The sequence below is a fragment of the Hypanus sabinus genome, chromosome 8 (genome assembly GCF_030144855.1).
Source record: "Hypanus sabinus isolate sHypSab1 chromosome 8, sHypSab1.hap1, whole genome shotgun sequence".
Classification (NCBI taxonomy): domain Eukaryota; kingdom Metazoa; phylum Chordata; class Chondrichthyes; order Myliobatiformes; family Dasyatidae; genus Hypanus; species Hypanus sabinus.
The window spans coordinates 22,559,619-22,847,976 of NC_082713.1; positions in this window are offsets into that span (position 1 = coordinate 22,559,619).

Genomic DNA, 288,358 nt, shown 5'->3' on the forward strand with positions numbered 1-288,358 from the left:
TCCTTTGCTCCCACCAGATTTACAAACTCGCTGGCCGCCCAACCTTGAAAAATATAGTACTGCACAAAAGTCTTAGGGTGCACTAGCTATATACAATATATGTGCCCTAGACTTTTGTACAGTACTGTATATGTGACAAGTAAGCTAATCTTTCTTTCTTTCTAATCTTATGAAACGGACCTCAGGACTAAAATATAAATTTAGTATCAGTTTACAACAAAATCTTTAGAAAGGTACCACCTGATACAGTGGATCACCTGACCTTCTCTCCAGCATGAGAAGTAATATCTGTATTATTCCTTTTGATCTGAAATCTTGTTTTTAATCAGAATCTGGTTTGGTTTGTGTCCGGATTACTGATTGGGCTGCATTCCTTGCAGCAGTTGGTACAGGAAGAAAGAGAGCAAAAGGAGGAAGTAAGGAAGGATTGCAGGGAACATCATTTTCTAAGAAATAAACCAGATTACACACAACAAATTCCCCAAAACAGAAAAGCTACCTCAATAAAGTTCATTGAGAGATAAGATTTGGTTTAGGACAGTGGAGAGGAATCAGTAACTCTTTACAGAAATGCCTCAGGGTATTATATCCCATGTGGGATAATTCTTGCCTGTCAGAGAGGAAATTCAATTATATTCCTTTCAATTGCATTCAATTCTTGTCTCCCCATTGTAGGAAGATGTAGGAAAGGGTGTGAAAGAAATTCACTGGGACTTTACCAACTACATGGGTTAGAGGGCGTATACTGTAAGGAGAGATTGGGCAAATGGTTTGTTTCCACTGTAATGGGGGAGGCTGTGGGAGGACCAGGTAGAAATTTATAAGACTAGCAGAGGCATAGAAAGAGTAGGCAGCCAGTATCTTCCTCCCAGGTTTGACGTGCATTATACTAGAGAGCATGCATACTAGGTGGGTGGGGTTAAATTCAAAGGAGGTGCATGAGGAAGTTTTCTTACAGAGTGGTGGGCACCTGGATTGCATGCCAGGGGTAGCAGCAGAGGCAAGTACAATAGTGGCATTTCAAAGGCTCTAAGATATGTGCAATCATATGCACAGAGTGGAGGGATATGGACATTGTAGAAAGGATTAGTTTAGTTAGCCATTTAATTGCTTGCTTAAGTAGTTCAAAACAACATCATGGACTGAATGGTTTGTTCCTGTTATACTGCTCCATGATCTAGGAAATCCCTGTTAAAGTCTTGGCTGGCAGAGAATACTCAGACTCAGGGTGGGAAAGGGAGGTCATAAGCCTTCCCTAGGCGAAGGAATGGGGCAATTTAGAAATCATAGAAAGTACAGCACAGTAACAGTTCATTCGGCCACCAGACCATTTAAGCTGCCTTGACCCATCGATCTGCACTTGAACCATAGCCATCTATACATACCCCTACTATCCATGTGGCTATCCAAACTTCTCCTAAACATTGAGATCAAGCTTGCATGTACCACTTGTGAAAGCAGCTTGTTCCACACTCTCACAGCCCTCTGAGTGAAGAAATTTCCCCTCATGTTTTCCTGAAGCTTTTCACCTTTCACCCTAAACCCATGACCTCTGGTTGTCGTCCCACCCAACCTCAATGGGGGAAAGCCTGCTTACATTTACCCTCTTTATACCCTTTACGTTCTTAGACTTTGCTTTCAATTTCCATTGAACTTGATAACTTGCAGTTTTAAGATGAGAGAATGGTGGGATGACTTTCTGCTTCTGGGCAGGTTGATGATGCCCGCCTCTCTACGAGTCAATACCACCTGTCTTTGATTCTCTAGAGGAAGGGTTTGAGATCAGAATCAATGAGGATGTGGCTTGGTGCCACGCTGTAACCCTCTGGACAGATGGTGTCTGCATACTTATAATCCTGTATGTATAATCAAAAATTATTGCAACACCATACAGTGAAGTTATTAGAGAGGGAAGTGGAATAGACAGCAATGCTCTTGCGCCATCCGTTTGTCTTCCACTCTACTGGCAATACGCTGTTTGGAACTGATTTTTAAAAAGCTGCACAAATACTTCCAGTTGACTCATCTAGTTCCATTAGATTTTATGCTAAAACCCACACTAAAATGAATGCAAGTGGGGAAGGGACTCCAGTAATCAGGACTGGGGGCAGCCCATAGAGATGAAAGGGACAAATTAAATCAAATGCTTTTTTGCTGATAATGCATTCCAATGATTCTAGGGACGCATTGTAAATTTCTGTTTCATTCCTCTTCTTACTTGCCTGTGGGGGAGTCCAATTAAACTGAAGGCTTTCTTAAAAGTTCAATTTTTTTAACCTTTCCTTTTTTTAAGAATTAAGTTAACCTGCTCTATCCTTGATATTAATTTTTCTTGAACCAACAGTCTGATTTGAAGAGAACAGCTTTCGTTTCACATCCTTGACGTAAGACAAGCAACAGTTCAGGTTCAAACAGAGCAGTCTACATTTTCAAGCAAGACATCTGTTCGCATCTGTTCAAGTGCTCTGTCTCTCCAGATACTAAACAGACATTACGTTCAGTGACAAAGAGATATTGTCTACCTCCAACCTTGAAGGATGCTGCGTGCAAAGATTTGCAGGTGTTATGCAGTTGATTCCATCTACCCTAGTCATATTGCCATAGAGAGATGAAACACTGAAAGACCATAAGACATAGGAGCAGAATGAGGCTGTTTGGCTCATCGAGACAGCTCTGCCATTCCATCATGGCTGATTTATTATCCTTCTCAACACCATTACCCTGTCTTTTCCCCATTACATTCGATGCGCTTACTAATCAAGAACCTATCAACCTCTGCTTTAAAAATACCCAATGACTTGACCTCCACAGCCATCTGTAGCCGTGAATTCCACAAATTCACCACCCTCTGGCTAAAGAAATTAGAAATCATAGAAAGCATAGAAATCTACAGCACATTACAGGCCCTTCGGCCCACAATGTTTTGCCCACCATGTAACCTACTCTAAAAACTGCCTAGAATTTCCCTACCACAGAGCCCTCTGTTTTCCTAAGCTCCATGTACCTATCTAAGAGGCTCTTAAAAGACCCTATTGTATCCAATTCATCCTTACCTTTGTTCTAAAGGGGCAACGTTGTATTCTGAGGCTGTACCCTCTGGTCCAATACTCCCACAGTATTGGAAACATCTCTCAATGTATCTAGGCCAGGGGTTCCCAACCTGGAGTCTGTGGATCCCTCAGTTAATGGTAAGGGTCCATGGCATAAAAAAGGTTGGGAACCCGTGATCTAGGCCTTTCAATATTTGACAGGTTTCAATTGGATTGCCTTCACGCTGAAACAGATCTTTTGGCCCATCAGGTCTGTACTGACCATTAAACACCCACCTCCAGTAATCCTACATTCAACCCATTTCTTTAAATTCTCAACACATTATTCATTTATTTATTTAATGAAATACAGTGGGGAATAGGCCCTTCCAGCCCTTTGAGCCTCACCACCCAGAAACCACCACCCCCCCGCCTCTTAATCCTAGCCTAATCACTGGACAATTCACAATGACCAATTAACCTACCAACTGGTACGTCTTTGGACTGTGAGCAGAACAGTGGAGCACCCGGAGGAAAGCCATTTTGTCACAGGGAGAACAGGCAGAAGCTGGAATTGAACCCAGGTCTCCTGTACTGTAAAGCATTGTGCTACCATTACGTTACCATATCTTCTACTTGGCTCCTCTCATCCCGCCTCCTAAAAAGATAGTCATACTCAGAACCATACCAGGGCAATTATCAGTTGCTAATAAACCTACCAACCTGTGAACCGATGAGATGTGAGAAGAACCTGGAGTACTCCGTGGAAATCTACATGGTCTTAATGAGAATGTATAGATTCCATACAGACAGATCCTGAGATGAGGTTTGAAATCCGGTGCTCTGAGGAACCAGCTTAACGTGTTTCATTGAACCTGGTGGGTTTTGCAGAGTAACTAGATAATACTTTCTAGACAAACTATGCATTTGTGTACAATGGCTACTATTGCCCAGCCTGCATTGAACAATAACTAATTTTATTCCACATATAGAATAGTTAAATGCTTCACGATGAACCAGATATTTCACTTCCTGCTTTGGTATTTGAGAGCTCCTTTAATCTGATTGGCTGTTTAGCAAGCTCAATGATTCCTTTATTCTTGGAGCCTGTAACATTCCTTCGAGCATAAGGATATACAAGGATATTAACCTATTGCCTCCAGTAGCATGCCAATCTAACATCCATATTAAGAAATCTGAGAGATACTAAACAGGATTATAATGAACTTTTTAATCATTTTACATGTGGGAGTGAGGTTTTGCTGAATTATCATAATTTTTGTTATCTTTGCTTGTGACAATTTAAAATCATGAAACTTCTATCCTGGAGTGAGAGGTATAACGCTCCACATATAAAATTAACTTTTCAGAGCCAGGAAGGGTGTTCATTCCAACTATGAATAATAACGCCATTAAAAGCCATTAAAATTAATGAGGTTCTGTTGCAGTAAGAGCTCCTCGACCCTTACAGGCACAGTGATAAAATTATGGTGACATTAACCTTCGAGACACACGTCAAAATATTCAAAACAACAAAATTCACCATCTGTAAATTGGGATAGTTGATGTAACAGGTAGATGATCTACAATACTGTCATTGGCCACTTTATTAGGTACACCTGTACAGCTGGTCATTGATGCTAATATCTAATCAACCAATCATGTAGAAGCAATCAAATGCATAAAAGCATGCAGAGACGGTCAAGAGGTTCAGTTGTTGTTAGGACCTAAACATCAGAATGGGGAGGATATGTGATCTATGTGACTTTGACCATGGAAGAATTTTTGGTGCCAGGCAGGGTGGTTGGAATATTTTAGAATATGCTGATCTCATGGGATTTTCATACACAGCAGTTTCTAGAGTTTACAGAGAAATGTGTGAAAAACAAAAAAAGAAATCCTATGAACAGTAGTTCTGTGAGTGAAAATGCCTTGTTAATGAGAGGTCAGAGGAGAATGGCCAAACTGTTTCAAGCTGACAGGAAGACCACAGTTACTCATATAACCACATATTACAACAGTGGTCTTCAGAAGAGCATCTCTGAATGCACAACATGTTGAACTTTGAAGTGGATAGGCAACAGCAACAGACGACCATACACCTGGACTCAGTGGCCACTTTATTAGATACCTAATAAAGTGGTCACTGAATGTATATTTTGCATTGACTGGATATTTTGGCTGTGCTGGGTAAATTCTTCTCCTTGGTTGACTAGAAGTGGTAAGGACTACACCGCGACTGAGTTTCACTTCTTCAGTTGAGGAGCTTCAGAAGTAGGATTTGGTGAATGTCATGTGACATTCCTTCCTATGTTAGATCAGGTTCAAACCCCACAACGTCAGCCCCTTTTCATTCCTCAACTCTGTCATCACATAACAATTTGGAAGATAGAAACTGTGAGAAGTACATTCATTTCTATGCACTATATTGAGCGGGACTATTTACTTTGGAAAGTCAAGTTTGAAGGCAGAACACAAGGTCAATGGCAGGATTCTTAGTAGTGTGGGAGAGCAGAGGGATCTTGGGGTCCATGTCCATAACTCCCTCAATGTTGCCATGCAAGTTGATAGGGTTGTTGAGAAGGTGTAAGGTACAGTGGCCTTCTTTTAATCAGGATATTGAGGTCAAGAGCCACAAGGTAATGGTGCACACTTTAAAATTCTGGTTAGGCTCCACTTGGAATATTGTGTTCAGCTCTGGCACCTCATTATAGGAAGGATGTGAAAACCTTGAAGATACACCAGGATGTTGCCTGGACTAGAGAACATGTCTTATGCAGATAGGTTGAGTGAGCTTTTCTCCTTGAAGCGAAGGAGAATGAGAAGTGTCTTGATAGGGAAATAAGAGATGATAAGAGGCATTGATGGAGAGGATAGCCAGTGATGTTTTTTTCCCCAGGGAGGAAATGGCTAATACAAGGGGACATAATTTTAAGGTGATTGGAGAAAAGTATAGGGGGCTGTCAGAGTTAAGTTTTTAGCACAGAAAATAATGAGAGTATGCTGCCAGGGGTGGTGGTAGAGGTAGAAATCATCATCATTATGCTATATCGTATGACGTGGGCAATCACAGTCCTGATCATGACTGTTCTTGGCAAATTTTTGTACAGAAATGTTTTGCCATTTCCTGCTTCTGGGCAGTGTCTTTACAGGAAGGATGACCCTAGCCATTATCAATACTCTTCAGAGTATAAGGCAGATATATTAGATTCTTTAAGAAAATTACATGGATATTACATTTGTAGAAACATCAAGGGCTATGTAGGAGTGAAGGATTAGATTGATCATTGGAAAGGTCATCACAACATTGATGTGAGCCAAAGGGCCTAGACTGTGCTGTAAAGTTCTATGACCAATTTTTTTTTTTGTTCTATTTACCAAGAAGAAGCTCCAAGTCTGTATGGTTACAAAATATTACCTGTCAACATGTTTCACATTTACAAAGGACCCTGCCAAACACTCACAACTTTATAGTCCTTTAATTACTTATCACACATGCATATATGTCAGGATGAATGTCAAACAAGCAACAGAAGGCACCTTGGAGGCAATAAGAGAATATGCGAAATCTGGCTGCATTTTGCTTGGGTTGTTGTGGAATACCATATTTTCGGATTCCACAAACAGGCATGTCCAAACCTGAGAAAGATAATAATGCAAGAATGATGATTTAAAGAGGAAGGTTTTTTTAGTTCAGATAGAATCAAATTTCCATATTATGATAGTTTTGGTTTCTGTAAACGAACTCATTCCACATTCAGCTTTACAACGAAGGACTGCATGCTTGGCAGCACCTCAAGGAAATTCCTGGAATGATGGGTTGGAGTTAAGTGGAGACTCCCAAAATTATAGTGAGCTGAAATTTATGTAGAAATCGCCCCTTCAAAATAGTCTGCAATCCAGAATAAGGATTTTTGAGGCACCAGAGTAAAGAGGATTTAAGATTATAGTTCTGTGGTACTTTTAAGAAACGCGTTTTGAATATCTTCTGAATCCAGCACATTCTGATAAATTTCCAAGCCTTTGAAGAATTTTATTTCTGCAGGATAATAAATATATTGAATAGATTTACATCAAACCCTGTAATTCTTTAAAAAGAAGCCAGATTAATATGTCACTATCAACTAAAATGACAGTAATAACAGTATGGATGGAAATGATCAAATGCTCACAATATGAAAATAAATTTGCAAAACGATGGCTCAGAAACTGCTGTGACAAGGGACATGTCAAACCAACGGAATAGGATTAGATAGCTATTTTGAGTTGTGCACAATTTATTTTGGAGGGGAGCAAGAACAGGATTAAAGATACTCTCATCCATTTCACATAGATTATCCCAACAGTTCAGCTGGCTTAGCCGGTGAGTAGTGGGCACAGAGGTTGCAGGATTGAGTCCCGCTTTTAAATGACAGGAAATGGATTTTAGGAGCTTACTTTATGAAGGCGGGTTACAGAGTATGTCCTGTATTCCCCTTGAATTTATGTTGTGTCTCACTTTATTAAGTTGCAGCCCCCACCCTTCCCCCAATGTATAAAAGCTTTTCATTTTTATCATTATCCCCCTTTCTTTACTCAGGGGGTCTGCCTCTCAGTGTGAAATCTGTAGTGTTGAAGGGTAATCCAAATGTAACTATTAAGGATTGTTTTTAAGGTAGAGATGAGCAAGCAGGCTTTTTTTCCACTGAGGTCGGATGGGGTTACCACTAACGGTCAAGGGTTTAAGGGTGAAAGGTGAAATGTTTAACAGGAACATGAGAAGAAACTTCTCTCAGAGGGTTGTGAGAGTGTGGAATGAGCTGTCAGTGCAATTGCTGCATGTGAGATCCGTTTCAATGTTTAAGAGGAGCTTGGACAGGTACTTAGGTGGTAGAGGTATGGAGGGCTATGGACCTGGCGCAGGTCGATAGGAATAGGCAGGTTAAGTGGCTTGGCACTGACTAGGTAGTCAGAAGGGCCAGTTTCTGTGCTGTGCTTTTCTTGATTTTTTCTTGATTTTCTTGATTTTTCTTGATTAGGTACATGAGGTACCTAATAAAGTGCCCATTGCTATAGCCCATCCACTTCAAGATTCAACATGCATTCAGAAATGCTCTTCTGCACACCACTGTTGTTACATGTCGTTATTTGATTTACCCTCACCTCTCAGTCAGCTTGAACCAGCCTGGCCATTCTCCTCTGACTTTCCTCAATAATGAGGTGTTTTCGCCCACAGAACAGTCACTCAGTGGACTTTATTTTTTTGTTTTTGCACCATTCTCTGTAAACTCTAGAGACTGTTGTGCATGAAAATCGCAGGAAATCTGAAGTTTCTGAGATACTCAAATCACCCAGTCTAGCACCAACAATCATTCCACGGTCAAAGTTTCCGAGACACATTTCTTCCCCATTCTGATGTTTGGTCTGAACAACAACCGAACCTCTTGACCATGCCTGCAAGCTTTTATACGTTGAGTTGCTGCCATACAATTGGCTGATTGGATACTTGCATCAGCGAGCAGGTGTACAGATGTACCTAATGAAGTGGCTACTGATTGTACCCTAGGAGTGAAATGAGCAAAGGCTAGGGATACATTCAGCAGTGTTAATGTTTGATTTTAAATCATCTCTCATCAGAGCAGCAAATAAAATATCATGCATTGCATTTAGAAAATGGATGTTAGATATTCAGAATTCTCTCCCCCAAAAGGCTATCAACAATTGGAGTTTTCAAAATTATTAAATTATGGTCAGGGAAGATGGAGTAACAAATTAAGCTGGACCAAGTTTTGTCAGACTACTGTTCATCTAAGGTCTAATCAAACAAGGCTGTGAGAGATTGTTTATAGATAGATGTTTTGCTATTTCACAGTAGCACCCCAGCACACTGCATAAACGGAACTGTTCTGAAAGGCAAGTAGATCGTTCATGGACAGAAATTAATTGGCCAATGAACGTGCTTCTCTTGTTAGTGGTGAGGCAGATACGTTACCAAAATGGTAAAACGCCTTCAGATGCCTATTGCAGCTGGAGGAAGGAATGCACCTCCTATGATGTCATAACCCGTAACACTGGGATATCACCTGTATTAATTAATTGGTCCCATGGCATCGTAATTAATGTCAGCTCCCCATGAGGTAAAGGAACTTAGCCAAGGATTCCATTTTATTGCTGTATTGTGGAATACAGAGGTATGCACATTGGAGTACGAAAAGGACAAAATTATCACAGCACAGAAAGAAACTATGCCAAATATTTCTTAAACTAGGTATCAAGGATTTTTTTCCACATCCTGCTTATCTTAACCTGAAAGTTATTTTCTTAAAAGCTCCCAAGCAATAATCTATTGAAACCAGCAGCTGTTTTCCACCATCCTTACAGGCAGTGAGACCCAGATCATAAATACTCTCTGCAGAAGGGCTGATATTCTGCAAAACTCCCATTGTCCCTGTTGCTCATTACTTTGTTCCTTGTCCTTGAACAAGCTACTAACATGAATAGCTTCACTCTATTTGCTGTATCTTGTCATTGAGATCCTTCAGCCTTGGAATTATTTCATTGAATCTTTTCTGCACCCTTTCTATCACTTTACATTTGCCTTAAAATGCAAACCTCCAATCATGTCCTCCCCACTCTAGAAAGGTTCATAATAGCCTCACTGATGGTGCATTCAATTCACGAAGCCCAGGATCCTATATATTTTATTGACTATTTTCTCTCTCAAAAGATCCCGCCACTTTCTAAAACATACAGTGTTCATGCATGTACTGATCTTTCAGTTGAGTTGTTCTGCAATTTTGGCTGGATCAAATTCCATTTCAAAGTCAAGATTATTGTCATATGTACAAGTGCAGCAGCATCCCTGGCACATCACATTAGAGACAAAACATTCACAAGGAAAACAAAAACAAACATAAGTTATTTAAAAGTATATGTGAACAAATACACTTAGAACAAAAATTCCAGTTTTAGTGCAAAAAGATTATAGTGGTGGCATGTTGAAGTAGTGAATAGTGCTGTGCAGATTGTTTGAAGAACAATATCGTTGAAGGGAAGTAGATGCACTTGAACCTGTGGTGTGGAACTTAGGGCTTCTGCACCTCAGCCAACTGGTTGTTGCAAGAAGGCTTGGCCCAGAAGGTGGGGACCTTTGATAATAGATGTTGCCTTCTTGGGGCATTGTCTCGTTTGCATATTTCCAACAGCGATGTGGGATTTGCCTGTGATGGATTGAGCTGAGTCCACTATGCTCAGTGCCTTCCTACATTCCTGTGCATTCAAATTGCCATACCAGACTGTGATGCATCTAGTGAGGATACTTTCAACAGGACATGAATTGAAGTTTATTAAAGTGCTTGGCTATATGTTTACTGTACCACCAATTTTGCAGTCATTTTTAATTTAAAAGATTTATCTGGACTTCCATATCCAAGAAAAGGATTGGTTCATCGTGCTCTTTGAAACTTTTGTTTTGGGAGTCTATAATCCTGCCTTATTCCTGGTTCCACTGGAATGCTGAAGTCAGGAATGAGATGTGGAGATGAGATGCAGGTGAATCGGAATTGCTGCTCCGCCACTGGGCTCAATGCTGAGGGACCATTAATAGAAGGATTGGATGTGGATTCTCTTTGGCTCCAATTCTTCAACCCCTCACCATCTAAGGCAGTGGTCTGGCTTCACACATTTAATAGGTACCACCAATCAAGATTGAACTTTAAGTGTAGGCAAATGTTTTTTTTTGTAAATTCCATTCTATCTTAATGTTTTTAATTAATTTCTAGCATGTTTATAAGTAACTATGAATTTTTAATACTTTAATCTCTTGCTTAAATTATTTAAATCATTTAATTGTTTTCAAAATATATTTGTTCATCAGAGATACTGAATAGCACCTCAAAGTTATTAGGTATAGGTTTAGTTATAGTTTTTCATTATTATATTTCTTTATTTTCAAGTAAATGCCTGCAAGAAAATCTCAATGTAGCATATGGTGACGGGCAGTCAATGGCCACTTTTTAGCAACACCTGTGCACCTGCTCATTAATGTGAATATCTAATCAGCCAATCATGTGGGAGCAATCAGTACATAAAGCATGTAGACATGTTCAAGAGGTTCAGTCCAAACATCAAAATGGGGAAGAAATGTAATTTAAGTTACTTTGACAGTGGAATGATTGTTGGTGCCAGGCAGGATGGCATGTGTGGTGAACTACATATACCTGTCTGGACACGCCCCCTCCTGCTGACTGCTCCTGTGGCTCCTCCCACAGACCCCTGTATAAAGGCGATTGGAGCCACAGACCCTTCCTCCGTCACCAGGATGGTCACTTGCTGCTTGTGCTTTCTTCCAGCCAATAAAAGCCTACCTTAACCCACGTCCTAGAGTTGTTGATGGTGCATCAGCGTGAGTATCTCTGAAACTGCTGAGCCCCTGGGAATTTCTGGCACAACAGTCAATAGGGCTTACAGAAAGTGGTGCGAGAAACAAAAATCATCCAGTGAACAGCAGCTGTAAGGGTGAAAACAGCTTGTTAATGAGAAAGGTCAGAGGTGAATGGCCAGCATGGTTCAAGCTGACAGGAAAGCAACGGTTAACTACTGTTACACATGTCGATGCTTGAAGTGGATGGGCTACAGCAGCAGAAGGCCGCGAACATGCATTCAGTGACCTTTTTTTTAGGTACAACGTGTATCTAATAAAGTGGCCACTGAGTGTTTGTACTTTGCTAATAAACTTACTTTGAAATTTGAACTTTGTGAGCAGTTGGTTTGGGGACAAAATCTGCAGGCTGAAGCCTAGTTAATACTTGCAGACTCTCCATGTCATGGAATGGCTATGGATAGCTTCTGTTGTATTGAGCTTGATCCAACCAAAAGTGTGTATCAACATAAGCAATAGTACTGAGTACCGCACACCTCCAGTCTGAAGTGCAATGCTTGACCACATGTCTCCAGTTTTTTTTAATCCGTGCTGCCTGCTTTGGTACCCGCCGCATGGCAAAGATGCTCTCTCCAGCACATAAAAAAAAGAGCAGTCATCTGAGCAAAAGATGTGAGGAACTAATATGAAAGTTTTCTATGGGCAAAAAAGAAGGAACTATTTGCAGGAAATTAAAAAAATTGCTGCAGTACGGTTGCAGTGCAGTGGTTAAATTGCCAGACTAGTAACTGACAGACCTGAACTAATAATACGGAGATCACATCCCAACATAGAGACTGTGGAATTTAAATTATCTGGAAATCTGTGTGAATATAAAGCATCCGGTCTTATTATTGATGACCATGACTACTAGACTGTAATTAGAAACCGATTTAGTTCATTAATATCCTTCAAAGTAGAATATCCAACATCCTTATCCGGTCAGGCCTACCTGTGACTCCCAAACCACCCAGTTTGGTTAATTCTAAAATACCCACTTAATTGGCCCAGAAATCACACAATCTTGCTACATTTAAACAGGCTGGGCTTTCTCAGCCAATAAGTAGTCCATCTCTTGAGTCTAGGCTGAATACAGAGTGCCCATCCTATTTAACTTCATGAGCAACGGTTATTTCAATTGCAGTTTCTATAATTCAATTTTAGAGGTAATACCCTGTACACTACCATCAGTTTCTCAGTAAATCAGGAGTTCCCAACCTTTCTAATGCCATGGACCAACACCATTGAGCAAGGGGTCCTTGGACCCAGGTTGGGAACCCCTGCAGGAAAGCTATAGTGAAGCTGGAGGAACATGAACAAAAATAAATTCTGGAAATATATCGAAGGTTAGGCAGCATCAGTGGAAGAGAAACAAAATCAACATTTCCACACCACCAGTCCAGGAACAATTATTCCCATACAACAATCAGACTCCTGAAACAGTGTGGATAACTTCACTCACGTCAACAATGAACTGATTCCACAGCCTATAGACTCACTTTCAACAACCCATTGCTCGTTATCAATATTATTTATCTTTAATTGCATAATTTGCCTTCTTTTGCACATTGGCGGCTTTTTTAGTTTTTGCTTACGAATAGCTTTTCATAAAATCTATTATATTTCTTAATTTTCTTGTAAATTCTTGAAGAAAAATGAATCTCAAGGTAGTGTATCTTAACGTATAAGTACTTTGATTTTAACTTTCACTTTGAAAGCCCTTCCTTGAATTATTCTGACAAAATGCTTACAGCCTGAAACATGAACTCTGATGCTGTCAGACCTGCTGAGTGTTTCCAATACCTTGTCAAACTGGAAATAATTTCAGAACTTTCAGTGCTGAACATATGCTGCAGCAAGATATATTCCTAAACAAGTAGCAGTTTTAGATTCCCAGCACCTGAAGTTCTTTTGACTTTTGTTTGCTGTTGAAGTTAGGGGAGATTTCATACAGTAGATGCAGGAAACTGACAGCATAAATTAGGAGATGCAGCTTCTCTTGCCATGTGGGTCATTGACTAGGGAACCTGGATTTAAGACAATTCACCAGAAAAAAAACATAGTGGGGGAAATAAATCAGGAGTGTTGTTTTTATGCCGTGAGATTCTTTGCAGTGGAGACCACAAGAGTGGGAAAAGCAGATTTATTCAAAACTTGAAAAAAATATATCGCATGTCTTCACAAAGGTAAAACAGGCGAATTAATTGAACTGGCTTTACAAAAAGCCGTAATAATGTTGTTAGTTGACTGGCTGATCGGGGCTATAAGGTTCATTGTCTCTGTCAGCTGGGAATGAGAAGGAGGGAGCTGAGTGACCCAAGGGGATATTAAATTAATTGCTTCAAATGGTGCCCACTTCCTGCACTTCCAAAGGAAAGAAAATGCTCACAGAGAGAAGAAAAATAAGGGCAGTTGATAATCTACAGAGGAATGTTTTTGTGTCTGAGGGAAATTATGTCCTATTAACGGGTTTGTAGTCTTGTTAAAAATGGAACACCACAGAGTGTGTGCAACAGGATATGTGAATCCCTGAGGATGGCAATGTAACCAGGCAACACCAACCAGTAACATTAATGCATGAAACCCAGTGTGGAAGTGCACTTCTCTGTTAATGAGATCCACCAACTCCAACCAGGTACATCTGTTGTAGCAAACAAAGCAAATAATTGTTCTCACTGCAGTTGTCTGGGTCCTCGGGGGAAAAGAAGAGTACAGGCATCAAGGGAATTTTATCCAGACGTTTGGAGTGACAAATATTAGAGAGAGAAATGTGTTATACACAGTAGGCAGCAAGTTGTCCTGCTAATCCTTCCTATCTCTTATTACCACAGCAATTTACTTCGGATGTACTTTTGTCCACTGTAAAGCATCCTGCTCCGACTGAAACACAATTAAAGGGTTAGCAACATCGTGGTGAAAGTTGGCCTACCATTTATAATTTGTACGCAATCAGAATAAGCCCCATCATTACACACAGCTATGTGTGACATTACTGTGACAACGATGACGCAAGCCGTACCTTATTTTTTCCCGCCTCATATCAAAATAGATCACCAAATGTTGTTTCTGCAGTTACTTCTTCTCTTTAACTGGAGAAAGGTGTGATGACCAAGACCCGTAACAATCACAGTTATAGTTTCAACTACAAAAAAAAACCCCAAGAATTAAAAGAATAGCTGATTAATTTTAAACTCGGTGCCTCTTTCTTTCATTTAAGCTAATTGGGCACAACACTTGCATAGATTTAAAGACTTTGCTTGATGGAGGTTGAATTTTAACTGGAGTATATATAGAGTTATATAGAAATGAATGGATTAATTTAACCAGTCCGAGATGGTTTTTATGTTCAATGAAGGAAATAGTCCTGATCCAGGATGTCCATCTTCACAAATCTCTTTAGACTGCTTTCCTTCATTCAGGGCTAAACAGTGACAAGATTTATGCTTTAATCATTACTGAATTCTGTTGCCTGAAAAATGTACACATAGACAAAAAAAATTCAGAATCAGAATCAAAATATGTCATGAAATTTGTTGTCTTTGAGGCAGCAGTGCAATGTAATATATAATAGAGATAAAAATGGGAATTATTGTAAGCAAATATATAATAAATATAATTGTTAAATTAAATAAGTAGTGCAAAAATAGAAATAAAAAAGTAGTGAGGTAGCATTCATGGGTTGAATGTCCATTCAGAAATTGAATGGCAGAGGGGAGGAAGCTGTACCTGAATCATTGAGTGTGCGCTTTCAGGCTCCTGTACCTCCTTCCTGAAGATAGCCATGAGAACGAGTCACGTTCAGAGTGAAGGGGGTCATTAATGATGGACGCTGCCACTTTGAGGCATTGCCCCTTGAAGATGCCGTGGATACTACAAAGCTAGTGCCCATGAAGTTTAAAACTCTCTGCAGCTTATTTCGATCCTGTACAGTAGCACACCCCACTCCCCATATCAGGTGGCAATGCAGTTAGATTGCTCTTCATGGTGCATCTGTAGAAATTTGTGAGTGTCTTTGGTGACATACCAAGTCTCCTCAAACTCCCAATGAATTGGAGCCACTGTTGTGTCTTCTTTTATGTTGCATCCAGAATAGATCATCTTAGATGTTGACACCCAGGAACTTGAAAATACTCACTCTTTCCGCTTCTGATCGCTCTGTGAGGATTGCTGTATGTTCCCTCATCTTACCCTTCCTGAAGTCCATCCCTGTCTGAAGGGATCTCTTCCTTTAATCCCGTCTGTGTATTCATTCTGGACTAGTGAAAATCATCTCACCAAATAATTGCACAGAGTTCCTCCCAATCCATCATTAATAGCCCACAGATGAAGGTATGAAAACCCAGATACACTGATATTTCTGCTAGGCTGCAGACATTGTGGCAACAGACCTTAAAAAAAAATCCCCATGTCTTTTTATATTTACTCTATCTCATTTCTTCATAATTTGAAACAAACTCTGTCAAGCCACACTGTGAAGTATTGTTTCAATGAAAAGTCAAGCAATTTTTCAAATCAATCTTTTTGTCTCTCACATCCGTCAGCATCTGCACTTGACCCAGATGCTGTCACTTGTGACACCCATCAGTTTACATTCTATTTGTTTTGCTGTTTTATCAGGTTATGAAAGAGTAATTTTGAAGCCAATTTGAAATTGTGTTACTCTAAACATCAGCAGAAATAGTCTCTTTTTACAAGTTCAAAGCCTCCTGCAAATCACAACCTCATACAGTATTTAACTTTGCAAAATCTGTCGTCCCTTGAGGACATTGACATAGGTGGGGACTCAAAGATGCCCTTTATTTCCTAACATTGCGCCTAGGTTTTAGCTCAGACTATTTCAGACTGTCCTTTTGTTGGGTTGCTTCACCCAAGGAGGAGTGTTGAAACTGAGCCCAGTCTTGTTCTCACTCAAGATTACATTGTGCTTTCCAGTCTTGCTTTTCCACTAACACCTGTGAGAGGATAGCTTCTTCTCTTTCCACTTGCCATGAGAATGCCTGCGTAAATGTTTTTGGAACTCAAGATATGATACCAGATCAGAGCATTTCACAAGGGCTAAGACCAGCGTTTACTGATTATCTTGATTCTGCAGTGTATAGTGCACTTAACAAATAAGCAGTTGTATTGAAACCAATTGAAAATCCAAAGGAGATTGGGGTACAGCACCACCGAGCACCTACACTCCATCCTCTAGAAAAAGTTGGATCTCTCGGTGGCCACCCATTTTAATTCCCCTTCCCATTCCCATTCAATAAGACCATAAGGTATAGGAGCAGAAGTAGGACATTCGGCCCAACAAGTCTGCTCTACCATTCAATCACGGGCTGATCCAATTGTTCCAGTCATCCCCACTCCCTTGCCTTCTCCCCATACCCTTTGATGCCCTGGCTAATCAAGAACCTATCTATCTCTGCCTTAAATACACCCAATGACTTGGCCTCCATGCCGCTCATGGAAACAAACTCCATAGATTTACCACCCTCTGACTAAAGAAATTTCTCCACATCTCTGTTCTAAATGGATGTCCTTCAATCCTCAAGTTGTGCCCTCTTGTCCTAGACTCCCCTACCATGAGAAATAACTTTGCCATATCTAATCTGTTCAGGCCTCTTAACATTCCAAATGTTTCTATGAGATCCCCCCTTATTCTTCTGAAATCCAGGGAATACAGCCCAAGAGCTGCCAGATGTTCCTCATACAGTAACCCTTTCATTCCTGGAATCATTCACGTGAATCTTCTCTGAACCCTCTCCAATGTCAATATATCCAAAACTGCACACAATGCTCCAAATGTGGTCTCACGAGAGGTTTATAGAGCCTCAAAATCACATCCCTGCCCTTATATTCTATACCTCTAGAAATGCACCACCGACTCAACCTGAAGGTTAACTTTTAGGTTATCCTGCACAAGGACTCCCAAGTCCCTTTACATCTCTCCATTTTGAATTCTTGCCCCATCTAAATAATAGTCTGCCTGCTTATTTCTTCCACCAAAGTGCATGACCATACACTTTTCAACGTGGTATTTCATTTGCCACTTCTTTGCCCATTCCCCTAAACTATCTAAGTCTCTCTGCAGGCTCTCTGTTTCCTCAACACTACCCGTTCCTCCACCTACCTTTGTATCATTGGCAAATTTAGTCACAAATCCATTAATCCCATAGTCCAAATCATTGACATACATTGTAAAAAGCAACAATCCCAACTCCGACCGTTGTAGAACTCCACTGGTAACCAACAGCTAGCCAGAATAGGATCCCTTTATTTCCACTCTCTGTTTTCTGTCTATTAGCCAATGTTTCACCCATGCTAGTAACTGCCCTGTAATCCCATGGGCTCTATAGTTTCCTGGTTCAGGTCTATAGTTTCCTTACTGCTGCCTCCCACTCTTCTTAAATAGCGGAGTAACATTTGCAATTTTCCAGTCACCCGGTACAATGCCAGAATCTATCAAATCTTGAAAGATCATCGTTAATGCCTCCACAATCTCTTCAGCTATTTCCTTTAGAACCCAAGGGTGCATTCCATCAGCTCCAGGAGATTTATCCACCCTCAGACCATTAAGCTTCCTGAGCACCTTCTCAGTCATAATTTTCACTGCATTTTCTTCACTTCCATGACCTTCTTGAATGGCTGGTATACTTCAGATGTCTTCACTGCGAAGACTGATGCAAAATATGCATTCAGTTCCTCTGTCATCTGTACGTCTCTCATTACAATATCTCCAGAGTAATTTTTTACTGGTCCTCTATCTACCCTCAACACTCTTTTACCCTTTATATACTTAAAAAACCTTTAGTATCTTCTTTGATGTTAGTTGCCAGCTTCTTTTCATAATAACCTTGTTAGCTTCTTTCTACAAGTTTTTAAAAAGCTTTCCAATCCTCTATCTTCCCACTAACTTTGACTTCTTTGTATGCTCTTTCTTTTTCTTTTGCTCTGAGTTCACATGTCAGCCACAGTAGTGTCCTTCCATTCAATAATTTCTTCTTATTTGGAACATATCTGTCTTGTACTTCCCTCATTTTTCACAGAAACTCCAGCCATTGCAGCTCTGCTGTCCTTCCTGCTGGTGTCCTTTTCCAGTCAACTTTGGTCAGATCCCCTCTCATGCCATTGTAATTTCATTCCACTGAAATACCGACACATTGGAATTTAGTTTCTCCTCGAATTTCAAAGTGAACTCATTCATATTGTGATTACTGTTCCCTAAGCATTCCTTAACCTTAAGCTCTCTTATCACCTTTGGATCATTGCACAACACTCAATCCAGCACAGTCAATCCCCTAGTGGGCTCAACAACAAGCTTTTTCTAAAAAGCCATCCCTTAGAATTCTAAAAATTCTCTCTCTTGAGGTCCAGTACTGGCCTGGTTTTCCCAATCCACCTTCATGTTAAAATCCCCAACGATTATCATGACGTTGCCATTCTGACATGCCTTTTCTATCTCCTGCTGTAATTTGTAATCCACATCTTGGCTGCTGTTTGGAGGCCTGTATACAACTGCCATTAGGGTTCTTTTACCCTTGCCATTTCTTAACCCAACCCATAGAGACTCTGCACCTTCTAATCGTATGTCATCTCTTTCAATGATTTAATATTATTTCTTATACAGAGAGCCACACCACCCCCTCTACCTACTAACCTATCTTTCCGATATACCCTATATCCTTGGACGTTCAGCTCCCAATGGCAGCCATCCTTTAGCCAGTTTCAGAGATGGCCACAATGTCATACTTGCCAATCTGTAGCTGAATTTCAAGATCGTCTATTTTTTTTGATGCTGTGTGCACTCAAATATAACTTTCAGTCCAGAATTTGTTGCTTTCTGTTTTAACTGCACCATGCCCCTACTGCCCTGTAAATCATCCCACTGGTTGTGATTATACCTCACCTCCTGCCTGCTCTTTCTATCACCTCTGTTGCACGCTTTGATTTATTTCTGTTTCCCCCTTCCTCAGCCCTATCACTCTGGTTCCCATCCCCCTGCCAAATTATTTTAAACCCTCCCTAATAGCTCTATTAAACCTGCATGCTAGAACCCTTTGGGTTCAGGTGTAACCTGTCCTTTTTGTACAGGTCATACCTCCCCCAGAAGAGGCCCAGGAACCCGAAGCCCTGCCCCATACACCAGTCTCTCAGCCACACATTAATATGCCTGATCATGCTATCCTTGCACTCAATAGCACATGGCACAAGCAGCAATCCTGAGATTACTACCCTAGAGGTCCCGCTTTTCAGCTTTCTACCCAGCTCTCTGAATTCTCTCTTCACGACATCCTTGCTTTTTCTACCAAAGTCATTGGTACCAAGACTTCTGGCTGTTCACCCTCTCCCTTCAGCATACTCTGCATCTGATCCAAGACATCCCCTACCCTGGCACCTGGGAGGCAACACACAGTGTGGGTATCTCTATCAGGCTGACAGAACCTTCTGTCTGTTCCCCTCACTACGAAAACCCCTATGACTACTGCATTCCTCATCTACTTCTCTCCCTTTTGCACCACGGAACCAATCGCCATGGTCATCCTTTGTCAGGTCACCCTCCCCCCATAGCATCCTAAATGAGATAACGATTACTGAGGGGATGGCCACAGGGTTGCTCTCTACTATCTGATCACTTCCCTTCCCTTCCCTGACAGTCACCCACTTGTCTAACTCCTGCAGCCTCGGAGTGACTAACTCCCTGTAGCTGCTACCTATCTTCTGCTCACTTTCCCTAATAAGCTGTAGGCTGTCAAGCCGCAGCTCTAGATCCCTAACGTTCTGATATGTGTATCCATGGACTCCTTCACTGTTGTGATGAGGCCATACTCAGGTTGGAGGAACAACACCTTATATTCCTCCTAATGGCATAAAACTGATTGCATAAACATCGATTTCTCAAACTTCCGGCAATGCCCCCCCTTCTCCCACTCTCACCTTTACTCTTTGCCTTCCCATTACCTCCCTCTTGTGCTCATACCCCCCCCCACATTTTCTTTATTCCTGGGCCTTCTATCCTCTCCTATCAGACTCCTCCTTCTCCAGTTCTGTATCTCTTTTGCCAATCAGCGTTCCATCTTTTTATTTCAACAATCCTCCTCCCAGATTTACCTTGAGTTTCTCCTTCCCCTCCTGCCACCTTTTAACTCTACTCCTCATCTTTTTTCCTCCTGTCCTGCTGAAGCATCTCAGCCCAAAACATTGACTGTATTCTTTTCTATAAATGCTGCTTGCCCTCCTGAGTTCCTCCAACATTTCATATGTGCTTCTATTGAAATCTTTGCTTTTTCTTAGTCATAAAGTCGTTGACCCAGCTCAGACACAGGCCATTCAGCCCATCTACTATTCAACCTACTTCATTGACCTACAACTGGACCATTGTCATCTACACTCCTCCCATCTATGTACCTATCCAAATTCCTCTTAAGTCTTGCAATCAAAACCGCACCTACCATTTCCTCTGGAAGTTAGTTCCCTAGACTTACCACACTCTGAGTGAAGAGGTTCACCCTCATGTTCTTGGGAATAAGGTCCTAAACTATTCAAACTGTCTCTCTAACTCAGGTCCTCAAGTCCCAGCAACATTTTTGTAAATTTTCTCTGCACTCTTTCAATCTTCTTCATATCTTTCCTGTAGCTAGTTGACTAAAACTGGACACAACACCCAAAATTAGGCCTCACTGATGTCTTATATAATTTCAACATAGCATCCCAACTCCTCTGCTTAATTGATTTATAAATGTCAATGTGCCAAAAGTTTTCTTCATGACCCTACCTACCTGTGACATCACCATCGGTGAATTACGGACCTGTATTCCCAGATGCTTCCTTTTACCACACTCTTCAGTGTCCTAATGCTCACTGCAATAGACCTACCCTGATTGGACCTCCCAAAGTGCAACACCTCACACTTGCCTGCATTAAGTTCATCTGCCATTTTGTATAACTCAATTAGATCTCCCTCATTCTTCTACACTCTAGGAAGTTAAGTCCTAACCTATTCAACCTTTCCCTATAACTCCAGTCCTTAATTCCCAGCAAGGCAACATCCTTATTTTTTTCTCTCTCTGTGACACAGAACAAATAAAAGAATGTAGTGGTTTATCAGTCTTCTTCAGGAGCTCTGTGCAGGTTGTTGGGGTAGCAGGTCTAAATGAATGCAAGTGCTCCAGGTATTCCATCACTATTAGTTTGGAGCTGAAACAGGAATGTGACTTGGAAGTTTACCGCCTCATTACTCATTCACAGCTTACAAACTGCAGGGAGAAAAAGTTGTTAGCCATGGTTCTGCTGGTAAGAGTATCACTGCTGAAACAGAAAGAGTTGAAGTCCCACTGCAGAAACTTGAGCCCTTGATGCAAGTTGGCATTTTAGTAAGTCACTAGAGGAGAACTTGCAGTGTTGGAGGTGTCAGGTTTTGAAATAAGGTCATTCCTGTCTCTCAGTTAAATGTTAAAATATTGGAGGAGCAATGGAGTTTTTATCAATACCCTGGATGATATTCACCATTGAACTAATATGAACAATCAAATATTTTTTCATTGCAGAAACTGACTGCTGGTTTTAATTTCCATAAGACCATAAAACCATTAGACATAGGAGCAGAATTAGGCTCATCAAGTCTGCCACCATTCAATCCTGTCTGATTTATTACCCCTCTCAACCCTATTCTCCTGCTTTCTCCCCATAATCTTTGACACCCTTACCAACCAAGAATCTGTCAACCTCCACTTTAAATACGCCCAATGACGGCCTCCACAGCTGTCTGTGGCAAAGAATTATCCATTTATCATGTTCTGGTTAAAGAAATTCCTTCCCATCTTAGTTCTAAAGGGATATCCTTTTATGTGTGGCTGTGTCCTCTGGTCCCCTACTATAGGAAACATTCTCTCCATACCTACTCTGTCTAGGCTTTTCAATATTTGATAGATTTCATTGAGATACCCTCCCCCCCCCATGCACCCCCCCATTCTCCTAAGTTCCAGCGATTAAAGACCTACTGCCATCAAATACTCATAATATGTTAACCCATTCTTTTCTGGGATCATTTTCATGAACTGCCTCTATACCTTCTCCAATGCCAGAACATCCTTTCTTAGAAAGGGGACCCAAAATTGTTCACAGTACTCCAAGTGCAATACGCCATTTATCCAATTATCCATTTATCATGTTCTGGTTAAAGAAATTCCTTCCCATCTTAGTTCTAAAGGGATATCCTTTTATGTGTGGCTGTGTCCTCTGGTCCCCTACTATAGGAAACATTCTCTCCATACCTACTCTGTCTAGGCTTTTCAATATTTGATAGATTTCATTGAGATATCCTCCCCCCCATGCACCCCCCCATTCTCCTAAGTTCCAGCGATTAAAGACCTACTGCCATCAAATACTCATAATATGTTAACCCATTCTTTTCTGGGATCATTTTCATGAACTGCCTCTATACCTTCTCCAATGCCAGAACATCCTTTCTTCGCAAGGGGACCGAAAATTGTTCACAATACTCCAAGTGCAGTTTGACCAATGCCTTATAAAGTCTCACTGTAACATTCTTGCTTTTGTAGTCTCGTCCTCTCGAAATGAATGCTAACATTGCATTTCACGATCCAGGTTTATTTAATGTCATCTCCAGTACATTAGTGTAAAGGATAATGAAATAACTTTTACTCTGAATCTGATGCAACACAAAAAAAAACACAAGTAGATAAAGAACATAATCATAAAACACAATAAATACATAAGATAACGTAAGATTGATTACATGTACATAAAGTGACGCTGGGTACGGAAGTCTGTACAGGTCACTGATATGAAATGATAACAGTGGTGGTTGAGGATGTGAAGGGATGGGTTAATGGGCGGAGGTGATGGTCCATCTTACTGATTGGGGAAGTAACTGTTTTTGAGTCTGGTGGTCCTGGGATGAATGTTATGTAGCGTCCACCCTGATGTGAATGGTGAGACAAGCAGCCCATAAGCAGGAGGGGTGGGATTCTTCATGATATCGCTGGCCTTTTTCCAGCACCTTTCTGTAAATATGCCCTTGAAGGTGGGTATGCTGGTGCTGATGGTGCATTGGCCAGTTTTGACTACCTGTTGTAAAGCCTTGCAGTCTGCTGCAGTGCAGTTTCCATGCCAAGCAGTGATGAAGCTCTTTATTGCACACCTGTTGAAGGATGTGAGTGCAATCCAACTTCCTTCAGCCTCCTCAGAAAGTGGAGGCATTGATGATCGTTCATGATTGTGTTCTGGGACCATGAGAGTCTGTGCAAGATGTTCACTCCCAGGAGTTTGCAACTGCTGTGCCACGGATGTAAAGGGGTGCATGCATGATGCAAGTTCTCCTGAGGCCAATAACCATCCCCTTTCATCTTGTTGACATTGAAGAAGAGGTTATTTGCTTGGCAACCAGTGTACTATTCCCCTCAACAATCCACCCCTCACACTCACCCCTTAATTTTGGCTCCAACCTATCTCCAAAATTTAAGTGCACCTGGACTTTAATTTCAATCTGAGAACATCCAATTAAATTGAAAATGTCAATTTTACTGCAATATTTGGAGAGACGGAATAATATAGTCAGACTTGTAATTTTTTAATTAACCCTTGGAACCCTGTTTTATTGCTTCTACATCTGCTTTGCATTCTCCACTCACTGCAACAACTAGGGCATGCAGAAGACAAGCTGTGCAAATTCAAAAATAATAATAAATAAATAAGCCATAAATATCAAGAGCACCCGGAGAGGGATGGGCTCCGCCAGGTTTCAGATCACACGTCGTATGATGAGCAATCACTAAAAAGATTGGTGCAAAAGCTTGTCATGACGGCGCCCCGACGACTCCACCAGGACTTGCGCGCGCGCGCACACACACTCTCACACACACACACACACACACACACATCTCTCTCTCTCTCTCTCTCTCTCTCTCTCTCTCTCTCCTCTACCCCCCCCCCCCGAAAGGGAGTCCATTGGTTGTGAGAATATGTCAATGATGGGGCAAGTGAAGTTATTCCCTTTGGTTCAAAAGCCTGATGTCTGAGGGTTAGTGACCTGATGGTGTGAGTCCTGAGTAATGTGATGGCAGCAGTAAGAAGAGAGCATGACCTGGGTGGTGAGGGTCCCTGATGATGGATACTGCTTTCCTGCAACAGCATTTCATGCAGATGAGCTCGATGGTTAGTCACGGTGAATGGTGTCTATGGAGGAGACAAGCAGCAATACTTCCTAGCAGCTAGTTATGGAATTGATGTTTTTCTTGATAATTATCTGAATGACTTCAACAGGAGTGGAGTGGCCAACGTTACAAAATTTGAAGATGACAAACTTTTTGGTGTGGCATACCATAAGAAGGAAAGGTACAGCATGCTATAATTTGAGTTAACCATTCAATGGGAGGAAGGGGAGGAGGCTGTCCATGAGTGGAAGAGGCTACAGGACTGGCAGCTGAGTGTAATGAAGCTGGCTGGAGGACCATCATCTACCCTGTGGACGTAGGGTGCCTGGGCTTCATCGGTGCATCGACAACAAGGTTACTCTCTGATATGGCAGTGATTGGAGCGAGGCTCAGGAGGACTATCAGAGACTTGGTTGAAGAGGCAGAAAGGGCAGCTTTTGGCTGTGGCTGAGGAGAAAGCACAGAAACTGGGGGATCGACTAACCCCATTGGAAACTGCAGGGGGTGGCAGGGAGGCGCCTGTCACTGCTCAGCCACCAGCAGATGTATCAGGGCTAAGGGAGCGAAACACCAATGAGCTGGTGGTTCCTGGCTGATGACCTAAAAGCACTGTTGGAGGTGTGGCAGGCTGCAATGCCAAGCAGGAAACAACATCTTCCTGTAAATCTTATTGAGAGGCTGGTAGAATAGTCATGGAAGGGGCATATTGGTTTATTTGCAGCAACAGGAAGAAGTACAATTTGGCTGAAAAGACAATGAGAGCTCAATATAAATGAAACAGTCTGAATGATGTGCTGGAGCAGAGCGATTTGGATGGACAGACGATATAATATTCACAGGACATATTGAGTGAGAGGTTAGTAAAACTCATGGGATCTTGAGCTTCATAAGTAGGTGAAAATACAGTACACAGATTATGTTGAAGCATTGTGAAACAGTAGCTAGGCCACATTTGAAAATACTGACTAGAGTGGCTCCAGAGATGAGCAATATTGGCTACGAGGTTGAAGCTGGATTTGTTTAGCGTGAGCAATGAAGGTTGAGAGAAGATTTGTTACAGTACACCTGGTAAGTTGGGCTGCTTGATAGAAGGAGGCTGTTCTCATAACAGTGCTACAAGGAACCAGACGTACAGATTTAAAGCAACAGTCTCAACATATTGGAGGGATGTGGGTAGTTGTGCAATGGAACTCTCTGTGAGATATGGAAACAAAATCAATCAGAGGGTTTGAAAGGGAATTGACTGGGTGTGTGGAAAATAATTTGCAGGGCTACAGGGAAAAAACAGGGGAATGGGTCTTTCTGCATTGCGCTTCAAGGAGCTAGTATTAATTCAATGGTTAGAATGGTCTCCTTCAGCGAGATAACAAATCTATGATTTTATAAATCAATACAGTCAATCTTCACCACCAATCGGTCCTTTCAGTTTCCTTTAATAACTTAAGAAACTCCAGAGTCAATTACCTCCCATAGTATCATGAGAGGTAACAGTGATTTGATACATGCCTCATGTGAATAGGTCTTTTCAGTTTGGAGCAATAGAGCAGGAGTGGTGACTTGATAGAGATGTACAAGATGATAGGAGGCACAGACTGAGTGAATAGCCAGAGACCTTTTCCCAGGATAGAAATGGTTAATAAGTGGGCACATAGTTATAAGGTGATTGGAGGAAAGTATGGCAGTGGGATGTCAGAGGTAATTTTTTTTGCATAGAGAGTGGTGGGTGTGTGGACTACCCTGCTGGGGTAGTGGTAAAGGCAGATATATTAGGAGCATTTAAGAAAATCTTAGATAGGCACATGGATAACAGAAAAATCAAGGGCTATGTAGAAAGGACGGGTTAGATTGATCTCAGAGTAGGTTAAGAGGTTAGCACAACATTGTGGGCCAAAGGGCCTGTACTGTGCTGTAATGTTCTGTGATCTATGTTCTACATACAAAAAGACTCAAAGTTTCCTGAAAGAGTACTGGATTACAATATGCCTCCTGGCTGCATTGTATTAGCTACTGAGTTGGAGATCTTACATATAACTAAAGGCAGCCAACAGCAAAATCAGAAGAAACAGAGAAATGCACTTAGTGGCCACATTATTGGGTTCCTCCTGTACCTAATAAAGTGACCACAGAGTGTCTGTTCATGTTCATGGTCTTCTACCACTGTAACCCATCCACCTCAAGATTCGATGTGTTGTGTATTCAGACATGCCCATCTGCACACCACGGTTGTAATGTTGTTTATACGAGTTACTGTCACCTTCCTGTCAGCTTGAAACATCTGGCCATTCTCCTCTGACCTCCCTTTTCTCCCACGGAACTGACACTCACTGTACATTTTTGTTTTGTCTTTCGCACCATTCTCTGTAAACTCTAAAGACTGTTGTGCGTGAAAAGCCCAAAAGATCAGCAGCTTCTGAGATACTCAAACCACCTTGTCTGGCACCAGCAATCATTCCATGGACTAAGTCAATTAGATCACATTTCTTCCCCATTCTGACATTTGGTCTGAACAACAAATAAACTTCTTAACCATGTCTGCATGCTTTTATGGATTGAGTTGTTGTCATATATTCAGCTGATTAAGTACTATATTTGCATTAATGACCAAGTGTACAGGTGTACCTAATAAAGTAGCCATTGAGTGTGAAACTGCAGTGAAACCTCCTGAAGAAACAGCTGGTTGCATTCTCCAGAAAAAGGAACTAAGTGAAGGATGGTTATATGGTAATTGCATGGGTAAGCTGAAACAGAGAGGCACCATGATGATGGGGAACTGACCCAATCATCTTCCTTCCAGCTACATTTTGCATGTTCACAATTTTCAGTCTTGATATTATTTAATTTTAATTGCTTTTATTCGATGAGATAACCAGCTCACCAACAACACTTAAGGCATCATAAAGAGATTGCCTCATTGATTTGGCCTGGGTTTTATGAAATTGACCTGGAAGTTGGCAGGAGGGACTTTGAGAAAGGATTGAACAGCTTGAGAGCCGATTACACCAACAAAGGGATAATGACCTTTTAAAGTGCAAGAGACTGTTAAAATGATGGATTAAAAATCTTTATCTCCTAACCTCTTATGTAACACTTGTGTGAGATTAGATGGGTCAGGACTGAGTGCTTCAGGTATGATTGCCAAGAGTCAGTGAGTTTACTGAAGATTCAAAGGTGGGAGCATTTTGTAGGAATTCAGGGTCAGGTATATCGTTGTCATAGGCATAGGAACACAGTGTATATGTATCATTAAAATTAACACTTGCAGCAGCAGCCACACAGCACATCATGAGGGCAAACATACGTTAACATCAACTTTATTAAGCACACCTGTAAATTCTACAAAACTTTCAATGCTTTGTATTCTGAGGACAAGCCCTCAGAATTGAGGGATGTGCATTTAGAACAAAGACAAGGAGGAATTTCTTTGGCCAGAGAGTAATGAATCTGTGCAATTTATTGTCACAGGTGGTTGTGGAGGCAAAGTCATTGGGTATGTTTAAGACAGAGGCTGATAGATTCTTGATTATTCAGGGCATGAAGGGATACGATTGGGGCTGAGAGAGAAATGGATCAGCCATGATGAAGTTGGGGAGCAGACTTGATGGGCCAAATGGCCTAATTCTGCTCCTATGTTCAAAATAAACAACTCTACTGTAAGATTGAGAGAAGAAAAGTATAGTGCTATAGTGTTAATAATTTTTAAGTTGGTTCAAGTACCTAATGGGAAGCAGATACGATAGGGTCTTTTAAGAGTCTCCAGGATAGGTACATAGAGCTTAGAAAAACAGAGGGCTATGGGTAATCTTAGACAATTTCTAAAGTAAGTACATGTTCGGCACAGCATTGTGGGCCAAAGGGCCTGTATCGTGCTGTAGGTTTTCTATGTTTCTATGAGATGAAGCTGTTGTTGAATGTTGAGGTGTGGGTCTTCAGTCTTCTGTACCTCCTGCCTGATGGCAGCATCAAATAGAGAACAGGGCCTGGATAATGGAGGTCCCTGATAATGAATGTTCTGATGACAATGATTGTAGAGTGTTTTCAGTGTTTTCATTTAAAGATGCGTAACTCGAAGATGTGCCGTGTAAAATATAACAAATGGTGAATCTTGGATTTTTTTTATTATTAAGGTGACGGGAGTAACCTCTGTACTCAGCTGATATTTGAGCTTGTGATTTCAGGGTTTGGTTGCATCAGCTGGAATTGTTCTCCTGAAAAAGGTCTCTTATTTGAAGTCTGCAACAAGCCAGGGACTGAGTTCAGTTATCATCTGTACAGAGTTTGCACAATCTCCCTGTGCCTGAGTGCGTTTCCTAAGGATGCTCTTGTTTGTTCCCACATCCCAAAGATATCCAGGTTGATGGATTAATTGTCCACAATGAATTGTCCCTGGGATGTAGGTAAGGTTACAGTCTGATACGAGTTAATGAGAACACAGGGAGAATAAAAAATGAGGTTAACGTAGATGGGTGGTGATTGGTTGGTGCAGATTTGGTGGATTGAAATTCTTGTTTCAGTGCTGTGTCCTTCGATGACTGTTTACATAATGCAAACAGAGCAAATTGCTCCCATCAGTGGGTTCAAGAACCAGGAGGCACAGATCTAGACATTAGGGAAATGTGTGAGAGAGGAATGAGAGAATAGATTAGCTGTGAATAATCCTTAATTATGGCTTTCTAAATGCAACTGGATGGCTACTTCAGGAAAAGAAACTTTTGGGCTAAGATAGAAAAGTAGGGGGAATGGAAATGCTGATCTAGGAGCTAGCTTTGAGCTTTCTATATTCTATATTGTTTTCCATAATTCCTTATAGTCACATAGAAAACCTACAGCACAATACAGGTCCTTCAGCCCACAGAGTTATGCCGAACATGTTCCTACCTTAGAAATTACTAGGCTTACCTATAGCCCTCTATTTTACTATGCTCCATGTACCTATCTAAAAGTCTCTCAAAAGACCCTATCACCATGGTTGATGAACTGAATGGCCTTCATTTGTGTCCCAATGCTACTCGACATAACTGCTTCATGGGTACAATGATAGCTTCCACTTATATAGCATTATGTGTAGTAAAACACTATTAAGTGCTTTGAGGTGAGGGTTAGTATACAATATTTTTCAAAAGAAGGTGCATTAGGGCAGATATAATGAGCTGGATATTAAGCAACAGAATATACTTCAAATATATGAAAGGGGAATGCGAGAATTTTGTTTTGGACGAAGAGTGGGAATGAATGGAGACTCATTTCATGTAAAGCTGGGGGTAATAAGTGAATATTTCAGTCCAATGACCTTTCATGAGACAGTTTAAGCAAGTGCACAGGCAGGGTAAATGGGGAGAAATGGAACAAAATGGCTGTGAAAGGGTGGAAGTCAGGTGATCTTGATGATAATGAAAGGCCAAAGGAGATGAGATGGGCTTCAAAGTGAGAATGGACGGCCATTCACCTGAAGTGTTAATTCTTCCTCTGTATACGGATGCTGCCTGGCTCACAGAGTAATTCCAGAGTACCAGTTTAAAAGCAGCTGCCACACTATAGATTTGGCATAAATGATAACAGCAGAATCATTACCAACAGATGCTGTCCAGAAAAACAGTGGCAGTCATCATGACCTGATATCAATGCTCTGCCAGGGACCATCACACACTTGGTGGGCTGCGCAGTCCTTCTCTGGTCGTCAGTGCTGGCCCAGAGGGACTTTATTTGAATTCTCTGAGACCAGACTGGCAAATTGCATAGCTATCTGTGAATTTTTCTAGCCAGCAGCCATCAGAAATTGTGCCAAGAAGGTATGCTGCTGTTTCTCTATCATATCGGTGCGGTATTTGGGTGGAATGGTAGTGTAGTGGTTAGCATAACACTATTACACCACCAGCAATACAGCTTCAATTCCCGCTGCTCTCCGTAAGGAGTTTGTCCATTCTCCCAGTGGCCGCGTGGGTTTCCTCCGGCTGCTCTGGTTTCCTCCCACATTTCAATGACGTGCAGGTTAGTTGGTTTATTTAAATATGTATTTACTTTTATTTTGAGATTCAGCACAGAACAGTCCCCTCTGGCCCACCGAGCTGTGCCACTCAGAAATCCTCCTATTTAACACTAGCCTAATCACAGCACAATTTACAATGACTAATTAACCTACCGTAAGACGGTGAGAGATAGGAACAGCATTAGGTCATTCGAGTCTGTTCCTCCTTTCCATCATGGCTGATCCCAGATCCGACTCAACCCCATGCTCCTAGCTTCTTGCCGTAGCCTTTCATGCCCTGACCAATCAGGAAAATATCAACTTCCACCTTAAATATATCCACGGCCTCCACCACAGTCTGTAGCAGAGCATTCCATAGACTTATTACTCTCTGGCTAAAAATATTCCTTTTTATCTCTGTTCTAAAGGGTCGCCCCTCAATTTTGAAGCTCTAGTTCTGGATACCCCCAACAATGGAAACATCGTGTTAACATCCACCCTATTTAACCTTTTCAACATTCAGAAGGTTTCAATGAGATCCTCACGCATTCTTCTAAATTCCAGTGCATACAGGCCCAAAGCTGCCAAACACTCTTCATATGTTAGCCCCTTCATTTCCGGAATCATCCTCGTGATCCTCCTCTGGATTCTCTCAAATGATAACACATTCTGAGATATGGAGCCCAAAACTGTTGACAATACTCCCAAGTGTGGCCTGACTAGTGCATTATAAAGGCTCAGTGTTATCGCCTTGCTTCTATATTCTATTCCCCTTGAAATAAATGCCAACATTGCATTTCACCTCTTTACCACAGATTCAACCTGTAAATTATCCTTCCAGGAGTCTTGCACGAGGGCTTCTAATTCCCTCTGCACCTCTGATGATTGAATTTTCTCCCCATTTAGATAATAGTCTGCACTATTGTTCCTTTTACCAAAATGCATTATCATGCATTTCCCAACACTGTATTCCATCTGTCACTTTTTTGCCCGTTCTTCCAATTTATCTAATTCCTGCTGCAATCACATTGCTTCCTCAGCACTACCTACCCCTCCATCTATCTTCATATCATCCACAAACTTTGCCATACCCATCAATTCCATTATATGCATCATTGACAGACAATGTGAAAAGTAGCTGACCCAATACTGACCCCTGAGGAACTCCGCTAGTCACCAGCAGCCAACCAGAAAAGGCTCTTTTTATCCTCCCTTGTTGCCTCCAGCCTGTCAGCCATTCCACTATCCATGCCAGTATCTTTCCTGTTACGCCATAGGACGTTATCTTGTTAAGCAGCCTCACGTGTGGCACGTTATCAAACGCCTTCTGAAAATCCAAGTAAATGTCATCCACTGCCTCTCCTTTGTCCACCTTACTTGTTACATACTTAAAGAACTCTAACAGATTGGTCAGATAAGATATCCCTTGACAGGAACCATGGACACTTTCACTTATTTTATCATTAGTCTCCAAGTACCCGAAACCTCATCCTTAATAATAAACTCCAACACTTTTCCAACCAGAGATTAGACTTACTGGCCAATAATTTCCTTCCTTTTGCTTTTCTCCCTTCTTAAAGAGTGGAGTGACATTTGCAATCTTCCAGTCATCCAGGACCATGCCAGAATCAAGAGATCCTTGAAAGATCATGACTAATGCATCTGTTATCTCTTCAGCAACCTCTCTCAGGACTCTGAAATGTAGTCCATCTGGTCCAGGTGATTTATCGACCTTATGATCTTTGAGTTTGCCTAGCACTTTTTCCTTTGCAATAACAATGACACTCGCTCCTGCTCCCTGACACTCACAGACCTCTGGCACACTGCTAGTGTCTTCCACAGTGAAGACAGATGCAAAGTACCCATTAAATTCATCTGCCATTTCTTTGTCCCCCATTACTACCTCACCAGCATCATTTTCTGGTGGTCCAATATCAACTCTAATATCCCTTTTACTTTTTATGGATCTGAAAAAAACTTTTAAAATCCTGCTTTATGTCATTGACCAGTCTGCCCTCACATTTCATCTTTTCCCTTCGTATAGCTTTTTTAGACTCCTTTTGTTCAATTTTAAAAGCATCCAAATCATCTAACCTCCTACTCACTTTTGCCACTTTATATGCCCTTTCTTTAACTTTTATTCAGTCTTTTTGACATACCTATCCTGTGCCTTGTGAACTATTCCCAGAAACTTCAGCCATCTCTGCTCTGCCGTCAACCTCGCCAGTATCCTCCTCCAATCCACCTGGGCAAGTTCCTCTCTGATGCCCCTGTAATTCCCTTCATTTCATTGCGACACTGATACATGTAGGTTACACTTTTCCCTCTCGAATTGCAGAATGAATTCAATCATATTATGATCACTGCCTCCTAAGGATTCCTTTACATTAAGCTCCCTAATAAGATCTGGGTTATTCCACAACACCCAATCTAAGATCGCCTTTCCCCGAGTAGGCTCAAGCACAAGCTGCTCTAAAAAGCCATCTTGTAGGCATTCAACAAGGTTACTATTTGGGGGCCTATGTATGATTCCTATAAGATTTTTTACCCTTTCAGTTTCTTAACTCCACCCACAAATTGTTACATTCCCTGACCCTATGTTGTCTCTTTCTGAAGATGTAATTCCAGCTCTTTACTAACAGAGCCACAGCGATGCCTGTGCCTTCCTCCTTGACATTTTGATACAAAGTATATCCTTTGATTTTAAGCTCCCAACTATGGCCCTAATTCAGCTACAACTCAAGATGCCCACAGCATCGTACCAACCAAGCTCTAATGGCGCACGAGTTCATCCACATTATTCCGAATGCTACACGCATTTAAATACAGCACCTTCAGTTCTGCATTCTTTGCCCTTTTGAATTTTTCCACTGTGGTAGAATTTAGCTCTTTGCTGTGTTTGCATTTGTGCCCAATCATCAACTTGTCGTTCCTTACATTCATATTAGACCCATCATCTACTGTAAACCTGCTGGCCCATCTTCAGCTCTGTCATACTGGTTTCCACTCCCCTGCCATATTAGCTTAAACCACTCCCAACAGCTCTCATAAATCTGCCCACAAGAATATTGGTCCCACTCGGATTCAAGCATGACCTGTCCCACCTGCTCCAGAAGAGGTCCCAAATTATCCAGAAATCTGAATCCTTGCCCCCGCTCCAATTCTTCAGTCATGTATTTATCTGCCCCCTTATTCTATTCCTATCTTCACTGTTACACAGAATAGGCAACAATCCCTAGATTACTACCTAGGTCCTGCTTCTCAGCTTATTTCATAACTCCCTGTATTCTTTTTTCAGAACCTCCTCCCTTTTTCTTCCTATGTCATTGACACCAATATGTACCACGACTTCTGGCTGCTCACCTTCCCTTTTCAGGATATTATGGATGCGTCCAGAAACGTCCTGGACCCTGGCATCTAGGAGGCAAATCACCATTCATGTTTCTTTTTCATCTCCTCAGAATCACCTATCTGTCTGCCCTTACTATAGAGTCCCCTATCACTGCTGCCATCCTCTTCAATTCCCTACCGTTCTGAGCCACAGGGCCCAGACTCAGTGCCAGAGGCTCAGCCACAGGTAGGTCGTTTGCCCTCTCAACAGTACAAATCAGTACATCCTTGGACTGTGGCTGGAAGCTGGAGCATCTGAAGGGAGCCCACACAGTCACAGGGAGCAAGTACAAGCTCCTGTCAGCCGGTGCCGGAATTGAACTCCAAACTCTGATGCCCTGAGCTGCAATAGCATCAGACTAACCACTACGCTACTGTAGCACTTGGTCACATGGGTATAATTAGGTGAAGTGGGTTCATTGGTCTGTAAGGGCTGTTACAATGCTGTGTCTCTAAATAAAATAGTTATCTTGAATTTGTTGAAACAATTTGCCTTGCTCATGTGCTGTTTCTGGTCTTTGAAGCCTGAATTTATCAACATCGGAAGGATGTTTGCATGGGCGGAAAAGTGTTAATAACAGAGGCAGACATAAGCAGGGGACATATGCTACTGAATGTGTGGTTTTTGAATTCCTTCAGGTGGCTGGTAAAGATTGTCAGTCAATGACTACTGCAGTCAGGCTGCAGGAATATCAATGAGATACGTGGTTGCACCATCCAATACCCCAGAGGGCCCAGTAGCTCCACGTTGCTGTCCACTCCCCTCATTGGTTCGAGGCTCACTTGCCACCAGCCAGTCAGCAGCTCTGCATTGGATGCCGAGCTCCCGTTTGGCTGGCGATGCTGTCACTTGCGATGATTTAAGCTGCTGTTGTTACTGCAGTTGCAGCTGCTGCTGTTGCTGTGCCATGTCAAGTTATGGAACAGGGTTCAACGGCGATTTGAAGGGCAGTGATTTGGAGAGAGGTGTTTGATTACAGCTAGATGATTTTCAGCTGCAACGCCTAGTAATAATAAATAGCCATAACCAGTTTATTGACCCTTACAAAGTAAACTTTTATTTAAGACCCGTGCCTAATTAATGCATTACAACTGTGTCACTGCTTTTTATAAATATTTGGAAGCATGATTGAATGGTGCAGGTGGAGTCTTTCTGCAAGGTGGCATTATGATTTCATTCCATTCATTGACAAAGTCATGCAGGTTAAGTCTGTAAAGATCACATTACATCTGGTAGGGGAGATTCAGATTTTCCTCACACAAAAAAAAAGCATCTTTCAGAAGGTCAGAAAATTCTAACATATCACAAAGCGTTTTGAAAGTAAAGACCTCACCTTCATGGAAAACTTCCAGCTTAAAGGAGTACAGCCTTCATTCATTATTAAGGAAAGATCTGCTAATTATTTCTGTCTGTTTGCCAAAATGATGATGCACAGTACAATTAAATGCGTAGCTGCATTTTGTAAATATTACCATGACAAAATAGCCACGGGTGTTTTAACCAATCACAGGAACAGTGTCCCTTTAACTATTAACATTTCAAAGCACAGAGGGGAATATGAGCTCCGACCCCCATTTGCACTCACACAGATAACAATGATGCAGAAAATGTTCTTTCTGTTGAATTATTTTTTTTACTTCGGACCTTTATGTATATTTCTGAGAAAGCAGGTCTTTGTAAACAGTCTCAGAATTGAACTTGTCTCCTCTTTCTGCCATCTCTCTTTGTCACAAGAAATTCTACATTTAGATCTTTGTAACTATGAACTCTCCCAGACTTTATAGTATATGAAAAATTGATAAAGGCATAGAATATGTAATGGAATAGAGTAACACAATGTTCCAGGAAATCCTGTTCTTTCACAGCTTGTTCCATTTACCGAACAAAATTTGAGAGCTTTTCCTTTTGTGATTCCTTGACCAGCTGGCATCTGTAATAATTCAGTATTTGGGGCCATAGTAAGTCTGAAAGGGAGATTAAAAACAAGTTTATTTATTCATTTATTTATTGAGAAACAGCACGGACTAGGCCCTTCTGGCCCATTGAGCTGTGCTGCCCGGCAATCCTTCAATTTAATCCTAGCCTAATCACGGACAAAGTACAATGACCGACTAACATACCAAGCAGTATGTCTTGGAATGTGGGGAGAAACTGGAGCACTCAGCGAAAACGCGCATGGTCATGGGGCAACTTACAGACTCCTTATGGGCAGCGGTGGGAATTGAACCCTGGTCGCTGGTACTATAAGGCTTTGAGCTAAACACCACACTAAGTTGTGTGGCCAATAGTAGTGAGAAAAACTTCAGGAAGTTGTACTGGTCTCCAGGGCAAACAAAACAAAACAAGAAATGCACAAGCCCCTGGACAATGGGGGCAAAATGTTCCCAGTGTTGCCCTCACCCTGATGGCCAGCTTTGTGTGTGGATCCCAGCAGGTATGCGGGCACCAAGTACCACTATGTGCCCAGGTTCTACCTGTTGCCCTGGCTACGAAGGATGGGTCTGGCCCCACTCATGCACAATGCCCCATTCAGCTAGTCGTTGCAGCCATATCTGTCCTTCGTAGAAAAGTTCTTCCAGGTCAACGTCTTTGACCACAGGGCCATCAGGTAGTGGTCGGCAAATAATGTCCTGCAGGCACTGCAGGAGAAGGACATGATGGACACAGTGGGGTGGTTCCCTGGGCAGACCGTCCAGTTCATCTGGCAAAATGCCTCATCGCCAGACCTCACCTGGCGGGTGGTGAGAGGGGCCCTTCCAGTCAGATCCTCCTGTACACCCGGGACATCTTCTCCACACCCCGCTGCCCACGAGAGGACTGCAGTGAGGAGGAGTCGGTGACCCACCTCTTTGCACACTGTGTGTTCGTGGAGAAGGTGTAGAGGAGGATGGAAGGGACAGTGCTGAGGTTCATCCCCAGCAGCGGCGTAACAGAGGACTCTCTGATCTATGAGCTGTTCCCGGGGACACAGACGGAGACCAACATCCGGTGCTGATGGCAGATCATCAACTCGGTGAAAGATGCTCTTTGGTCGGCCCGAAACTTGATGGTCGACCAGCACACGGAGATGTTCGTGGTGGAATACTGCCGACTGGCACATTCTCGGCTGCAGGAGTACGTGCTGAGGGACGCACTGAAACTCGGTGCAGCCACCGCAAGGGCCCGGTCGGGAAGGACCACAGTCTAGGGTTCTTCTCCTGCGAGAGTGGGAGGGTTAGGGTGGCAGGGAGTTTACCCCTCAACAATGGTGTGTAAAGATGAACCAATAGAGTGCCACCTGAATGGCAGAAAGTGTGGAAATGTATAGAATATAGAGGAAACGTCTGTAATGGATTGAATGTCATTGAATGGTTCATTGTAAATAACTTTATTTTTGAACAAAGTAAATTTGTTTAAAAAAACAGGTAATACAAGAGGCTTTTCTTTATTAGCTGAGGTATAGAACCTGACAGCAGGAAGGTTATTCTGGAATTTTATACAATACTTGCTAGACTACACCGGGAGTACTATATACATTTCTGGTCAGCATGCTATAGTAAAAAGTATAACTGCATCTGAGAAGCAGCAGAAGCAATTGAGGAAGATGCTGCTGGCACTGGAAAAATTTCTGCAGCTTTGCAGAAAAATTGGATCAGCTAGAGCAGTCTTCTTTGGAAACAAGTAGGGCCCTAACTCCCTTAGCAGAGGGATCAAAAACCAAATAGCAACAAATTTTAAATAGCTGGTGGACATGTTGATGTCTGGAACTCACTGCCTAAGAGGATGGTGGAAGTAGAAACTGTGAGTGGATTTAGAAAGCATTTGGTTATTTGCATCAAGAGGCATGGTCTGTAAAAGTACTGACCTAAAGCTAGGAGGTCACATGAGGTTGGGGAGCTCAACCACAGAAAAAAATGGGTTTGTGTAGTCTGTGGGTCTATGACTCATTGCTTTTTCTTTGTATAAGATATGAGATATTTCCATACTGGGATTAAAGGCAGAAAATTCTGGCAGCATCTTTGGAGGGAGATAGAGAATCTCCACATATATTACCAGATCTTGTGTATCTTTCCAGAGTTTTCAGATGTCCAAAATCTACATTTTAATTTCCTTTTTTTGCCTTTCCACAGCACAGCTTCTGCAGCTACATTCCATGTAGATCTCACAATGGAATCAAGTAGAGGTTCTACACAACATCAGATTCAATTCACCAAGTCAGTCTACATTCATGCGTACCTGCCTTTGAACAGTATCATAAAGCTATGGGTATTGCTGAGGTACGATAGGTTTAGCACAGTGTACAGTGCCACTCAGCGCATGTCCACGTTTTGTGGACTTGGCAAGGAAAGGGAGGGATACAGCTTTATACTTAAATGCTGAGGCAGAGTAATTCATATGTTCCTGCGAGTAAGTAAAAACCATTGTAATCCATAGTGAACACATGCAGTCAATATCTGCAGTCTGAGGATCTTTGACCTCAGAGTTGATGAGATGGACTCTCAGATTCGGGAAGGGGAGGCCATCACACCTTGTAGATTACATTCTGGAGAACCTGTCCAGCAGCAGGGAGAAGAGAGTCTGATTCCAAGGAAGCATGCTTTCAGGATCCAGAAGGTAACACTGAAGGAGCCTCAGCCATTGCAGTTGTCATTTACTTTCAGTGAATCGATGAAAGTAGAGTTAAAAATTGGTTATGATCCACATTCAAAGGAGAGTCACACAGATAACCTCTGGATTGTCATATGAGCTATTGCAATGTGGCAGAGAGGCAATGAGAACCTAGGACTGGATGTTATGACTTAAAGTTCAAAGTTCAGGGTTCAAAATATATTTATTATCAATGTATGTAGAGTGTATGTCACCATATACTATCCTCGGATTCATTTTCTTGCAGGCATTCAGAGAAAAACAAAGAAATGCATTAAAATCAATAAAAACTTCACACAAAGCAAGACTGACAAACAACCAATTGGCAAAAGAAGACACAGTATGCAAATACACAAACAAAAAAAAAACAAATAAATAAAATTGGAGCATAAGTTGTGGAACCCTTGAAAGAAATTCATAGGTTGTGGAATCAGTTCAGTGTTGAGGTGCTTGAAGGTTCAGGAACCTGATGTCTGAAGGTTAATAACTATTCCTGAAGCTGGTGGTGTGGGACTAAAGGATGCTGTACCTCCTTCCTGATGGCAGCAATGAGAAGGGAGCATGGTTTGGATGGTAGGGGTCCTTAATAATGAAATCTGCTTTCTTAAGTTAGTGCTCCTTTTAGACACAGAGAAAGGGATTTCCATTCACGGAATACTAACATCAATACTGACAAAAGAGGGAGTTACTTCACTGGGAAAAGCTTCACTTGCACTTTATTGTCTGCATGCATTGTATCTTTCTCTGTAACTGTAACATTTTATTCTGCATTCATTGGTAGTTTTCCTTGTGCTACCTCAATGCATGATTCAGATCTGTATGGATGGCATGCAAAACAAAGGTTTTCAATGCATCTTGGTACATGTAATAATAATGAGCCAATTTCACGATTTACCATTTTGGTTGGGGTTGGTGTCCAAGCAAATTAAATAATTTGGGCAGTGGATAAGGCTTTAAACTAGGTAGTTATGGAGCAATATTATGATGAGGAGAAATTTAACCAGAAAGGATGTGATGATGCAAGAGTCCAAATAGGTTAAATAATCAAGAGTCTTCCAGAAAGTATAAGGGCATATAACCACAAGACAATACTTCTTTTAACACCAGGGCAGAACAAAATTTTTGCTTCTTTATCTGAATTTGTGTGGCATTCATAGCAAGGTGGATAAATTAACAATACAGGTAGAATATAATCTTAAAGCCATCAGAGGGATATCATTGCAAACTGGCCAAGGTTGGAATTATATATTCCGGGATACATAACTTTTAGGGCAGATAGTCAAGGTGGAAAAGAGGAGGAGTAGACCTGGGAATAAAGAAAAAGATGAGAACAATTAAGGAAGAGGAACACAAGAAATCCTGCAAGTGCTAAAAATCCAGAACAACACAAACAAAATGCTGAAGGCACTCAACCGGTCAGGCAGCAATCCGTGTAAAGGAACAAAGAGCCAACAGTTTGGGCCAAAACCTTTCATCAGGACTGAAGGGGAAGGGGTAGAAGCCAGAATAAGAAGATGGGGAGAGGGGAAGCAATGCAAGCTAGAAGGTGATAGGTATAATCAGGTGGGGGTCAATGAAGTAAGAAGATAATAGACTAAATAGGTAAAGGGCTGAAGAAGGAATCAGTTAGCAGAAGGGAATAGACCAGGGGAGAAAGGGAAAATAGGAGTGGTATCAGAGAGAGGTGATAGGCAGGTAAGGAAAAGTAAAGAGGTCAGCAAAAATGGGGAATGGAAAAAGAGAGAAGGGGGAGGAGGAGAAATTACCAGAAGTTAGAGAAACCAATGTTCATGCTATCAGGTTAGAGGCTGCCCAGATGGAATATGAGATGTTGCTCCTCAAACTTGAGAGTAGCCTCATCGTGACAGTAGAGGAGACCACAGATTGATATATCAGAATAGGAAAGGGAGATGAAGGTAATTCAGAAAATGAAGAAGAATCTAATTGGGTAGAAATATGAAAATGTAGGGGGGAACAGAACACATTAAAGGGAACTGTATATGTGGTATGAGCAAACCAATTTAGCAATATGGATCTCAAATAGAGTGCATAAGCATTTGTTCACTACAACAGATCGTTGGAACAACAATATTAAAGCATATCTTTCTAGATTTTCTATTATGGGATGTGAAATAATTAATTTATTATTTGCTAGTTAAAAAGTCTGAAGAGAAGAATGATCTTATCATGGAATTTTATATAAAGTTTGAAAGATGGAGTCACGGAGAACTATAGCACAGAAGCAGGCCCTTTGGCCCCTCAGATCCATGCTGGACCACTTAAACTGCTTTGTACTATCGAACTACACCTGGAATATTGTCCTCCATTTCCCTCCCATCCATGTACCTATCCAAACTTCTCTGAAATGTAGAAATTGAAATCGCATCCACCATTTGCACTGGCAGCTTGTCCCACAATCTCACTATCCTCTGACTGAAAAAGATTTCCACTCATATTCCTCTGAAACGTTTCACGTTTCACTCTTCACCCATGACCTCTGGTTGTAATCTCACTCAACCTGAGTGGAAAATGTCTGATTGCAATTACCCAACCTATACTCCTCATAATTTTGTATACTTGTATCAAATCTCCCCTCAATCTTCTGTATTCTAAGGAATAAAGTTCCAAACTATTCAATCTTTCCTTATAACAGTTTCTCCAGTCCCAGCAACATCCTCATAAATTTTCTCTGTATTCTTTCAGTAAACCTGTTTTGTAAGTATGGAACCTGGTCTTAAATCTAAACAATGTAAACTGCAAACACATGAGGTGTGAATTAGTTATAAGGCCATAAGACATAGGAGCTGAATTAGGCCATTCAGCCCATTGAGTCTTCTCCACCATTCCATCAGGGCTGATCCTAGATCCTATTCAACCCTATACAGCTGCCTTCTCACCATATCCTTTGATGTCCTGACCGATCAGCAAACTATCAACTTGCACCCTAATACATCCATGGACTTGGCCTCCCTCCACTGCAGTCTGTGGCACAGTATTCCATAGATTCACCACTCTCTGGCTAAAAAAAATCCTCCTCATCTTCATTCTAAAAGGTTGCCCCTCAATTTTGAGGCTGTGCCCTCTAGTTCTGGATACCTCTACCATGAGAAACATTCTTTCCACATCCACCTAGCTAGTCCTTTCAACATTCGGTGGGTTTCAATGAGATCCTCCCATATTCCAGTGAGTACAGGCCTAAAGTTGCCAAATGCTCCTCATATGTTAACCCCTTCATTCCTGGGATCATCCTTGTGAGCCTCCTCTGGACTCTGTCCTTTCTAAAATACGGGGCCCAGGCTGTTGACAATACTCCAAGTATGGCCTAACCAGTGATTTATAATGCTTCAGCATTATCCCCTTGCTTTTCTATTCTATTCCCCTTGAAATAAGTGCCAACATTGCATTTGCCTTCTTTACCACAGGCTCAATCTATGGTAGTTTAAGAAACAGCACTAAAGTATGAAAGTGACTGAGCAATGTCCGACATTTAAAGAATTGATACATTTACCCTATGATGCAATAAAAGCTCATAGGTAAAGTGCTTCATCTATGGATAACAGGGAAGTGTTACAATTAATATCAGAGCAATGGCAAAGAATTGTGATGCTGAAGAAGCAGTAAGCCTGGGGGCTGGATGAGTAGGTCATTTTTCAGCTGCAGAGAAGCTGCAGGAATATCAACGTGACACGTAGTTGCACCACCCAGCACTCCAGATGGCTCAGTAACAACACCCCTCCACATTGGTCCAAGGAACATCCATCATTAACCAGTCAGCAGCTTTGCTTTGGGTGCTGAGTTCTTGTTTGGCTGGCAATGCTGTCAGTGGTGATGATTAAAACTGAGGAAGAGCAACACACCGAAAAGTAGAACACAAAAGCAATCTACCTAGAAACATAAAACAGAGTATAGAAGCTGCATAAAAAGGAAATGATATATTAAAGTTAATATGCAATATGAGATAGACTACAGATGAGGTAGGATAATTTTACGAGGGAATAATGATGGAGGGACTCAAGAGAATCAGCAGATGCCACCTATCAGAATCAGAATCAGAACTAGATTTAATATCAACAGCATACATCGTGAAATAAGTGTAGAAATAAAAGACTGAGTTACTTTAAGTAAATATATATATATACATATATACAAATGTTGGTAAAATAGTTAAGTTAACATAAGAAGTAAGTGCAAAAAAAATCAGAAATAAAAAAGAAGTGAGGTAATGTTCATGGGTTCAATGTCCATTCAGGAATTGGATGGCAGAGGGGAAGAAGCTGTTCCTGCATCATTGAGTGCATGCCTTCAGGCTTCTGTACCTCCTTTCCGACGGTAACAGTGTGAAGAAGACATATCCTGACTGGTTGGGGTCCTTAATGAAGGACAGCACCTTTCTGAGGTACCACTGCATGAAGATGCCTTGAATACTATGGAAGTTAGTACCAGTGATGGAGCTAACTATCTTGAAAAGCACACACAAAACTGTGGAAAAGGGCGCAGCAAATCAGGCAACATCAATAGTGGTAAATGAACAGTTGACGTTTTAGGTCATTGGGATGAAGGGAATCCTTTGTGTCTGTTTTCATGGGAAGAAACTTAGGAAAACTCCTGGAAAGGATGGAGGCAAGTCAAGGGAAAATAAGCTCAAAGAAATTAGAATGAGTTAAAGTAATATCTAATAAAGTAATAGAACTTAAAAAATCTTGCCTTTTGATCACTGGTGGGTTTACTCTACTGCTGGAAAGGAGAGCTGCCACTGTACCTGGAGAACATTACCAAAGTTTTCTGTGTTTTGTATATGGACTTGGACTATGGACTTTCTTGCAGTCTTATAGTTGTTATATTCTGTGTTTTTCACCTGATCTTTGTGCAGGGGAGGGATGTTTGGGGGATCAATGTTCCTGTTCCATTTTTGTTCACTTATTTAGGGATTTAGGGATTGATGTTCATGCTGCCATTCTTTTCTTTTGGTTTTGTGGCTCTCTGGAGAAGACGAATTTCAAAGTTGAATGCTTTGATAATAAGTGAACCTTTGAACCTTTAAGAAAATATTTGATAAAGTAATAGATAGTAGATGCAACGTTTGGCATATATTTTCAAAGTATCTCCCATAGAAGGGAACGTAACAAATATAACCCTGCACTTTGAGAGTAAGAGAGAAAAGGGGGAGCTTTAGACCAGTTAGGTGGATATTGAATGGAGAGGAAATGATGAAATTTATTATTCAGGAAGTGGTGACAGGGAACTGACAATATAATAATAGAATTGACAGAATCCAAATGGATTCATGAAAGGAATATCATATTTGAAATGGAGATTAGTTGAGGGAAGAACTACTGACCCACCAAGAGAGATTAAACAGTTTAGGTCTTGACAGAGGGAAATGGACAGTCAACATTCAGTTCAAGACTTTTCAGCTGGATTGAAAAAGTAAAACATCTATTTTCCCAGGAGGCTAAAGAAAAGTAGCATGTCCCTTTGACACTGACTAATTTTTATAGCTGAACCATAGAAAGCATATTTCTCAGATGCATCCAGCATGGTATGACAACTGTCCTGCCTGAGACTGCATTCTTCTTCCAAGACCCCATCCTTTAACAAAAGTGATCTCAATGAAATATATAAATTCCTTTCAGACTTTGATAGATGATGTTTCTCTGGGCTAAGTTATCTTGAATCAATAGCTTCAAAATGAAGCATCAGCCATTCAGCACTGGGCAAAGAACTTTCTTCTAGCAGAAAAGTCATTGAAATATTCTCCACAACAGTGTTGCAAGAGATTAAATGGAAAGATAGTATTGGATCAGTGATAGGCTATAGTCAGTGATTTTTCGATATTTAAGCAATCAGAGGATTATGAGCTGGTGCAGTAAAGTTTTGCAAAGGTAAAAGATGATCTTCTTGAAAGGCCTAGTTTGACTCTATTTTCCTCATTTTGATTTTGATTTTTTTTATTTAGACAGACAGCACAGTAACAGGCCTTCCCAGCTTCACAAGCCTATTTGCACAATTATGCCAATGTGACCAATTATAACCCATACATCTTTGGATTGTGGGAGATAACAAAAGCACCCAGAGAAAACCATGCGGTCATGGGGAGAACGTACAAACTCCTTATAGAGAGTATGGAATTGAACTTGGGTTGCTGGTGTTGTAAGATGTAGTAATGGCATCATAGCTAAACTCTATGCTACCATACTGCTCAATCTTTTTCTTTTGAGTGCCCTTAAAATTCAATCTGTTGTGACTGAGAAATCACCATTAATGGCTTTGAGTAAAAAAAAATTCTTTTGGCCTCTTTGTTTGGATGTCTTGCTGGGACACGTACAGTGGCATTCCATTCTTCGAAGTTTTGTTTCTTCAATTGTTGATATGGCTGAATTCTAGTTTCTAGGGTATTATGAGATGTAAAGGACCTTTCTGCCTAGAATTTATGAAAGTGGCCATTGCTGAAGGTGAGAACCAATGCTTTCTTTTCAATCTATGCACGACTTTTCTTGCTCTGTGTCAAAATGAAAGAAGCTTTGAGTATAGGTCCCTGTGACTTGTCTGACCCAGCACTGTGAGTGAAGGTACCGTAGGAAAGTCTTATTGCTCTTTTTCTCAGAGTGAATCAATAATGACCCACTGCCCAAGGCTCACCCAACACTTCACAACTCATGTTCCCTGTGTTGTTTTCATTTGCACAGCTTGTCTTCTTTCACAAATCAGTTGTTTGTCAGTCTTTGTTTATGTATATTTTTCCTACATAAAATTCTGCTGTATCTTTTTTCCTGCAAATACCTGTAAGAAAATAAATCTCAAGGTAGTATATAGTAGCAAATATGTACTTTGGTAATAAATTTACCTTGAATTTTGAACTTATCACATGATCTCTATTGTAACTCATCCCAATACCAGATCTCATATATCCTCATTAACTGGAGGAAATATATTGATTGTAAGACCAAAAGACATAGGAGCAGAATTAGGACATTCAGTTCATCAAGTCTGTTTCAGTATTTCATCATGGTTGATCCCAGATTCCACTCAACCACTTACTCCTGCCTTGTCACCGTATTCTTTGATACCCTGACTGATCAACAAACAATCAACTTATGCCTTATGCATGGACTTGGCCTCCTCTGCAGTCTGTGGCAGAACATTCTCCAGATTTACTACTCTCAGACCAAAACAAAATCCTCCTTCTATCTGTTCTAAAAGGTCACCCCTCAGTTTTGATACTGTGCCCTCTAGTTCTGGATATCTCCACCACAGGAAACATCCTCTCCACATCCACTTTATCTAGTCCTTTCAACATTCAGTAGATTTCAATGAGATCCCCACACATTCTAAATTCCAATGAGTACAGGCCTAAGGCTGCCAAACACGCCTCAAATGCCAACTCCTTCAATCCCGGAATCATCCTCGTGAACCTCCTCTGATTCTCTCCAATGACAGCACATCCTCTGTGAGCTATGGGGCGCAAAACTGTTCACAATACTTCAAGTGCAGCCTGATTAGTGTCTTATAAAGGCTCAGCATTATCCCCTTGCTTTTATATTCTATTCCCCTTGAAATAAATGCCAACATTGCACTTGCCTTCTTTACCACACACTCAACCTGTGAATTAACCTTCTGGGAGTCTTGCACGAGGCGTCCTAAGCCTTTCTGCACCTCTGATGTTGGAACCCTCTACCCATTTAGATAAAAGTATGTATATGCCTTTATATTCAATTTTCCGTTCTTATAGCACTTTTAGTTGATTTTGTTGGATTTTAAAATGTTCCCACTCACTTTTGCTACCATATAACCCCTTTGCTGTTATGAAGTACTTAACTTCCTTTGTCAGCAACGGTTGCCAACCCCTGCTATTTAAGAACTTCTTCCTCTATGGGCATATCTATCCTGCACCTTGCAAACAATTCCCAGAAACATCAGCCATCTCTGCTCTGCCGTCATCCCCGCCAATATCCTCCTCCAATCCACCTGGGCAAGCTCCTCTCTCATGCCTCTATAATTCCCTTTATTTCATTTGTGATACTGATACATCTGACGTGCTTCTGCCCCTCAAATTGCAGTATGAATTCATATTATGATCACTGCCTCCTAAGGATTCCTTTATGTTAAGCTCCCTAATAAGATCTGGGTTATTACACAACACCCAGCCTAAGATAACCTTTCACCAAGTAGGCTTAAGCACAAGCTGTTTTAAAAAGCCATCTTTTATGTGTTCAATATATTCCCTTTCTTGCGATGCGACACCAACTTGGTTTTCCCAATCCTCACAATATTATAAGGGTAATATTGTATCATTACCCTTATAACATCCCTTTTCCAGCTTCCTTTCCAATCTCAGCCCCACATCTTGGCTACTATTTGGAGGCCTATATATGATTCCCATAATGGTTTTTTTACCTTTGCAATTCCTTACTTCACCCACAAAGATTCAACATTCTCTGCCCCTATATCATCTCTTTCTAAAGGAGAAATTCCTTCTCTTATCAACAGAACCACACCACCACCCATGCCTTCCTGCCTGTCTTTTTGATATGAAGTATATCCTTTGATGTGTGGCACGTGGCCAAGTGGTTAAGGTGTTGGACTGGCTATCTGAAGGTCGTGAGTTTGAGCCCCAGCCGAGGCAGTGTGTTGTGTCCTTGAGCAGGGCACTTAACCACACTTTGCTCCAGTCCACCCAGCTGAAAATGGCAACCGGCAAAATGCTGGGGGCTAACCTGGCGATAGACTGGCATCCTATCTGGGGGAGAGTCTCATACTCTCAGTCATTTCACGCCACAGAAACCAGCATAAGCACTGGCCAGATGAGCATATAAGAATCGGGACAGACTAACTTTATCATATCCTTTGATGTTAGACTCCCAACTATGGCCTTCATATGACTAAGTGATGATATCAACCAATACAGTGTCATACCAATCATACCAACCAATTTCTAATTGCACTACAGATTCGCACACCATATTCTGAATGCTACACACATTTCAATACAGCACTTTCAGTCCTGCATTCTTCACTCTTTTCAATTTTGCCTGTGTGGTACAATTTGCCATTGAGGCAAGTTCTGATCGGAACCTGCCATCGTATTGTACTTTTCCAAGAAAAGGCCTGAGTTCTGTAGCCTGTAGCACTTTGCAGTCACTGCATGTTTGCAGTCTGTGCTACATTTTCCTCGACAGGTTACAATCCACCTTTAGGTCCCAATCTATATCTTCATTTTGCAGGAATGCAGATTTGGTCCATTTCAATCTAACAATGTGCCTTGTAGAGCCACTGGAAATCTTTCAAGCACTTTTAAGTGCTCTTCCTCAGTGACATTGGCAATCAGTAAGTTCTTTTGATGTCATAGACAATGGCATCAAGTCAATTACACTTTGGAAGATCATAGGATCTTATTCCACCCAGCATGGTAATTCATGTTTGACAGCCTTTGAGTAATTATTATCAGGTAGTTTAGGATTACAATGACCTTAACATACAGGATATGCATGGAACAAGTTAAGCTTGCTAAGATGTTTGTCCCTGCCAAAAATACTGGTATGTTGGCAAAGGGTACTGTTCATCAGCACTGATCTGGTCCAAGAGATTTTATAGTCACCATAGAGATAGACAGCTTTGTCAGACTTTGGAACTTCTGCTGTTGGCATCAACCAGTTATTTTATTTCACTTTTATCTTTCCTGATCTTCCTTTACATATTTGTGCCCTGTTGTGCTCGAGTGACTCTGATCATTGGGATGCTCTACCCTAATAACTGATACTTTGATTTTTGGCCCATATGAAGAATAGCGTACATCAGCCTTGAATATACTTAATGACTGCACATTCCAAGTTCCCTACATAAAAAATGCAAAGATTTTCAATTCTCTAAGAAAAGATATTTCTGCTCAAGTGTGCTAATTGACAGACCGCTTTTTTAATCTGTGCAGAGTCAGTAACCCTAAATGCATTATGTAATTACACACTCAAAATGGTGGAAGAACTCAGAAAATCAGATAATATCTATGCAGGGGAATAAACAGTTGACATCTCAGGATCAGGACTTCATTTATCCAGTATTTTGCATGCTTTGTTCAAGATTTTCAGAATCTCCTGTCTTTGTATAATAGCAGATGTAGTCTTTCTGCTTCACAGATTCAGTTCCTTTAACTCAAAAGAACTGGGTTCCAGAAATGATATGAAAGTACAGTTGCAAATTTAGATCATGATTAGTGCTCCTAACTGAGGATACAGATTGTTTCATTGTGACTTTCAAAGACCCAGTCATTCTGGCAGAACATTCTATGGACTGATGGCATTGGGTGAATACTGGCTGAATGTACTCAAACGCAAGAAGACACAGATCTCTAAAGGAAGGTCATGGAAGTTAAAAGTGAACTCTTAAATGCCTCCTTTCTCAATCTCTCCTTGTGTAACAAGATTTCCAAATCAAATTAGTGAATTTACACAACACTGCTGCTCCTCTCTCTCAGTCTCTAGGTTTCAGCAAAGCCCTCTATGGTTGTTTACACTTGTACCCCCACCGCTTTGAATTAAAGATTAACAGAGCATTTGGCTTCCTAATTGTGCCTGGATATTAACATTCTAAATCTTGTGTACCAATACTCCAAGAGTTGTAAATGGATTTTATCAAACCTGTTTGATTTATTCTTTCCTGTGATTATGACTGTATTTACAATGAAACTGGCTTTTTAAAGCACTGAACATTAGTTGTACTTTGGTCTGCATACTGCCTTTTGTTGCTTGGCCCAATTGAGCTGCCCAGCTGTAACTTTGTGTACTTTGCACTTAAAGAGTGAAGATGTTGATAACATACAATAGAGGCACTCTTTGTCTGTTGATGAAATATTAGCCTGCAACGGAAGTCTCCTGTTTCCCTGTGCCATTCACAATTTTAGCCACACAAAATGTATCCGGAAGGTGCTCTAACTCTATTGACGGAAAAATTGGAACTGTGTGTTTCTATGCTCAGCTAGAAAGTAAACATTAATTGTAATTTCTTTGATTTGGCAAGAATCGGAGTCAGAATCAGGTTTATTATCACTGACATGTGAAATGAAATTTCTTTTGTAGCAGTAGTACAGTGCAAAGACATAAAAACCTATTACTTACAAATATTTAAAAAAGTGCACAAAATGAATAACAGGTAGTGCTCATCAGCATTCCTAAGTAATTGAGTGTGAGTCTTCAGGTTCCTTTACCTCCCTCCTGAGAAAATTGCATGTCCTGGGTGGTGAGGGTCCTTAATGATAGATGTTACCTTCTTGACTCTGTGTTAGGGCAAAGGAAAAAATACTTGCATGTATTTAGCAGCACTTGTATTCTCAGGCACAGACAGAAAACAGATTGCATGATTCCTACAGTATTGGTTTATTACTGTCACATGTACTAAGATAGAGTGAAAAGTTTGTCTTGCATACTGTTCATACAAATCAAATCATTACACAGTGCATTGAGCTAGAATAAGGTACAATATTAACATTGTGGAATAAAGTGTAAAAGCTACCAAAAAAAGTATAGTGCAGGTAAATGATAAGTGCAAGATCAAAACAGTTGGATTGTGAGGCCAAGAGTCCATTTTATTGTACAAAGTTTATTCAAGAGTCATCTCACAGGGGAACAGAAGCTGTCCTTGAGCCTGGTGGTATGTGCTTTCTGGCTGTCAGGTGGTTACACACAACAGCAGATAAGTTTCTCCTTTAAGGATTGTCATAGAGAATGCTACCCCAATTTATGCATCGCAAGCTTCCACAAACAACACCATGTTATTAATTGGATCACCTATTTTAGTGATATTAGTTGAGGGACAGATATTGGCCAACATACATTCCAATATATGCTCCGGTATTGTCACAGTGCCCACTGTGACTACCAGGCTGGCTTATTTAAGTTGCACAGTTTCATGCATTTAGTCCCATGCATGAGATGTTTGATGTTAACGTGGAGCAATGTTTAAAGCATCAGTACTGGCCACAGTAATTCTAGGGTTGGAAAGAAGATCAACCCACAGTTAGTGCCACAAATGCTTCTTGAAAACTCGAAATCGCTCACAGATGTACTGTGGAGAGCATTCTGACAGGCTGCATCACTGTCAGGAATGGGGAGGGGTGCTTCTGCACAGGATCGAAACTTGTAAAATTAGTCAGCTCCATCTTGGGTACCGAATTCCAAGACACCTTCAAGGAGCGGTACCTCAGAAAGGTCACATCCATTATTAAGGAGCCTCAGCACCCAGAACACACCCTCCTCTCATTGCTGCCGTCAGGTAGGAGGTACAAAAGGATAAAGGCACACACTCAGCGATTCAGGAACAGCTTCTTCCCCTCTGCCATCCGATTCCTAAACGCGCTTTGAACCCGTGAACACTCCCTCACTTTACTTTTTTATATTATTTGTTTTTGCACAATCTTAAATTTAACTATTTAGTATACATACTTGTACATATATTTGCTGTAATTGATTTAATTAACTTTTCCATATTATCATGTATTGCTTTGTACTGCTGCCACTAAGTTAATAAACTTCATGACATATGCCGGTGATATTAAACCTGATTCTAATTCTTGTAGATCCATGATTCTATGTTTAAGTACAGTACATGTATCCATCGGTCAGATTCCACCCTACATACTGCTGCACGGGTTTTCCCAGAGGTTCCGAAGAATGAGTGGTGATTTTACTGAATTATATGAAACTCTTAAGAGATTTGACAAGACAGATTCAAAGATGATGCTCCCTCTGGCTGTGGTGTCTGGGATCAACGGTTCCACTTTCCAAACAAGGGGTTGGCTTTCAGGACAAAGAAATATCTTCACCCGAGTTGTAATGAATATTTCTCCACCACATTCTCTACCATAGAAGCCTGTGAATGCTCAGTTGCTGAGTATTTAGACAAAAAAAAATTGGGCCAAATGACATAATTCTCATGGTCTTATACCTTTATAGGCATTTAAAGACAATTTATACTCACTGGTCACTTTATTATGTACCTGCTATCCTTAATAAAATGGCCACTAAATGTCTGGTCATGGTCTTTTGCTGCTGGAGCCCATCCACTTCAAGGTTTGATGTGTTGTGCATTCAGAGATGCTTTTCTGCACACCACTGTTGTAATGTGTGGTTATTTGAGTTACTGTTGCACTCCTGTCAGCTTGGACCAGTCTGGCCATTCTCCTATAATCTTTCTCCTGAGTATGGTCTTTTCACCCATAGAAATGCTGCTCACTGAATGTTTTTTTTTGTTTCTTGCATATTCTCTATAAACTGTAGAGACTGTAGTGTGTTAAAATCCCAGGAGATCAGCAGCTTCTGAGAAACTCTAACCACACTTTTTGGCACAGTCATTTAGCTCCTGGTGTTTGATTGTGCTTGATCTTTTCTCTCAGTGCCAGCAGCAAAAAGCAAAAGACTGTGGCCAGACTCTTAGTGGCCACTTTATTAAGGATAACAGTCATTTCCCAGTCAAAATCACTTAGATCACATTTTTCCCCATCCTGTTGTTTGATCTGAACAACAACTGAATCTATTGACCATGTATGCATGCTTTTATGCACTGAATTGCTGCCATGTGATTGGCAGATTAGATATTTGCATTAATGAACAGGTGTATCGAATAAAGTGGCTTCTGAGTGGATGCAGGTCAATGCAGGAAATGGCACTGAGAGAAAAGATCAAACACAATCAAACACCAGGAGCTAAATGTTGTATGCTTGTTATTGTTTCTGATGTTTTATTACATGATATCTCTTGCAGGAGCTAACTTGATCTTTTGTTTTCCACATCCATTCTTCCCCTGTATCTTCCCAACAAACAATTCTGTTGGCCTCTAGTTTTTGCAGATATATTCATGGAACACAATGTCCAACCATTAGGATAAGCTTGCAATTCTATGAGTGCTAAGCAGAAATTGATTTAGGGATTGGTCGACAGCATCCAGCTGCCCACTTATTTCTCAAGAAATGGATAACTGATAATAAGATTAGCTGGACATATATTTGTCCTGCCCAGTTTGTTGTTCAGAGTTGCTTTTAATGGGCACCATGGTAGTATAACAGTTAGCATGAAACCATACAACTTGGGACATTGGAGTTCAGAGTTCAGTCCTGGTGTCCTCCCCGTGGAATGCATGGGCTTTCTCCCAGGTATTCCAGTTTCCACTCACAGTCCAAAGATGTACCAGGTATGTCAATTAGTCATTATAAATTGTCCATGATTAGGTTAAGGTTAAGTTGGGGTTGTTGAGAGTTGCTGGCGCTGTGCAGCTTGAAGGGCCTATTCCACCATGTATCTCTAAGTAAATAATATAAGTCTACCCAGTTTAAAGTATATCTTAGAACCTTTTTTCTTCAGATATAGGATCATCATAGCCACTGGGTCTGTAAAGATGTTGCAAGAGTTTTGTGGGGCCAAGAGGATACCAACCAACCAAAGCCTGAATGATTTCCTGCCATGTCAATATGAAATGCTTCAGAGCAGCTTCAGCTGTTTGTTGCTTGAAATTCACCAGTTAAATGTAAAAATAAGACCAAAACTTCCCAATGTTTCAGGCCTCCTATCTATATCCTTGAGGTCAGCTGTCATTGAATTTTGCAGCAGCAATGTCCAAATGGGTACTACCGTCACCACCAAGCTAAAAAAAACCTGATTCCCGATGCTAAACTTCTCAGAAAAGATCAATAATCCAGCCTGACACCAGTGCTGTTTAGGGGATATGACACATTGCTGGAGGTGGTGTCTTTCAGAAGAGGCATTCATCTGTGGTAGTGTCCACCTGCTTAGGTGGACAAAACGATCCCATAGCGCCTGTAGAGGAAGAAAAAGTGACATCCCTCAAGAACTGGCCAATATGTACCAATACCACTAAAAAGCAGATAAGTTTGCTATTAGCACACTGATACTTGAAGTTACTAATGATTATATTTCTATCATTGTATCATAGAGTCATGCATTACGGAAACTGGCCTTCAGCTCACCAAGCCACTGAATGCCTATTTACACTAGTCCAACACTTATCCCATTTTAATCTCCCCGTCAAATTCCACTAGATTTTAAGACTCACCTATATACATAAGAGGGGGAATTTACAGAGTAAAACTGACATCCTTATGTGTATGTGTTGGGACATGTGAAGGAACTGGAGCACCAAGAGGAAACACACACCGTCACAGGGAGACCAAATAAATCCCACACAGACATTACCTGAGATCAGAATTGAACCTGGAATTCCAGAGCTGTGTAGCAAAAGCTTTACTAGTGCTGCTCCAACAGGTTTCCAGTACCATAATGGTGACTATACTTCAACAGTGCATTGGCTATGAAATGCTTCCAGTTGCCCTGAGATTGTTCAAGAGGCTTCAGAAATTCTTTAGATATATTCTTCCATTAAATCCAGACCTCCTATCTGAATTAACTATTAGGTTTAAATCTCTAAGAAGCATATCAGGGGTTAAATCCGCAACCTTCTGTTAACCCTGAAATTCACCTTTGCTTCTTTGGTTTTATAAGGAATCATGAGGCAGAATATCAACTGAGTGACTCATTGATGACAATAGGTGAAGTGCCACCATAATTCACTCCTCAATGCATTGCTCATAAGTCATGAGTTGTCTCCACTTATAAAGAATGGCTATAACTTAATCCCACAGGTGTGATATCCTGCAGCTGTTGGAAAGTAAAGCTTAGAAGGTATTTACAAGAACTGATCATGGCCATTTTGGATAGGACACAATTGTATAAGTTAAAGATTTTTTATTGATTATTCCCTGGCAAATGCTGTTGGATCGTGAGCTTTTCCTGAACTCGTAATCCATTCTGTCTGACAGTGTATTAGGAAGGTTCATTAGATACCTGCTGGCTGGGTTATTGCCAACAGGATGTAATTACAGTCTCAACCTTTCTTGCTTCTCATGCTGCAGTGGTCAATCCATTCTATCTCAGAGTTGCTCGGGCTCTCCAATGAGGAATGGGCTTTTTCTGTAAACAACCATTTCCTGCTTCATAATCTTGCCATCTGTCTTCCTTGTGCCACTGAAGAAGAATGGTATATGTCGTGAAATTTGTTGTTTTGTGTCAGCAGAAACTGCAATATGTAATAATGTAAAAGCTATAAATTACACAAGATATATATATATATAGAAGGAAAGTAGTGAGGTAATATATATGGGTTCATTATCCCTTCAGACGTCTGATGCTGCATGGGAAAAATCTGTTCCTAAAATGTTGAGTGTGTGTCTTCAAATTCCTGTACCTCCTCATGCTATCATGGCTCCGAAAATTTACTGTAAAATAGCACAGAAATAGGTCCATCCAGCCCGTGGGTTCATCCCAACAGTGATGCCTGTTTTTGCTAATCCTTTTTGCCTGCACAGGCTTGTTTCCCTCAGTGCCTTTCCTATAAAACTGCGTGTCCAAATGCCTTTCAAATGCTTCTATTGTTTGCATGATTTGTGTTTGTTTTCTCTCTTTCTCTGCTCATTGGGTGTTGGTCTTTTTATATTTGGGTTCTTAAGTGCTTCTTGCTTTGTGGCTGCCTGTAAGAAGTTGAATCTCAGGGTTATGTAATTTAAATGTTTGAAAGTTTTCAACTTCCTGCAGCTCTTTCCAATCCTTCTCAGTGGCTCTTCCATACCAGACAATGATACAACCAGTTACTTCTCCACAGTACTTCTGTAGAAGTTTCTGAGAGTCTGGAGTAATGCAAATCCAATACTGAAGTAAATAAGGAAGACACACAAGCCCACATATTCTGAGAGAGGGAATAGGGTGAGAGGTATAAGCCAGAGAGGTATAAGAAAAATAAGCCAGTTTTAATTTATACATGTTTCACCCAACTCTGTCTCACTCTCCATTGTTTCTAAACTATCAAGTTGGATATTAAATTGAATAATTGAATTTTATTCACAAGAGGAGGCTATTCAGTCATTGTGTCCAAAAATGAACTTGAAGTTACTCCTGTTTCCCAGCTCTCAGTCCGCAACCCTGTAAGTTACAACACTTCAAGTGCTCAACTTGGTACACTTATGGGGAGGGCTTTTGTGAGCTTTTACCTTTGTCACCATGCTAGGCAGGGAACTCTAGACCTGCATTTCTCACTGAATGCAATAATGTTTCCTCAACTTCTTGCTAAGCATTTTACCAATTAAAGCTTAACGGTCCAAACTGTATGAGCTTCCCATTTTGGATTGTGCGCAGTTTTCCCCAAGTGAATATTTAGAAAATCAAGCCATTGTCTCCAGACTACAGAGAAATGTTGTAATGTTGCTTTTGATGATAGTTCCTTCCTGAAAGATCTGAACTGAGCTGTTTATAACATCATATTGAAAGATGTCCTGTTGCAGGGTCTCAGCCTGAAATATCAACCTTTTGTTCCTTTCCGTAGATGCTGCCTAACCTGATGAGTTCCTCCAGCATTTTGTTCTGTTACATCACATCCGAAGCCCTGTGTCTGGTCCAATTTCTTTTTTATGTTAACAATGTTTTACTGCATTCCATCAAATCTCTCATCCGTGTCGTTGCTATCTTCACTGCCACCTTTTAAAATGCTTTCCTGATTAGCCTGCCACCTTATATCCTGCTGTCTATTTTCCATCAAGATCTAGTCACTGCTTTCTCCTTTATTGCCAAATCCTGCTCATACATCAGCGCTCCCCTTGTTCATCCACATCAGCTACCTTCAATCCTCTACTCCATTATGTTTAACATTATAAAAGACATCCTAACTGAGACAGCATACATGGAAAGATCTTGCCAGTACCAGCTCTGTAATAAAGCTTCTCTGCTAATCTTCATATGCCATTGAAGTGAGATTGTATTGGGTTTCATGTACGTAAATGCCCTGAACTCAAAAGAGCATTTTATGGCCTATCTGATATAGAAATTTGACGGTGAGTCTCACTATAGGGAGTTTATACTGCATCTACCTATTTTTCAAAGACTAGCTTGGTCAGTACAGCAAAGTTTATCTGCCTAGACCCACTGTTTGAGTGGTGAGTTCTCCCCCTCCACCCCCACACTACCAAGGCAGAGATACTTTCAGCTGACAAAGTAGTTTAAACATAGTTTATTTTATTTTAATAATCACACATTTAAATTTAGACAAATAGTTTTTAACACACATTTAACACTCACGGAGAGTTTCTGATTTATTAAAGATTTCTGAATTACAAAAGATTTACAAACTACAAAGGATTTCCAAACACAGGTACAATCCTTACAAACTAATAGTGAGTTGCAGACAATTGAGTTGTACATCGTAGAAACCAAAGGCTGAAGAATGAATTCCAGTTCTTCTTTCTGATCAATCTATCATTCTTCCTGTCATTCCTAACAATCTCAAAGCTTTCTAATATTTATACTGTTGCTACTAGATGACAGCATCTGCATGCCATATTTTCCAGATACCTTTGCTGGGACTAGGTAATTCTCACAGATTATCTAAAAGCTTCTGTGGACAATTGCACAAATAACTTAGCTGTAGTTGCCTGGTTTAATGCAGGCCAATTAACATAGTTCCATTGTCTTGCGTTTGGCCAATGCAGACAAGATACATGGTCACCTTACTGTGTACACTACATCGCTTAGCAGTGAAGCAAGGTGTCCTTTTAACCTTAAACAGATTACTGCTTGCAACTTACATTGAGAATTGAAGACTTGTTCTTGCTTAGAAATTGAGCAAGGAGTCTTAGGTAGAAATTTAACTTTATTACAAAAAACCCCAACCCTTTTAATGCTGATCTATATAAATCCCAAGGTAAATTCAAAACTATTTCAAGATATAACTATTTCAACTAAATATTAAGCTCTTTATTAGGGCTAAGAACCCCTTAATATTATGATTTTAAAAGTAATATCCTGCCAAAATAAGTAGTCTATTTCCATGGCTTCTTTCACGAAAAGATATAAGATAATTGTTTCTCTATCTCCATTCTTGTGCTTCATTGTGTCTGGGCAAACGAACCCAATGAAATGGTGTTCACTTTTATTCCAGTTTTCTAGTGTTAAGTTCATTTCCTACTAGATCTAGCCCAGAGCATTTTCAAAGATCTATAGCTGTGTAGAATCAATCTGTGAACGTAGGCTTAATATTGGCAAGTGGTTGGTGAAACTGGCCTAAGGACATATATCAATGCAATCACCTTGCACTCAGTTCTCAACTGATGTAAATAACTACAACTTCAAAGTCTCTCAGCTTACAGCCAAACCACTTCAAATAACGGACTGAATGCAGAGTTAGATCAGAGGTTTCCCACAGCAATCCTGTCTCTGTACCCATGATGAACAGAATACCAGCTAAGTAGTGACACAAGAGACTGCAGATGCTGGAACTTAAAGCAAAACAAAGATGCTGGAGGAACTCAGTGAACCAGGCAGCATTTGTAAAGGAAAATGAGTTGTTCATGATGAGGCCCTCCATCCAGTCCAAGAGAAGGGGCTCAAACTGAAATATTAACTATTTTCCTCCATCTACAATGACTCTAGCATCTTGTTTTTCACACCTTTCTGACGTGTCGGTTCATGGCTTCCTTTACTGCCATGATGAGGCTATTCTCAGGTTGGAGGGGCAACACCTCATATTCTGATGATCATCAGGATCATCGATCCTGCAGCAGCGTCCATTTTCAGTAATTTTTTTCTCACTTCTCTTCCCTCTTCTTCCATTTCCCACTCTAGATCCCCTCTTTCCTCTTGTCTTCTCCTCATATGCCTATAAATCTCCTCCTGGTATCCTCCTCCTTCCCTTACCTCATTGTCCATTCTCCTATCAGATTCCTTCTTCTTCAGCTCTTTATCCTTTTCACCTATCAACTCCCAGCTTCTCACTTCATTCCCTCTCACCTAGTTTCACCTATTACCTTCTAGCTTCTACCTTCTAGCTTCTACTCCCTCCATCTTTGTATTCTGACTTCTTCCCCCTTCCTTTCAAGTCCTGATGAAGTGTCTTGGCCCAAAACATTGACTGCTTATTCCTCTCCATAAATGCTGCCTGACCTGCTGAGCTCCTCCAGCATTTTGTATGCACTACACTTGTTTTCTCATTCCAGAGGATATGTGTACCACAAGAACCTGGAAAGAAGCAACACAATGGAACTTATCCGCAGTAACCTTCCTACTTTCATAACTGACGAAATAATTTTCTTGTCCATCATCAAGGATCCCCTCCATCCAGACCATGCTGTCTTCTCACTGCTACCATTGGGAAGTAGATACAGGAGGCTTAGGTCCCACAGCATCGTGTTCAGGAGATTATTACCCATCAACCATGGGGATCCTGAACCAGCATGAATAATTTCAGTCACCTCAACACTGAACTGATACCACAGCCTACAGACTCACTTTCAAGGGCTACTCAGTTCAAGTTCTCAGTATTTATTTGTTGTCTTTTTGTATTTGACATATTTTGTCTTCTTTTGCACATTAGTTGTTTGCTTGTCTTTGTGTGCAGATTTTCATTGATCCTATTGTGTTTCTTTGTGCGTTCTGTGAATGCCCGTAAAACAATGAATCTCAGATTAGAATATGGTGACAAGTACATACCTTGATAGTAATTTTATTTTGAGCTTTAACTTGGAACTTCGAAATTTTGTAAAGAGAAACTGTTATAGATCACAGTTCATTTCTCTTTTCAGAATGTTACTCAGTAACCTTGATCCAATAGAGTCCATTTGAAATGTAGTTCCTGCAATAACGGATGTAGACTGGGTCTAATTCACAAAGAGGAAGCTGCCATGGACAGAAAATCTGATATTAACCAGTCAATGTCGCCAGTAATTTAGATTTCACCTATGGCTAGTTCACTGGAAATTGATTCCATTTAGCAACAATACTAAGTCAAGCAACTCCGCAAATCAAAAACCTCAAATTGGCTGAAGACCGTAAGACATGGGAACAAAGTTCGATCATTCAGCCTATTGAGTCCATTCTGGCATTCCATCAATGCTGATTTATTATCCCTCTCAACTCTCTTCTCCTTCCTTCTCCCTTGTAACCTTTGACACCTTTACAATGAGAGCCATCTGTGGCAATGAATTCCATGGATTCACCACCCACTAATGAAAGAAGTTTGTCCTCATCTCTGCTCTAAAGGGACATTTTTATATTCTGATGGTGTTTCTTCTGATCCTAGATTCCCCTATGATAGAATATATTCTCTCCATGCCTCTATCTTGGCCTTTCAAAATTCGTTAGCTGTCAATGAGATCAATTCTTCTAAACTACAGTGAGCCATTAAAACCCTCCTCATACCTTAACCCTTTCATTCCCAGGATCGTTCTCGGAACATCCTGTGGGCCCTCTCCAACACCAGCACATCCTTTCTTCGATAAGGGGCCCAAAACTGTTCACAATCCTCCAAATGTGGCCTGATCAATGCCTTATAAAGCCTCAGCATTACATCCTTGTTTTTTTTATATATTCTGGTTCAGTACAAGAGAATTAGGCGGATTTACTACCAGAAACAAGAATTACAGTGCCACTTGCTTGCTTCCCAATAGAAGACAGCCAGTTCTACAGATCACCCAGTACTTCACTGCACAGCATTCATATAAGGACGTCAGCTCATAAAGACATTCTTGTAGACTCACCCAGTTGCATCACAACTCTCCCCGCCATTTACTGCATCTTCAAGAGGTGGTACCACAAGAAGGGAGCATCCATCACTTACCATCCAGCACATCTTATTACTACATCAAGGGGGAGGGACAGGAGCCTGAAGACCCAAACGCAGCATTTTAGGAACAACTTCTTCCCCTCCTCCATTAGATTTCTGATTGAGGAATTCAGCAGGCCAGGCAACATCTATGGAAAAGAGTATACAGTCGACATTTTGGGCCAAGACCCTTCATCAGGACAGATGGAGGGTCTCAGCCTTGAAATGCCAATTGCTTATTCTTTCTATAGATACCACTTGGCCTTCTGAGTTCCTCCAGCATTTTGTGTGTGTTGCTTGGATTCCCAGGATCTGCAGTATCTCTTGTGTATTTGTGATACTACCTCATTCTTCCTTTTTTTTGCACTATTTATTTATTAGTAATTGATAGCAACTTTATGTCCTTACACTGTGCTTCTGCCACAAAACGACAAATTTTAATATCATATATCAGTTATAGTATATCTGATTCTGAGTCAGAGTTGTGATTTGAAAGCAGACACTGAATAGCCATACACATTATGGCAGCCATGGAAGACAGAGAAGCCGCAGGGGAGAAGGAAAGAGCTGCTAGATTGATTCAAATAAGAAAGTCTTGATCAATGCACACGTGGCAGGAGACTGGAACCTGTGGGACTCAGCAAATCCATCAGACCCACCATAGGAAGATTCTGTAATGAGGTATTTCATTCGCCAAAGTACTGATGAAGGATCTCGTCCCAAAACATCAACTCAGTATTCCTGACCAGCTGAGTTCCTTCAGCATTGTATGTGTGTCTGTGTGTGTGTTACTCATTCTTCACGCACAATTTTGAATCTCCACGTCTCATTTCTAACTTTCAATCTCATTGCCACCTTATCCCAGATCGCTATTAACTTATGAAATCAGTAGCTTTGCCATAGTCTTTTACCAGATTTGATCATAATCAGAAATAAAAACTTAAAAGTTATCACCTCTTTATCATTGTAAAACATTCTATTAAGTCATTGAGTGGTGTCATGTTTCCAAATGACAACGAGCCAAGTGAGAAAAATGGGCAGTGAGGGAGGGAGAGAGGGAGAGAGGGAGAGAGGGAGAGAGGGAGAGAGGGAGAGAGGGAGAGAGGGAGAGAGGGAGAGAGGGAGAGAGGGAGAGAGGGAGAGAGAGAGAGAGAGAGAGAGAGAGAGAGAGAGAGAGAGAGAGAGAGAGAGAGAGAGAGAGAGAGAGAGAGAGAGAGAGAGAGAGAGAGAGAGACCGATTGTAAAGTGCTCCAAATGCTGGAAATCTAAGCAGTCAGAAGGATCACATGTGCTCCATGGGGAAGTAAACAGGGTTAAGTAATGCATTTCAGGTCAAGGACATTTTACTTTGTTTCCTTCTGCTGGATATTATCTGCCCTGAGAGTTCTCCATGCCTTCTGTTTTTTCTGCATAAGGCAAGTATTTAGTCTACTCTGCCTGGTTAACACTTTGAAATAGCTAACTATTTAATCCCATCCTTTCTTTGATTCAGATAACCATGGAAGATATGTCTACCTTAAAATGTGTACATTTTCAGAATTAGACTGAATCCACTTTTGACATCTATTTAACAGGCTATTTCAGATTAAGAGCGATATCATCATCTACTCATGTGGAGCTGAATTTGGCCATTCAGCCCATTGAGTTTGCTCTGCCATTTCATCATGGCTGATTTATGATCCCTTTCAACCCCATTCAGAATCAGAACTATTACCACCAGCATGTGTCATGACATTTGTTAACTTAGCAGCAGCACTTCAATGCAATACATAATTTAGGAGGCAAAAATAATAAATAAATCAATCAATTATAGTATATGTATAATAAATAGATTAAAAATCATGCAAAAACAGAAATAATACATATTTAAAAAGTGAGGTAGAGTTCATGGGACTCATGTCCATTTAGAAATCAGATGGCAGAGGGGAGAAACTGTTCCTGAATCACTGAGTGTGTGCCTTCAGACTTCTGTACCTCCGACCTGAAGGTAACAATGAGAAAAGGGCATGGTCTGAGTGCTAGGGGTCCTTAATAATGGACACTGCCTTTCTGAGATGCTGCTCTCATGCCTTCTCCCCGTAATGTTTGATACTGTTGCTAATGAAGAATCTATCAAACTCCACTTTAAAAATATCCAGTGACTTGCTCTCCACAGTCATCTGTGACAAGGAATTCCAGACTCTTCATCTTCTAGCTGAAGAAATTCTTCCTCGTCTCTTTTCTAAAGGGTCATTGTCCTATTCTGAGGCTGTGCCCTCTGGTGCTAGACTCCTCCACTATAGGAAACATCCTCTCCATGTCCACTCCATCCAGGTCTTTTATCTTTTGGTAGGTTTCAGTGAGATTCCCCCTCATTCTCCTGATCTTAAGCTTGTAAAGGCCCAGAACCTTTAACCATTTTTTATAGATTAAGATTTTCATTCTCGGGATCATTCGGGAACCTCCACTGGACCCTCTCCAATGACAACATTGATAAGGGGTTTCAGAGGTAAGCAATGCTGAGACATCCCAGTGTCTGAGATCACTTCCATTGCTCATTGAAATCAAAGAAGTGGACGTCATCTCTGCGAGTGCCGCACCTGTGTGACATCTGCGATGCTACAGTGACCAACAACTTGGAGACACAGTGGAAACCTCCATTAAGAGAGCAATTTTTGCATGAGAGCAGACAATGTAATTACCTCAGTGCTGGAAACCTCAGAAGACTAAGCACGCAAATATGGCATTCATCTGGGAGTCTGTGTTGGATGTGGTGTCCCAGAAGAATTTGTGCTTCACTGATGAATATATTTTTGCGTCATAATCTAAAGTCTCTGACACACCTTGGGTGTCAACTAACACCATGACAATGCCTCCATTAATGGAATGTTGCCAGTGGGGTTACTACTGAGGAAACCAGGGAATCTCAGTATAGTATCTTACAGAAGTATCTTGCACGTTAGGCAATTTGCACTAGACAATCATCCCTGTTAGTTCAAACACATGCTGTGTACTCTGGAGGGCTTCTCATCATTTCTGAACTTGTGCTTGGATCTCTCTCAATGTCAGAAAAGTCTCTCTTTAAACTGAGGGAAACTGCAAGCTGGTATAATGCCCACCTATATCTACTGAAACTGTTCCACCTTGCCTACATCATGGGGTTGTGAACTCTGATTTTTTTATTGGAAGTAGTGAAATTGTGCACTGCACTATGAGTTAGGTATGCATCAGCTGCAAGGAACATGGCACCTACATAGAAGTGCATGATGCAGTTTCAAACAACACTATTTAACATGGGAATGATTGTTAGTATGCCCTACTCCAGACAAAGTCATATTTTGCCATCAGCAATTTAAGATTAGACTTCTAGTCTTCTGCAATTAATAATGTTAATCAAAGGATTAATAGAGGCCAGGGATCTTAAAGATTAAAGATCAGCTGTATTTGTCACGTGTACATCAAAACATACAGTGAAATACATCATTTACATCAAATCGAATCGGTGAGGATTGTGCTGGGCAGCAGCCAAGAGTCGCCACACTTCCAGCTCCAACATAGATGACCACAACTCACTAAACATAACCTGTACGTCTTTGGAATGTAGGAGGAAACCCATGCAATCATGGGGAGAATGTACAAACCCTTTACAGTCAGCGAACTGAATCAAACTTCGATCTTAAAAATGGCACTGCAAAGTGTTGTGCTAACAACAAGTGTTGTGCTAACCACTACACTATTGTGACATCCTATGGTTAATCTATTGTTAATTCCCCATTCCTCAGTCCAGTGCCATCACATTTTTCAATATCCACCTGATAAAGCAGATCAAGCAACAATTTAATACATCAACTTATTGCAATAATAGAGAAGATAAATAACAGGACATTCTTTTCATGACTGAACATTGTCTAAGCTTACACTGAAAAACAATTTTGAACTGCTTTTGGTTTCAGTTCATTCAAGGGGTTTGGCTAAATCCTGTGATCATCCTTTGTACCCATCAGTATTTCCCAACTTTCCATCTATCCAACCACTCAAACTGGGTCCCCAACCCCTCTGACTTCAGAATGTTTATGCTACCTTCATCCTCTGCCATTAATTTAATTCATCCTCTCTGTCACAGATCATTCAAAATCCTGTCTAATGTCACTTATTTTCCCTCGCTGATCAAACCCCTGTTCACTGGTACAGAAATCCTCAACCATGCTTTTGCCCTACCTTTCAACTCTCTGGACTTATGTCTAGATTCTGCACAGTGCATTTTCAAAAGGTGATTAATGCAATAATGCAATAACCCCATGACCAAAATAACTGTTTGGTATATTCAGGCACATACCTCAAATTGTGCACACTCTCAGTGGAGTGTCAAGTTTCATTTATTAGAGTTATTTTCCTGGTGATAGTTGTGTTCACAACTTTCTGATACAAAGCCAAGCGTGCTGCTCACTGGGCCACAGTCAGAGTTGTAGGGCTATGTCGCATGGAAGCAGGCCCGGCAGCCAATTTGTCCGTGCTAACCAGGATGGTTATCTGAACTAGTTCCATCTGTTTGTCCATGCCACTGTGAACCAGTGATCACCAGGTTGGTGATCTCAACTCCTGGGGGCAGTGGGGATTTCTAATATGAATATAAAGAGGGCAGTGGAAGGGCACTTAGTTGCAAGGGTGGTAGCTGAGAGTAATAGGGATAATTTAAGAAATGAATCATAAGCATTTGATCCTCAGAGCCTCATAATTGATTACAATGATCACATAATCACCTCATCCCTTTCTCTTAGACTTTGGTCAAAGCACATTATAGTTGTTGAACAGCCATGATAAGACCTTAAGATATAGGAGCAGAATTAGGCTATTTGGCCCATCGAGTCTGCTACGGTGATTCATCATAGCTGACCTAATTTTTCTTTCAGCCCAAATCTCCTGCTTTCTTCCCATATGCCTTTATGGCCAATCAAAAATTCTGACATTTCTGTATTTAACATATCATGAGAAATCTGGACTGAGGAAATAGTGTTATTTCCAGGCCTGGCCTGCACATTATTGCCTTTCACTACTGTAGTACAGTGTTAGCTAGCTCGGTTCTCATACTTGAATCATGCAGTGATGTAATTCCTGTATCATATATCAATAGGGTAAAATTAAGAATTTGCCCTTTTAGTCACTTTGTGAAAACCTTCAGAAATGGAAAACACTTCAAAACATTTTTGCCAACAGTTCACAATGAAACAGTGATGGTTCACATGCTTCATAAAACATTGCATTGCTCATTGTTAAATCTGGAAATCTCCATACAATTGGAAAAGAACTGATTCTGCCAGTAGTAAGGGTGGTTCTGAGTACAGTTTTACATAACTCACTGGACCAAAATAATTAAAGTGATTCTGCTCAACAACAACTCGGCTCAAAGAAAAATGGATGAAATGTCTGAGAATGTGAAAAACGCATTGTACAATGTACTTAGGACACAGAATTTGCTCTGTAGTTGGATGAGTCAACTTTGTCAGGCAACTAATTTTTGCTTTTTTGTTGAGTTCATTTCATAAAAGATGAAAGCATGATTGAAGAGTTGTTATTTGCAGGGGGACTAGAAACAGATATAAGGGGGGGGGTCATTATTTTCTGTTGTTGAGCAACTTGTCAAAGAAAAGAACATTCCTCTCACCAACATTCTTGCTTATGCAACAAACGGGACAGCATCAATGACAGAACTGCTCTTTGGGGTAATTACTTGCTTGAAAAAAAGCTGTCCCTAACATAGTTAACATTCACAAAAAAAACTTAAGTAATTGGCTGCACTAATGATTAAATGCTGTTATCACAGCAGTAAATAAAATCAAGCCCCATGCTCTCGATTCTCGACAATTTTGAGAGCTTTGTATTCAGGATGATCAACAGTTTGAATGCTTGCTGGCATACACAGAGGTCAGATGGCTCTCAAAAGCAAATTGTCTGAAACACTTATGTGCTTTTTGAAAATGTGATGAAATTCTTTGAAGATTCAAATGCTTCATTCAGTAATCAACTCAAGGATATTAAGCATGACATTACTCATTTGTCAGAATTATTCACAAAGTTTAATGAAATCAGTCTTCAATTGCAAGGAAATGATGTAAATCTCAAAAAAGTCAAATCAGTTGCCTCCACATTTCTGTCCAAGTTAACCCCATTCATGTGTAACATTGCCATAATGACCTTTTTCCAATTTCTGAGCTTCTCTGAGTTGGAAGAGAAAGAAAGGATACTAGATGATGATCTTTCAGTATATTGTGCCCACCTGGGTGAGGTGTTAGAGAAATTTTAGGATTTCTCTCGATCAAAATTCCAGATTAGGTAATAATTCCATTCCTGAAAACTTGTGATGAGGAATTAACAGGAAAGATGGAGGAAGAGCTGATCTCACCACAAAATGACTTAGAGCTGAAGCCCAGGTTCAAAAATCATAGCAAGACTTTTGCTGAAGAAAATATTCTCTGAATGTTATCTTGCACTGTGAAGAAGAGTCAAGATGTCCTTTATTGCCTTTTCAACATCATATTTGGTGGTATGCTGTTTCAGTGCAGTCATCCAACTTCTCTCAAAACAACACACCAGACTGCAAATTACTGAATGGGATGTGAGACTCCTTTTGAGAGACTTTCAACCTGATGCTAAGAAGCTGATATCACTGCACCAAACCCATCCATCTCATTGAGAGGTGAAAAAGCAATGAAGTACTGAATAGTTGGATTACTAATGTACACTCCAAAATTGTTGATGGAATTTGTTTTTATTGTAATTAAATAAAGAAATAATATTGTTTGTAGCTTTAAATAGATTTTTAATTGCAATTATTTGTCTCTGTTTTAAATTTGCAGTTCCTATTTTCTTTCACTCTGCATTATATATCAAAATTCTTTCTAATTTTTACATAATGGCCAGAAAAAGAGCTTGAGTGGGGAGGGTGAACACTGGTGATGTGGTCTACCACCAAAAATGTTTGGGAACCTTTACCCATCCAGGTACCTGTCCAATAGGCCTCTAAATGTTATGATGGTACCTGACTCTACACAGAGAAGATTAGGTAGCAGTAAAAAACATCCTCTTACTGAGATTTTGCTCCCTACGTTCTTTCTTTTGATGTACTGATTAGCAGTTTCCGATCTTAGTTATGTTTCCTTGTTTCAGTGATGATTGGTGATTTATTTGGATCAAAGGTCAAAGTTCAAAGTAATTTTAATTATCTAAGTACATATATGTCACCATCTACAACCCTAAGATTTATTCTCTTGTGGGCATACTCAATAAATCCAATAACCGTAATGGAATCAGTGAAAGACCACACTAACTGAGTGTACAACCAATATGCAAAAGACAACAATCTGTGCAAATACAAGAAGAAAGAATAATAAATAAATAAACAAACCATAAATATCGAGAGTATGAGATGAAAAGCCCTTGAAAGTGAACCTATTGGTTGTGGGAACATTTCAGTGATAAGGCAAGTGAAGTTGCGTGTAAATTCCTCCTTTGCTTCAAGAACCTGATGGTTGAGGGGTAATAACTGTTCCTGAGCCTGTGGTGTGAGTCCTAAGGCTCCTGTACCTTCTTCCTGATGGCAGCAGCGAAAAGAGAGCATGACCTAGTTGGTGAGGGTCCCTAATGATGGATGCTGCTTTCCTGTGACAACGCTCCGTGTAAATCTACTCAATAGTCGTGAGGGCTTTACCCTTGATGGACAAATAACTTCTGAAATAAATAAATCTTTCATTGTCTTTTACCTGATCTTGACATTGTTCATAATCTAAAAAGTAAACAGGATCGAAGCTGTCTCCCTTCCATCATTGTAAGATATTCTATTAGGTCATCGCAAGAGTCCAATTGTAAAGTGCTCCAAATATTGGAAATCTGATGCACTCAGCGGGACAAGCTGCAGATCGTTATAGGAAGACAAGAGCAAAATAGAAGCAGCAGCAGGTTATCATCCCACTGACTCTGTTCCGCCATTCATCAAGGTCAGAATCGGCTTGACGACAGGAAGCAGAAAATGGTGTTTGAATGTCGATTCTCCAGCGAGAGGGTTTTGACTAGTGGGGTGCCCCAGGGTGCAATGTTAGGACCTCTGTTATTCATTATGTATGGAAATGATTTGGATATGAATGTGCATGGCACAATTAGCAAGTTTGCTGATAATTCAAAATTAAGGCGTCTTAATTTTGATAGTGAAGCAGGTTGCAATGAAATTCAGATAAATCAGTTAGAGACGTGGGCTCAGAATGGCAAGTGGATTTCAACATAGATAAGAGTGAGATGTTGTGATGGAAATAACTGATTCTTTGAGTCTCAACAGTAGAGGCCTGGACACACACAGTTTTAATAATAAGGAATTTATTATTAAAGGGGAAGTCGGGTCAACACAAGCAACTACAATACACAGGAACCGGTGTGGGGACAGGGTACGGTTACACATACAAAGAACAAGGGAAAAGCACTACAACAGCTATCCCCCTTGACCTTGGATAGCTGCGGCTCCCTTACCAGGACAAAGGATAGACCTTCCCAAACATAAATCAATGCACTTACCTTCAATGAGGTGGTCTGTAAGAGAGACCAAGCCAGGGACAAGTCTCACCTTTTATACCATGGGGCTGGGCGAGATAATCCAATTAAGGTGATCAATAATTTAGGTGTGCATTGATTAGTTGGGAGGGACCAAATGTTGATTGGCGTGTGGTGTCCTCCAACCAGCCAGGTGGCAGTGCATCTGTCACGTGGCCGGTATCTCTGGATACATGAGGTGAAGCATTTTGGACAGTTAACCAGGGTAGGGCTTACACAGTGAATGGCAGGGCATTGAAGAGTGTTATGGAACAGAAAAACAGAGGAATACAAGCAGAGTGCTGAAGAAGGCATTTAGCATGCTGGCCTTCAGCAGTCAGGCTAGTGAGATTAAGAATAGGGATATTGTGTTTATTTATTTATTTAGAGATACAGTGCACTTACATAAGGTTTTGGTGAGGCTGCACTTGGAGTCCAGTTTAGGTCACCCTGAACTGGGAAAGATGTTGTCAAGCTGGAGATAGTGTGGAAGAGGTTTACAAGGATGATGTCTGAACTAGAGGACCTGAGTTTCAGGGAGAGGTTGGCCACGCTAGATCTTTATTCGCCTGAGCACAGAAGAATGAGGGGTGACCTCAGAAATTTATAAAATCGTTTGCCTTCCTAATTGCTTGTTTTCTCTGACCTCTGTAGAAACATATCAGGTTATTTAAATATAAAAATACTTAACTTCACAACATTTTAAATGAATGATTATTATTGAGTTTCAGATATTACCCTAGAGTTGATACCAGTCAAAGCCTACCAACCTGAGAAGAATCCATTTATTCCCACTTTTCTATGTGAGATATCTTCAAAAGTCTTCAGAAAATACAAATACTTCACATCGATTCATTCTTCCTTGACTCATCTGCTGGCTACGTTCTTATAAGAGCCCAGCAGATTCATCAAAACTTGTCAGTCATTCCTTTCAGAAATCCATGCTGACCCTGCACAATCCTATTCCTTTCAATGCATTCTGTTACTGCTCTCTTATTGTAGACTCTAGTATATTCCCTGCTGGTGATGGTGGGTCAATAGTTACTGTCTTATCTCACTACCTCATTTTTTTTTCAACTCTATGGTCATTTCTGCTCTCCTATATTCAAAAGAACAATTTCAAACCCTAAAAAAAATGGAAATTAACAACTGCTATCTCTAAAGCCACCTTTCCAAAACCCTGAAATCAAACTTATCCAATCCTTGGGAGTTACTAGATTTCTGCTTGTCAAGAACTATTTTTGTCTAATAATTTTTCCTTCAATTTTTCAATTTCAGTCAATATCTCCAGTAGATGTTTTGTGCTTTGTTATATAATGACGGCCACAAAGTACTTGCTTACTTCCTCTGCCATTTTCTTACACCCCATCATAGATTCTCCCATCCAGCCTTGTCTGAGAGAGAATTCTTCCATATATTTTCTCTGGAGAGATAGGCAGTTTTAAATAATACATTTCCATTCAATCACATATTATCAAATCTTCATGGATATAGTTTGCCTAGAGAGTTTTCAGTATTTTCTGTTTTCTCTGCATTTGGTCTTCTGTGCCCTGGATTTGAAAGAGCTCAGCATTTGATCCTATTCCTCTGTTTCTTCCTCATGAACAAGCAGATTTTTCATTTTTTTTAATTATGCGTTCCCTTTTGAAAGATAACACTGAATCTGCTTTCAGCACCTTTTGAAGCAGGGCAATTCTCACCACAATGCCTGTGAAAAAAGGATTAATCTTCTCTTTAGCTTTGTTGCCATCTCTCTTAAAAGTGAGCTTTCCAATTAGTAAACAGCTTTACCAATCAAAACAGTTTCTCATTTACCTGTCAAAATGGCTCATTAAAAATACTGCTATTACATTTCTTAATCTTCTCTCTTATTGGGAGAATAATTTCAACTCTTTAGTTAACTGAAATCCACCACCCTTAAACTTCTATTTTGGTAAACTTCTGTGTCCTCCACAAACCTTTAGAATAGCTCACAAACATGGTTTCCAGATTAGGCAGAATATTTCACTTGAGAAGTAGTCGTGCTATTTGTAGACTTAGCATAAGAGAGGATGGTTGCATGAAATAATTGAGGAACCTTAATTAATTCAGGAAAGAAAAAAAAACGTAATCAATTGTAGAATACTAAATAGAGAGTCTGAGATATTAGATGCTAGCAGTAATCACAAAAAGAAAAAGCAACAGCACTCATGAAGCGTGTGCTTATAATGTTATTGGCCATGCGCGGAGGAAGAGTAACTGGTCAGGTAGGAGCTGACTTAAGTAAGGTCTGGTAAAGCCAATGTGTTTCCTTCATCGAATGATCCTGGAGAAAGAAATTCAATCTCTTTCTCTGGGATGGTGGTGGGTGAGGATAGAAGACTGAAGTTACTTGAGGTAATTCGCCATTCAGATTCACATTCATTTATTTATTACATATACCCTGAAACACAGCATGCGCACAATGGTCAGCAGAACACCATGGAACACAACAAGAAACAGAAAACACCAGCAAAACAAGTCCACATACTGTACCCAGATGGACAGTCCTCCAACCTCCAGGAGAGATTAAGACCGTAACACATAACATAAACATTACACTGCTGATGTTTAACTGAAGTTGGAAAACAGACCAAGAAGATCTTCAGATGTTAAGTCGCAATTGAGAAGGCGTTGCTTGCCTTTATTGTTGCAGTTTTTCCTGGAGTTCGTGGAAGATTTGGCCAGTTAATAAACAAACAGTAAAACAGGGTACAGTGATTTAATTGCCCAAGCATTCCAGATATTTATAGAAGAAACAGCTTTCTGTGTTATTACTAATTATTTTGCCAACTTAAATATAGGATTAATAGCTTGCAGTGGTATATATTTTGCTTAAAGTTGAAATGAAAACAGGCATTATGGGGACATACAGTAATTCGTCAGCTTCTGAAAATAGAAAAATTGTTAACACTTCAGTGAAAATCCTTGTCACAACTCGCAACTTGTTGCTGACAAAATATCACCTCATTGTTTTTCTGCTCAGATGTTGATGGATCTGCTGCGCTTTTACTTTGTAATTGTAATATTACTTGCATTCTTCAGCTCTGTCAATGAAGTACACAATTTTTTTTAAGTGGAGATGGGCTTCCATGCAGATCCCTGATGGACCATTAGAACGAGGGATTTCTTAGCCTTGCTTATGAGAATGTGAGCTTTAGCAGTATTTTTAAGAGGCATGATTGATTTATTGATTACATTTCAGCTGTGCGCAATGGCCAAACAGGTTGCTTTTTGAATTGGCACAGCCACTAAAAGGCACTTAACTGCAGAGTTGCTCACTGGCTCAGAAACTATTTTTGGCATCTTTGTTTCCAGTATAAGAACCATTGATAGAACACTGTAAATATCACTTTCAGACAGCCAATAAGGGGCACTTGTGTTGGAGATACTGGTAAGGACAAATGATTAACTCTGTGAGGTATTAAGAACCAGAAATGTCCAAATCCTGAATTTAACAATCAGCTTCCATTTTCCTCCGATGATGAACTAGTTGGTCTAGAAATTTGATCAAGAAGTTCTGCTTATGTCAGCTGAATGTGAAGCAAAAGGTGAATTTTTGACTCGGGTAATGGCGCTCTGATAATATCAAGTTCAAATTTAATTGCCATTTTGCCATACGCATGCATACAGCTAAAGTAAACAGCATTCCTCCAGAGCTAAGGTGCGAGACACAGCACAGTTAAATTCAATACACAGCACAGGTAGTTATGACAGCACATACAGACGCAAAATTAATATTAGCCCACATCCCTGTGTGACGTGGCCTGAAGATTGGTGGTGCATGGGATGTTGTCCTGGAACCACGTCTCTGCAAGAACAGGCAAGCAGCAGTTCCTCATCCCACACTGGGTCAGCCACAGATGAGTGCAAATTAGGTTGTCTCACATTGGTTCAGCCCAAGATGAACGCAATCTACCATGTCTCCTAGGGAGAGGACAGCACCGGCAGGAGAGCCGGCCAACAGAGGCCAGCCCCCAACCCAGCATTGATTCTGGCGTGTCCACACTGAACCCCCGTTCTCTCCAACACTGCCTCCTCCCCAGAGTGTCCATAACAGGCGATGGCTCAGCATGAGGGTCTGGTCCACAAAGCAACCGAGGACATGCAGCCATCAATCTCACCAATGAACCAATAAACTCGACTTTCCACATTTTGTATTACCAGTGTCCTGCAGAATCTTGCTATCACCAAAGAAAAATATTAAAGAGACACACTTGCACCACTTGTTGGACCCAGAGAGGCCACAGTCACCAAGTGCGCCACCATCTTAAATTGCACGTGTGCTTCAAATGTATTTCCCTTGCCAAATGCGCATTAAATGGAAAAGGAGAGAAGGGGAAGGGAAGATAAATTACTGGAAGTTAGAAAAATCAATGTGCATGCCATTAGGTTAGAGGCTACCCTGATGGAATATGGAAGGTGTTCAACAAAACTGTCCTCCATTATACGTTGTGTCTCACCAATGTAGAGGAGCCATATCTGGAACACCAGGTACAGTCAGTAACTCAGACACACTCACAGGTGAAATGTTGCCTCACTTATAAGGACTGGATGGGGCCCTGAATGGTGAGGAGGAGGCATAGGGGCACATGCAGGCATTTGGCCTACTTGCAGGGATAAGTGCCAGGAGCAGATCATTGGGGAGGAACAAGTGGACAAGAAGTCCATGTAAAGAGTGAATGCCGTGGAAAGCAGAGGGTGAGGAAAGATACATTTAGTGGTAACATCCTATTTCAGAAAATATCATTTAAACACTGAGATGTAAAGAAATTCTTTCAGTGAAAGGGTATGAAATCATTGTAATTCTTCACTGATCCCACTGTTGAGGTTCACTCAATGAGTATATTCAAGCCAGATCTGGGGGTGCCAAGTGAAAAGATGGAAATATAGTTAATGCTTGAAAGAAATCCTGAATTAGAAGATCAACTATGACCTTATTGAAGGCAGAGCAGGATCGAGGGAACTGAATGATCTACTCTCTTGTGCATTTCTTGTGGTGTTCTGTTATTTAAACCCAAAACATCCATGATCCTCTGAGATCCAAACTTGAGATTCTGATCTACTTCTCAGCAAATGTCAGCTTTCAGTCTTGGTTTTCTTTGACAGCACTTGAAAGTTTTTGTGAGCAACCAAGAGAGAGAGAAATGGAAATTGATAGAAAGGCAGGAAAAAGAAAAAAAATTGCATTTGTACAGCACCAAAGCTGAAATCACATCGCTAGTGATATATAATTTAAGTCTCTTTGTTCCTTGACCAGACTTAGACATCACTATTATGCTGCTGATATGTACCCTGCAAGATATCATGTACAACAATGAGCTGATTTCCATTTAGTAATGCTGTTCATGGGATAAATACTGGTTGAAATGCCCCTGATTTTCTGGGATAATGTCATGAGATCTTTTATCATTATCTGATTGAGCTGATGGGACCACAATAAATAACACCGTGACTCTGTGCTCTCTTCCCTCTTCGTCTAAAAAGTGAGAGTTTTCTCTTGGATACAACTCGGATGTGAAAGTCATTCCATACCTCATTCCCTTCTCATTTGCCTGTCCAGGGTTCAGCAATAATAGTATGAAGGACCAGGTTAATGTATTAAAAGAATAAACAAGAGGATATTATTCTATAAGTGGCATAGTGGCAAATCTACTAGAGCTGATGCCTGGCACTCTGTGTTCAATCCCAGTCCCCGTTTCTAATTGTGTGAAGTTTACATTTTCCACTGGGTGTTACATTCTTCTCACATGCCGCAATGCTGTGCGGCACCTAATCTGTAGGTGAGGAAGCAGAGAATTGATATGAATGCAGGGAGAGTGAAATTGAAATATTGCAAATGGGTGTTTGGTAGTCAAAGCAGACTTGGTCAGATAAGAGCTTGTTTCTGTGCACTATGTCACTAGTTCAGAGAGATCTGTGAGGATAGGTGCAATGGTCATTAAAGGTGATAGGGCAAGTTAAGAAAACGATGAACAAAAATATAAGGGATTCCGAACTCTATAAAATATAGCCAAAGAGGAAAAGTGCAAAGTTGTCATGAAGAACCTTGACTGAACAATCTTTCAGCTTTCATTGGAGCACTGTGTCCTGTTTGGAAAAGATATAAGGTTCCTGGAAAAGATGCTGAAGAGATTTACTACAAGGATTGCAGGAATGAGAAACTGTAGTCCTATAGATACACTGGAGAAGATGGGTGTTGAACAAATCTGATTATGAGAAATTCTGATAGAAGCATTTAAAATCATAAAGGAACTGAGCAGAATAGATGTAAAAAAACTGATCCCTTACTTAGAGGGGTCAGGAAGTATGGGATTTTAAATGAGGCTGATTGAAGACCAAAATCAACAAGAGAGAGAAAAGAATTAGGCAGCAACTGGTTAGAATCTTGATTACAGAGGAAGTATAATGTTCAATGTGGCATCCAAAAGGGAGCTGGATAAATATCCAAAAAGAAGAGCCTTCAGATTTTTGGGAAAGCATGGAGTGTTGGTGAATGAAATGAGCAAGACTCCTATTACAAAGGGATGATATTGACTTGCTGGGCTGACTGGCTTCCTTCCTCGTAACTCCTTGAATGTTGTTTCAACAGAAAATAACTAAGGCAAGAAAAAAGAATCAGGTTTATTATCACTGACGTGTTATTAGATTTGTTGTTTTGTTGCAGCAGTACCGTGTAAGACAAAACATTGCTACAAGTTACAATATAGATGAATAGATAGTGCAAAAGAGGAATAATGAAGTAGTGTCCAGGAAATTGAGAGTCCTTGGTGATGGGTGCTGCCCTCTCGATGGTGGGAAGGCTTGCGTCCTTGACGGAGCTGGCTGAGTCTGCAACTCTCTGCAGCCTCTTTTGATCCTGTGCATCGGAGCCTCCATACCAGGCAGTGATGCAACCTGTAAGAATGCTCTCCCTGCACATCTGTAGAAATACACTAGTGTCTTTGGTGATAGACCAAATCTCCTCAAACTCCAAATGAAATATAGTCTTTAACTCCGTGAACTACTGCCATATGAAACTGTATCACCCAACTGGTCTTTGATGCCTAGTTAGTGTCGTTCAGATGCAGGGGAGGGATATGTCTGCAAGCCTTAGCCTGCGAAATAGGAAATCAACCAAATTCCTATCCTTATGATGGCTCCCCCACCCCAGCCATGGACTAAAACTCCAGCTAGGCTTCTCATGTCACCACAGCCAGAACCTCAATAACTAATAAGGAAATCCTCTGCCTCATGCCTCTCTGTCTCCAACACTCATTACATGCTCCAATTGCCTACTTTGTGCAGTGAAGTAAAATTGCACCATGTTCGTGTAAGCTGCTTCATTCGTGGCCACAGCACTCCCATGCACACAGTTGTAACTAGGCAAGCCAAGTTAAAATCACTTCTTCCTGTCCACAGAGGAAATACAGCTATTTTCTGTTCTAACTTGTCAATCTAGCAAGGCATATTATGTCACAGATAGACTGATGCAGAACAATAAAGATCCTGTATCAGCTATTTGGTAGAGCTGTCTAATTATTCCTATTCTCCTGCTTTTTTTTTACAACTCTGTAATAGTTTTTCTGAATTATTTATTCTTTTTCCATTAAGGAATGGTTTATAGGTGAAGTTCCTGTCTGTGTTGTTGGCTAGCCTTCAGGTAATGTCAGCAAGGTATGTCTTTTCATCTAATGCATTATTCCTCATCTCTGCTGATCATCCAAGGTCAGCAGAGAGCTTTTTGACATTTCTCTAGGGGGAAAAAAGTACACACAAGTATTTTCATTGATATTCAAATGGCTTTTGTTTACAGTATGACAAAAGGATGCATTCAAAATATTCTTCATCCAACAGACAAACCATTGGCTTTGACAAAACAAATATTTTTCTTCTCGGACATGTCGGATTGAGACCAAAGCGTTCTGAAGGGAGAGCAGCCAGAGGTCGTGGTCCACGTCGGTACCAATGACATGGGTAGGAAGGGTGACAAGGTTCTGCAAAGGAAGCTTAAGGAGTTAGGGGCTGAGTTAAAGTGCATTACCTCCAGGGTTGTGATCCCATGCCAGCTTCTAGTGGGACCAGAAAAAGAATATCGGACAGTTTATCACATGGATAAAGAGTTGGTGCAGGAGGGAGGGCATTAGATTTTTGTATCATTCAGCTCTCTTCTAGAGAAGTTTGGTCCTGTACAGAGGGAATGGTAAATATCCTACCAGGACGGTTTACTAGTGCTGCGTACAGGAATTATACTAGAGTTACAGGGGTATAGGAATCAGAACGCCAAACATATAGTGGAATAGTTGTGGAGAAAGGTGCTTCCAAAGCCTTACATACAAAGTCAGGAATCAAAAGCTCAAGCATGCTGGGGCCACTGTTCTGAATGCAAGGAGGATTGTAGGAAAGGCAGATGAACTTGAGACATCAATCAGCACATGGAATTATGACGTTGTAGCCATTAGTTAGACTTTGTTGCAGGAGAAGCAGGACTGGTAGGGCATTGTTCTGGAGTTCTGCTGTTTTACACACAATAGAGCGGGAGGGATTAAAGGGGGAGGGCGATATTACCACTCAGAAAATATCATGGCAGTGCTCAGTCAGCACAGACTGGAGAACTTGCCTCGTGAGGCTTTATGGATAGAAATGAAGAATAAGAAAGGTATGACTACATTAATGGGATTATATTATAAACCACCCAACACTCCACAGCATTTAAAGGAACAATTTTTTTAAAGAGATTGCAAGCTGTTGCAAGAAACATGAGGTTGTGATTGCAGGTAATTTCAACTTTCCACTTATTGACTGAGACCCTGTTACTGTAAAAGAGCTGGATGGGAAGATCTTTTCAAATGTGTTCAGGAAAATTTCTTTAATCAGTACATAGAAGTCCCAACTAGAGAGAGTGTGATACTAGATCTCCTGTTAAAGAATGAGACAATGCAGGTGCCTGAAGTTTAAATAGGAGAACACTTGGCATCTGGTGATCATAATGCCATTAGTTTCCAGGTACCTGTGGAAAAGGATAGGTCTGGCCATTGGGTTGAGATTCTAAATTGGCGTAAGACCAATTTTGATGACATCAGGAAGGATCTGGCAAGTGTGAACTGGGACAGGTTGTTTTCTGCAATGGGGAATTTGTTAAATGGAAGGTCTTTCAAAGGTAAAATTTTGAGAGTGCAGAGTCTGTATGTTCCTTTCAGAATAAAAGGCAAGGATTATAAGGTTTAGGGTACTTTGGTTTTCGAGAGATATTGAGGCCCTGATTAAAATAAAGAAGGATGTGCCCAGCAGGTGTAGGAGGGTAGGAACAAATGAGATACTTGAGGAGTATAAGAAAGGCAACAGAACACTTAAATCAGGAGGACTAAAAGAAGACATGAAGTTGCTCTAGCAGATAAGGTGAAAGAGAATTGCAAGGGCATATGCAGATATATTAAGAACAATATGACAGCAAGAGACAAAATTGGTCTTCTGGAAGATCAGAGTGGATATCTATGTGTGGAGCCAAAAGAGATGGGGAAAGATTTTAAATGGATTTTTTGCATCTGTAGTTACTCGGGAGATGGACACGAAGTCTACAGATGTGAGGCAAATGAGCAGCAAGGATATGAAACCAATACAGACTGCAGAGGAGGAGATGTTTGCTATTTGAAGGCAAATTAAGATGGATAAATCCCCAGGGCCTGAAAAGGTATTCCTTCAGACCTTGTGGGAGGCAAGTACAGAAACTTCAGGGGCCATAGCAGAGATACTTAAGTCATCCTTAGCCATGAGAAAGGTGCCAGAGGATTGGAGGATAACTAATATTGTTCCATTGTTTAAGAGTTAGGGATGGTCAACATAGCTTTGTGTTTTGTAGCTCATGCATAACCAGATTTATAGAGTTTTTCAAGGAAGTTACTAGGAAAGTTAATGAAGGCAAGGATAATTTCTACATGGACTTTAGCAAGGCTTTTCATAAGGTCTCACATGGGAAGTTAATCAAGAAGGTTCAGTCGCTTAGCATTCAAGATGAGGTAGTAAATTGGGCTAGACATTGACTTTGTCAGAGAACCCAGAGAGTGGTAGTAGGTGGTTGCCTTTCTGATTGGAGGCCTGTGACTATTGAGGGGTATGTCACAGGAATTGGTGCTGGATCTGTTGTTGTTTGTCATCTATAATACATGACCTGGTGATAATGTAGTAAACTAGACTGGCAAATTTGCTGATGACCTGGTGGGGGGTGGGGGGGGGGGGAGGCGGGTGTGATGGACTGGGAAGAATGCTATCAAAGTTTTCAGTAGAATTTGGACCAGCTAGGAAAATGGGCTGAAAATAGCAGATAGAATTTACTGCAGACAAGTGTGAGATGTTGCACTTTGGGAGGACCAACCAGTGTAGGAGTTTCACAGTGAATGGTAGGGCACTGAGGAGAGCAATAGGCCAAAGGGGTCTGGGGATTCAGATTCATAATTCCTTGTTGAAAGTGGTGTCACGGGTACTGTAGATAGGGTCACAAAGAAAGCATTTGAACATTGGCCTTCACAAGTCAATGGATTGAGTACAGGAGTTTGGATGTCATGTTGAAATTGTATAAGATGTTGGTGAGACCTAATTTAGAGTATTGAGTCCAGTTTCAGTTATCTAGCTATGATGAAAGAAGTTGATGTAAATAAGATTGAAAGAGTGCAGAGAAAATTTACAAGGATGTTTTCAGGACTGAAGGACATGACTTCTAGAGAAAGGTTGAATAGCTTAAGGCATTATTCAAATGTGTGTTCCAATGTTCTGATGTTCAGTGTTGAGGTGAGTGAAGTTATTGATGCTGGTTCAGGAGCTTAATGGTTGAGGGGCAATAATTGTCCCTGAACTTGGTGATGTGGGACTTAAGGCTCCTGAACCTCCTTCCAAATGTTAGCAGAGAGATGAGAGCATGGCCTGGAAGAAGGGTGTTCTTGATGATGGATACTGTTTTTTGTGGAACCGCTGCTTGTAGGTATGTTCAATGGTGAGGAGACCTTTTCCTGTAATAGGTTGTCCTGTATCCACTACTGTTTTGTCGGGTCTCCCTTTCTTGGACTTTGGTGTTTCCATATCAGGCCATGATGCAGCCAGTCAGAACATTCTTCAATTGCAACTATAAAAGTTTGTCAAAGTTTTAGATGACATGCCGAATCTGTGCAAACTTTTACAAAAGTAGAGGCACTGTCATAATGTAATGAACTTACATCCTGTTCCTAGGGCAGATCCTCTGATATGATAACAGCAAGGAATGTAAAGTTAGTGCCCCTCTCCTCCTGTGATCCCCTAATGAGGACTGGCTCATGGATATATGTATCATGACCACATATGAATCCATCATTGTGCTTTACTGTGAGGGCTCCCTTGGTTCAAAGCCTGACTGGAATCATTTCAGGATTTGTTAGAGGCACTTTGAGTCCCCGCTAGAAAGCTGAACACAAAATTCAAGGTTGACAGTCAGTGCACAAATGAGCAAAATGCTGCACAACTTGAGGAATTAAACCAAGGAGGCTAAAAAAGGTATTTTGGTACTCTTGCAAAGAAGGGATGTGTTTCACTGCACACTCACAATGTTGGGGGAACTCGGCAGGTCAGGCATCATCTATGGAGGGGAATAAGCAGTCAAGGTTTCAGCCTGAGACCTGACATACAGTAGATGCTGGCTCATCTGCAGAGTTCCTCCAGCACATTATGTGTGTTGCTTGGGATTTCCAGCATCTGCAGAATCTCTTGTGTCATGGCAATATTTATCCATTGTCAATGAAAGTTAAAAAAAAATAATAATTTAATAATAATATCTTTGAGCTGTCAGAGCTTGGCATCTTCAAATTGACAACGATACTTCCAATAACCCTGTGTCCAATCAGACACAGCTGTAAAGAACCCCAGGTTTCGATGCTCTATTGACAAGCACAATATTTATACAAACATGAAGAGGATTTTCTGGCACAGAGTGGTAAAGGAAAGATTACAATTGCCCTACTGTATCTTGGCAGGAGATAGTCTTAAAAGAGCTGAGGGAAGAAAAAAAAATCAGAAAGCTATGTTGAATTCCTAATTCGTGAAGTATTTATAAAAGCTAATATTAATATTCGTCAATACATCAACTCACATGTGAGACAGAGTGATTGGAAATCCAGTATGTGAAATCTACCGTTGTGCTTTCTGACTGCTGTTATTGATATTGTCTACTGCAATAGCTCCTCCAGTGGAAAATCAGTCAGATATGTAATCTGTTAGTAAGTGTTGTACTTGAATACCATTGATCTTCGCAAATATGCAAAGCCTGGGAATTGCACAAAACTGCTTTGCACAGGCGATAATTAATTTAATGCTAAGTTCACCAAGTCCGCACATATTTCTGAATTAATTTCTGAAGTTAGTGAACTGTGGACTTTAGATGCAAGAAATCTCTCTATTCTAGTGTTGTTTCTTCAGTGTCCAAATAGTCCAAATGTCATCGATAGGGTAGTAGAGCAAAGTTGACTATTCATTTCCGAGACATTATCAAGAGACAGTGCTTCAAGAAGGTGGCATCCTTCACCCAGGACATGCCATCTTCGTGTTACTACCATTGAGGAGAAGAATGAAGATCTACACTCAACATTTCAGAAGCATCTTTTGCCTGTCTGCCGTCAGTTTTCTGAATGGTCCATGAACCCATGAACACTACTTCATTACTCCTTGTTGCACTATTTATTTATATTTTTTACTTATAGTAATTTTATTTCTTTGCACTGCACTGCTGCCACAAAACAAATTTCACAACATTTAATTCAGTAATAATAAATCTGATCTTAAAGAACAGCAGTTAATAAGGCTGCAGGGTCAGACTCATCTCTCTTAGAGTCAGAGAGACAGTTGAGCTTGCAGTTGAATGGACCCATACCTCATATACCAGGTGGTTCCAGCAGATTCCCCTCAAAATCAGTTGAATAGAAAAACCAACAGAAATCTTCAAAGACGTGCACAGTTCCATGTCTATCAGATCTTTCACTGATGATCTAGGAAGAAATGAGCCTCGATATACATACTGCATCCAGGTTTCCATCACTGTCAGGAACTTAGTCATCGGTTTCCTTTGTTGAGATATCAGAATCAGTTTAATATCACTGGCGTATGTCATGAAATTTGTTTGTTATGTGGCAGTAGTACATTGCAATATGTAATAATATTAAACTGTAAATTATAGTAAATATAGATATATATTTAAAAAGTTAAATAAGTAGTGCAAAAAGAGAAAATAAAAGTCGTGAGGTAGTGTTCATGAATTCAATGCCCATTCAGAAATCTAATGGCAGAGGGGAAGAAGCTATTCCTGAATCATTGAGTGTGTGCCTTCAGGCTCCTGTACCTTCTCCTTGGTGGTAATATGAGAAGAGGGTATGTCCTGGTTGATGGGGGTCCTTAATGATGGATGCTGCCTTTTTGAGGCATCGCTGCTTGAAGATGTCCTGAATGCTGGAGAGGCTGGTGTCCATGATGGAGTTTCCTGAGTTCATAACTTTCTGAAGCTTTTACCAATCCTACGCAGTGCCAGTAGTTCCCCCCCCCATCCCACCCCAACAACAGATGGTGATGCTGCCAGTTCGAATACTCCCCATGGTAAATCTGTCAAAATTAGAGAGTGGCTTTGATGACATACCAAATTTCCTCATATTTCTAATGAAATATAGCCACTGTCCTGCCTTCCTTGTAACTGCATTGATACATTGAGCTCAGGAGAGATCCTGAGAGAGGAATTGAAATTGCTCATCCTTTGTACTTCTGATCCCTTCATAATGACCATGTGTGTGTGCCCTCATCCTACCCTTATTGGAGTGTGAATATGTGATATATTTGAAGGTATGTAAGATATGCTGATGCTTGCTGTTGCCATGAAGAAGCTCTGCTGGTTGTTTGGTGGTCATTGGGACATCTCCATTCACATTTGGAATTGATATTTGATTACATTGTCAGGCTCACAAAGTGCTTACAAACTCCTAAGATTAAAAAAAACATGACAGAAATACTCAACAGAACAGGTAGCATTTGTGGAGAAAGAAGCTAAGAAAATGTTTCATATCAATGACCCTTCATTGAAGTATTGGAAACAAGGATACAGAGAAAGGTGGATGTGGAGAGAACAAGGAGAATGTGTCTATGATAAGTAGAGAGACTCAGAAACACAATTGGTTGTTGTACCAGATAAGAGGAGGTGAAAGTTTGTTTATTCTAGATCTTTTTCAAAAGAAGACATAATTAGATAGAAACAATTAGAAAAAGGAGGGAGAAGTCTTCAAATCTGTTTCTTTCTCTGCAGGTACTAACTGATCACTTGACTATTCCTGTCATTCATTGTTTTTATTTCAGATTTCTTGCTTTTCTGTTTTTGTGTCTATTTAAAAACCTCTTAAAATTGTTATTGTTCCTTCCTTTATTATCTTAAAAAGCAGAAAAAAGTAGAAAATCAGAACATGGAGTTTTGTTAGAACTGCTTATGATACTTCAAGGCTGCAGTTTGAGTATTGTGTACTATTCTAGTTGTCATGTGATGGAAAAATGTGTGATTGCCCCAGTAATACTGCAGATTCTCACTGCAGAGGTAATGTTGCCCAGATGGGAGAAATTAAGCTAAAAGGAAAGGTTGTATGTGCTGTGATTGTTTTATTTGGAGCAGAGACAAATGAGTGGAGACTTAATTAAGGTGCATAAAATAAAAGGAACCAAGTAGAACACGCTGGTGCTTTCCGCAGAACAATCTGGTACAATTCTACACTGCTGTCACAGAGAGCATCCTCATATCAGCCATCACTGTCTGGTTCGGTGCAGCATCCTCTCACAGTGTGCAAAAACTACAGCAAACTTGCAGGACGGCAGAAAAGGTCATTGGCTGCAGTTTACCATCACTGCAGGGCTTGTATGTGTCCAGGACAAAGAAGCTGGCAGGAAAAATCATTGCGGACACTTCTCATCCAGCAAAATCTCACTGCTGGAAAGTGCTACAGGGCATCAAAACAAAAACTGCAAAACTTCACACCATCTTAAAAGTTTCTTCTCCCAGGCAGTTGTTAATCAATTATTCTACTTAGCTACTGCACTATAAACACTTTCAACCACTTATTTTAAAACGCTGTTTCTGTTGTAAAAATATGCCAGTATTTTAGTATTTATGCATGTTTTGCTCCATATATGTACTTTTAACTTCATATAATTCTTGAATGATCTTCACAATTGTTGAATGTTCTTTTGTTGTATGGAGCACCAAAACCCCATAGCAAATCCCTGATATATTTAAGAGCATACAGTGAATTATGTTGATCCTTGTTAAGCTTGATCATCGATCCCAGACATAATAAGGGTATAGTTCCCATAGTTGAGAGGTCGAAAACAAAAAGCATGAACTTAACTAAATGGTAGATGGATTGAAATGAAAGTGAGGTCAGGAAATCATAATAGGGGCAGAGACTGGTGGCACATTTGTGAGGAACCTAAATATGCCCGTGAAGGAAAACTCCTTTTTACTGAGCATCTCTGGAAATGCAGCTCGTTAGCCCTTCGCTAACAGCCACTTGACTCCGCAGGGAGAAGTCCACCTTTCCCAGGCTCTGTACGTTTAGGGTGCTTACGGCTTTGATCCCACAAAACCTGTGAGGCTGGGATGTCTTGGCTACCCAAACTCCGGTCTGTGTGAATGCTGCATGATTTACTATCCCCCTGCCATCACCCATCAGCAAGAAATAACAGATAGTACACTGCATACAATTATGAAGAAGGTATATTTATGAACATTAACTTAACCAAAGAGTTATTAAAGAAAAGAAAGAAAAAGCAAAATGGGATAATTATGATTAAATAGTCATATCTACACATAATTTGGAGCTCATCTTGAAGTTGTCTGTAATTCACGCGCTGGACCTTTGGTTTACATGAAAACCCACACCACCTTCCAAATGTCACTCGAAATCCATCTCGAACAAATAGGCTCTCCGACGGGAGTACTGGTCCTTCCTCCCTGAAGCCGTTCATCTGCACAAAGCCCTTGTGCAACAGGGATGCATCCGCAGCCAACTCCCCTCATGTCTTCTCCCAGCTCCTGCCAGAAAGACCTCGATCCATGCCCGTGTCCCTCACAAATACTCTCCGCCCAGCATTCTCTAGAACCTTCTCTCAATTCCACCATCCTGATTGGTTGACAGTACATTTCAAAGTCGAAAAACAAAGCCCCTCAGCTCAAACCCAAACAGACTGAAAGCAGAACAAAGTGCTCTTACAGAACTGCTAAAATGAAAGAGCTACGTCATAGCAGTAACAAAATCTTAAGCAGGGCATGGCTCGCAGTGTATGGCATCGTGATGCAGCTAGTAGAGTTGCTGCCCCCTAGGTCCAGTGACAAAAAATTCACTTGTGATCTGTGCTACTGTCTATGTGGAGTATGCATGCTCTCTCTGTGGACACATGGACTTCCTTCTCTTGTTTCCTCTCGTATCCCAACAATGCACTGGTTAGCTGGTTAATTAGTCCATGCATGTAAATAAGTGGCAGAATTTGGAGGGAGGATAAAACGGGCGGGGGTTAGGATTAGTATAAGTATGGTGCTTAATCGTCAGCCTGGACTCAGTGGGGCAAAGGACCTAGTTCCTTTCTGTATAAGTGAATTTAAATGGGGTAACTAGATGTTCTTCAAACAACACCCGCATAATGGGGACTGAACAGACTTTCACTGTCTTGTAATTTTTGATCAGTATTCAATGCGGTTCTCCCTTCCTGAATATACCATTTTCCCAGTCCTGATCTCCACTTCTGCATGATCCAACCCAGTTCTTTGACTGCATATTAAGTAATCCTGCTCTCCCATCCATTTTGACCACTCTCTACTCTGCCACTCCATATTACCAAACTCCCCCCTGCTCCTACTTGACATTAACCCATCCTCTTCTCCAGTTCCACTGCATCCATTACTGTAGCACAAACAAAAATTACTGCAGATGCCAAAAATCTGAAAAAAGTCAGAAAATTCTGGAAATACTCTGCAGGTGATGCAGTGCAGGAGAAATGGAGATAGTTTTTCAGGTTAGTACTTCAGGCTGATGATCTTTTATCAGAATCAATACCAGAGATATTAGCCTGAAGGAGAAATGGTACCTTGGACTAGAAGAAGCATTGACCTAAAACTTAACCCTAATTTTATCTTTATAGATAAAATCAGCCCGATTTGCTGACTGTTTTACTATTTTCTTTTTGTTCAGTACTCACTTTCTACATTACCCATTTGCCATTCTCTCTTTCAACATTATTTAATGCCTCTCAGTCACCAACTATATAATATTGCTTTTTATTCCCCTTCAGCCTTGATGCAACCCTGATCTTTCCCACCCCATCTGTCAGCATTGCCTACTTGCTGTGTCTAATCAGTCTTCCCCTTATTTTAAGTCAGACTCTGCCCTTGCACCAAACACACCTGTGAGATGATAACTCACACCCTTCAAGGACAGCACCCCTTCTTGCACAACTTTGAAAGGATTGGTTTCTTAGAGCAGTTCTCAATCATAGTCAAAGTAAAGGAAGCTTTATTTATTTTTTTGTTAATTAATTTGTAGTTGAAAGTTCCAGGCATCTCTGACTCCATTTCCTGTGGGTTTCTATGGCAACACTGTAGAATCTCTGATTGCTGCCAGGCCATTGTAATACAAATGAAGAGGGATCACAGTGCCGCATTCTGATTATCTATTTAGAATCCTATTGGGAGAAGCTCTGTGCATTTTGGCTGTTGACAAAATCTGACTGCTGACCAGTTGACGCAGCATTTGTGTGAATGCACATTTTAAAAAGAAATCTTCATTGGCCCTTTTCTAAGAAACTGACAAAATAATTTTCATTGGCGAATTGGATTAAATTTGGGCAAAACAGTGTATTAAAAATCAATCTTCTTTATAGTCTCTCTCAGCTCATTTCTGTTACTGTAGTGGGAAGGTACTGGAGTTGATCCTGGTGCCCCAGACTAGGGATGAGGAATGCCCATATCTGGTCAAGTGATTGCAGATGATATGGAGATCATTTCTGATTCTGCTCCACTATAGTTTAGGTTTGCAAGTGAGAAATTGTACCTTGGATTAGGTGTGTAATGAATTGAACAACGCCGCACGTGTCAGGGGAGAAAGTCTGGGGGAAATTATTTTAAGTTGTGTGCTTGAGTGCTGGCTAATTACTGCTCAATGTTTCTATCAGTGATCTAGCCCTGTCTTTGCATCAATGATGTCAGTGTGGACAGGAGAAGGATGGATGTAGTTAAAATTTGATTAGTTGTACTCAGTATCTGCATCTGGCAAGCTAGCTGCACACAGCAGGACGGGGAACCCAGCATCAACTTATTTCACCTTTTATCTAATCGACAGCATGCTTAAAAGTTGAGTACAACAAACTTGGAAAATCTTCGGTCATAGTGAACAGATGCAGTTGTAGCCCACTCTACCCATTTTGTCTGCTCCGCTGTGTACTAATTACGTAATAGATCTTCTACCTTCATACCCTCTCCTTGCACAATCCCTAACTTGCTGAATTCTTCACTTTCATGTTTTGTCCTGAGATAGTAAGTGGCCACTAAACCAAGCTACGCCAAACCTCAGAGCAAGCACACCAATGACATGCACCCACTCACCTCTCGCTCACACGCTCATCAACTCTACCCTGATGCTCCTGCTGCCACTTATACTTGGTGGAATTTACAGAAGCCAATTAACTATCAACAAGCATGTTTTTGATACATGGGAAGAAACTGGAACACCCAGGAGAAACCACGTGGTCACAGCGAGTGTGTGAAACTCCAGGCAGCCAGTGCTGGAAGTCAGGATTGTTGTTGGAGCTGCGAGACAGCGCTATCATCTCCTGCCTCACTATCCAAAAACTTATCAGCCTCTGTCCTGAGTGATTGAGCAGCCAATCTGCTGAGCTGAAAGTTCCAAACATTCACATCTGTAAATTCAAAGATTTAAAGTAAATTTATTATTAAAGGATGCATAAATTATGCACCTTGAAAGTTGTCTGCTACAGGCAGCCAAAAACTAGAAACCCGAAATACCCAATAAAAACTATGCAGAGAATGAGAAAGAAGAAATGCACACATCATGCAAGCAATAGAAGCAAGCCAACGGCATCCCAAACCAGACTGAGTCCCAGGTCCGCTCCTGGAGCAGCCGGAGTGTACCCGAGCCAAGCCTCGGTCCCCAGTTCATCACACCAGCGAGGCAGAAATGCACAGCAGCCAAATCAGTTCACAGCCTCAACACCATGGAGAAAGGATTAAACATTTACAGGAGAGCGAGCAAAATCAACCCAACTCTTGGGGTTCCAGTCTGTCTGGGCTGATATTTAAATTTTCCAAGCACCAGGTAGTGCCAGGCTCTAGGACCCAAAACCAGATGCCCCTATATGCTTGGGCTGCCCAGCCCAAAGCCATTCTCAATTTCACCAAATTAGCTTGGCACTTGGAGTGATCCAACCTCGCACCCAGGTTAGGTGGATGGGCATCAAAACTCTTCCGCATTGACTCCTCTGGTAATGCTGTGAACTCCGCTCCATCTACGGCTCAAACATGCTGTGCCTTGCAATGCTCCAGCATGGCTCATCCCCCGAACCAGCCTTGCCTCGGCCTCCCTCATCACTGTCTGCAGTGATACTTCACCACAATTTGCTTCAGAAAAGATGTTATAAGCAATGTTTTTCGTCAAATCTTTTGCCTTATGATGTACCAGTAGCTGTTGCACATTTTCAGTAACACCATCTTGAACTGGAATCCATTTGATGAAATTGATGAAATTTCTCCTCCATACCCAGTCCAAAATGACTGATCCCTTTGTGATGATAATAGGTTCAGAGTCCATACATCCCTAAATTCAAAAGGAGATTTTTAGCCATATTCAATACAGGTAACTGCAGATACTATCACTATAGGGAGATTATACTGTATCTCCCTTCTCTTCACAGACTAGCTTACTTCATTGACTAGTCTGTACGACAAGGTCTGGTTGTCAATACACAAGGTTTGAATAGCTGCTTCCTCCTCGCTACCAAGGAGATACTTCCACTTAACAAAGTAGTTTCAACATAGTTTATTTTCATGATGCACATTTAAATTTAGACAAATAGTTTTTAAACACACTTTTAAAACTCAGAGATGATTTCTGATTTATAAAAGATTTCAAAATTACAAAAGATTTATAAATTACAAAGGATTTACAAACATGGATACAATTCTTATAAACAAAATGAAGAACAAGCTGTGCATTGCAGAAGGCTGAGGAATGAATTTTAGTTCTTCTTTCTGTCAACTTGTCTTTCTGTTATTCTCTTTGTCATTCCTAATAATAACTTTATAATATTTATACTACTTTACTACTAATCAGCATTATTTGCATGTGACATTTTCTGATACCCTTGTGGGAACAAAGTAATTCACATAGAAATCAAAAAGCTTCTGGCGACAGAGATCCTAAACACTCAAGATTAATGCTGTGATGGCTGCTCCTCTGAGTACAGAAATATACAAATTATTAATTATTCACAAATACCTTTGACCATGTTTGATGTGCTAAGTAACAAAATCAATCCAGTCTGTAAGCTTCCTTGTACTCAGTCACAATGGTGCAAATAACTTGGCCAGTGTTGTCTGGTTTGATACAGGCCAATTAGCATAACCACATTATAGACAATAGACAATAGGTGCAGGAGTAGGCCATTCAGCCCTTTGAGCCAGCACCGCCATTCAATGTGATCATAGCTGATCATCCACAATCGGTACCCCGTTCCTGCCTTCTCCCCATATCCCTAGACTCCGCTATCTTTAAGAGCTCTATCTAACTCTTTCTTGAAAGCATCCACAGAATTGGCCTCCACTGCCTTCTGAGGCAGAGCATTCCATAGATCCACTACTATGTGGGTGAAAAAGTTTTTCCTGAACATTCTAAATGGCCTACCCCTTATTCTTAAACTGTGGCCTCTGGTTCTGGACTCCCCCAATATCGGGAACATGTTTCCTGCCTCTAACGTGTCGAATCCCTTAATAATATATGATTTAATCAGATCCCCTCTCATACTTCTAGATTCCAGTGTATACAAGCTCAATCGCTCCAATCTTTCAACATATGACAGCCCCACCATCCCAGGAATCAATCTTGTGAAACTACGCTGCACTCCCTCAATAGCAAGAATGTCCTTCCTCAAATTTGGAGATCAAAACTGAACACAATACTCCAGGTGTGGACTCACCAGACCCCTGTACAACTGCAGAAGGACCTCTTTGCTCCTATACCCAACTCCTCTTGTTATTAAGGCCAACATGCCATTAGCTTTCTTCACTGCCTGCTGTACCTGCATGCTTACTTTCAGTGACCAATGAAGAAGGACACCTAGATCTCGTTCTACTTCCCCTTTTCCTAACGACACCATTCAGATAGTAATCTGCCTTCCTGTTATTGCCACCAAAGTGTATAACCTCACATTTGTCCACATTAAACTGCATCTGCCATGCATCTGCCCACTCACCCAGCCTGTCCAAGTCACCCTGCATTCTGCTAACATCCTCCTCATATTTCACACTGCCACCCAGCTTTGTGTCATCAGCAAATTTGCTAATGTTACTTTTAATCCCTTCATCTAAATCATTAATGTATATTGTAAATAGCTGCGGTCTCAGCACGGAGCCTTGTGGTACCGCACTAGTCACTGCCTGCCATTCTGAAAGGGACCCATTAATCCCTACTCTTTGTTTCCTGTCTGCCAACCAATTTTCTGTCCATTTTGGTACCCTACCCCCAATACCATGTGCACTAATCTCCTATGTGGGACCTTATCAAAGGCTTTCTGAAAGTCCAGGTATGCTACATCCACTGGCTCTGCCTTGTCCATTTTCCCAGTTACATCCTCAAAAAATTCCAGAAGATTAGTCAAGCATGATTTCCCCTTCGTAAATCCATGCTGAGGGACTGATCCCTCAGCATGGATTTACGAAGGGGAAATCATGCTAACCAAATGTGCCGCTATTTCATCTTTTATAATTGACTCCAGCATCTTCCCCACCACTGATGTCAGACTAACTGATCCATAATTCCCTGTTTTCTCTCTCCCTCCTTTCTTAAAAAGTGGGATAACATTAACTACCCTTCAATCCTCAGGAACTGATCCTGAATCTATAGAACATTGGAAAATGATCACCAATGCGTCCACAATTTCTAGAGCCACCTCCTCAAGTAACTTGGATGCAGACTGTCAGGCCCTGGGGATTTATCAGCCTTCAGTCCTATCAGTCTACCCAACACCCAACTGAATTTCCTGCAGTTCCTCCGTTACTCTAGGTCCTCTGTCCACTATTACATCTGGGAGATTGTTTGTGTCTTCCCTAGCGAAGACAGATCCAAAGAACCTGTTCAACTCGTCTGCCATTTCCTTGTTCCCCATAATAAATTTACCTGTTTCTGCCTTCAAGGGCCCAACTTTGGTCTTAACTAATTTTTTTTTTCTCTTCACATACCTAAAGAAGCTTTTACTATCCTCCTTTATATTCTTGGTTAGCTTACCTTCGCACCTCATCTTTTCTCCCCGTATTGCCTTTTTAGTAATCTTCTGTTACTCTTTAAAAGTTTCCCAATCCTCTGGCTTCCCACTCATCTTTGCTATGTTATACTTCTTCTCTTTTATTTTTATACTGTCCTTGACTTCCCTTGTCAGCCATGGTCGACCCCTACTCCCCTTAGAATCTTTCTTCCTCTTTGGAATGAACTGATCCTGCACCTTCCGTATTATTCCCAGAAATACCTGCCATTGCTGTTCCACTGACATCCCTGCTAGGGTGTCCTTCCGGTCAACTTTGGCTAGTTCCTCCCTCATGGCTCCATTGCCCCCTTTGTTCAACTGTAATACTGACACTTCCGATTTTCCCTTCTGCCTCTCAAATTGTAGTTTAAAACTTATCATATTATGGTTATGATATATCATTCTTAAATTGAATAAGTATAGACCTATAATACCTCTTTGTTTATTTGTTTAGAACAAGAGGCTGAGCAAGGATTATGTGTGAGAAGCTTAACTTTGCTACAAACAGCACTGATCTTTTGGAAAGGTCGTGCCACTGTGACAGAAAGTGGAGATTAGCAATACACTTCTCAGGCCCTGAAAAATGAATATCTATAACACCTTATTCTAAATGTTCTAGGCTCTCAGCCAGGGATATCCTCGTCTGTTCTGAAATTAGCTCTAAGTAGGAAATGTAACCATAATTCTATTCAGGCTTCTCTCATTCAACTCCCCCAGCCCCAGCATGAATCTTGTCCCCTTCCTTACACATCTCCCCAAGGGTAAGATACTCCATTCTTTCAGTAAAGAAACCAAAACTGTAATCATTCCAGGCTTGAGGGAGTTTAGTTACCTGAACTATAACTTTGAGATTGACTAGTTAGACTAAGAAAGGTGAGACTACTCTCCTTGGAATAGAGAAGATTGAATAAGCAAATCAGAAAGATGTACTTAAAACCACCAAGCCACTGGACAAAGTTGTTAGTGAGAAACTGTTCCCATTGTCAGAGGGGAAGGAACCTGAATGTAAAGAATGAAGGCTGCTGACTGAAGAATCTAAATGATATGCAATTCTTTGTGATTAACATCTGGACTGCAGAATCATGGGAAGAAGGAGAGGCAAATTAAATCATGGTGGTCCAAAGGGAATTAAGGACATGTTTGACATTAAAACATTTGCAGTGCAATGGGGTGAAGGTGGGGGGGTTAAATCAGTAGCTTTGCTCTTCCAGAGAATTGAGACAATCTTGATAGACTGAATAATCTACTTTGTGCTGTGGCCAGGCTGCAATTTTATTTTGAAAACTCCACACAGTATTCCAGGAGTAGTGTTCTCAATCCCCATGTAATTGCAGTAAGATTTGTCCACCTTTCTATTCAAGTCACTTAGCAATAAAGTTCAACAAATCATTTGCTTTATTGAATGCTTCCTTTCTGTGCTTTGTGTAAAAAAAAAGTCATTTAGGCCCCTCTGAATGCAACCATTTTGAAACAAGATTTTTTAAAAACCCACTTTTTCTTTTATGGCTGCCAGTTTTCATTCTTTCCATGTTTCACTTCATCTGTTATGTTCTTGACCTGTTCACTTTTCTTTGCAGACTTTCCTATCAGCCAAGTTTCTACCCTGGCTTTGTATCATTAGCAAATGCTGGTCAATTGAGCTCTGTCAGCATGGAAACTTTCTGCAAAGTTGTAGGCTATTGCTTACTGTACTCTCAGTGGACACTTTATTAGGTACATCTGTACACCTCCTCATTATTGCAAATATCTAATCATTCGATCATGTGGCAGCAACTCAATGCATAAAAGCACACAGACATGGTCAAGAGATTCACTTGTTGTTCAGATCAAACATCAGGATGGGGAAGAAATGTGACCTAAGTGACTTCGACTGCGGAATGATTGTTGGTGCCAAACAGGGAGGTGTGATTATCTCAGAAACTGCTGATCTCCTGGGATTTCCATACACAACAGTCTCTGGAGTTCATAGGAAATGGTGAGAAAAATGAAAACCATCCAATGAGCTGCATTTCTGTGGCTGAATATGCCTTGTTAATGAGAGACTTCAGGGGTGAATGACAAAATTGGTTCAAGCTGGCAAGAAGGCAGCAGTAACTCAAATAACCATGCATTACAACAATGATGTGCAGAAAAGAATCTCTGAATACACAACACATTGAACCTTGAAGTGGAGGGGCTACAGTAACTGAAGACTACGAGTGAAGTACTTGATAAAGTGGCTACTGGATTTATTTTAAACAACCTCATGATTCAAATTTGCTTTTCAAGCCTGCTTTAAGAGTTAAAATTAGTTTTATTTGTCACATGTACCTTGAAACATACAGTGCAATGTGTCATTTGCATTCATCCCCAACACAGTCCGTGGATGTAGCCATGCTTCCGGTGCCAATATAGCATACCCTCAGTTTACTAACACTAACATGTAGAATGTGGGAGGAGACAGGAGCATCCAGGGAAATCCGGCACAGTCACAGGGAGAAGATACAAACACCATACATACAGTGTACGGTGGCAACTGAACCCCAATCACTGCCACAGTAAAGCAATACAATGAACACTATGCAACCATGACACCCTCTTATATAATGTGTTTATTTACTTGGAGGTATATTGCAAAACAGGTCCTTATGGCCCTTCGAGCCACGCCAACCAGGAACCCCAGATTTAACCCTAAACTAATCATCGGACAATTTACAATGACCGACTAACCTACTAACTTCAAAGCACTAACTTTATTCAAAGGAAGACATGGGCGTCTGGGAACAAGATCTAGCTTCATCTCTACCTTAAGCGAAGCAGGTGTATATCACATGATAGCGTGATGGCGTGCACAATGAACATATTTTTACATATAACCTGAAATTAGCAAACAAGAATGCTTAATCAACCAATATATATATATACAAGAGTACTCAAATATTATTGAAGTATTAAATACACAACAGTTTGGACCGTGGGAGGAAACTGGAGCACCCGGAGAAAGCGCTTGCATTTCATATGGAGGAGACATTGTCTTACTTAGAGCTGATGTTGGATTTGAACTCGGAACTCCAATTGCCCAAGCTGTAATAGCCTCACACTAACTACTACACTACTGTGGCGTAAAAACATAGGGAAGGAAAATAGAAAGCATTCAGTTAATCCTATCCTTAAGTCTGTTAATCTGATCAACTACATTTGTACCTCAGCTTCACTGACTTGTCTTGATTCCAACTCCTGTATACTTTTAACAGATAAGAGCTAATGAACCTTAGTTTTAATACCTACAGTTGACCAGTATTTCCAGAATAGTTTGCCTTCCTTACTTTTGTTATACTTCCGCGGGATTTTGGAGTGACATAGTGGAGATATGACTCTAAAAAGGAGATGTAAGGTGCTTCTTCCCCTCTACAAGCCTGCAAGTCACTCTTGGTCAATGAGTAGCACCTGCCCAGCCCCCGACCAGGATTATGTGAAGCCTTGGAAGCTGGTGGCAGCTAGTGCACATCACAAGTCCTGGTTATGTGACCACTGACACCAGGCAGACAATCTCTGAAGTGTATTGATAATGGCTGAGGTCATCCACCTTGTAAAGACACTGCCAAAAAGAAGGCAATAGCAAGCAACTTCGGTAGAAAAAAATTGTCAAGAATGATCGTAGGACCATATGACATAGTAGCAGAATTAGGCCATCCAGTCCATCGAGTCTGCTCCGCTATCCCATTCCTGATCCCACTCAGGTTCACAGAAAGACCCTGATTGCCAACATCATATGACAAGGCACGTCTTCTTCTTCTTCTTTGGCTGTCCATTGATTTCGATGTTGACTGTGCTGAGAGTTTAGTCTTTGCAGGCATGTTTATGAGCCACAAGACCAGGATATCATCCAGAAACTCTACTCCAACATGCCTTGCACAGTAATATGGTGTTGTGCCTCCACCATAGTCTCTCTGGAATGTAACAGACTTAGCAGGTAAGGAAGCTGCCCCGCAGTGATAACTAACTAGTCTAGTGATGCCATCTGCTGACCGGCACTGTGGTTCCTCCGCATGCCACCAAGGTGGCTGTACCATTAACCCTTTTGGATTCATTTGCCACAGACACCATTATGTAGTACCAAAATAAAGAAATAAAGCTCAAATAGGGATAAATTTTAATCTACTTAACTATACAGCACAGTAGTATAATGCTTTACATTACAGGCTACCCGGTTCAATTCCTGCACTGCCTGTAAGGGATTGGTACATTCTCCGCGTGACCGCATGCGTTTCCTCCGGGTTTCTTCCCACAGTCCAAAGAAGTGCCGGTTGGTAGGTTAATTGGTCACTATAAGTTGTCCTGTGATTAGGCTAGGATCGGTGATTGCTGGGCAGTGCAGTTCGAAGGGCCAGAAGGGTTTGTTCCATGCAGCACCTCAATAGATAAATAAATATTGGAAACGAGAAAATCTGCAGATGCAGAAAATCCGAGCAACACACACAAAACTCTGCAGGAGCTCAGCAGGCCAGGCAGCATCTATAGAAACGAGTATAGTTGATGTTTTGGGCTGACACCCTTCAGCAGGGCTTCAGAAACTGACTAGATTACTGCTGCTTCTGTGTTCCCTCGCTTGTCTTTCACTTATCACACTGAAAACAGGGTGACAAATAAATACTGCTACCCAGTAGCTTCTGTGAAGCAGGTTTGATGCTGACCTATAGTGCTGATTGTGTGGAGTTTGTAGGCTGTCACTGTGACTGTTCTTGTCCATGCAAAGCACCTGCTGATATTTTCCTATATTTAAGAAAAAACATTTCTATATCAGTTGAAACATCATAGCTAGCATTCTGTCTGGATGCAAAGCAATTTGGTATGGCAACTGCTCTGCAAGTGACCACAGGAAACTACAGACAGTGGACACATCTCAGCACACCCCAAGAATTAGCTCCCCCCTAAGGACTTTGTCTATATTGCTCACTCCCTTAGTAATGCAGCCAACAAGATCAAAGACCCCACCCACCTCCGACACTCTCTGCCACCAAGCAGGAAATACAAATGCTTGAAAGCATGTAACACCAGGCTCAATTCAGCTTTTATCCCACTGTTATCAAACTCTTGAAACCTCTTGAACAATAAGATTGACTTTTGGCCTTACAATCCACGTCCGTATGATTTTGTACTTTATTGTTCACCTGTACTGCTCTCAGTAGCTTTTACACTTTGAGCTGCTTTATTATTGTTTTATCTTATTCTAGTGCAATGTGCTGTGTAGTGAAGTGACCTGTATGAACAGTATACAAGGCAGTCTTTTCGCTGTATCTTGATACATGTGACAATAGTAAACCAATGCCAATATCAGTACCAAGTGTTAGATGGGTGAAAGAAAGAGAAAAGAATAAAATGACAACATTCTGGGCTTGTACTTGTTGGAGTTTAGAAGAATGGGGGTTGGCGGTCTTTTTGAAACTTATAGAATATTGAAAGGCGGATAGAATGGACGTGTAGAGGATGTTTCCAGTTGTGGGGAACTCCAAGACCAGAGGGCATATCCTCAGCATAGAAGGACATTCAGCGACCATGTGGAATTTCTTTATCCAGAAGGTGATGAATTTGTGAAATTCATTGCCATAGATGGCCATGGGGGCCAAGGCGTTGGGTACATTTAGGGTGGATGTTGATAGGTTCTTGATTAGCAAGTGCAGCTGTTACATTTTGTAACTTCCGAACGTTAAACTAATTCGAATGAAGACACGGGAATAGGAAATGTGGCTCTAGCTTTGCGTTTAAGCGAAGCATGCATGTATCATGTGGTAGTGTGAAGACATATGCAATTCACATATTTATACATGTAACCCGTAATGAATTATTCAAATGAAAAAGAATGCTTAGTCAGACTATACATACACACACAACACACACACACACACACACACACACACACACACACACACACACACACACACACACACAAGGTTACTCAAATATAACTGAGATATTAAATACACAATAGCTTCAAGGGTTACTGGGAGACAGCAGAAGATTGAGATTGAGAGGGCTAATAAATCAGCAAAGATGGAATGGTGTAGTAAACACGATGGGCCAAATGGCCTAATTCTGCTCTTACGTCTTATGGTCTCACAGTCTTATTCTTGTAACTTGCACTTCAACCAAACTTAACGTTGAAGCAGACATGAATTTGCAATGCAAATTGAAACCGATTTGCAGTTATTGAATGACTGGTGTGTTATGCATTAAGGTATAATTGATGGATCATGTGGGCACAGTGTTAGCGCACCCACCGCACACATTGTTGAAAAATTTAAGCTTATAACAATCGCAACTGTTTACTTTCCAAGCTAGGAGTTGTTTCCCCTTCTTCAAAGCTGAGGTCAAGAATGCAGTTTTTATATAATCAAAATACTGGCGGAACTCCGCACGTCAGACAGCATCTAAGAAGGAGAATAAACAATCGATGTTCTAAATCAAGACCCTTCATCAGGACTGGAGAAGAATAAGAAGGTGGGGTGGGTGGAGAGGAAGAAGTGCAAGCTAGTTGGTTAAAGTTGAGATCAGGTGAGGGGGAAGGTGGATGGGTGGGGAAAGACATACAAACCCCATTTCCAGAAAAGTTGGGATATTTTCCAAAATGCAATAAACACAAAAATTTGTGATATGTTAGTTCACGTGAACCTTTATTTAACTGACAAAAGTACAAAGAAAAGATTTTAAATAGTTTTACTGACCAACTTAATAGTGTTTTGTAAATATACACAAATTTAGAATTTGATGGCTGCAACACACTCAACAAAAGTTGGGACAGAGGCATGTTTACCATTGTGTTACATTGTAACGGTGTGCTACACGCAGCGCTAAAATAACGACACGGAGTCGGTAAACTGCAGTCAAAGATAATTTTATTCGAACTTCACAGCCTTGCTTTAAAGCCTCCCTCATCCCGCCCTCCCCGGGCGTGGATGCTCCAAGGGACACGTACTCACAAACCCCCGCAGGCTTTTCTCCCTTTGTTGTGGATCTGGCCTTTGTGCCTGCACGCTGGCTATTTGTGAGCCGGTTCGAGTGCGCTAGGAAGTGGGTCACCACATAATCCGCCCCCCCCCCCCAGAACTGGTGATACACCCCCCAATGTCCACAGTCTGGGCCGGACCCTGTTTGGGAGGTCGGCCTCTGCGCGGAGGTGCCGGAAACTCGACCGGTTGTGCCAGGTCCACGTGGGCCTGTTTGAGTCGGTCCACCGTGAAAACCTCCTCTTTCCCCCCAACGTCCAGCACGAACGTGGACCCGTTGTTCCGGAGCACCATAAACGGCCCCTCGTATGGCCGCTGCAGCGGAGGCTGATGCCCGCCCCTTCGTACAAACACAAACTTACAGTTCTAGAGGTCTTGGGTATGCAGGTCAGGTTCTGCCCATGCTGCGAAGTGGGTATGGGGGCCAGGTTGCTGAGCCTCTCGTGTAGTCTGCCCAGGACTGCTGCGGGTTCTTCCTCTTGCCCCCTTGGGGCTGGTATGAACTCCCCGGGGTCGACCAGGGGTGCGCCGTATACCAACTCGGCCGACGAGGCGTGCAGGTCGTCCTTGGGCGCTGTGCGGATGCCGAGTAGGACCCAGGGAAGCTCGTCCGCCCAGTTAGCTCCTCGCAGGCGGGCCATGAGAGCCGACTTCAGCTGACAGTGGAAACGCTCCACTAGCCCGTTCGACTGTGGGTGGTAGGCAGTTGTGTGGTGCAGCTGAGTCCCCAAAAGGCTGGCCATAGCAGACCACAGGCTGGAGGTGAACTGGGCACCTCTGTCGGAGGTAATGTGGGCTAGTACACCAAAGTGGAACACCCAGGTGGCGATCAGTGCCTGGGCGCAAGATTCGGAGGTGGTGTTGGTGAGCGGGATCACCTCTGGCCATCTTATGAACCGGTCCACGATAGTCAGGAGGTGCCGCACTCCTCGCGACACCGGCAGGGGGCCCACGATATCCACATGAATGTGGTCGAAACGCCGGTGGGTGGGGTGGAACTGCTGCGGCAGAGCTTTGGTGTGCCGCTGCACCTTGGTCGTCTGGCAGTGCATGCACATTCTGGCCCATTTACTGACCTGCTTGTGGAGTCCATGCCAAACAAACCTGCTGGAGACCATCCGGACGATTGTCCGGATGGAGGGGTGTGCCAAGTTATGAATGGAGTCGAAAACACATCGTCACCAAGGTGCCGGGACGACGGGATGGGGCTGGCCGGTGGCGACATCACAGAGTAGGGTCCTCTCACCTGGGCCTACGGGGAGGTCCTGGAGCTGCAAACCGGAGACTGTAGTTCTGTAACTCAGGATCTCCTCATCCGCCTGCTGTGCCTCTGCCAGTGCCTCAAAGTCTACCCCTTGGGAAAGGGCATGAATGGCAGGGCGAGAGAGCGCATCCGCCACGACACTGTCCTTACCCGAGACGTGCCGGACGTCCGTCGTGTATTCAGAGATGTAGGACAGATGGCGCTGCTGGCAGGACGACCAGGGATCAGACACCTTCGTGAACGCAAAGGTAAGCAGTTTGTAGTCCGTGAGCACGGTGAAGGGCCAACCTTCTAAAAAGCAGCTGAAATGCCGAATTGCCAGGTATAGCGCCAACAGTTCCCGGTCGAAAGCACTGTATTTGAGCTCGGGTGGCCACAGGTGTTTGCTGAAAAACGCCAGGGGTTGCCAGCGACCCTCGATGAGTTGCTCCAGTACCCCACCAACTGCCGTGTTAGATGCATCCACTGTGAGGGTGGTAGGGACGTCCATTCTGGGGTGCACTAGCATCGTTGCGGCATTCGCCAAGGCTTCCTTCGTTTGAATGAAAGCGGCAGCGGACTCCTCATCCCAGGTAATGTCCTTGCCCGGACCGGACAGCAGGGCGAACAGGGGGCGCATGATCCGGGCAGCTGAAGGGAGGAAGAGGTGGTAGAAATTGACCATACCTACGAATTCCTGAAGGCCTTTGATCGTGGTGGGTCAGGGGAAATGGCGGACCGCATCTACCTTAGCGGGCAGAGGGGTTGCCCCGTCTTTAGTAATCCTGTAGCCCAGGAAGTCAATGGTGTCGAGCCCAAACTGGCATTTGGCTGGGTTGATTGTTAGACCGTACTCACTCAGTCGGGCGCAGAGTTGACGGAGGTGGGACAGATGCTCCTGACGACTGCTGCTGTCTATGAGGATGTTGTCCAAATAGATGAATGCGAAGTCCAGGTCGTGTCCCACCGCGTCCATTAACTGCTGGAATGTCTGTGCGGCATTCTTCAGGCCGAACGGCATGCGGAGGAACTCGAAAAGGCCGAACGGGGTGATGAAAGCCGTTTTGTGGACGTCGTCAGGATGCATCGGGATTTGATGGTACCCTCGGACGAGGTCTACCTTGGAGAAGATCCATGCGCCGTGCAGGTTTGCTGCAAAGTCCTGAATGTGTGGCACAGGGTAGAGGTCCGGTGTGGTAGCCTCGTTCAGCCTGCGGTAGTCACCGCACGGTCTCCAGCCCCCTGTCGCTTTGGGCACCATGTGCAGGGGGGAGGCCCATGGACTGTCGGACCGCCATATGATCCCCAATTCCTCCATCCTCTTGAACTCCTCCTTCACCAGTCGGAGCTTGTCCGGGGGAAGCCGCCGAGCACGGACGTGAAGGGGCAGTCCCTGGGTCCAGATGCGGTGCTGTACGCCGTGTTGGGGCATGGCTGCCGTGAACTGCGGTGCCAGAACCGATGGGAAATCTGCCAGGACCCTGGTGAAGTCGTTCTCGGACAGTGTGATGGAGCCGAGGTGAGGGGCTGGCAACTGGGCTGCACCCAAGGAGAACGTCTGAAAGGTCTCGGCGTGGACCATTCTCTTCCTGGGCAGGTTGACCAGTAGGCTGTGAGACCGCAAAAAATCCGCACCCAGAAGCGGTTGGGCTATGGCGGCCAGTGTGAAGTCCCACGTGAACTGGCTGAAGCCGAACTGTAGCTGTACCTGACAGGTGCCATAGGTCCTTACTGTGCTGCCATTCACAGCCCTTGGGGGGGGGGGGGGACCAGGTGCCCTGTTGCGGGTGTCGTAACTCAGCGGAAGTAAGACGCTGATCTCGGCACCAGTGTCGACCAAAAAACGACGTCCCCCGACCGCTTGTCCCACACATACAGGAGGCTATCCCGAAGGCCAGCCACCGTAGCCATCAGCGGCGGCTGGCCCTGGCGTTTCCTGGGAACGGGCAGGGCGGGCGACAACAGTGGGCTTCTGCGCCCCACCGCTGGTGGTAGAAACACCATTGTTCGTTGGGCTCCCCACCCCTGCCTCTGGGGTTAGCGGGCTCTGCGGCCGTGCCTGGACTGGTTTGCTGCTGGAAGCGTGGCTGGGTGATCTGTGCAATGGATGCCCCACTCACCTTCTTGGCTTTCCACAGCAAGTCCGCCTGGGCTGCCACCTTCTGGGGGTCGCTGAAATCCGCGTCAGACAGCAGCAGGCGTATGTCCTCGGGCAGCTGCTCCAGGAATGCCTGGTCAAACATGAGGCAGGGTGTGTGTCCGTCGGCCAGAGACAACATCTCATTCATTAAAGCCAATGGAGGTCTGTCTCCCAAGCTATCCAGGTGCAGTAAACGGGCAGCCCGCTCTCGCCATGAGAGTCCGAAAGTCCTTACGAGCAGGGCTTTGAATTCCGTGTACTTGCCTTCCGCCGGGGGAGACTGTACGAACTCCGCGACCTGGGCCGCTGTGTCCTGGTCGAGGGAGCTCACCACGTAGTAGTAATGTGTGTCCTCTGAGGTTATCTACCGAACGTGGAATTGGGCTTCTGCTTGCTGGAACCATAGGTGAGGTCGCAGCGTCCAGAAGCTTGGCAGTTTTAACAAAACCACATGAACAGATGCAGTGTCGGTCATCTCCGGTCCAAAATAGTTTGGACCGTTGGGGTCACTAATTGTAGTGGTGTGCTACACACGGTGCTAAAATAATGACATGGAGTCGGTAAACTGCAGTCAAAGATAATTTTATTCGAACTTCACAGCCTTGCTTTAAAGCCTCCCTCATCCCGCCCTCCCCAGGTGCGGATGCTCCAAGAGACACGTACTCACAAACCCCCGCAGGCTTTTTCCCTTTGTTGCGGACCTGGCCCTTGTGCCTGCACGCTGGCTATTTGTGAGCTGGTTCGAGTGCGTTAGGAAGTGGGTCGCCACAACATCACCTTTCCTTTTAATAACACTTTTCAATCGTTTTGGAACTGAGGATACTAATTGTAGTAGATTTGCAATTGGAAATTTTGTCCATTCTTGCTTGATACAAGACTTCAGCTGCTCAACAGTCCATGGTCTCCGTTGTCTGATTCTCCTCTTCATGATACGCCATACATTTTCAATAGGAGATAGATCTGGACTGGCAGCAGGCCAGTCAAGCGCACGCACTCTGTGTCTACAAAGCCACGCTGTTGTAGCCCATGCAGAATGTGGTCTGACATTGTCCTGCTGAAATAAGCACGGACGTCCCGGGAAGAGACATCACCTTGATGGCAACATATGCCTCTCTAAAATCCTAATATACGCCTCGGAATCAATGGTACCTTCACATACATGCAACTCACCCAAGCCGTGGGCACTGATGCACCCCCATACCATCACATTCGCTGGCTTTTGCACCTTTCGCTGATAACAATAAGGTTGGTCGTTTTCATCTCTGGCACAGAGAACTCGACGCCCGTTTTTTCCGAAAACTAGCTGAAATGTGAACTCATCTGACCACAGCACACAGTTCCACAGTCTTTCGGTCCACCTGAGATGAGCTCGGGCCCAGAGGATTCGCCGGCATTTCTGCACAGAGTTGATGTATGGCTTCCTCCTTGCGTAATACAGTTTCAAGTTGCATTTCTGGATGCAACAACGGACTGTGTTAAGTGACAATGGTTTTCTGAAGTACTCCTGAGCCCAGGTGGCTATAATTGTCACAGTAACATGACGGTTTCTTAGGCAGTGCCGCCTGAGGGCTTGAAGATCATGCGCATTCAACAGTGGTTTCCGACCTTGCCCTTTACGCACTGAGATGTCTCTGAATTCTCTGAATCTTTTCTCAATATTATGTATGTAGATGTTGAAAGACCTAAATTCTCTGCAATCTTGCGTTGGGAAATGTTCCTTTTGAACTGACTAACAATTCTCTCATGAATTTTGGCACAAAGGGGTGAGCCACGACCCATCCTTGCTTGCAAAGACTGAGCCTTTGATGGACGCTACTTTTATACCCAATCATGATACCTCACCTGCCGCCAATTAGCCTGCTTAATGTGGAGTCTTCCAAATCGGTGTTACTTAAATATTCTGTGCATTTTTCAATCTTATTTTAACTCTGTCCCAACTTCTGTTGAGCGTGTTGCTGCCAAAAAATTCTAAATGTGTGTATATTTACAAAATACAATTAAGTTGGTCAGTAAAACTATTGAAAATCTTTTCTTTGTACTTTTGTCAGTTAAATAAAGGTTCATGTGAATTAACATATCACAGATTTTTGTTTTTATTGCATTTTGGAGAATATCCCAACTTTTTTGGAAATGGGGTTTGTATAAAGTAAGAAATTGGCAAAGGAGAGGTGGTAGAGGGAAAGGATACTCCGTCCCCTCCCACCAACTTTTTATCCTGGCTCTGCCTTTCTGGTCCTGATGAAGTGTCTCAGCCCATTGTCTTCAATAGCACTGGGTGATGTCATTCCTAAATTTTATCTAATTTCTGATGATGTTATTTCTGTTTGTTGAGTGAATCAACAGAGTTGGAAGTTGTTAGTGGATGTGTGGAGTGTCAGCTGTAAGGCACCTTTGTCCATCCAGCAAACGGCTCTGTTTGGTACAGAGAGAATGGGAATTTAGCCAAGACATCAATGTAGAATATTGTCTCATGACTTAATGCAGAGAGGAAGAAATGAATGAACACCCATTCAGAGAAAGATAGGTGTACTGTGTCATTAACAGAATGCTTCCTATATATCAGTGAGACCCGACATAAATTAGGAGACTACTTCATCGAGCACCTACGCTCCACCCGACAGAAAAAGTGGATCTCCCGGTAGCCACCCATTTCAGTTCCCCATAAGACCATAAGATATAGGAGCAGAATTAGGCCATTTGGTCCATTAAGTCTGTTCCACCATTCAATTATGCCTGATGCTTTTTTGACTGTCCTTAGCCCCATACCCTCACCTTCTCCGCGTAACCTTTGATGCCATGTCCAATCAAGAACCTATCAATTTTTGCCTTAAATACACCCAATGACCTGGCCTGCACAGCTGTCTGTGGTAAAAAAAAAGTTTCACAAATTCATCACCCACTGGCTAAAGAAACGTCTCCGCGGTTCTGTTTTAAATGGATGCCTCTCTATCCTGAGGCCGTGCCCTCTTGTCCTACACTCCTCCACCATGGGAAACATCCTTTCCACATCTACTCTGTCTAGGCCTTTCAACATTTGAAAGGTTTCAACGAGATTCCTCTCCACCCCCTTTTCCTTCTAAATTCCAGCGAGAACAGACCCAGAGTCAGCAAATGTTCCTCATATGATAACCCTTTCATTCCCGGAATTATCTTTGTAAATCTCCTCTGAACCCTTTCCAATGCTACCAAATCTTTTCGTAGATTAAAAAGCCCAAAACTATTCCCAATACTTAAGGTGAGGCCTCACCAGTGACTTATAAAGCCTCTGCATCACATCCCTGCTCTTAACGGCTAGAAATGAATGCTAATATTGCATTTGCTTTCCTCACCACTGACTCAACCAGCAGGTTAGCCTTTAGGGTGTTCTGCACAAGCACTTCCAAGTCCCTATGCTTCTCAGATTTTTGGATTTTCTCCTAATTTATAAAATAGTCTGCACATTTATTTCTTCTTCTACCAAAGTGCATGACCATGCATTTTCCAACATTGTATTTCATTTGCCGCTTTCGTGCCCATTCTCCTAATCTGTCTAAATTCTTCTGCAACCTTCCTGTTTACTCAACACTACCTGCTCCTCCACTAATCTTTGTTTATCATCTGCAAACCATCTATTCCATCATCTAAATCATTGATATACAGCATAAATAGAAGCTGTTCCAACAACAACCTCTGTGGAACACCACTAGTCACAGGTAGCCAACCGGAAAAGGATCCTTTTATTCACACTCACTGTCTCTAACCAATCCGTTAATACTCTAACCATGCTTATAACTTTCCTCTAATACTATGAGTTCTTAACTTGATAAGCAGCCTCATGTGTGGCACCTTGTCAACAGCCTTCTTAAAATCCAAATACAGTCAGCCCTCCTTATTCGCGGGGGATTGGTTCCGGGACTCCTCGCAGATACCAAAATTCGCAGATGCTTAAGTCCCTTATTCAACGAGCCTCAATGCGGTGGATCTTAGGACCCAGCGGAACCCCAGACCTTATTTAACCTGTCACAATGTGGTGGACATTAGGACCCGGTGGTAGATAACTGAATCTGCAGTGTTTTTGTTCACAAAAATAATCACGAACACGATTGAAGATAAAGTGAAAGTAATAAAGTGATCGGAAAGAGGTGAAACGCCATCAGTCATTGGAAAAGCATTAGGCTATGTCGGTCAACGATCGGAACAATTTTAAAGGATAAAGTGAGAAAGGCTTTGCCCCGATGAAAGCTACAATTATTACTAAGCAACACAGTGGTGTAATTATTGGGTTTTGAGGTTTTGATCCTCCATATCAACCCGGCATGGTGGAGAGTGCATTCAGGAGCGATCTGAGTCCCGAGAACTTCCGTTCCTGAGCCTGGTGCTAAAACATGCATTCTTAAGTGTTTTATATGTATAGAAGGGTAAAATATATACTATATACTAAGACAAACATTTGACTAACTGATGCTAAATAATACCAGATGTACCTGTTCCAACTTACTGAGTAAGAGAACTTAACGATTTTTTTCGATCCTGATCCACGATAACCCACACACATCCTCCCGTATACTTTAAATCATCTCCAGATTACTTAAAATATCTAATTCAAAGTAAATGCTATGTAAAATGGTTGTTATACTGCATTGCTTAGGGAATAATGACAAGAAAAAAAAGTCTATACATGCTTGAACAACAAGTGCTGGAAGAGCACTTCTGGGTTTTCGCGATTCGCGGTTGGTTGAATTCGCGCATGCGGAATTCACAGATAAGAAGGGCCGACTGTATACTCAATCCACTGCATCCCCTTTATCTATCCTACTTGTAATCTTCTTAATGAATTCCAACAGATTCTTCAGGCAAGGTTTTCCCTTCAGGAAACTCAGTCGATTTTGTCCTATCTTGTCCTGTGTCACCAAGTACTCCATAACCTTATCCTTAACAATTGACTCCAACATCTTCCCAACGACAGAGGTCAAGCTCGCCAGTCTATAATTTCCTTTCTGCTGCCACCCTTCTTTTGTAAAGGGTGGAGTGACATTTACAATTTTCTAGTCCTCTAGAACCATGCCAGAGTCCAATGATTATTTAAGGATCATTACTAATGCCTCCACAATGTCTATCACTACTTTTTTTCAGAACCCTAGGGTTCCTTTCATCTGGTCTGAGTAACTTATCCACCTTTAGGTCTTTCAGCTCTTTGAGCACCTTCTCCCTTCTAATAGTAACTGCACTTACTTCTCTTCCATCATACCCTTCAACCCCTGGCACACTGCTAGTGGCTTCCACAGTGAAAACTAATGCAAGTACTCATTTGGTTCATCTGCCATCTCCTTGTCCCCCATTATTATTTCTCCAGCTTCATTTTCTGGCATTCCTATATCCACTCACATCTCTCTTTTATTTTTTTATATACTCGAAAAGGCTTTTTCTATCCCCCTTGATATTTTGTTAGCTTGCTTTCATATTTCATCTTTTCCCTCCTAATAATTATTTTTGTTGCTCTCTATAGGTTTTCAAAAGCTTCCCAATTGTGTATCTTCCAGCGAATTTTTGTTTTGCTGTATGTCCTCTCTTTTGCTCTTATATTAGTTTTGACTTCCCTTGCCAGCCACAGTTGTACTATTTTTCTATTTGAGTATTGTCTTTGTTTTTGGAATACATCTATCCTGCAGCTTCCTTATTTTCCCCAGAAAGTCAATATATTGCTGTTCTGCTGTCACCATCTCCTTCCAACTTACTTTGGCCAGCTCCTCTCTCATACCATTGTAATTTCCTTTACTTCACTGAAATTCTGCTACATCAGACTACTTTCTCCTAATCAGATTTCAAATTGAACTCAATCATATTACAATCCCTGCCTCTTACTCTGACTTCTCCCCTTCCTTCCCAGTCCTGCTGAAAAGTCTGGACCTGAAACAGTAAAAGGCTGTTTACTCTCATCCATAGACGGTCCCAAGCCTGCTTAGTTCCTTCAGCATTTTGTGTGTGTTGACTCCTATGGAATGCTCTCATGGTGTATTAACGGGAAACGGTTAATGATGTAATATCATGAAATTGTCAATCAGATGATCATCTTGTCAGCCAAGTCAAACAGCAAGCAGGACTTTGCCACCAGATGAGTGATCTGGTCATTTTACTCACTGGCACTTGGCAATTCCTATTTCTCAAACAAAAAATGGCCAGATTCCAAAAGACTCCCGAGCCATTTTCTCTCTTTTATACTTGATTTTTCATAGTAAACAGTATAAAAATAATACAATTGGCACTGCTGCCAGGCTTAAAAGGCATTTAGTCAGTGTGTGGGAGCTTTTCATTACACCATATTTCTCTGATTATTTGCAATTAACAGCTAATTGTTTTCTAGCAGTTTGCTTGGAGTCTGTATAAAAACTAATGAACTTTTTGCTATAGATTGTAAAATTTGCCTTTGGATGGTGCTTTGCAGAACCTCAAGACTGTCCAAAACACTTCACAATGAAGGAATTTGTCAGAGTTCCTTGAGGGCGAGACAAGGAATATAGAAGATGTAAATGATTTGAATTTCTAGAAAGTTGTTGACAAAATGCTGCACTTAAGTTTTCAGTTCAAGGATACAGGGAGCAAATATAGAATGGAGAGTAGCTAAAGACAACAAACAGGGGAATGGGATAAATGGCTCTTTATCACATTGGCAATCAATAACCATAGGGTATCACCAGAACACACACAAAAAGCTGGAGGAACTCAGAAGGCTAGGCAGCATCTATGGAAAAGAGAAAACAGTTGATGTTTTGAGCCAAGACCCTTCATCAGGTCTGATTAAGGGTCTTGGCCTGTAACATCATTTATACTCTTTTCCATAGGTGCTGCCTGGCCTGCTGAGTTCCCCCAGCATTTTGTGTGTGCTGCTCGGATTTCAGCATCTGCAGATTTTCTCTTGTTTGTGATTAGTATGATGGGAATGAGTGTTGGGATCTCAACCATTTATAATCTATAATGATGACTTAGATGAATGGACAAGTAGAATTGCATCAAGGCCTGGTTTGGAAACACACAGCAATGTGACCAATGACCTGTTCTTGTTGCTGTAGCACTTAGATGTGCAGTCCACAGCCTTGATGAGGCCACCCTCAGGGTGCAGGAGCAACACATTATATTCTGTCTGTGTAGTCTCCAACCTGATGGCAAGAAGGTGATTTCCCTTCCCCCCTTGCCTCTTCTATTCACACTCTGGCCTTTTACCTCTTCTTATCTGCCTATCATTTCCCCCTGGATCCTCTCCTCCTTCCCTTTCTCCATTGGTGCTTACTTCTCTCCTATCAGATTCCACCCTCTCCAGCCCTTTACCTTTCCAACCCACAAGGCTTCACCTATTGCCTAACTACCCTCCTTCCCCTCCCTACCAACTTTTTATTCTGGCATCTTCCCCCTTCCTTTCCAGTCCCGAAGAAGTGTCTCAGCCCGAAACTGGACTGTGTATTCATTTCCATAGATGCTACCTGGCCTGCTGAGTTCCTCCACTGTTTTGTGGGTGTTGATGCGGAGCAGTTGTGTGTGTGATCAGCATAAACCTCACAGTGTTGATTGTGGAGGAAACGATGTCTGCAATACCTGTGACTGTACAGGGAGGTAGTTAGCCCCTCTTTGGTTGGAGATGGTAATTGCCAGGAACAAATATTCATCAGCTTATGCCCAAATATTAATTGGTGCAAAAACAAACAGATATGCTGGAAATGTGAAAAATAGTAGGTAAACACTGCTCTGCACAACTCCTGCTGTTAAGTCTTAGTGTCTGATAATTGAGCTCCAGGGTTCTCTTTTAGACTTGGATAAATACTCCAGTGTAGAGGAAAATTCCTCACTACCATCCTGGTTTATGGGGATACAGGTTTCTCCCTCTCTCCATTCCTGAGACTGGTAAAATACTTAGCTTTTATTCCTTTATCTCAGAGAAACCGGGTTACAAGCCATTGTTGCCATTGTTGCACAAAAAAAGAACTAATTCGATTCTTATAATGAAATTCATGGGACTTCCTTAATCTTTCCACTGCAGCTGTAAGCTGAGCCAGGATTCCCTTCCTAAGAAGACCATTAATTGAAAAAGAAATATTTTTTTTTGCTGCTGGGAGAACATGTACGTTTTGTTTTTTACTTTGAGGGAACTGCTTGCATATGATGTTGTGGCATAATGACATATGCCATTCACATACTTTTACATATAACCCGCAATGCAAAGAGTGCTTAGTCAAACTATCTGTTTATAGTATTACTCAAATATTAAATATATAACTCTCCTCCCTGCTTAGCTATGAACTGTGTATATAATAGATTTGTTGTATTGTATATTGTAGGGTCGGCTGGTGGTGTAGTGGACATTGAGGCAGATGGTCCCTGGTTTAAGTCTGTCCTGCTCCCAACTTGGGCGGCAGCAGTATCTGTGTGGAAGAAAGGCCTGGTAATCTACTTACATACAGTGCCTATGAAAGGTATTCACCCCCTTAGAAGTTTTCATGCTTCATTGTTTTACAACATTGATCACAGTTGATTTAATTGACCAACAGAAAAAAAAGATTATTTTGTGTCAAAGTGGAAACAGGTCTCTACAAAGTGATCTAAATTAACGACAAATATAAAATGTAAAATAATTGATTGCATAAGTATTCAGCCCATTCAAGCCAGTATTTAGTAGGTGCACCTTTGGCAGCAATTACAGTCTGGAGTCTGTGTGGATAGGTCTCTATCAGCTTTGCACATCTGGATACTGCAGTTTTTCCCCATTCTTCTTTACAAAACTGCTCAAGCTCAGTCAGTTTACATAGGGATTTGAGTGAATAGCCACAAATTCTCAATTGGATTGAGGTCTGGACTTTGACTTGGCCTCTCCAGGACATTAACTTTGTTGTTTTTAAGCCATTCCTGTGTAGTTTTGGCTTTATGCTTGGGGGCCATTGTCTTGCTGGAGAACAATTCCTCTCCAAGTCAAGGTTCTCTTATAGCCTGCATTAGGTTTTCCTCCAGGATTTCCCTGTATTTTGCTGCATTCATTTTACCCTCTACCTTTACAAGCCTTGTGAAGCATCCCCACAGCATGATGCAGACACCACCATGCTTCACAGTAGGGATGGTGTGTTTTTGATGATGTGTGGTGTTTGGCTCATGCCAAATGTAGTACTTAGACTGATGGCCAGAAAGCTCAATTTTGGTTTCATCAGATCATAGAAACTTCTTCCAGCTGACTTCGGAGTCTCCCACATGCCTTCTGGCAAACTTTAGCTGAGATTTCATGTAAATTTTTTCAATAGTGGCTTCCTCTTTGCCGCTCTCCCATACAGCTGTGACTGGTGAAGCACCCGGGCAACATTTGTTGTATGTCTGTTTCTCCCATCTCAGCCATTGAAGCTTGTAGTTCCTCCCGTGCTCTCATAGTTCTCTTGGTGGCCTCCCTCACTAGTCCCCTTCTTGCACGGGTCACTCAGTTTTTGAGATTGTACTGCTCTAGGCAGATTTACAGCTGTGCCACATTCTTTCCATTTCTTGATGATTGACTTAACTGTACTCCAAGGGATATTCAGTGACTTGGAAATTTTCATGTGTCCACCTCCTGACTTGTGCTTTTCAGGAACCTTTTCCCAGAGTTGCATGGAATGTTCTTTACTCTTCATGATGTAGTTTTTGCCAGAATACTGACTCACCAGCAGTTGGACCTTCCAGATACAGGTGTATTTTTACTACAATCAGTTGAAACACCTTCACTGCACACAGGCTTGTATATAGCTAGAGCACCTTAACTAATCATGTGACTTCTAAAACGAACTGGCTGATGATTTGGTGTGTCATATTAAGGAGACGTGGGTGGGAGGGGGTGAATACTTATGCAATCAATTAGTTTGTGCTTAATATGTGATTAATTTAGATCATTTTGTAGATCTGTTTTCACTTTGACACGGGAGTCTTTTAGTGTTGATTAGTGTTAAAAAAAACAAACTAAATCCATTGTGATTCAGTATTGTAAAACAATAAAACAGGAAAACTTCCAGGGGTGGGTTGAATACTTGTTATAGGCACTGTATCTTGTCTCAAAAACCCCATGGACAACTACACAATCCAAGGGTCACTGCGATTCAATGATGGCTCACACTCAACAAACAACATATAGTATACTATACAACTACTAGATACACTTCCACAACATAGTAAGTTTTAAATTGTCCCATTTAGGTTTAAATATTTAATCACTGTGAAGGGTTTCTTATTCTTACTTTTAATGTTGTGGAATAACTTCTTTCCTGACAAGGCTGAGGCTGGGGCTGGGGGTGGGGGTGGAGGTGGGGGGGGGGGGGGGGTAGCTGGTTTCTCTGTTTGGCAGGCGAAACTTGTAGCTGTGAAACGATCTCAGGTTTTGGGACCTCCTCTGTGTTGGTTGTAGGAGTTGACTCTGTGACTGCGGTAAGTGGTTCTAACAGCTCTGGAGCCCTTTGTTTTTGATGCACCATCAATAACTCTCTGAGACTGGAAGAAAGAACAAGCAGCAATTGACCACCACACTACATCCTGGAGACTGAGGGCAGGGCTCAGGCCCCAATCGCCTTTATATCGGAGTCTGTGGGAGGAGCCACGGTCAGTGGGAAGAGCCACAGGAGCAGTCAGCTGGGGGGGGGGGGGGGGGCATGTCCAGACAGGTATATGTAGTTCACCACAGTTTTCTCACAATTGGCTCTGCACTCCTCAGCTGATGAATGTGTCATCTCCAGCTGATATCAAACACACAATCTCCACTGTGTAGGAGAAGGGCCCAATTCTCTCCTTAATCTTTCCAAGTACGCACTTTTGGTCGCCACTGTAGTCTGTCACCAGAACTGCTTGTCCAGGAGTGAAACATCGAACCTCCTTGTTCGAGTAGCTCGCAATACTTCTCAGGTGTTTGGCCTGAATATTCCTTCCAAGATTGGATTTGAGCAGATCCAAGTGTACAAGGAACAACCCAGATTCAGCATAACTGCAGAGTTGTTGGTTGAGGAGTGTGCTGCACTGAGATATGCAAGGACAAAATTGGCGAGCTTCTGATTCAGGGTTAGTGTAGTGTGTTCTGCTGACATTCCTCGCAGGGCATTCCTTTAACTCTGGACAAACCTTTCTGCCAATCCATTTGTAACTGGATGGCGTAGTGCAGATGTAATATTCCATTTTCAGGAGTGACTGAAACTGTTCCACTACAAACTGTGATCCATTGTCACTAAGTGGTCTGGAACACCAGTCCTTAACAAAGGGGACTCTCAACACACCAACATTGTGCGAGGCTGTAGTGGAGGCTATTGGGAACACATCTGGCCACTTTGTAGCTGCATCCACCACTCTTGACCTGAAACAGTGACTGTCCTTGTCTCCCCATAGATCCTGCCTGGCCTTCTGAGTCCCTCCAGCATCCGATTTAATTATTTGGAGGTACAGTGTGGTAACAGTCCCTTCCGACCCTCCTAGCCAATGCCACCCAAGTACACCAATGTGACCGATTAACTTACTAACTCGTATGTTTTTGGGATGAAGGAAGAAACTGCAGCACCCGGTGGAAATCTGTACAGTTACAAAGACCACGAAGTGGGAATTAAATCCATGTTGCTGGCACTGAAAAGCGCAATGCTGACCGCTACACTACAGTGCCATCTTGTGTGTTGCTACCGAATTCTGTTAATGCAGGGAGGGTCTGTAATATATCAGTGCCTGCCTCGTTCAAAACGGGTTTAATAAACAGAGAGAGAGTAACAGAGCCAGTAGTTCAGGTGAATGATTTTTCATCAGAACAAGAAAAAGTTAAAGATAAAACATTTTAAACTGCAGAGAAAGAAGAACTGTGGAGTGGTGCTAACTAAAGGAGAGTGTTGAAAATCAGTCAATAACAATAGGTTGGCAGATCTTTCGATCCAGTAACACTATTTATTTCAGCTTAAGGTACCTAATATGAATAGGCAAGTGATAAAATAGTGGCTGTGCTTATTTTTTAGACTACTGGACTCTTCCCTTAACTCATAGATCTAACATGGAGATGTGAGAGCTTAGATATTATCCGAACAGTTTGATTTATAACTGCATGCCTGTTGCCTATCAGATTTTTGATATGAATATCATGTAGGACAATTCTGAACATTAGCAAATATCTCTTTACAACTTTAGGTTGGTGAGCATTTGCCATAATTTTCGACCATTAAATCTCAATTTATTTTCCGATAGGCCCACCATATACAATATTTCTTTCTGTTTTTTTTTGTTATGGTTGTCTTACAATTGGTTGGCAGTCAGCACCAATTAAGTTCAGTGTTAAAGTGCATTTATTATCAAAGTAAGTAAACTTTATACAACCTTGAAATTTGTCTCCTTACAGCCAGCCACAAAACAAAGAACCCTGATAGAACCCATTAAAAATGAAAGTCAAACACCCAAACTGCAAACAAATCATGAAAAAAAACAAAGCATATAAACAATAAAAACAAGTGAATAGCATTTAGCACTGAAGTGAGTCACAGACTCAAAGCCAGGCATCACTGCAGCTGATTCAGGAGCTCATAGTTGCAAGCCAGTCTCAGATCGTGTAGCAAAGAGATGAACTGGCCTGTCCCTTGTCTCTAGCTCCAACACCCTGATGGTCACATAAGCTCAGTGGCCACTTTAGATCTGATGAAGGGTCTCCCAGCCTGAAAAGTCAACTGTTTACTCTTTTTCCATAGGTGCTGCCTGGCCTGCTGAGTTCCTCCAGCATTTTGTGTGTGTTGCTCGGAGTTCCAGTGTTTGCAGATTTTCTCTTGTTTGTGCTCCTCTGACCTCTCTCATTAACAAAGTGTTTTCTCCCACAGAGCTGCCGCTCACATTGTTTTTGTATGTCTTTCACACCGTTTTCTGTAAACTCTAGAGACTGCTATGAGTGAAATTCCCAGGAGATCAGCAGTTTCTGAGATACTCAAACCACTCCGTCTGGCACCAACAATCATTCCACGGTCAAAGTCACTTTGATCACGTTTCTTCCCCCTTCTGATATTTGGTCTGAACAACAAATGAATGTCTTAACTATGTCAGCGTGCTTTAATGCATTGAGTTGCTGCCATATGAATGGCTCATTCGATATTTGCATTAACAAGTCGATGTATAGCTATACCTAATAAAGTGGCCACTGAATGTATTATAGGACCAGAATGAACAGCAGGCAACAGGATGTGAAGATAACAGAAATCATTCCCTGAAGGATATTGAGGAATCATGAAAATTTCATGGGTATTTCTTGGTTGGCAGACTTATTAAATTCAACTTCCCTTGGTGGACTAGGAGCTCAGTCTTTGTTCATCCCTACTTGTAATGCATCCTAGGTCTGGCAGAGTCAGAAACAGAGTAAAACTTCATCCATAGTTATCATCAATACTTCTGGGTCAGACATGGTCTATGTTAGTTCAGAGGTTAAGGTATTTACTCACATTTGGGAAAACACAAACTTATTATGGATAGTCAGCATGGCTCTGTGTGAGTAGACCATGTCTTCAAATTCAAGTTCAAATTTATTGTCATTCAACCATCCACATTTATGCAACTAAACAAAACACCATTTTTCTGCGGCCAGGTGCAAAACACAATACATATAGCCGCACATAGCACTTATCGCTAAGATTCAGCATATACAGTCATAAAATATTAGTAAATGTGATTGAGTTTTTTGACGAGGTGACAAAAATGATGTTGAAGGTAGGGTAACAATCCTACTCTCAGCAATAAACTTTGTCGCCTTCTCAAAAAATTTGGTCAAGTTTGTAAGGCATGTCCTGTCCCACACAAAACTATGTTGACTATCCCTGTAGAGGTTTTGTGCACTTGGGCTTTGGTAAAACACTCAAAGGTAGACTGGTCCATAAGATTCAGAGCAGTGGGATCTGTAGCACTTGGTCGACTGGATTCAAAATTAGTGGAGGGGTGTTATTCTGACTGAAGGTCTGTGTCCAGTGGTATTTCATGGGAATCAGTGCTGCCACCTCTGGTGTTGGTGATGTATATATATAAATGATCTGGATGAAAATGTAAGTGGGTTGATTGATAAATATGCAAATGACACCAAAAATGTGGAGTTGTGGATAATGAGGAAAATTATTAAAGGATACAGCAGGATTTAGATCTGTTGGATTCTATAGGCAATTGGAGCTTAATCCAGACAAATGCAATGTATTGTACTTTGGGAGTTCAACTATAAGAGGGAAGTACACAGAGGAAGTCTTAGAAGCAGGTATAATTAAATATTAAAAGTCATTTATACATGTGGATGGATAGAAAAGGTTTAGAGTAATGTGGGCAAAATGCAAGCAAATGGGACTGGCGTGGGAGGCACTTTGGTTAGGCTGAGTGATTTGGTTAGGTGGGCCTGGTTTCATGCTGTATAGCTCTATTGCTCTGAGCCTCAGTGCTCATACCAACAGATTAAGGAATAGTTATTACCCCTCAACCATCAAGCTCTTGAACCAAGGGGGATAACTTCACTCAACTTCACCTCATTAGTGAAATGCTCCTACAATATATAGACTTACTTTCAAGGACGCTTCATCTCATGTTCTCGATTTTTATTGCTTATTTATTTATAATTATTATTTCTTTCTTCTTGTACTTTCACAGTTTGTGTCTTTTGCACACTGATTGAATGGCCAGGTCGGTGTGGTCCTTTATTAATTCTATCCTGGATTTATATTTCGGATTTATTGAGTATGCCCACAAGAATAAGATACTCGTGGTTGGAAGTGTTGACATATACTGTATGTACTTTAATAATAGGTTTACTTTGAACATTGAAATTTGAACTCTAAATGACAGGACACGTAGGAGTATAGCTGCGAATAGTAAGTGAATAGTACACTGAACACACCAACACAACTGAATAGTGTGGTAAAGAAGACATAAGGCATGCTGGCCTTTATTGCTTGAGGGATGTCAGAAAGTTATGTTGCAGTTGCATAACAAGTTAATTAGAACACATTTGGAGTATTAAGCACAGTTGTGATTGCTGAATTACAGGAAGGATCTGGAAGTTTTGGAGAGGGTGCAAGATGTAACCTAAATTAGAGAGTATGAGCTAATGGCAGAAGTTGGACAAAATTGGATTGTTTTCTCTGGAGTAGTAGAGATTGAGAATCAACCTGAAAGAGCATACAATGCCAAAAGAGGCATGGTTAGTGTTGATATACAGTATCTTTTTCCCAGGGTAAAACTTACCAGAGGGCATAGGCTTACAGTGAGAAGGAAAAAGTTTAAAGGAAGTTAACGAGGCAAGATCTTCTTTAAAAAAATACAGAACACCTGGAATGGGCTGCCAGGGGAACTAACTAGTGGAAGTAAAAACCATATCAATGTTTCAGAGGCATTTCAATAGGTACACAAACAGAGAAGGAATACATGGATATCGATCATGAGCAGGCTGAAGTCATTAGTTCGATTTGGCGTCATTCTTGGCACACATATTATGGGCTGAAGGACCTGCTCTTGCAGTATTCTGTTCTATGTGTTCCTGTCAGTTCTATAAGAAACTCTGGATCAGACATGGCCTGGTTCAGATTCTGAAGAATGTTCTCTTCAAAGCAGTGTCATAGAGAGATGACTTACACAATTTTCCTGCTGTTCTAATGTCCAGTTATGTTCCAGCATTCTGCTACAGCCATCTGGAAACTTGTGAGTCTGCTTGACAACAAGTCTGCCCACTTCTAAAAGCACAGTAATTACCGATAATATGATTGAGTTGCTGTGAGCCATAATAGCATACCATAAAGTTGATGGAGGTATAATTCCTAAAATAAATCTTATGTTTCTGCCAAGTTTTTTAAACACTCTCCTTAACTTTTATGACTGGGGTGGAAATGAGGCAGATTTTGATCTTTAGCATTTGAGCCATAGGCATTCTGTGGGTGGGACACAAGTGAAGAATTATGGTGGGAGGATGATAAATAGTAGAAGGAACACAAGTAGATAATTATGGTGGAGGGACTTAAGGGCAACACAGTAGCATAGTGGCTAGCATCATGCTACAACAGTGCCAGCAACCCAGGTTCAATTCCCGCCAAGCTTGTATGTTCTCCCCATGACTGCATGGGTTTCCTCTGGGTGCTCCAGTTTCCTCTCAGATCCCAAAGACTTAAGAATTAGCAGGCTAATAGGTCACATGGGTTTAATTCAGAGGCACAGGCTTATTGGTTTGAAAGAGCCAGTTACCATGCTGTATCTGTAAAAAAAAAATTTAAAGTAACAATAATGTATCCTCTTGAGTGATATCCCATCTAACAATGTGGTACTGTGCTATATGTAAGGATCCAGCTAAAGGAAAGATATGATTAAATTGGAAAGGGTACAGAAAATACTCACAATGATGTAACCAGGATTGAAAGTGTTGAGTTATAAGGAGGGATGGAATAGGCTGAGACTATTTTTTTACAGGACCATTGAAGGCTGAGGGATGATCATGCAGAACATCAAGTCAAGTCAAGTCAACTTTTATTGTCATTTCGACCATAACTGCTGGTACAGTGCATAGTAAAAATGAGACTTTTTCAGGACCATGGTTTACATGACACAGTACAAAAAATTAGATTGAACTACGTAATAAAAAAAACACAGAGAAAGCTATTCTAGACTACAGACCTACACTGGACTACATAAAGTGCACAAAAACAGTGCAGGCATTACAATAAGTAATAAACAGGACAATAGGGCAAAGTGTCAGTCCAGGCTTCGGGTATTGAGGAGTCTGATAGCTTGGGGGAAGAAATTGTTATATAGTCTGGTTGTGAGAGCCCGAATGCTTTGGAGCCTTTTCCCAGACGGCAGGAGGGAGAAGGGATTGTATGAGGGGTGCATGGGGTCCTTCATAATGCTGTTTCCTTTGCAGATGCAGCATGTAGTGTAAATGTCAGTGATGGCAGGAAGAGAGACCCCGATGATCTTCTCAGCTGACCTCACTATCCGCTGCAGGGTCTTGCGATCCGAGATGGTGCAATTTTCGAACCAGGCAGTGATGCAGCTGCTCAGGATGCTGTCAATACAACCCCTGTAGAATGTGATGAGAATGGGGGGTGGGAGATGGACTTTCCTCAGCCTTAGCAAAAAGTAGAGATGCTGCTGGGCTTTCTTTGCTATTGAGCTGGTGTTGAGGGACCAGGTGAGATTCTCCGTCAGGTGAACACAAAGAAATTTGGTGCTCTTTACGATATCTACCGAAGAGCCGTCAATGTTCAGCAGAGAGTGGTCGCTCCGTGCCCTCCTGAAGTCAACAACCATCTCTTTTGTTTTGTTCACATTCAGAGACAGGTTGTTGGCTCTGCACCAGTCCGTTAGCTCTGCACCTCCTCTCTGTAAGCTGACTCATCGTTCTTGCTGATGAGACCCACCATAGTCGTGACATCGGCGAACTTGATGATATGGTTTGAGCCAACAAAATCATGCACAATATTTATACGATGGCTTGTTGCAATCTTTATCCCACATTAGGAGAATCAAAAACTTAAATGCATAGATTTACTGTGAGAGGGGAAAGATTTAAAAGAGACCTGATGGGAAATTTCTCCACACAGAGGTGAAAAGAGATTAAAAAGATAGACTATGAGACCATAAGATTTAGGAGCAAATTTAGGCCATTTAGTCCACTGAGCCTACTCAGCTACTTCATCATTGCAGATGCAATTTTCCTCTCGGCCCCAATCTCCTGCCTTTTTCCCATATCCATTCATGCTCTGACCAGTCAAAAATCTATCAACTTCTGCCTTAAATATATGTAAAGACTTGGCCTCCATAGCTGCTTGTGGCAATGAATTCCACAGATTAACCACTCTCTGGCTGAAGAAATTCCTCCTCATCTCCATTCTAAGAGGATGCACTCTATCCTGAAGCTGTTTCCTCTGGACTTTGACTCTCCCATCATAGGAAACATCCTCTCCAAATCCAATCTATCAAAGCCTTTCACCATTCAATAGATTTCAATGAGGTCAACCCTGATTTTCTGAATTCTAGTCAATATAGGCCATGACCATCAAACGCTCTTCACATGACAAGCCAGTCAATCCTGGAGTAATTTTTGTGCTCCATGTGAGGCCTCACCAGTGCATTATACAGTCTCAAAATTACATTCCTGCTTTTATATTCTAGTCCTTATAAAATGAATGCTAACATCACATTTGCCTTCCTCACCCAGACTCAACCTGGAAACTAACCTTTAGGAAACCCTGCACAAGGAAACTCAAGTTCCTTTGCACCTCAGTTTTTTTTTGTATTTTCTCTTCATTTAGAAAATAGTCAATACTTTAATTCCTTCTACCAAAGTGCATGACCATACACTTCCCGACATTGTATTCCATCTGCCATTTCTTTTCCCATTCTCCTAATCTATCTAAATCTTTCTGTAGCCTGTCTACTTCTTCAAAGCTATTTATGCCTCCACCTAAATTCTTATTGACTGCGAAGTTTGTAAAGGAGTCATCAATTCCCTCATCCAAGTCACTGACATACAACGTAAAAAAGAATCAGTCCTAACACAGACCGCTGTGGAATACCACAAGTCACCAGCAGCTAGCCAGAAAAGGCTCCCTTTATTCCCACTTTTTGCCTTCTGTCAATCAGCCACTGCTTTATCCATGCTAGAATCTTTCCTGTAATACCATGGACTCGTAGCTTGTTAAGCAGCTTCATGTATGGCATCGAACAATTCTCCTTTCTCTATCCCGCTGGTTATTTCTTCAAAGAATTCCAGCAAATTTGCCAAGTAAGATATTCCCTTGAGGAAACCATGCTGAGTATGGACTATTTTATTATGTGTCTCCAAGTACCCTGAGACATCCTTAATAATCAACTCCAACATCTTCCCCACTGTTGAGGTCAGATTAACTGGCCTATATTTCCTTTCTTCTGCCTGTCTCCCTTCTTGACGAGTGGAGTGACATTTGCAATTTTCCTGTATTCTGGAACCATTCCAGAATCTAGTGATGCTTGATAGATCATTACTAATGCCTCCACAATTTCTTCAGTCACCTCTTTTAGAACCTTAGTCTGTACATCATGTGGTCCAGGTGACTTATTTACCTTCAGACCTTTCACTTTCCATAAGATCTTAAGATACAGGAGCAGAATTAGTCCAATTGGCACATCAAGTCTGCTCTGCAATTCTTTTTTCCTTTTTTTCCTTTCCTTAACCCCATTCCCTGGCCTTCTCCCCATAACCTTTGATGCCATGTCCAATCAAGAACCTATCAATTTTTGCCTTAAATACACCCAAAGACCTGGCCTCCACAGCTGCCTGTAGTAATGAATTCCACAAATTCACCAACCTCTGGCTAAAGAAATTTCTCTGCATCTCAGTTTTAAATGGACACCCTCTATCCTGAGACAGTGCCCTCTTGTCCTAGACTCTTCTGCCATGGGAATCATCCTTTCTACACCTACTCTGTCTAAGCCTTTCAACATTCAAAAGGTTTCAATGAGATCCCCCCTCATCCTTCTGAATTCCAGCGAGTACAGACCCAGAGCCATCCAACGTTCCTCGTATGATAACCCTTTCATTCCCTGAATCATCCTTGTGAACCACCTCTGGACCCTCTCCAATGCCAGCACATCTTTTCTAGGATGAGGAGCCCAAAACTGTTCACAATATTCAAGGTGCGGCTTCACCAGTGCCTTATAAAGCCTCAGCATCACATCCCTGCTCTTGTATTCTAGATCTCTTGAAATAAATGCTAACATGGGATTTGCCTTCCTCACCAGCGACTTGACTCAGGGTGTTCTGAACAAGAACTCCCAAGTCCCTTTGCAGCTCAGATTTTTGGATTTACTCCTCATTTAGAAAATAGCCTGCACATTTATTTCTACAACCAAAGTGCATGATGATTCATTTTCCAAAATTGTATTTCATTTGGCACTTTCTTGTCCATTCTCCTAATCTGTCTAAGTTCTTCTACAGCCTTTCTGTTTCCTCAACATTACCTGGCCCTCCACCAATCTTCGTATCATCTGTAAACTTGGCAACAAAGACATCTATTCCATCATCTAAATCATTGATATACAGCATAAAAAGAAGTGGTCCCAACACCAACCCCTGTAGAACACCACCAGTCACTGGCAGCCAACCAGACAAGGATCCTTTTACTCGCTGCCTCCTCCCAATCAGCCAATGCTCTAACCATGTTAGTAACTTTCCTGTAATACTGTGGCTTAACTTAATAAGCAGCCTCATGTGTGGCACCTTGTTAATTACCTTCTGAAAGTCCAAATATACAACATACTTCTCTTGAGTAATGATAACTTCACACACTTAATGACCCCTGGCAAACAAAATACTTATTCAGTTTGTATGCAATGTCTACCTCTCCAGCATCGTCTTCTAGTTGTCCAATATCCACTCTTGCTTCTCTCTTACACTTTATGTATCAAAAGAAACTTTTGGTATCCCCTTTAATACTACTGACTAGCTTACTTTCGTATACTGTGTTTACCTTCTTAATGACTTTTTAGTTGACTTCTGTTGGTTTCTGAAAGCTTCCCAATCCTTTAGCTTCACACTAGTTTTTGCTCTATTATTTGACTTCTCTTTGGCTTTTATGTTAGCTTTGACTTTTCTTGTTAGTCTTAATTAGCTTTATTTGTCACATGTACGTGAAAGCATATCGTGAAACGAGCCATGTTGTGTCAATAGTTTCACACAACGCTACAGCACAGAAACAGGCCCTTTGGCCCATCTCAGCCATACTGAACTATTAATCTGCCTAGTCCCACTGACCTGCGCCCGGAGCATAGCCCTCCATACCTCTCCCTTCCATGTACCCATCCAGATTTCTCTAAATGTTGAAATTGAATCTGTATTCACCACATGCTGGCAGCTCATTAGACACTTTCACTGTCCTCTGAATAAAGGAGTTCCTACTCATGTTCCTCTTAAACATTTAATCCTTCACACTTAACCAATGACCTTTAGTTATATTCTCATCCTACCTCAGTGGCAGAAGTCTTCCTGAATTTACCCAAATCTCCCATCAATCATCTACATTCCAGGGAATAAAGTCCTAATTTATTCAACCTCTCCCTAAAACTCAGATCCTCAAGTCCAGGTAATATCCTTGTAAATTTTCTCTGCACTCTTTCAATCTTATTTACATCTTTCCTGTAGTTAGGTGACCCAAACTGCACACTATATAGTACTCCAAATTAAGCCTCACAAATGTGTTATACAATTTCAACATAACATCCCAACTCCAGTACTCGGTGCATTGATTTATGAAGGCCAATTGCCAGAAGCTTTATTCATGATCTTATCTACCTGAAATGCCACTTTCAACTAATAATGGACCTGTATTCTCAGGTACCTTTGTTCTACCACACTCCTCAGTACCCCATCGTTCACTGTGTAAGACCTATCCTGGTTGAGTTCAATATCGCACACTTCTCTACATTAAATTCTATCTGCCATTCTGCAGCCAATTTTTTCAGCTGGTCCAGATCCCGGTACAAGCATTGATAGTCATCCTCGCAATCCACTACGGCCCCAGTCTTGGTGTAATTCACTAGTTTATTGTTCTGTTTTACCACACTATCATCCAGATCATTGATATAGATGACAAACAGCAACAGATCCAGAACTGGTCCCTGAAGCACATCGCTGATGACAGGCCTCCAGTCAGAGAAGAAACCATCCACTGCCACTCTCTGGCTTCTCCCCAAGCTCTAATGCAATTTACTACCTCATCTTGAATGCTGATTGACCTCCCATGCGGGACTTTGTAAAATGCCTTATTAAAGTCCATATAGACAACATCCACTACCCTTGCCTTCATCCACTTTCCTGGTAACTACCTCGAAAAACCCGATAAGATTGATTAAACACAACATACCATGCACAGAGTCCTGGTGACTATCCCTGATCAGTCCTTGTCTATCAAAATACTTATAAGTCCTGTCCCTTAGAATATCCTCCAATAACTTTCCCACTACTAATGTCACGCGCACGTGCCTGTAGTTTCCTGACTTATCCTTAGAGCCTTTCTTAAACAATGGAACAATGTTAGCTATCCTCCAGTCCTTTAGCATATCACCTGTGGCTGAGTATGTTTTAAATATCTTTGCGAGAGCCCCATTAATTTCTGCACTAACATCCCATCGGGTCCGAGGGAACGCCTTGCCTGGCCCTGGGATTTCATCCACCCTAATTTGCCTCAAGACAGAAAACAACTCCTTTGTAAACTTTATGCATTTTCTCAAACTTATAGACTCTGTGCCCATTTCCTAAGTAAATATAGATGCAATATATCCATTTAAGATCTTTTTCATCTCTTTTGGCTGCATGCATAGATTTCCAGTCTGACCTACGGAGGACCAATTTTGTCCCTTACTATCCTTTCGCTCTTAATATATTTATAGAATCCCTTAGGATTCGCCTTCACCATGTCTGCCAGAGCAATCTCATGTCTTCTTTTAGCCCTTCTGATTTCCTTAAGTGTTCTCTTGCATTTCTTATACTCCTGAAGTACCTCATTTGTTCCTGCCTTTCTACACTTACTATGCACCTCCTTCTTGTTCTTAACTTGGGCCTCAATATCTCTTAAAACCCAAGGTTCCATAAGTCTGTAATCCTTGCTTTTTTTTCCTAACAACGACATACAAACTCTGTACTCTAGAAAATAATGGCATTGTGATCACTAGGTGCAAAGTGTTCCCCTACACAAACTTCTGTCACCTGCCCTATCTCATTCCCAAACAGGATATCTAGTACAGTCGGCCCTCCTTATCAGCGGGAAATTGGTTCCGGGACTCCCCGCAGATACCAAAGTTCACGGATGCTCAAGTCCCTTATTAAACATGTAAGAGGGCGGTGGTCTTTAGGACCCAGTGGAATCCCGGACTTTATTTAACGTCTCAGTGCGGTGGACATTAGGACCTGGCGGCGCAGCTCTGAATCCGCAGTGTTTCTGTTCACAAGAATGATCACGATCGTGATTGAAAATAAAGTGGAAGCAATTAAGCGATCGGAAAGAGGTGAAATGCCATTGGTCATTGGAAAAGCATTAGGCTACAGTCCGTCAACGATCGGAACAATTTTAATGGAGAATGGGAAAGGCTGTGCCCCGATGAAAGCTACAATTATTACTAAGCAACGCAGTGGTTAAACTATTGAAATACATATGTTTCTTAAGTATTTTATATGCATAGAAAGGTAAAATATGTACTATATACTAAGAAAAATGTTTGGCTAACTGATGCTAAATAATACCAGATGTACCTGTTCCAACTTTAAATCCGACTTAAAGACGGACTCAGGAATGGAACTCGTTCATAACCCAGGGACTGCCTGTACTTTTCAGTAATTTCTAGATTACTTATAATACCTAAAACAATGTAAATGCTATGTAAATAGTTGTTATACTGTATTGTTTAGGGAATAATGGCAAGAAAAGATAGTCTGAACATGCTCAAGCAACGAGTGCTGGAGAGAGAACTTCCAGGTTTTCCCAATCCGCAGTTGGATGAATCCGTGGATAAGGAGGGCCGACTGTATCACACTCTCTCTAGTTGGGACTTCTGTGTACTGATGAAGGAAACTCCTGAACACATTTGACAAATTATTTTCCATTGAGCCTTTTTAAAGTATGGGAGTCCCACTCAGTATGTGGAAAGTTAAAATCACCTACATACTATCATAACCTTACATTTCTTGCAAACGTCTGTGACCTCTCTACAAATTTGCTACTCTAAATTCCAAGGACTGTTGGGTGGTTTATAATATAATCCCATTAACTTGGTCATACTTTTCTTATTCCTCAGTTCAATCCATAAAGCCTCATGAGATGCATAAGTCACATGTATCAGTATTGCAGTTGAATGAAGTGAATAACAGAGGCATGAAAGAGGAGCTTTCCCAGGCAGATTGGAGGAGGATGTTGCCCAGGATGGTGGCAGAGCACAGATGGCTGAAGTTTTTGGGAATCATTCACAAGGCACAGTGTAGATATGCCCCACAGAAGAAGTTTGTCAAATGGCAGGAGTAGGCAACCGTGACTGACGAGGTAGGTTAAGGACTGCATAAAAGCCACAGGAAGGGCATACAAGGTAGCAAGAGTGAGTGGGAAGTTGTATGATTGGGAAGCTTTCAAAATCCAACAAAGGCAACTAAAAAAAGCTACAAGAAGGGAAAGATGGAATATGAGGGCAAACTAGGATAAAGTAGGATAATAAAAGCTTTTTCAGTTATATTAAGATTAAGAGGAAGGTTAGAGTTGATGTTGTCCACTGGAAAATGATGCTGGTGAGGTAGTAATAGGGGACAAAGAAATAACAGATGAACTTAATGGGGACTTTGCATCTGTCTTCACTGTGGAAGACACTAGCATGTTCCAGCGGTCCATGTCAAGGAGCAGGAGTGAGTGCCATTGCTATTACAAAGAAAATGTTCCAAGCAAACTCAAAGGTCTTAAGGTGTATACGTCACCTGGACCAAATGGCCAACATTCCAGAGTCCTGAGAGAAGTTGTTGAAGAGATACCAGATGCATTCGTCATGATCTTTCAACAATCACTTGATTCTGGCACGGTCCCAGAGGAGTGGAAGATTGCAAATGTCACTCCACTTATGAAGAGGGGAGGAAGGCAAAAGAAAGGAGATTATGGGCCAGTGGTTGGGGAAGTATTAGCGTCTATTAATAAGGATGAGCTTTTGAGGAACTTGGAGACTAATGATAAAATAAGTTAAAGTCAACATGGTTTCTGTAAAAGGAAATCTTGCCTGACAAACCTATGAGGAAGTAACAAGAAGGGTGGACAAGGGAGAGGCAGTGGATGTCATTTACTTAGATTTTCAGAAGACATTTAATAAGGTGCCACACATGAGGCTGTTTAACAAGATTAAATCCTATACTGGCATGAATAGAGGAATGGCTGGCAGGCAGGAGGCATCTAGTGGGACTAAAGGGGGCCTTTTCCGGTTGGCTGCCAGTGACTAATAGTGCTCTTCAGGGGTCAGTATTGGGACTGCTGCATTTCACATTCTTTGTCAATGATTTAGATAATGAAATTGATGGTTTTGTGGTAAAGTCTGCGGATGATACAAAGAAAGGTGGAGGGGTGGGTAGTGCTAAGGAAGGAATGCGATTACAGCAGGGCTTAGACAAATTGGAAGAATGGGCAAAAAAGTGGTAGATGGAATACAATGTTGGGAAATGTATGATAATGCATTTTGGTAAAAGGAACAATAGTGCAGACTATTATCTAAATGGTCCAAAGAAGGTTCAAATGTTAGAGGTTCAGAAGAACTTAGGAGTCCTTGTGCAATATTCCCAGAAGGTTAGTTTACAGGTTGAGGCTGTGGTGTAGAAGGAAAATGCGATGCTGGCATTTATTTCAAGGGGAATAGAATATAAAAGCAAGTCAATAATGCTGAGCCTTTATAAGACCTAGTCAGGCTGCACTTGGAGTATTGTCAACAGTTTTGGGCCCCATATCTCAGAAAGGATGTGTTGTCATTGGAGCGAGTCCAGAGGAAATTCAAGAGGATGATTCTAGAAGTGAAGGGGTTAACATAAGAGGAACATTTGGCAGCTTTGGGCCTGCACTCATTGGAATTTAGAAGAATGCTGGGGAACCTCATTGAAACCTACCAAATATTGAAAGACTACATATGGTGGATGTGGAGGGGATGTTTCCTATAGTGGGGGAATCCAGAACTAGAGGGCACAGCCTCAGAATTGAGAGGTGACCTTTCAGAACAGAGGTAACAAGGATTTTTGTTTTAGCCAGAGAGTCGTGTATCTGTAGAATGCTCTGCCACAGACTGAGGTGGAGGCCAAATCCATGGGTATATTTAAGTCAGAAGTTGATCATTTCTTGATCGTTCAGCACATCAAAGGATATGGCAAGAAGGCAGGTGTATGGGGTTGAGTGGGATCTGGGATCGGCCATGATGGAATGACAGCGCAGTCTCAATGGAATGAATGGCCTAATTCTGCTCCTGTATCTTACGGGTCTTATGGTCTAGATGAGCTCTCCGCTCTGTCCTGACTGAGCACAGTGACATTTTCCATGACTAGCAATGCCACCTCTCCCCCTTTAATCCCTACCCCTCTGTCAAGTCTAAAACAATGAAACCCCAGAATAATAAGCTGCCAGTCTTGACCTCCCTACAGCACACACAAAATGCTGGTGAAACGCAGCAGGCCAGGCAGCATCTCTGGAAAAGATTACGGTTGAAGTTTCAGACCCAGACCCTTCAGCAGGGTTTTGGCCCGAAACATCGACTATACTCTTTTCCATAGATGCTGCCTGGCCTGCCGATTTCCATCAGTATTTTGTGTGTGTTGCTTGGATTTCCAGCATCTGTAGATTTTCTCTTGTTTGTGATTGCCCTCCCTGCAACTAAGTCTCACTAGTGGCTATATTTTAATAATTCCATGTGCTGCTCTAGGCCCGAAACTCATCCGCCTTTCCCACAATACTCCTTACATTGAAATATACGTAGATCTAAATATTAGGTTCACCATGCTCAACCTTTCGATTCCTCCCCTTGTATGTAGACTCAACAACATCTTTCTCCACAAGCACTCCTCTGTCTGATTGGCATTCTGTTTCCCATCCCCCTGCAACTCTAGTTTATACACCTCTATGCAGCATTAGCAAACCTTCCTGCTGGAAGATTAGACCCCTTCAGTTCAGTTGCAAATCATCCCTTCTGTACAGGTCCCAACTTTCCTGGAAGAGGGACCACTAATCCAAAATAAACAACCAGCCAACACAGCCTGAGGATAATGCTGTGGGAAGCCCGCAATTATCGCTACACTTCAAACACCAGCATTGATTGCCCACAACTCACTGACCTAACTTTGGAAAGCGGCAGGAAGCCAGAGCACTCAGAAAAAAACAAAACGGTCACAAACATACCACAGATACCAACTCCTGATTGGGAATCGAACTCTAATCAGAGATCTCTGGCACTGTACAGTGATTGTGCTAATCATTTAAATACTGTTACTAAGAGATGTCTTTTCTATGGATAGAAAAGGTTTGAAGGATGTGGGCTGATTGCTGGCAAAATGGACAAAGTGGGGCAGACGTCCTGGTCAGCATAGACGCGTTAGCCTGCACCTCCCTTTCTGTGATATATAACTATGACCGCATGATTCTTTTTGAGGTTGGCTTCTTCCACAAGGAACACCTTCTGAGTGTTTCTGGCAGACAAAGTGCAGCTAGCCATCCTAGTTCTTCCTGAACTTTGAGCTCGTTTCTTCTGGAGATACTGCCCTAGGATTTAATTTCAAGTTCAAGTTGAATTGTCATTCAACCATACACATGGATTCTGCTAAACAAAACAGCATTCCTCTGGGGCCAACTTGCAAAACATGGTACATACAGTCACAGATAGCACTATAGTTACGATAGCACATGTAGTCACAAAATAAATATTGGTTCAAGTCTATGAGTGGCGTGGCCTGAAGATTGATGGTACCTGGGGTTTTCTCACTGTTACCATCAGGTAGAGGATACAGAAGCCTGAAGGCACACACTCAGCGATTCAGGAACAGCTTCTTCCCCTCTGCCGTCTGATTCCTAAATGGACTTTGAAGCTTTCGACACTACCTCACTTTCTTAATATACAGTATTTCTGTTTTTGCACATTTTTAATAATTATTCAATATATGTACTTGATTAACTTGTTTATTTATTATTATGTTTTATTTTATTTATTATTTTTTCTCTCTCTGCTGGATTATGTATTACATTGAACTGCTGCTGCTGTTGAGTTAACAAATTTCACGTCACATGCCGGTGATAATAAACCTGATTCTGATTCTGAGCCATGTTTCTGCACCAAGAACACTGTAGTCCCTCGTCTAACATTGGGCCAGCCATGGACAAAGTTAATCCAGTTTGTCTTTCATGGAGCAAACACTGGAAAGGAGCACTAGTGGGAGAGCTGGTCTGGCACACAGATTCTGACCAATTTCCGATAACTTGCCCATATTCAGCTGTGTCAAGAAACAGAGGAGTTAACAATCTCCTACAGGAGCTCAGTGGGTCGAGCATCTGTGGGAGGAAAGAAATGGTTGACATTTCAGGTTGAAACCCTGCAACAGGATCAACAGGTTCCTTTACTCCCACAGATGCTGCTCAGCCCACTGAATTCCTCCGGTAGATTGCTTGTTACTCCAGATCCCAGGATCCACCGTCTCTCATGTCTCCACTAAACAAGTGAAAAAGTTAACATTTCAAGGTGATGATCTTCCAGCAACATCCAAAATACACAACTGGTCTGAAAAGTTGCTGAGGTAGGGGAAGTGGGGAAGGAAATGAAAGAAGAAAAAGGGTGGGATGCAGGATCAATGCGATAAAATAGGGCAAAGGCATGGGGAGGATGGAGATGTTTAAGAAACAAAGGGTGTTTAACTAGCAACAAATAGAAGAATTGCTATCAAAACAAGAATGGAAACAATGGTCATAATCTAAGTTTAGTATCATAACTCAAAATATTCTGCATATGCTGGAAATATTTATCATCTACCTAAAACAATGCTCCCAGTGTGGCCTCCACGATATCAGTGCAACCTAATCAATAGACTGGGGGATTGCTTCATTAAGCACCTTTGCTCCATCTGTAACAGGCAGGATTTCCCAGTAACAACCCATTTCAATTCAACTTTCCATTCTCATTCTGGCATGTTGGTGCATGTCCTCCTCTGCTGCTACGATGTGACCACATTCAGGTTGAAAGAGCAACACCTCATATTCTTTCAGGATAGCCTCCAGCCTGGTGGCATGGACACTGATTTCTCTAACTTCAGGTAATTTTTTCCCCCTTCCCTTCTCTCTTTTTCTATTCACCATTCTAGTTACCCTCTCATCCTTGCTCTTCTACTCACCTGCCCATAACCTCCCTTTGGTGCCCCTGAGCCTTTTCTTTGTCCCATAGTCTTTTCCAATCAGATTCCTTCTTCTGCAGCCCTTCATCCCTTCCACCTATTACCATCCAGCTTCTTACTTCATCCACCTCCCCCAGCCACCCACCTTTCCCCTCACCAAGTTTCCACTATGCCAGCTTGTAATCCTCCCTCCACCTTCTTATTCTGGTTTCTTCCCCTTCCTTTCCAGTGCTGGTCTCATCCCGAAATGCAGACTGTTTATTCCCTTCCATAGATACTGCTGATCTACTGAGTTCCTCCAGCATTTAGGAACATCGAAAACCTACACACAATCCAGGCCCTTCAGCCCACAAAGTTGTGCTGAACATGACCCTACCGTAGAAATTATTAGGCTTACCCATAGCCCTCCATTTTTCTAAGCTCCATGTACCTATTCAAAAGTCTCTTAAAAGACCCTATCGTATCCGCCCCCACCACCATTGCCGGCAGCCCATTCCACACACTCACCACTCTCTGTGTAAAAAAAAACTTACCCTGACATCTCCTCTGTACTTGCTCCCCAGCACCTTAAACCTGTGTCCTCTTGTGGCAGCCATTTCAGCCCTGGGAAGAAGCCTCTGACTATCCACACGATCAATGCCTCTCATCAACTTATACACCTCTATTAGGACACCTGTCATCCTCCTTCACTCCAAAGAGGATGAGTGTGTGTGTTACACGGTATCATGAGTATAAGGCTGCAAAAATGTGTAACCATGAATGCTGTTTCTCCACTTTAGCTGATTGTCACTGGAAGAGTGAATGACGTTGATTAGAATTTGATTCCAGTTGTGACCAGTGAAGTGAATGGAGACTGCTGATCTGCTGCACCAAATCAAAAAAAAAAGCACAGGCTAAGTTGTCTGAAGAGCAAGACTCCTCCAGCTATCATGAGGAAACCACCCACTCATTTCCTTCCAACCCGAGAATTTGCGCTGCCCAGCAACCCATCTATTTAACACTAGCCTAATCACAGGACATTGCCTGTGATGTAGAGGCCACAGCACTGGACTTCAAGGCAAATGGTCCTGACTTCGAATTCAGCAGGCTCCTTTCCATCTTTGTGGGTTGAGTGCTGAGCCAGCAACTCGGTCTCATAAAAAAAAGCCATCCAATGCACCACAGGGTGCGAGAAGGAACAACAACAAACTGGTACGTCTTTGTTCTGTGAAAAGGAACAAGGAAACCCTTGTGCTCATGGGGAGAACATACTCCCTCCTTACAGATGGTGCTGGAATTGAACTCCAAACTCCAATGCTCTGAGCTGTAATAGCATTTTCTAATAATATTGTATAATATTAAATATAACAGTAGCTGTGATGGTGTAATAGAATGCAGATACTTAAAACTGGGGCACAAGCTGTCCACTGAAGGAACTCCATGGGTTGAGCAGCTTCTGTGGGAAGGAAGGAATTGATGACGGTCAAGGTCAAGATCCTACACCAGGGCTGAGAGGTGAGAAAGGAGATAACCGGTGTAAAGAGGTGAGTGGCAGTGATGAGGCAGGTGACAGGTGGACTATATATAGAAGGGTGAAGGAAAATGGGCAAATGGAGCCAGGTAGGGATGGAGTCAGGTGAAAGAGGCAGGTGGGCAATAGGTGAAGGCAGATGCAAAAAAGTCAGATGGGGGGGGGGGGTGGGGGATGGACATGGAAACGGCTGGAAGGTTGATAAGTGGGAACACAGCAATTAAACTGGGTCCAGAGTTTGCAGACAGGTGGAAAATTAACTGTCCAGTGCTGTTCACCACAGGACACACTTTGTCAATCAAAAATCGACATCATACTTTTTGGACCATATATACCTCCTGTACCAAATGAAGTGCCCACTGAATGTATTTTCAGTGTGAAATCTGTAGTATTTCCAAGTGCTATATTTAAAGGAGTATTTTAAGGTAGAGATAATCTATTCCCTTGGATGGGAAAATGTTAGAATTGTTCACTCCATAAGGTCCAGGAGTTACCTAATAAAGTGGCCACTGATTGTATGTTTGTGGTCTTCTGCTGCTGCAACCCGTCCACTTCAAGGTTTGATCTGTACGTTGAGAGATGCTCTTCTGCACACCACTATTGTAATATGTGCTTATCTGAGTTACTCTCACCTTCCTGTCAGCTTGAGCCAGTCTGGCCATTCTCCTCTGACCTCTCTCACTAACAAGGTGTTTCCACCCATAGAACTGGATGTCTGTTTTTTTTTGTTTTTCACACCATTCTCTGTAAACTTTAGAGAATGTAATGCGTGAAAATCCCAGGAGATCAGCAGTTTCTGAGATACTCAAAACCACCCCATCTGGCACCAACAACCATTCCACGGTCGAAGTCACTTAGGTCACATTTCTTCCCCATTCTGATGTTTGATCTGAATGACAACTGAACCTCTTGACAATGTCTGCATGCTTTTATGCTTTGAGTTGCTGATTAGATATTTGCGTTAATGAGCTTGTTTTCAAGTGGCCACTGAGTGTATTTATGAACTGCTCTATTCAGAGTATCTAATACGCTATCATTTCTGGTCAGTGTTAGAAGTGTAATAAATGATTTTCAGATCCATGGAACTTATCACCTTTAAGTCAAATAGCTGAATCCAGGTTCAGTTAAAAGGTGTAGGTCTGGATACCTCTTCCAGACATGGAGTGCTGGGAAGATGGGTATAATTCATCACAGGGAGCAGTTCAGGAATTCTCATCCTGTCATGACCCAGTCCCAGATTACTTCAACCGGCCTAATTAAAAGTGATGGGTAGGTTTCCAGTGGGAGCCCAGCATCAAGAGGGAGACTGCTGTTGCCATGGAAATAAAATCTGGCTGTGCTGAGCAGGAAGTCTGCTACAGCATACAAAAGAGTGGCAGACATGGTTCAAGGCACGCTGGATGTCCAGGGAGAGTCAAACTAAGAATAAGCCTCAGTGACTTCAGTGAGGCATCAGTGACCCTGAACAATGAACAGGGGCTGCTGTAAAAAAAAGCCTGCTTTCTCCTGTGTGCCGATAAGTAGGCTTCCTGTCAAAGCAACAAGGCTTAATTCTAGCTTCCATCTGGTGGTCTCAAGGTCAGTGATGGCCTGGACGACAGGCAGCATGATTAGAGACAGACCACACCCTTGCACTCCGCTCCCCATACCAGTCTAGCTCAAGCCACCTAGACCCATCCCCATGACATGACCTTAAGGTAACCTTCTCTCAAGGTGTTATGTGTAGAAGGAGTGGGTGTGGGAAAGTAGTGAAGATATAGAAGTATGTTTTTTGGACTATTTCTCTCATCCATTGTGCACAGAAATGTTTGCTGTTATTCAGATTCATGTTGTGAACGGGAGCTTGCATTACATTTAATTCTGAATTTTGTCAGAGGGACAGGGAGCAGCTCACCTCTCATACTGTTGGTTCCAATCGCTGCATATTCCCATTAACCTAATTTTTTTCAGTATATAGTATTTCTGTTTTTGCACATTTTTACTCTATACCACATACATAATTGATTTACTTGTTTATTTATTATTATTATTTTTATTTTTTTTCTCTGGTATATTATGTAGTGCAATGAACTGCTGCTGCTAAATTAACAAATTTCACGTCACATGCCGGTGATATTAAGCCTGATTGTGATTCCGATTTCTTTAACCTTTCTGTGGGAATGCCAGCAACAGGCTACTATGCAATTATCAGCAATTCGACAGTTGGAAACACATTACTGGACAATTTAGTTATAAACTCTCATATGTGCACTGAGATTGGTTTCTGACATTCATACCAGACAACTTTTAGCTACAGATGAGTTTCATTTTCTGTGGGAATTCTATACATCTGCCATTAAATCTTTAGAGCAGGACAAGGCCCACTCTGGATTAGACAGAGCAGCTGTTTAATTGCAAGAAGTGAAAGACTAATCAGGAAATTAAATAAATTGTTAGGAGGAGCCAGTACCATTGAATAAAGTTATCACTTGGGGTTTATTTTGTTTTGCTTCTGGGCTGCAAGTGGGTAACATAACCCCCACCACCCCCATCAGCCTGCTGACAAGCATTCCTGACCCAATCCACTATCAAACAGCCCAATATCCCACGCCCTACAAACACCATCCAATATTCCAGCACCTAAATATCTCATAATCAACAAACCTCAACCCAATATCCAGAGCCCAGAAGTGCTGCATCTCTGCAGTCCCAGATCTAATGAGCCCACAGACTTACATCCACATGGTCCACAGTCCTCCACAGCATCTGACAGTTATGAAGTGCAACTTGCCTGTCTGTTAGGATTTTCTCAAGGTAGAGAACAGTGCCAAGGTTTCTCATTGGGCTGGGCCCAGCTGCATTGTTAATCAAATTAAGCAATGATTACAGATTTTAATGGAAGCGTTCATTCAGCAAAACAGATTGCCCATGGCTGTCGGTCAGTTTGCAGTTTCCAATTATAGTGTCAGCGACCTCAGAGTTGCAACCTGCAAAGGTTTTCAATTTCCTTTCACAGTACAGTGAACCAGAGGAGGAACAACCATTCAAGCTCCCTGCTGCAAACACAGCCCTACTTCTGGCTGACTTCCTCTATAATTGCTGGTTATTTGAGATGACTCGACACTAGACATAATTTACCAGACGTGGATTGTGCATAAGTGCAAATTGCCCTTAATTTAGAAGTGGATTTGAGCTTGCCACAACACGCAGTGGGAAATACTACAGGAAGGAAAATTGCTGCAAGTAATGTTTGTCAAAATAACTTGTGACTGACTTGCTGTGTGCTTTTGGCTGCACTCAGTTTTTATTTTGATTAATGGTATAAATGGTAAGTCATATTGCAATTACTTGGGGCCCAGTTCTAATAAGGCCACAATGAAGTTATATGCTTTCTCAGTATTTAAGTAAAGGAAGAGACTTAAGAGATTTTCCATTTGTTTCCTCTCCTTTTGTAGTCATCATCCCATTGTTAAAGCTTTAAGAACCCTATGACTGGCTCCATTGGTTACTCATATTTAAGCCGAGTGAGTAAGTAATGACAGGCCAATGGAAAACTGGGTATTGGAAATCACAACCCAGTTCAACTAGCATCATTAGAAGTAAGAAACTGTTCACCCCATTAATGGCTGTCTGTAAGGCTTATTAATCATATTTCATATTTGGTTACTGATATACAGGTGTCCCCCGCTTTACGAATGTTCACTTTACAGCACTTCGCTCTTACAAAAGATCTATATTAGTAACCTGTTTTCACATTACAAAGAGGATTTTCGCTTTTACAAAAATCTTTCCCATATATATGAATGGTTCTTCACTTTATGCCATTTCAGCTTAAGAAAGGTTTCATAGGAACGCTCTACCTTTGTAAAGTGGGGGACACCTGTACTCATATTTGCATGTGACATCTATTAGGATAGGAAACCATTTCTTCCCACAGGCTGCAAGATTGCTGAACTCCTGTCACTACCTAGGTCTCATCACTTACGATGGGCCAGTTGTGTTATTCTGTTCGGTTTTTAACTTGTGTCATAAATACACCTTATTATTTGCTAATTTATTTCTGGTAATATTACTTCATGTGCTGTGCGTGTGCACAATAGTATTGTGCACTATACATATAACTCACACACACAACGCATGAAGACTGAACTTGAATTTCAACCTGATATTTAAGACTAGCGAATAACTGATGGAAAGTGGTTGGAGGACAGGCCATTGCAAATCACAATCCAGTTAGGTTAGAATCTTTAGAAGGAGGAGACTGTTTAGCCTATTGAGTCATTAACTTTAAAGCAATCCAATAATTTCCATTCCCCTGTAAATTAACCTCTTGGAGTGCGCACTTCAGACCCCATGGAGTATTATTCTTTGATCAGTACCTTCAGTGATTCCTGAGACACGCAAGCTTAAATCTCACCACAGCATCTATAGTTTTTGAACCCAGAACATAATTAAAAAACTAATAAAATAACTGAAGGCTGGTTCCTTAACATGCTTTGGAAAATGAAATCTACAGCCCTTAGCCAATCAGGTTTATATTTGACTCTCAACTGTCCACTAAAATGGGCCAGCAAGTGATTTGATTCAAAAGTGATTAGAAATGGGCAATAACTACAAACCTCACCAGGGAAGCCCACACCCTGTGAAAGAACTTAAGGAAAGCTTTGGTGCAGTGTAGGAGAGATATAGTCAGTACTATGAAATAAAGGCATTAAATTCAATCCCTTTGTGGCATCCCTGTGGACATCTTTTGTTCTAATTTATGGTGACGAAGCAGTTAATGGAATCTGCATTTAGGTTATTACATTTTTATATATTCTTAGAACTATAAACTAAAAATGCCACAGCAAGGGTGACAGGGCATCTGGGATTTGTATGGACAGAGCCACCAACCATGAATCTTCTTAACAAATCAGATTAGAGGACTTCCAAATTCATGGAAAGGAAATTACAAAATAAAACTCAGGTGGGAGAATTCAATGCAACGTCAGGAATTTTAAAAAAAAAACAGAATGCTGAAAAAACGCAGGCAGCGTCTGGGTAAAGGGAACAGTTAATGATTCAGATCTGAACAGAAATTAAAGGGAGTAAGGGCAGGTGAGGGAGGGAGAGAGTAGAAAACAGAATGGGCTAGTTAAGAAGAATTTGGTTTAAATTGTAAGTGTTTTCATTCTCCAAGTTATAGGAATGTTAGTGTAGTAATTAGCACAATCACCTTACGGCATCAGTGATCACAGGTCGGGATTTGGCTCCCCCCATCATCTGAAATGCTTTATGGGTCCTCCTCGTGGTCACATGGGCTGCCTTAAGGTTCTCCAGTTTCCTCCTACAGTAGGATTGGTGACTTGTGGGCATGCTATGTTGGCACCAAACGCATAGTGGGCTTCCACCAGCATAATCCTTAGACTGTGTTGGTTGTTGATGTAACTAGATGCATGTACATGTGACAAATAAAGCTAGTCTCATTTTCCTATATAGGATGAAACATGGCACTGTCTCATTGTTACTCTGATAAAAGTTAATAGTACTTGGGATTTTCTCCCTCTTTGGGCTCAGGAGAATAACTCTGATCTTTTGCTGCTATCCTGCTCCTTTAAGACCACTGCTAGGACATTCAGTAAGCTTGTAAGAGTGAGTTGAGAGGCAATTTTATGCTTTTGTTTATTCATTCTTCCCTGGAATGCCGTAGAACTGACTTTTATTACCTACTGCTTATTGCTTGAACTGTGAATAGAGTTAAGATTCAATCATGTTTGTAGGTCTGAAGACATACATAGGACCAACTTCCCAACAATCCAGCAGTGAATCGGATAGATTTTACAACAATTCAGTCATTTCAAATTTATTGATACCAATACCAATGCTACATTTTAATTCCTTAACCATGAATTCCCCAATGTGCTGCGGTAGAAATCTATTTAGATAGTTGGGGAGATTAGATGGCCTGGCAGTTTAGTGGTTTGTATAACTGCTTTACAACATCTGCAATCACAAACCGGGATTCAATTCGTGGCGATAGGATGCTGATCCTGCCCCAGCACAATCGTCGTGGATATGATTTCTTGTGTGGCGTGGCAGTGCAACACTGTTACAGTGTGAGCAATCCGGGTTCAATTCCCACTGCTATCTGTAAGGACTTTGTACGGACTCCCCGTGACCATGTGGGTTTCCTCCAGGTGCTCCGCTTTGCTCCCACATTCCAAAGACATACGGATTAGTAGGTTGGTTGGTCACAAGCAAGAGAAAATCTGGAGATGCTGGAAATCAAAGTAACACACACAAAATACTGGAGGGACTCAGCAGGTCAGGCAGCATCTGTGGAAACGAGTAAATGATGTTTTGGGGTGAGACCCTTCATCAGGACTGGAAAAGGGTCTCAGCCTGAAATACGACTGGTTCCTTGTTTCCACAAATGCTGCCTGGCCTGCTGAGTTCCTCCAGCATTTTACGTGTATTAGATTGGCGGCGCAGGCTCGTTGGGCCGATTACTGTGCTGTACATCAAAATAAAAGCGATTTTTAAAAATGAATCTCAGGGTTGGAAAACAGGGCAAAGTCATTGGGTTTCTCTCTCTTTCGTGCAGTAGAATGGTGAAGGATTTGATAGACATCCTCTTTTGGAAAGTGATTGCCATCAATTCTTCCAGTGGAAAGATTTCCTTTCCAAACCCCTATATTGTAACACACTTTCCAATTATCCCCATTTATTGCCATTCACTATATGATCCCAGGAACAACGATCAAGTTCCTGAGGCCTCTCATCTGCTTCTGGAATAGACAGTCTGGATCAGCACGGTACAAATTTACCCAGTGGGATAATTTGAAGTCCAGCTTTTTAAATACACCAAGGGATTTTGCAGAGCCTTGTGCAGCAGAATGAAATTTTCAGTAGATTTTTTTTAAACCTCCTTTCAATATGTTGTGCCGTAGTTATGCAATTCACAAATGCTCCTCAGGCTATAGCAGCATTAACTGTTCTCCAACAAAGCCCCACCACTGCTACGGCTATTTGGATTAATCACCTGCAGAAACATGATTCAGTATTATTTTCATTGTATTTTTTATTCCGAACTCCTACCTGCAGTGTTTTTATTTTGAATTTATTACAGGGTGATTTGTAATTCAAGACTGAATGATGAGATATAAGCATCTTTGAGTCCAAAACATTGTGTGCAGTGGCAATAGGTCCTCTATTTCAAGAAAAAAATATTCAACATCCTTGCTGCAGTAATCTGCATTCAACCAATTGTCCATCTGTGATGAGCTGATTATTTTATTTGGATGGGGTGGGGGGTAGCAGGAAGAAAGTGATGAGGGACACAGTCTATTCTGTGCTGAATTTATAATGGCATCTTGTTACCTCCAGCAAAATCCAATGCAGTCTTCAATATTCTCTAGCATTTCTCAACTTCAGGTCATACAGGACACTGCTGGAGGAGCTCAGCAGATCAATAGAGAAACTCAGCAGATCAGTCCAAATGCTGGTTTTTGAATTAAAATGATGACAGTTCCTTTACCCCCACAGATGCTGCATGGTTCACTGAGTCCTCCAGCAGGCTGTTAATTGCTCCAACTTCCAAAATTCAGATTCACTTGTGGCTTCTTGAATAACTTGGTTGTTGGACAGCTAAATTCAAACTTACTTATCTTCAGCATCTTCCAGTTCTTGTTGATCTAACAACAAGAACTGAAAGGAGCAAAATTAGGCCATTTGGCCTGTCAAATGTCTTCTGGATTTACAGTGCCTCAATTTTAATTGGTATCTTTTTCCCCATAATCACCTCCAACCCTAAGATGCCCAAGACCCCCACACTCTTCCAGATCTACCTCCTCATACATCCTCAGTTTTGATCTCTCCCCCATTGCTGTCTGTGCCTTCAGCCACCACTTTGATCCTTTGAGTTCCTGCTTTAAATCAGCCCTTTGACCAAGCCTTTGCTCATCTGCCCTGACATCTCCCTACATGGCTCAGTGCAAAATTGTGTTTGCCTATGTTCCTTTGAAGCACTTTGAGATGTTGAATCTGTTAAAGGCACAAAATAAATTAAATGGACATGTTGTAAGGACATGTCCCTTGCTTGTGCAGATTTGTGGGTCGATTTATTCAAGTTCTTTAAAATATTAAAAAGATTTGATGGAAGAATTTCAGCAAAAAAAAAGTCTCCAGTTAGAGAATGTGTATAAAAGGAAACCAACTTCAACTGAGAGCTAAGTTTCCTTGGCTTGGAAATCTGGGGTTAATTGAAGTTCTCAAGACTAAGACAGAATTTCATGGTACAAGGATATTGTTGAATCTCGTGCTGAAGCAAGAAAATAGATTTGATGTCCAGATCAGATGTGATTGAATAAAGTGCAAACTCAGTGGCCAGTTTATTAGGTATGGCTATTAATGTTTACATTAACCTGCTCGTTAATGTAAATATCAAATCAGCCAATTATGCGGTGGCAACTCAATGCATAAAACCATGCAGACGTGGTCAAGAGCTTCAGTTGTTGTTCAAACATCAGAATGGGGATGAAATGTGACTTAAGTGACTTTGAATGTGGAATGACTGTTGGTGCAAAGTGGGGTGGTTTGAGTATCTTAGAAACTGCTGATCTCCTGGGATTTTCATGCACAACAGTCTTTACAGTTTACTGAGAATGGTGTGAAAAACAAAAACCCATCCAGTGGATGGAAATGCATTGTTATTGAGAGGTCAGAGAAGAACATTAGCAGACTGGTTCAAGCCGACAGAAAGGCGAGAGTAACTCACGTATCCACGCATTGCAACAGTGGTGTTCAGAAGCGCATTTCTGCAAGCACAGCACATCGAGCCTTGAAGTGGACGTACACAACGCTGGAAGAACTCAGCAGGTCAGGCAGCATCCAGGAGAAAAGAGTAGCCAACGTTTCGGGCCAAGACCCTTCATCAGGAATGGGGTGGGGGGGGGGGAAGAGAGGGCCAAAGCCCAGTAATAGAGATAGGGGAGGGGGTAGGGCCTAGAGGCGCCAGGTGGAAAACCAATCAGGGGAAAGATAAAGGGGGGAGGGGGAAGTGGTAAGCATGAAAGAACTGTAGAGATAAAGAAGCAGAAAGTTGAAAGGGGAGAGAGGCAGAGAGGGACCTGGGATAGGGGAATGGGGAGGGGGAGGGAATTACCGGAAATTGGAGACCCAGACAGTAGATGAGGTGTTGCTCCTCTAACCTGAGTTTGGCCTCATCATGGCAGTAGTGGAGGCCATGTATGGACGTATCTAGCTGGGAATGAGAGGCAGAGTTGAAGTGGGTGGCAACCAGGAGGTCCTGTCTTTTGTGACAGATGGAGCGGAGGTGCTCAACGAAGCGGTCCCCCAATCTGCATTGGGTCTCGCCGATGTAGAGGAGGCCGCACCGGGAGCACCGGATGCAGTAGGCGACTCCAGCAGACTCACAGGTGAAGTGTTGCCTCACCTGGAAGGACTGTTTGGGACCCGGAATGGTGGTAAGGGGGGAGGTGTGTGGACAGGTGTAGCATTTGCACTTGCAGGGTAAATGCCAGGTGGGAGTTCTGTGGGGAGGGATGTGTGGACCAGGTAGTCGCGGAGGGAATGATCCCTGCGAAAAGCTGAGAGGTATAAGGAGGGATAGATGTGCTTGGTGTCCTGTTGAAGGTGGTGGAAGTTGCGGAGGATAATATGCTGGATCCGGAGTCTGGTGGGGTGGTAGGTGAGGACAAGGGGAACCCTGTCCCTGTTGAAGTGACGGGAGGATGGGTTAAGGGCTGAAGTGCGGGGAGTGGAGGAGATGCAGGTGAGGAAATCTGATTGGAAAAGACCATGGGACAAAGAAAAGGCTCAAGGGCACCAAAGGGAGGTGATGGCAGGTGAGTAGAGGAGAAAGGATGAGAGGGTAACTAGAATGGTGAATAGAAAAAGAGAGAAGGGAAGGGGGAAGAAATTACCTGAAGTTTTAATGACACCAGAAGGGAAACCACGATCCTGAAAGAAAGAGGTCCTGGAAAGGAAAGCCTCGTCCTGGGAGCAGATGCGGCAGAGACGGAGGAACTGGGAATAGGGAATGGCATTTTTGCATTGGGCAGGGTGGGAAGAGGTATAGTCAAGATAGTTATGGGAGTCAGTGGGTTTGTAGAAGATGTCAGTGGATAGTCTGTCTCCGGAGATGGAGACAATGAGATCAAGAAAGGGGAGAGAAGTGTCCAAGATGGCTGGGTGAAAGTTAGAAGCAAAGTTGATGAAATTGACGAGCTCAGCATGGGTGCAGGAAACAGCACCAATGTAGTCGTCAATGTAGCGGGGGAAAAGTTGGGGAGTGTTGCCAGTATAGATTTGGAGCATAGACTGTTCCACATAACCCACAAAGTGGCAGGCATAGCTGGGGCCCATGCGAGTGCCCATGGCTATGCCCTTGATCTGGAGAAAGTGGGAAGAACCAAAGGAGAAGTTATTGAGAGTTAGAACAAGCTCCGCCAACCGGGGGAGTGTGGTGGTGCTGGGGAACTGGTGGGGTCTGTTAACCTTGAAGTGGATGGGCTACAGCAACAAAGACCATGAGCATACTGCTTTATTAGGTACAGGAGGTACCAAATAAAGCGGCCACTAAAGTGTTGGTAGTCAGTAGGCAAATGTCAAGAGACTAAAAAGGCAGAATCTCATGGTACAAGAATATCATTGAATCTCGAGCTGAAGCAAGAAAATGGATTTGATGTTCAGATCAGGTATGATTGAATGAAGTGCAGACCTGACTCTCAGCTGTCTCTTGGCACAACACTCAAGTAAACCTTGAAATGAATGGGGTAGACCAAATAAATTAAATATCTAATATGCTATTTTAGGAGCCCGGATGGAAACTTCAGAGACTTATTACCTGTCACTAATGCAACCAGGAATTTGTACTTCAAGAATGAGATCTGAGCTTTGACGTGCTTTTAAGTTGAAGTTTCAAGACTGAGCATTGAAAGTTCAAATTTGAAGTTGAAATGAGGAGATCTTTGCTTTGATGCTGTCTTTTTTGCTTGGGATTGTCTGCTTTAATATGAAAAGGATAGGATCTACGTTAAGCAGACAACTTCCCAAGGATTTTTAGATGGCCCCACAGCCGCACAGGACAGGAAGGAGAATCCAATTCTTCATCCTCCTTCTTCAGCCCTTTACATCTTCCAAATATCCAATCCCAGCTTCTTATTTCATACCCCCTACCCCACCCACTCACCTTAACCCTCACCTGGTCTTAGCTATCACATGCCCGCTTGTACTTCTTCCCCTCCCCCTACCTTCTTAGTTGGGCTTCTGTCTCCCAGCTTTCCAGTCTTGATGAAGGGTCTCAGCCTGAAACTGGTTGCTCCCCTCCATAGATGCTGTCTGACCTGCTGTGTATATCCAGCACTTTGTGTTTGTGTTGCAGAAGAGACCAGGTGCCTGTCGAATCATCAGATTGATTTTAGATGCAATGTTCCAATATATAGATGGCTATCCCTCTACTAAACCCATCATATAGAACTCTGAGTAAGAGCTACATCCACTATACTAAACACAAAGTTCAATGCAGATGCTGTGGTCAAATCAAGACATACAAAAAAGCTGGATGAACTCAGCAGGTCGGGCAGCATCCGTTGACTACTTCTTTCAATGGATGCTGCCCGACCTGATGAGTTCATCCAGCTTTTTTGTACGTCGGATGCACCATCAATAACTCACTCTGAGACGTAAGGCTAGATATCGGCTTTTATTGACTGGAAGAAGGAACAAACAGTGAGTGACCACCATACTACATCCTGGAGACTGAGAGGCCGGGTTCAGGCCTTGATCGCCTTTATACAGGGGTCTATTGGAGGAGCCACAGGAGCAGTCAGCAGGGGGTGTGTCCAGACAGGTATATGTAGTTCACCACAACGTCACTATACTGTTTTCTGGTATTGGCTACTGTCAACAAAAAGAGCTTTGTAAGACCATAAGACGCAGGAGCAGAATTATGCCATTTTGCTCATTGGATCTACTCTGCCATTCTATCATGCCCGATTTATTATCCCTCTCCCCATAACCTTTGACTGACTGACTAATACAGAACCTATCAACTTCCATTTTAAATATACCCAATGACTTGACCTCCGCAGACATCTGCGCAATGAATTCTACAGATTTACCACCCTCTGACTAAAGAAATTCATTCTCATCTCTGTTCTAAGGGTGCGTCCTTTTATTATGTGGCTGTGTTCTCTTGTCCTAGACTCCCCCACAATAGAAAACATCTTCTCCAGATCCACTCTATCTCATCCTTTCAAAATCTGATAAAATCTGTCAAAAATAGTATCGGAGGAAACTGTCTCCACAGTAATCCAATGCCTCTCACCCCTTTTCTGATACAATCACTACCTCTCCCCTAAACACAACAGATTCTTCATGTTGCTAGATATCCTGAGGAATTCACACAAATTATTGGAGGTCAGGCAGGTCAGCAGGTCAGGCATCATCTATCTGAATACCAATGAAGGGTCTCAGTCCAAAACATCGACTGTTTATTCTGCTCTATAGATGCTGCCTGACCTGCTAAGTTACTTCAGCATTTTGTGTCTGTCCAATCCTCTCTCCTGTCTTTACTTTTTCTATTTCACTTCTGAAACTTCCCCTGGGGCTTCTGTTGCAGCAAGAGAAACAGGCTTTGCTTCAAATGAATGTGCAACTTGAGAAGGTTTGGCAGATGCTGGAAGCTGGCCTAATTAATATTAACAAGGCTTGAGTGCCAATTTAAGGCTGATGTCAAAAAAAGAGACACATATAATTTATAAACCAGTGCCCCTCTTCTCTCCTCCCTTTCCTTAAACTCCCTGCCCTTTAGTAAGCTGTAAAGATTGAAGATGAAATATTGGCTTTTACTCCAGGAGGGATGGAGTTCAAAAGTTAGTAAGTACTGTACTTCTATAAATGTACTGAGCTTTGCACATACCATATTCGGATTACAGTATACAGTTTTGACCTTATCATTAACAGGATATTTTTTGCCCAGGAGTCAGTGGTTAATTGGATTTATTCCTGGAATGAAGTGGATTGTCTAAAATGAGATTGGGCCTGTACTATCAGAAATTCAGTATGAGGAATGACCTTATTGAAAAATATAAGATTCTGAGAGGGCTGCTTTGTAGATACCGAGAGAATGCTTCCTCTCATGGGAACATCCTGAGCTAGGGACCATTGTCTCAGGATAAAGAGACAGTTATTTAAGAATGAGGTGATGGGAATTTCTTCTCTTAGAGAATTGTGAATCTTTGAAATTCTCTGCATCGGTGTTTGCTGATTGACTGAAGCAGAGGGGATCTTTTAGACGAAAGAGCAAAATCAATTGGTTAAGGAGATCATCGAGGAGAAGGAGGTGAACTCAGGAGATAATTCAGATTCTGGAAACCCAGGGCAACACATACAAAGTACTGGAGGAACTCAGCAGGTTAGGCAACATCTATGGAGAGGAATAAACAGTCAAGGTTTTTGGTCAAGACCCTTCATAGGAACTGGAAAGGAAGGATGAAGAAACCAAAATAAGATGGTGGGGGGAGGGAAATGTGTACGAGCTAAAAGGTGATAGGTGAAGCCATGTGACTGGGAATGATTTGAAAAGCTGTAAGGTGATGGGGTGGAAGAGGCAAAGGGCTGAAGCAGAAGGGATCTGATAAGAGAGGAGAGTGAACCATGGGAGAAAGGGAAGAAGGATGGGCACCAGAGGGAGGTGATGGGCAGGGTTCGCACCATCAGTTTGGAGGCTACGCAGACAAAATATGAGGTGCTTCTCCTCCAACCTGAGAGTGGCTTCATTGTTGCATTAAAGGAGGCTGTGGACTGACAGGTCAGATTTGGAATGGGAAGTAGAATTAAAGTGGATGGCTGTTGAAGTCTGAAGTCAGTTCAGCAGTAATCATAATGAATGCCAGTACAGCCTTGAGGAGATGGGTGGTTTATACCTGTACTCCTGTACCTGTGTTTTATGCTAATGTTCCCTACTAACCCTTCTGTCATCTTCAGAGCAGAAGACATTCCAGATCTAACACTGTCAAACTTAGTAGACTTTCTCAACATCTGCAGCTCACAAATGGCCTCAAAGAAACATAATCCAGGCCAATGTTCCTTTGATGCACTATTGGTTTTGCCATTTGTCAAGTGGGACTCCTCTTGCATCCCCCCACCCTTAGTTGGACATAAAAATCCCATGGCAATACTTTGGAAGCGAGCAGTTGAGTTCTTTCCTGACAATATATGTCTCTTAGCAAACTAACTTAAAAGTTCAAAGTAAATGTTATTATCAAAGTACATTTATTTTACCATAGACAACCCTCAGATTTATTTCTTAGTGGGTATACTCAACAAATCTAAAAAAAATAATAATTATAACAGGATCAATGAAAGGGAATCCGACTAGGGTGTTCAACCAGAGAGAAGAAGACAACAAACTGTGCAAATGCAAATATAAATAAATAACAGTAAATGCTCGGAACATGAGATGAAGAGTCCTTGAAAGTGAGTCCATGGGTTGTGGGAACATTTCAATGATGGTGCAAGTGAAGTTATCCCCTTTTGTTTAAGAGCCTGATGGCTGAGTGGTGGTAACTTTTCCTGGACCAGGTGGTGCAAGTCCTGAGTCTCTTGTACCTTCTCCCTGATGGCAGCAGTGAGAAGAGAGCACGGTCTGTGGGCTGAGGACCCTGATGTTGGATGCTGCCCTCCTTCATAACTAGAAAACTACAATGCTGTTCAGCAACGTGTATCTGCTGCTGCCTTCCCTGCATTTCACAAGTTATTATATTGCAGCAACACTTAGTGAGCCACAGGATTGCTTTTGTAACACTTGCAATAGGGAAGGATGTTACCTAAACTGTACCCAATTGTCAAAATCATCGTGTAAGCTGATCACTCCAGAGTCAGTCACGTCAAATGAATTGTCGCATGCAAAAATATGGTGAGGCATGCGTACAATGAAAATCTTGCTTGCAGTTCTCTTTCCCCCGTTTTGCAGAAACGTTCTCCTCCCCCAGAAATAATCCTTTTATCTATCTATCTATCATTTATTTATTTAAATTAAGATACCTAAGGTTGTTGTAGCCAGTGGGTGGGGTAGTGGGGATTAGCTCTCACTACATATTAAATGCTCCCAATGGTATACGCCCTAAACAGCCTCTGACAACAAGTCCAGCTCCTGGCTTCACTGGAGAAGGGGCAAAGGCTGGTTACTGTCTCCTTAAAACCAGTCGCTTCGGGCAGATGGGGTTTGACAGCCAGGGATGGCAGAGAAGGAAAACTCTGATCTTCAACCTGCAATGCTTTGTGGTTATACTCACTCATGGGGAAGGCTTCAGGGGTAAATTCCAAGGGAAAAATCTGGAGATGGCATCCCTAAGGCAGTCTTGCATTGAGTTTAATGTTGACTGACAACTCTGACGCTTCTGGTACCAAACTATATTGGTCTCTGCCGTTCCTTTGGGTTTATCAGATCCATGGAGAGGGGGAGCTTGCTACATGGGCAACAGCTTACTCTCAATATTTCAGTGCCTGGCTTGTGTATCTAGACAGCTGGGTCACAACAATCACGTTCGACCCTGACTGATGGAGCCCTCCAAGTTGAGATACAGCATGGAATAGGCCCTTCTGACCCTTTGAGCCCTGCCGCCCAGCAATTCCCCAGTTTAATCCTAGCCTAATCAAGGAACAATTTACAATGATCAATTAACCTACTAACGAGTATGTCTTCAGACTGCGGGAGGAAACCAGAGCACCCGGAGGAAACCCATGCGGTAACTGGGACAACACACAAACACCTTACAGGCAGCAATGGGAATTGAACCCAGGTCACCTGTACTGGAGAGTGTAGTGCTAACCAATACGCTACTGTGAGCCAATCTGCCCTGCATGTCAGCAGCCCACTGGTGGCTTACTTCCTGCTGCTCCTAGCTGTGTATTATATTTGATGTGCTAAGGATTTTCCTGTTCCATCGCAAGACGGGAGCTCCCATTTACAGCCTATATTGGACTGAAGTATCTGTATTAGGCAGGAGCTATAGTCACAGACAATAGTGTAAACATCATCCAAAGAGCAACACAGCTGCAGCATCTCCTGCACATCCAAGTGCTTTGTAATTACTCACAGTGAGTGTTCAACCTGCTAGTATGGATCATCAAGGACTAAGGATCAAGACACAATTTTATTCACCATATGTATTTACATGTATTAGGAATCCGCTCTGGCGTGTTGGTCAGGGCGTTACATGCAATAACAAAACAACATTCAACAACTGTAATGTGTAAAGAATTATATAAAAATAAAGTTAGAGGTTGAAGTACCAGTAAATGTCCATAAGTACACAAAAAAAAATCATGTTCAGAGAAACAGAGTAGTATATTGAGTTAAGCTATGGCTGCTTTTTCTGTTTCCTGAACTTTTACCTCCAACCCATGAGGCCATGAAATTGGGGCTTTCTTGTTTATTTATCACGCTTGAAGCTGGCCACAAGAACGTTTACTGCTGTAAATAGTTATTAACTTGGAAAAGCAAATTTATTAGCATGAGCAATCAGCTGTGTGCAGATCAAGAAGAACACTGATTTTAATACTCTACCCTAAGGGTCAGTGGCAGACACCCTGGCACTCATGATGATATCAGAGTAATGAGCTTGAAGGTCGACAAGGAGCCGAGTGGGCAGTGAGGGGGAGGAAATCAACACAGAGTTGAACACTGAAGACCAGAACTTGTCATCTTAATCCTGTTCATTCTTGTTCTAGGAATGTGTTCTTTACCAATCCTATTTCAATCACATTTACTTATGTGATTGACTGGTAAGCATTTATCAACATTAATATGTGCCACGTCATATTTATCATTGTCTCATGACTATGCTTGATCTTGGCAAATCTTTCTACAGAATTGGTTTGCTATTGCTTTCTTCTGGGCAGTGCCTTTACAAGATGGGTGAAACCCCCCCACCCCCACACAGCCATTAACAATCCTCTTCAGAGAGATTCTGCCTGGAGTCAGTGGTCACATAATCAGGTCTTGTGATGTGCACCAGCAGCTCTCGTGACCATCCACCACCTGCTCCCATGGCTTCACATGACCCTGGTCGGGGTGGGGGTAAGCAGGTGTTACACTTTGCCCAAGGGTGACCTGCAGGCTAGTGGAGTTAAGGACTGCCATACACTTCCTTTGGTAGAGACATATCTTGACCCTGCCACCCATGGCAAGCATCGGAGCCTTGAAAATTGATTATTTTATGCAAGATGGTTCATCTGCACAGTTATTCCTGATCTGCACATTATAATCGGAAGAGGTAACAAAGCACAGAAAGCTCAAGCGTTTTAAGGTACAGGTCTGAGGATAACATTATTGAATTGCCACAAAACTCCTGACCAGTCAGTAGTGCTCCTCTCTAAAGAGATGTGGAAGTAGTTCGTACTCCTTTCTATTGAGTGCAGCATGGTGGATAACCAGGTGGACCCAGGTATGCTGAAAATGCTGGAGGAACTCAGTTGAGTGAGTTGATAGTTTATAAATTTTAAGTGTTTGAAAATTAATGTGAATTCTTAGTGAAAATCAGCATTTAACCAGAGCAATAAAGAGCCAGTGTTTCAGCTGAGACCTTTCATCAGGTGCTGAAAGGAAGTGGGGTGAAGCCAGAATAAGAAGTTGGGGGAGGGGAAGGAGTACATGCTGGAAAGTGATAGGTGAAGCCAGGTGAGGAAGGGGGAGGGAGAGTAAGGTAAGTGGTTGGGGGAGGGGTGGATTAAGTGAGAAGGTAAGAGATGTCAGGTGGGGAAGGTAAAAGGCCAAAGAAAAAGGGAGGAGCTAGCCAAAGTTGACTGGAAGGATACCCTAGCAGGGGTGACAGTGGAACAGCAATGGCAGGTATTTCTGGGAATAATTCGGAAGGTGCAGGATCAGTTTATTCCAAAGAGGAAGAAAGATTCTAAGGGGAGTAGGGGCCGACCGTAGCTGACAAGAGAAGTCCTTGACAGTATAAAAATAAAAGAGAAGAAATATAACATAGCAAAGATGAGTGAGAAGCCAGAGGATTGGGAAACTTTTAAAGAGCAACAGAAGATTACTAAAAAGGCAATACGGGGAGAAAAGATGAGGTATGAAGGTAAGCTAGCCAAGAATATAAAGGAGGATAGTAAAAGCTTCTTTAGGTATGTGAAGATGAAACAATTAGTTAAGACCAAAGTTGGGCCCTTGAAGGCAGAAACGGGTGAATTTATTATGGGGAGTAAGGAAATGGCAGACGAGTTGAACAGGTGCTTTGGATCTGTCTTCACTAGGGAGGACACAGACAATCTCCCAGATGTAATAGCGGCCAGAGGACCTAGGTTAATGGAGGAACTGAAGGAAATTCACATTAGGCAGAAAATGGTGTTGGGTAGACTGATGGGACTGAAGGCTGCTAAATCCCTGGGGCCTGACAGTCTGCATCCCAGGGTACTTAAGGTGGTGGCTCTAGTAATCGTGGACGCATTGGTAATAATTTTCCAATGTTCTGTAGATTCAGGATCAGTTCCTGAGGATTGGAGGATATCTAATGTTATCCCACATTTTAAGAAAGGAGGGAGAGAGAGAAAACAGGGAATTATAGACCAGTTAGCCTGACATCAGTGGTGGGGAAGATGCTGGAGTCAATTATAAAAATGAAATAATGGCACATTTGGATAGCAGTAACAGGATCGGTCCGAGTCAGCATGGATTTACGAAGGGGAAGTCATGCTTGACTAATCTTCTGGAATTTTTTGAGGATGTAACTATGAAAATGGACAAGGGAGAGGCAGTGGATGTAGTGTACCTGGACTTCCAGAAAGCTTTTGATAAGGTCCCACATAGGAGATTAGTGGGCAAAATTAAAGCACATGGTATTGGGGGCAGGGTACTCACATGGATAGAACATTGGTTGGCAGACAGGAGGCAAAGAGTAGGGATTAACAGGTCCTTTTCAGAATGGCAGGCAGTGACTAGTGGGGTGACGCAAGGCTCGGTGCTGGTACCGCAGCTGTTTACAATATACATTAATGATTTAGATGAAGGGATTAAAAGTAACATTAGCATACTTGCAGATGACACAAAGCTGGATAGTAGTGTCAAATATGAGGAGGATGTTAGGAGAATGCAGGGTAACTTGGACAGGTTGGGTAAGTGGGCAGATGCATGGCAGATGCAGTTTAATGTGGATCAATGTGAGGTTATCCACTTTGGTGGCAAGAACAGGAAGGAAGATTACTATCTAAATGGAGTCAAGTTAGAAAACGGGGGAGTACAACGAGATCTAGGTGTCCTTGTCCATTAGTCACTGAAAGTAAGCATGCCGGTACAGCAAGCAGTGAAGAAAGCCAATGGCATGTTGGCCTTCATAACAAGAGGAATTGAGTATTGGAGTAAAGAGGTCCTTCGGCAGCTGTACAGGGCCCTGGTGAGACCCCACCTGGAGTACTGTGTGCAGTTTTGGTCTCCAAATTTGAGGAAGGACATTCTTCCTATTGAGGGAGTGCAGCGTAGGTTCACGAGGTTAATTCCCGGGATGGCGGGATTGTCATATGTTGAAATATTGGAGCGACTGGGCTTGTATACACTGGAATTTAGAAGGATGAGAGGGAATCTGATTGAAACATATAAGATTATTAAGGGATTGGACATGCTAAAGGCAGGAAAAATGTTCCCAATATTGGGGTAGTCTAGAACCAGAGGCCACAGTTTAAGAATAAGGGGTAGGCCATTTAGAACAGAATTGAGGAAAAACTTTTTCACCCAGAGAGTTGTGGATCTATGAAATGCTCTGCCTCAGAAGGCAGTGGAGGCCAATTCTCTGGATGTTTTCAAGAAAGAGTTAGATAGAGCTCTTAAAGATAGCAGAGTCAAGGGATATGGGGAGAAGGCAGGAATGGGGTACTGTTTGTAGATGATCAACCATGATCACATTGAATGGTGGTGCTGGCTTGAAGGGCCGAATGGCCTACTCCTGCACCTATTGTCTATTGAATCTAATAGAAGAGGAGAGTGGATCATGGGCGAAATGGAAGGAAGAGTGGAATCTGAGAGAGATGACTTGTCTGTGAGGAGAAATGGGGACCTGGGTTCAATGCTGATTTCTGGTGATTACTTCTTGTGATCACGTTACTTACATCTCGTTTCCTCGCGTATTGCAAAGATGCACAGGTTGTTCAGTTAATCCCTGCTGTAAATTACCGCTGGGAGTGGTGGGTTGCAGAATTGTCAAGGAGGTAGTAGATATTTGACAGAGAGTGCTTTACAGGGAAAATAAGTGGGGTGATAGGATTGCTTTGAAAGCTGGCGTAGACTCAATGGGGTTACTACCCTTCATAAATTTCATCTGATAAATATGTCACAGAAACTGAATGACAGAGGCCAAATTCATTCTTTTCCACTTCCACATATCAACTAACCAGGTACAGGCTTCTGGACTCCCATAATGTTTTAGTTACAGATTTCAAATTATGTCTAATAAAAGATTAAAGAAGAGCTTAGATTTTCACTAAGAATTCACATTAATTTTCAAACACTTAAAATTGATAAACTATCAACTCACTCAGCTGACAGGAACACCCTTTGACATAGATCAATGTAGTCATTAACATTTTACATCAGGAAATCATTTTGTCTGAGATCCAAGACTTTGTTCAAACTCTTATTCCTCGTCTTTTGAAATCTGAAATCACTGCATTGAATGCATTTGTAGCACATGACAGAAAGGGTTTCCACCATTTACTTTGCCCAGCCTAAAAAGAATCACAGTTAGCCTTTGTTAGTTGACTATTTAAAGTTCCCAGCAGAATTGAGATTTAAGTGGCCAGAGTGATATTGGGTATGAAGGAACATGGTTGCATTTGCCAAAGCCTCTTTATTGTAACTCCAGGATTTTGTGACAGGATTTCCTCAGGGATGTGCCTTTTGCTGTACTGTATGTTTGCTGAAAATGAACCAATGAGCTTTCTGTCAAACTTCAGCAAAGCCTGGGGTCCACAACTCAATGTACCTCCTATGCCCAATGATCAGACTGGGGGATTACAGAGCAAGAGTGAGAGAGAGATACCCCAAGTAAGTCCAAAAGTAGACTTGTTGATAGGGTAAATAGCCACAAGGTAGGTGACATAAAGAAGGGGATTATGTAAATTATTTCATAGGATGTGGATTGCTGAGTCAGGAAAAGAGATGGGCAGGTGGATGGGTGAGGGGTGGATTAGGGTCGGGACCTGAGCAGATCAGGAAAATAGGGTTATGAGTGCCAGAGAAAGTAGAGGCAATGCTGAAAAGTAAGGGTGGGAATTGTTTTAGTGGCTTGTACTATAAAGAAATAATGTCCCACGGGGTGTTACATGGTTTAATGTGAAACTGAAGCGAAATTTAAATGTGAGTGTGATAAGAACAAGGAGCTTTCGTTAGATCTCCAACTGATGCAAAATTCTGATAAGATTATTTTTGCATGATAAATTTAACATAGAAAATTCATAGAGAGATGTTTTCAATTTTCAAATAGACTACACAATCTAGAAGGAGTTGCCTCTCCTCCTTCCCTTTCTCCCATGGACAATTGTCCTCTCCTGTCAGATTTCTTCTTCTTCAGTCCTTTGCCCCTTCCACCTATCACCTCTCAGCTTCTTACTTCATACCCTCCCCCACCCATCCACAATCCCCCTCACTTGGTTTTATCTGTCACCTACCAGCTTGTACTCCTTCCCCTCCCCCGTCTTCATACTCAGTCTTCTTTGACTCTTCCTTTCCAGTCCTGATGAAGGGTGTTGAGCTGAAACATTGACTGTTTATTTCCCTTAGTAGATGCTGCTTGACCCGCTGAGTCCCAAACGTAAATGTGTTTGTGTTTTTCTCTAGATTTCCAGCATTGACAGAATTCCTTGAATTTATGAATATACAACCTAATTTCTGGACTAGATTTTTCACTCAGTTTAGCAGCAATTTTCTCACCACATCCCCTGTGATTAGTTAGTGACTCCATCGAATTTGGCCTCACCTCTTCCAGTGATAAAGCATACATTGGTAACCTACATCAGGCTTAGACTGACAAGTGGTACTAATGTCTGTGACACATAAGTGGTAGATAATGTCCGCACACTTAAAAGGTTCATAATCCATTTTATGCCGAGAAAATGCCTGACTAATTCATAGAATCTTAGAGATATGTGGCATAGAAGAGGGCATCCAGCCAAAACTAGACATTAAGTTAATCCCACTTGCAGGCTGCCCAGCACAATACTCTCTGATTGGATTTGACGCGTATGAAACATTTCACTGTATGTTTTGATGTTTCAATGTATATGTGGCAAATGAACCTAATCTCTTTAGATCTCTTTAATCTCTCACTTTCCAGCTCTTTTCCATAGCTCTGCAGGTTTTGCTTCTTCACATCCTCATCCAGGTGCTTTTCAAAATATAGTTAGAAGTTATACTACCGCCACCCTTTCCTTAAACTTCAAAGGCATCACTCAGTTAGGTCTTCACCATCTATGCTGGGTGAGGATGGAGCTGCAGGGTCACCAGTAACAAAATGCCATTTTCATAGATGCTGGAAATCTAGCGCAACTTGCTGGAACTCAGCAAGTCAGGCAGCACCCACAGAGGGGAATAAACAGTCGATGTTTCAGGCCAAGACCCTTCATCAGGATTTTGTATGTTGCATATTTCCACAAGTGCAGGGTTGATATTTGTTTTTCAGCAAGGATTAGCGCAGTTGGAGTCATACAGCAAGAAAATGGGTCTTTTGGCCCATCTGGTCCATGTTGGCCAAGATGCTGATGCAAGTTGGTTCCATTTTCCTGCTTTTGGCCTATCCATGTACCTGCCTCTTAAAAGTTGTTGTTGTTCCTGCTTCAACCAGTTCTTCCATTAGTCAATCCTGTATAAACACAAGCCTCTGTGGAAATAAAGGCAAATAGGACTAACTCAATTAGACACCTTGGTTAGCATTCATGAGTTGCACTTAAGAGCACATTTCTGCCCTGTACCACTTCACAACCCTGTGATTCTAGGAATTATCAATTCTGTTGTCACTTCCCTCCAGTGCTCCTCCTCCCCCTTCCTTTCCTTCCATGGTCTTCTCTCATCTCGTATCAGATTGCTCCTCCTCCAGCCCATTAACTCTTCCACCAATCAGCTTCCCAACTCTTCACTTCACCCCTTCCCCCCCACCTTCTCGTTCTGACTTCTCCCCTTCTTTTCCAGTCCTGATAAATGGTCTCGGCCTGAAATGTTGACTGTTTACTCTTTTCCATAGAATGCTGCCTGACCTCCTGAGCTCCTCCAGCATCAGTTCTGTTAACACTTGTGCACGAGCATCTCAGCGACAAGTCTTAAAGCTTTATAAAATGAATGGTGTATGTGCACTCATTTTCTAACAGCAATGTCTCTCATGAAGCACACAGAGTCCTTTCATTCAAGCCATCTGCCTGTTGCACTGTTACTGAGGATGAGGAAAGGCATGAAACCATTACTCATTACGGAAATAAGATGTTAATTGCTGTCCTTGAGCACAGATCATAATGACTCCCAATACTACATTTAGCTGGACTTTATTGAAGAGAAAGCAAGGCAAAAAAACAGTGTTAATTTTGCATTATTGGCTTGGAGCCTAACTTATTGGCTTTCCCTATTGGGAACTCCAGCAGCTAATTTTAACGAAGGAAAAATTGTGGGCTGTGTCCCTGCAGTTTCCCAATATGTGAAAGCAGTCATTGATGCTCCCTATTGGTATTGCAATCTTGAAAGGGTACCTGAGAAATAGAAAAAGAAAGTTATTTATGAGTTATGCAGCTCATTTAAAGTAAAAAGACTGAAATTGTAAAACAATAGTGCTCTAGTTTCCAGTAATTCAGGCCATAGCTGACGCCACTGCCATCTAAAGCCATGGTTCCCACTTCCAAAGCTGCAAACTCTCTGACCTTTCTTTGCATTTCTGTCATAATTGTGATGTATGTTCCTGCATAGAAATCTAGCCCATGATGAGCAAAGGCTTTACAAGGGTAAGATGGACAACAGGTCTGAATCACCTCGGTCACAATCCATCAAGCAGCAGAACTCTCTGTGACCTTTCCGCACTGCTTTTCCCCTCTGGTAGCTGGCCAGCCTCTCAATCCAGATGGCTTCCTGGAGGGAAGCAAAATGGGAAAAATTGTTAATGATGACCTGTAGTTAAATTTCGTAGGACTCCTACGTTCTAAGTATTTCTCGCCACAAACAGTGTGCCAACTCCTCCTTCTATGTCCAACGACCCACCTTCAACGACCTCTCCACTGCATGTGTACTGGCAAAACAATCTGGCTGACTCTTATTTCAACCCAGGCTCTTTTCTGTCACCAGTTTGACCCTCTCAGGCTGAACCAAACTAACCACAACCTCCTGATAGTGTTTAATGCCAAACTTGCTTCAGTTCTTGTATTAAAAACAACAGACCATAAGAGCAAAAGACACAGGAGCAGAATTAGGCCATTTGGTCCATTGAGTCTGCTACGTCATCTCTGATGGCTGAATTACATCCCTCTCAACCACCATTCTCCTGCTTTCTCCCCGTAACCTTTGATGCCTTACTAATTAAGAACCTATCATCTTCCACTTTAAATATACCCAATGATTTGGCTTCCATGTCTATCTGTGGCATTGAATTCCACGGATTTACTACCCTCTGTCTAAAGGAATTCTGAAATCCCTCCTCGTCTCTGTTCTAAAGGGACATCCTTGTGTTCTGAGGCTGTGCTCTCTGATCCTAGACTCTCCAACTAATAAAAACATCCCCCTACATCCACATTATCATAGCCTTTCAATATTCAGTAGGTTTCAATGAAATATATCCCCACTCATTCTTCTAAACTCCAGCAAGTATAGGCCCAGACTCATTAAATGCTCCTCATATGTTCAACCTTTTACTTGTGGGGTCATTCCAGTAAACCTCGTTTGGACTTTCTCCAAATCTACATATCCTTTCTTAGATATGGGGCTCAAAACTGCTCATAGTACTCCAAATGTCATTTGACCAATGCTTCCTGAAACCTCAGTATTACATCCTTCCCTTTATTTTCTAGTCCATTCAACATGAATGCTAACATTGCACTTATCTTCCTTATTACTGATTCATCCTGCACAGTAACCTTTAGTGATTACTGCGTTACAACTCTTTGTCCATTTGCACCTCTGATTTTGAATTCACCTCCCTTAAGAAAATAGTCTATACCTTTATTCCTTCTACCAAAGTCCATGACAATATACTTCTCTACACTATCTACCTATGGCCACTTCTTTGCCCACTCTCCTAATCTATCCAAGTCCTTCTGCAGTGATTTGTCAACACTATCTGCCCCACTGCATATCTTTATATCATCTGCAAACTTGGTCACAAAGTCATCAATTCGTAATCCAAATCATTAACATACAACCTGAAAAGTAGTGGCCCCGACACTGACACCTGTAGAACATCACCAGTCACTGGCAACCAACCAGAAGAAGCACCTTTTATTCCCACTTTTTCCCTTCTGCCAGCCAACTAATCTTCTGTCCAACTACTGGTACTGCAATAACAACTATTACTTCCACTTGTAACAGAATGGAAATATTCTGATATCTTTACAAAACAAAATGTTATCAAACAAAACTTGTCACCAAGCCGGTTAAAGAGATCTTAGGCCAGATTATCAAAAGCCAAATCCAAGAGTTGGAGAAAAGAATTCAGCCTCAAATATCAGTGTGAAAACCGCACGTGTAATAGCCTCTGCATCTAACGCACTTCCAAAATTTGCTTCCAAACTAAGTTGTAGGAAGTGTCTTAATTTATAGCATAGGTTAAAGAAGCAAATTGAAGTTACTGTATTTGACAGAGGTATGAAATAAAATCAGAAAGTGCTAGAGACACTCATCAGATCAGGCAGCCTCTGTGAAAGAAGGATCATAAAAACATAACAAACAGGAACAGAAATAAGAAATAGAAGGGGGAGCCAGCCTTGGATAGCTAAGGAAATAAAAGAAGGCATTAAACTAAAGGCTCATACAAAGTTCCCAAGAGTAGTGGGAAAATGGAAGACTGGGACAACCTTGAAAAAGCAGTGTAGAACTGCTAAGCTAGCAACAAGGAAAGGAAAGGTAGATTATGAAAGAAAACTAGCAAACATATAAAAATAAGTAGTAAATTTTTTATAATAATATGAAGTGGGAAAGGGTGGGTAAAGTAAACATAGGTCACTTGGAAATGAGAAAGGAGCGTTAGTATTTGGTAAAATGGAAGTGGGCGAGGTCTTGAATGATTACTTTGTGTCAGTATTCACGGTGCAAAATGTTTCTAACATGCCAAAGAGATATTACAGATACAATGGGAGCTCAGGACTGCAACACAGTCATTGTCACTGAAGAGGCAGTGATAAGTAAACCAGTGAGCCTAAAGGGACAAGTCCTCTGCTCCTGATGGGATGCATCCCAAGGTACTGAAAGAAACAGCAAAAGTTATAATAAATACTTTTGTTATAATTTACTAAAATTATCTGGATTCTGAGCAGGTCCCGGAAGACTGGATGACAGCAAATGTCATGCCACTTTCAGGAAGGATACAAATGCCTCAAAAAAGCACCATCTAACATTAAGGACACCCCATCACCCAGGACATGACTTTTCTCATTGCTACCACTAGAAAGGAGGTACAGAAACATGAAGACACAAATTCAGTGACTCAGGAAGAGCTTTCTCCCTCTTCCACCAATTTCTGAATGGACATTGAACCCATGAATACTACCTCACTACTCGTTTATTTCTGTTTTTTTGCACTACTTATTTAATTTAACTTATATACATATATACATATAAATATATATTTACTGAAATTCACAGATTCTCTATTAAGTAATGCGTTGTATTGCTGCCACAAAGATCACAAATGTCATGACATATGCCGGTAATATTAAGCCATTAAACCTGATGCTGATAGGAAAATGTTAGATAACTATAGGCCAGTTAGCTTAACACCTGTAGTCAGGAAAATACTTGTAGCTATCATTAAGGAAGAAATAGTAAGACATCTGAATAGAAGTGATTCCATCAGGCAGATACAGTGTGGATTCATGAAGGTCGGGTCCTGTTTGCCAGACCTGCTGGAGTTCTTCAAGAATATAATGAGCGCAGTGGATAGAGGGGAGCAGGTAGATGATGTAAACTTCGATTTCCAGAGGCATTTGATAAGGTGCAGCATAAAAGACTTGCCTAGAAGACTAAATGGACATCCTTAACTAGTTCACCACAACGCTGTGGGCTAAAGTTCCTGTACTGCTCTATGTTCTTTGTTTTGCATAACATGAAAACAAGCCTTTCTACTCATTGAGTCTGCACCGACCATCATGCATTGACCACATTTTATTCTTCCCACATTCTATGTTAATTCTTTCCAGACTCTACCACTCACCCACACACATCAGCAATTTCCAGTAAACCAATTAACCTGCAACCCCTATATCATTGGGAGGAAACCAGAACATCTAGGTCACAAGGAGAAGATGCAAAATTGCACATAGGCAGCAGCACACAAACCGTGGGTGCTGGAGCTGGAGAGGGTGCACCTCCTCTAGCTGCACCATTGTGCTAACCCAGTTAGTTTAGTCATAAAGTTGCAGAGCACCACAGCACAGTAACAAGCTCTTCAGCTTTGCTAGTCCATGCTGAACTGTTGTCCTGTGTAGTCTCATTGAACTACATCTGGACCATAGCCTAAAAGTTCACTTCCATCCATGTACTTATCCAAATTTCTCCTAAATGTTGCAATTGGACCCACATCCACTACTTCTGCATGCAGCTCGTTCCACTCTTGCACCTCTGCCTGAGTGAAGAAATTGCCCCTCAGGTTCCCCTTAAACATTTCACCTTTCACACTGAGCCTATGTCCTCTAGTTCTAGTCTCTCCCAATCCCAGTGGAGAACACTTGCCTGCATTTATCCTACCTATACCCCTCATAATTTTGTATCCCTCTATCAAATCTCTCCTCATTCTCCTACGCTCCAGGGAATAAAGTCCTAACCTATTCAACCATGCCCTAAAGCTGAGGACCTCAAGACCCGGCAACACGCTTGTCAATTTTCTCTGTACTCTTTCAATCTGTAGGTACAGAAGGTGAGCAGACTGCACACAATACTCCAGATTTACCCTCACTAACATCTTACACAACTTCAACATAGCATCCCAACTCCTGTACTCAATACTTTGATTCATGACGGTCAATGTGCCAGAAGCTCTCATCAGAAGTCACATCAGGTGTTATTAATCGCCTGCGATCAGACCTCCTTTAGTACAGGTGCGGTGCGGTGGCATAACCGTTAAAATAGCGCTGTTACAATCTGGATTCAGTTCCTGCTGCTGTCTGTAAGAAGTTTGTACATTTCTCCCATGACCGTTTAGGTTTCCTCTGGGTGTTCCGGTTTCCTGTCACATCGCAAAGACGTGGCAAAGTAGGTTAATTGGTCAGATGGGTGTAATTGGGCAGCGTGAACTCATTGAGGTAGAAGAGCCTGTCATGGTGCTGTTTCTCTAAATAAATAAATACTGTGTTGGAACTCAATTGAAGGGATTCAGACAAGGAGATGATGAAATTCCAAGGTAGGAGCACTATTTACGAAGATTCTGCACGAGCACTTGGATTACCAAGGATTGAGGTTGCAAACCGTGTGATGGTAAATGATGGTCAACCTGAACATAATGGGCTGATAGGTCTCATTCTGAGCTGTATGACTTCACTCTGTGGTTCTTTAGGATCTGGGTACCATAGACATTGACTTGGAAGGTAGCAATACATTTCTAAAAATCCTGAGAGGAAAGTAAAAGGGGAAATGGAGAGGTAGTTTACAAGGAAAAAGGAGCAAAGTTGATGCCTCCATTACAGAGAAAATTTGCTACCCTTTTGCAAATTTATCTAATGCATCTCCACCTCAGCCCATGACTACTGAAGCTTAATTTTAGAACCAGATTCTATTGATACTAGATCACAGAAGCTTTAGATCATAAGGCCCTTTGGTTTTTCTGCCCCCTTATTATCTAATTGAGTTCCTTTTTTTAAAGTTTGATTAAGGAGACACCACTCATTGAATGCTTCTTATTTTCCATTGATTTGCATTTAGATTTCTCCCTAATAAGGAGCTCACTCAGAAGTGGCTGTGTCTATTATATCTCATTACTGGAAAACACAGAGGCTTGGTACAACATTAATTACAAGATTGTCATTTTGCTTCCACAGAATATTTGCACATATAACATAGTATATAATAATGAAGTATGAATTATATACAAGAAAAGAAAATGAAATGGGGTTGACACTGATGAGATATTACTCCGCATTAACTCTTAATGTACCATTGATCTGGAATTGACCTTTATCACTGGGTATTTGTTCTCATCAGCAAATCTTCCTGTTTCACTGGATTATACTGGATCAGGAACAAATGATCAGCTGGGTAATTAGAAAAGGTTTTTCAAGTAAACCTATAAAATATTGAAAGGCCTAGAGAGAGTGGATGTGGAGAGGATGTTTCCTATCGAGTGACAGGCTAAGACCAGAGGGCACAGATGTCCTTTTCAAACAGAGATAAGGAGGAAATTCTTCAGTTAGAGGATGGTGAATCTACTGAATTCATTGCTACAGACAGCTGGGGAGGCCAACATTGGATATATTTAAAGTGTAGGTCGACAGGTTATTGATTTAGTAAGGGTGTCAAAAGTTAAAAGAAGAAAGCTGGAGAATGAGTTGAGAGATATGATATACTAGCCACAATCGAATCATTTGGGCCAAATGGCCTAATTCTGCTCCTATATCTTATAGTCTTATGGTCTAAAAGTACATCTTGTACACCCACACCTGCCCATATACCTCCTCCCTCACCTCCATTCAGGGCCAAAGGCCTGGGGGGGGGGGCAACATTTCACCTGTGAATCTGCTAGGATTGTCTATTGTGTCCAATGATCCCGATGCAGTCTCCTCTACATTGGTGAGACCCATTGGAAATTAGGAGATCACTTCATCGAGACCACCACTCCATCCACCAGAATTGGAACTTCCCGGCAGCCAGAGATTTATTTCCGATTCCCAGTCTTGTTGCAACACGTTAGTCCATGGCCTGCTCTTGTACCAGGGTGGAGGAACAACGCCTTATATTCTGTTTGGGTAGCCGTAGCCACCAACCTGGTGGCATGGATATTGATTTCACCTTCTGTTAAAATGTTTATTCCCCTTACCTCTTCTCAACAGCCAATCAGTTCCCTGCATCAACTCCTCCTTCCCTTTCTCTGATGGTCCATTCTCCCCTCATATCAGATTCCTATTCTCCAGTCCTTGACCCATCCCACCCACCTGGCTTCAACTATCACTTTCCAGCTAGCCTCCTTCCCCTCTCCCTCCCTTTCTTATTCTGGCATCTTTTCCCTTCCTTCTCAGTCCTGAAGAAGTTTTCTCGGCCCAAGGCATTGACTGTGTATTCTTTTCCATCAATGCTGCCTGACCTGAGTTCCTCCAGCATTTTGTGTGAGCTGCCATACATTCTGCTCTACTTTTCAATTCCTGTGAATTTGCTGTCCCATCCAGTGACAAGTTTCTAGAAACATATCTCTATTTCATTATCATTAGAAAGGTCCCCATTGATTTGTACAATTAGGGGTGAACAATAAGTTCTATGCAAGATGGAATTGAATTTCTGGGTAGGCTTTAGAAACTCAGCCAAATAATCCATCTGGTGGTCAAAGGCTGCAACTACATTGTGACATTTCCAGTTGCAGAACTGAATGGAAAATGTCTGCATTAACAGGGGTGGATATGTATCTAACAATCCCAAAATAGATCAAAATAGAAAAAGCTTTGACGACCACCTAACCAATGCATCCAGCTTAGTCGGTTGTTAACTATGGAAAAAGTTATGAATATTTTGGACATTCAGAATTACGAAAATCCTTAATATTCTTTAAAAGTATTTTAAAATCTAAAGCACGAAAGATATGTCATATGCCTATAAAAATTTACTTACAGACATTTAATAAAAAAGTTAAATTGATTACTATTTCCTTCAAATGAAAATGAATAAAATACTGCTGATGCGGGACATTGAAATAAAAGCAGAGAATGTTAGGAACACTCAGGTAGTATCTGTAGAAAGAGAAATATTTAACACTTCAGGTCTGGGACACTTTGTCAGAACTGAGATAGAGAGAAACAAGTTAGTCTTGGGAGCAGGGAAGGTAAAGGAGTGTTGGTGATTCCCGAGTTTCGGGTTACTTGTCACTAACTCCTCATCAAACTCCGACCTGCGGCCTGCTGTGCTGTTGCAGCAAGGCCCAATGCAGTGCTGAAGAATAAAATCTCTTCTCTCATTGGAATGCATTGTAGTGCGCAGGACTCAGTAGTGAACTCCTCAACCTCAGATAACCGACTTGATCTTTCTGTTGGTTGTCAGGACTAGTTACTTGTGTTTGTCATTCCTCTTTCCCACGATTATTTCATTTGGATATTCGGCCTGCTGGGCATGTCCCGGTAGACCAGACTGAACAACATTACCCAGACTTCACAACTTCAGCAACATGTTCCATAGACAAAAATGCTTAACTACCCAGCACATGACCTATTCTTATTACTACCATCAGAGAAGCAGTATATGAGCCTGAAGATACACACTCAACATTTTAGGAACTGTTTGTACCACTTCACCATTAGAATTCTGAACAGTCCATAAACCCATGAACCATTTTGCTCTTCTTTGCACTACTCATTTTTAATATATATCTTATTATCATTTATAGCAGACGTTATGTATTGCAATGTACTGCAGCTAAAAGACAACAAATTTCACAACATGATTCGGTGATGACAAACCAAATTCTGACTCTGATTATTTTATCCTGTCACAAACGTTCCCTTTGTTTCACCAATTCTGCTCGCCCAGCTTCCCTGCTACTTTGTTTTCTCCTCTTTGTCAGTTCTGACAAAAGGTCTTCAACTTAAAATGTTAACTCAGTTTCTCTGATGCTACCTGACCTGCTGAATTTTTCCAGCATTTTCTGTTTTTATAACTGCTTACCAAAATACTTCATGCCTGTCCCCTCTTTTTAAGTAATTTGGGAAGCTATTGCAATGCCAAATTCAAACTGGTATTATACATTTGTACAGATTCCTCATTTTTAGTGATGGGGGAACTACCACAATTCCATGCACTTTCTCTAGTCTCCATGTCAAGCACCAGAATGCATTCAGAAGAGCAACGTTAATGTTGAGTGCAACATCTATCTTTGCTGGAGATCTGGAACTTTCTGACAGTTACACACAAGGGACAAATAGATAAATTCTGAGAATTCCCTTACAAAATCCAATGCATCAGGATTACCAACAGAAGATAGCAAATATTAATGGAAAACAAAGACCATGTTATAAAGAGATGATAAAGTTTACTGCATAGTTTACATGGATTTTAAATAATGTAAAGAAAATTAATTCTAGTAATCTGCGAGAATGCGATATCTACCATTCTTTTTCATTAACATCTGCCTAAGTCAATTGGACTAAATGCCCCATTGCTGGGCAGCTAATTGAATAAATCCAAAATTTATGCAGAATAAGTGCTGTGGCAGATTAGCCACGACTGCATTTAATCTAGTGCACAAATTGCTACCAATAAGGATCATGCAACTCTACAAGGTGAATTCACACAGAAAGTATCAACCATAGACCACAAGTCTGTTCAGCTATTTCAACATTCTAAAATTGCCAAAAACCTGAAATTGTAACAGTCACCTCCCATGATCCATTAGAAACTCTCTGCATCTCTGAAAATAATCTCTTCTTTTAAAGCTGATCACTTAAAAGTGCCTCTTTTGTTTTCAGCATTCCTTCCGCTGCAAATTCTCAGGCACTAGCTTCTTTCTGTAATATCTGCAGGATATTATCTGCACAAATTTCCTGTCACTGTTGGACACAATAGACAACCATCACCTTAAAATTACTGATAATCAAATCAATGCAACTAAGACTGGAAGCATCAAAGGAACTAGGCATTTTAAATGGTTCTGCACAGACTAGATGGGTCGAATAGCCTATTTCTGTGCTGTTACTTTTCTATGACTCTGTCTCTTTCACTGATTATAGTCAAAGCTGCTTACAGAGTAAAGAGACATGTGGGCAGTCGTGAGCCATCTGGTCATTCAGCAATGATGAAGGAATGTGGTGAAAGAGAGCTTGCATCATTTGGGTTCTCATTTCTCATTTCTCTCTTATCTTTGATCTTCTAGATATTGGTGGCCTCGGAACTTAATTTTCTGGAATGCAATACATGCTCACTTCAATACTGCTGCTATTGGAATACAATTCTAGGGTGCTGGTGAATGTCAAAAGTTCAAAGTCAATTTATTATCAAAGTACATATATGTCAATATATACTCCCCTGAGATTCATTGTCTTGCAGGCATTCATGGTAGAACAAAGAAATACAATAGAAGCATTGAAAAACTACACACAAAGACTAAAAATACAACTACAAACTGTGTAAATAAAAAAAGCAAACAATATTAATAAATCATACTGAAAACATGTGATGTAGCGCCTTTGAGAATGAGTCCATAAGTTGTGCATAAGTTCAGAGTTGAGATGAGTGAAGTTATCCATGCTGGTTCAGGAGCCTGATGGTTGAAGGGTAATAACTGTTCCTGAACCTGGCAGTGTGGGAACTAAGGCTCCTGTACTCCTTCCTGATACCTGCAGAGAGAAAGGAGCATGACCTGGATGGTGGGGTCCTTGATGATGATGCTTTCTTGTGGCAACACTCCTTGTAGATGTGCTCAACGGTAGTCGGTCGATTCTATGCCACTTACAGCACAATATACTGCTCTCTTACCTCATCAGCCCAGTTTCCTGAGGGCTAGTGAAAATGTCACCTGTCAAAGAAAACAATTTTAGTGCAAGAGATCTAAACTACAAGACTATCACAGCATTAAGAAGCAGCTAAACACAACAGACTCTGTAGATGTTGGAAATCTTGAGCAACGCTCACTAAATGCTGGAGGAACTCAGCAAGTCAGGCACCATCTATGGCAGGGGTGCCCAACCTTTTTAATGCCATGGATCCCTACCAGTAACTGAGGGGTCCTTGGAGCCCAGGTTGGGAACCCCTGATCTGTGGTGAGTAATAAACAGTCAATGTTTTGGGGTGAGACCACTCTTTCTTATGTGATGCTTTGTGTAGGATTCTTGCTTGCTGTCTCATTTTCTGACACAGATGCATTTTCATTTTTCTGCATGTGCTCTCCCCAGACTGGCAGAACCTATGTCAAAACCCGTGGGAAGGGCAAGTTAAAAATGTCCCTGACAGGCAACCTAAGCACCGTATTTCCTCTGGACTAAGTGTGTAGCAGCGCTGTGACTGTTGTGGCAATGTGACTGTGATCAGAATGATCTAATAGCAGGTGGCTGGCACTGGGGCACATGGCATGAATGCAAATAAGCAGAACGATGATGTCATGGGTTTAAGCTGTACGTGTTCCCCGACATTAACACTGAGTTAGAGTCAGAATTGGCATCAGCTAAATTCAAGCCCGTTTTGCATTTGGAATCAAATGCTTTCAGAATGGGGTGTGGACGATCTGTTGCAAAGTACTCGGGGCAATAATAACATGGATGGGTTTAGATCCCTCTTCTATCTATTTTCCACAGGGAAAAAACCTTTAGTGTGGTACTAATGAAGGACAACATTATTGAAGGAGCAGTCTTTTTCATGAGACAGAATCAGGATACCAACTCTGTCACTGGAATGTAGTAGATTCTGGGCACTGTGCCTGCATTAAAAGCTGAATGAGATGATAAAAAAAAATCAGTGGTGTTCTCCTTGATGTCCTAGCACGTATTTATTCCAAAATTAATAATAATTTAGCTAGTCCTATTACATGACTGTCAGTGGGCGTTGACCATGAGCTAATTGACTGTCGTGTTTTCCATAGGGCAGCATTATCTAAAAGCACATTTTGGTTGCTATGCTATGACATACCAGAGAACTATAGAACAGACAAAGCTACTCTGTACTCCTCTGTCAGGGTGCCACAATGAGAATTTTCACAGAACCTTCCAATAGGTTTCAATAGATACATTTAATGTCAGAGAAATGTATACAATATACATCCTGAAATTCTTCTTCTTCCTGTTCTTCACAAACATTCATGAAAACACAGGGGTGCCACAAAAAAATGAATGACAGTTAAATGTTAGAACCCCAAAGCCCCCCCCCCCCAGATTCCCACTCCCATGTATAAGTAGCAGCAAAGCCACAACTCCCTCTTCCCCCACCAGCAAAAAAAGCATCAGGACACCCCCCTCCCCCCCACCACCACCGAGCACTCAAGCGTGCAGCAAAGCATCAATAAAGACACAGACTTGCAGTACCCCGAAGACTACTTGTTCACCCGGTATTCGACATACCACAGGCTCTCTCTCTCTGTCTCCGTAATAAGGGAAAAAGAGGTGTCCCCGTTTTCCATTCTGCCTCGTTGGAAGGTTCACTGGCATAAACCTCATGCCCAGTATCTGAGATGAATGCAACGCTGAAGCGTGCTGCTGACAGAAAGAGTGACTGAACCCAGCAAATATTCTTACCGAGTTCTTAACTGGGCTCTGTAGACTTTTTAACAAACAATGTGTTGGCAAGAAGTTGCTCTACAATTTTTAATGTGGAATAGTGGCTTATTGGTGGTTGCAGTGTGCACGTGTCTCCCCAGCCTTCAGCTGCTGGTTAGTTGCTCTTTTCATAGCCATCAATCTGTTCAATGCTGTTCTTTAGTCTCCACCACCGCCCCCCCCCCCCATTCACTCATGTCCTCGCTCCTTTTTGCTTTTCTCTTTTCTCCTCTCCACTCTGATCATGACCACCAATCACATTGTCTGCTTAGTGAGCGCTTCTGTCTTGCTTTAAAACATTTTTCCTTGTCCTTTTCCCAAGCTCCACTCTCTCACTCTCAGTCTCGACCCTCCCTGCTTCTCAGACGCATTGCCACACCGACACTCTCACCAGTTCACATGCTGAATTTTGTGCTGAGGCAAAGGAACGAAACATTTTCAGGCAGAACCAGGCCAGTCTGCTCTGCAAGCCCAACACAGATCAATTTGTCCTTGAAAATGACAAGTTGTGATTTACTGCAAATTAAATATCCAAGAAGCATGTGGTTGAGGTGAGGTTAGTGGAGAAACTGCAAAGCAATACGAACAAGCATTCCATTTTTAAGCATTATTGAGAAAGAACTTATAAATACAGCTTTGAATAGAAACATGTGATGTAAATTTAAAGAGAAAAAAAATCTTTATAATTACTCCCTTTTCGCATTCTTTGGCCTGATTATACATTGAGAGTATAGTTGCACTGCCGTCAATGATTGCGGGATAGTAATCAGTAATCTTGTGCTGTTAGTTTGTCTCTCCCTATCACTAGTTGTCGAACACTGAGTGCATTGTTTCAAAACATTTTTGGATACCTACTTTTTAAAATTTGGACTGTTTATAGGATTACTTAATGCCTGTTGATGTTGATTACTTTTACAGTATATAATTTGGTATATTTGATCACATTTTTTCTACATAATGTTTGTTATATGATTTTTAATTTTGTCTCATATTTTGTAACTATATTGACTTTACAATCGGTGTAAAACATTTTGTACCTGTATTTTAACATATATAAATATATAAATAAAGTTATTATTATTATTATTATTATTATCATCATTATTATTATCTGAGCTGTTCCAGTTTGAGAATAGGATCCTTTGATCTGTGATTAATTTACTGTCATTTGGAAGATTCCAATCCTCCAACTGTGAATGGGCAGAGATGGACAGACTTTCTATAGGTGTGCAGTGGAGAATGTCTCCAACATGAGGAAGACTGGCTTCATCTCGGCCTGGTACAAAAGGAAGTGGATTCGGCCCTGTGCATCATGGGTAAAGCCCTCCCAACCATTTGAGCCTATCTGCATGAAATGCTGTCCGAGGAAAGCAGCACCCATCATCAGAGATCCCCACCACTCAAGTCATGCCCTTTTCTTGCTGCTGCCAGCAGGTAGAAGGTACAGGAGCCTCAACACTCACACAATCTGCTTCGAGAACAGTTCCTACCACACAGTCATCAGGCTCTTGAACAAAAGAGGAATGAGGAGTGAGACTGAGGTGTCTCCAAGAAGCTACAGTATTCAATGCACTCAATAATCACATGGCACACATTGATGTCTCCTGGTTTTTGGTCTTTGTTTAGAGATCCAGCAAAGTAACGATCTCTTCTGACCCAACGAGTCCATGCCACCCAATTCCACCAATTAATCTGCTAACCCATATGTCTTTGAAATAAGGTATAAAACCAGAACACCAAGAGGAAGCCCATGTGATCACGGGGAGAACATATAAAATCCTTCTGGACAGCGGAGGAATTGATCCCAGGTTGATGGCACTGTAATAGTGTTACACTAAACACTGCACAACATTCTCGCTTGCTCAACATATACACAAAGAGGATAACTACATTTTGATCTCATTGCATTTAAAAATGCTGGCACTTCTCTAGGCATTGCATTTTGTAAAGCATGTTACTGTATATCGTTTGATATGTCTGTGAGTCATGGTGAAATACTGTTTAAACTCAACTTGGTTTTGTCGAAGTATTGAGCATCGAGGTATATTGGACAGGAGGGCATACAGCTGATTTCTCTCCACCAGGTTTCCCCTCGCTGTGCCGTGGCAACGCAGCAGCTAATATTAAATATGTTAATAGCAGTTCAGTTTGTATTTCAACCAGTCATTCCTTTCAATCCAAACCACACACGGCTCACCCCACTTAGTGCTGAACATAATGTTTATGCTGTTAATTATGAAAGCTGTCAATTTTCAGGCTTGCACTATTTGGGTATGCATTACATACTTACACATGCTTTCCAAGGTTGCTCCAACTGTGAGATAATCATTAACATTTCCTTTCCAGCTCTCCTATTTGTGTGTTCATTAGCAGAGATTGGAAACCACAGGAAGGGAGAGTGGGCTGGGTAGGGGGATTTGAAAAGGACTTTTTTTTTGTCTCAAATCCAGCTGGCCTGTAATTTGCATTGAACACCAATTAGCAATTTTATCTGCATAAAACTGACAATTATGAATGTTTGCATCAGGCAGGGAAATAGAAGCAAGAAAAAAGAGCTTTAGCTCATGACATAATTGCATTGTCTGTCTGATTGGCTCTCAGCCAGCAGCCCTGGGTTTGTACATGGGTGGTCCAAGGAAACTGGGTATGTCAGCCACAAGAATTTACCATTCGGCCCCTCAAGCATGCTTTACTATCCAGTTTAAGATCCAGTTTTGGATTCTATTGGCATCACTTGACTCCAGACCTATTCACAGCCTCAGTGCAAATGTGCACCACAGTGTTAGACTATGAGATGGGAGTAACTGGCTTTGATATCATGGCAAGATGGGGAAGGCACCCTGGTAAAATTAAACTCTGTGGGCATTAGTTGGTCTCATATCTCCAACAAAGGATCTTTAATCCTTTTTGCTCCTTATGGAGCATTGGGCCTCAACAAAAGTCCTCCACTTTCTGCGATCTCTAGCAGATGTTTTTGCAGTCTCCCAAGTTTGGTCGGCGGCTTTCAGCTCATCCAAAAGCCTACGCCTCCAGGTTTGCTTTGGGCGACCCCTTCTTCTCTTCCCTTGTGGATTCCATTCGAGTGATTGTCGAGTGACATTCGACTGGCTCTTCCTCAAGGTGTGGCCGACCCATCTCCACTTCCCCCTCCTTACCTGGAATACAATGGGCTCTTGGTTTGCCCTCTTCCATAGGTCTAGGTTTGACACTCTGTCATACCACTTGAGGCGGAGGATCTGCCGGAGGCATTTGTTGAGAAAGGTCTGGATCTTGTTGCAGCTGGTTTTAGTGATTCTCCATGTTTCGGATCCATATAGCAGGATGGCTTTCACATTGGAGCTGAATATACGGAGCTTAGTTTTGACAGAGATGGCCGGGGATCTCCAAACAGGTCGCAGGGTTGTGAAGGGATGTTGGGCTTTTCCAATCCTTGCTCTGATGTCCTCATCTGTACTTCCTGATTTACTGATTTTGCTTCCGAGGTAGGTAAATTTGTCTACATCTTCAACTATATGTCCTTCAATCCATAATGGCTCCTCTTGTTTGTTATTAATGTGTAGAACTTTGGTCTTCTTCTGACTGATCCTAAGGCCCAACAAAGGATGATGGTTGTAAATTTTGGGGATCAATCATCCTTGTCCCAAGATATGACTGTTGGGGTTCCTCAGGGCAGTGTTCTGGGCTCAGTCATGTACAGCTGCTTCTTCATTGACTTCCCTTCCTTCATAAAATCAGAATTAGGCAGAATATCATTTGTTCCTGTGGCACTTCGTAAAACAGTCATAAAGACCAAGTTTTATGTGCCACCCTTGACTTTCTATGGATCAATACCACCAGATCCAACCCCACCCTGAACATTCACTCCATACAGTGATACAGTATACATCATCAACAAGTGTGCACTACAGCTACTCCCCAGGCTAATCTGAGAGTACCTCATAAACCCCCATCTCAACCATTAAGGACAAAGGCAGCAGGCACGATGGAGCCCGACCACCTGCAGGTTCCCCTCCAAAACACATTCTGATCTGGAAACATATCCCTGTTTTTTCATTGTTGGGTCTAAATCCAGGGACTCCCTGCCCAGTAGCACTATGGTTCTACCTTCAGAATCAGAATTATTATCACTGACATATGCTGTGAAATTTGTTTTGTGCCAGCAGTATGGTGCAATACATAAAAAAGTTATAAATTTAAATAAGAATTCATTAAAAAGTAATATAAAAAAAAATAAGAACTGAGGCCACAGTAAGAAATATACAAAAAAGCTATTAATGCAAAAAGAGGGCAAAATAATGAGGTACTGTTCATGGGTTCATCGTTTGCTCAGATGGCGGGGTGAGGAAGTGTTGGGTGAAGAAGGTGTTCCTAAAACGCTGAGTGTGTGTCTTCAACGGGCCGAATATATCAGGTCAGAAGATAGCCCACTATTAGCTACTCGTGTAATTAGTGATGTGCAATAAATGTGGGTCTTGACAAATTATGCTAGATCTGACATAGAAATTCCTTGCCTCAATTGCAACAAGGAATATTCTCACAAAGAGCATGCTGAGATGATTCACCAGATTGATTCTAGTGAGCTTTTCTTGCTGGTTTATAGTATGAGAGATTAATCAGATTAAACCTATAAATTTCAGGAGTATGAGTGGTGATCTCACTGAAATGGACACTTGTTTTACAGGCCTATGGCTAGATATGAATTTGATAGTTTCTCTCATGAGGCAATCAAGAATCAATGGTCAGTATGCTAAAATCTTCTTCTCAGGCAATCCCTTGACTCAAGGATGGCCTGCTTCTCTTCCAGTTTTGTGGGTTCTGATGTGGCTGATGAAGATAGTATGGGAACAATGGACTCATCCTGAGAATAAGCAATTGGGTGGGTAGATTGTGAGGTGGTCTATTTGTACTTTTGAACTCCATAGGCCCAATCTGATAAATCCCTCCTCAAACAATACACCAGCTGCAAAACCTCACCAGAATCACACACACAAAATGCTGGAGGAACTCAGCAGGCCAGGCAGCCAGCTATGGAAAAAAGACCTTTCAGGCTGAAACCCTTCAGCAGGACTGGAGAGAAAAAGCTGAGGAGTAGAATTTAAAAGTTTGATAAATTGATGTTCATGCCATCAGGTTGGAGGATACCCAAACAGAATATAAGGTGATATTCCCCCAACCTAAGTGTGACCTCATCACAACAGTGGAGGACGTCATGGATGGACATATTGGAAAGGGAATGGGAAGTGGAATTAAAATCGGGGGCCATTGGGAGATCCTGCTTGTTCTGGCAGATGGAATGTAGATGCTCAGCAAAGTGGTCTCCCAGTCTACGTTGGGACTCACCGATGTACAGGAGGCCACACTGGGAGCACTGAACTCCATACATGACTCACAGGCGAAGTGTTGCCTCACCTGGAAGGACTGTTTAGGGCCCTGGGTGGTAGTGAGGGAGGAGGTGTAGGTGATTTCCAGCATCTGCAGATTTTCTCTTGTTTGTGGTTTTCTCACTAGAATTTGGTTAGCAATTCTATAGCAATTATATGCTTTGTTATAATTGAAGCAAGGTCAGTACATTAAACAAACTGCCCTCTGCGCTATTGACTCCATTAATGCTTCTTGCTGCCTTGGGAAAGCAGCCAACATTATCAAGGACGCCTCTTATATTAAACATTCTCTCTTCTCCCTCTTTTCATTGAGAAGATGAAAAAAAAACCTTGATGACACAAACCATCGACTCAAAGACAGATTCTGTCTGTTGTCAGAAGAGTATGAATGAATCCTCTCTCCATGGCACTGAGTCTATGAAGACTGCCCCAGCTGCTATGCTCAGTACATATGATGAACTACTACTAAGGTTTGGGGCCTACTCCACACTGCTCCTGGATTAGGATTTAAGGACCCATTTTGGTTTGGATGCTGTCACTCGCTTCTTTATTTTGCATAACCTCTGTTTTCCCCTTTCTCTGCATGCCGGGTGTTGGTCTTTACTTTTTTTTCACAGTAGTTTATTTCCGGTTCCTTGCTTTGTGGCTGCCTTTAAGCAAACAAATCTCAAGGTTGTATAACTTATACATTCTTCAACAATAAAAGTACTTTGAAACTTGGAATCTGTCATATGCTAAAGGTGAACTCTTGATCTCACCGCCTCTTCCTTTGCTTGCCTGTCTGTACTGCTCTTCTTCTGTAGCTATCAGATTATGTCAGGGTGCCACGGTGGCTCAGCAGTTAACCTGACACTATTGCAGCACAAGGCATCAGAGTTCTGAGCTCTATTCCACTGCTGCCCATGAGGAACTTGTATCTTCACCCCTTGATCACATCGGATTCCTGCAGGTGTTCCAGTTTCCTCCCACAGTCCAAAGATGTACTGGTTAGTAGGTTAATTGGTCATTGTAAATTGTCCTGTGATTGGGCTACTGTTAAATAGGTGGGTTGCTAGGTGATGCAGCTCAGTGGGCTGGGCTGTATCTCTAAATCAATAAAAATAATATGTATATATTCTCTATTGCTCTCTTTTTACTACCTCAGTGTACTTACATGTGGTACATGCAGGCAAAAGCTTTATACTGTATCTCTGTGACAATAATTAACAAAATTACTGAAACTATTTCTTCTCTATTCCGGGCAACCACAGGCCAGAGGATTCTAAGAATCAGTGGTAATTTCTCCCTGGCCTTGAACACATCATTGATTCTTCTCCGGTTTGCCAGAATAGGATGGCACTGTAGCACAGCACAAGTAAACTAAGCTCAATTCCGTTACTGTCTGTAATGAGTTTGTACATTGTTCTCACATCCACACAAGTTTTCATCGGCTGCTCTGCTTTCTTCCCCCATTCCAAAGGCGTAGGGGTTAATGGAGAGATTGGTCATGTGGATGTGATCGGGTGGGGAGGGCTTGTTGGACTGGAAGGGCCTTTTGCAGTGCTGTATCTCTAAATAATTGAAATAATCCTCTTCTCGAGACAGAGCAGAAAGTAATGTCCGTTCCAGAGGTCGGGTGTCAAGCACAGAGCCTGTCCACTGTAGCTAACTGATATCCCTTTGGGCCTCAGTACTGGGAATGGTGGCTTGGGAATTTAGTGGATCATATGGTCGTGGTATTTTTCTGCTGCCTTAAGTTCCCAGCTGAAGGTAATCCACATCTCAGAGGCATGTAGACTAGCAAGGAATATGGCTTCCTGGCTGATCACAAATATTGTGCCAGATCGGAGATTAAGGCTTTTAAATGGTGACTGACTGAGGGATATTGATGATCAGAGGGACCTAGGAGTCCCTGCGTACAAATCACAAAGTTAAAACTCTGTTCGTCCCTGGGCGGCAAATGGATTCCATTTTTACAGACGCCCATAAGTTGATATTTTCTGTAAGTCATATAATTCAAAAGAGCTCGTGCGATATGGTAGCCATACCTCTACAGTTATGAATGGCATTAAAAGCACAAAAGTCCAATAAGAAAGAGTTATTGCTAAAAGTGGAGAGAATGAGGGGAAGCTTGTTCTGCCATTTGTAGGAATGTTTAAAAATGTTCAGCAAGCTTTTGAATTTAGCTTGTTTGTATGCAGAACCATTGATAAGACAGGCAATCTTAACCCGAGAACAACCTGTCAGCAGGTACAGCTAACAGAAAGAGATGGTCTGTTCAACACAGTTACTGGAATTCCAGGGCAACACACACAAAATGCTGGAGGAACTCAGCTGGTTTGGCAGCATCGATGGAGAAAAATAAACAGTCAACATTTCAGGCCGAGACCCTCCATCAGGACTGGAAAGGAAGGGAACTGAAGCCAGAATAAGAAGGTAAGGGTGGGGAAGGAGGAAAGCTGGCAAGTCATAGGTGAGTGGGAATTTAGGTCGGTGAGCGAGCGGGCTGAGCTGGGAGGTAATAGTTGGAAGAGGTAAAGGGCTGAAGCAGAAGGAACCTGTTAGGAAAGGACAGTACACCGTTTAGGAGGGGAACCAGAGGAAGGTGATGGGCAGGTGACGAGTAGGGGCAGCCTGAATGGGGAGCCAGAATGAGCAACAGAAAAGCAGAAAGAGGTAAAAAGGGGAGAGATTACTGTAAGTTAGAGAAATCAGTGTTCATTCTAACAGTTTGGTTGCTATCCAGGAATATGAGGTGTTGCTCCTCCAACTTGAGAGTAGCCTCGTTGTGACCATAGAGAAGACCATAGACCAACACGCTGGATTGGGAGCAACACACACAAAATGCTGGAGGAACTCAGCAGGTGGAAAAAGGCATCGTCGGCATTTTGGGCTGAGACCTTTTAGCAGGACTGGAGAAAGAAGAAAGATGAGGAGTAGAGTTAAAAGATGGGGGAGAGGAGGGAGAAACATGAGGTGATGGGTGAAACCGGGAGGCGTAAATGGTGAAGTAAAGAGCTGGTGAAATTGCTGCAGGGCTGGAGAAGTGGGAATCTGATAGGAGAGGACAAAAGCTCTGGAAGAAAGCAAAGGGGGGAGGCGCACCAGAGACAGACAGGCAAGGAGATAAGTTGAGAGGGGGAAAAGGGGATGGAGAATGGTGAAGCTGGTGGGAGGGAGCATCACTGGAAGGTTGAGGAATCAAGATTCATGCCATCAGGCTACTCAGACTGAATATAAGGTATTGTTCCTCCAGCCCATGTGTGACCTCATCACAACAGTGGAAGAGACCATGGATGGACATATCAGAATGGGAATGGGAATGGGAAGCGGAATTGATTTCTCTAACTGGGAGAGCCCACTTTTTCAGGCGGATGGAACGTAGGTGCTCAGCGAAGCGGTCTCCCAGTTTACATCAGGTCTCACCACCAAGAGGCCACACCGGGAGCGCAGGACACAGTACATGACCCCAACACACTCACGGGTAAAGTGTCATCTCACCTGGATGGAATTTTTGGGGCCCTAAATGGTAGTGAGGGAAGAGGTGTTGGGGCAGGTGTAGCACTTGTTCTGCTTGCAGGGATAAATGCCAGGAGGGAGATCAGTGGGGAGGGATAAATAAACAAGGGAGTCACATAGGGAGCGATCGCTGTGGAAAGTGGAAAGTGTGTGTTTGGGGGGGTGGAGGTGGTGGCAAAGATGTACTTGGTGATGGTATTAACCGCATCTCTTCCATTTCATGCACATCTACTCTCATCCCATCCTCCCGTCACCCTACCAGGGATAGGATTCCTCTTGTCCTCTCCTACCACCCAACCAGCCTTCGTATCCAGCACATAATTCTCTGAAACTTTTGCCATCGCCTAACAAGATCCCACCACCAAGCACATCTTTCCCTCCACCCCATTTTCTGCTTTCCCAGTGGCCATCCATTTTAATTCCACTCCCCATTCCCATTCCAATATGTCTATCCATGGCCTCCTTTACTGTCGCAATGAAGCCACACTTAGGCTGGAGGAACAAAACCTTATGTAGCCTCCAATCTGATGGCATGACTATCAATTTCTCAAACCTCTGGTAACGGTCGCTCCCCCCCCCCCACTCCTTCAGCATGCCCATCCCCATTGCCCTCTTTCACCTTATCTCCTTGCCTTCCTATCTCTGGTGCTTCTCCCCCCGTTTCTTTCTTCCAGGGCCTTCTATTGGATCCCCCTTCTCCAGCCCTGTGCCTCTTTCACCAATCAACTTCCCAGCTCTTTACTTCACCCCTCCCCCCCCCAAACCTCCCAGTTTCACCTATCACCCTCGCCCCACCATTTAACAGAACTCCTCATCTTATTTTCTCCAGTCCTGCTAAAGGGTCTCGGTCCAAAATATCAACTGTATTCTTTTCCATAGTTGCTGCCTGGCTTGCTGAGTTCTTCTAGCATTTTGTGTGTAATGCCTGGATCTCCAGCATCAGCTGATGTTCTCTTCTTTGATGTTGGAATGGGAATGGGAAGTCGAATTGAAATGGGTAGTCAATTGGAGACCCTGCTGTTTGTGGCAGACAGAACAAAAGTACCCAACAATGCAGATCCCCCCACTAGGTCTCACTAGTTCTGACAAAGCAATCTCCCAATCTCACCCCAAACTGTCCTTCCAGATGAGGTGACACTTCACCTGTGAGTCTGTCAGGGTCATTTACTGTAACTGGTGGAGGTTACATGGTCATTTACTGTAACTATAACTCCCATTGCATCCCCCTCTACATCGATGAGACCTGATGTAGATTGGAGGACCACTTTGTCAATCATTTTGATTTTGTACCTGCTCTGCTCTTTCTCTGTAGCTGTTACACTTCATTCTGTATTGTTATTGTTTCACCTCAATGCACCATGTAATGACCTGATCCGTAGAAACAGAATGCAAGACAATCTTTTCACTGTCTCCTGTTACATGTGACAATAATACCAATACCAGAAGCAGGGACTCTGCATTCTGGTAAGCAGATTTCGGTCACCAGGATTGAAGGGCCTTTACAGCAATGGTCAAATGGAGGAGCATATGGAGTGGAACAAGTAGCCTATCTCTGCCTCCTGTGGCTTATGTTGTACCCTGTGGTTGCTTGGGAAGTGCTGTACTTGTGAGGATGGAAATTGAATAGAGTTGCAGAGACAATGGTGCCTTTGGAATGCTGAAAGGAGAGGGGAAGATGAATCCGATGCTCAAGTCCCTCTGGAGGTGATAGAAATGAAGAAGGATGATCTGTTGAGTATGGAAGCTAGTGGGATGGAATGTGAAGACCAGGGAAATCTAGCCTTGCTCTAGCTGAGAGGAGAAGGGTGAGGGCAGAAGTGAAGGAAACATTTGACACAGCTGAGAGTCCTATTAACCATGGTAGAAAGAAAAGGCACTGGTGCAGAAAGTCTCAAGTTCAAGTTTCAAGATTAGTTTCCATTCAGCCATTCATGAGTATAGGCAGAAGAAACAACATTCCTCTGGGGTCAAGATGCAAAACACGTTACTAACAGCTGGCAGCACATGTGTGTTTACGATTTCAAAAAAAACATACAGTCACAAAGAGAAAAATATATATCATCAAAATCCTTGAGTTGTCCTGGTCCAGTCTGTTCGCCCACTGAGCGAACACCAGAGGGCAGTACTGAATGAACACCAGAAGGCAGTACTGAGCGAACACCAGAGGGCAGTACTGAGCAAACACCAGAAGATAGTACTAAGTGAACAGTAGAGGGCAGTACCAAGTGAACACCAGAAGGTAGTACTAAGTGAACACCAAAGGACAGCACTGAGTGAACACTGTAAGGCAGTACTGACAGGAGGGGCCACCACCCAACCTGGTAGGAAATCCAGTAACATAAAGCCAACTTGGGTATCTTCTTCATTGGTGACCACAACAGACAACTCTGAGAGATGAGGGCCTTTTCAGTATTACAACCAAGGCAAGGCAGCTGTCCTGCCACCAGACTCACCAATGAATTGGACTTGCAGTATTTTACGTTACCAATATCTAATAGGGTATTGCAATCACAATAAAAATGTCCAAGACAATCACTCGTACATGTTCTTGGACTATGCACTGTCTCGGCACAACGGTACTACTCAACAAGCCCAGGCAACATCACAGCAACGACACACAATAACTCCAGCTTCATTGCTACAGGGCACCACACTGTTGGGATAGTCCGGCAGTACTTGATGTTCTTAGTATCCAGCAGTGGCCTGAAATTGTAGAAGAGATGCACAGGATGAACAAATACACCTTTGATTGGGTCCGGAGTGGTCAGTGTGTTTGTGCATGCCACCATGTTACTGGAATTAAGATCACGTACTGTAGATTCACTCTGCTCTCCCAGTGGTATCAGATCACAAACAGTGGAGATTATGAAACTGGGAGAATGGAATGGAGGCCCCACAGGAAGCAGGGTGGGGGTGCAGGGGTATTCACCCGGCAGTCAGAGAGGTTGTGATGGATCTGTCTCTAACCTATTCTTTGAGCTGGAAATGAAGATCGAAAAAAAAGAGAAAGGAGCTCAATGTGGGCCATCTGAGAGTGAGAGCAGAGTGGGAAAATGTTTGTGTTCAGCAAGAGGACCTTTCCGGAGGACCACATCCCTCAAGACATGAAAGCATTTTATCGGAGCCATTCCTGAGTTTGCAGCTTTTTTTATGGCAGCTGCTGCCTACCCTCGCTGGCATGTAAATTGAAGCTTGACTTGTCACACAGGCACAAAGTCTGCTTCAGTGATGTGTTGCAGAGAGATGATGCCATTCAGACCGTGCGTATGTAACTCAGGAAGTGCATCGGCATGGGGTGAGAGTGTTCTCTCTCCTTGTACTCAATAGTCCAGTGTTCCAAACGAAGTACAACACAGAAACAGATTCTTTAGCTGCATTGATGAATGCTGACGTTTATATCAGAGCTCTCCTAACCCTATTTTGTTCTTAATCATGGAAATCTAGTTTCTCCATAAGTGGATCAAATCACAGAAACTTACGATCTACATCCACAGGTCCCTCAAAATTGTGGCACATTTTGATAAGGTGGTTAAGAAGGCATATGGTGTGCTGGCCTTCATCGGTCAGGAAACTGGGTACGAGAGCCACAAAGTAATGCTGCAGCTCTCCAAAACTCTGATTAAATCACATTTACAATATTGTGCTCAGTTCTGGTCACCTCATTATAGGAAGGATGTGGGAGCTTTGGAGAGGGTGCAGAGGAGATTTAGCAGGATGCTGCCTGGGTTAGAGAGCATGTCTTGTGAGGAAAATATGAGTGAGCTGGAGCTTTCTTCTTTGGAGTGAGGGAGAATGAGAGGTGATCTGATAGAGGAGGTGCTTTCGATTATGATGTACCAGAGAGCATCCATTTAAGTTGAGTAGATGAAAAATTAAGGGAGATACCAGAGGTTTAAGATGGTGGTCAATATTGGTCGCTCAGGCTGGGCTGTTCAATGTCGCAATATTCAGGGAGCTTTGGAATTACCTTGCAGGCTAATTGCCAAGCTCAGCAAACAGCACAACATCAGTTAACGGAGGTGTCTTGTTTACACAGAGTGCTGGGTGCCCGGAATGCACTGCTCAGGTTGGTAGAGACAGTTACAAAAGGGACACATAAAGACTCTTAAGCACAAAGATAGAAGAAAAATGGAGGGTTTGGGGCTGTGTAGAAGGGAGGGGTTAGATTAATCATTGGGTAGTTTTAAATTGGAGGCACAACACCACTTCCATCAGTGCGCCTCTCCACAACTGCTCACACGTTCCACATTTGACCCAATGACTGATTAAAGAAGTCCCTCCCTGCATTCCCTGTCAGAGATTGAGAGGTACAAATGTGAACAGGCATCAACTGAAGCAGCAGCAGGCTTTAGGTTCTGGCTATTTGAGGCAGGGTCAGCTCTCAGAAAAAAATCTTGGCCAGAATTTTATGGAGCTGGGTTGGGCAGCCCTCTGTGAAGTCCATTCCACAGTGCAACAGAGCGAGTTCTGCAGAGTGACACTTGTCACCAGTGCTCTTCCGCCCAACCATCGACTATTATGCATTGTCCCGATACTTCCATTTCTTTTCCTTTTCCTAATTTCCTGACTCAGTCTCCTGTCAGTGTCACACACCCATGTAGCAGCTTGAAAGCACCACCCCTGCCTTCAGTACTGTAATGACAAGGACACTCCATGGTTAACTGGCCAAGCATTTATGTCAATGCTACACCAACAAGCTCACAGATCCTGCCCAACCTCATTGAGTTTGACCACAGAAGAGTGCAGCATAGGATTAGGCCCTTCGCTCACAACATCTGTGCTAAATATGATGCCAATTTAAATTGCACATCTGCCTGCAAACGGCCTGTATTTCATAAATCTCTAACTTTGTTCATGTCTCTATCTAAATGTCTCGTGGACATTGTATCATATCTAAATGCCACTTAGTCGTTGCTATCATACTGAGTTCCTCCAGCAGCTTGTTTCTTGCTCCGTAAGTTAATGGGTATCTGTTGAAAACAGGGCTTCCATTAACTAACGATGTGTTACTCCAGAATTAACCAATCCAATGATTGCTGACCCAGAAATGTTAAGTACAAACCCATCTCAAAGTTCAAAGTAAATTTATTATCGAAGTACGTATATGTCACCGTACACAACCCTGAGAATCATGTTCTTACGTGTATTCAAGGTAGTTCATGGTGACAAATGCAGTACAGTGCAAAAGTCCTAGGCACATATATATAGCTAGGGTGCCTAAGACCTCTATGTAGTACTGTAGTCATTTTATATATTGCACTGTACTGCTGCAAAAAAAAAACAAATTTCATGATTTATGTGAGTGATGATAATCATGATTCTGATATGGGTCTCTATTGTGGACTGGGAGCGGGCAGGGGGCAGGGAGAAGGGAAATCATGGCTGGGAAAAGGGGAAGTGAGAGGGGAAGGCGTAGGAAGCACCAGCAAGACACTCTGTAATGATCAAATAAGCCAATTGTTTGGAATCAAGTGACCTTGCCTGGTGTCTCAGGGCTGGGTGTGTCTGCACCCTCGCCATTTCCTACCCCTTGTGCTCCTTCTGTGTCACCTGTCTCACCGTCACCATTCCCAGCATCCTTGGCTCCCGCCAGATTTACAAACTCACTCGCCGCTGCATGTTGACAAACACAGTACTGTGCACAAGTCTTATGCAGCCTGTCTATCTATCCTTCTATCTATAGACCTCACACTGGTGCACAGTACTGTATCTATTTTGATAATAAATTTACTATGAACTTTATGTCGGGTTTGCAATTTCTGGGTCAGCAATCAGGTTTAAAACATAGATCAAACATTAAAATGAATCAAGTGAGCTTGCATTGGAAATAAAGTAGGATGTTCCAGGTCTGTCAGCACTGACCCTGAATGGGTGCATTCCCATCGAATATATCCTCTGGCTAATGCTGAGTTTCCTAGCATTCAGATTAATTAAGCATCACAAGACTCTGCTTCATTTTGAGATCTGTCCCTGCTGAGTTATTAGACACTGTCTTGCATTTTCTGTTGCTTTATCACCCTTTCATTAAAACGATAAATTTAGGTCATGTCTGCTGCAGCGGACTGTCCTAATTGGCATCCATCATCACACCATTCTACTCTGCATATACAAACCAGACAGAATGTCTCATGATACAATGCTTTTTTTTAAGTAGGTCTATTTAACAAATAGAAATATTGCATTTGTAAATAATTCTCTTCATTTCCTTGTAAGCGGAGTCCTTAGAAAGCCATCATGTTCACTGGCTGACCTTCATTTACAATGAAGAACCCAGTCATTTCATTCCCCTCATATATCCTCCTGTCTTATCTCCTCCCTTCTGATCTGACGTAGCTGATTACTTATAAGCTGTGGCTGCCCTAGACTATGGTTCCTCATAGCCAGGGGAGATAGTGGGGATAAGATCCAACTACCTATAAAATGCTCCCAATGCTCAAATAGCCTCTGACAACCAAGTCCCACTCCAGGTCTTCGTGTGTGCCTTAGCTACTAAGCCCAGTGGAACCATTTCTACTGACAGGAGAAGTGGCAAAAGTGGGTTACTGTCTCCTTAAAACCAGTCGCTTCAGACAGATGGGGCCCGTAAGTCGTGGTTGGCAGCTCATCTAGGAGAAGGAAAACTCTGATCCCAAGCCTCCGCTGCACTGTGGATATGCCCACGCATGAGAAAGGCTTTGGGAGTAAACCATGAGGAAAAATACAGAGTTGGAGTCCTAAGGCAGTCCTGTGTTGAGTTCAACACTGACTGGCAACTCTTGTGACACCACATGTGCCAAACTGTTCCTTTGAATTCATCAGCTGCGAGTTGAGGGGGAGCCTGCTTCATGGACAGCAGCTTGCTCTCCATATCCTACTGCCCTGGCTTGTGTATCATGTAGACAGCTGATAGAATATCGATGATCAACCTTGTCCAACAGAAGGCCTCATGGCTGCCGTGAAGTTTGAGCTCAAGCTGTAGCCCTGCATCTAGATGTCTTAACAGTATGGAGTCATGGAGTTGTGTGATTCACAGAATGGGTCCATTATCCCAGCTGGCCCATGTCAAACAAGATTTCCAGCTAAGTTTATCCCATTTGCCAGCATTTGGTCCATTCCCCTCTTAACCTTTCCTATCCATGTACCCAACCAAATACCTTTAAAATGTTGTTAAGGTACCTGCTTCAGCCACCTTCCCCTGGTAGTTCATTCCATGTGCTGATCTCCTTCTTGTTGAAAAGAATGTCCCTCAGGTTCCTATTAAATGCCTTCCCTCTGACCTTCAGCCAATGCCCTCTCGTTCTTGATTTCCAGCCCATCTATCTCCTCACTCTCTGGTTCCACTTATCAGCTACCAGCCCCTATCCCCCCTCCCCCTCCCCCTTGTACTGTTGCTAACAATCCTTCCTCTTCCATCTGAGTCTTGACCCAACATGCCGACTTACACTTTGTGCTTGCACAGATGCTGATTGATCCTTTTATTGTACCTTGGCAGTGTGTTTGGCCACCTATAGATAGATACCTTATTGATCCCAAAGGCCATTGCAGTGTCACTGTAGCATTACAAGTGCAAAGATTTACAAACATTAGAAGGGAAGTACGAAGAATAAAAAATAAGTTGCCTCAAGCAGTCAAACGTGGGGGGGGGGGTGGGGGTCATCACTTCTCCAGCTGTAGGTTGACTCATTTTAAAGCCTAATGGCTAAGAATGACCTCATATAGCTCTCTTTGGAGCAGCTCAGTTATCTTAGTCTATTACAAAAAAGACTATTACTTAGTCTACTACTAAGAGTGTTCCTCTGTTCAGCCAAAGTGGCATGCAGAGGGTGAGAAACATTGTCCAGAATTGCCAGGATTTTCAGTAGGACACTTTGTTCTACTACAGTTTCCAGTGTGTCTAGTTTGACTCCTATAACAAAGCCAGTCTTTCTAATCAGTTTATTGAACCTGTTGGCATCACCTCGTGTTGATGCCCCATGCTCCAGCACACCACCACATAGAAGATTGTACTGGCAACAACAGACTGGCAGAATATGTGAGGAAGAAGCCTGCATACTCCAAAGGACCTCAGTCTCCTCAGGAAGTAGAGGTGACTCTGGCCCTTCTTGTACACAGCCTCTGTGTTGGTGCTCCACTCTAGTCCGTCATCCAGGTGCAACCCCAGGTACTTGGAGATCCTCATCACATCCACATCCTCAACATCAATAGTAAGAGGGTGCAGTGCATTGACTATAGCTCAGCAATTAATACCGTCATTCCCACAATCCTGATTAAGAAACTGCAGAACCTGGGCCTCTGTACTTCCCTCTGCAATTGGAATCTCAGCTTCCTAACCAGAAGACACAATCTGTGTGGATTGGTAATAACATATCCTCCTCGCTGATGATCAACACTGGCGCACCTCGGGGTGGGGGGTTGCTTAGCCCACTGCTCTGCTCTCTATATACCCATGATTGTCCGGCTAGGCATAACTCAAATACCATCCATAAATTTGCTGACAATACAACCATTTTTGATAGAATCTCAGGAGGTGACAAGAGGGTGTACAGAAGTGAGATATGCTAACTATGGAATGGTGCCATAGCAACAACATGACACTCAATGTCAATAAGACAAAAGAGCTGATTGTGGACTTCAGGAAGGGTAAGACGAAGGAACACATACCAATCCTCATAGAGAGATCAGAAATGGAGAGAGTGAACAGTTTCAAGTTCCTGGGTGTCAAGATCTCTAAGGATCTAATCTGGTCACAGCATATCGATGCAGTTATAAAGAAGGCAAGACAGTGGCTATAATTTATTAGGAGTTTGAAGAGATTTGATATGTCAACAAATACATTCAAACTTCTATAGATGTACCATGGAGAGCTTTCAGACAGGCTGCATCACTGCCTGTTATGGAGGGGCTACTGCACAGGACTGAGAGAAGCTGCAGCGGGTTGTAAATCTAATCAATTCCATTTTGGGTACTAGTCTACAAAGTATCCAGGACATCTTCAAGCAGGATGTCTCAGAAAGGCAGCGTCCATTATTAAGGACCTCCGGCACACAAGCCATGACCTTTTCTCACTGTTACTATCAGGTAGGAGGTACAGAAGCCTGAAGGCACACACTCAGTGATTCAGGAACAGCTTCTTCCCTTCTGCCATCCAATTCCTAAATGGACATTGAACCATTGGACACTACTTCACTTTTTTTTAAAAATATGTAGTATTTCTGTTTTTTGCATGATTTTTAATCTAATCAATATCCATATTGTATATAAAGTCATGGCATGTGGCCAAGTGGTTAAAGTGTTTGTCTAGTGATCTGAAGATCGCTAGTTCGAGCCTTGGCTGAGGCTGCGTGTGTGTCCTTGAGCGAGGCACTTAACCACATATTGCTTTGCGACGACACTGGTGCCAAGGTGTATGGGTCCTAATGCCCTTCCCTTGGACAACATCGGTGGCGTGGAGAGCAGAGGCTTTCAGCTTCGGCAACTGCCAGTCTTCTATTAAAAAAAACCTTGCCCAAGCTTTCGCCCTGGAAACTTTCCAAGGTGCAAATCCATGGTCTATCAAGACTAATGGAGGCCTACTACACTAAGTATATAAAGTATATCATATAAGATTTATTTATTTAGTTAGTTAGTTAGTTATTTTTCTTTTCTTCTTCTTCTATTTTATGTATTGCATTGAACAAATTTCACGCCACATGCCGGTGATAATAAACCTGATTCTGATTCTAATTAGTCTTCCTAAAGTTAAGTCAAGTCACTTTTTATTGTTATTTTGACCATAACTGCTGGTACATTACACAGTAATAATGAAACAAAGTTTTTCAGGACCATGGTGCTACATGAACAATAGAAAAACTACACTGAAATACGTAAACCAAAACAAAAACTACACTAGACTACAGACCCACCCAGGACTGCATAAAGTACACAGAACAGTGCAGGCATTGCAATAAATAATAAACAAGACAATAGGCACAGCAGAGGTCAGTGGGTTGGTAGTCCGACGGCTTGGGGGAAAAAATCTGTTACATAAATAAACAGCTGATTGGCGGTGGCCGGGATTCTGTCCATTTCTGTACTCCCGCCGAGTATTTCGTTGCCACAGATGTAGTCCAATTAGTTTAATGTCCATTGGAGAGCAGAATGGACGGGACAGCTGGCGGTCTTGGGCTTGCTTTTTTCCTTGCACGGACCTCTGCCCGCTCATCTCGCTTCCGTTTCCTCGCACACCGCTTACGACGCTCCCAACTCCGGCCACCGGCATCGGGCGACTCCGAGGAATGCAGGCCCGATTCCCTCAGCAAGCCGAGGTCGCGCAATCTAACCGGCAGACTTTCATGGAGGTTTGTTTTTGGGCGATCTCTGTATTGTAGCAGTATCTGGCGATGGTAGATAGTCGCTCTGTTATCCATTGCCCTAAAACCTGATTGTGCCTTAAAATTAAATTTAAAAACTAAATTACAGTAGCACTGGATTCGAAAGGCCTCTGCTGCCGTGCGCCACGCCGTCCCCCGGAACTGTCTATCACCATCTCCTTTGTCTTACTGATGTTGAGCTGCGGATGATTTAGCTTGCACCGTTTGACAAAAGTCCTCCACCAGGGCCGTGTATTCATCCTCCCGTCCTCCCTTTACACACCCAACTATTGTGGAATCATCAGAGAATTTCTGCTGATGACATGACATGTATCTCAAGTCCGATGTATACAAGGAAGGAAGCCAGTATATTCCTCTGTGGAGCCCCTGTGCTGCCTATAGCAATGTCTGACACACAGCTCTGAAGCTGCACAAACCGTGGTCTGCTAGTCAGGTAGTCCATTATCCAGGATACAATGGAAGCGCCAACCTGCACTGAATGGAGCTTCTCCCCAACTTTGAGGGCTGTATGGTATTGAAGGCACTTGAAAAATCAAAAACTATGATCTTCACCGTGCTGCCCTGCTTATCCAAATGGGAGCAGGCTCTGTCATGACAGCAACGTTGACTCCAATGTGCTCCTGGTAGGCAAACTGCAGAGGATTGAGGGCTGATCTGACCAGGGGTAGGACAGCCTCTCTAAGGTCCTCATGATGCATGAGATCTGGGACACTGGGTAGTAGTCATTCAAGGTTTTCAGCTGGTCCTTCCTGGGTACACAGTTGGGACCCCTTTTCAGACTGAAAATGCCTTGGAAAACTCCAAATAGCTGTTCAGCACATTCCTTCAGGGCCTTGGGGTTTACATCATCTGGTCCCAAAGCTTTGCCGTGACAGAGTCTTCCCAGAACCCTTCTCACCTACTCAGTAGTGAAGGTGATTTCATGACGACTGGCGAGCTGGTGAAAGGTGGGACTGGGGGTATCATTGCAGTATCATGACACGAAGTTGTATTCCACCTGATGCCCATCCGTCGATCATTTGACAAGCTAATAGCAGCCACGCGATATGTCCTGAAGAATGAAGCAATTTGTTCCTTTTCACCCTAACCTTGTACTTGGAAGGAGCTATTGAAATCTCTTTAATTAGGATCATCCATTTGCACAGACTCATGAATTTTCACAACATGGAATTAGGCGTTCTGACCCAACTCATCTATCCCACCCAATATGTTTTCCTGAGCTAGCCCCTTTGCTTGGATTTGGCCCATATCACACTGAACTTTTCCTATCCATGTACCTGTCCAGGATTTTTTTAACTTTGTAATTGTAGTTGGCTCTGCCATTTCTTCTGACAGCTAATTCCATATACTCACCTGTAATACCTCTGTGTAAATAATTTGCCCCTCAAATCACCTTTAAATCTTTCCCCTTTCATTCTTAAATGTATGGGTAAAAGACTGTGACCGTCCATTGATTCTATGGGCTTCTACACTATCTTTTCACTGTGGTGGTATTGAATCATGATCAGAATCCGATTAATTATCACTGACATATGTTGTGAAATTCAAAGTTTAAAGTAAAATTTATTATCTGAGTACATACAGGTCACAACATACAGCCCTGAGGTTCTTTTTCTGCAGGAATACTTTGTAAATGTATAGAACAGTAGGTATAAACATTAGGAATTGTTAACTGTAAACAAACTGTGCAGATGCAGGTATAATTAAATAGCAATAAATAATGAGCATGAAATAGCAATATAACAGAGACCTTAAATGAGTGTAGTTATCCCTTTTTGTTCAAGAGCCTGATGGTTGAGGGGTAGTAACTGTTCTTGAACCTGGTGGTGGGAGTCCTGAGGCTCCTGTACCTTCTACCCGATGGCAGCAGCGAGAAAAGAATCTGGCCTGGGTAGTGAGGATCTTTGATGGTTGATGCTGCTTTTCTATGGCAACGTTTCATGTAGATGTGCTCAATGGTTGGGAGGGTTTTACCCGTGCTGTACTAGGGAAGCTTGTGTCTGTGTTGGTGCTAGCTAATTCTACAAAGCCCAACAGTCCCTTTTGATCCTCCTTGTTAGAGCCTCCATACCAGGCAGTGGTATGACCAGTCAGACTGGTCTCCCCCGTACATCTGTAGAAATTTGCTAGAGTCTTTGGTAACATACCAAATCTCATTGTGTAATTCATCTCAACACTTTTCCTGGTGCAAACTCAGCATCATTAAAGCACTTTCCAGGATCAAACACCATCAGGCTTGAAAACAGCAAATGAAATGCAACAAGTGGTCACTTTCAAAATCTATCACCTCCTATCTCAATTTCTTTTAATCGTGTGTTTCTGTACCTTAGTTATTGCAGTGGGGGAAGTAAACATTCAACAGATAGTAGGTTACAGAGATTGAGAATGCATAAGCCAACCAAACATATGTTTTATTACAAATCTTTCTTGAAATAATTCAGTCAATTCTGTTGTTATAACCCTTCCAGAAACAAAAACCACTCCTCTTTAGCCTTCTTTCTTCAAATAATAACCAACCATGCTTCTATTCTATGGTATTTCATTATTTTTCCATAAATACCTATAAGAAAATGAACCTCAAGGTTGATAATGGTAAGATATACATACAGTACCGTGCAAAAGTCTTGCATGCACACACACACACACACACACACACACACACACACACACACACACACACACACACACACACACACACACACACACACACACACACACACCTAGGATGCCTAGGACTTTTGCACAGTACTGTATTTGTCAATAAGGATCAGAAAGCAAGTCTGTAAATCCAGCAGGAGCAAAGGATGTTGGGAATGCCGAGGATGGAGCACCACAGGAAGGGTGTGGGACAGTTGACAGAGAAGGAGTGCCAGGGCGGGGAATGGTGCAGATGCAGACACGTCCAACCCTGAGACACCATGCAAGGTTATTTGATTCCAAATAGTTGGTTTATTGATCATTACAGAATGTCTCTCTGGAGCTTCTGACTCTCTCCCCTCTCCTTTCCCCTTTTCCCAACTGCAATTCCCCTCTCCCTTCCCACTCTCAGTCCACAATAGAGACCCATAAACCCATCAGGTTTATCATCAGTCACAAATGTCATGAAATCTTTTTTTGTTTTGGTAACAGCAGTACAGTACAATACGTAAAATTACTACAGTACTGTGAAAAAGACTTAGGCACCCTAGTTATATGTATATTGCCTAAGAGTTTTGCATAGTATTGTACTTAGAAAATAATTTACTTTGAACTTTGAAATGTGGGGTAACCAAAGTTAATACACAGCATCAGCATAAAATCTGCTGTTCCCCTAGTGATAACTGCAGGCATGCCATAAGCCTTCTTTACCGCACTATCTACTTGTGTTGCCACTTTCAAGGAGGTATGAACTTGGCCCCAAGTTCCTTAAGCATATCAATGTTATATTATTTGCCGGTTCATCAATCTTACATTTTAGGCAATTATTTATTTGACCTCTTCTACCTGCTTTCATTGTTATCCTTCATTTGTGTTTTATTGAGTGCACTGGCTCAAACCTGGAACTCTTTGTCCAGGTGAATGGTCCTGGTGTGAAACATCGATGCTTTATTCCTCTCTCTTGATGCTGTCTGACCTGCAGAGTTCCTCCAGCATTTTGTGTGTGTTACCCTGGATTTCCAGCATCTGAACAATCTCTTGTGTTTACTCTTTATCCAGCAAAACTTTGGATGGATCTTCATCCCACAGACTGATTTGGTTCATTAGCCCCTATCTAGGGCTATTAGACAATAGACAACAGACAATAGGTTCAGGAGTAGGCCATTTGGCCCTTTGAGCCAGCACCACCATTCATTGTGATCATGGCTGATCATCCACAATCAGTACCTCGTTCCTGCCTTCTTCCCATATCCCATATTAGGAATGACCAGTGAATTCCATCCATGCTATTCTTACTTCATTCACATCCATGAATGAGTTTTAAAACACTCCATTCTGTGTGGAAGAAACCTGTGCGGCATGAGTTTTAGTAGCAGGGTAAGTAGGTGGTACTTGACTGGGAAAGATTGATCTTCCATTAATTCAGTTGATTATCTAGTCACACTCATGGTACTGATATAGTCAAGAATTTATGCATCAATCTGTCAGTCATTTTTAATTAAGTATTTTCTTGTAAATAGAAACCAGAGCCAACTTGAAACCAACGTTTTCACCATTGAAGCATTGATGTTAAATTTATCTCAATATGTACATTGTCTGGATCAATATATTTTCATTATATCCTCTTAATCTTGTTATTTGCTTGATCATCTTGTTTAAATTACGAATACGCATCTATTTCTTCAATTTTAAGATTTGGCCTTGTTGCCGTGGAGATAATTAGCAGAATTGTACTGTTAATTAGTGTGAAGTCTTTCATTAGAACCTGGGCCGAGTCGACCTCCCATCTGTTGATTGGCTCAGTGGAGTTGATGTTTTTAATTATTTAGCATTCAACACCAGTATTGCAGTATTGTGTTTTGGTCACATTCATTCATGGGAATTGGGTATGGTTGCTTATTCTACCACATCAAGGGAAAGACAATACATGACTCACATACTGCACGTGCGATTATACTCTTCCAAGAAAGCTGAGGGCAGAGTTGATGTACACAAATCTTACATTTCTGGCTGTTGTGTATTTAATACCTTAGTAATATTTAAGTAATATTGTAACTATATTGTTTGATTAAGCATTCTTTGTTTTTTGCATAATTCATTACTAGTTATATGTAAAAGTACCTGAATGGCATACGTCATTACACCACCATGACATAAGTGTGCATCTCTCTAAAGGGAAAAACAAAACGTACAGGTTTTTCCAGGTTCCTGTGTTTTTCTTATGATTAATTTCTGGGGTTACAAAACAAAACAGTGGTGACAAGTAAGTTTCAAAATGAGCCCAATATGACTGCCCACCTGTTGAAGCGCAGCATGATGTTCGAGTTAAACAAAAAGATGTAGCACATGTTTTCTTCAGAAGACTAGAAAGAGACATTTGAGCTTTTTTTAAAAAATGCAGCCCCTTTTTCCTTGAAAGGGGGAGAGAGTCAAGTTTTAAAAAAATGTAGAAAACCGATGAAATTCATGGGTTCATAAACAAAGTCCGTGTGATAATAATCAAAAAATTTTTTAAAAAGCAGAAATGGCTGGCTATGTTGGAAAGATAGACACATTCAATTGCACAAAAGATAACTGTGTGATGTACACTGAATGATTTGAACAATATTTTAAAGAAGATGAAACAAGCCAATGAAAAGTGAGTGCCAATGTTATTGGGTGTAAAAGGTGGAGGAACATACAGTATGCTTAGAAGTTTAACTTTTCCAACCAAACCAGCCCAAGTAAGCTTTTCTAATATCATGAATGTAATGCAGGAACACTAGAAGCAAAACCATTATTGATTGTAGAATGGTTTGGTTTTCATAAGCAGAATCAAAAGGAAGGGGAGTGCATTATACCTTACGAGGATGAATTGAAGAGATTGACTGAGTATTGCCAGTTCACTGATAGGCTTAATAATAAACTAACAGATCAGTTTGTGGAAAGTTACAAGAAAGTATTCAAAAACAGCTGCTAACTGAAGCATGACTTACATTTAAAAGAGCAGTTGAAATTGCTGTATGAATGGAAACAGCAGATGGAGACGGAATTGAGTTGCAGTCAGGATCGAAAGTTTGCATGAACAAAATTGCAATTCTTAAAGAAAAACCTGCCTGGCGAAACAACTTCTGATACCATTGTGGGAAGCGCTCAAATTCACCAGACCAATGCTGGTCTGAGGTCAAAACTTGCAGAAAATGCTACAAGTAGGATACGTATAAAGAACATATCAGGCAGACAAAATTAACTGGACTGCACAGGGAAGATAAGATAAAAAATCAAAGAACACTAATCTGCATTGATGAAAAATCTGAGAAGGAAGCGAGTGACTCAGGACTAGGTAGCCTTGAGGTTTAAATATGAAAGCTAACAAGAGACAAGCAATATGGCTTACACCAGAAGTGAAGGCCAAATTAATTAAAATGGAATTGGAAACTTGCTCAACTGTTTTGGTCATTGCACAAAATGAGTTTGAATAGATACTGAACGGGAGCCTACAGATATCCAATGAAGAACTTATACTGGAGAAAAGATAATTCCTCTGGGAATGACATTCGTAACCATGAAATACAACAAGCAACAAGCCACGCTGGGCCTGTCTGTGGTAAAACAGCAGGGCCAGAATTGTGGGGACATGATTGGCAGAGACAACTACAAATTTATTGGAGAACCATCCTCTATTTGCATACCACATCCCTGGCAATGAGTCAACTGAAAGTGAATTAAGAAAAGTACTAGATGATGCCACAGCAGTGATCAAGATGGCATTGTGAAATGCAAACATATCAAAGGTAAAATAGAGTTAAATGAATATGACACACCCAAGTTTTGCAAAGTCTGCTCCTCATACCATCTGTGATAAAGTAACTCGTGAGCTAGATCGAATGGAGGCTGAAGGAATTCTTTCCAATGTTGATTGGAGCCCATGGGCAATGACAGTGGTCCCACTAGCCATGAAGTATGAACGGGATCTGTGGTGAGTTTAAGGTCACCATCAACCCAGTACTGAAAGAAGATCAATACCTTCTAACCAGGATGGAGGATATCTTTGCAAACCTTTCTGGAGGAAACCCCTTCAGCAAAGTGGACTGAGCTGAGGCCTACCTACAGATGGAGATGCAAGAAGACTCTGAAGTGATTCTCAACATAAATACTCACAAGGGGCTTTACTGCTGTATTAAGCTTGTTTCTGGAGTAGATTCTGCACCTACACTCTGCCTGAAAGCGATGGATCAGGTGCTGCAAATTTGCCCAGGTACTCAGTGTTACCAGTAAGGATGACAAGGAACAAAATCTCAGGACATTGCTAAAAAGAATAAAAATTTATGGGCTCAGAGCACAATGCGACAAGTGTGAATTATTTAAGCAGCAGTGGAATGGACTTGCCCTTGACAGAAGGTGCCCATATGGGGATTGAGAGTTTTATACCATCCAAGCTGAGTGCTAAAATATTGGACAAGCTGCATGCCAGTCATTTAGGTGTGGTTAACATGAAAGCATTGATTCAAAGCTTTGTCTGGTGGCCTGGGATATATCGGAGATTGAGCAGCTGTTCAAGATGCCAGCATGTCCAGAAGAGGCCAAGAGCAGTGCCTCTCCATCCTCAGGACTGCATTGCCTTGGCAGAGGATTCGTGTGTATTTTGCCAAACCATTCATGGGCACAGATTTCTTCATAGTGGTGGATGCAGCTACAAAGTGGCCAGTAGCGTTCCAAATAGCCTCCACTACAGCCTCATGCACTGTTAACATGTTGAGAAGCCTTTTCTCAAGGTCTGAAGTTCCAGACCACTTAGTCAGTGATAATGGACCAGTTTGTTGCGGAACAGTTGCAGTCATTCCTGAAAATGAATGGAATAAGACATGTTACATCTGCACCATACCACCCAGCTACAAATGGCTTATTGGAAAGATTTTTCAAAATCTTGTCGGTGCAAACAATATCAGCAGAACGCACTACATTATCACTGAGTCAGAAGCTCACCAGTTCACTCCTTGCATATTGCAATGCACCACACTCTACAATCAACAACTCACCATCTGGGCTGCCTCTGGTTTGTCCGTTCTGCTCATGCTCAGACCCAATGTCAGTAAGAGTATGCAGGACAAACAGCTGAGGTAAATCGAAGATCCCACAAGCAAAGAGAATCGATGTTTCACTCCTGGACAAGCAGCCCTGGTGAGGTACTACAGTAGTGATCAAAAGTGGGTACTTGGAAGGATTAATGACAGAACTGAACTACTTTCCTACACAGTGGAGATTATATCTGATGTCACCTACAGATGACACATTAATCAGTTGAGAAGAGCCAATGCTTTCATTTTAACCACGCCTAAATAACTGGCATGTAGCTCATCCAATACTTCAGCACTCAGCCTGGATGATACAATAATTCTCAATCCCCACATGGGCAACTTCTGTCAAGGGCAAGTCCATCTCAGCGCTTGGTTAAATATGTATTTCTCCTTGTCACTCTCCCATAAAACTGTCTGGTGAAGCACCTGGGCCATAGTTATATGCATAGTCGCTCCCAGCTCAACACTGAAGCTAGCAGCTCCACCAGAGCTGTCATAGGTCTCTTGGTGGCCTCCCTCACTAGTCCCCTTCTTGCATAGAAATTCAGTTTTTGAGGATGGCCTGCTCTAGGCAGATTTACAGCTGTGCCATGTTCTTATCATTTCTTGATGATTGACTTAACTGTACTCCAAGGGATATTCAGTGCCTTGGAAGTTTTCTTGTATTCATCTCCAGCCTTGTGCTTTTCAACACCTTTTTGCGGTGTTCTTTGGAGTGTTCTTTTGTCTTCATGGAATAGTTCTTGTGAGGATATACACTGGACTTTCCAGATATAGGTGTATTTTTTACTGCAATCAATTGAAACACCTTAACCGGACACAGGTCTTCAAAAACAGATCTCCATTGAACTAATTATGTGATTTCAAAAACTAGTTGGCTGCACCAGTGATGATTTGGTGTGTCATATTAAAGGGGGAAGGGGTGAATACTTATGGAATCAATTATTTTATGTTTTATATTCATAATTAATTTAGATCACATTGTAGAGATCTGTTTTCACTTTGACATGAGTGTTTTTCAGTTCATCGGTGTCTAAAAAGCCAAACTAAATCTACTGTGATTCAATGTAGTAAAACAATAAAATATGAAAACTTCTGGGGGGAGAGTCAAATACTTTTTATAGTCAGTGTAAGTTAAAATGCATTCTATATTGAGTTAAGGTCTATGGCTAAAGAGGGAAGAGTGGTGTGTATTTAATATTTCAGTAATATTTGAGTAAAACTGTATGTAATTGTTTTGAATAAGCATTCTTTGTTGTTTACATAATTTATTACTGATTATGTGTAAAAGTTTGTGAATTGGCATATGCCATTACACTACCATGACTTAAGTGTGTGCTTTTCTAGAGTGAAAATGAAGCGTGATGCTTTCCCGGGCTCCTGTGTTTTTCTTTGTGGTTAATTTCTGGGCTTACAAAATGTAACAGTGATGACAAGTTAGTTTTATAACGAACCCAATATGATAACCCACTTGCTGACATGTAGCGTGACATTTGAGTTAAACAAAAAGATGCAGCACAAGTTTTCTTCAGAAGGGGAGAAAGAGATATTCGAGCTTTTTAAGAAAAGCACAGCACCTTCCTTTCCCTCGTTTCCTCGGAAGGGGGAGAGAGAGAGAGAGAGTCAAGTTAAGAAAAGGTAAAAATCAGATGAAATTCATGGGTTCATGAACAGTAAGTACTGTATGATAATAACCATAACTTATTAAAAAGCAGAAATAGCTGGCTCCATTGAAAAGATAGACACATTCAATTGCACAGAAGATAACTGGGTGATGTACACCACGACATAAGTGTGCACCTCACTGAAGTAAAAACACAGCGTACGTATTTGCCCGGGCTCTTGCGTTTTTGTTTTTTAAGTAATTTCTGGAGTTACATAATGTAACAGTGGTAGTGGCAAGATCTCAGGATATCATATTCCGACAACATCCCTCTTTTGTTACTCAGTATATATCCAAGTTCCAGGATCAAGCTGTGACGTGGACAGATAGCAAGACAAAAGCAAATGGATGCAAGAAGGGTTAGTATTCCCCTGTTGTGGAGCATCTTGGAAAGCGATTCAAACGCATCTGTGCTCATCACTGCAAAGTACAACCTTTCTTGATCTTTATGCACAAACACTTCTCAGCCAGGGCTAAACAACTAGGGGTGCATCTAGTGTGCTCGTTCAGAAAAATTAATATAGACTTTACAATGAATAAGAGACCTTGTTTTCTGTATTGATGTCAGCCAGTTCTTAATAGACAAGAATTGACACACATCCTGCCAAAATGACTGTGGTATTTGCACTCAAGTTTCAACCCTCAGCTATTTGCATAATAATTTTCTGATACTGTACATGCATTTTGGGCATGTTTTGAGGGATCACCAAATACATGACTCTGTGAATGACAGAGAGCTGTGGATAAGAATGTGGGACGAGTCAGAATTCCAGAAGTTGTTGTTGAGACTGCAAAAATAAACTCACTTACCAATAATCTGTAGATTAATTATTTGTTTGGATACTGCCAAATTTGTAATGACCAGTGTGCGTAAAAATCTTGTGCTGTGAAATTTGTTGCCCAGTGGCAACAACAGGTGCACACTGAATAATTTCTTCAACAAAATATATAAATAAGCCAGTTCTAAAATTTGCAGACAAATCGTCTCAAACTCTAGGTTGTCAACACTGCCTGCATCAGAAACCGGAAGAGGAAATGTGATTGTGTATGATCGTGAAACATACTTAACATTCCAACGAGGTAGAAGATGACAACCTTATGTGTGCTGTTAAAATTCCTTTGTGTGCTAGTAGCAAAAAATGTGTGTGTGTGTGCACCAGTGTGCACACCTTAGAGAAAACATTGCTGCAAAGTTCCATCACAGCATCTGGCATTGGAACTCAATGCCAGATAGACAATAGACAATAGGTGCAGAAGTAGACCATTCGGCCCCTCGAGTCTGTACCGCCATTCTGAGATCATGGCTGATCATTCACTATCAATACCCAGTCCCTACCTTGTCCCCATATCCCTTGATTCCCCTATCCATCAGATATCTATCTAGCTCCTTCTTGAAAGCATCCAGAGAAATGGCCTCCACCGTCTTCCGAGGCAGTGCATTCCACACCTCCACAATTCTCTGGGAGAAGAAGCTCTTCCTCAACTCTGTTTTAAATAACTGACCTCTTATTCTCAATCCATGCCCTCTGGTACTGGTCTCTCCCAACATCTGGAACATATTTCCTGCCTCAATCCTATCAAATCCTTTAATTATCTTAAACATTTCAATCAGATCCCCTCTCACTCTCCTCAATTCCAGCGTGTACAAGCCCAATCTCTCCAATCTCTCTGCGTAAGATGTGGGGTGAGAGTGAAAATCTTAAGCTCAAAACAGCGGATGCCATTTCTTTTTATGTATTCATCAATTTCATGTGACGAACCCAATGGGTCAAGCAGAATCTGTGGAGGAGAGGGATAGTCGACATCTTGGGCTGAAGCCCTATATCAGGATTTATGCAGACTGATACAGAGTCTCTTCCCTAAATGTCAGTGATCCCTCTGCCTTCACTGATGCTGCCTGATCCACTGAATACTGCAATTACTTAGCTAATTTATTTTGGTCTACAGAATCCTGTCTTTAATTTAACATGCATTCAGTTTGAGGAGAGTTAAAAATCTACAAAGTACAGTACTGTGCTTAGGCACATACATATGGTTCAGACCTTTGCACAGTACTGTAGTAATTTTATCTTGCTTTGTACTGCTGCTGTAAAAAAAACTAATTCCATGACATATGTGAGTGATATCTGATATGGGTCTCTAAAGTGGACTGAGTGGGAAGGGGGCAGGGACAGGGGAATCATGGTTGGGAAAAGAGGACGGGAAAGGAGAGGGAGCAGGAAGCACCAGGGAGACATTCTGTAGTGGTCAATAAACTAATTGTTTGGAATCAAGTAACCTTGTGTCTGAGGGCTGAATATGTCTGTACCTCCGTCACTCCCCACCCCTGGCTCTCCACTCCTTCCCTGCCACCTGTCTCCTCACCCTTCCCGCAGCACTCCACCCATCACCAGCATGAGGGAGGGAAGGAGGGGGAGATGTATATGCCTAAGACTTTGGCACAGTACTGTAACTACAAATTTCATCTTTCCTGCAAGCTCAGATTGAGCAGGAGAACTTGAAGTTAAATTTGAGATTTATTTAGTTATTTACTTAGTCCTCTGAGCCATGCTGCCCCCGCTACCCCACAACCCCAATTAATTCTAACCTTATCACGGGACAATTTACAATCACAAATTAACCAACCTAGTATATTTTGGGACTGTGGGAGGAAACCAGAGCAGCGGGGGAAAACCCATGCATTTCATGGGGAAGTCAAATGGAGACTCCTTACAGAACAACTCTAGAATTCAATTCTGAACTTCGCAATGCCCTGAGCTGTAATATTGTCATGCTGAATGCTATGCTACTGTGGCGACTGTAATAACAAACCCAAGTGAAGTTGACCTCTGTGTAATCAACCCAAAAGGCCATTTTCTTTTATTAGTGTCCTATATAACTGTCTAGAAACCTGTGAGTGGTGGCAGCGGTAGAACACAGAACATGGAACAATGCAGCACAGAAAAGGCACTTTAACCTATGATGGGTGTTGAACTTCTAAGCTAGTCCAAAACCCATCTAACTCTTCCCTTCTACATTGCCCTCCACCCACATGCCTAAGAATTTTTTAAATACCCCAAATGTATCTGCCTCTACCACCACCCCTGTAAGAGCATTATATGCAACTATCACTCTGTGTTAAAACAGAACATACTTCTGGCATCCCCCTGTACTTTCCTGCAATCACCTTAAAATGAAGCCCGCTTGTCAGAGTCATAAAGAAGCACAGCACAGAAACAGGCCCTTCAGCTCATCTAGTCCATGCCAAAAGCATTTAAACGGCCTACTCCATTTGACCCACACCTGGACCATAGTCCTTCATACCCCTACTATCCAGGTACCTATCCAAACTTCTCTTAAACTTTGAAATCAAGCTCACATGCAGCACTTCTGCTGGCAGCTCATTCCACACTCTCATGTCTCTGAGTGAAGAAGATTCCCCTCATGTTCCTCTTAAACTTCTCAACTTTCATCATTAACCATGACCTGTGGTTGTAGTCCCATCCAACTTCAGTGGAAAACAACTGCTTGCATTTATCCTAACTATACCTCCATCAAACCTCCTCTCAATCTTCTCCGTTCTAAAGAATGCAGTCCTAACCTAGTCAATGTTTTCTTATAACCCAGGTCCTTCAGAACCAGCAACATCCTTGTAAATTTTCTCTGTACTCTTTCAAACTTGTTTACATCCTTCCTGTAGGTAGATGACCAAAACTACACACACTACTCCAAATTAGGCTTCACCAACATCTAATACAACTTCAACATAACATCCCATCTCCTGTACTCAGTACATTGATTTATGTAGGCCAATGTGCCAAAAGCTTTCTTTACAACCCTATCTACCTGTGATATCACTTTCAACAAATTATCGACCTGTTTTCCCAGATCCTATTTATTCCACTATACTCCTCAGTGCCCTACCGTAACACCTACCCTGGTTGGTCCTACCGAAGTGCAAAACCTCACACTTGCCTGTATTAATTTCCATCTGCCATTTTACCGCTGGTGCACATCCCTCTGCGAGCCTTGATGGCCTTCTTCACTGTCCACTACACCCCCCAATATTGGTGGCATTTGCAAATTTGCTGATCCAGTTCACCACATTATCATCCATATCATTGATACAGATGACAAACAACAAAGGACCCAGCACTGATCCCGGTGGCACTCCACTAGTCACAGGCCTCCAGCCAGAAAGGCAACCATCTACTACCACTCCCTGGCTTCTCCCACCAAGTCAATGTCGAATCTAATTTACTACCTTATCCTGAATGCCAAGTGACTAAACCTTCTTGACCAACCTCCCATGTGGGACCTTGTCCAGTGCTTTACTAAAGTCCATGTAAACAACGTCCACTGTCTTGCCTTCATCCACATTCCTGGTAACTTCACCTCAAAAAACTCTATAATTTTGGTTAGAAATGACCTTGTTTAGCCATTTCTGCCATGGGGAGAATTCTCTGGCTCTCGACTCAATCTATACCTCTTATCATTTGTAAATGTCTATTAAATCAACTCTCCTCTTTCGCTCCAGAGAGAAAAATCCTAGCTCACTCAGCCTATCCTCACATTACATGCTCTCTAGTCCATGCAGTATCCTAGTACATCTTCTCTGTACTCTCTCTCTACAGCTCCCATATCCTTCCTATATTGAGGCAACTAGAACTGAACACTAGTTGTGGCATTACCTCCCAGCTCATGAACTCAATGCCCCGGCAATTGAAGACAAGTGCTCCATAAAGTAGGCAACTCATTATCAGGAAGGCTCTGAGCTACGCAGGTAATTGACAATCCGCAGGGACCTAGCTTCCAGTTGGGAGATTCCACCCTGAGTGCACAATTGGCAAGCTCCAGTGGCTAGCTGATCGTCAGAGGATTTGCTCAGTAGCTTCCACACCCCTCAGGATGCAAATTCCCAGTGACTGCTCCTGCTACGGCGATGATTGACTCTGTGAGAGGAAGGTGATTCACCGTGTCTATCAACTTCCAATTAGTTGCTGCTGCCAGCAACTGTGTACCACATTGTGTTGCAAGAGAGAGGAAGTGTGTGTGAATAGGTGATGTACCTGTCATTGTATGGCGGCAGTGTGTAAACACTGTGAGATATAATTTAAAAAGTGACAGCTGAGACAAGCCTGAGAGCACAGCAAAGCAAATCGTGTCTTCTGGATTTTGTAAGGCAGTGAGTGTTGGGGGCTGTGGTGTGATGAGAGACTCAGTGGTTTGTGGTGCGTTTATGCCTGTCAGACTGAGTTCCAGTCTCCTTGCCAGCTTTCGCTGCAGGAACAATCTGCATCCCCTTTAAAGGGAGCGGACTCATGAAGTAGGACAGGTTAGGATTATCTGACGCCAGCCACTCACAAGGCAGTGCGCCGGCTGAGACAAAAAGCCAGTGAGCAGCACCATGCACAGTGGCTACATTCCATAAACAGAGAAATGAGCAGGCAGTGTGAGGTTAGCATGGTGCCTGCATCTAAACAAATGGGGGCGGTTGTCACGTTCGTGTCCACTTTTCAGAAACCAACTGATCCAGCTCTCATCCTCTCTGAAACGTGTCCTGCCAACGAGAAAAACAATAAAACATGGCAGAAATGATAAAAGTATAATAAGTGCCTGAGTAGCTTTAAAAAAAGCTTTCATTTTAAAAAAACACAACCTCTTTTTTTTGTTTTGTAGATGGAACGAAGAAATCTAGTAAATTAATGCATTTATTTAAAGCATAGCATATTGTGAGACAGAATTTGAGACATGGGTTGTCTGTTTCACACTCTGCGGGATTTAATAGAAAGTTATAGTGGGTGTTAGCAATATCTGAGAACAAATTCTGAAAGCTTGCTATTCACTCTTCGTCCTTACAAGATTTCGATCAGCCAGGGCTTGTAGTTCTTGACGGTTCTCATCTGGTAACTCTGGCAGCACCCTCCATCTGCACCTTTTAAAGTTTGTTATAATTAACGACAGCACCAATGAAACTTTACTTAGACGTCCTCTCTTGTCAATGGTTATTTTAAGGAGGGTATAGTCAGAGCTTGTAAATGAGATCTTGGAACTTCCCAATTATAGAGAGTGAATAGCTGTGACATATTCTTGGAAGAAGTTTCAGAGCAGGTAAAACATGAACTTGTCAACTTCTGAGGATGCCGGAATCATAAACACTGTTAATGAGATAATTCCTGGCAAAAGCATTTGGCAAACACGGTAAGGTGCAGACTAGGAGACTGGAAAATATCCAAAACAATTAAGTATTTGTAAAGTACCGTTAAGTTTGATTGCAGATGCATTTTTGGATTGGCATCTGGATATAATTATGGGAAACGGTATTACGCAGAAGTGATCAAAATGTATTTTTTCACTATCTCTAGGCTTTGCAAGTTTTTTTCCAAAGTCTTTTATGGCAATTTGTATTCTTACTGATTTCTATTTCCTGGCAATGTTGTAACATTTGGCACATTGTCAGTAATACCACATGCAACCTGCTAGTCATTTATAAATGGCTTTGAGTCTAGCAAGCATCTGCCACACTCTAGATGTCACACCCTGGATGTCACCACACACTTTAAAGTGCCAAAAATAAATTTAAATAGAAAGACGATGTTGGACTAGAAATTCTGCAGAACAGAGAAAGGCAGCATCAAACGAAAAGGGCACGGTATTGATCCGTTGGAACAGAATTCTACAGAGCATAAGAATTACTTTGGTTTCTTGAAAAATGAAATTTGTTCATGAAACTATATACAGTAAATACAACACAGGTACAAAAGAGTGGATGTTTTTCTTTCTAATAGCGTCAACAGTTGCAAACATTTTGACCCTGTGTAGATGGGCCAAAGGGCCTGTTTCTGTGCTGTACTTTTCTAATTGAAACATTTAATGTGCAATCAAGCCAATACATTCTACTTACAAAGCACTAATGCCACTCATGCAGCCTCTTTGAGTAATACACCCATCAACTGTTTGGTAGAATGTCACCACTCAGTCTCCAGTGGCAGGAACACCTTAGACTACAATCCTTCCCCACAAAGCCTCCCCGCAGAATTTTCACAACCAATGCACACAACATGCTGGAAGGATTCAGCAAGTTGGGTAGCATCGATGGCAGGGAATAAACAGTCAAAGTTTTGGGCCAAGAGCCTTCATCAGGACTGGAAGGGAAGAGGGAAGAAGCCAGAATAAGAAGGTGGGGAGAGGGAATATAAACTGGCAGCTGATAGGTGAAAGCTGGTGAGGGGGAAGGTGTATGGGAGATGAAGTAAGAAGCTGGGTGGTGATAGGTGGAAGAGATGAAAAGCTGATTGAGGAAGGAACGTGACAGAGGAGGAGCATTGTCCATGGAAGAAAGGGAAGGAGAAGGAGCTTCAGAGGGAAGTTATGGGCAGGCGATGAGAAGAGAGGGGCGAAGGGATCCAGAAAGGGGATGGAAAAATAGAGAAGGGGGAAGTAGTAGAAATTACCAGGTTAGAAAAGAATTATGTGCATTCCATTGGGTTGGAGGCTACCCAGACAGGATTCAGGTATGAGGTGTTGCTTCTTTAACTGGACTGTGGCCTCAATGTGGCAGAACAGGCTATGTATGGACTAACAAGATTTTCACACATTTTACAGGGAAAGGTCTTTCTGCTACTTGCTTCACCTAGTAGTTCCCTGTATAAAACTACTGAGCATCAGCAAACTTGATGCCATCAAAGAGCTGCTGAGCTCAGGAATATTTTTAGTCTCTCCTTACACATACTATTCCTACAAAGAGTCAGGCCAGGCTAGCAACTAAATATTTAAACACCATAACATTTACAAGCAATGTCATGAGATATGAAGGTGTTAGAAGTTCATGAGAGTAATTACCATCATAATAAAACAAAAGAATATAAAAAATTGGAGCAGGAGTAGACCACTTGTCCCTTTAAGCCTTCCCCACCATTCAATATAATCATGGCTGATCTGCCCCATTCCTTTTTTCTTAGGTACCAGTTCTTCCTAGCCCTTTTTTCCCTGATCTTACAAAAACATGTCTAAATAAAACTAGAATAAGGAGAATGAACAATTTGATAAACATCTCATTTTTTTAATAATTCAGTGAAAAAAATGAGGAAGGAACTGGAAAAGTTTGTGAATCTATGGCATCCAATATGAACCCAAATGATTCAGGATCTCTTCGAGCTCTGTTGCACGCTTAGATCTCAATTTGGCTCACAGTGTGTGACCAAAGAAATTAGTTATTTATCTTTTGTGACAAAAGAACATTTTTCCATGAAGTGTTTAAAGTGGCTTTGGGGAAAGCTCTTGACAACTTTCCAAATTTTTTTTCAGTGAAAATATACAGTGGTCACCTCATTTTCTTAGAAGAGTGTTAGTGCCTATTAACAGAGCCACAGGTGCAGTGCTCATATCAGATAAAATGATTAGTTAAAATAACCTGAGAAAATATGCATGATAATAACAAGTTTCCAAGTGCATATATACAGAGGTTACTGGAGTGGATGAGAAAGCATCAAGTCATGGATGAAACAAAAGGGTATAAAATAAGATACTACATTTAAGTTTGTTTATTGTCATTCTTCAGTACACAAGTGTAAAGGAGAATGAAATAATTGTTTCATCATTCACCCATCAGTGGTGGGGAAAATGCTGGAGTCGGTTATCAAAGATGTGATAACAGCACATTTGGAAAGAGGTGAAATCATCGGACAAAGTCAGCATGGATTTGTGAAAGGAAAATTATGTCTGACGAATCTTACAGAATTTTTTGAGGATGTGACTAGTGGTGTGGATAGGGGAGAGCCAGTGGATGTGATGTATTTGGATTTTCAGGGGGCTTTTGACAAGGTCCCACACAGGAGATAAGTGTGCAAACTTAAAGCACACAGTATCGGGGGTATGGTATTGTTGTGGATAGAGAATTGGTTGGCAGACGGGAAGCAGGGAGTGGGAGTAAACGGGACCTTTTCAGAATGGCAGGCAGTGACTAGAGGGGTACCACAAGGCTCAGTGCTGGGACCCCAGTTGTTTACAATATATATTAATGATTTGGATGAGGGAATTAAATGCAGCATCTCCAAGTTTGTGGATGACACGAAGCTGGGCGGCGGTGTTAGCTGTGAGGAGGATGCTAAGAGGATGCAGAGTGACTTGGATGGGTTGGTTGAGTTGGAGAATTCATGGCAGATGCAATTTAATGTGGATAAATGTCAGGTTATCCACTTTGGTTACAAGAACAGGAAAACAGATTATTATCTGAACGGTGGCCGATTAGGAAAAGGGGAGATGCAACGAGACCTGGGTGTCATTGTACACCAGTCATTGAAGGTGGGCATGCAGGTACAGCAGGTGGTGAAGAAGGCAAATGGTATGTTGGCATTCATGGCAAAAGGATTTGAGTACAGGAGCAGGGAGGTTCTACTGCAGTTGTACAAGACCTTGGTGAGACCGCACCTGGAGTGTTGTGTGCAGTTTTGTTCCCCTAATCTGAGGAAAGACATTCTTGCCATGGAGGGAGTACAGAGAAGGTTCACCAGATTGATTCCTGGGATGGCAGAACTTTCATATGAAGAAAGACTGGATCGACTAGGCTTATACTCTCTGGAATTTAGAAGATTGAGGGGGGATTTTATTGAAACGTATAAAATTCTAAAGGGATTGGACAGGCTAGATGCAGGAAGATTGTTTCCGATGTTGGGGAAGTCTAGAATGAGGGGTCACAGTTCAAGAATAAAGGAGAAGCCTTTTGGGACCGAGATGAGGGAAAACTTCTTCACACAGAGAGTGGTGAATCTGGAATTCTCTGCCACAGGAAACAGTTGAGGCCAATTCATTGGCTATATTTAAGAGGAATTTAGATATGGCCCTTGTGGCTAAAGGGATCAGGGGTTATGGAGAGAAAGCAGGTACAGGGTTCTGAGTTGGATGATCAGCCATGATCAAACTGAATGGCGTACTCTTGCACCTATTTTCTATGTTTCTATGTTTCTCTGTGATGCAGCATAAAACACACATTAAGCATGAAGAACTCAATAAAAAGAACAAAAAAAAAATATATATATATATTAGTAGTAGGCCTCCATTAGTCTCGATAGACCATGGATTTGCACCTTGGAAAGTTTCCAGGGCACAAGCCTGGGCAGGGTTTTTTTTTAATGGAAGACCAGCAGTTGTCCAAACTACAAGTCTCTCCACTCCATGCCACTGATGATGTCCAAGGGAAGGGCATTAGGACCCATACACTGGTGTCGTCACAGAGCGGTGTGTGGTTAAGTGCCTTGCTCAAGCACACAGCCTCAGCCAAGGCTCGAACTAGCAACCTTCAGATCACTAGACGAACGCCTTAACCACTTGGCCACGCCAAGTGTATGTATGTGTATATATACACATAAAAGCAATCCTATAAAACACAATGCAACACACACACAAAATGCTTGAGGAACTCAGCAGGTCTGTCAGTGTCTATGGAAATCAGAATCAGGTTTAACATCACTGGTATATGTTGTGAAATTTGTTTAGTAGCAGCAGTACAATGCAATACTTGATAATATAGGAACAAAAATAAATAAGTAAATTCACGAAAGAACTATAGTAAGTATATGTATTAAATAGTTAAATTAAAAATAACGCAGATACAGAAATAATATTTTAATAAATGAGGTAGCGCTCATAGGTTCAGTGTCCACTTAGGAATCAGATAAACAGTCAACATTTCAGGCCGAGACCCTTCTTCAGAACCAAGGCCAACAAACGTTGCACAAGCAACGGTTATACACTGTGCATAGACTGATTGTATGTACATTAAGTGATACTAGGGTGAAGTGTATGTAGTGGTGGTGGGGTGGGTTAATGGGTAGAGGTGTTCATTGATCAGCCCTTTGGCATTGAAGCAATTCAAATACTTACTAACTTATTAAACTAATTAAAATCGCTGGCTTGAACGGTTGCTAAATATTTTTGACACCTGCTATATAACAGTTGTTAAAACAGCAACCTTTATTGGTTGTTCAGTAGTTAAACTCTAAACATTAGGAATGGCTGATTGTTATGATCTTGGATAGCTAGGCTTCAATTCTACAATTCTCTTAGTATTTAAATTTGCAAAGCGGATTTCCTACACTCAGCTCACACAGGTGCTATGTACTGTAGCTCAGGGAGAATATGGCCTATTAAAGCATGTAAGGCAGCCCGTGCTCCACACTGTTACTGTTTCTTCGAGCTGAGCACCAAGAACATTCTGTATTGGCACAGCTTGCACTTCGCTGATTAGCCCAGCATTACTTTTACAGCTGAAAACCTATCTCTCTCCCTTCCAGTGAATGTAGGAGGTGTTTCTCTGGATGTTCCAATGATTTAAACTCTTTTTTTGAATGTGTGTGATCATCTTGATTCCAACATACTTCTTCTCATTTGCCGTCCCTTCATGCGGGCTGGGATGTGATATCAAATTGGGTTTAAAAAAAAGAAAGGAATTATCTTTCTGATTTCCAAACTGTGACTGACCCACACACTTTTCTGAAGACAGAGGTATGAAAACTGCCTGCTGACATGCTGTGTTCAACTTTCCCTCTAATTTTATTTTTACGGCTACATGGACCAAACATTGCTCTGAGCAGGAAATTTTTAAACAGCCTGAAAACTAAACTGCACTTTATAATAACATTACATAAAAGGAAATCCCAAATGAGCAGCAAGGGAGCATTTCAGTTACTGCGCATAGCTTAGAGGGAACAGTGGTTGTGTTGGGAATTGGCTTCAATGACCACCTCTTGAAAATTGGAAGCACAGGCTGATGTCTTTGATGATTTTATTGCCAGCAACATCAACACCAATACTCCAACTACCCCACCCACATACAAGTACTGTACAAAAGTCTTAGGCACATACTGTATACATAGCTAGGGTGGTTAATACTGTATTTGTTAACGTGGAGCAGAGAGTGAATTTGTAAATCTAGCAGAAGCAAGGGTTGTTGGGAATGGCAAAGGTGGAGTGCCACAGTAGTGGTGTGGACCAGGTGGCAAAGAAAGATTACCAGGGGTAGGCAGTGGCACAGGTGCAGACACAACAAGCCTTGAGACACCAGGCAAGGTCATTTGATTCCAAACAATTGGTTTATTGATCATTACAGTATGTCTCTTTGGTGCTTCCTGTTCTCTCCCCTCTCCTTTCCCCTTTTCTCAACCATGATTCCCCTCTCTGTGCCCCCTTCTCACTCTCAGTCCACAAGTCCATAATGCCTGGTTCGGGAATTGCACCGTCTGGGATCGCAAGATTCTCTAGCGGATAGTGAGGTCAGCTGAGAAGATCATCAGGTCTCTCTTCCTGCCATTACAGACATTTATACCACACACTGCACCCACAAAGCTAACAGTATTGTGAGGGACCCCACACACCCCTCATACAAACTCTTCTCCCTCCTGCTGTCTAACAAAAGGTATGGAAGCATTTGGGCTCTTACGACCAGACTGTGCAACAGTTTCTTCCCCTAAGCCATCAGCCTCCTCAATACCCAGAGTCTAGACTGACGTCTACGTAATTTATTATTATATTGAAATTTGCCCTCTATTGTGCTTAGTGTCTTGTTTATTATTTATTTATTTATTAATTATTGTACTGCCCTGCACTGTTTTGTGCACTTTATGTAGTCCTGTGTAGGTCTGTAGTCGAGTGTATTTTTGTGTTTTTTTTAACGTAGTCTAGTGTAGCCTTGAGTTGTCTCACATAGTCTAGTGTAGTTTTGTGTTGTTTCATGTAGCACCAGGGTCCTGGAGGAATGTCGTTTCGTTTTTACTGTGTACTGTACCAGCAGTTTATGGTCGAAATGACAATAAAAACTGACTTGACTTGAATTGACCTGAATAGAGACCTATATCAGAATCGTTTATCATCACTCACTTATGTCATGAAATGTGTTATTTTTTTTTAACAGCAGCAATACATAAAATTACTACAATGTTGTGCAGAAGTCTAAGACTTTTGCACAGTACTGTAAACTCTCAAACCAGCAGGAAGGAACTCAGTATTTCTTGTTAAACTCACCAACTATTTATAAGGAAGTTGTTAGTTGATACTTTTGTAAATTATATTCCATAAGCATACTTGGAACTGCTTGAAGTTCACAGGGTGTAGTATGTTCGGTGTTTAGGATATTTTAAAGGCAGGAAACTCTTCTACAGACAACCTCCTTGAGACCTACTGTAATGAGACTGGGCTAAAGGACAGAGTAGATAGACCAGGAATGTCTGTTGGAATATAGGATAGTATTGTGAGAATAAGCTCACAGCAGGATGTTTTAGAAGTTACTATGTCATCTGATATGGATTGATGCTGAATGTCCCCCTTTTGTTTGTCATCCATGTCCCTTCATTCCTTTAATATTCTTGTGTCTATCTAAAATCCTCTTAAACTCCACCAAATTCCCTAATTTCCCTTCTACCCTTATTTCCAGGCATCTACCACTGTCTGAATAAAAATAATTTGCCCCTTTAAACTTCTCCCCCCAATCTTCAATGCATGTTCTCTGGTGTTTGCCATCTCTACCCCGGAAAAAAAAGATTCTGACTGTCTTCCCCATCTAGACATCTTATCATTTTAAAAAAACTTGGCACTCTTAGGAGAACAAAGCAAGTTGCTTAGCCTGTCCTTATAACTCAAACCCTCATCCAGGTAAAATTGTTCTTCACCTTTTCTACGACCTCCACATCCTTCCTATAATGGGCAACAAGGGCTGAACACAATACTCCAAGAATGGTCTGACTGAAGTTTTGTATAGTTTCCTGTATTTTATTCTCAGCATCCCTATCAATGAAGGCGAGCATGCCATATGCCTTTACAACCTTACCCACTTGCATAATCACTTTCAGTGAGGTTTAGACTTGGACCCCATGATCTCTCTGTACCTCAGTGCAGAGGCTTACAATTAACCATATACTTTCTCCTTCATTTGATCTGCCGAAGTGCAACACCTCATGTTTGCCTGGATTAAGCTCCAAACATCACTTCCCTGGCCACGTCTGTAGCTGATCTATATTCCACTGTATTCTTTGATAGTCCTTTACACTGTCCACAACTCCACCAATGTTGGTATCTAATACGCACATGCTAATCCATCCATTTATAATTTCATCCAAATCATTGATATATTTCATAAAACAACACGAGGTCCCACACCAATCCTTGCCAGACACCACTGGAAGTGAACCTCCAGCTAGAAAAACAGCCTGCCACCCCTACTCTCTGTCGACAATGGGCAAGCCAGTTCTGAATCCAGTCCTACAGCTTCCCCTGAATCCCATGCATCTTTATCTTCTGAATCAACTACTATGAGGGACATTGTCAAGTAACTTACTGAAGTCCCTGTAAATAATGTCCACTGCCTAACCCTTATTAAGCACCTTTGTCACCTCCTCAGAAAACATAGTCAAGTTCATAAAGCATCTCCTGCAGTACACAAAGACATGCTGACTGCCCCAAAGCAAGCCATGCCTTTCCAATTAAACATATATCCTCTCCAATCAGCAGCTCTCAAACAGCATACCAGAGGCTAGCTGTATTATCCATATTTCCTTTCTTGAACAATGGTACAATATCTCCAGTGCTCTGGGACCTCATCTATTGCTAGTGAGGACACAGAGATGTTTGTTAAATATCTTCTCTTGCTTCTTTCAATATTCTCCTTGGTCAATACTGACACTAAGTACTCATTTAGTACCTCAGCTATTTCCCTCCTTTGAGTGGACCTACCCTCTCCTTAGTTATCTTCTTTTTCTTAATATAAGCATAAATGCCTTGGGATTCTCCTCGATCCTGTTCATCAGATGAAATTCATGGCCCTGTTTGGCCTTCCTAATCACCGGCTTGAGTATTTCCCTGATAAAGGCCCAGTCTGATTTTAGCAGTGTAAGCATTGTGTATGCTTCCCTTTTCTTCCTGACTAAATTTAGGACCTCTCATGTTATTCTAGTTTCCTGTACCTTACCAGCTGTGTCCTTACTCCTAACTAAAACATTGGCAATCCTGAACTCTGATCAGCTGGTCTCAAAGTTCAAAGTTTAAAGTAAATTTATTATCAAAGTATGCTTATGTTACCATATATTACCTTAAGATTCATTCACTTGAATCATTTACATAAAAAAAATACAATAGGATTTTATGAAAACCTGTACATAAAGACTGACAACCTCCAAAGTGGGAAAGAAAACAAACTGTGCAAATAAAAATAATACCAAGAACTAAAATGAGACCTTGAATGTAAGTCTGTAGGTCATAGTCTGTTCAGAGTGATGGTGAATGGAGGCATCCATGCCAGTTCAAGAGCCTTTTTGTTGTTGAGCAACAATTGTTCCTGAACATGGTGGTGTGGTACCTCTATCCGATGGTAGGAATGAGAAGAAGGCCGGTCTAGGTTGTGGGGTCTTTGATAATGGATGCTGCTTTCGTATGCAGTATTCCATGTCCATGTATACTGGACACCTCAGAGTGTCCACGCTTCAGGGATCAGAAGTGGAAAGGGTGAGCAGTTTCAAGTACCTGGGTGTCAATAGAGAATCTAGCCTGGGCCCAACATATTGATGCAATTATAAAGAAGGCACAACAGCAGCTATATTTGATTAAGAGTTTGAAAGGAACTTGTATGTCAATAAAGACACTCACAAATTTCTACAGTGTACTTTGGGGGGCATTCTAACTAGTTGCTTCACCGCACAGGCGTGGAAAAGTCTGCAGAAAGTTACAACATCAGCCGGCTCTATCACAGGCACTAGCTTCCCCAGCATCCGAGACAGCTATACAAGGCAATACCTCGAAAAGGTGGCACACATCATTAGTAACCCAATCATCCAAGACATGCCCTCTGCTCATTGCTACCAGCAAAGAGTGGCATGCACTCAATGCTTCAGGAACAGGTTCTTTCCCTCTCCCTGATGGACAATGAATCCGTGAACACTTACTCAGTATTTTCCACTCTCTTTTTGTACTATTTATTTAAGTTATTTCTATATATACTTCCTATTATATTCACCAGGTTGGCTGGTGGCGTAGTGGCATCAGCACTGGACTTCGGAGCGAAGGCTCCCGAGTTCGAATCCAGCCGGCTCCAAAAACCTGGAGAGGGATGGGCTCTGTCAGGTTTCAGATGCCCAAGACACGCCGTACGATGAACAATCACCAAAAAGATCGATGCAAAAAGCTTGTCATGACGGCGCCCCGATGACTCCACCACGAGTTAAGGGCATACACACATGGACGCAGGCACGCACACACACGCGCACACGCACACGCACACACTCACGCACGCACGCACGCACGCACGCACGCACACACACACACACACACACACACACACACGTTATAATTTATAGTTGTTATTACTACGTATTGCAATGTATTGCTGTTGCAAAACTACAAGTCTCATTACCATATGCCGGTGATCTGATTCTGATTCTGACTTTCTGTAGACTTTTCTGTCCTGGGCATTGGTGCTTCCAGTTAGGATACTCTCCACTGTGCAACTATAGAAGCTTCTGAATGTTTTTGGTGACATACTGAATATATGCAAATTTCAAAGCAAGATGAGTTGCTGCCATACTTTCTGTTTTGATAACTCTTAGGAGCTGGTCCCAGGACAGATCCTTTGAAGCAACTCCCAGACGTTGTGAAAAGGAATGTATTGCCAGTGTCGCCAGTATGACTTTGAATTGTTTTTGTGTCTGGCTTAGAACATACATAGAACACTACAGCACTGTACAGGTCCTTCGGTCCAGAATGTTGAACCAAACGTTTTGTATGCTAGCATATATATGTTTGCAAACACCTGAAAATATATCTGTTCACTGAAGTTATATTAAAGAAGAAATAACGCTTTTCCACTCTTAGGTGGATGAAGTAACATTGCCACTAAAAGTTCCACTCTGCTGGGTTGATTTCATTTTGCTGGTTCTGCATGTTAATATGTGGAAGTTAAAACAGGAATTACTGGAAAGACACAGCAGCTCAGGCAGCATCTGTGGAGAGAGAAAGAGTGTTAATGTGTTAAGATGAATGCCACTGTCATGAAACTCAGTTCATTTTCCCGATTTCCAGCATCTGCAGTTGGTTGATGTACATGAAGTGAGGTTGGGCTCTCTCACTCCACCTACAGCACAACTGCTGGCAGAGCGACAGATATGGAAAGTGAAATTAATTATTAGGAGACAAAATAGCAAATTCGCTTGGCATGGAGCCACTGCCAGTGCCTCAGGCAATGCCTCAGCAATCAAAATAATCTGCTGCTTGACTGATTTCACACTCTTGAACTCATCTGTTTCTCTGCTTTACTGTGACCATCATCCTGCTTCTGTAGTCAGTTCCATTGGAATAATGTAAGTCATTTGTAGTCGGTCAGTGTGCAGTTTTGCTCTCTGTTGCACCTATGTCGTCTGACCTATCAACACCCCTCACTCATTCCCAAACCCCACCCTGACTGCACAACACTGACAGTGGGTGCCTCCTCGAAGGAACCTGCACCTTGGCTATCATCAGTGTAATTAATGGAGCTTCCTTGCACCCATCATCTGGCATGAATTAGAGTCATCGAACACTGCAGCAAAGAAAGAGACCCTTCAGCCCATCTAGTCCATGCCAACCTATTAATCTGCCTATTGAGCAGCACCCAGACCATAGCCCGCCCATCCATGTACCTGTCCAAGTTTCTCTTAAATGCGGAAATCAAACTTGTATCCACCACTTCCACCAGTAGCTCTTTCCACACTCTCACTATCCACTGAGTGAAGAAGTTCTTAATGTTCCCCTTAAACATTTCACCTTTTACCCTTAACCCATGACCTTTAGTTCTAGTCTCACTCAACTTCAGTGCAAAAAGCCTGCTTGTATTTTCCCTATCAAATCTCACCTCTTTCTTCTATGCTCCAGAGAGTAACGTCCTAACCTATTTAACCTTTCCCTATAACTCAGGTCCTCAAGTCCTGGCAACAGTGGACATGTCTGCATCAGAAACAAAAGATTAAGCATACGATGCATGCAACTGAATAAATCTCTTTTATCTCTCCCTTCCTTTCTGACGTCTTAAACCATACCAGTTTAGATATTGCTTCTTCACAACGTAGACCACAGCATTTTCTCCCTCAAAGTTCGCATTCACAAATCTCCCACTCAATCCTCCAACATGGGTGGCATGGTAGCACTATGTTTCACAATATCAGCAACCCAGGTTCAATTCCCTCCCTTACCTGTGGGAAGTTAGTATGTTCTCCCCGTAGACTGCATGGGTTTCCTCTGGATGTTCCGGTTCCTTCCCACAGTCAGAAAAGACGTACTAGTTGGTAGGTTAATTGGTCATTGTAAATTGTCCTGTGATTAGGCTAGGGTTAAATTAGAGGGTTGCTGGCTGGTGTGGCTCATAGGGCTGAAGGAGTCTGTTCTGTGCTGTATCTCAATAAATAAACACAATGGCAGGAACTCAGGCTAAATTTTAATCCCTGTTCAGAGACCATGTTATTATTCTGGGTGTTAACCTTAACTCAGTCAGAGACCAGCCAAGCCACTACCTTGGTCATTATGGTATGGGGTAGTCTTCTGGGATTGGATGTTATTTAGGAGGCCAAACTTTTCCAGATTTCATCGACAAACCTAACATTAATTACATTTGTCTGGTAGTTTATGAGTTTAAACATCACACAGCAGTTTGTTTTCACATGATCTAATTTATTCATTATACTCACCAGCAAACATTCATCTCAATCATCCACTCAAACCAGCAGCAGCAAAGCTTTTCATAGACCTAGCTGACTATTAGTGAGCTTTGTTTCCCTTAGCATCCATCATTGGCTAAAAATTAAATGAAGGGTTAAAAGCAGCTTGTGGAACTGAACTTGGCAGATGACACTGATAGTCACGAGACCCTCAACACCAATTCTTTAGTCAATAAAGCACAGCAGCACCTCCTGAGGATATTGAGATGAGCAAGGGTCCCCACCCCACCATTGTAACTACATTCTACCGGAGCACTGTCAAGAGAGCCCTGGCCAGCGGTATCACTGTCTGGTATGGGAATTGGGAAGCATCTGACCACAAGACCCTGCAAAGGATTATGAGGCCACTGTGGGAACCATCGGTGTCTCCCTCCCACAACCCCCATCCATGACATACACCAGAAGCACTGTATTCACAGTATGGTCAAGGACTCCTCCCATCCATCCCACAATCTCTTTGACCTCCTACCATCAGGCAGAAGGTACCACAGTGTACGAACAACGATTGTTAGACTGGGTGACAGCATCTTCCTGCAGGCTGTGAGTCTTCTGAGCACCCTGCTATCACCCAGCACATGTTATTTATGACAGCATCAATAACAGTAATACAGTTCTATGTTTAGTTATAGGTCATATATGTACTGGTACATTCACAGAATAATTTGTAATTATTCTGTGATTATTATATTCTGTGAATATATCATAATTATTTAATTATTTATTATTATTATATAATTATTTATAATTATAATATATGTTAATATTATTTTATGGGCTGTACATGATATATTGACTGTGTTTTGAAGCTTGGTCCCTGAGAAATGTTTAATTTAGCTGTACACATGTGTACAGTTGAATAACAATAAATTTGAACTTCAACTTGAATGATTATTATCCACTGGACTCACATTATAAGCTGCATATTCCTCAGTCCCTAAGTCTCTGAGCCCAAAAACATCCAGTGGGACTTGCTGAAGCAATTTAAATGGGTTTCAAGCACAGTCTCGTCCTCAGAATGAATGATTTAAAATTAGGTATTCATGCTGTGATCAATCTAAAATGGATGTCATTGTTTGGCTATAAATCCTTTTCTATTCATCATTCTTCTCCACTTTCTAAATATCAGCTATAAACAAATATATAGGGCACAGATTGGTTGTAATAATATGAATTTCTGCAGGAAAGTCCTGCTAGCTGATTCTGACAGAGCATGCAACACAATCTGTTTAAAGCTAAACACTGTTCTATCTTCAGACTAACAATTCCCACTCAGTGTTGTCATGTATGTGCAATGTATGCAAATAATTATAGGAAATGTTATATAGTGATGCTCCAGATCGATTCTGTTCGCTGTGACAGGAAACAGAGAACTGGACGATGGACAAATCCGGATGCTCATTTTATTTAAAGCATACTTGAAGCAAAATAAAAAACAAAAATCATGACAAACACAGTGCTTTGCAAAAGTCTTGGGCACATATATATAACTAGGGTGCCTAAGACTTTTGCACGATACTGTAGTAATTTTATGTATTGCACTGTACTGCTGCCATAAAAAAAACAAATTTCATGACATAAGTGAATCATGATAAACCTGGTTCTGATACAGGTCTCCATTGTGGACAGAGTAGAGAGGGGGCAGGGAGAGAGGAATCAATGGTTGGGGAAAAAAGGGAAGGGAGAGAGGAAGGAGTGAGAAGCACCAGAGAGATATAATTGTAATGGTCAATAAACCAATCGTTAGGAATCAAATGACCTTGCCTGGTGTCTCAAGGCTGGGTATTTCTCACCCATGCCACCCCCTGCCCTGACACCTGTCCCACACCCCTCCCTCAGCACTCCTCCCTTGCAATTCACAACATCCTTTGCTCCTGCTAGACTTACAAACTCGCTCACCAGTCCACGTTGACAAATACAGTACTGTGCAAAAGTTTTAGGCACCCTAGCTATACACATATGCCTGGGACTTTTGAACAGTACTGTAAATCAGTGATAATAAACCCGATTCTGATTATTAGTGAGTCAAGATTTCAGTTTTCCGAGCAGACAGGTACATTCAGGTGTCTGGGAAATGGAAAAATTAGATTGAGGTTGAATTTCTACCTCACTCTTTGGTGCTGAACACACAGACCAGGTGTAGCTGGGAACTGTGCAATGAAAATCAAAATTGTAAGTGGAGTGGAACACAGTAGCAATATATTATACATTTCTCACAAGTGAACACATTTCAACCTCTTAGGACTTGATTTAGTATAAATGTAGTGCCCAATGTATCTTGAATTTCTCTGACGTTTTAACATTTAATACTTCCAAGGAATGTTATACTCTTCACATAAAATGGTAATCAAAGTGCAGAGTGAGAATTGGAAAAGAGACTTATTTTTGAAGTGAGGCGGAACAAAAATGCAGGGAGTGAGATCTGTTCATCCTTTGCCAGTCGGGGTTCTGTTCACTTCAAGCTATTTTGAGGATCATATTGTGGAATCATTAATGGGAGAGTCCAGGACCAGAGGGCACAGGACGTTCCTTTAGAACAGAGATGAGCAGGAGTTTCTTTAGCCAAATGGTGTTGAATCTATAAAATTCATTGCCATGGCTGTGGAGGCCAAGTCCTAGGGCATATTTAAAACAGAAGTTGATAGGTTCTTGGTTAGACCATAAGATATAGGAGCAGAATTAGGCCATTTAGCCCAGCGGGTCTGCTCCACCATTTCATCATGGTTGATCGAAATTTCCTCTCGGCCCCAATCTCCTGCCTTCTTCCCGTATCCCTTCATGCCCTGACCAATCAAGAATCTTTCAATATCTGCCCTAGATATACATGAAGACTCAGCCTCCATAGCAGCCTGTGTCAAAAAAAAAAATTGCATAGATTCACCACTCTCTGGCTAAAGAAATTCCTCCTCATCTCCATTCTAAAAGGACACCCCTCTATTCTGAAGCTGTGCCCTCGGGTCTTAGATTAGTAAAAGTGTCAAAAGTTACAGGATGAAGGAATGAGAATGAGGTTGAGGGAAATAATAAATCAGCCGTGATCAAATGGCAGAGTGATTTGGCAGGACAAAAGGCTTAACCCTGCTCCTACCCTATGTCTAATGGTCAAATAGAATCACAACTGCCCAGTGTCGACTTCCCCCATAATAGACCCTCCAATCCTCTCTCCCATCCTGGAGCTTACCTGAGGCACATCACATTTCCCAGTTGTCACCGCTAATTTATCATCCTATTAAAGGTTAACAAACTGAGGCCCTAGAGTACCTGTCGTCAATTTATGTGTTAGCCTTTGATTAATGTCTTCTGCTGACGCAATAAGCCCTCAGGCCACAGAAGGAGCTGTCTGATAATATTAGCATCATTTGAATTATCACTGACCTCCCACATGGTGCATTGACTTCAGAGTCAGCAGACCAGCGGGAAGGCAGACAAGTGGAAACACCATTTCACGGCCATCTCTGAGCTCCAGAATTGGGTCTTTGGTCAATAAATAAAGCTGTTTATGAATCCAGTGAAAATGCCATGAACTGCCCATCTGGTTAACAGTGCTATGCTACTAAATTCACCATTTGTCATTTGGCCACAAATGGCGCACATTCTGCTTTGTCTTTTCTTGGTGTACTCCCACTGAGAAAATCCCATCTTAATCTCTAACAGTTTATTCATTTCATGGTACACTACTGAAAGCAGGTCCAGACTCTGTAGTAATATGATTTTCATGATCTTCTGACTGATGTCTCAAATCTCAGCCAATCCAAAACACTGCTGGTATACCTTAATCTCATCAAGTCCCATTCACTCAATGCTCCTGTGCATGGTGAGAGAGTAGTTCATCATCTGTCGACACCTTTCCACCAATATACTCTCAGTGGCCACTTCATTAATGCCTCCTGTACCTAATAAAGTGGTCACTGAGTGAACATTCATGGTTTTCTGTTGCTGTAGGATACATGGGACCTCTTCTGGGGCAGGTGGGACATGTACAAAGGGACAGGTTACACTTGAAACCAAGACGGACATATATTCTTGTGGGCAGGTTTACTAGAGCTGTTGGGTGGTTTAAACTAATATGGCAAGGAGATGGGAACCAGGATGATAGAGTTGAGGATGAGCCAGCAGGTTTACAAATAGAAGATGGGTGTAACATGAATGTAAGGAAGAACAAGCCAATGATTAGATACAACTACAGACAGAGCAAAGAGTTAAATTGTACCACCAAGGCAAAATTCAAAAGGGCGAAGAATGCGGGACTGAAGGTGCTATATTTAAATGTGCATAGTATTCAGAATAAGGTGGACGAAATTGTGGAGCAATTAGAGATTGGTCAGTATAATGTTGTAGGCATTACTGAGTCATGGCTGAAAGAAGGCCATAGTTGGGAGCTTAACATCAAAGGATTTACTTTGTATTGAAAAGGCTGGTAGGAAGGCATGGGCAGTGACATGGCTTTGTAAGCGATGGAATTACATCTTTAGAAAGAGGTGACATAGTATCAGAGAATGTCAAATCCGTGCGGCTGGAGTTAAACTTTAAAGGTGATAAAAGCATTATGGGAATCATATATAGGCCTCCAAATAGTAGCCAAGATGTGAGTTTGAGATTGCAAAGGGAGTTGGAAAAGGCATGTATTAAGGGTAATGATACAATTTAATGGGGACTTCAAATACTCAAAGGGGATTAGGAAAATCAGGTTGGTGTCAGATCACAAGAGAGGGAATTTTCTCGATGCCTATGAGATGGCTTCTTAGAGCAGCTTGTGCTTGAGCTTTCTCAGAGAAAGGCGATCTTAGATTGGGTGTTGTGTAATAAACTCAGACCTTATTAGGGAACTTAAAGTAAAAGAACCCTTAGGAGGCAGTGATCATACTATGATTGAATTCATACTCCAATTTGAGAGGGAGAAGCATAACTCACATGTATCTGTGTTGCAATGGAGTAAATGGAATTACAGAGACATGAAGAGGAGCTTGCCCAGGTGGATTGGGGGAGGATACTGGTGGGGGTGATGGCAGAGCAGAGATGGCTGAAGGTTTTGGGATTAGTTCACACCTCGCAGGATAGATATGTCCCAGAGAGGAAGAAGCAGGGGTCAGCAACCATGGCTGACAAAGAAAGTTAAGGACTGCATAAAAGCCAAGGAAAAGGCATATAATGTAGCAGAAGTGAGTGTGAAGTTAGATTATTGGGAAGCTTTTAAAATCCAACTAAAAAAGCTATAAGAAGGGAAGAGATGAAATAAGAGAGCAGACTAGCCAATAATATATAGCAGGATACCAAAAGATTTTTCAGTTGTCTGAAGAGTAAAGGGAATTGAGAGCTGATATTGGACCACTGGAAAATGATGCTGGTGAGGTAGTAATGGAGGACAAAGAAATGGCAGATGAACAAAATGGGTACTTTGCATCTGTCTACACTGTGGAAGATATTAGCAGTGTACCAGAGGTCCCTGAGCATCAGAGAGTAGGAGTGAGTGCCATTACTATTGCAAAGGAAAAAGTGTGAGGCAAACTCAAAGGTCTTAAGGTGGATAAGTCACCTGGGCCAGATGAACTACATCCCAGAGTCCTGAGAGAGGTCGCTGAAGGAATAACAGATGCATTGGTCATGATCTTTCAAGAATCACTTGATTCCGGCATCATCCTGGAGGACTGGAAGATTGCAAATGTCACTCTACTCTTTAAGAAGGGAGGAAAACAAAAGAAAGGAAATTATAGGCCATTTAGTCTAATCTCAGTGGTTGGGAAAATGATGGAATCTATTATTATGAGGTACTAGGAGACAAGTCAAAGTCAGCATGGTTTTTGCAAAGGGAAATCTTGCCTGACAAATCTGTTAAAATTTTTTGAGGAAGTAACAAACAGGGTGGACAAAGAAGAGGCAGTGGATGTCATTAACTTAGATTTTCAGAAGGAGTTTGATAAGGTGCCACACATAAGGATGCTTAAGATAAAATCCTATGGTGTTATAGAAAAGACACTGGCATGGATAGCAGAATGGCTGACAGGCAGGAGGCAGTGAGTGGCAATAAAGGGGGCCTTTTCTGGTTGACTGCCAGTGAATAGTGGAGTTCCATATAATCATATAACAATTACAGCACGGAAACAGACCATCTCGGCCCTTCTAGTCCGTGCCGAACACTTACTCTCACCTATTCCCACCGACCTGCACTCAGCTCATAACCCTCCATTCCTTTCCTGTCCATATACCTATCCAATTTTACTTTAAATGACAATATTGAACCTGCCTCTACCACTTCTACTGGAAGCTCGTTCCACACAGCTACCACTCTCTGAGTAAAAAAGTTCCCCCTCGTGTTATCCCTAAACGTTTTCCTCCTAACTCTCTACTCATGTCCTCTTCTTTGAATCTCCCCCTACTCTCAATGGAAAAAGCCTATCCACATCAACTCTATCTATCCCCCTCATAATTTTAATACCTTTATCAAGTCCCCTTTCAACCTTCTGCACTCCAAGGATTAAAGACCAAACTTGTTCAACCTTTCTCTGTAACTTAGGTGCTGAAACCCAGGTAACATTCTAGTAAATCTCCTCTGTACTCTCTCTATTTTGTTGACATCTTCCCTATAATTCGGTTCCTCAGGGGTCAGTGTTGGGTCTGCTACTTTTCACATTGTTTGTCAATGATTTGGGTAATGAAATTGATGGCTTTGTGGCAAAGTTTGTGGATAGGTGAGATAGGAGATAGGTGGAGGGGTAGGTAGTGCTGAGGAAGCAAGGTGATTGCAGCAGAACTTAGATAAATTGGAGGGATGGGCAAAAAAGTGGCAGTTGGAATACAGTGTTGGGAAATGTATGACAATGCCTTTTGGTAAAAGGAGTAATAGTGTGGACTGTTACCTAAGTGGGGAGAAGGTTCAAACATAAGATGTGCAGAGGGATGTAAGAGTTCCTAAGACGCTCAGATTTTTGGGCTGAACAACAACTGAACCTCTTGATCATGTCTGCATGTTTTTATGCATTCAGCTGCTGCCACACGACTAGATAGTTGCATTATTGAGCAGGAGTACAGGTGTACCTTATAAAGTGGCCACAGAGTCTATGTTTCGGAAATTAGTCAGTGTCTGTTGGAGACATGTTCTGGGATTAAAGGGCTTTGCACATGCATGGGTGGGAGGTTGAACTGGACCTTGACTTTTGCTGCTGTTGTTTGTTGCCTGTTATGTTCTGTTTTGTTCTGCTAGACGTTGTAAGTATGATATGTTGCTGACGGCTGCTCCCGACACTCCCTTGGGTGTGTTGATTGTTAACACAAATGACACATTTCACTGCATATTTTGATGGACACATGACAATTAAACTTGAATCTTGAACCTTGAAGCTCTTTCAGTTCTGATCGCTAGCTTATTGCCAAACCACTGGTAATTATAGAAACCAAGATCCAAAATCAGCCGGTTTCTCTCCGAAACAGTACTGAGATTTCTCTGCTTTTTAGAAAGCGTCGAATGAATTCTACCCTTTTCATCTGTTCTAATATCAACTTATTAGGTTCTGTGTCAATTTAACTTGTTAAAGCTTCTCTGAAGTGCATTTGGATGTTTTACTAGATTATCCACGCTTTAAAAATGTCATTTATTGTGGTTGAATGAACATAAAAATTGTGGTCATGGAGGTAATGTAACATATGGTAATAATATGAATTCTATTAGAATAATTAGTAAAGATTACTAACAAATGCAAGCAAATGCTTGGTGGCTGTTAGACACATGAAAATGCTGGGAATTAAGGCATAAGGATCGTATACCGGCAGAAGAGATTTAGTTTATTCCTCATAAGTTAAAGCCCTGTTCCTGTGTTGTACTGTTCTATGTTTTTGCTCTATGTTTCTGGCAATGGAAAGGCTGAATATTCAGGTAGTTTTGCATGTGATGGTGACCTTCTCCAATCCAGAGCAGGGGTCATTGGCGATACTGAAAAAAGATGTTATGCCATGTTTTGCAAACAGACGTCTGCTGCAGGACTCACAGCTACCTGTCAGTGAACTCAGATTTTGTTGAATTCCGACCAGTACACATCACCTGGGTGTTGCATCGCAATACAGTATACATGCCATATAGATGTGCATACAGTCTCGCACAAACTCCTCTCCCACATCCAATTTAGAATTTCACAATCCTGGTGTTTGACATCAGCATCTTGGTCTGATACAGTGCAATGCACACAAGATGCTGGAGGAACTCAGCAGGTCAGGCAGCACCTGTAGAGTGGAATAAACAGCTGACGTTTTGGGCTGAGCCCTTTATTAGGACTGACAGAGTGATTGGATTCTCCATAAGGAAAGAGAGGGAGCATTGTTCGACCTGCTTCACAGCTCCTTGAGGACAGCACTGGAGGTAATTGCTTGAGAGAAGGTAATCCAAAAAATGAGAAAAAAATATAAAAATTAATTTGTGATTAGTTGTACACACTCATTCTCAGGAATTGGGAGGGGTAATCCAACAAGAAGAATGAGCTGGTATTCCTGAATGGAATATCGAATGGAAACTGGCCCTTTCAACCCAACGAGTCCATGGCGACCGAAGTTCCCATCTAAGCCATTTTCCTGTGTTGGGCCCATATTCCTCTTAAAAAAGAAACTTTTCTATCCATCTAGCTGCCCAAGAGCCTACTAAATATTTTTACTGTACCTGCCTCAAATGCTTCTACTGAAAGATCTATCCTTATATTGACTACTTTTTGAGTGAAAAAGTTTCCCTCTTAGGTTCCTATTAAATCATTCCCCTCTCACCCTAAGCATACTGTATATCCTCTAACTCACCTGATTTCCTCAACCCTCAAAACAATGTGGTGCACCTTGACCCTGTCTATGATCCTCATGATTTTTACACCTTTGTAATATCACCTCTTATTCTCATATGCTCCAATGAAAAAGTCCCAATCAACTGAACCTCTCTCCTTAATTCACTCTCTTAAATCCCTCGAAAATCCTCTCTATATTCTTGCCAGTTTAGTAACATATTTCCTACTGTACAGTGACCAAAACTAAACACAGTAGTCCAAGTGCAGTCTCAGCAATGTCTTGTGCTGTGCAATGTAACATGCCAATTCCTATAGTCATTCAGCTGACTGATGAACACCAGTATTTATTGCTGCTGTCCACCTGCAATGCCACTCGGGGAACAGTGCACTAAAGCTCGTAGGTTTCTTCATTCTACAACTTTAACCGGCCTTGGCAAGTACTTTGATAAATGTGTAAAACTCATGCACAGTGTACAGTAGAAAGTCAGATCCATTCATTTTCTGTTCAAAATAGAAGAGCCTCATTTGAAACAAATTGGGCTTACACCTTGGTTCAAGATTTAAACAAAGAGTTTTTCACAATGCTGCGTGTGCCAGTTGTGAAATAATCAGTAAAAGAGAGAGAATTGGATATCTGAGAGGTATTTTTTTAACTATACATTATGCTGTCTAGCACTTAGGGCAACAATGAAAGTCTTCCATCTTCATGGCTTCATTCATCATGCCACTACCTTCCTTTCAGTTTTCTTTCCGGGTTGTTGAGGCACACGAGCTTCCAAACCACAATAAACTCATAAGTCAAAAGAGCAGAACTAAGCCATTTGGTCCATCAAGTCTGCTCCACCATTCCATTAGGACTGGACCTTTTCTTCCCCCTCCGCAGCCCCACTACCAGCCCTCTCCCCATAACCTTTGATGCCATGGCCAATTAACAACCTACCTCTGCCTCAAATACATCCAATGACCTGGCCTCCACAGCTACCTGTGGTATAAAAATTTTACAAATTAACTACCCACTGGCTAAATAATTTTCTCCACATTTCTGTTTTAAATGGACGCCCCTCTAACCTGAGGCTGGGCCCTCTTGTCATTGACCCCCCCCCCCCACCAGAGGAAATATCTTTTCCACATCTACTCTATATAGGCCTTTGGCCGTTCAAAAGGTTGTCAATGAGATCCCTCCTCATCCTTCTAAATTCTAGTGAGTGCAGGCTCAGAGCCATCAAATGTTCCTCGGATAATAACCCTTTCATTCCTGCAATCATCCTTGTGAACCTTCTCTGAACCCTCTCCAATGCCAGCACATCTTTTCTTAGATAAGGAGCCCAAAACTCTTCACAATACTCAAGGTGAGACCTCACCAGTGCACTATAAAGCCTCGGCATCACATCCCTGCTCTTACGTTCTAAACCTCTTGAAATGAATGCTAACATTGCATTTACCTTCCTCACCATCAATTCAACCTGAAAGTTAATCTTTAGGGTGTCCTGCACAAGGACTCCCAAGTCCCTTTGCACCTCAGATTTTTGAATTGTCACCCTGTTTAAAAAATAGTCTTGTGGCAACCCATTTCCTGGCGTATCCGAACCGACTCACAATTAGATAGCCTACGGGGGTTTGCGAGCACAGAGCTTTGGAGCCTCTGCGCCATGGGGGGCCGGTTGACAGAGGCTTAAAAGTGAGGCTGAAGTTTTCGAATAAAGTTTTTTCCTTCGACTGCAGTTACCGACTCCGTGTCATAATTTTAGCGCTGCGTGTAGCACACCGCTACAGTCTGTACATTTATTTCTTCTGCCAAAGTGCATGATGATGCATTTTCCAACTTTTGTATTTCATTTGCTTTTTTCTTGCCCATTCTCCTAACCTGTCTAAGTTGTTCTGCAGCCTACCTGTTTCCCCAATACTACTTGCCCCTCCACCAATCTTTACATCATCTGCAAATTTGGCAACAAAGGCATCTTTTACTTCATCTAAATCATTTATAAACAGCATAAATAAAGTGGTCCCAACACTGACCCCGGCAGAAACCCACCTTTCTCTGGCAGCCAATCAGAGAAGGATCCTTTTATTCCCACTCGCTGCCTCCTACCAATCAGCCAATGTTCTAACCATGCTAGTAACCTTCCTTGTAATACCATGGGCTCTTAACTTGGTAAGCAGCCTCATATGTAGCACATTGTCAAAGGCCTTCTGAAAATCCAAATATACAACATCCACTACATCCCCTTTATCAATCCTACTTGTAATCTCCTCAAAGAATTCCAACAGATTCAGGCAAGATTTTCCCTTAAGGAAACCATGCTGACTTTGCCCTATTGTGTCCTGTGTCAACAAGTACTCCATAACCTCATCCTTAAAAATTGACTCCAACTTCTTCCCAACCACCGAGGTCAGGCGAACTGGTCGATAATTTCCTTTTCTGCTGCCTCCCTCCATAAAGAGTGAATGACATTTACAATTTTTCAGTCCTCCAGAAAATGCCAGAGAACAATGACTCTTGAAAGATCACACTAATGCTTCAGTAGTCTCTACTGCTATCTTTCAGAACCCTAGGGTGTAGTTCACTTGGTCTGAGTGACTTATGTACCTTTAGATCTTTCAGCTTTTTGAGCACCTTCTCCCTTGTAATAGTAACTGCATCCACTTCTCTTCTCTCACACCCTTCAACATCTAGCACACTGTTAGTATCTTCCACAGTGAAGACTGATGAAAGACACTCATCTCCTTGTCCCCCATTATTGTTTCTCTGGCCTCATTTTCTAGTGGGTTTTTTTCTAGCAGTCATCTATCCATTCTCATCTCTCCTCTATTTTTTATATACTTGAATAAACTTTTTCACTCCACCTTAATATTGTTTGCTAGCTTGCTTTCATATTTCATCTTTTCCTTGCCAAGGTTCTTGTCATTGTTTTCTGTAAGTTTTTAAAAGCTTCCCAGTCCTCTATCTTTCTGCTATTTTCTGTTTTGTTGTATGCCCTCTCTTTTGCTTTTGCATTAGCTTTGACTTCCCTTGTCAGCTGTAGTTGTACTCTTTTGACATTTAAGTATTTATTTTCTTTTGGAATGCATCTGTCCTGTTCATTCCTTATTTTCTCAGACATTGCTGCTTTGCTGTCATCCCTGCTAGCATCTCCTTCCAGCTTACTTTGCCTAACTCCTCTCTCATATCATTGTAATTTCCTGTACTCTACTGAAACACTGCAATGTCAGACTTTATTTTCTCCCTATCAAATTTCAAGTTAAACTCAATCATATTGTGATCACTTTCTCCTCAGGGTTCCTTTACCTTAAGCTTCCTAATTGTCTCCAAATTATTACACAACACACAATTCAGTATAGCTGATCCCCTAGTAGGCTTAATGACAAACTGCTCTAAAAAGCCATCTCATAGGCATGCAACAAATTCACTCTTTTGAAATCCATTTCCAACCTGATTTTCCCAATCTGTCTGCATGTTAAAATCTCCCATGACTATCATAACATTTCCCTTTTCACATACCTTCCCTTTTTCCCATTGTAATATGTAGCTATTAATCCCAGCCACTGTTTGGAGGCCTGTATCAGTGTCCATTTATCCTTGCAGTTTCTTAACTCAACCCACGAAGACCCATCATCTTTTGATCCTAAGTCACATTTTTGTAATAATTTGATGCCATTCTTTGCCAGCAGAGCCATGCCAGCCCCTCTGCCTACCTTCCTATCCCTCCGATACAATGCGTAATCTCAAACATTCAGCTCCCAACTACAACCATCCTTCAGCCGTGATTCAGTGATGGCCACAATATCATAATTGACAATCTGAAAAAGTGCAACGAGATCATTCACATTATTTTTTACACTCCATGCATTGAAATATAACACTTTGAGTATTGTATGTGCTACCTTTTTTGATTCTGCATCCATAATGCACATTCTCACCCTGATGGCTGCAACCGATACGGTTGTCAACCTCTTGGAGGGTTTGAGAGTTTTTGAAAAAAAAAATTGGTTGGATCATTGTTGTGGAAAAAGGAAATAGAGATCCACAAAGTGTTGCATGAAACAAAGGAAGCCACTCACTACATGGTTCTTGGGCATGGGGAAGACTTGAAACCGTAAGATGCAAAATTAGGCCACTCAGCCCACGTAGTTTGCTCCGCCATTTGACCAGGGCTTATTAAATATCGCTCTCAACCCCATTCTCCTTCCATCTTCCCATAACCTTTGACTCCTTACTAGTTAAGAACCTATCAACATCCACTTTGAATATATCTAGTGACTTAGCATTCTCGGCTGTCTGTGACAATGAAGTCCACAGATTCAGCACCTTCTGACCACAGAACTTCCTCCTTATATCTGTTCTTAAGAAAAGTCCTTCTGTGCACTCTGGTCTTAGACTCTGTCTCTATTGAAAACATCCTCTCCAAGTGCCCTTGAGCCAGGCCTTTGAATTTTTGGTAGGTTTCATTAGAAAATGATCTCCCCTCCTCCACGCCGTATCCTTCTAAGCTGTAGTGAGTACAGGCCTGGAGTCATGAAACACTCCTCATAGATTAACACTTTCATTCCAGGGATCTTTCTCATAAACCTCTTCTTTACCCTTTTCAAAGCTATTTGGACTTCTGCCGTTGCTAGCCCAATTCGAACCTTGCAGACTATAATTTAGAAAGAGTTTGGCTTCTCCTTCCACAGAGTGCCACCAAAAATGCAGTGACTGTGCTTTCTAAAAAAGCATCAAAGAATATGATTCAGATTTTCAATGATTTAATAACATCATTAATCCTGTTGTCCGGGTTTCCTTTGAAATTCTGGATGAGAAAAGGATTTGTCTGTGTCAGTCAAAAGGAATGGAGCTTTATATCTTGTGGATAAATGCACTTTCCATGCAAACTAATCTGTCTAACAAATATTTTGTGTGAATTCATGCAAGAAGACATAAAAATGTTCTGAAGATCATGGAGAACAAATGATTTAGAGAATGAAGAGCAAAATAAAAATTAATATTGGTGAAAAAATAACTTTGCAGAGTTCATGGGACTGGCAATATACACTCCAAGTTTGAAAGAGGTATCTTTGGATTTTGTCAATGGACTGATTGACATCTTCCAAAGTTTCATGGAATCCAGAATAGCTCCCACAGATCAGAAAGCACCAAATATGACCTCTACTGTTTGACAAAGGAGTCAGACTTAAACAGAGATCTACAGAAAAGTTAGTTTTATGTCAGTATCAGAGAAAATGCTGGAATCTATTATTCAAGAAGAGCATGCTGATACAATGCAGGTGACACACATAATACAAGGAGTTTGCATGCTAAGGAGATAGTCTATATTGCAATGTTCTTTAATGCAAAGCATCACTGCCTGTATATACACTTCTACACCAAGAAGCATAAGATGAAAAGTAATGTGGGTTTTTTAAAACATAAGTTCCATGGAAGAAAATGTTATTTTGTATTTAAACTTTTGAATAGTGATTTGTGAATTCTGGAAGACCAAGCTTTTGTGATTCAGGGGGGACCTGCATTATGACTGGACAGAGTTAACATGGACTTCTGATAGGAAACAATGGATAACAATTCTGATATTTTTGATGCTATGTTTAAATTGGTAAAGTGGTTTATTATTCCCTCATGTTCTGAGGTATAGTGAAAAACTCTATTTTGAATGCTATCCATACAGATCATTTCATCATTTCAGGTACTACAAACTACAAAGAAAAAGCAATTAACAGAATGCAGAATAAAATGTTACAGAGTGAGCAATTTCAAGTTCCTTGCTGCTAAGATCTCTAAGGATCTAACCTGGTCCCAGCATATCGATGCAACTATAAAGAAGGCAAAACAGCAGCTATACTTCATTAGGAGTTTGAAGAGATTTGGTTTGTCACCTAAAACATTCGAAAACTTCTATAGATGTATTCTGGAGAGCATTCTGACAGACTGTGCCACTGTCCGGTATGGAGGGGGGACACTGCATATGATCGAAAGAAGTTACAGAAAGTTGTAAAATTAATCAGCTCTATCTTGGGTAGTGAACTCTGTAGTATCCAAGATATCTTTAAGGAGCAGTGCCTCAGAAAGGCGGCATCCATTATTAAGGACTGCCATCACCCAGGACATCCCCTCTTCTCATTGTTACTGTCAGGAAGGAGGTACAGAAGTCACTTGGCAGGATTAACTTATTATTATTTAATTATTTATGGTTTTATATTGCTATATTTCTTCACTATTCGTGGTTGGTGCGGCTGTAACGAAACCCAATTTCCCTCGGGATCAATAAAGTATGTCTGTCTGTCTGTCTGTCTAAAGACACAAACTCAGTAATTCTTTCCCTTTTCCATCTGACTCCTAAATGGACATTGAACCTATGAATACTACCTCACTTTTTTATACTATTTCTGTTTTGTACTATTTTAATCTTTTTAATAAAGATATTTATTATAATTGATTTAATTATTTGTTTTCGTGTTTCTATATCATCATGTATTGTATTGTACTGCTACTGCTAAATTAACAAGTTTCACAACACTTGCCAGTGATAATACACCGTGATTCTGATTCAGATGCAGATTCAGATACAGAGAAAGTGCGGTACAGTCAGTCAATAAGATGCAAGGTCATGATGAGGTAGACTGTGAGGTCAATGATCTTATAACAGGGGATAGAAACTGTCCTTGAGCCTGGTGATATGTCAGGCTTTGGTATATTCTGCAAGAGTGAAAAGAGTATGTTCAAGCTGGATGGGTCTTTGATTATGTTGGCTGCTTCACCAAGGCAGCAAGAAGTGTAGACAGAGCATAGGTAGTGATTTGGATTATTAGAGGTTTGCAATGAAACGTCACAAAGGGGCCTGTAATGTTCAATGAGGTTCACGGGTCTGGTAAGTGAGACAGGAAATACACTGATCTTGATTAGGTATATCAATAATTTATTTACAGACAGTAAAAATTTGACCAAACATTCATGTTCCTCAAGTTACAGACACTACAAAGCTGAATACTCAGCAAAAATACTTACATTGAACAAACCTACTTAATTAAAAATTAACACACACAAAATGCTGGTGGAATGCAGCAGGCCAGGCAGCATCTATAGGAAGAAGTACAGTCGGCGTTTCAGGCTGAAACCCTTCGTCAGGACTAACTGAAAGAAGACATAGTAAGAGATTTGAAAGTGGGAGGGGGAGGGGGGAGACCCGAAATGATAGGAGAAGACAGGAGGGGGAGGGATGATGCTAAGAGTTGGAAAGTTGATTGGCAAAAGGGCTGAAGAAGGGAAAGGATCATGGGATGGGAGGCCTTGGGAAGAAAGAAAGGGGGAAGGAAGCACCTGAGGGAGATGGAGAACAGGCAAGGAGCAATTGTGAGAGAGACAGAGAGAGAAAGAAGTGCGCGCAGAGCGTACCTTCCCAAGGGCCTCACATTAAACAAAGGAAAAAGAGAGCAAGCCCCTTCCACGTGCTATTTTATATACCTAGGATATTTGGAATGGGACACCAGGCAGTTATCTAATGTGAAAAGCAGCTGCTGCTTCTAAACTAACCAATCACAATGGAAACGACTTTCGACAATCAGAGCCATTAAGCAGAACTGGTGCACATGTGATTGAGGAAAAATACAGCCATGTACTGGGACTCCAGAAGGAGTTGCCTTGCCCATCTCAGGAACTTTTACATCCACCACTTGGAGCATTAGTTGAATTATAATCTGATTTGTATTGTTTCTGGCAGTACGGTACTCTTTCATTATTGCAGTTGGTGTTAGACTTCTTTACAAATCCAGTTTTATGTGAGACATCCACCTGAACCTATCCTCATCCAATATTCACAAGTAATTGAAACAAATTAGGTGTCACCTGTGGAATGAGAGCTAGTTCTACTGAGCCAACAGTGACACCCACTTTGTTCTACATGTGAGTGAATATTGGGCGAAGGCAGGATATATCTCATATGCTCACAGTGGGAGAGCTGACATTTGGACAGCTTTATGGAGGGCCGCTGCAGATGTGAAAGTATAGCACAGGGGGAGTCCATGTTTTCAGGCCAAAAAGAAATTACTTGTTAGGATAGGGAAAAGCCAAGAGCTGAATATGAGAACTGAGCAAATGTACTGTGAAGAAGTTTCAAAATGACAATGGAACCTGCTTGGAAAGAAAAAAAAAATTGAAAGAGTATCTGAGTGGGTTTCAAACCAATTAAGTCTGATATAGAGACTTTTAAGTAGTCATACACAGGGTCCCTGACCCTTTTAGTGAAAGGCCCTGATGTAGTAATATTCTGTGGTTCTCACAACCCAGGGCATCATAGACCAGTCCTTGCTCACTCAGAAAGAGTGAGTCTTTTGTCCAAAAACTCTTTGCATTGCAGAGCTAGAGGAAAAGTCCTAGTGTTCTATCAAGTAGGACTGGGAGGGAGGAGGAAGGGGAGGTAGGGAGTGTATTGATGAATGGAGATGAGGATAGGAGGATTGTTGATTAAGGAAGGAAGGTGATGTTGTTGTGAGTGTGGACAAAGGAAGGGAGGTTAGGTTGAGGGGAATGTAAATTGAAGAAGGAAGGTGAAGATGGAGCGAGAGTATGGATTGAGGAGAGGAACTGATGTTGAAGGAACTGTGGATTGAGGAAGGGAGGTGAGATTAAGGAGAATGTAGATTGTGCAAGGGAGGGAAAATTGGCGCCATGGGGTTTTGGGAGCAGTGGTCATTTGGATACAGACTTATCTCCACAGATAAGACCATAAGACATCGTCATTGTTACGTGCCATTTTGTAAGACGTAGGTGATAAAGTTCTTTCCATGACCAGAATTGTTCTTGGCAAATCCCAAGGATGTATAATTTATTCATTCTTTGATAATAAATGGATCTTGTATCTCAAATCTTGCTGGGCAGTGCCTTTACAAGACCGGTGACCTCAGCCATTATTGATATGCTTCTGAGATTGTCTGCCTGGCGTCAGTGGTCACTTACCCAGGACGTGATATGCACCAGCTGCTCATATGACCATCCAGCACTTGCTCCCATGGCTTTACGTGACCCTGATCAGGGAGCTAAGCAATTGCTACCTATTGCCCAAGGATGACCTGCAGGCTAACAGAGGGAAGGAGTGCCTTACTCCTCCTTTGGTAGTGATGTATCTCCATCCCAACATAGGAGCAGAATTAGACCACTTGGCCCATTCATTATTTTATCCCTCTCAAACCCATTCTGCCGCTTTGCCCACCCCGGTGGCCCTTGATGCCCTTACTAATCAAGAAGCTATCATACTTTGCTTTAAAAATACCTATTGATTAGGCCTCCACAGCTGTCTGTGGCAAAGCCTTACATGTCTAAGTTATTGAGGTCCTTTTATAACCTTTGTAGTCAGCTCCCAAACTCCTTGCCATTAATTATGCCAGGTCTTGGCTAAAGTCTCTGTATTTCCTATCTGCTGTCCTCCCACATGCAACAGGCATCCCAATAAAATCCTCTTGTTTACTCGACTGATGTTGGAAGGAGCATTGTCAAAACCAAATTCGCAACATGCAGAAATGAACTAAGGTTGGAAATGAGTTTACAAATTAACTCCACATTGAATTAATTAATTCTTTTGTTTAAGGACAGGTAAATGAAATATGAAATATTTTAATTGACAAATGCTTACTAGTAAAATATTTATGAAAGTAAAATTATTACTTGTACTGTATATAAAGAATAAATTGAGAAATAATTCATCATATAAAGCCATTCTTTTTGTAATAGCCACATCATAATTAACTAGTTTAGAATTGATTATTTGATCAAGTTGCAAAGACTTATTAGGTCAGAGGAGTGTGAGATGTGATATTGATTGCAATCAAGTGATATTAGGCTTTTAAGTTGATCTAACTGAGCTCACTAATGGGTGGAGAGGACTTCATGCATGGGGCACAATTGCACTTCCCTTCTCACAGTCATAAGTGGCTCAATGACTTTATGAGGGGACGTGCAGTTGGGACCTGTCTATGAATTCCATGAAGTAAAACATAAGCCTACTTAAAAGGTTAAATGCAGTCTACTCATTCAGGAAGTTGGGAGAATGGTTGGGAATGAAGTGCTGAAAGGAAGAGGAAGTTAGTTCACAAAGTGAGAAGGAGCGTGAAAGACCATCATCCAGATTCTGCAGCAACCATTTCTAAATTGTATTGGCCTTTTTCCAAGCAACCTGAAACACTGTAGGGTGGTAACTGTAGAATTTCATTGCCACTGTTGGCTGTGAAGGACAAGTTATTGGCTATACTTAAAGCAGAGGCTCATTGGTCCTTGATTAGTAAGGATGTCACAGGAGAATGAGGACGAGAGAGATAATAAATCAGCCACAATTAAATGGTGGAGAAGACTTGGTAGGCCAAATGGCTTAATCCTGCTATATGTTATGGTCTTCTGGTCTTATGGTCTTATTACTTTTAAGTAATTATTCTAATTGTCTTAATATGATGATTATAGAAATCTTACAAAAACAATGGCGGCTAGATTATTGGAGGTGTTTAAAGAGGAGAAAGATAATTTGAGAGCTCAGGAAATGGAGAGTCATAGGGAGGAGTTGAGGCCTGGGTCATCTCAGCTATGATTGTATTGAATGACAGGCAAGCTCAAAAAAGCAAGTGGCCTGTGCCCATTATTTCTGGTATTTTCTTGCACTTTATTATATATCTGTTATAGAACCCTAGTGAGCATGTTACAAATATTGTTAAACAAACAATATATGACCTAGCTATACTAAGGTTCTAATGGTGTTTTGGAGGTGGAAATGGTGTAGGAGCTGGGGCTCTGCCATTTTCTCATCTGTCACTATAGGATGCCTGTTAGGAAGAGGCAGCAAAACAGACTGCAAAACCAAGTGTTATATTTTAAAGCACAGTGTGGTGCAGGTAGACAATAAGGTAGATTGTGAGGTCAAGAGCCAATCTTATTGTACTAGGTAGCCATTCAATCAGTTCTTCTATTCTTAATATTCAGTGCTGTAAAATACAAGTTTCTCAATATCAGGTAAGGATAAGATTAGTCTTAATAATGAAGTATTTCAATGCTCTGTGCTCAGCCTGGGGACACTGTTATAGTTACGTTGATCCATGTGATAACAGGAGCCACACAATGTTCTGGCAACTTCGTGACTTGCCATTTCTCTGATTTCCTAGCCGGACATTAACAAAATTGTCTGTTAAAGTGATTCATTTTGTTCCTCGCTGTCTGTACTTCTTCATGTTCCAGGTGTAATTTGTTATCCCAGAATGGGGGGGGAATAAAAAGTGAAAATGTGAAAATATTGGTTTCTGTCTCAATCCTTAAAGGAAGGAGGTGAGCAAGTCACTGCTACATTTACCTGAGTTTCCCCAAAGCTGCTTTCACTAGGCTGTTGAGCCTGCATTTTAGAAAGCTGCAGATGGTAGAATAATCAGAGAGAGTTAATGAGACAAGACTTTTTGACAAAGATGGTATGGACCCAAATGCTGGGGTATCTGAAGCAAGGTTCAAGGTGTGGTATCAAGCATGTGAGAGAGACTAGCTTACAGGAAAATAATTGGGGAAGCATCAAATGGGAATGAACTAAGAAACAGCACAGACCTTTGGTGAAATGGTCTTTTTCTAAGTGACAATTGATGAGTTCCTACAATTATTCGGTAGTTTCATGATAATCATCACAGACAATTGCTCTCTTTATGTCCAGATTTACTTAATCATTTGAATTTAAAAGTCCCCAGTTTTCACTGTGGGATTTGAACTCAACTACTGCAATAATTTAACCCCTATGTTAGTCTTTCAGCAACAGGCACACATGGAGGAACAAAGGGTACATATCATTGTTTGCTAGTTTGGAAGAGAAGTCGTTCTGGTGGTTTTGAACTGAGCAATACAAGAGAATGTCTTTTCCACTGAATGGGAAAACTGTAGCTAACAGAGACCAAATTGAGAAAGTAGGAGGTTGTTCACCTTGGATCTGAGAAAAAGAAATAGAAAATTTCTCCTTAATAATGCACATGCACAAAAGAACTAAATCCAGTTGCATATTGATATTGTTCCTTTTATGTCAAGAAAACAGATAAAATGGGAAGTAAGATATTTGCACCAAGCTTTAGATAGATCCTAAGCCAGATCTCTCATTATATACACACCAGAAACATATAAAGAGTTAAACTAATGGAAAAGATGCATAACCTTGATGTTTCTTCTTCTAAATTAAGAATATTGAAGGCAATTCTTTAAAATGGTGCAAATAGCCATTAGGAAAGATGCAGAGGAACTGCTTTCTCTGTTGGTAGAACCTAGAATGGGAGGGTTTTAATCATTAATTTAGAATTAAATCAGTGTTTTACTTTTGATGTAATACATTATGGGTATCGACTGCTCCCCCAGAAATCAGATGAACTGCCCAAGCACAAGGTTTCCAGATTTTAGGGAAAGTTTCAATGGCCAATTAACCTACCACCCAAATGGTATGTAACAGGAAACAGGAACAAAGTCCACACAGACAGCAGTAGAAGTGACAATTCAACCAAGGGTATTGGAGCTTTGAGGCAGCAGCTCTACTAACTATACCACTGTGCCACCCAAACATTGGCAGCAGAGGGATAATGTTGTCTAGGATAGCGTGAAAGCAATTTTTCTTTAAAGGTAGTTTTGGTCTATAATGTTCATCTGAAGATTTAAATGTAGCCGAGTTTCATGTTCCATCTAAAGCTGGTGCAGAAATAGTACAATACTTCATTGAGATGTCAACCTAAGCTAAATGCTCAAAATTGAAGCATGAATCCATAACTTCTGGCTGAGGTTCAAGGGTGCTACTCCTAATCTTTTGCTTTAGATGTGTTAGTGTTTATTGTTTGAAGTTGGCTCAGTATTGCATGAGTCAGGTATTTATGAATTCAAGATTCACTGTGAAATGTTTGAGCTCCTAATCTTCTGCAGATTATTATGTTGTTAGACAAGATGTATTTTAGGTGAGGCCTTAAGCCAAGCCTTTGGATACCTAAGTAAGTGGGTGAGAAGGATCTCTTTGCACTGCAGAGCAGGAGAGTTCTCAGAAAGCTGGCCTTTCAGTTTGGGTCAGAGCTGACCAGTTCTGATAAAAACTTACCAATCTTTAACATTAAGTGAGCTTTTCCCTCTTCTCGGACATTGTCTGACTTGCTGGGTATTTCTACCACTCTCTTGTTTTTTTTTCAAATTTCCAACAACTGCAGTGTTTTTCATTGCTCAGTTTCAACATCTTTGTTTGCCTCATTTGTGATCAGTACATTTCATCAGGCCAGAATACCACCATTAGCAGCACTCTGTTACTAATTCTCAGTCGCCACCCTGTCAAAGACGTTCATTTTGTTGTCCCGTACTCTGTAATCTAAGATGTACTTTTGCTTCTCTGAATTATGATGGAAGATCTTCAACATTGCCTCTTTCACCATTATTTCCAAAGTTTTCTGTACTTGTTCAGGGTCCCAGTGTCTGTCTTGCTTTCCATATTCTCCTTATGTAGTGACCAATGTTCACCCTCACTAATACCAGCAAATGCCAACCACTGCCAACTTATCCATTTGTTACACAATGTATGGTAATTAATTGGCTTGGAAGCTATCTTTGTTTTTGTGTAAGTGACTACTCTTCAGATGGAGGTCCCACCCAAACGCATAATCTTCCTTTCTGCAGCCACCTCTTTAGTAACATAGTCTCATTTCCCATGAATCTGCAAACCCTGATGAGATGGCTTCAACATCCAAATCAGTTTTTGTGCTTCTCATAAGGAAGGAAACCTCGATAGTATTTTAAAGATTAAAGATCAAATTAGCTTTATTTGTTCCATGTATATCGAAACAATGAAATGCAGTATTTGCCTCAACAACCAACACAGTCTGAAATAGTGCTGGAGGCAGCCCACAAGTGCCTCCATGCTTCCAGCACCAACATAGCATGCCTGCAACTTGTTAACCCTTACTAACCTGCACATCTTTGGAGTGTGGGAGGAAACCGGAGCACCCAGAGGAAACCTACGTAATCACGGGGAGAATGCACAAATTCCTTACAGACAGCATCGGGAAGGAAGGATGAATTGATCTTGTAATTTGTTTGACACTGAGGGACAAATGTAAATACCCATTCAGCGCATCAAAAATTGGGTAAAATCCACTTTCCAGATATTAAGACCAAAGCAGCCATAGACTTTAAATTCAGTTCTTAAGTAATCTGGAATTTAAAAGATAGTGTTATTAATAATAAAGTGACTGGGATTGGATTGTAAAGCTCATCAAGTTCATTAATATCCTTCACAGATATAAATTTAATGTCCTTGCATAGTCTGGTGTATGTGACTCCAACTGGGATTAATGGAAAGGTATATGTCCCTTAACTGCCCTCTGAGGTAGGGACACAATAAATGCTGGAATATGGAGCAATACACAAAATGCTGGATGATCCTTCATTTACCTTGTGTATCCTCTGAAGTAGCCCAGGAAGCTATTCAGTTGCTGGTGATGCTGAACATTGAACATTACTGGATATTGTGGGCGTTGTAAAGTGTGATGAAGCTTGTGGGCTGCCCTCAGCACGTTCTTAGGGCATGCTGATTGTTAACACAAGCAATATATTTTACTGGGTCTTTTAATATTGTCACCATCATTATGTGCCGTGTTGTATGATGTGGGTGATCTTGGTCTTCCGACCACGATTGTTCTTAGCAAATATTTTTACAGAAGTGATTTTCCACTGCCTTCATCTGGGCAGTGTCTTTAGAAGATGGGTGACCCCAGCCATTATCATAACCAGGACTTGTGATACGCACCAGCTGCTCATATGACCATCCAGCACCTGCTCTCTTGGCTTCGCGTGACCCTGATCAGGGGGCTAAGCAGGTGCTACACTTTGCCCAAAGGTGACCTGCAGGCTAGTGAAGGAAAGGAGCACCTTACACCTCCTTTGGTGGAGATGTATCTCCTTCCCCCACCGCCCGAATGTTTCAATATACATGTGATAAATGAATTTCAATCTGAATACTGTTGTCCCAAATAAGAGTTGATTCAATCTGAATACTGTTGTCCCAAATAAGAGTTGATTCTTTCCCTGTTTAATATTAAATCAGTTTGTTTGAAATCTGGCTGATGTGTAGAGAAATCCAATTGGTCCCAATGAAAAAGTGACATCATTGCTCCACTTGACCATCTCTGGCTCTGAAGAGGTACATTGTGTATTACTTATATAATGACATCTCCTGAACAAATGTTTTTCTGAGATTTCAATATCAAAAATTATAAACTCATCAATTGCTGGATTAACCAGAGGATTAAGTAAGTGGCAAGTTGGTATGCTGTTGTGTCTGGCTGTTTGAAATGAGAGTCTGTCTCAGGAACATCTCAGGTTCAATGACATTAAGCTCGTTCTCCGCGGTTATTTTTTTAGGAGGTGTCTCAAGCAGCATTCGATCTACATGTGCAAAGATAGCCTAACTTTCCAAGTCAATGTGGAATGCAGACCTTTAATCTTCTGTTTTTCAGGTGACCTGCCACTGATGAAATTTGGCATCAGAACCAATCCTGCCTCATGTGCAGAGCATGAATTATTTATTGCTTCAAATTTTTTCTTTTTTAAAGAGCAGTCAAGGAAAACAAGCAAAGAAGGTAATGAATGAGACTCATTGTTCTATGTGAAAAAGGAATGGGATCTTCTTGAATCCATCCCCCAAAGACATGGTGCTTCACAAGAAGGGTACAATGGTATTGGTTAACTCAGTGAACAGTGATAGTGGGATCAGCAGTCAGGCTTATTCCCAAGGCCAGGAGCTGGATACTCACAATCTGACTCCAAGGAAATTGGATGAAAATAATTTTAAACTATTATTTTCATTATTATTTACATAGAATCTACAGATATTTAGTTTCATTCAACAATATATAATCTCTTGATATCCACACCCAGACTACATATGAATACTAGATGAAATAAATCACACTGCGACAGTTTTGACATTATTTGGCAAGCACAAGTCTTGGATTATTGTCTATTGTCTATTATGGAGATTTAACAGCCTTGTTCGATTGAAGCAAAATTATGGATTCTCATGAAGGAAAGCCAATCTTCCTCTGCAATATCTCTTCATTAAGTGTACAGCTCAGGGTGATAATGATTGAACTGCAGAGAGGATCTTTATGACAACCTCCTGTAACTAAGCCTTGCTAATATGAAGGGGCATAAGTTTAAGCTGATTGGAGGAAAGTATTGGGTGGGATCTCAGAGGTAAGTTTTTACACAGTGAGTGATGAGGGTGTGGAATGCAGTACTGGGGTGGTGGTTGAGACAGATACATTCGGGGTCTTTAAGAGACTCTTATATCAGCACATAGATGATAGAAAAATGGAGGGCTAAATAGGAGGGAAGAGTTAGATTGGTCATAGAGTAGATTAAGATGTTGGCATACCATCATGATCTGAAGGGTCTATTTGCTGTAATGTTCTATGTTCTAAGTTCTTAATGTCATCGGTGAGGTAAAATGACTAAAGTCGCATGTTGAAAGGAGTATTATAATTGACTTTGCTTCTCATGCATTAGGAAGTCAAGGACTCATTTTCCCCCATCTCTGAAATCTCTGCACAGTCGATGAATCTCCTCTTCTAAATGACCACGTAACCTTGTTCCACCATTCACACCAGTGACTGCAGCTGCCTAGGATCCCCAACTGACTCCCTAAACTTATCCACTCTTCTTTTGCCATGTTCCCTAAAACCTGCTGAACATTGTCTCCTTTGTATCAGTGAAAAAGCTTATGAAGTGCCTTTGGAAATTGCTACAGCTAAGAGCCCTCTATTGCTGGTGTTGTCAAGATTGGCAATGATGCTGTTTAACATCAATACCTCGTCACCATCCAGCACATACTCTTTTCTCACATAGGCTCCTGGACATCAGGACGGATGTGCAGGAGCCTATGTCACATATCACCCAGCTCAGGAATACTTCTGCCCTACAAACCTCAGGCTCCTAAACTGACCCAGATAACCTCATTCACCTCAACTCTGAACAGATTCCACAGCCTATAACTCACTTTCAAGTACTCTGCAACTCATGTTCTCAATATTTTTCATTATCTGCACCATTTAGTGCATTTCGCCTTCCAACCTCCTTTTCTGCAGTTCTGCAGCATCCTTTGTAAAAGGAATTGTGACAATTTCATCGAGCGTCTTACTTGCTGGCTTTGCAGGGGTTACTAACTTGCATAAGAGACCGAATTAGCATGTGCTCTTCCAGGACTTTCAATAAAAGCAGGCACTCTAAGAGAAATAGAAGGACAGAAAGACCATTGAGAGAAGGAAAAAGGAACCAAAAGACAAAGTAAGAAATAAAGCTCTCTTAACAGCAATTTACCACATATAGAAAAGAGGTAGCATGCACAAAATGCTGGAGGAAGTCAGCAGGCCAGGCCACAGGTATGGAAAACAGTACAGTCGACATTTCAGGGCGGGACCCTTCAGCTGAAGGGTCTTGGTCTGAAATGTTGACTGTATTTTTTTTTTCATTAGAAGCTGCCTGGCCTGTTGAGTTCCTCCAGCATTTTGTATATTTTGCTTGGATTTCCAGCATCTGCAGATTTTCTTTTGTTTGTATAGAAAAGAAGTAGTGTATTTTAAGATGTTCCCATTTGAGCCAGAGAGGCTCAGTGCATTACAGAAATATAAATTACTGTTATGAAAGTCCTTAGAAATTACAATTCCAACTTTCTGCTGTTAAATTAATTGATAATTCATGTACAAATGCAGTAATTTTGTGAGACTCTGAAAGTGGTGTTGAAGGTATCTTGCCATTTTCACAAGGCAAGTGGTAACAATGGTACAAATTTGTCACATTTTGTGACAATTTACAGGGTATAAGTCACTGGAGGATTTATTAATTAATAATACAAGGCAACGTTAAGCACTGTCAGTCCAGCCTTGAGATAAAGGCCGGGACTAACTTGCTCGCTGGTACAGGGAGATATTTACATTTGAACAGGCAAGGCTTTTGGGAACCAGTAACATGTCTGCATTGTACTATTTAAATAATGATTCATTATTTTTGTGAAAGAGAACATTCTGAATGAATTTTAGCATGAGACTGTCACTGCTCCAGAGAGTAGTAAATATTCAAATTGTGAGCTAGAGAAAGGTTGTAATCATTGCTTTCTCCTTACCTTGTTTCATATTTGATTATGGTGCAGCTGTGCATGTAAGCATCACTAATAACTGAGATCTCCCTGTCCTCACTTGTTTTACTATAGATTCTGATGGCCAGAGCAGAAGTATTTTTAACCCTAGCAAGCAAAGCTAATACTTGCTCAAAGTCTTTAGAAGTGAGGCAATAGAAATTCAACATTATAATCCTCCAGTGAAATAGAAAGGAACTGAACTTTGAAATGGAGGAGAATGTGTAAATACTCTTTAAGACACAAGGGATTGCAGATGTTGGAATCTGGAGCAATGAATACTACTGGTGGAACTCAGTGCATCAAGCAGCATCTGTATAGGAAGAGGAATCGTCGGTTGTTTCAAGTTGAAGTTCTGCATCAGAACTGTTATAAGTATTCTTGTCATCTAGCCCTGGCAAATCTCTGCACCCTGTTCCATTTCCCCACGAGAAACAGGCAACACCTGCATTTTTCCCCATTCTCCCCTACCATCCAAGTGAAGCAGTGATTCACAGTCGCATAACGCCTTACTGCACCAGCAATCAGGGTTCAAGTCCCACTGCTGTCTGTAAGGAGTTTGTACGTACACCCTGTGACCACATGAGTTTCCCCCAGTTGCTCTGATTTCCTCCCAGATTACAAAGATGTACAGGTTAGTTAAGTTGTGGGTATGCTCTATGGGCACCAGAAACATGGTGACACTTGTGGGCTACCCAGGAAATCCTCAAATTGTGCTGCTCGTTGACACAAACGGCTTATTCCACTGTATGTTTTGATGTACGTGTGACAAATAAAATTTATCTTTATAATCTTTGTAATGACCTATCTTCATATTTGTAGAATTTTTTCCAGTTCAGTACACAAATTATGGACTTTTCAAAACTGCAGAAACCAAACACAGATTGGAATATTCTGTTCAGTTTGCCAGGGAGGCCTTTGGCAGACTGAATTTTGAGATGGCTCCCCCCACCCTCGCCCATTAATCAATTTTTACAGAAGCACCATCGGAGTGTTCTGCACAGCTACATCACCGTCTGGTATAAGAAGGACTGTGAGGACTGCTGAGAGGATCGTAGGAGTCTCTCTTCCACTCATCAGAGATATTTATCAGGAGCACTGCATACACAGGGTCCTTAGCACTGTCAATGATCCCTTCCATCCATCCAAAAATCTCTTTGACCACCTACCATCTGGCAGGAGGTACTGCAACATTAAGACAAGAACCGTTCAGTTGGGAAACAGCTTCTTTCCCAAGCCTTAAGACCAATGAACTCCCTGCCACCACTCTGGTCTCATCACCCACAAAGCACAAGAAGAGTTTTTCTGTTTACTCTTTAACTTGTGTCATAAATATGCCTTATTATTTGTTTATTTATTTGTGGTAATATTACTTCATGTGTTACATGTGTGAGTTTTATGCACCATATTATGCACCTTGGTCCAAAGGAACGTTGATTTGTTTGGAAGTATAGACATGTACGATCAAATGACATTCAAGCAACACACACAAAATGTTGGTGGAATGCAGCAGGCCAGGCAGCATCTATAGGAAGAAGCACAGTCGACATTTCAGGTCGAGACCCTTCGTCAGGACGAAGTTGAGTTGCCTGGCACTTTATTTCACCATCCCAATGCCTCTCTGACCATCATGTCCTCTTGCACGGCCTCAACACAAGCTTAAGGAAGGGCATCTCACCTGGGGGTAAACAAGTTACGGTTATTAATGTTGAGCCAACCCCAATGGTTTCTGATAATGACTTTGTACCTTTTATTTAGTGGTGAAGTATGAAGTAGGCCCTTCTGGCCCTTTGAGGCCTGCTGCCCCAGCAACCCCGACAAACCCGATTAACCCTAACCTAGTCATGGAACAAATTACAAAGATCAATTAAACTACCTGGTACTCTTTTGACTGTAGGAAGAACCCAGATGGCCTAGAGGAAACCCTACACTCCACGTCCTCCCTGTGGAATGTGTGGGTTTCCTCCATGTAATCCTGTTTCCCCCAAATCAGAATTAGCCAATTCTGATGAACAGAAATCAACTGGAAGTATTCTGTACAACAGTTCCACATTGTTATTTTTTCTTTCTCTCACCCATGTCCGTGTGCACCTCCTATTTACATTTCTTCCAGACAGACCAGGTGCAATTAGCAAGCCTTCGCCACTTTCTCTCAGCCGACACCAACACCATCTGTGCCTTCAGGCTCTCTCAGCTTACAGCCGATTAAACTTGGGAAGTCATGTTGCAGCTGCACAAAAGTTTAATTAGGCCACAGTTGGAGGATCATGTGAAGTTCTGGTCACTGATTACAGCAAGGATGTGGAGGCTTTGGAGAGTGTAGAGAAAAGGTTCACCAGGATGTTGCTTGGATTAGAGAGGCTGGACAAACTTAGATGGATTTTCACTGGAGCATCAGAGGCTAAGAGACAAACTGACAGAAATATATCAAATGTATAAAAGGCAGAGTATAGATAGTCTGTGTCTTTTTCCCAGGGTGGAAATGTCAAATAATAAAGGTATAGGTCCAAGTTGGGATGGGGTGTGTTTCAAGGAGATATGCAAGGCAATTTCTTTACATAGATAGTGGCAAGTGCATTGAACACACTAGTTGGAAACAAGAGAAAAATCTGTGGATTTCAGAAATCCAAAGCAACACACACAGAACACTGGAGAACTCAACAGGCCAGGCAGCATCTATGACAGTGAGTACAGTTGACTTTTCGGGCTGAGACCCTTCATCGGGACACTAGTTGGTGCCAGTAGGGTTGGAGAAATAGTTATGTTTAAGAGCTATTTAGACAGGCACGTGAACATACAGTGAGTAGAGAGATTTGCGTTCAGCTTAGTTTGGCATCACGACAGACATCGTGGGCTGAAGGATCTGTTCCTGTGCTGGCCTGTTTTTTACTTTATGAATCCTGTCACAGATACTCCCTGTGTTCTCTGCACTCAACCTCTTCTTCTGCAACTTAACATATATTTGACATGTAATTTTTTAACAGTTCTGATCATTGACCTGAAGCATAGATGAACAAAAAAAACACTCCACATCTGGGAGCAACAAATGCTGGAAATACTCGACAGGTCAGGAGCATTCTGACAAAAGAGAAGTAAGGTTGATGACCCTTTGTCAGAACTGGTAAAAGAAAGAAAACAAATTAGTTTTCAATATCCTTGAAGGTTGGGGTGGGTGGAGCGAGGAGTTCTGTTTCTGTGCTGTAGTGTTCAAAGACTCAATAACTCGATGACAAAGAGAATATCTCTGACAAAGTGATAACAAATGTGTGTAAGTGGCTTTTCAAGAACAGATACCGCTTCTTTGTCTGTGCAGCTTCTGGCTGGCCTGTAGGAAATATCCAGCGGGGCTGAAGATACCCATAGAAAACCTGAACAAAAATCAAAGATGGATGGCCAGCAGAAAGAGAAGCTGAAGGAAAGCATGGGCGTCCATCGGTTGTAGAATTCAACACTGAGTTCAGCAGGCTGCTGCATGTCAACCTTGCATCGGGCATTGTTGTACAGCACCGAGGGCCACAGGCAGCTTAATCAGAATGTGAGTGGAGTGGGGAACAGTGGCGGGCAAGCAGGAAGCTTAAGGTCACTCCAGCAACAGGCATTTCAGAAGATGATTGCCCCATCTCCATTTAGTTTCTTCAATGGGACGTCCCATCACGGTTGCTGAATTCATGGCTCTAATCAGAAGAGGTGCAAGTGATTCGCTGTTTTACCTGGAAACACTGCTTGCACCCTGAGATGGTGGGGAGGGAAAGGGTGAAAGGGCAGACATTGCATCTCCTCTTGCTACGGGGAAAAGAGCCACAAGGTGGGGAGTGGATGGTGGAGATGGGAGAGCAGCCCAAGGAGTTGGACAGAGAGCAATTCATTCAAAACGTTGAGAGTAAATGACACATTTCACTGTATGTTTCAATGTACATGTGATAAATAAATATGAACCTCAGTCTGAAAAGCAGAAGAGTTGGAAATAGATGATGAATGTGGAATCTTGCTGAAGCTAGCAGAAGTTGCGAAGGACAATCGATGAATGCAGAGGCTGTTGCAATGAATCTTGGGGAGCAAGGGAACGGTGTTCTTGCTCAATCTAGGAGGAGAAGGTGTGAAAGCAGAGGTGTGACTCATTGAAGAGATGCAGTCAAGGGCTCTGCCCACTGTGGAAGAGGGGAATCTGAAATTCAGGAAAAAGGAAGGTATTTCAGAAGTACCTGTGCAAGAAGTCTCAACACCAGAGCAAATGTGACAGAGGTGGAGGAACTGGGAAAATACGAAGGAATCCTTAGAAGAGGCAAGGTGTTAGGTTTTGTAACTCCAAAACATAAAATCTAATTGAAAGTAAAAATATGGAGCTGGGAGATAACCCATGCATATTTGTTTTTACTGAAAATGAGGCATGCACATATGACATGGTGGTGTAATGACATATGATGGCCACATGCTTTAACATATAATCCAGTGCATTATGTGGACAATAGACTATGTAGATTATAATCAGTGCATTATGTAGACAACAAAAAATTCTTGCTCAAGCAATATGTTTACAATATTATTCAAATATTACTGAAATATTAAATGCACAACTCTTCTCCCTGATTAGCCATAAACTCCCAACTCAACACAGAATACATCTCAATTATGTACACAGTATGCAATATAATACAACCACTATGTAGACATCTACGGGTATAGTAAATTTTAAATTGGCCGATTCAGGCCTAAAGATTTAATCACTGTGGAGGATTTCTTACTCTTATGGGTCTTTCTTGATATTGTGGGGGTGGGGGGAGTCACTCTGGCAGGAGAGACAATCTCAAGTTCTGCAGCCTCCTCCATGGTGGTTGTAGGAGTTGACACTGAGACTGCAGGAAGTGTTTTTCATGATATTAGCAAAGCTCACTTTGGCTGGTTCGGTTGAAGCAGTTAAGCTTCAAAGCAAACTGTTTGCTTTTCCACCCAATGCACTCATCAAAACTGCCACTCCTTTCTCACTGGCTATTTCATTTGCTTCAATATACTGCTCAATTTTCTCAGTATACATGAGTCAGATATCTGTTGTGCAATCGAACACGTTTGTCTTTCTGATATAGCCAACCAGTTCTGGTTTTTTTTAAATTTATAATCATTATCACCCAATACTCGCTGTTTCTGAACCCATGAATTTGTCTGTTCCCTGCCTTTTTAAAACTCAACCGTGTTCTCACTCTCCTTTCTGAAGAGATATCTGCTGTGCTGCTAGTTTTATTTGTTTCTTGCTGCACTTTTTTTTTACTTGAGCATCTCACTGTGCTTCAACAGGTAAGCAGTCATCTCAGGTTCATTTTTTAAAAAATTGTCACCATTGTTACGTATTAGAACTCCAAAACAAAAACTAATTGAAGGCAAATACATGGAGCTGGAAGATAACTCATGTAGCTTTGTTTTTACTTTAAGTGAGGCGAGCATTTTTAACGTGGTGGCTGAATGATATATTCAATTCAGGTGCTTTTACATATATCCCACAATATATTACATAAATAATAAAGAATGCTTAGTTAAACAATATATTTACAAAATTATTCAAATATTACTAAAATATTAAATGCACAACACAAGGTGGAATAATGTACTGCCAAGATGGCTGTTGAAGTCTTTGGGCTTGTAATTAATGCTTGAGCTGAAGATGGAGTGATCCAGAAAAGGAAATGATAACAATGAAAGATAAAAATGATACACACAAAATGCTGGAGGAACTTAGCAGGTGGGTAGCATCTTTGGAGAGAAATAAATAGTTGATGTTTCAGGCCAAGACCCTTCATCAGGACTGGAAAGGAAGGAGGAAGATGCCTGAATAAGAAGGTGAGGGGAGAGGAAGGAGTACAATCCGGAAGGTGGGATGAAGCCAGGTATTGTAGGTGGCTGAAGCAAAGGGACTGAAGTGAGATGCCAGGAGGTAATTGGAGGAAAAGGTAAAGAAAAGGAAAAGGCTGAAGTAAAAGGAATCTGATAGGTGAGGGCAATGGACCAGGGGAGAAAGAGAAGGAAGAGGAGCACCAGAAGGAGATGATAGGCAGGTGAGGAAAAGAGAAAGGGTAAGGGAAGAGCCAGATGGGAATGGAAAAGGAGAGGAGGGAGCAGATTGCTAGATGTTGGGAAAGATCAACTGTTTCCCACTCTTCAGATGCTGACTGACCTACTGATTATTTCCTGCAGCATTCTTCTCAATTTAATTTTCCCTACCCTTCCCAATATCACAGGTCTGTACAGCTGTTTGCAGGGGGCCATTTTTCCAAAAGTAGATTTAAAAAGAATATTTATTCAAACATTCCAGTCATCGTGAACCTGAACTTATTCTGCATTTATATCAATATCTTGTGCGAGGTCAAAAGCACACACCATGGTGTACTTTTCATCTCCCCTCACCATGAAATGCTGAAACCACTGGTAACCCAATTATGTTCCAAACAAACTGCGCAGTAATGTAATGGTCAGTGTAATGGTCATTTCCTGCTGCTGCTTATAAGGAGTTTGTACATTCTCCCCATGACCACATGGGTTTCTCTGGGTGCTCTGGTTTCCTCCCATGTTCCAAAGATGTACAGGTTAGCTGATTAATTGGTTACATGGGTGTAACTAGGTGGCACAGACTGTTCAGGCTGGATATGCCTGTTATTATACTGTATCTCTAAAAATCTATAGTAAGCATACTTGACCTATAGAACCTCAGGCAGCACTCTTTATCATGACCGAGCTATGCATAACTTTGTTTATGCTGATTTGCTCATTTACAAATTGGTTATGATTAAAATGTAGTCTAACTATCTTCCCTCTGATCAAAATGCACCTTATTTCATATTTATGAATTAAACAAATCATTCATTTGTATATTTATTAGATAGAAGTTAAATGGTAGCAAAGTGGTTTACATAATTGAACTAGAAATTCAAGAGACCTGGTCTAAACTTCTGGAGATATGAATTCAAATCCCTCCATGGCAAATAGTGAATTTAAATTTACTTAATAAAATAAATTGGGAATTAAAATGCCAGCAGCAGTCATAGTGACCATGTAATTCCTGGTTAATTATAAAACCCTTCTCATTCACCAGTGTTCTTCAGGGTAGGCATAAGCATTGTCCTTACATGACTGCAGGCCACAGCAAGTGGTCCAGCAAGTAGGTTGAAACCACTATGCGTAATACAAGAAGCCAATTTGCCACTAGGTTTTCAAGGTAAGTTTAGAGTGATGCACAATACACATCGCATTAAAACAAGCGCTCCCATCCATTATCCTAAAAAAACTTATTAAAAAAAAGGTCTTTGTTTATTTTAATTTATCATAATTCTAGGGATCCAAATAAATTTTGTAATGTAACTTCCATATAAGTAAAATAATAATTTTTACATTCATTCAACGTATTGTCAGTTAGATACTGTTTTATATGTAGATATTATCATTAGTAGTTTCATTTAAAGATTTATCTGTGAGTCAGATCCAAGATTAAACATTGGTAATTGTCTCCCATCCATCACTGTCTCTGCACTTCTCTGGGAGATGCAGTCCTGGCCTGTGAAAAATTATCTTCACATTATACACTCAGCCAAAGCCTTGTTTTTGTTACGATGTGATTATAGAAATAATTCCTTTTTGCATTAAATTCATTGTGCATGCCAAATTGAGGATGAACTCTGGCAGCCTTTGTCAGGTACAACCCGTGATCAGATATTGGGGTGGCTTGGTAGCATGGTGGTTAGCACAATGTTTAGGCAACCTGCTAAACTCCAATGAGTATAAGCCCAGAGTGGACAATGTACAGGCAACCTGAGTTCGATTCCTGGCACTGCCTATAGGGAGTTTGTACGTTCTCCCCTTAAATGTGTGGATTTCCTCTGGGTGCTCTGGTATCCTCCTGCAGTCCAAAGACGTACTGGTTGGTAGATTAATTGGACATTGTAAACTGTCCTATGATTAGGCTGAGTTTAAATTGAGGGTTGCCGGATGGCATGGCTGGAAGAACCCGTTGGGCCTATTCCGTTCTGATCCGAATAAATAAATAAGTAAATAAATCTATTTATCTTTAAGTCTGGTGAAGCAATTATGCCAAATATTATTGACTCCCTTCTCAGCAAATTGTAATTAAACAGCTTAGTTTCCTTAAAATCCTGATAATGATGAGCATTCGTTATTTCAGTGAGAGCACAGACAAGAAAGGAGTGTTTTGCTACTTTTGTTTCATTGTTTATGTTTAAACATCAGAAATAATTATTGTTTGTAGAAATTTATATTTCTCAGTACAAATGTTGCATTGTCTCATTGCTTGGAGTATAACAAATTATGTAAAAACAAAATGACATAAGGAGCTTCTTTAAAAGATGTTTCAGATGAAAGCTATTATAATGCATTCTATTTCCAAACAAGACTGTGGCTGACAAGGCCACATGATTAAAACACCTGTTCTCAGTTTAATTTATATATCAAAATCATTGCAATGGCTGAGAGAATCATTAATTATTTTTCCACATTATTTCACTGAAGATTTGTATTTTTGTCACACTTGCTCACCCACAAGAAACAAGAACAGCTTTCTTTTTTGACAACAGGATGCAAGTTACCCCAGTGCCACATGCACTACATAATTTATATATTGCAAGTTGAAAGCCCAGTCCATTCTTTGTCCACTCTGGGCTTATACTCACTGGAGTTTAGCAGACTGAGGGGTGATTCATTCAAACCTATCAAACATTGAAGGACCTTGACAGAGTGGATGAAGAGAGGACCTTTTCCTACAGTGAGGGATTCTAGGACTAGAGGAACAGCCTCAGAACAGAGGGACATGCATTTAGTACAGATATGAGGAGGGATTTATTTAGCCAGAGGGTAGTGAATCTGTTGAATTCATTACTACAGACAGCTGTGGAGGCCAGGTCATTAGGCATATTTAAAGTGGAGGTTGATAGGGTTTTTGCTTAGTCAGGGTGTCAAAGGTTATGGGGAGAAAGCAGGAGAATAGGGTTGAAGGGGATAATAAATCAGCCATGACGGAATGATGGAGCCCACTCAACAGGCCTAGTAGCCTAATTCTACTCCTATGTCTTATAGTCTTATGGAACCAAATTTTAGAAACCAAAATGAAAATTTGTTTTTATCACATATTCCACATTATCCATCAAAGACAAACTTCACTCACCCATCACTGAACTGTTCCCACTGAATTGGACTCACTTTCAAGAACTCTTCATCTCATGTTCTTCGTATTTACTGCTTATATAATTTATTATTATTGTTGTTTTTTCTTTCTTTTCGTACTTGCACAGTTTGTTGTTTGTTTTTTGTTGCAGATTAGTTGTTCTTCATTTTGTTGGGTGTGGTCTTTCATTGATTCTATTGTGTTCCTGCATTTACTGTTGATTGCCCACAAGAAAATGAATCTCAGGGTTGTATATGGTGACTTTGATAATAAATTTACTTTGAACTCTGAATTTTGAACTTCTTGCCCCTGCTGCTTTAGCTCTAGAAGGACAATTAAAGAACAAGGAGATGGTAAACGAAAAGTGTGAAATTTAGAAAGAATCACAGAAAATTTCAGCACAGGTCTGGCAGAATGGAGCTAACTGAATAGCTTCCCAACAATTATATTTGAATTAATATGAGTTTAGAATTGGGCAGAGTGCATTTGATGACTGCCCATCAGTCATTATGTTTTTGAAGAAATTATGCAGTTTTCATATGGTTACATTGTAGTATGATTTTGTGATTTGCTTTGAAAATCCTTTGCTGCATAAACAGATCTTTTCTGCTGTTAAAGGGTGTTAAGGGGGGAGAATGGGACTGAAAAAAAAACAGCCAGGGTTGCATAGTGAGCAGACTTGATGGGCTGCTCTTATATCTTATGGTCTTATGAGGTGTGGCCTAAAGCCTTTTCTTTCTCCATATGTTTCCCCAAATCTCCAACTCAATGGCGGATGTAATGGTATTACTATGTAATGTACATTGGCCTAGTTTGTTTCAAACAATTCTCCTGACGTACCAAAGTAAAAGTCAGAGTTAATTTATTATTGAAGTACATATGCATCACTATATACAACCCTGAGATTCATTTTCTTACAGGCATACTCATTAAATGAATAATCGATTAATAGCCATAATAAAATCAAAGTAAGAGCTCGCCAACCTGGGTGTTCAACCAGTTCGCAAAAGACAATAAACTGTGCTAATACAAAGAGAAATAAACAATCATAATAAATAAACAAGCAATAAATATCAAGCATGTGAGATGAAGAGTACTTGAAAGTGAGTCCCTGGGTGAGTCAATGATGGAGTGAAGTTGAGTGAAGTTACCCCCTTTGGTTCAAGAGCCTGATGGTTGAGGAGTAATACTTCTCCTGAACTTGGTGGTGTGTCCTGAGAGTCCTGTACCTTATTCCTGAAAGCAGCTGCAAGATGAAAGCATGTCCTGGGTGATAAAGGTCCCTGATCATGTATATTGCCTTCCTGTGACACTGTTTCATGTAGATGTGATCAGTGGTTGGGAGGGCTTTACCTGGGATAGACTGGACTGTAACCTCTACTTTTTGTAGGATTCTCCATTCAAGGGTGTTTCCATATTAGTCAGTGATGCAGCCAGTCAGTATACTCTCCACTACACATTGGCAGACATATGTCAGAGTTCCAGATATCATGCTAAATCTCCAAATCTTCACAAGCTCTGAAGGAAGTGGAGGTGCTGCCATGCTTTCTTGTTTTCTTTTGAATGTCATATGTGCAAGTACATGCATGTACAGGTGACATGGCGTTCACAAATAAAAAAACATAAATTATACACAAATTTCACAAGAAAGAAAACAATTAAATTTAAAGTAACTCAAAGCCCATTTAAGTGCAAACTGATCAAAGTGATCATAGTGTTGTCAAACTGCAGTGATTAAGGTTGTGCAGATGAGCTCAGGAACCAAATGGTTGAAGGGAAGTAGCTGATCTTAAACCAGGTGGTATGGAACTTCAGGCCACTGTATCTCCTGCCTGATGCTAGCTGTTAGAAGATAACTTGGTCCAGATGGTGGGGATCTCTGATGATGGATGATAATGTCGACGTGAAGTAATGGTTCCTGTGGATACTTCTGATTGTGTATTGTGCTCCATTAACAAGTTTGCAATATTTTCTTTAAGGCTTTACACAAAGACTTTGTTCTCTGTTTTTTTGAGCTGAATTTAAAGATTTCACAGCACCATTTCGAGGCACTGCAGCAGCATTATGCCTCAAGTCCCTGCCAATAATTATCCTCCATAATATATTGACGCCACTGCTTGTGGGAGCATGCAGTATGCACAATACTTCAGGTGTAGTTCCTTAACTATAAAATGCATTGGGATCTTGTGAGCTCAGGAAACACACTATGAAAATCAAACGATGATTTCATTCCTTCAAAAGATGATGTTTACAATGTCTTTGACAAGGCAGTTATAATAGCAGAATTACTTCAATTTTTCTGAGGGTCTCCATGTTTATGGGAGCAAACTGAAAGGCCACTTAGAACTTGAGATCAAAATTATGGGTGATTTATTTTAAAAAGCAGTGCACATCAGGAAACCAGTCAAAGCTGATCTATGAATTTAGTAGAGCTTTTACATTCTCTGTTGACGAGATCACCAGTAAAATTCAATTTTGATAACAGAATGGTGGCTATAGGAGGATTTAATTAAGTAACAGATTAGGTCCTGATAACAGAGTAAAATAATCATCTACATTTCTAACAGTAAATCCAATTTTCTATTACAACAATGGGTGCACACTAGAACTAGAACATAATTAATTAAGTTTCTGAAACTTGTGTGTTGTCACTGCTGCATTCCATGTCTCCACTCCAAGGCTTTGTCTGTGGTTCCCTTTAACCATATTAGCACTAAGCACATCCCTATTTATTAGTTATTGGTCGCACTTTACTTACAGCTTTCTTAAGGCCCTCCGTTTGTCAGGCTCAACCATGGATTTTGCATCCCAGCTGACTGTGTGATACACAAGCCAAGGCAGCAGGATATTGAGAGCATGCAGCAGTCTCCCTCTCCTTTGAATCCAAAGGAACAGCAGAGACTAATACAGTTTGGTACCAGGGGCATTGCAGGAGTTACTAGTCAGTGTTGAACTCAACGTTAGACTGCCTTAGCGACTCCAGCTCTGGATTTTTTCCCAAGGCGGCAGAGGTTTGAGATCAGGGTTTTCCTTCTCCTAGATGAGTTGACAGCCACAGCTGATGAGCCCCATTGGCCTGAAGTGACTGGTTTTTAAGGCACCAGTGACCTGCCTTTGCCGCTTCTCCACTCAGCAGAAACGGGTTCAGTAGCTAAACCACAGGTGAAGGCCAGGAGCTGGACTTGGTTGTCAGAGGCTATTTGAGATGCACACCATTGGGAGCATTTAATAGGTAGTGGGGGCTCATCCCTCACTCCACCCCCCCCCCCCACCCACCCTAGCTATAACAACCTTAGGAAACTCTTTCGCTTGTAACAGAGGCAATTGTGCAAGAACAGAATATCATAATCGTAAGAGATTTTGCAGATGCTGGAAGTCCAGAGCAACACACACAAAATGTTGGAGGAACTCAGCCGGTCAGGCAGCATCTATGGACGGGAATATAGAGTCAACATTTCGGATCACGAGTCCTGACCTGCTGAGTTACTTCAGCATTTTGTGTGTTACTCACAAGAACAGTGTGTTTGTGGAATAATTAGTGGGATTTGGTGTGAATTGGTTCCTTCTCCTCCAGCAGATAAATTAGAAATGAACTTTAGCACTAGTGGAAAAAAGCATCTGCCACAAGCTTGCTGGGCACCACGAGGTTCCTTCCAGAAGAAACAAAGGTGAAGAGAAGAAAGATGACCTTGCTTCTTTCAAACTTTGCTTTTAGAAATTTCTATCAAGAAAGATTGAAATGATTAATTTGGCCCTTTAATATCTCTTCCACAATGTCTCAAAACACATACAGTAAACCATTAAACACTTGCCTAGCCAAGGGATGGTTGTAATGCGGGAAAGACAGCAGCCTCATTGTACACAAGTTCCAACAAATGGCAATGTGATAATGACATAATTTACATTTCAGTGATGCTGAAATATTGAACCCGAAACTGCTTGACTCACTGATGAGAGTGGTGCCAATTGAGCTAGAGCTGACTCTACATAGAATTGTAATGGCACAAATTTAAATATTTGGCCCATTAAATCAGTGCTGGTTCCTGTTGACCAATTTCATATCACTTCCTTCCTCATTCCCCTACCGTCCCCCACCCCATTATCCTGAAAATTATCCTCCCTTGAATGCCTACCTAATTCCATTTTAAATGCATGGTTATTTCTGTTTCCATCACCTCTTACACCTGTTAATTCCAGATCAAAATTATTTATCTTCAACCTCACAACGGATCTTTTATGTCACAGCCACTTTCCTGCAGTAAAGTAGCCTCATAACCCTCGATTTCCTTTGTTTGCTGTGTGCTGTGTCTTATGGTATGGGTGATCACATTCTTTACAAGACCACGATTGCTCTTGGCAAATTTTTCTATATTCTTCTGGAGAGTGACTTTACAAGATGGGTGACTCCAGTCATTATCAATACTCTTCAGGGATTGTCTGCCTGGTATCAATGGTCAGATAACCAGGACCTGTGCTATGCACCAGCTGCTCATGAGATCATCCACCACCTGCTCCCATGGCTTTGTGTGACCCTGATCCAGGGACTAAGCAGATACAACACCTTGCTCAAGGTTGATCTGAAGGCTAGCAGTAAGAAAGAGCATCTTACACCTCCTTTGGCAGAGATGTATCTCCACCTCACCACCCATAGCATCTAAACGATCTACCGAACTCTGTCTCAAATTAATTCAGTGACTGAATTCCTCTTGGACAGAAGGTTTTGAAGATTTATGATGTAGGTGGAGAAATGTCTTCTCTGTCTTAAATGGCTGATTCCTTATGCTGACAATCATGACCTTTGATTCTTAATACACAAGCCTCTGGAAACCAATACTGTAACTTAATCTCCATAAAGAGTTAATGGGAATTGACTCTTTCCCATTAAGCTCCCCGCATGGGAAAACTCACAATCTGCAGAATTAATCTACTAATGTTTTGCTGCATTCCCTCTATCACAAGGATGTTCTTAGAGAAGAAAGGAGGCTGGAACCAAATAATATTTTAAATATGGTATCATCACTATCAGGTTTATTATCACCGATGTAAGTCATGAAACTTGTTCTTTTGAGGCAGCAGAACAGTGCAATACATAAAGAGAATATTGTGTTACAATAAGAAATATAAAAACAAACAAGTAGGGCAAAAAGAGAACAAATTAGTGAGGATGTGTTCATGAATTCATGGACAGTTGTGAAATCTAATGGCAGAGTGGTAGAAGCTGTTTCTAAACTGTTCAGTACGTGACTTCAGGTCCCTGTACCTCTTCCCTGTTGGTAGAAATGAGAAGAGGGAATATTCTGGATGTGAGGGGTTTTAATGATGGATGCCTCCTTCTTGAGGCACCACCTTTTGAATTTGCAAGTGCGAGTGATGGAACTTTATCTCATTAGAGTGAGATGTCTCTCATCTTGACCCCTAAATTCCCTTGTAATAAAGGTCCACATACGGCTTGCCTTCCTAGTAGCTTGCTTTACCTTATGTGATTTATTATATCTGTCATGTTCTTCACTTGACTATCAATATCCTCCTGGAGCCCCCCTACATCGTCCTTACAAACTACACTTCCACCTACCTTTGCCTTATCAGCAAATAATACATTTGACTGCTTCATCTAAGTCGCTGGTATAGATCTTGCATAGATCCATGTAGCACATCACTAGTCACAGCCTCCCAACCAGAAAATGACCCAGTTATCCCTACTCTGTTTTCCATCTATTAACCAATGTCATAGATTGATGACCTGGCCACCTCTGTCTTGAATGGCTGACTCCTTATTTTGAGACTGATGATCACTGATTCTATGTTCCCCATTGAAAGGAAATCAGTAAGAGCAAGTTGCATTGCAAATCAATGCCCTGACGTGTCATCCTTCAAAATCAAATCAAAAGTCAAAGTAACTTTATCATCAAAGTATGCGTGTGTCACTGGACTCTGCATTAAGATTCACTTTCTTGCCAGCATTAACAGGAAAATAAAGAAATACAAAACTACACACGCAGAATGCTTGAGGACTCAGCCAGTCAGGCAGCATCCATGGAAATGAACATTCAACACTTCGGGCCAAGACTCAGTAGAGTTTGGGCTGGTGCAGTAGTGCAGTGGTTAGCGTAGTGCAATTACATGTCCCAGTGATGCAGGTTCATTTCCCACTGCTCTGTGTAAGGAGCTTTACATTCTCTCTGTGACCATTGTGGGTTCCCTCCAGGTCGGTAGGTTAATTGGTCACTTGGATGAATTTGGTCAGTGCAGGCTCATTGGGCTGAAGTGGCCTGTTAGCATGCTCTATCTCTAATTATTTATGAAAAAACAATACAGAAATAATGATTGACAAACAACCAATGTGCAAAGAACAAATATATATGTATATCTGAGAATGTGAGATGCAGAGTCCTTGAATGTGAGTCCGTAGGTTGGGATGAGTGAAGTTATCCACTCTGGTTCAGGAGCCTGATGGTTATAGATTAACCAGGTTCCTGAGCCTGGTACTGTGGGACCTTAGGCTCCTGTATCTCCTACCCGATGATAATACTGAAAAGAGAGTATGGCCTTGATGGTGGATGTTCTCGATGATAGATTCTGCTTTCTTATGGCAGTGCTCCTGATAAATGCACTCACTGATGGGGAGGGCTTTGCCTGTGTTGGACTGGGCTATATCCTCTCCACCTCTGATCCCTGAATGAGGACTGGATCTTATATCTTTGGATTTTTCTTCCTTTAGTTGGTATCAGCTCTTTGATTTTGATGACATTGAGTGGGAGGCCGTTGTTATGTCTCCATTCAACCTCCTATGTGTCAAATCATCATCACCTTTGTTGTAGCATATGGTTCCACATCCAATGAGAATGCACTCCATCAGTACAGTATATTACCCAAAAACCCATGCATTTTGTGTTCTTTTTTTTGGGAATGTTTTAAATCCAAGATCAAATACATCACCTAACAAACACACATTCCAAGTCCAACATTCAATATCTATGAAACTACTCAAGTGAAACTAACACGAGGAAATCTGCAGATGCTGGAAATTCAAACAACAACACACACAAAATGCTGGTGGAACACAACAGGTCAGGCAGCATCTATAGGGAGAAGTGCTGTCGACGTTTCGTGCCGAGAGGTCGACAGCGCCTCTCCCTATAGATGCTGCCTAGCCTGCTGTGTTCTACCAGCATTTTGTGTGTGTTGTCAAGTGAAACTAACATACTCTAATTCTACACTCTGTCCAATGGTAGTAGTGTAGCATCTCAGTTCTTTATCTTCCAGTTCCATAGTCTGGGGTGACACAGCTTGGAGAGCCACTGTCCCAAAGCAACACAGACACTGGTTCAATCCTGATCTGGGGAACTGTCTGTGTGGCGTTTCCACCCATGTACACGCTGATTTCCTACCACATATCAATGATGTGTGCATTGATAAGTTAATAGATTGATGTAAGTTGGCCTAAGGGTATAGGTGAGCTGTAGAATCTGAGAGTTGTTCAAGAAGACGGTTAAGAGAATAAAAAATGTGTGTTTAGAGTAAATGGTTGCTTGGTAGTCAGCATGGGGTCACTGGGCTGAAGGGCCTGTTTCCATACTGTATCTCTCTGTGGTTCTGTGTTCTTTCAATAGTCTTGCTGCTACTCTTTTCCTGTGGCTACAAGAGCAACAATGATAAATCCAGTTAGGCTTAGTAACCCAGGCTCTGGATTCTTATGTGGTGAGGAGGCAATCAAGAGCAAATATATACTGTTCAGATCTGATTCCGTGCTTCCCATAATTTCCACTGACAATGGGCCAAACTGCCTACTTCAGCATTGATCAAACCTTGGTGTTTTCACTGTTGGCTTGGAGGCTAGATGACTATTCTGCATAGAGGTTTCCTTCAATACTCAATTCCTGGATGCCAAACTTTCTTGTGCACCAAGGTCGCGTCAGATTTTTGGAGGAAAGACTTCTGAGTGATTAAGTAAATTGGTAGAAATTTTTTAGATGTCTGGCAATGAGTTTGAATTATATTGATCTGTAGCTTTAAAATGAGGAAGGAGTTATTTATGCATGCCGTGATATGGTGGTCATTCAAACATAAGCATGCATACAGCTAAACAAAACATCATTCCTTTGGAGCCAAGGTGCAAAACACAGTATCTATCATCACACACAGCATATATAGTTATCATCCGGCACCTACAGTTCCTGAGTGGCATAACCTGATTCAATTATACTTTGCTGTTTAACCAGACAATACCTGTTTCACATCAGAGAGACTAATTAATGTCTATCAAAAAGAATAAGGTGTTTATGATATTTGGAGATCACAGAGGTCAAGCATAAGACAAAGAAAGTAATCAATTTATTACTCCATCAGAAGATAAACATTAACTTGGAAAGTAAACATCTGCAGTGTATTAAATTAAATATTGTATGCAAATATTTGTAATATTTTATTTCCCATTTGATCATTTTTGGGTTAGCTTTGCTCCAAATTTAATTACATCTGAAAGCTATAGAAATGTTTGAGCGTTGAAATTCCTTCATAGTTTGTGTAAAGTACAGGTGTGTTTGATACAGTTACCACTATATTTAAATTCCATTCAACCACTCAAGAATTCTTGCAAAAAGTGGCCAGCTACAAAATTGTCCAAGTTTCACAACATTCACCATTAAAAATTGTTCATCCATGGATTTAGATCTTGTCCTTGCCTGATAATAACATTGTTGGATGTCTTGTCAGTGTGCAGCCCAGAACTCAATCCAACTTTAACAGAAACTAGTTTCTATAATACTTGTATGCAACAGAACAAATTGGCAACATTTCTTGTATAGTCTACAAGCATAGACAATGATGGAATAAAATATTTTCTGTTTCTGCACTTGATTCGTGAATCCAACCAGTAAATACTATGTTTCAAGTGTGAGAAAGTGTTTAATGCACTGATCACAATAACAAATACAATCTACATTTTCAGTATTCTCCCTTCATAATACCTTCCCTCAAGGCAACACTCAGCTGGGATATGTTTCCATGGTGGTCATGTATCAGTAATTTCTTCAAACATCAGTCTAAACTATAATCTGTGGCAGAATTTTAATTCCACCCTCTGGGCCTGAATTAAATTTCAGACCCAACAGTTGATTGGATGCCAGCTTTCTGACTGCCTCACCTAGTATCCAACAGGTGTCCAGTTTCTTTCTCGAGTTTACCTGGGGAATGTTAGTAACCAGGATTTTTTCATTAGTAATCAAAGGTAAGATATTTAAAATCCCGAAGCAAACCATGACCCTCCTGAAAATAATGTGCAAGTGTTAGATGAGGAAACTTGTGATGGCACTTGGTATTGATTGTCACCATTTTGACAAGGTGCCCAAGATGAAATGTGATGTGTGCAAGCTTACAGAGGTATCACAGATTACAAGTAAAACAGATTAAGTTACAGTGTATTCTAGACACTTTTTAAATCAAGGATCAAGGAACAACTTTATTCGCCATATATATTTATATATATTAGGAACAACATTCAATTATTATAAAATTAAAGAATTACAAAAAAAATGAAGTTAGAGATTAAAGTATAGATTTGGAATAAAATGTGCATAAATACCATCATTTATATACAACGTAAGCAGCGTTGTAAAAAGTGGTTTAAAATGTTTCCTACGCAGTAAATCACCAGCCAGTGATGTAGTAGCATCTGCACTGGACTTCGAGGCAAGTGGTCCTGGGTTCACACTCTCCATCTGTACTGGGTTGAGTGTTGAGCTAGCAACTTGGCCCCATAAAAAGCAGTCATAACTGCTAAAGAAACAGTGAGGTTGCCAACCATAAGACATAGGAACAGGATTAGGCCATTCAACCCATCAAGTCTACTCTGCCATTCCATCATGGCTGATACAGGATGCCACCCAACCCCATACACCTGCCTTCTCGCCTTATCCCCTTATGCTTTGACTGATCAGGGAACTATCATCATCCACTTTAGATATACCCATGGGCTTGACCTCAACTGCGGTTTGTGGCAGAGCATTCCACAGATTCACTACTCTCTAGCTAAAAAAAAAATCCTCATTACCTCTGTTCTAAAAGGTCACCCCTCAATTTTGAGCTAGTGCCCTCTAGTTCTGGATACCCTCACCATAGAAAACATTCCCTCCACATCCACCTTATCTAGTCCTTTATTTTACTTTACTTTATTTACTTAATTGTCATTAAACAATTGATACTAGAGCGTACAATCATCACAGCGATATTTGATTCTGCGCTTTGTGCTCCCTGAAGTATAAATCAATAGTAAATATAATAAAATTAAAATTATAAACCTTTCAACATACACTAGGCTTCAATGAGATCTCCATGTATTTTTTTAAATTTCAAGCCCAACGCGGCCAAACACTTCTCATATGTTAACCCCTTCATTCCCGGAATTATCCATGTGAACTTCCTCTGGACCCTCTCCAATGACAACACATCCTTTCTGAAATAAGGGCCCAAAACTGTTGACAATGCTACAAGTGCGGCCTGACTAGTGCCTTATAAAGGCTCAGCATTATCTCCTTGCTTTTATATTATATTTCCATGGAAATGAATGCCAACATTGCAATTCCCTTCTTTACCTCAGACTCAACCTGTTAATTAACCTACTGAAAGTCTTGCACGAGGACTCCCAAGTCTCTCTACCTCTGATGTTTGAAAATTCTCCCCATTTAGATAATAGTCAGCAATATTATTCCTTTTAACAAACTGCATTATCATGTATTTCCCAACACTGTACTCCATCTGCCACTTTTTGCCTATTCTCCCAATGTGTCTAAGTCTTGCTGCAATCGCATTGCTTCCTCGACACTACCTACCCCTCCACCTCTCTTTGAACTTAGCCACAAAGCCATCAATTCCACTGTTTAAATCATTGACAAACAATGTGAAAAGTAGCTGTCCCAGTACTGGCCCCTGAGGAACACCACTAGCCACTGGTAGCCAATCAGAAAAAGCCTCCTTTGTTCCCACTCGCTGCCTCCTGCCTGTCTATCCATACCAGTATCTTTCCTGTAACGATGCACCACAAGGAGCAGAAGGAACATCAACAACAAACTAATAGAAAGGGGTGGGCGGTCTAACTGTTGTAGTTGATCAGACTAACCACTTGGAGGAAGAAACTTGTAAGTTTTTAACTTTTAGATTATTATGTTTCAATAACCCTATAGCACTTTCCAGAAAGGAGCTCTTGGAAAAGGCAGTTTGCAAGGTTGGAAGTGTCAGCAATGCTTCTTCCTGTTCACTTCTTTGTCCTAGACATATACAAGTCCAGTTATGATGCTAAACTGCAGCCAATGACCTTTTCAGCCAATCTGACAGTTTGCTGTAGTTCATCTGTTTGTGGGACAGCACAGTGGTGCAGAGGCTAGTGCTTCTAACTCACAGATCTAGAGACCTGATTTCAATTCTGATCTTGCGTCCTGCCTGGAAGGAGTCTACTTGTTCTCCCGGTGGCTGTCACCTCAGTAGTCCTGTTTCTTCCCAACATCCTAAAGGGATGCTGGTTGGTTGGCTGACTGGCTTTTGTAAATCTCTCATAGTATAGGCGGGCTGTCCGTGAGGATTTTGTACATTCTCCCAGTGACCACTTGGGCTCCCTCCACATGCTCTGGTTTCCTCCCACGTCCCAAAGACATATGGGTTGATAGGTTAGTTGATCACATGTGTGCAATTGTTCAGCATGAGGGGCCTGAACCATGCTGTGTCTCTAAATAAATTTGTTAACAATTTGAAGTGTTCTGATATATTTTGCACTCCTGTTTTCACATGACCAGCTCTTGAAATGGTGCCCACTATTTCCAATCACAGTACACCGTATTTCTTGTGGCAATGGCCCCTCTTCCCAATTGTCTAAGGAGAAGTACTGGTGTTAGAAGAGATTCTTTCAGAACTGCCTGTCAGACACTTAGTTCTTTAGCAAGCTTTGCCACTATAGTTACACATATAAGGCCTTGAAATTGTGCAATCTTATCGTAGGTTATGACGCATTTGTATCAAATCACCTTGTCAACTTTTAGTGGAGGTGTCAATCCAGGCAAAGAAATTCAAACAATGAACTAAATGTAAAAGCAGACGCTTTACTGCTGCCAGAAAACAACTCAGTTCATGTCAGATAAGTCAGTGTTAATAAATCTGATCTTGATGATCCTGCTTTTCATTCTAAATCGTTGGACTGGAACTCCTGGCCTGGTGCCCCCTCACCATAGTTGCCCCTGCAGTGCACCCACATACAGCCTCATCTGAACAGGATGAGGAGGCCGATTTCACTGACCCTCCAGACGTATAAATTGAGCAACCGGTCCAGAGGACAACAGGGCAGTGGACAGTTAGTGCAGAGTCCTCATTAAGGGTAGTGCATTGCATGTTCCACCACTCTCTGTGTATAAAACCTATCTCTGACATACCTCTATACTTCCATCCAATCACTTTAAAATTATGCCGTCTCATATTGGCCATTTCCATCTTGGGAAAATAGATGCTGGCTGTGCACTCTATCTATGCCTCATCATATTAAACAGCATTTTAATTGGGGTTCTTTTTGTAACTTACTTGAATAAATTGCCAGGTAATAAACTTACCTGTGGTGAGTTTTGTACTGTTGGACTGCTTGGCCATCTTGTGGATTAGCGAGAGTCACACAGTATCAGAGAAGTCTCTTAGACTCATTGTGTCTGTTCTGACCATGAAGCACCCAATTACACTAATTCCATTTTATTCCTCCAATATTCCAATCAATTTTCCCATATTCTACCATTTGCCTAATACCTGAGGTTGATTTACAGTGACCAGTTGACCTATGGACCCACACATTTTTTGGGCATGGGAAGGAAAAGGAGCATCCTGAGGAAACACAGGTGATCAAAGGGGAAATGTGCAAACTCCACACAGACAGACGGCAGCTCAGGGCCCAGAGCCGTGAATCAGCCACTCTACCAGCTATTACACTATGCTGCTTTGAAATGTTTATGAAGTTGTTTCTGTTACAATTACCAACTATTTTTGGAGCACTTAGAGTACTGGGTGCAGTTCTGGCCAACCCTGTTACTGAGAGAATGTGGGGGCTTTGGAAGCGGTACAGCAGAGGTTTACTGGGACGTTTGCCTGGATTGAGGGCATGAGCTGTGTGGCTAGTTTGGACAAACTTGAGTTTTTTTCTCTGCAATGTCAGACTGAGGGGAAGACCAAATAGAAGTTTATAAAATCCTGAGAGGCATAGAAATGGGAGAAAGTTAGAATCTTTTTCTCGATGTCGGAATGTCAAATACTAGAGGATGTGCATTCATGGAAAGGGTAAAGTTTGAAGGAGATATGAGGGTCAAGTTCTTTATGCAAGTGCCTGGAATGGACACCAGGGATAGTGGTGGAGGCAATTACGATAATGGCATATAGAGGATTTTGCTGGACACATGAATGTGTAGGCAGTGGAGGGATATAGATCATTTGCAGGCAGAAGAGATTTCATTTAATTCTGCAATGCACTCGGCACAGACTTCATGAGTTCAGGGGCTCATACCTGTTCTATGTTCTTAATTTTGTTTGAAAACAAAACACGCTGATTACCATACCATTTTTACACCTGTCCCAATATCCTTCTCAATTTCTCTATTTTGGGCAAGCAATCAGCGGCATAATAACCTCCTTTAATGCTGATTCATGCCAGCTTTATGCACAGTTGCATTTGACAGACAAGACAGACATAAACATAGTAGGCTGTACTTCCACCCCCACACATAGTGTTTGGCAATTCCATCTGACGAAGATTAGAGTTTGGATAAGAGAGTGAATTTCTTGTGACGGGATTTCATAGATCCAACCAGAGGTATTTCACAGAGGAAAATCTTTGAAGGGAAATCCACAAGCGGCCTGGCAGGACTTTTCTGAATAAGCGTTTGAAAGATTTGACAGCACTGTGATTGCGTGGAGCCCATTAGGGAAATTGTGTCAGATTCAGTAGCACAAGACTTTCACCAAGCATGAATTATAAATGCAGAGAAAAGCATGGAACTAGAAAAGACCATTCATTTCATTAGCCTGGCTTTTCATGGACAATCAATCATGTTATGTGTCGTACCTATGCCCATTTAGTCTACTGAAGGAATGGTGTACTTAAGTACAGTGCTCCGTGTTTTCTGAAGGGAGAGTAATATAATTCTTAAATAAATTACCAGAGAATGTTTTTCAAGCAGGTAAGTTACAATTGATGCAATGGAGGGCATCACGATAAAACGTGTCATTTATGGATAAGAATACAGAGATGATCTGCTAATTCAAGGATAGGTTCTACTGTGATTCACTGATGGATTCTGATGTGACTTAGAAATCCAGCCCCGACATTTAGCCCCATGGACAGAATCAGCAGATGTTTCCAAATTGAAGAAATTCCAAAATGCAAGAAATTCTGCAGATGCTGGAAATCTTGAAGAAGACACAAAAAAATGCTGGAGGAACTCGACACATCAGGCAGCATCTATCGAGGGGAAATAAGCATACAACATCTTGGGCCAAAATCCTGGATTGTTTTTAAGGCTATGCCTCAAAACAATGGCATCATTATTAAGGACCGCCACCACTCAGGACTTGCCCTCTTCTCATTACTACCGTCAGTGAGGAGGCACAGGAGCCCAAGACACACACTCAACATTTTAGAAACAGCTTCTTCTTTGTCATCAGATTTCTGAATGGTCTTTAAACACTACCTCACTATTTTGCTCTTTTTGCACTATTTATTTAATTTTTTATATTTCATTTTGTAACACTCACTTGTCCATCCATTGTGATGTTCCCAGAGCCAATGATTTCACTTTAAGGACTCTTTATCTCATGTTCTCGTTATTTATTACTATTTATTTACATTTGCATTTGCACAGTTTGTTGCCTTAAGCACTCTAGTTGATCTTTCATTGATCCTGTTACTATTCTATAGATTTGCTGAGTATGCCCACAGGAAAATTAATCTCAGGGTTGTATGTAGTGATATATACTAAAATTTACTTTGAGCTTTGAATTTAAAACTTTTATTTATCTGTATTTCTAACTATCCAGTTTAGTCTTCTGCTGCAGTAGCCCATCTATTTCAAAGTTCAATGTTTTGTGCACTCAGAATGCTCTTCTGCGCACCACTGGTGTAATGTGTGGTTATTTAAGTTATTGTCACCTTCCTGTCAGCATGAAGTGTCTGGCCACTCTCCTCTGACCTCTCTCACTAATAACGCACTTTTGTCTGCAGAACTGACACTCTCTGGACTTTTTTTTGCTGTTTTTCGACCATTCTCTGTAAAGTCTAGGGCAGTGGTTCCCAACCTTTTTTAGGCCATGCCCCACCTAATCACCGCTAAAATCCTGATGCCCCCTGTGGTGATATATAATTCCTATTATTCAAAAAGTGAACTCCTATTCACCTGGAGGAAGCCTAAAAGACCATTAACTTGGTTTAAACAAGCTTCCAAAGAACATGGCATTCATGAAAGAGAAAAATAAAAGAACCAAAGGACTGTTAAAGTTCTGAGGAAGAAATTGTAAAAAAAAGAACATTAAGTGATATTAAAATAATAATAATAATTAATAAATAAAACAATGCTGATTAGTTTCTACAGCTTCCAAAGACAGATACACTGTTTAAAAGAGATGACGCAATGTACACACCTCCACACCACCAAGAACCGAAAGCTACTGCAAAAAGCAGCATTGGCGCGACCTCGTACGAGTTTCTTACGCGTTTGGACTTGTTCATTCGTTCCTTCCTACATCAGTCAATACATTAATTTAATTATGAAAGTCATTTGATGGCTGTAATGATGGTGATACACTATATATACAGTACATATGCAATTACACATGTACATACAAGTATTTTTATGTATGCATACTGTATATACACATATGTATTAACTCACACACACACTCATACTCACACAGACTTACTAGAAAAAATTCACTGTTAATAACTCATTCTCGAATTGCCCCCCTTAAAAATCAAATTACCCCCCTGTGGGGCGTACGCACCACGTTGGGAACCATCGGTCTAGAGACGGTTGTGCATGAAAATCCCAGGAGATCATCAGTTTCTGAGATACTAAGTCCACCCCATCTGGCACCAACAGTCACCTAGTTCACAGTTCTTCCCCATTCTGATGTTTGGTCTGAACAAGCGAACCTCTAGACCAGGTCTGCATGCGTTTATGCATTGAGTTGCTGCCACATGATTGGCTGTTTAGATATTTGCATTCACAAGCAAGCGTACAGGTGTAGCTAATAAAGTGGCCTCAGAGTCTATATCTGTATATAGACTGTATGTTGTAATTTATGGCATATTTTATCTTTTGCACCGTACTGCTGTTACAAAACAAATTTCACGACATATGATGATGATAATAAACCTGATTCAGGTTCTGATCCGGTTTATTCCTCTCCATAGATGCTGCCTGAGTTATTGAGTTCTTCCTGCATTTTGTGTATGCTGGGACAAACATCTGCAGGCCATGATTTTTTTCCCTTATCCTGTGTTCACATTTTGACCGAGAGTCAGTTATTTCTCTGTGAATCTAATGTGGGTTTTGCATCATTACCATCAGAGTTACTCTTCAATGCATTATCTTTGTCCACCTCAAAACTCTTGCGATGACTGAGGATGGAGAACAAAGCTTTTCTGAGCATTTGGAGACCATATCCAGCCCAGTGGAGTTAAATGGAAAATTCAGGAGTAGCTTGCCAGCACTTTCTGAATAAACATTTGAAATGCACCTCTGAGTTGTTGGCTTGACCTTGACAGGCATTCAGATGTTAACAAAGTGGTCTTGATGCTTAATATGAATGATTTTTGAACCCATCATCAGTGATACATCTGCAGGCTATTTAAGGACCCTAAGGTCATTTAAATTTCATGAAGGATTTTAGAACTTTTTCCAACCACTAAAAGTTCCTTTATTCTTATCTTCTCCAGTCAGTGGTAGCTTGGTATATTTTGATTTAATTGCACAGTAACACACACAGAGATATGATCAGCCATTGTGGGCACCATCTGATCCACTGTACATTTAATATGACAACCTAACTTCAAAGTTCAAGGTAAACTTATTAGCAAGGTATGTACGTCACTATATGTTACCTTGAGTTTCATTCTCTCGCAGGTATTCACAGTAGAACAAAGAAATGCAATAGATTCTATGCAAACTGACAATTAACCTGCAGAGAAGATAATCTGTGCAAATTAAAAATATAACAATAGTAGCAATTACAGTACTGTGCAAAAGTCTTAGGCACATACCTATAATTGTATTGTATTTGTCAACGTGGAACAGAAAGTGAGTTCATAAATCTGGCGGGAGCAAAGGATGTTGTGAATGGTGAGAGTGGAGTGCGACAGGTGGCAAAAAGGAGTGCCAGGGGTGTGAGATGGCATGAATACAGACACACCCAGTCCCAAGACACCAGGCTAGGTAACTTAATTCCAAACAATTAGTTTATTTGTCATTACAGAATGTCTCTCTGATTCTTCCTGCCTCCTTCCCCCCTCCCTTCCCTTTTTCCCAACCATTAATCCCTCTCTCTGCCCCCTTCCCACTCTCAGACCCATATCAGAATCAGGTTTATTACCACTCACATATGTCATGATTTTTTTTTGCAGCAGTACAATGCATTACTTAAAAATGCAACAGTACTGAGCAAAAGTCTGAGGCACCCTTGCAAAATATATGTGCCTAAAACTTTTGCACGGCACTGTAAATAAGTAATACTGAGAACGTGAGTTGTAGAGTCCGTGAAAGTGAGTCCATAGGTTGTGGAATCGGTTCAGAGTTGAGGTGGGAGAAATTATTCGTGCTGGTTTGTATCAGAAACTCCAAGTACAAGTTTGGATGGGCCTGCTGTATTGATTGACAAAGAAATGCACATTCAAAGTAAAGAATAATACAAACAATTAGGGCCAACCTTTTTTGCACAACCCACATTTAGTATCCAGAAATCCTGGCCTTTGACTGGTATCCTCTGCGCAACTTGTCATCAACCAGCAAAGAGGCCAACACTCTGACATTATCTTGAGAGATCATTTCAGAGAATCTTCATAACTAATGGCACAGAAAATAGCCATTTCAGCCATTATGTTAATACCAACTAAGAAAGACATCCAAAGTTACTTTCAGACTGTTGGTTCATTATTTCATAAGTCAAGGCACATGTCTTTACTTGCTCATTCAAATACATCTTGGAATTGGAACTGGCTTATTATTGTCACATGTTCCAATGTTTAGTGGAAATTATGTCTTTGATACTGTTCACACAGATCAGATCATTACACGGTGCTTTGAAGTAGAACAATGTAAACGATAACAATGCAGAATAAAGTGCAACAACTACAGAGAAAGTTCAGTGCAGGTAAACAGTAAAGTGCAAGGTAGTTTGTGAGGTCAAGAGTCAATAACTTAAATGCAATAATTTTAAATTCTACCAATCTTTCAGTTGATTCCAGAAACACATCACCCTCTGAATAAAACAAACACGGTAGCGTAGCAGTTAGCACAATGCCATTGCAGCTTAAGATACCAGCAATCAGAGTTCAATTCTGCTGCCATTTGCAAGGAGCTTGTATGTCTTCTCCATGATCTGTGTGGCCTTCCTCTGGGGGCTCCCATTTCCTCCCGCAGTCCAAACACGTAACGGTTAATAGGGTAATTGGCCATTGTAAATTGTCCCGTGATTAGGCTGGAGTTAAGAAAGTGTGTTGCTCATTGGGCCAGAGGGGCTTATTCTGCTCTGTATCTCTAAACAAATAAATTAAGATAAATAAACAACTCTTCGCTTCCTTTCTAATTCTCCCATTAATTATCTTAAATCCTTGCTTACTGATTTTCTCTATAGGAAATAGGCTTTTCTAATCCAGTCTGTTTTCTTAATTTTACATAGCACAAGTAATTCTTCCTTGGATATGTTCTGTCGGAAATGCTTCCATACTCAGTTCCATTAACATTTCTAATATTATCACACCATTCTAGATTGACATTTTGTTGTATTTCATTATAATGTATTGGAAATATCACTGAGCCCATGCAGAGTGAGGGCTGTAGCTGGTCTTTGTTTCCAAAGTTCTTCCCATAGACACAGTTGTGTCTTGGGCTTGGATTTTGGAATGGAGTGCAAAAAAAAAAGCAGGAAGGACATCATGTATCAGGAGAAGGTGCCAGAGGGGGAAATAAAGGCAATGTACTGTCCATGGAGAAGAAGTCTCTTCATCTCCTAGCTTTCCTCTGTTTCAGTACTTGAGGGATTCTATTTCCCCAAATGAAACATTCACTGAGCTTTGTCTCCTATAATGCAGCTCAGGCCTTGAAGCTAAACGTGAATAGTGAAACGCCCTGTTCATCCTGGGGCTGAGACACCCAGCTGTGTAGATTCTCAGCTACTACACAACTAGTACTTCGCAGTAGTGGTTCTAACCCAGAGATTGACAAATGGCATACCTTCTCCTACCACCTTCCATGCAAGTCAAGGCAAGAGGATGAAATATGCCACTAATAAGATAATATAGAAATATTCTATAGATATAATTAGGTATTTTATAGATATAAAACTATAAATGAAAAATACAGGAAAATTGCATTCTCTAGTGTAGTGATACTGAGAAGATTGATGGAGGTATGCCAGATAACATGGAATGTGCAGACTGTCCCATGAAGAAAAGGATAGACCAATTATTCTTGAATGCTGGAGTTCAGTGTTCAGAATAGTGAGAGATGACTTAATTGAAGCATATAACATACTCTTGACAGGATAGAGTGCTGAAAATGTTTCCAGGGTTGGGGGGGGGGGGGGTGGCTGATTTAGAACCAGGTGTTATTGTTAAAAAGTAAAGGGCTACAGATTTCAGACAGGCAGGACTGTTAAAATAAATGTCTGATAAGATAAACACAAGCAATTCTACAGATGTTGGAAATCCAGCGTTAAGCACACACACACACACACACACACACACACACACACACACACACACACCCCGGAGGAACTCAGCAGGTCAGGTAGCATCAATAAATCAGGACTAGAGTGCCAGTAATAAACCAATTCCTACCAATTCCAATTCCAAGATCTATTTGAATGGGCAAGTAAAGATGTGTGACACAAGGTGTGTTGCAGATGCTGGAAATCTAGAGCAAAGCACACAATGTGCTGGAGGAGCTCAGCAGGGCAGGCAGCATCTATAAATGAGAACAGCAGTTGATGTTTCAGCGGAGACTGTCATGATGTTCAGTTATGGCCCAAGTGCAGAGCGGGAGACACTGAAGTGGGTCGATAGTTCATAGACTTTAATGTAAGGGGAGTGAGAGGGAAAATAAAACAAGAAATACTAGGCTAAACAGGGCTGATAACTAAAACCCTCAAATGGAAAACAAAGCCAACACTGTGGCTGGAAAGAACAACTAAGGATAAAATGAATATTGCTAGTCTTCAGTTTCAGTTGACTTACTAGTCCAATTTCTCAGGCAAGGCCAAATGCAAACAGGCAGCGAAACATTGCTGTGCTTTGCTCAAGTCTTGACAAGCGCTACAATGAAAAAAATGGAGTTAAGTACCATCATAATGAAATATTAATTAGCTGTCATGTGCATATTCACAATAACATTTGCTGTATCTGCTGCGCTGCTGAATCTGTGGTTGTGACAGAAACCCCTTATCGGTAAAGGTGTGTGCCTTGACTTATGAAATAATGAACCACGATTATCAGTCCTGATGAAGGGTCTCAGCCCGAAATGTCAACTGTTTATTCCATTCCATAGATGCTACCTGACTTTGAAGTTCCTCCAGTATTTTATGTGCATGTTATCTAATGACATTGTTGAAGCTTTGGTTTTTATGTTCCAAAATTCTCAAGGTTCAAGGAAGGATCTGTTACATGAAAAAATAACAGATGTAATTCCTTTATTGAAAAGGGTGGGAGACAAGAAGTAGGAATCAATAGGCTTAACTTCTCTCAAAGGGAAAATGTTAGAATCTATCATTAAATTAATAATAGTGGGGCATTCAGAAAATGTTAAGGTAATCTGCCTAACTCAACATGTTTTGGTAAATGGGAAATCACGTATGACTAAATTATTAAAGTCCTTTGAAGAAGTAACATGAGGCGTGGGTGAAGAAAAATCATCAGACACAGCATACATAGATTTTCAGAATTCATTTGATAAGGAGCTCATTTAAGAGTATGGCATGAAACGAAAGCTAATGGTGTGGGAGTTAATGTATTAAAATGGACAGAAGATTAGCTGGCTAACAGGAAACACCGTGTAGGAAGAGTGTTTTCTTTTTGGTTATTAATATAAAATGATTTGTGCATCACAGGGATTGGTACTCAAGTTTCAAAATAATACAATTCTGAATAATGATCTGGATAAAAGCACCAAATATTTGGTTGCAGAACTTGCTGAAGATAAAAAGTAGGAAAATAAGTTGTGAAGAGAACATAAAGAGGTCAAAAAGGGAAATATTATGATTGGCCACTTTATTAGGTACTTTGTCAAAAGTGGACACTGAGTTTGTGGTCTTCAGTTGCTACAGCCTATCCATTTCAAGGTTCGATGTGTTGTGCATTCAAAGATGCTCTTCTGCACACCATTGTTTTAAATCATGATTAGCTGAGGTAATATTACCTTCCTTTCAGCTTGAAACAATCCGTCCTTTCTCTTCTGACCTCTCTCATTAACAAGGTGTTTTAACTCACAGAGATGTCACTCATTGGATGTATTTTTTGGCTTTTTGCACCATTCTCTGTAACCTCTAGAGATTGTTGTGTGTGAAGATTCCAAATGACTGGCTATTTCTAAGGTACTCAAACCACCCTGTCTGGCACCAGAAATCGTTCCACAGTCAATGTCACTTAGGTCACCTTTCTTCCCCATTCTGATGTTTGGTTTGAACAACAACTGAACCGCTTGACCATGTCTGCATGCTTATATACACTGAGTTGCTGCCACATGATTGGCTGATTAGATATTAGCATTAATGAGCATATGTAGAGGTGCACCTAATAAAGTGGCCATGGAGTGTAGATAGGTATGTTTTATTTGTAATTAAAGATGTAGCAAAATGGAAACTTGTCCGTTCTGGCTGGAAAGAAAAGACACATTGTCCAAATATTGAGAGATTTCCCAACTCCAGTATACAAAGATGCTTGGTAGCCTACTAAATAAAAAATAAACGATGAGATCATAGGAGGAGTACTCAATAGGAAAGTTAACAGAATGCTATCATTTATTGGTAGTGGTATGGAATTCAGAGTAGGTTTGTTTTAGTTGTATTGAGCAGTGATCAGACCTCATCTGAAGCACTGTGTACCGTATTCATGTCCTTATATAAAAAATTATATCAGTGTGTTGAAAGCAGTTCAGAGGCAGTTATCAAATAGATCATGTGGAATAGGTAGATTGTCCCATGAGGAAAGGTCAGACTGAGTATTGTATCTGTTGGAGTTTTGAAGAGTGAAGAGTAATTTAATTGAAGCATGCACCATTAAATCATAATAAGTCTTGACAAATTAGCTGTGAAAAGGATGTTCCCCTGGGTGTAAATCTAGAACCAGGATTTCTGATTAAAAATAAAGCATTTTTGTTTATTTATGCTGTGTTCTCTAGACGTCAGAATTCAACATTAAGTTTATTATATGCATAAATATACATATGCATAGTTGCAGAGAAAAACATTTGCCGCAGTATCATAGGCACAGAGCGTCAGATACACATCATGCTCAAGAAAAACTTCAATTACACTTAATATTACAAAATTATACAAGAAAGAACATAGAACAAAAAGAAAGACCATTGTAGTGCAAAGCGGACAAAATGTGGTGATGATCAGGGTTACACACACAAAATGCTGGAGGAACTCAGCAGGCCAGGCAGCATCTATGGAAGGGAAAATAGTGTCGGGCCAGGATGCAGAATCTCTTCTGTTAATGATTCAGGTTGGTTTACAAATCAGATGGTTGAAGGGACGTCACTGCTCTTGTACCTGGTGGTGTGGGACTTCAGATTCTCCTACCCAGTGGCAGCTGTGAGAAAAGGGCCTGGCTCAGATGGTAGGGTTCTTTGATGTTTCCTCCTTGAGGCCGCACCTCATGTAGATACAACTGATGAATGCACAATATTAAAAATTGATTGCACTTTCTTTGAACATACTGAGCTGGAGATATGGGTGCATTTGGGAAAACTCCTGAACTGAGTAAACTCAAGAGCATCAGTCACCTTTTGTGCACCTTTCCTGGGGTTAGGAATATAAGAAGATGAGCAGTTAGCGCAAGTGAATCAAACTGATTTCTAACCTGGTGATTTCAGTCCTTTTTTAAAATTTCTATGTGAAGCAGGGAGCCGAAGGATGAAGTGAGATGTATGTTGAGTGCTTTCCTTGAGCCTCTGGTTCCTCACACTAATTCACTGTTGCTTATATGTTTTATCACTTTCCAAGATTTGCAAGTGTCACTGGCAGGGTAAGCATTATTTGACAATTTGTGCAGCAATAAAATGGCATTTTATTCTTTGCTGGCATACGTATATAACCACTCTGTGGCAGCTGCTGGGACAAAATGACTTCCTTCAGTCATTCTGGATAAAGCACTACAGAAATGATCTTGAACTGTTGGCATGTTGTCCTCTAGTGGAGAGCACTGGAACTGGGGAAACAAAACAGTTTTTCATTTTGCTTCTTCAAGGAACAACCCTGGGACCAGAGCAGGGTAAAATTTCACTTCCTGACCATACATAGTGCCATAAGACCATAAGACCACAATACGTAGGAGCAGAATTAGGCCATTTAGCCCATTAAGTCTGCTCTGCCAATCCATTATGATTGATTTATTCTTTCCCTCTCAATCCCATTCACTTGCCTTCTCCGTCTAAACTTTGATAATCTTACCAATCAAGAACTTATCAACTTCTGCTTCAAATGTACCCAATGACTTGGGCTTAACTGCCATCTGTGGTATTGAATTGCACAGATTCACCACACCTAGCTACAGATATTTGTCCTCATCTCTTTGCTGGAAGAACATCCTCTCCACATCTACTCAATCTAGGCCTTTCAATCGTTGATAGGTTTCAATGAGATCTCCACTCATTCTTCCAAACTCCAGCAAGTATAGACCCAGAGCTTTCAAATGCTTCTCCTACCCTAAACCTTCCATTCTAGGGGTCATTCTCGTGAGCCTCCTCTGGATTCTCTTCAACACTAGCACATCCTTCAGGTGCCAAAAACTGATCAATGTACTCCAAGTGCAGTCCAAGCAATGCCTTTAAAACCTCAGTGTTACATTCTTGTGTTTATATTTTAGCTCTCTGGAAATGAATGCTTTCCTTGCCGCTCACTGCAAGTTAACCATTAAGGGATCCTGCATACAGACTCCCAAGTTCCTTTGCACCTCTGATTTCTGAATTTGCTCGCAGTTTAGAAAATAGTCTATGCTTTTATTCCTTCTATCAAAGTACATGGCCATACATATTCCTACACAATATTTCATCTGCCACTTCTTTGCCCATTCTCCCAATCTGTCCAAGTCCTGTCGACACCAGTGTAGATGTTATTTGGATGATTGCACTCATTGTTTTTCATTTTCTAAATTGCCTTTTACATATTTGTTTACTGTCTTGAGAACTTTCCTGTTTTCCATAAACACTTTCTCTGGTTTTTGAACTGTTGGTTTTTGTAGGAAATATGAACAAATAATGATAGCTTCTGTAGGTTATAATATCTGCAGTCACTAATTCCCAAAATGTATTAGCGTTATTTCCTTGCAGGTATTCTTTACCAATTATCTTCATCAATGAGTGGACAAAGATAGGACCATAATGATGTAGTGACAACAAGCTTTACCTCCAGCCAATGAAACAAAAGAGCTGGTCATTGACTTCAGAAAGGGAGGTGGTGCACATTCTCCTGTCAACATCAACAATGTGGAGGTTGAGGGGGGTTGAGAGCTTCAATATCCTACTTGTGAACATCACCAGAAGCCTGCCCTGGTCCAACCACTTTGATGTTGTGGCCACGAAATCTCACCAAAGTCTCTACTTCCTCAGGAGGCTAAAGAAATCTGATTTGTCCATGTCAACCCTTCCTGCTTATATTGATGCACCTTAGGAAATATTTTGTCTGAATGAACAAGAGTTTAGTATTGCAGCTTCTCTGCACATGACTTCGTAGGGAGGGGAAAAGATGAAATATGAAAGCAAGCGAGCAAACAATATCAAAGTGGATAGTTTTTTCAAGTATGTAAAAAATAAAAGAGAGATGAGAGTGGATATAGGAATGTTAGAAAAAGAGGCTGGGGATATAATAATGGGAGAAAAAGGAGATGGCAGATGAACTAAATGAATATTTTGCATCAGTCTTCACTGTGGAAGATACTAATAATGTGCCAGATGTTGAACGGTGTGAGGGAAGAGAAGTGAGTGCAGTTACTATTACAGGGGAGAAGGTGCTCAAAAGGCTGAAAGACCTAAAGGTGGATAAGCCACTTGGAGCAGATGAACGGAACCCTAGGATTCAGATAGCAGTAGCGGTAGAGATTATGGAATCATTAGTATTGATCTTTCAAAAATCATTGGACACTGGCAAGGTGCCAGATGACTTGACATTTGCAAATGTCACTCCACTCTTTAAGAAAGGAGGAAGGCAGCAGAAAGGAAATTATAGGCCAGTTAACCTGACCTCAGTGGTTGGGAAGATGTTGGAGTCAATTGTTAAGGATGAAGTGATGGAGTACTTGGTGACACAGGACAAAATACGACAAAGTCAGCAGGATTTCCTTAAGGGAAAATCTTGCCTAATGAACCTGTTGGAATTCTTTGAGGAGATTACAAGTAGCATAGATAAAGTGGATGCAGTGGATGTTATATATTTGGACTTTCAAAAGGCTTTTCCAAGATGCCACGCATGAAGATGCTTACCAAGTTAAGAACCCATGCTGTTACAGGAAAGTTACTGGTATGATTAAAACATTGGCTGATTGGTAGGAGGCAGCAAATGGGAATAAAGGGATCCTTTTCTGGTTGTCTGCCAGTGACTAGTGGTGTTCTGCAGGAGTCAGTGTTGGGAGTGCTTTTTTTTATGCAGTATATCAATGATTTAGATGATGGAATAGATGGCTTTGTTGCTAAGTTTGCAGATGATACGATGTGTGTTGAGTTGAGTTGATACAAGTTGTGTTGAGGGAACAGGTAGGCTGTAGAAAAACTTGGACAGGTTAGGAGAATGGGTAAGAAAGTAGCAAATTAAATATAATGTTAGAAAATGCATGGTCATGCACTTTTGTAGAAGAAATAAATGTGCAGTCTATTTCCTAAATGGAGAGGAAATCCAAAAATCTGAGATGAAAAGGGACTTGAGTGTCCTTGTGCAGAATACCCTAAAGGTTAACTTGCAGGTTAGGATGGTGGTGAGGAAGGGAAATGCAATGTTTAGTATTCATATTAAGAGATCTAGGTTACAAGAGTAGGGATGTGATACTGAGGCTTCACCTTGAGTATTGTGAACAGTTTTGGGCTCCTCGTCTGAGAAAAGATGTGCTGGCATTGGAGAAGGTTCAGAAATGGTTCACAAGGATGTTTTCTGGTAATGTAAGTTTTATCATATAAGGAATGTTTGATAGCTCTGGTTTGAACTCACAGGAATTTAGAAGGATGAGGAATGATCTCATTGAAACCTTTCAAACGTTGAAAGGCCTGTATAGAGTGGAAAGGATGTTTTCCATGGTCTGGGAGTCGGGGACAAGAGGGCACAGCCTCAAGATAGAGGGATGTCTATATAAAACAGTGATGTGTAGAAATTTCTTTAGCCAGAGGGTGGTGAATTTGTGGAATTTGTTACACAGGCAGCCATGGAGATCAGATCGTTGGGTGTATTTAAGGTAGAGGTTGATAGGTTCTTGATTGGACATTGCATCAAATATTACAGGGAGAAGACTGGGAACTGGAGCTGAGGAGGAGATTGAAAAAAAAAAGGATCAGCCATGATTGAATGGCGGAGCAGACTCAATTGGCCGATCACCTAATTTTGCTCCTATGTCTTATCATCTTATAAGCTACAAGAAACTGTAGAAACTGCAGAAATTTGTAAACACGGATCAGCACATCACAGAAGCCAATCTCATTCTAACCTCTGTCTATGATTCTTGTTGCCTCAGTAAAGCAGCCAGCACTATAGAAGACCCCAACTACCTACACATTCCCTCATCTCCAAACTTACAAAAGCCTGAAAGCACATACCATCAGGCACAAGGACAGCTTCTAACCCACTTTGATCAGACTCTTGAACAGACCTCTATCATGGTTATTATCCTATTATCAACTTATTGAGTATGCCAGCAAGAAAGCGTACCTCAGGGTTGAATATGGTGACATAATCCTACTCTGATAATAAATTTACTTTGAGCTTTGAACTTTTAATAAGATGGACTTGATCTCACACTCTACCTCATTACGATCTCATATTTTATCATCTGCCTGCACTGTATTTTAGTAGCTTTTACACTTTAATTCTGCATTGTTATTAATTTACCTCAATGCACTACGTAATGATTTGATCTGCATGAATAGTGTGCTTGATAAGTTTTTCATTGTATCATTGTATATGTGACATTAAACCAATACCAATAGACTCCATTTACACGCACTTGGTTTTGACCTGAAACATTGATAATTCCTTTTCTCCCACCGATGTTCCTTGACCCACTGAATGATTCCAGCAGATGGTTTGTTGCTCTAGATACCAGCATCTGCAGTCTCTTGTGTCTCTGAGAGATGCAGATGCTGGTATCTAGACCGCAAACCATCTGCCGGAATTCAGAAGGATAACCCTGCTAGCGCCACTCAGAACAACATTAGATGCCAAGAAAATGATTCCGATGGGGAAAGTTTAAAGAAAGTGTGCAAGATAGGTTTTTACTCATAGAAAGTACTACGTGTTTGAAATCCACTACCAGGGGAGGTGGCAGAAGCAGATGTGAAAGCAAACTTGGAGCTGCACCACCAGCAACTGCGAATTTAACCCTTGCTAAATCGCAGGATAATTTACAATGACAAATTAACCTACCAGTACGTATTTGGTTTATGGGAGGAAACCAGAGCACCCAGAGGAAACCTACGTGCTCACAGAGAGTACGTATAAACTGCTTACAGACAGGGGTGCGAATTAAACCAGGGTCACTGGTACTGTAAAGCTTTATGCTTCTAAGCCACCCTTTTAAATTGTCTTTATTTTTAATGACCATATTATACTAATATTTCAATTACTTTGTTATGTTCTGAATTTTATCTGCCATTCTGTAAAACTGTTTAAATGAAAATTTGTACTCATTACTCCTGGTTTGAGATCTGCAAGAGATCTTTAATATGATTGACTGCTCAGTCTGCTTGATGACCTAGTTTCATACATGCAAGAGTTCTTGAATATGATTTGCTGTTCAGCTTGGTTGGTGACCTGGTTTGTTATCTGTAAGAGACCTTTAATATGATTGACTATTCAACCTGCTTGATGACCTTACTTGCTCTCTATAAGAGCCTTTGATGTGATGGCTGCTCAGTTTGCTCAATGGCTTGGTTTGCTCACCGTATGAGTCTTTTAATATGATTGGCTGTTTAGGCTATTAGGTGACCTGGCTGGATCTTGGCTAGGGTTCTTTAACATGATGGCTGCTCAGCCTATTCATTGCCCTCACAGTTCTTAGAGGCCAGAAGTCTTCTAGAACTGGTGTTTGGTCGCAGCACTCATTTTTATCTTTAAAGTGAAATTCTCATCACAGCATACTTAATATTTGAAGGGTTTGCGGTAGTCACTGTCACTTAGACACCATTGCAAAATCTGGGCTCTTATCGAAACACCAGGTGTTTTCACTCAGTGTACAACACATGCCAGTTCTAATGATTATCCTTGATGGAGATGGCAAAGGCTCGGGCCTGTGCCTCAACTTTCACTGTGTGATGCCTCTTCCCTGCCATCCATCTGTGCACTGTCTTCTGTCCAATGTTTAGAAGTTATTATGAAAATACACTCAAAATTGGTTCAAACCAGGGAACATGTCTACAGGGACAAGAATTCTACTGATTACCTATGCCTTTCTGCATTATTCATCAGGTAATGTAGACCACAGGTGGAAATCAGAATGATGCTTTACCAATAGGTACACAAGAGACTGCAGATATATTGATAAATTAGTGTATTATTGCCGCACGTACTGAGTTACAGTGAAAAACTTTGTTATGTATGTCATCTATACAGAGCATTTCATCGCATCAGTACAATAACATAATGCAGAATATGGTTACAGAGAAAGTACAGTGTACGCAGACAGTAAGGTGTGAGAACATAATAAGGTAGATTGTTAGGTCAAGATTCAATTTTATCATACTGCAGGACCAATCAGTAGTCTTCCAACAGTGGGAATGAATCTGCCCTTGAGCCTGATGATACACACTTTCAGGTCTTGTAGTCCTCTGCCTGACGGGATGTGGGAAAGGAAGTGACCTCCAGGGTGGATGGAGTCTTAAATTATACTGGGTGCTTTACCAAGGCAGTAAGAAATGAAGAAAGGGTCCATGGAGTGGATGGTTTCCGAAATCTTCACGACTCTCTGAAGTTTCTTGCAGTCTTGGGCAGAACATTTTTCATAACAAGCCATGGTGCACCTGGAGAAGAAGCTTTGTATGATGCACCTATAAAAATTGGTCAGGGTCAAAGGGTCATGCCACATTTCTTTAGCCTCCTTAAAAAGTAGATGATCTGCTTGATCAATCCAGATAAAGGGTCTGTACCTGAAATGTCAACTATCCATTTCCCTTCCGAGATGCTGCCTGCTCCACCGAGTTCCTCAAGCATTTTGTTTTACTTCTCTCCCAATACCAGCATCTGCAATCTCTTCTGCTTCCACAGCACCTAGAGGCATGGTTTAACAATATGTAGGCTGAAGTTCAAGTCCTAGCATGGCTGCTGTGCAATCTAAAATCGGATGAATAATCTAAAATTGACAAAAAAAAAGAATAGCTGATCTAAGAAATGAAAGCCATGAAGCTATTATGTTGTCTTAAAATTCAGCCTGGTTCACATATATCCTTCAGGGGAGTTAATTAATGTCCTTATATGTTCTAATGTAGTAATCTTTATTATCTAGATGTTCTAAAGTTAAATGCTGAGCCAGGTGGTGGTCTCCACCATGGACCTGCTTAGTGAAGGTAACTTGTAGTGGATCAAGATTATCTGGGGGCTAGAGCTGATATCACAATCAGCCTCTCAAAGCCCCACCTCAGGTTCAGCTGCAGATTCAGACTGAGATTTATGTCACACGTACATCAAAACATACAGAGAAATGCATCATTGTGCCACCAGCCAACACACTCAAAGATGTGTTGGGGGGGGCAGCCTGCTCATGTCGCCACACATTCCGGTGCCAACACAACATGCCCACGATGTTCAGCAGAACAACATAAGCAGCAACAACAACAAAAACAAAACAAAGCAAGGCAGCAGTTCCCTTACAGATGAACAAGTTTCCATTATGTTATTCAATTCATGAGTCTGAAGTACATGCAAGCATTAATTCCTACAAACAATGCAACTAGTTTTCCCTCCATCCACCTTTAGTAATTGTTCAAAGCTCAAAGTAATTTTTATATCGAAGTACAGTATGTGCTTACCTGTCTTACGCATTCATTACAAGATTGTGGAGATATAGTTACCATAGAGTCATAGAGCAATTCAGAATGGAAGCAGGCCCTTTGGCACAGCTGGTTCATGCCACCCAAGTTCATCACGTTCATCTGTGTTTGGCCCATATCCCCTTAAACCTTTCTTATTGATGTATCAAGTACCTTTAATGTTGTGAATGTACCTGCTACGATCACTTCCTCTGCCAGCTCATTCCATATACTGATCACCTTCTGGGTGAAAAGGTTGCCTCTCAAGTTCCTATTAAATATATAGCCTTTTTACTGAAAATGAAGTCCTCTTGTTGGTTTTACAACCCCGGGGAAAGACGTACACATTCACCCAGTCTGTATCCCCCTCATGAAGTTGGACACCTCAAACAGTTTTCCTGCATCTTCTGATTTAGGGACATCTTTAAAAATTAAATACATTTTTTACCCAGGAATGTCCTATGTGTAACTGCGGGTCTACAATAACATGTTTGACTATTTAGTCCCCTCTGCAAAAGGAGACCATGCCATTTTGTTCAGGACACACAAGGAAGTAAACGCCACTCCCAGAAAGTTATTAAAAAGTAATCAATATGTGCTGACTTGACTGGGACAAGCAAGCAGAGCAATTGCCTCCTGCAAAGGATATACATGAAGTATCATTATACCTGAATTGTCATTACTAACACTAGTTGTTCCTCTTTGAACTCCAAATCAATACACTAAATTTAGATTGCATAGCTGCTTCTATTGCCCACACATACCTGAGGAATTTAAGATTTAAGAAGTGAGACATCTAGTTCCAGTAATTAAATAGGATGTACTGGTGGGGAATAATTACAACTTGTTCTAATTGAGGGTTGAGAAACTGCTACAATCATATCATCAGTGATTTTAAAGAAGAGGAAACAGAGAACAGTTTATTACTTGCTGGACTCCGGTATTTATTTGTAAAAGGGCAGGAATCCTAAAAATAACACTAAACAAAGATTAATACTCCTGCTGATTTTTAAGTCATTTTGCTTTGTACTATCGTCTACCTGCGGACAGAAGCTAACAAAGTGTGAAACATATGGGTCCATTCCCAAAAATGAAGGCAATACACTCAGTGACTATTTTATTAGGTACCTTCTGCCCCTAACAAAGTAGTCACTCAGTATATTTTTTTTCATTAGGTATCTCGAGTACCAAATAAAGTAGTCACAAAGTGTATATTTGTGGTCCTCTGCTGCTGTAGGCCATCCACTTCAAGGTTAGACATGTTGAGAGTTCAGAGATCACTGTTATAACATTATACAGTACTTGAGTTACCATCACCTTCCTGTCAGCTTGAATCAGTATGGCCATTCTCTTCTGACCTCTCTCTATTACAAGGCTTATTTTACCCAGAGAACCACCACTCACTGGATTCTTTCTGTTTTTCACACCATTCTCTGTAAACTCTAGAGACTACTGTGAGTTAAGATTGTAAACTATTATGAGCTAAGTTAACAAATTTCACGACACATGCCAGTGATAATAAACTCGATGCTGATACTGATTCTGATTCTGAGTGAGAATCCCAGGAGATCAGCAGTTTTAGAGACTCCAACCATGCCGCCTGGCACCAACAATCATTCGTCGGTCAAAATCATTCAGATCACATTTCTTCCCTAGTCTGATGATCGGTCTGAACAAATGAACCTCTTGACCATGTTTGAAAGCTTTTATGCATTATGCTACTGCCACATGACTGGCTGATTTTCATTAATGAGCAGGTGTACAGGTGTAGCTAATAAAGTAGCCGGTGAGTGTATGAATCTACTCCTTCAAAATAAGGAAAATAATTGCAGTTGTAAAACGGGGGCAAATTAAAAGGTGATTAGGAAGTTGAACTGCTACAAATTTGATCCTGGCGTCAGGTTCTCGTTGGTTGAAGAGGGAGGTGAGGGAAAACTGTTGTTAAAAGATTCATACTGATCTTCATGGATATGTGTCCCTGTTTAACATTTCAAGGAAATTACTTTATTAGAAAAATCTTACTCAGCCTCCAAAAAAGAAGAATATTAAAACAGTCCCTTCGAAGAAACTTACAAAGGAATGTGGCATTCTGGGCTTGTGTGTTTTTTTAAGTATTATCAGAAAGCACATTTGCACAAGCTTTATGGATTTTGTTTAATTCTGTTCATCTTTATTGAGGTTTAACAGTAGCTTACTGTTTGCATAAATATATTGCAGGACAGATGCAAGCCTTGCAATTTCCTGGGAATAAGCCAATTAAGCTTGGACAAACAATATGCTTCCCCTTCATTATGTTTCCCCTGCACTCATATTCCCAGTTAAGTTGGCACATTATCAAATCAGCATCGTGTATGACAGGTGCTATGAGTTTAAATAGGGAATTAGAAAATTTTTGAGGATGCTGTTTTATCATAATTTCAAAATTGCTTTTTTTTCTTGCACTAGGGTTTAGGTTCACCACAATATGATGGAGCAGGCAGAGGTGGCGTGTGGGGGTGGTGGATGTGAATGTGATATCCAGGACTTCTGCAGTTTCTAACTGAACTGTGACAAGTATCCAGCAGTACAATTACCTGTTTTTGCCAACTTGGAGAGAATATTTTATGGTCTGTAAAATTAGAAGTGAAGATCTGCTACTTTGAGGGATGTCACTGCTAATTGTGGTGTTGGAAGTGTTTGGAGGTTGTGATACTGACGGTGCTTTAACACCCTATGTATTTAGTGTCTGTGCAATCCTGAGATTGCTTTGCAGTGATATTATGTGTGAAGTCCACATCTGGTAAAAGCACCCCAGCAGACTCCTGAATAAAGTTGAGTGTTGTTTCATCTCATATGATTCTTGATTTAGACCATATCTGGATTTAGGCCACATTTTGCATTATTAGGCGAGCATTGGGGTAAGTGAAACTCTTCAACAAGCCATCTCAATGTAATGCAAATGTCCATTGACTTGTAATTATAGAACACCTCAAGATGGAAAAAAGGCCCTTCAGTCCATCCATTCCATGCCAAACTATTATTCTGACTAGTCCCATCAGTCTGCAGTTGGACCATAGATCTCAATAAACCTGCCATTCATGTACTTATCTAAACACCTTCCAAATGTTGCAATCAAAAATGCATCCACGCTTTCGCTGGCAGCTCATTCCACACTCTCACTACCCTCTAGTTAAAGAAACTCCCTTAGGTTCCCCTTAAATGTTTTATCTTTCAACCTTATCCTATGGCATCTAGTTCTATTCTCACTCAACCTCAGTGGAAACAAACATGTTTGCATTTACCCTATCTATGCCCTTCATAAGTTTTTGTGCCTTTATCCAATCTCCCCTCCTTCTCCTATACTTCAGGGGAAATAGTCCTAACCTCTTTAATCTTTCCCTATAACTGAGGTGTTCAAGTCCTGGCAAATAGACAATAGACAGTAGGTGCAGGAGTAGGCCTTTTGGCCCTTCTAGCCAGCACTGCCATTCACTGTGATCATGGCTGATCCTGTTGCCTAATGCACAGAACTGAAGTACTCTGAGACCACAGGATATTATATTACGGTGGACAAACCACTATGACTAGACTAGCAGCCAGAAGTCAGGACAATTGATCCAGGGACTTGAATTATATTCAAGTGATCGAATAAAAATGGAATTTTTTTAAAAACTAGTCTCAGTAAAGTTACCATGAAATCATTGGATTTCTCTTAAAAAATAGCTATCTGATTCCCTCTTGCTCTTCACACACACAAAAAAAAATTGTCCTTATCCACTAAATGCTGGAAGAACTCAGCAGGTCTGTCAGCATCTATGGAGAGGCATTTCAAGCCGAGATTTTTCATCAGGACAGGTTCTTGGCCGGGAAACATCAGCTCTTTATTCATCTCCTATAGATGCTGACTGACCTGCTGAGTTCCTTTAGCATATTGTATGTGACTCTCTAGTTTTCCAGCATCTACAGTACTTACTGTGTCCTGATCTAGTCTTGCCCACAAGAGGCACCAAACCCACTGGTCCGGTTGATTCTTAACTACTTCAGTTCAAAGATAACCATGGATGGGCAATAAATGCCAACATTTCCAGCAATGAGACCATTAAGCATAGGAACAGAATTAGGCCATTTAGCCCATCAAGTCACTCCGCCACTTCATCATGGCTGATCCCAGATTCCATTCAACCCCATACACCTGCCCTTTCACTGTACCCCTTGATGTCCCAATCAATCAGGAATCTTTCAACTTCCACTTTGAATATACCCATGGACTTGGCCTCCACCACAGTCTGTGGCAGAGCATTCCACAGATTTACCACTCTGGCTAAAAAATTCCTCCTTACTTCTGTTCTAAAATATCACCCTTCAATTTTGAGACTGTGCCCTCTAGATCTGGTTACCCCTACCAGAGAAAACATCCTCTCCATATCCAACCTATCTAGTCCTTTCAACATTCGGTAGGCTTCAATGAGACCCCCAAACATTCTTCTAAATTCCAGTGTGTACAGGCCCAAAGCTGTCAAAAGCTCCTCATGCGTTAATCCCTTCATTCCCGGAATCATCCTTGTGAACCTCCTCTGCACCCTTTCCAATGACAATACATCCTTTCTGAATTAAGGAGCCCAAAATTATTGATAATACTCCAAGTGTGGCCTGACTAGTGTCTCATAAAGTCATAGCATTATCTCCTTGTTTATATATTATATTCACCTTGAAGTAAATGCTAACATTGCATTTCCCTTCTTTACCCCAGACTCAACCTGTAAATTAACCCTCTGGGAGTCTTTCCTGAGGACTCCTAAGTCCCTCTGCACCTCTAATGTTTGAACCTTCTCCCCATTTAGATAATAGTCTGCACTAGTGTTCCTTGTACCAAAATGCATTATCATACATTTCCCAACACTGTATTCTATCTGTCACTTTTTACCCATTCTTCCAATGTGCACATCCAATGAATGATTATAAATACATTTATTACAATGTCCTATTTTTATTTATTGATTGTATTAGTAGCACTAGTTTGAATAAATCATTCCTAGCGAAATATTACTCAGTTTTCTAAATATACTGGAAACAACTGAATTGAAATGAAAGAGTAGTTAAGGGCAGGCAGTGGTTGCTATTAGCTGAGTGCATAGAGTGATGCATAAAAAATAACCACAACTTCCTGGAGTTTAATGGTTTGAAGAAGTTAAGACAATTTTCCTCAAACCGTCATGGATATTTTGGACTGGTGCTTAATCTAGGAGTTGTCATGACTAGCTATTGCAAAGCGTGGTGAATGGGTAGAAATGGACAGTACCATGCAAAAGTTACCCCTCTCCCTGTTCCCTTCCCACTTCCAGTTCACAATAGAGACCAATATCAGAATCAGGTTCAACATCATTCATATTCAATGAAATTTGTTTCTTTTGTTGTGGCAGCAGTACAGTGCAAACTACTACAGAACTGTGCAAAAGTCATAGGCACCCTAGCTATATTTATGTGTACTGTACTAGCATTCTGCTTCTGGTTAGGAAACAAACTATCAGCAAGATGCTCCTATAAAGAACAGCATTGCTGACTTTGACCTCTGTCAAGAGTTTGAAGTAAATATTTTATCAAAGTACATATATGTTACCATACGCTACTCTGAAAAGTGTGTACCTACTACTTAGAGGGATGTCACTGCTAATTGTAGTGTTAGAAGCTTCTTGCAGGCATTCACAGTAGAATGAAGAAATGCAATAAATTCAACAAAAAATTGCACATAAGGACTGACAAACAGCCGATGTGCAAAAGAAGACGAACTTTGCAAATAGAATAAGTAAATAATAACGATAGTAAATAAATATTTCTGAGGACAGTGAGTTGTAGGGTCCATAGTTGTGGAATCAGTTCAGTGCTGTGTGAGTGAAATTATCCACACTGGTTCAGGAGCCTGATGTTTGAAGGGTAACAGTTGTTCCTGAGTCTGACTGGGTGGGACGTAAGGCTCCTGCCTTCAGTGCAGATACACAGTATGTGGCAAGGTTAGGTGGTAGTACATGTGCTATGCTGACCACTGGATTCAAGGCATGACTCCATTGAGGGAGCTCATCCTTCACTGAGCTGAGCAGTTGAGTACATTTCTTGTCGTAACCCACAGTGGCTAGTGAGGGTGCTCATTTGAATGGGGTTGCCCACATGGGAAATGAAAGTGAAGGTATCCCTAGGGTTCTCTTTAAAAAATCATTATTCATGTAATTAATTCATATTCATCAGTCAGACATGTTTTTAATGTTCATAATTAATTTATTTTAAAATTAAATTTTATTTTGAATATTTCTGAATTGTTCTAAAAAGTCGCTGACCATCAGTTACAATAAGGAGAAGCTAGAGAGTCCTTAGACAGAATCAGCTCTCAAAAGCTTCTCAGGACGGACTGAGGACAGATCATGCCATCTGCCATCTGACACCTAGCTGGTCCTCATAGACCACCACCCCCTACCTCACCTCGTGGGATACCCATGGGATTAAGGCCTTGAGCAGACCATGATTCAGACCAATAAAATTACAGTTGTTCGCGGACAGGATTAGGGGTGCACTGAGGTATTCACTCTCTTTATTTAATGTATCATCTGTCCAATGAGCATTCAATGTAGCTCGGAAATCAGTCCTTTTATTCCAGACAGGAACGTTTTGTCTGGATGTCATTTTCAGTGAGAGAAGACTTCCAGTTGTATAAGTGCTACAGATGCTTTCTTCTCTCAGATTGCACCAAAGTGGTG